Source organism: Ursus arctos, unplaced genomic scaffold (genome assembly GCF_023065955.2).
Source record: "Ursus arctos isolate Adak ecotype North America unplaced genomic scaffold, UrsArc2.0 scaffold_19, whole genome shotgun sequence".
NCBI classification, from domain to species: Eukaryota; Metazoa; Chordata; class Mammalia; order Carnivora; family Ursidae; genus Ursus; species Ursus arctos.
Genome location: NW_026622863.1, coordinates 56739977 through 56990826, shown reverse-complemented (window position 1 = coordinate 56990826; position 250850 = coordinate 56739977). Strand labels below are relative to the sequence as shown.

At 52.3% G+C, this 250850-nt stretch overlaps 17 protein-coding genes, 1 long non-coding RNA gene and 2 pseudogenes across 35 annotated transcripts; 9 read left to right on the top strand and 11 right to left on the bottom strand.

Moving 5' to 3' along the window:
* The first annotated feature begins 8899 nt into the window (after nt 1-8899).
* On the top strand, nt 8900-12729 carry LOC123000442 (myeloid cell surface antigen CD33-like). Its single transcript, XM_057314661.1, has 5 exons — nt 8900-8975; nt 9038-9421; nt 9625-9903; nt 10092-10205; nt 12632-12729. Exons 1-5 carry the CDS (start codon nt 8936-8938, stop codon nt 12727-12729), a joined length of 915 nt encoding a protein of 304 aa, XP_057170644.1. The 5' UTR covers nt 8900-8935.
* Nucleotides 12730-19521: 6792 nt separating this feature from the next.
* LOC113247272 (myeloid cell surface antigen CD33) lies at nt 19522-27466 on the top strand. Its single transcript, XM_057314574.1, has 7 exons — nt 19522-19599; nt 19662-20045; nt 20249-20527; nt 20718-20765; nt 22048-22144; nt 22380-22461; nt 26709-27466. The coding sequence occupies exons 1-7, from the start codon at nt 19560-19562 to the stop codon at nt 26871-26873; spliced, it is 1095 nt and encodes a 364-aa protein (XP_057170557.1). The 5' UTR covers nt 19522-19559; the 3' UTR covers nt 26874-27466.
* Nucleotides 27467-35170: 7704 nt separating this feature from the next.
* On the top strand, nt 35171-43709 carry LOC113247343 (sialic acid-binding Ig-like lectin 5). Its single transcript, XM_026488340.4, has 9 exons — nt 35171-35232; nt 35297-35680; nt 35869-36147; nt 36338-36385; nt 39924-40181; nt 40263-40547; nt 40854-40953; nt 41302-41383; nt 42752-43709. The coding sequence occupies exons 1-9, from the start codon at nt 35181-35183 to the stop codon at nt 42932-42934; spliced, it is 1671 nt and encodes a 556-aa protein (XP_026344125.3). The 5' UTR covers nt 35171-35180; the 3' UTR covers nt 42935-43709.
* Nucleotides 43710-44550: 841 nt separating this feature from the next.
* Nucleotides 44551-44651, top strand: LOC113247347 (U6 spliceosomal RNA; annotated as a pseudogene).
* Nucleotides 44652-52275: 7624 nt separating this feature from the next.
* SIGLECL1 (SIGLEC family like 1) lies at nt 52276-83925 on the top strand. 5 transcript variants are annotated; one of them, XM_044380032.3, is made up of 9 exons: nt 52276-52472; nt 62107-62203; nt 63470-63751; nt 63875-63980; nt 75550-75767; nt 76179-76460; nt 76611-76713; nt 81971-82109; nt 83008-83925. In XM_044380032.3, exons 2-9 carry the CDS (start codon nt 62179-62181, stop codon nt 83092-83094), a joined length of 1242 nt encoding a protein of 413 aa, XP_044235967.1. In that variant the 5' UTR covers nt 52276-52472; nt 62107-62178; the 3' UTR covers nt 83095-83925. The 5 variants fall into 5 exon arrangements, 4 of the variants coding, with proteins under 4 accessions (XP_044235967.1, XP_044235969.1, XP_026344084.1 ...); XM_026488299.4 differs by lacking the exons at nt 75550-75767; nt 76179-76460; nt 76611-76713; nt 81971-82109; nt 83008-83925 and adding exons at nt 65092-65248; nt 66254-67054 and having other exon boundaries at nt 52315-52472; XR_008960173.1 differs by lacking the exons at nt 76611-76713; nt 81971-82109; nt 83008-83925 and having other exon boundaries at nt 52325-52472; nt 75550-75830; nt 76179-76257.
* A 7461-nt stretch (nt 83926-91386) lies between these two features.
* On the top strand, nt 91387-106495 carry IGLON5 (IgLON family member 5). Its single transcript, XM_026488324.4, has 8 exons — nt 91387-91465; nt 99208-99286; nt 99948-100180; nt 101552-101671; nt 102951-103085; nt 103256-103376; nt 103911-104065; nt 105068-106495. Exons 1-8 carry the CDS (start codon nt 91387-91389, stop codon nt 105154-105156), a joined length of 1011 nt encoding a protein of 336 aa, XP_026344109.1. The 3' UTR covers nt 105157-106495.
* A 1996-nt stretch (nt 106496-108491) lies between these two features.
* On the bottom strand, nt 108492-116672 carry VSIG10L (V-set and immunoglobulin domain containing 10 like). Its single transcript, XM_026488176.4, has 10 exons — nt 115698-116672; nt 114781-115617; nt 114122-114415; nt 113686-113970; nt 112804-113058; nt 112069-112347; nt 111539-111835; nt 110553-110666; nt 110180-110334; nt 108492-109698 (listed from the first exon to the last, which is right to left on the bottom strand). The coding sequence occupies exons 1-10, from the start codon at nt 115735-115737 to the stop codon at nt 109636-109638; spliced, it is 2619 nt and encodes an 872-aa protein (XP_026343961.2). The 5' UTR covers nt 115738-116672; the 3' UTR covers nt 108492-109635.
* A 1713-nt stretch (nt 116673-118385) lies between these two features.
* ETFB (electron transfer flavoprotein subunit beta) lies at nt 118386-129872 on the bottom strand. Of its 2 annotated transcripts, none has more exons than XM_026488290.3 (6): nt 129716-129872; nt 123752-123910; nt 123478-123636; nt 121362-121424; nt 119198-119356; nt 118386-118599 (listed from the first exon to the last, which is right to left on the bottom strand). In XM_026488290.3, the coding sequence occupies exons 1-6, from the start codon at nt 129770-129772 to the stop codon at nt 118429-118431; spliced, it is 768 nt and encodes a 255-aa protein (XP_026344075.1). In that variant the 5' UTR covers nt 129773-129872; the 3' UTR covers nt 118386-118428. The 2 variants fall into 2 exon arrangements, with proteins under 2 accessions (XP_026344075.1, XP_044235987.1); XM_044380052.2 differs by having other exon boundaries at nt 119157-119356; nt 129716-129825.
* A 38-nt stretch (nt 129873-129910) lies between these two features.
* CLDND2 (claudin domain containing 2) lies at nt 129911-131913 on the bottom strand. Of its 3 annotated transcripts, XM_026488270.3 has the most exons (4): nt 131690-131913; nt 131214-131351; nt 130879-130998; nt 130542-130654 (listed from the first exon to the last, which is right to left on the bottom strand). In XM_026488270.3, exons 1-4 carry the CDS (start codon nt 131856-131858, stop codon nt 130581-130583), a joined length of 501 nt encoding a protein of 166 aa, XP_026344055.1. In that variant the 5' UTR covers nt 131859-131913; the 3' UTR covers nt 130542-130580. The 3 variants fall into 3 exon arrangements, 2 of the variants coding, with proteins under 2 accessions (XP_026344055.1, XP_057170561.1); XR_008960174.1 differs by lacking the exons at nt 130542-130654; nt 130879-130998; nt 131690-131913 and adding an exon at nt 129911-129994 and having other exon boundaries at nt 131214-131284; XM_057314578.1 differs by lacking the exon at nt 131690-131913 and having other exon boundaries at nt 130542-130998; nt 131214-131409.
* A 1335-nt stretch (nt 131914-133248) lies between these two features.
* NKG7 (natural killer cell granule protein 7) lies at nt 133249-134718 on the bottom strand. The gene is made up of 4 exons (XM_026488312.4): nt 134444-134718; nt 134220-134366; nt 134003-134137; nt 133249-133913 (listed from the first exon to the last, which is right to left on the bottom strand). The coding sequence occupies exons 1-4, from the start codon at nt 134598-134600 to the stop codon at nt 133855-133857; spliced, it is 498 nt and encodes a 165-aa protein (XP_026344097.1). The 5' UTR covers nt 134601-134718; the 3' UTR covers nt 133249-133854.
* A 5773-nt stretch (nt 134719-140491) lies between these two features.
* LIM2 (lens intrinsic membrane protein 2) lies at nt 140492-146174 on the bottom strand. The gene is made up of 4 exons (XM_044380062.2): nt 146000-146174; nt 142074-142223; nt 140883-141017; nt 140492-140689 (listed from the first exon to the last, which is right to left on the bottom strand). Exons 1-4 carry the CDS (start codon nt 146172-146174, stop codon nt 140628-140630), a joined length of 522 nt encoding a protein of 173 aa, XP_044235997.1. The 3' UTR covers nt 140492-140627.
* LOC130544147 (uncharacterized) lies at nt 145956-160994 on the top strand. The gene is made up of 4 exons (XR_008960175.1): nt 145956-146265; nt 148235-148302; nt 159859-160035; nt 160665-160994. It is a non-coding gene; the product is annotated as an uncharacterized LOC130544147 (long non-coding RNA).
* Nucleotides 147521-148739, bottom strand: CUNH19orf84 (chromosome unknown C19orf84 homolog). Its single transcript, XM_026488311.2, has 2 exons — nt 148705-148739; nt 147521-148040 (listed from the first exon to the last, which is right to left on the bottom strand). Exons 1-2 carry the CDS (start codon nt 148737-148739, stop codon nt 147521-147523), a joined length of 555 nt encoding a protein of 184 aa, XP_026344096.1.
* LOC113247259 (sialic acid-binding Ig-like lectin 10) lies at nt 160959-168385 on the bottom strand. 2 transcript variants are annotated; one of them, XM_044380065.3, is made up of 11 exons: nt 167645-168385; nt 167177-167560; nt 166726-167010; nt 166453-166500; nt 166071-166334; nt 164974-165021; nt 164586-164843; nt 164219-164503; nt 163820-163910; nt 163577-163727; nt 160959-161805 (listed from the first exon to the last, which is right to left on the bottom strand). In XM_044380065.3, the coding sequence occupies exons 1-11, from the start codon at nt 167679-167681 to the stop codon at nt 161542-161544; spliced, it is 2115 nt and encodes a 704-aa protein (XP_044236000.2). In that variant the 5' UTR covers nt 167682-168385; the 3' UTR covers nt 160959-161541. The 2 variants fall into 2 exon arrangements, with proteins under 2 accessions (XP_044236000.2, XP_048079844.1); XM_048223887.2 differs by having other exon boundaries at nt 163577-163724.
* A 6782-nt stretch (nt 168386-175167) lies between these two features.
* Nucleotides 175168-179191, bottom strand: LOC113247332 (sialic acid-binding Ig-like lectin 14; annotated as a pseudogene).
* Nucleotides 179192-180968: 1777 nt separating this feature from the next.
* Nucleotides 180969-197424, bottom strand: LOC113247261 (sialic acid-binding Ig-like lectin 5). 2 transcript variants are annotated; one of them, XM_044380026.2, is made up of 11 exons: nt 197131-197424; nt 193357-193541; nt 188036-188168; nt 187804-187955; nt 187162-187440; nt 186920-186967; nt 186169-186426; nt 185801-186085; nt 184938-185031; nt 184522-184600; nt 180969-182100 (listed from the first exon to the last, which is right to left on the bottom strand). In XM_044380026.2, exons 1-11 carry the CDS (start codon nt 197418-197420, stop codon nt 181921-181923), a joined length of 1983 nt encoding a protein of 660 aa, XP_044235961.2. In that variant the 5' UTR covers nt 197421-197424; the 3' UTR covers nt 180969-181920. The 2 variants fall into 2 exon arrangements, with proteins under 2 accessions (XP_044235961.2, XP_026344012.2); XM_026488227.3 differs by lacking the exon at nt 197131-197424 and having other exon boundaries at nt 187596-187955; nt 188036-193449.
* A 92-nt stretch (nt 197425-197516) lies between these two features.
* Nucleotides 197517-210422, top strand: ZNF175 (zinc finger protein 175). Of its 8 annotated transcripts, none has more exons than XM_026488192.4 (5): nt 197517-197659; nt 199568-199759; nt 203470-203596; nt 203857-203952; nt 207189-210422. In XM_026488192.4, exons 2-5 carry the CDS (start codon nt 199610-199612, stop codon nt 208988-208990), a joined length of 2175 nt encoding a protein of 724 aa, XP_026343977.2. In that variant the 5' UTR covers nt 197517-197659; nt 199568-199609; the 3' UTR covers nt 208991-210422. The 8 variants fall into 8 exon arrangements, with proteins under 8 accessions (XP_026343977.2, XP_026343979.2, XP_026343981.2 ...); XM_026488194.4 differs by having other exon boundaries at nt 197531-197659; nt 199622-199759; XM_048223880.2 differs by lacking the exon at nt 197517-197659 and adding an exon at nt 198122-198784 and having other exon boundaries at nt 199622-199759.
* On the bottom strand, nt 210413-223205 carry LOC113247273 (beta-1,4-galactosyltransferase 3-like). The gene is made up of 7 exons (XM_026488258.4): nt 222721-223205; nt 215207-215487; nt 213736-213971; nt 212297-212484; nt 211617-211739; nt 211365-211466; nt 210413-211284 (listed from the first exon to the last, which is right to left on the bottom strand). The coding sequence occupies exons 2-7, from the start codon at nt 215484-215486 to the stop codon at nt 211143-211145; spliced, it is 1071 nt and encodes a 356-aa protein (XP_026344043.4). The 5' UTR covers nt 215487; nt 222721-223205; the 3' UTR covers nt 210413-211142.
* Nucleotides 222840-228654, top strand: LOC113247275 (cytoplasmic tRNA 2-thiolation protein 1-like). 2 transcript variants are annotated; one of them, XM_026488260.4, is made up of 3 exons: nt 222840-223006; nt 224403-224947; nt 225617-228654. In XM_026488260.4, exons 2-3 carry the CDS (start codon nt 224440-224442, stop codon nt 226177-226179), a joined length of 1071 nt encoding a protein of 356 aa, XP_026344045.2. In that variant the 5' UTR covers nt 222840-223006; nt 224403-224439; the 3' UTR covers nt 226180-228654. The 2 variants fall into 2 exon arrangements, with proteins under 2 accessions (XP_026344045.2, XP_026344046.2); XM_026488261.4 differs by having other exon boundaries at nt 222840-223066.
* An 8834-nt stretch (nt 228655-237488) lies between these two features.
* SIGLEC5 (sialic acid binding Ig like lectin 5) lies at nt 237489-250225 on the bottom strand. Its single transcript, XM_026488234.4, has 9 exons — nt 250125-250225; nt 249653-250036; nt 249146-249427; nt 248911-248955; nt 248100-248357; nt 247731-248015; nt 247420-247519; nt 246533-246614; nt 237489-238773 (listed from the first exon to the last, which is right to left on the bottom strand). The coding sequence occupies exons 1-9, from the start codon at nt 250159-250161 to the stop codon at nt 238585-238587; spliced, it is 1662 nt and encodes a 553-aa protein (XP_026344019.1). The 5' UTR covers nt 250162-250225; the 3' UTR covers nt 237489-238584.
* Nucleotides 250226-250850: the final 625 nt, after the last annotated feature.

The window sequence follows — 250850 nt, the reverse complement described above, 5'->3', positions numbered from 1 at the left end:
TTGTTCGTTTTTGTTTTCCCTACTCCCCGCAGATCTCAAATTTGAAATTGCGTTGTCTCATTTGACGAGGGGCTGCTTCCGCCCCCCTGAACACCAACACTTATTCTAAGTCCCTCCCGGGGTCGGCAGATCTTCCTCCAACTGGCCATTTGGAGTGGCCGTGGGGCGTGCTGTTGTGTGCCTGAGCCTAAATGTATAAAACCCCTTCTCTTGGTGTTGGACCATTTGGCTCAGGAATAGGAGTGGTGCGGGGGCCAGAGAAGAGGTACCCAAGACAACCTTCCATTTCCATCACTCCCTGGAAGGACTCACAGAACATGCTAGAAGCTCTTATCCTTGCGGTTAGGGCTCCTTACAGCTTGAGGATACAGATTAAGGGCAGTGAAGGGGGGTGCTCACGGGGGGTGCAGCGCAGAGCACGTGTGATGTGTCTGCATGTGGGGACCCGACGCAGAGACCCAGGTGGACTGGGTGGGGGACTGAGAAGACAGGGGAGAGGGTGCACCACCCCAGAAAGGGTCAATCGATAAACCTTCCAAGCTGGACTCGGAAGTATGTTCATCTTTAATTGTAATACTACTTTAATTGCAAAAACTACTTTAACTGCAAACGCAATGCCTTGGCTGTATAGATTTTGGAAAATTCTTAAGAAGGAAAAATAGAATTAATACCGTTTGAGTAATTAATTTAAATTGCTTTCAATGGTTATGAACACTTCTCTAAATATGCATACATATATTAATATTTACAGTAATTATTTAAATATACACACAAATATTTATAAATTCATACATTTTTGCATTTCTAAATATATAAGTAAATAAAATACTTTATAAATAAAATACACGATTAATTATCAGAATTTGATTAATGCTATTGGAAACTCACCTGTCATAGTTAGACCACCTGGAGATATATCCAGGGTTTTTCTCTGAAACTTTTCAGTTTTGATATGTTCTACGTACGGCAGCACACATACATATTTTTTTTTTTAAAGATTTTATTTATTTATTCGACAGAGATAGAGACAGCCAGCGAGAAAGGGAACACAAGCAGGGGGAGTGGGAGAGGAAGAAGCAGGCTCATAACGGAGGAGCCTGATGTGGGGCTCGATCCCACAACGCCGGGATCACGCCCTGAGCCGAAGGCAGACGCCCAACCTCTGTGCCACCCAGGCGCCCCACACATGCATATTTTTACCAGGTGGTATCATACCGTTCAATGTCCTTTATTTGGGCTTCTCTAACGTTAAACCCAAGTTTAGTCGGAGGAGGGTGAATATATACCTCGGAGCGTCTAGTAGTTCGTTCACTAGGTCTGAAGTCTCCTACTATATTCTGAAAACCCATATGAATATTTGCAGAACTACAGCAAAACACATCGGTATTTGTTTCAATAGGGAAATAATGTATTATGTACCATTGAAATTGTTCAATTGGTCCTCCTCAGTATTTGAGTATATGCGGTGTCCCCAGAAGACACATAGAGGTGTTTTTCTGCCTGTAGCTCGTCGGAAGCCCTTCCTCCTGTATCGTCATTGGTCTTTGTTCACGGCTGCGTACTTAGCCCACTGCATGGGCCCCGGAGGCATTTGTTCAACCCATACCCCATCTGGGACCGTTGAGATACTTTCAATGTTTCCTCTTTTTTATAAAAATCAGTAGCATAACCACTTTTGGTCAGTTCCATTTGTGGAGCGAGGTGGGTCCCAGAAATGGACTTTTGTAGTAAAGAATTTAACCTTAGCCAAAGACAGAGCCGACTCTGTCCTCAACTCCTGGAAGGAATGTCAAAGTCCTTAGAATGCCCTGCCTGATCTGAGTGTCTTTATTTACCTAGGGGGGCCTTGGAGCACCCTAGATATTCTACAATGGAAAAAATGATGAAGGCTTTGGGTCACATGGAATCAGGTCTGCCCCTGGAGAGGCTGGAGACCGAGATCAGCTATGTGAGCAGTGAATCATACCTATGTGAAAGAACCCCAATAAAAGGTCTGATGTCAAGTCTCAGGTGAGCTTCCCTGGTCAGCAGACTGTCATGCACGGAAGCTGGGAGGAGCTAATGCTGTCCACGACTCAGGACTCCACTGGAGAGACATGTGAAAGCTCCTGGACCCTGCCTGTGCCCTTTCCCCCCTTCACTGCCCTCAAGCTGTAACGAGCCCTAACCACAAGGATAAGAGCTTCTAGCATGTTCTGTGAGTCCTTCCAGGGAGTGATGGAAACGGAGGGTTGTCTTGGGTACCCTGAAGGTGGTCGTACTTACGGATGCCCTCTAACTACGCAGAGCCACTGGAACAGAGACACTGTGGTTCAGAGAAAGAATCCCAGACCATGTTGCCCTGGCTCGAATCCCGAACTGGCACTTACCGGCCACGTCACCTCAGGCAGGCAGGTCACTTTCCTCACTCCGCCTCACTGTCCCCCCTGTAACGTGAGGATATGAAACGTTTCCTCTCCGTAGGGCTGCTGTGAGCTTTCAGCAAGGTGATAGATGTAGATGAGCCATCCTTGCTTTCCGCACAGACCATTTCAGGACACGTTAATTCCTATGGGCGTACTTAAAAACCTTTTTATTGGGGCGCCTGGGTGGCACAGCGTTAAGCGTCTGCCTTCGGCTCAGGGCGTGATCCCAGCGTTATGGGATCGAGCCCCACATCAGGCTCCTCTGCTATGAGCCTGCTTCTTCCTCTCCCACTCCCCCTGCTTGTGTTCCCTCTCTCGCTGGCTGTCTCTATCTCTGTCGAATAAATAAATAAAATCTTTAAAAAAAAATCTTTTTATTATGCTTTACTAAACTTTTTGGGGAAAAAACATTTTAAACTGCATTTATAGATGTTTAAAAAACACTTCTATTGTATGACCTAACAACAAAAACTTCCGCAGTTACTTAAATTACCCTCTAAATCTCATTAATCAAGGGCTTGTGTCCTTATTACCTTTTTTTTTTCCTTATTAAGATAAAATGGGGGTTGGTTAATGGGAGGAGACCAGCAACCTCTGGCCCAGAGACCATTTGATTGAACTTATTTGACATCACTCAACAGGAAGCATCCCTATCCAACACAGCTTTGTGCCAAGTCACTGCAGAACAATGTCCCTCCCTTGTATCCGGACTGTACATGGCCAACGATGCTTGGTCCAATCAATCGGGACCAATATGGCAGAACTGGTTTCATTCAGAGCCCCCAGCAAGAATGCGAGAATTTAATGCAGTGAGACCCTCAGGAGGGCCCAACCCTCAGGAGACAACTGCAGGCTTGCAACATACTTCGGGCTTAAGGGACTCATTCTCATTCCCTTAAGCCAACCCCAGAGTTGGACCTGGCGCACGCCATCCTGGATCCCGTCTCTTTATTCAGGAGTGGTGGGCTTCCTACATCGTCAGTCCCTGAACCTCCCTGAACAGCAAAGTCTGACGAATGTTCACATGTCAGTACTGGGTGTAGCTCCCCTTGGCCAGCCCCAGTGCTCACCTAGGGACAGGTGGCAGCCTGAGGAGCAGTCAAGGAGCCCTTAGTCTTTTTCTGGAGTCCAGCTTTGTACCTTTTTATCAAGACCGCACAACATCACAGCCCCTCCCAGGGCAGGGTTCTGCCTCGTGCAGCCAGAGTGGACACTAGGAAACACCTGCTCCTTCCTGCTCACCAGGCCTGGAGACCACAGGGAATGCTAATCTGGGATCTTTGTGGGACTGTAAACCAGGTGGAACCCTGACAACCCCAGCCTGGTCCCTGTGGCCCTGTGTGGGCAAACCTATCACCCCAAGAGCATCAGACCACCAGGGGGAGCCACGAAGTTGTCAATCGCAGCAACCCTGATCTTGGTCTACATCCTCATGGGGGTGCCATGAGAACTGGGTAGAGAGGATAGGAGGCAGGGCCCCCCTATCAGCTCCCAGGGAAGAAGGGAGTGGAATGGGAAAATACCAACATTAACAATAACATGGGTAATAACAACTGTGATCATAGTAATAATTCTTTGCCTTTTATCATTCCGGTGTAGCGAGACTGTCAGAGAGAGCGGCCCCTGAGTAGCGGGGTGGGAGCCAGGTGTCAGGGCACAGGGGTGTGGAAGCAGATGGGTTGAAAGGGAGGAAGGGAGGACGCAGCTCGTGCAGCCATCTGGTAACTCTCTGGACGAGCAGCAGAGGGCGCCCTAATCGGGCCGGGAACATTAGGAGAGACGCGCCGCCGCCAGGGGGCGCCGTGGGGGCGGTGGAGAAGTGCGCAGACCCCAGTTTCTGCCGGCAAATTACCTGATCTCTGTAGGCCTCCGTGTCCTCATGTGCAGAGTGGACGTCACAGCTCCGACCTTTATGAATTTGAGAACAAAAGCCAGGCTGAGTAAAATCAGCAGTCACACCACCAAAAAAAACGAGGAGAGTGATAGGGCCTCTATCATATGAACCCTGGACCGAGCCACACCTAAAGCCAGGTTAAATTATATCCTGAATAAAAAAAGGGACTCAGAGGGGCGCCTGGGTGGCTCAGTAGGTTAAGCAGCTAACCCTTGATTTTCTCTCAGGTCATGATCTCAGGGCTGTGGAATCGAGCCCAGAGTTGGGCTCTGCACTCAGTAGGGAATCCGAGGTTCTCTCTCTTTCCCTCCCCCTCTGCCCCTCCCCCGGCTCACACTCTTAATTAATTAATTAATTAATTAATTAAATCTTTGGGGGGGAAATGGGGGAACTCAGAGGCAGAGACATATAAGATAGGAGCCCCAGACCTGGTGGTCAAATCAATAATTACTCCGCACTGAATAATCCACATTGTGTCCCTCGCTATGTATTTTCCATTTGCGGGTTTGGGGATTTGGAGGGTACGATTAAAAACAGACGCTCTAGAGACAGGAAGATGAGGTTCAAATCTGGCTCCAGCAAGAGCTTGATCTGCTCTCCAGAAAACGACATCATGAAATATCTCCATTTTGTAACAGTCTGTTGTAATCTGATCTCAATTTATTCCCATGTGAAACTCTACACTTCAACCCCTCAACACTTTATATTTTTGATGACACAATTTACATCTTTTCACATGAAGTCTCCATTAACAAATTGTTTTAGTCGTAGTTACTCTTAACACTTCCGTCTTTTCACTTTTATACTGAAATTAAGTGATTCATATACCACCATTACAGGGTTACCGTGTTCCGTATTTGTCTGTTACCTGCCATTCCCAGGGAGTTTTATACCTCCATTTGCCCAGGCAGATGGTCTCACAACCTTGCATTTCAGCCGGAGGCACTCCCTTAATGCATTTTGTGTTACAGCCGTATGCTAAATGGGAAAAGCCAATTGCAGAAGGACAAACGTTCCACGAATAAAGTATCTAAGGAAGTCGAGTTCAAGGAAGAAGCAAAGAATATTGTGGTGGTTGCCAGGGGCAGGTGGGAAGGGGAACCCGGAGCTGTTAGTCAAAAGATACAAAGTTTCGGGTATGCAAGACAGATCAGTTGTGAGATCTTATGTACGGCGTAGAGCCTATAGTTACCAATACCGTTTTGTGCACTCAACAAATTTGTTAAGGGGGTAGATCTCATGTTAAGTTTGCTCGTTACAACGACAACGAACAAACAAACAGAACAAAAACCAACAAAAAGCGTAGAGGCACCGGGAAACTTTGAGAGGTGGTGGGTGTGTTTGTAACCAGGATTGAGGTCACAATTTTACAGGGACAATGCGTAAGTTCAAACTCCTCAAATTGCATATATTACATGTGTGCCATTTTTCGTGCAGCAGTTGTATGTCAATAGGTCTATCTAAAAAAAAAAAAGGAAAGAATATCGCATCTGTGAACCTTATCATAGCTCATAAAATGGAAAGGGATCATTACTGATGAGGGAACAGAGGGCAAGCTGAGGACAAAGCAGAAACTGACACCCCGCAACTCCCCGCCCCCACGGGATGTAAGTGACATTCTTCCAGGAAGTTCCCAACTATCTTCATGTTAATGTCTTGCTAGAGGGGTAAACAACCTTAAGTTGACAATGGCAAGGCCTCCGGTATCCTGTGAATCTTCTTTAACCTATAAAAGTATTTTCTCAACCTCCTTTTTTCCTTACCTCCCCCAACCCCTTAGTATATAATCAGTCACCCCTCACAACCCGGGGCAGCAGCTCTTTCTGCCCACGGGTCCTGTCCCCGTGCTTTCAGAAGCCACCATTTTGCACCGAAGACGGCTCAAGAATTCTTTCTTGGTCGTGGGCTCCGACTCCACTCTACTGAACCTCACCGATATTCCAGAACCTTATCAATTACTATAGACCTCAACGGGTCTGCATGAGGCTCAAAGGATGTATTACAGGTAAAGCGTTTAGCGCAGTAATTAACTGACACGAAAGCTCACACTAACACGCTTCCCTCTGTTCCCTGGACTGCTTCCTGGGAATCGTAAAACTCTAGATGACCTTTCACCGAATTCCTTTAGCCTTTTAGCGTCGCCGCAGGCATTTGGGGGATCGTTACTGCCATCTGGTGGCCACAGCCTGCATTTCGGCCTTTGCCGATTTCCATGGGAACGTGGTCTCGACAGTCAAGAGCACACTCCTTCGTCCTCTGTGTTGGTGGGTTGAGGTTTCAGGGCAGGCTCTGTGTTGGCTCGCTCAGCACTGGGATGGGAGGTTGTTGAAAAGGAGCATTCCAGGCACCTCTACAAAGAGAGAGCATGGCTTTTGCTCACCGGCGTATTTTGTAACAAAACCGAATTTGCACACGGATTCAAGCCCATTTCCTACGTTCGCAGTAAACACACATTGCTCGTCCAACCATAGAATAAAGATGGGAGTCTGCAAGATGTCAGGCAGCTCTGCACGCACACTCACAGGCTGCTGAGGGTTTGTGAAAAGCAAGAGAAACAGCCACACGTGTGAGGCTTGACAAGAGGAGATCCTGCCCGAAAGCATCCAGAAGAAAAAGTCTGCGGGGGCGGGGGGTGCCAGATGCGGGGGGGGGGGGTTTGCACCGCGAATTGGGAAGGGTAATTGGAACGGGCAGTTATTCAACACCCAGTTATTCAAGTATTCGTACTGGCCCTGCCCTGTGGTGACCGAGGAGGGCGGGAGACATGACCAAGGAGATGGGCGGATCTCTCAAAACAGAGATGTGGGGATCAAGTCCCCGGGGAACCAGGTGAACACCCAGAAGAAAATCCATACATAGGCTGCTCTTTCTGGTTCCAGCTCCTGTCATGACATCCTGGAATTGCCTAGGGACCCCCCCACAAAGCAGGGAGAAGTGAGTTCGGGTCTCAGGTCTAGCCCCCGACATAGTGAGTATGTTCACTCTGTTTTGTTAAATAAACGGATGAATGGAAAACTACTGTCTGGGCTCGGGTTCCTGGATCCTAGAGGTAACGGGGCCTCAAGAGAAGGGCCTGGGGCCTGTCCAGCAGGTGGCTGGGGCACGGAGGTCCTGGGGATGAGAGACATGGGAAAAGAGGATATGAGAAGGACGGAGGCGGAGGGAGTGACAACAGCTGAAGATCCCCTCCTCCATGCAGTCTTCCTGAGCCATCCACGGGGAGGATTTGAACACTCCCTGCACTGCGCCCCACGAGAGCCCAGCCAGGCAGGACTGGGGACTCCTTGAGGTCAGAGTCTGTCTCTTCACCTCCCAGCCCCAGCCCTAGCCCCAGCACAGCACCAGGCTCACAGGGGGTGTCCAGTGAATGTGGTCAAATGGACAAGCTGATGTCCCCACGAGGCAAGTCAGGGAGCTGATGGCCAGGAACGGGCAGCATCCGCAAGGCAGTTAGACACCTGCACTGCTGAGGCCAGCACCTCTGGGGGCTGCAGGCATGGCGTCCAACATGGCTGGCAGGATGACTGCGGGCAGGGCGGGAGACAGAGGGGGTGGGGAGTGAGAGAAGACCCGGAGGCCCCTGTGACAATGATGAAACCCACGTGTTGTGTGAGCAGGGAGACCTCAGCAGGGAGGTGCAAACAGCAATTCCCACTGCTCAGCCCGATTTTGCCTTTGCATTGACCTCGGACCCACGGCAGAGCCCTGTAGCTGGGAATCTTCCTTCCTGTCCCCCGAGAGTGCAGGCCAGGTCCGCTCTGCTCACTTGTGCCCCAGAGCACCCAACAGAGCCTCCAGTCCCATGGCCCCAGCCTGTTTCCACCCTCATGGCCTCTCCCAGGCATCTCAAGGGCACGAACTGGGTCTGCTGTGTCTCCTCTTTGCCTCCAGCCTGAACACAGAGCCCACATCCACTCTGTACCCAAGACCCTTACTCATCTCTCATGGGCTGGACACCCACAGAACCTCCCAGATCCCATATCCTGAAGAACTGGCTGCCTCTCGGCGCTACACTGGGCTCTCTCAACCGCAGCGCTGTTGAACCTTGGAGCTGCATGATTTTTTTTGCCATGGGGGCCGTCCTGTACGTCGAGGATGTTTAGAAACATCCTTAGTCTCAACCCACTAGATGCCAGACACACCCTCCGAAACCGTGATGATCAAATGCGTCCAGACACTGACAAATTTCCCCTCTGGGGGGAGGCAGGCAAACGCCCTGTTCGAGCACCGTAATGGTACCACAGCCGAGCAGGACTCCAGTGCACCCCCCCACCCCCTCTCACGCCTCTGCTGTGCCCCTCCCCATCAGGACAGGCCTCCAGCTAATCTGAGGCCTGATGGGCAAGACCCACATCCCTGGTCCAGCCTCTGGTCCTGGAAGGAAGAGCAGAGATGGGGGGCAGGACCTGGGGTCTGCTCCTGGTCTCTCCTCCCTGGGTGGGTCTCCCTGATCCCCGGCCGAGGGTGTGGCCAGCTCTGTGCAGAGAGAGGGGGAGCTCTGGAGCTGCGGTTCCTCTTCTGTGAACCACGAGGCCTTGTGCTCCTCCCCAGCTTCCCGTGGGTCCCCCCAGCCTCCCTCCCACTGCCTTCCTCTTCTCCTTCACCCGCAGGAGGCCCACACACCCCCCATCTCAAGATGCTCCCGCTGCCGCTGCTGCTGTCCCTGCTGTGGGCAGGTGAGTGGGCCGAGGGCGGGCCCGGCGGGGGGGGGCTGCCGCTGACCCTCGATTCCCCGCAGGGTCCCTGGCTCAGGACTCAGAATTCCGGCTGCAAGTGCAGGAGACCGTGACGGTACAGGAGGGCCTGTGTGTGCGTGTGCCCTGCAGATTCTCCCACCCCGATCGTGGATACACCGACGATGACCCAGCTTATGGCTACTGGTTCCGGGAAGGGAGTGATTACAGCCAGCGTGTTCTCGTGGCCACAAACGACCCAGATCCAGAAGTGCAGGAGGAGAGCCGGGGCCGATTCCACCTCCTCGGGGACCCCCGGGACTACAACTGCTCCCTGGACATCAGAGACGCACAGAGAAAGGACTACGGGACATACTTCTTTAGGGTGGAGAGAGGGTCTTATGTGAAATATACTTACCTACAGAACCAGCTCTCCGTGCGTGTGACCGGTAAGAAGCGGACTCTAAGAGAGGCCACAGGGGAAGGATGGGGATCCTGGGTCAGAGGCTGGATGGGACTCCCCTCCTGGGAGGGGTTGGGGGTAACCATTGTCAGGACTCAGAAGCAGGAGCTGGACCAAACCCTGAGGCTTCTCACAGGGCCTCATCTCGAACTCTCCTCCTGATTCCTGTGTCTCCCCATCTCCTCACAGCCCTGACCCACACACCTGACATCCTCATCCCAGAGACTCTGGAGTGTGGCCACCCCAGGAACCTGACCTGCTCTGTGCCCTGGGCCTGTGAGCGGGGCACGCCCCCCATCTTCTCCTGGACGGCAGCTGCCCTCCCCTCCCAGGGCCCTAGAACCCACCTCTCCTCGGTGCTCACCCTCACCCCACGGCCCCAGGACCATGGCACCAACCTCACCTGTCAGGTGACCTTCCCTGCAGCTGGTGTGACGGTGGAGAGGACCAGGCAGCTCGATGTCACCTGTAAGTGTGGGGCTCAGGAGGCTTGCTGTGTTACCTGGAGGCGGCTGAGTGTGGGACCTAGAAGGACTCAAGCACTGTCCCTCCTGTGTTTCTGTGGTTTCTGTGGGTTCTGTGGTTGGGGAGATGACTACATGTATCTCATATCACCCGGCCCCACTGAAGAAGGAAATCCCCTCTTCCCATCCCAGGTGCCACACGGAACCCAACAACTGGTGTCTCCCTGGGACACACCACAGGTAGGAAGGAGCCCCCTCCCCCGGGGTATAGAGGGTGGCGCTCTTCAAAGCTCAGTGCAGAGTCGGGTCCCTGCCTCTTTTTGGACTCACTCACCCTGCTGACCAGCAACCCCTGTGTGTGAACCCAGTGTTTCCTCCCCCTTCCCAGCCCCCATGGCTCTGTGAGCAGGTGTCTCCATCGCCCCCTGCCCCCGCTTCTGCACACCGCCCCCCCCATACAGGAGAAGAGGAGAACAGGGCAACATGCACTCAGCACATCTGTCCCTCACCGTGCATCTCCGATGACTCCTCCTTCCCGGCTTTTATTCTCCTACCCACTGCTTATTTAAGTACTTCTGAACAGGTAATACATTCCCGTGGACAAGCATTCAAAAGGCACAGCAGAGTCTGTCCTCAGATGCCCAGTCCCCTCCTGGGAGGTGACCCATATCCATAGGCTGCTCTGAGCCTTGGTGTGTTTGCCTAGAGGATTGAGGGGACCTCTGATAGCAGCAGTACCGACTGTCCTGGATCTTCTCCAAGACTGTGCAGTATTCCTTCCCCTGGATGAATTCTGATTCCGTATGTGTCTTCTCCTAATGGGAAATGATGGCATTCGTTCTCTTCTACCAACAGAAACACTGCAACACGGCAAACCATAGCGTGTGTGTGTGTGATTATGTCTGTGGGATACGTTCGTAAAACCCAAATAGCTCAATCGCAGGTTCTTTGTAATCTTGGGAGCAGGGACACAGAGTGTGGACGGGGTTATGCTCCCAACAGCGAGGGCTCAGAGTGAATGTTTTCACCATCCGTGCATGGGGCGAAAGTTCTGATCTTGGCCAGTACCTGGTGGCAACTGCGATCTCCATACAGTATTTTCTATGTCTACGCCGTGTTGTTTCCTTGGGGAAAATCTGACCTAAAAGAAAATTCGCCACGTTAGCCATTTCAACGCAAACAGCAGGTGGTTCTCAGGACATTCACGTTGTTATAGGACCCTCACCACGACCTGACTGCATCCACCCTGCACTGTCATCACCCCTAATGGGAAACCCCGTGCCTCTTAGGCAGTCGCTCCCCATTCCCCCTCCTTCTGACCCCCTGGAACCAGCAACCTGCCTTCTGTCTCTGTGGATTTGACCACTGGGGACATGTCAACTCAATGAAATCCCACAGAGTGTCATCTTTCAAGTCTTCCTTCTTTCATGTCAACAAAACATTTTCACGGGTCATCCATGTGTGGATGTATGGGTACTAATCCCTTTTTCTCTGCATGTGCTGTTCTATCCGTATGGATGTGATCAGCGATGGACATTTGCGTGGCGTCTGTTCGGGGCTGTGATACTACTGCTGTGAGCGCTGGAGGACGTGTTTTTGTTTGAACATGCTTTTCAGTTTTCTTGAGCGCATGTCCAGGAGTGGAAATGCTGGTCGAAGGGTTGTTTCTATGGTTTAACTTTTGGAGGACGATGCCAGACTCTTTCCCAAGTGGCAGCACCATTTTTCACTGCCGTCAGCAGCGTGAGGGTTCCCATTTCTACACATTCTTCCCAACATTGTTATTTCCCTTTTTCAAAATAATTATAGCCTCCTAGTGGGGGTGAGGGACTGTCTCAGTGTGGTCTGATTTGCATTTCCAGAACGACTAATGCCGTTGTCGATTTTCACATAGACGTATCTGTCATTTGTGTATCTTCTCTGGAGAGATGGATTAAGTCCTTTGCCCATTTTTTTTTTAAAGATTTTATTTAGTTATTTGACAGAGAGAGACAGCCAGCGAGAGAGGGAACACAAGCAGGGGGAGTGGGAGAGGAAGAAGCAGGCTCCCAGCAGAGGAGCCTGATACGGGGCTCGATCCCACAACGCCGGGATCACGCCCTGAGCCGAAGACAGACGCTTAACAACTGCGCCACCCAGGCGCCCCCTTTGCCCATTTTTAAAGAGGGTTGATTATCTCTTTGAGGATGCATTGTAAGTGTTCTTTCTATGTGCTGGACTCGACGCCCTGTGATTGGCAAACATTTTCTCCCACTGCATGGCTTGCCTTCTTACATCCTCAATGGGGTCAAGACGAACAAAAGCATTCGTTTTGATGAAGTCCAACTTTTTTTTTTAAAGATTTTATTTATTTACTTGACAGAGATAGAGACAGCCAGCGAGAGAGGGAACACAAGCAGGGGGAGTGGGAGAGGAAGAAGCAGGCTCCCAGCGAAGCAGGGAGCCCAATACGGGGCTCGATCCCAGAACGCTGGGATCACACCCTGAGCCCAAGGTAGACGCTTAATGACTGCACCACCCAGGCGCCCCTGATGAAGTCCAACGTTTGCGCGCTTGTCTAGTCCTGCCGCTGGAAGGGAGGTGTACGGGGTGGGGTGAGGCCCAGGTCCAGGCGGTCCCGCATCCAGTGATGCAAGAAGGCCTGCACGACCACTGCCCAGAGCCCCGCTGGGACTGCAGGACACGGGGCTGTGTACAAGGCCTGAGTCTGTCTTCGCTCCGTGTCCCCACAGGACAATCACGGCCTGTGGCACAACTGGTTCTGGTGGCCGCTGGGGACGCGGCGGTCAAGACCCTGGTCCTGCTGCTCTGCATTATCATCCTCATGTGAGCCGTGCCGCAGGGGAAGGGCAGGGGTGGGGAGGGCGGGCATTTAGCCGAGTCCCAGACTAGTGCGGGGGGACTGAACGGGCTGAGGATGGGGCAGGCGGGAGCCCTGCCAGGTGTGAGGACTGCACCGGGTGTCCACGCTGAGATGCATCTCTCGGTGCCTGTGGGGCCAGAGCTGCCCTCTCCCACCTCAGTCAGCCCTCCAGCCCCTGAACTGGGAGCACGGGTGACTCAGGTCACCCCGCACCACCACGATTAGACTGAAAGACCCTGGTCTCTCCTCTCAGAGTGAGGTTCCTCAGGAAGGAGACAGGCAGGCCTGCAGGGGGCCTGGAGGAGGCAAACACCGTCCCCAGTTAATCCCTCAGGTGAGTGATATGGGCAGCTCACCACCCAACATCCCATCCACACCTCCTCCAGGATGGCCCCAGCACTGCTTCACTCAGCACGGCCAGAGTGGAGCTGCCTCATTCTTCCTGAACCCACTTCTCTGCTGGGTTCCCGTCACATGACTGACGCAGCCCCCGTCTCTAGACCAGAACCAGGCTGGGACCTCCCTCCCTCCTGCCTGATCCAGTTCGTCACTTCGTCTTGTCCTTCCTTCCTCCAAAGCTCATCCTGATGTCAGTCTCCTCTACCTCCTGACCCTGCTTGTTCCCATGGCTCCTCTTTCCCTGGGCCTCTACCCACCTGCCTCCAGCCTCCCTCCCTCTCCTCAACACACTGAGTCTTGGGACACCGTGATCGTCCACTTCCTCCACAGCAGGAACGGCTATGATTCCTCACCAGTGTCAAGACTGAGGGGCAAAGAGGCTGGATTTGAAGGCCTGGTGTGCTCCGTTTCCTGCCGGACCCTCCACCGAGACCTCCCCCTCCCCCTGCCTCTCGCACCATCTCCACGCCCAGCTGGGTTAGGGCTTTCCTGAGCTGAGACTGCATTGCCTTCCCTTCTCCGGAAGTGCCCTTCCCTCCCCAGTCCTGCATCTCCAAGTCCTAATCCTCGTCAGGCTCGCTCTTAAAGGCCACCCAGCTCTGTGTGTGTGTGTGTGTGTGTGTGTGTGTGAATCTCACATGATTTTGAATCGAGTCATATTCAGTTATTAAAAGACTCCTTCAACGACTAGCACTGAACACCTACTATACGCCATCTTGTTTTGGTTTGGGGCGCACAGGTGGACACAGCAAAATCTTGGTCATCCAGAACCTGTCCTTCTGGAGACAAGAAATCAAAAGAAATAAATAAGACATGATATTAGAGCACTTTGGGTAGAAGATGTGTTTGCAGAAAAATCATGCGGACTGAGCAGCACGTGACATTTTGGGGACCGTGTTCCGTCAGCAAGAGTTGAGGAGGTGACTGTTGAGCAAAGTCTGGAAGGCAGGTGACAAAGCAGGTTCTGTATTTGCCTGAGAGAAAATTATGCCAAGAAATGGAGCATGGAGAAAGGGGAGGGAGTAGCTCTGAGACAGGAGGAGGGCTGGCATGGAAAGAAGAGGATGAGGGGGAGAGCACGGGGGGCAAGGTGGGGGTGCTGGGATGATGGTTAGATCTCGTGGCGGTGCAGACCCCGTGGGAGTGGGGGTGCAGAGCCCATGGGATGCAGACCCCGAGGCTGTGGAGACCTTGAGGGAGTGGAAGCCTCACAGGGGTGGAGACCCAGTGGTCCGAGCGCAGACCCCATAGGGGTGCAGACGTTCTCCTGGTGGAGACTATGTAAGCCTTGCAGAAAACGCAAGAATCAGGAAGCCTTTGAGGAGAGCAAAGATATGATGGAACTTTCCTTTCAACAGGATCCCCGTGGCTGTTCTGCTCAGGACCAGCCAGAGTGGGTCCACGACGGCAAGACAGAAATGGGGAAGGGCACTGCTGGCGACTCCAGGCAGGACGTGATGCTGGCTGCAACCAGGGATAGTGGGGACTTATTTCTGGATGCATCAGGAAGATAAAACAGACAGGATTTTCTAATGGATGTGGGGAGTGGGGGAAGGGGAGGGGCAAGCATGATGCCCAGTGTCTTCCCTGAGCATCTGGCAGGACTGAAGTCAAGGACTTTAGAGATACTCATTCGGAGAATCAGGGATGAAGCCGGCTATGACTGCCCAGTCGGCGCAGGGGTCCAGGCGAAGATGTGAAGTCATGCAGCTAGTGGAAGGGGGTAGTCGATGGGGGAGGAAAGTGGCTGATGGCAACAGACAAGAGGAGGCACCTGAGAACACATTGGGCACAGGGACCCAAGAATGCAGACTGGACAGAAGGGGCGGGAAAGGGGTGAAGGTGTGGTTGGAACACGTTCAGCAGAGTCAGACAAGGGGAGATGGCAGCAGGGGTTTCGAGAAGCCTGTGAGGACTCTGCTGCAGAGAGGAGCAGAGCGGGGGTCTGGAGATGAGGGCTGTTCCCTGTCCTTGTCTGCATTTCCCCCAGAGTGGGCATCTCTGATTTCCCGCCTGTATTAGCTTCCTGGGGCTGTTGTAACAAAGGCCACACGCTCGGGGGCTTGATGCAGAAGAAATGTAAGCTCTCCCAGGGAGGTCAGAAAGCTGTGTTCCGAAGGAAACATTTTGCTTCCCTCTGCTCTGCTGAGATCTCCCTGGGACCCTGGGACACCAGACAGGTGAACCAGAGGAAAGTATACGCAGGTATTTCCTAAGAGATTTATGTGGCACAGGAGTCTCCCAAGGAAATGAAGACCCACAGAAACGGCTAAACCTGAGGGGTTTTGCTCGATTTGGTGAAGAGTGGAAAGTTGGAGCCACCCCTGGGAGAACAAAGGGTTTGAGCTCTGGGTAGTAACTGGAGGGGCTTGATGACACCTGCTTGCTGGATCCTTCTATCTGTCCATCTGTCTTCAGACTTGGGCGGCTCCATTCTTGTGGGGAGAGGGAAGGAAAAGTCACAAAGTCCTTCCTCCACCTGCCATTTCTCAAATTCCTTCAGCCTGGAAGGGTCACGATGCCAAGGTGATACATCTTGGAGGCTATGTCCTGAATCACAGAATCCAGAATCAGGTTTGCTGCCCAGACATCAAGAGTGGTTGAGCTCCATGCTCTCCAGAGGCTCAAGGAGAGAATCCTTCTCCTGCTTCTTGGGGGTGATGGTGGCTGTCAGCATTCCTTAACGTGGGGTGTCACCGCTCCACTCTGGGTCTCTGTGGTCATGTTGCCTCATGCTGTGAGTGCAGGAAGTCACCCTCTGTTTCCCCTTTAGAAGGACACTCGGATAGATTTAGGACCCAACCCAGATAATCTAGGGTGAGCCCCACAGTCCAGATCCCTTCGTCCCATCTGCAAGGCCCTGTTTCCTGTAAGGGAACAATGACAGGTCCCAGGGTTTAAGCCCTGGGTATGTTTGGGGTCATTATTCAGCCCACTGCATGGCCCGAGGGATTTTTCCACCCCTAAATGTCCCCCATCGGGCCCCCGGACCTTTGTTCCCTGTTCTTCCATGTCCTGATACACTAGTGGGTCACTTCAAGCATGACACACGTCTTGGGGAACAGGGACCTGCCCTTCTGTAAAAGCCACTCTTAAGGGACCTAAAAGAAAAGGGGCAGAGAGAAGAGACCTACAAATATGTATCTGATGAAAGGGTCGCGTCTAGAATATATCAAGGACTCTCAAGACCAAACAAGAAGTAAAGACACAAACGGGGGCGCCTGGGTGGCACAGCAGTTGAGCGTCTGCCTTCGGCTCAGGGCGTGATCCCGGCGTTACGGGATGGAGCCCCACATCAGGCTCCTCCGCTATGAGCCTGCTTCTTCCTCTCCCACTCCCCCTGCTTGTGTTCCCTCTCTCGCTGGCTGTCTCTATCTCTGTCAAATAAATAAATAAAATCTTAAAAAAAAAAAAAGTAAAGACACAAACAAAACCTAATTGTATAAAAAATTGTGTCTCAGCGACAACAACAACAAAACCCGAATCAACTCTAGTTACATATGGGCAATGATTTGAATAGAGATTTCTCAGAAAGTATCCCAATGACCACTAAGCACAGGACAAGATGCTCAGCTTCTAAACTCATCAAAACGCGGATTGCAAGCGCACAATGAGAGACCCCTTCACACTCCTTCCAATGCCTATTACAAAAAAACAAAATGGAAACCAAGAGCAGGAATTAACAAGTGTTGGTGAGGACGCCGAGAACGTGGAATCCCTGTGTTTTGCTCGTGAGATTGTAGAATGGCGCGTTTGCTGCGGAATCAGTACGGCAGTTCCTCAACAACGTACACACTGAGTTACCACGAGATCCAGTAATTTCACATCTGGGCATACACCCAAAGGGTCAAAGGCAGGCACTTGAATCGCTCTTTCTACATCCGTGTTCATGGCTGCATTATTCATAAGCGCTGAGAGGTGAAAGCAACCCAAGGGTCCACCAGAGATGAGCAGATAATCAAAAGGTGGTCTGTCCACCCAACTTTGCAGAATTGAAGGTGATAACAACGGAACGTCGCTAAGTCTAAACGAGAATAAATTTAATCATTTAAGAACACATCAAGAAATCACTACCCTTCTGCTAAAATTGCTAAAATTTAACAGGCTGTCAACATCCAGTGTTAAGGAGAGCGTGGAGCTATGGAATTCTGGAACATGGCGGACAGGCGTGGTAAAGGTCCAATCCATTTCGGAGAGTGGTTTAGCAATTTCTAGTAGTGTGAAACATGCAGTTACTCTTTGAGCCAACAATTACACTTTGGGGGAGGGGTCTTCTTTCTTCTTTAGGATTTTTTATGTCTATTTTTTAATTGAAGGATGTTTGACACAATCTTATGTTAGTTTCACAATTATACTTCTTGTATATACTCGTGAGGATGAAAATATGTCCGTTAAAAGTTTCACTTTCATATAGCCCAAACTTGAAAATCTCCAATGTCTGTCAATAGGTGAATAAATAAAAGATTATAGGATACCCATATAATGGAATAATAGTCATCATATCTTTTTTTTTTAAGATTTTATTTATTTATTCGACAGAGATAGAGACAGCCAGCAAGGGAACACAAGCAGGGGGAGTGGGAGAGGAAGAAGCAGGCTCATAGCGGAGGAGCCTGATGTGGGACTCGATCCCATAACGCCGGGATCACGCCCTGAGCCCAAGGCAGACGCTTAACCGCTGTGCCACCCAGGCGGCCCAGTTAGTCATCATATCTTATGAACTACAGATACCTCTTGGATCTCTTTCAAAAGTAGCATACTAAGTGAAAGAATACAGAACACACAAATGAGTCCATTTCTAGGAAATTCTCAACTAGGCAAAATTAGTTCACCATGACAGAGACTCGGTCAATGGTTACCTGGGGCTAGAGGAGGCACTAATGGGCTGCAAAGAGGTTCCAGAAACCCATTGTGTTGGTGCTTATGTTCTATGCCTCGACTGTGGAGGTTTGCGTTGGTCATAAGTCACAGAAAGGCACACTTTAAGAGGGTACATGTTACCTTATAAAAAGTACAACGTTCATTAAAGAAGCATAATGAGAACGTACAAAACCTTCCCGTCCGTGCAAATGATATAACTCTCTCGACTATAAACCCAGTTGCATTGGGTCTTCTATTACGTGCCACAATCCTACACTTTGAATAACCTGGAATAAGGTATGATTTCACTAATTGGGACTCAATTCCCTATTTATCAGATGAGATGCAAAAACAGCTCTATGGTAGTGATGTTTAAGGAACATTTCTGTAGGTACCACTGTGATTGGAAGGCCTTACAATTGTATGACGGCAAATGCAATTATCTGGTTCCATTGTATACGTAGACATCAATGCTTTGCCAGATGTGTACTTCACAGAGTGAGATGGAAAACCACGCCAGCAGAACCCACAACGTTAATTACAGCTGTATGACCGCGCCGCTCGTGGTTTCTGCAATTTATGTGATGAGGAACCAGAAAAACCGCTTCAGTCCACACTCTGCTGTATAGACAACATGCATGGAAAAGATTTCCCACTGGCTCATGAGCATTGTTCTCCCTTCTCTTTTACATGAAGATACTACACAGTTTTCCTTTCGGAGATGCCGTTGAAACTTCATGAATCGGCATAATAGAAGTAAAAGAAAAAAGAACCCATCCTTGTGTGTTTAGAAAATACCCAGTAGGTCAGCAGACATTTAAAAAGTCCAGGTGTTTGCAGCTGTGAACCCCGCAGGGACAGCACCACGTGTCTACGGAGGAAATGGTGCCCTTCGTGGGGACCATGTCACGGGATAGACCAGGTCAGTTCCATCTGTCTTGTCCCCAGTTCCCCCAACACAGATGTTCACTAAGCTTATGGAGAATGAATGAATGAATGAATGAATGAATGAATGAATGGCTCCTGCCTTCACGTCGCCCAGGATCCCTTCTCTTCTGCCCCAGACGCGCACTCAGACCTAAAGAACCCTCCACGTTGCAGGACAGAACAGCCGAGGGGCTAGATGAGACTGTGACTCCGGGTCTAGCCGGGAGTTGACTAGCTCCCCGGTGTAGACAGTGCTGCTCAGACAAGCCCCTCAGGTGGGAGGACCTTGGGAGACTCACTGTGTCCCATGCCTCAGGTGTCCTCAGAGGTCCTGGTCCAGGCTCTGGTGCCAGAGGGAAGTGCCGAGATGGGGGGCTGCACATGGGCTCCGCTGCTGCTCTCTCCTCCCTGGGTGGGTCTCCCTGATCCCCGGCCGAGGGTGTGGCCAGCACTGTGCAGAGAGAGGGGGAGCTCTGGAGCTGCGGTTCCTCTTCTGTGAACCACGAGGCCTTGTGCTCCTCCCCAGCTTCCCGTGGGTCCCCCCAGCCTCCCTCCCACTGCCTTCCTCTTCTCCTTCACCCGCAGGAGGCCCACACACCCCCCATCTCAAGATGCTCCTGCTGCTGCTGCTGCTGTCCCTGCTGTGGGCAGGTGCGTGGGCCGAGGGCGGGCCCGGCGGGCGGGGGCTGCCGCTGACCCTCGATTCCCCGCAGGGTCCCTGGCTCAGGATCGGAGATACCGGCTACAAGTGCAGGAGACCGTGACGGTACAGGAGGGCCTGTGTGCGCGTGTGCCCTGCAACTTCTCCCACCCCACGGACTACTGGACCCCGTCTTACCCTGCCCTCGGCTACTGGTTCCGGGTAGGGGTCAATGAAGTTCACGGTGCTCCAGTGGCCACAAACAACCCAGATAGAAAAGTGCAGGAGGAGACCCAGGGCCGATTCCGACTCCTCGGGGCCCCCCGGGACTACAACTGCTCCCTGGATATTAGAGACGCCCAGAGAAAGGACTCGGGGACATACTTCTTTAGGGTGGAGAGAGGTCCTTACGTGACATATACTTACAGATGGAAGCAGCTCTCCGTGCGTGTGACAGGTAAGAAGCGGACTCTAAGAGAGGCCACAGGGGAAGGACGGGGATCCTGGGTCAGAGGCGGGATGGCACTCCCCTCCTGGGAGGGGTTGGGGGTAACCATTGTCAGGACTCAGAAGCAGGAGTTGGACCAAACTCTGAGGCTTCTCTCAGGGCCTCCCCTTGGACCTTCCTCCTGATTCCTGTGTCTCCCCATCTCCTCACAGCCCTGACCCACACACCTGACATCCTCATCCCGGAGACTCTGGAGTGTGGCCGCCCCGGGAACCTGACCTGCTCTGTGCCCTGGGCCTGTGAGTGGGGCACGCCCCCCATCTTCTCCTGGACGTCAGCGGCCCTCACCACCCTGGGCCCCAGAACCCACCTCTCCTCGGTGCTCACCCTCACTCCACGGCCCCAGGACCATGGCACCAACCTCACCTGTCAGGTGTACTTCCCTAGAGTTGGTGTGACGGTGGAGAGGACCAGCCAGCTCAATGTCACCTGTAAGTGTGGGGCTCAGGAGGCTTGCTGTGTTACCTGGAGGCCTGGCTGAGTGTGGGACCTAGAAGGACTCAAGCACTGTCCCTCCTGTGTTTCTGTGGTTTCTGTGGGTTCTGTGGTTGGGGAGATGACTACATGTATCTCATATCACCCGGCCCCGCTGAAGAAGGAAATCCCCTCTTCCCATCCCAGGTGCCACACGGAACCCAACAACTGGTGTCTCCCTGGGACACACCACAGGTAGGAAGGAGCCTCCCGTCCATGGTGGCATTGACTGGCCAGGGTCTCTGTCAGGTTAAGTCAGAGTGGGACTTAAGACTCAACAGGTGGGGGTATGTTGGGGGGCTGTGGTTAGACATGAGAAGCCCCCTTACCAGTCCTCTCCCATACCCTCGACCTCCGCTTTTGCCAGGATGACCTGCCGTTTTCCCCACCATCTTGAATATGCTCTTTGTCTTCCTTTGGTCTCTGAAGGCCTGAGGCATTTTCAGTAAACTTTATTTTTAGAAGGGGAGTTTTAGGTTCTTGGCAAAATTGAGCTGAAGGTAGAGAGATTTTCCCCAAAGCCCTGCTTTTACGTGCATAGCGTCTTCACTGTGAACATCCCCCACCAGAGGGTACCTTTGTTATGATAAAACCTCCATGGGCTTGCCTTTATCACCAACAGTCCAGAGTTGATAATATGGTTCTTTCTTGGTATTGTACCTTCTACGGCTGGGCAATTTATAATGACATGTATCCCTCTAGTGGTATCATGCAGAATAGTTTCACGGCCCCAAAATGTCTCTGGGCCATTTTTTGACCATCGTTCCTCAGCCCTCACCTTGACCTCTCTCTGAGCCCAGCCTCACCTCCACTGTTCTATTCCCATTGGTAATGTCATCTGGCCCCTACTGGGCAGGGAGCCCCATTAGGACTCTTTCAGTGCCCACCAAATAGCTGACACGTGATGCCCAGAGACACATCCCTCACTTTGGGTGTTGGGCTCCTGGGAAGCATGGCCAGGAAGGACGAGGAGAACTGAAGGTATGAGATATCCCCTGCTTCCACCTGCTCCTGGAGGCACGAAAGACCACCTTTGGCCCTGAGTGATAGGACTACTGGAGGCCAGGAGAGGAGATTCACACACCCTCCCTGGAAGGAAAGAGGGACTTTCTGCGTCCCACAGAGTTCTGTGCATATGTCTCTCTCTCTCTCTCCGGAGTGCCCACGAGGCCCAGAGTCTCTTGGTCCTGCTGCAGCCAGGTCTGGGGTCTGTTGCAGAGAGACCCTGTATGGGGAAGAACCTGGGTCCTTGAAGAGATGGCATTGGCTGGACAGAGTGTACGGGCCAGACCGTGTGGATAGAAGATGCCACATAGACCACGTCCTTCTGGTGGAGGCTGAGGTCCCGCAATGGGTGGGAGACCGGGGCTGAACCCTGGACGGGAGGGGAAAGGTGCTCCTCTCTGCATGCTGGAGAGGAGGGGACTCATGCCTGCTCATCAAGATTGGAGTTCTCCCCAAGTGTCTCTGTCTACAGGGAAACTGGGGACCCGGTCAGGACTGATTCTAGGCGCCATTGCAGGAGCTGGTATCACCACGCTGCTCGCTCTCTGCCTCTGCCTTATCTACTTTGGGTGAGCGGGGTGGGTATGCGGGAGAGGGGGAGAAGTGGAACTTGGAGGGGTCGTGAGGTCCTGGAGCAAGGGTGAAGGGTGCCAGGCATGAGTGTGTTCCCAGCCCAGGTCCCAGCAGTCTGGGAGCACAGGGACCTTGTTAGAAAGTCTCGATATGAAGGCTCCTGGGCTCGCCCCACCCTCAACCTGCCTCAGAAGAGTGACCCTATGTCAGAGACCCTGGTGTCTCCATCAGAGTGAAGACCTGCAGGAAGACAGCATCCCGGAGAGCAGTGGGCGTGGACAGCATCCCCCCGGGTGTAGAGCCAGATCCCTTGGTGAGTCACGTGGGCGTCCTGGCACAGGCATCTCCTGGGGCGGCCCGCAGCCATGCTCCATTCTGCATGCCCAGAAATGAGGTCATCACCTTCCTGCTTGTTTGAAAATGGAGGTTTTATTATTCAGGTATCTGAGGCCAACCGATCAAGAGGTGATTGTCACTGAAAAGTCACTCTGTTATTCAGTTCCCAGGAGGAGAGGCACACTGCGCCACACAGGACCACGTGGGGCAGGGCTAGGGTGGGTCAGGAGGCAGGTGGGTAGGGCCTTTACTGCAGTTTCCATAGGAAAGGCACGGTGAGACAGGGTAAGCAGGCTCAGATTTGGCTAGTTTGAATCATTTCAGCAGGCTCTGGGGTGTTGGGGCATCCCTAGTTGCCTGGCCCTGGGGTGACCAGGCAGAAGAACAGTGGCCCAGAGGGGTTGTAAGGAGGGGTTGGGGTGTGAGCTTTGGACGGATTGGTTTGCATGTGAAAGGCATCCTTGCACGGAAGTCCTTCACTATCTCTAGAGACTGGCTAGCCCTGGCAGGGACGGTTCCTCTAAGGTTAGCAAGGCCCCAGATAGCAAAGCCTCAGAAACACGTGGTGAATGCACTCCTAACCATATTCTTCCTGCTGGTTGTCTGCCTCTCTGATGGCACTTGTGTCCCTGATGCTCCGCCAGAGACCCGACCCTGTCCTGCCCCAGCCTGGCACTTCTCGCACCAATATGCTGCCGAGTAGCATGTCTGTGCTTTGTCTCAACACGGCGTAATGCAACCACTCCCTCTGAGCTGAGCTCCCCTCTTAGTCCTTACCCTACTGCAGCCCTCCCAGCTCTCCTCCATGAAGATCCTTGTCCCATACGCCCCAGTCTGGAAAGCACTGCTCCTCCACACTGCCCAAAGTCGGGGGCCCAAACAACTTGGCCCGGCAGTTGGGGCAGGAAACCCAGAGTCTCCTCCAATGCTTCAATCCCCCGCCACAGCCTGCTCACTTGCCTCAAGCAGAGTGAGCTTTTCGCATCTCAGAATCATTGCTCGGCTGTGCGCGTCTTCTCGTGTGTCTATATCATCCCACCCTGGTCCTGCTCATCTCCGAGCTCCAACTGACGTTCATTTATTTAAAACTCTGACTAAGGGGGCGCCTGGGTGGTTCACATCCGACTCTTGATCTTGGCTCAGGTCTTGATCTCAGGGTTGTGAGTTCAAGACCCACATTGGGCTCCCTGCTGGGTGTGGAGACTACTTTTAAAAATAATCAATCAATCAATCATTCAATCAGTCTCTGACTAAGGTGGGCACCACTGAGGTTTCTGAGCACATGATCTGCAATCACCATGCATACATCCGTTCCTTTCACAAATACCTCCCCCTTGTCGATTGTTCTGGGTGCTTGGGTAATATCTGTGTTTTTACAAATACATGTGTTACAGATATAAAATGTCCCTGCAGTCAAGGACTTACATTCATTAGGGGGGAGGCGATGAAAACGGTGAACAGATAAGTAGCAAAAATATGCAAGAAATTGACAGGAAATGGTGCTTTGGAGGGGAATTAGGTGGAAGAATGGGGGACTGGAGTCTTTGAGAAAACGCCCACCAGAGCCGAAGTGAAGGAGTGAAATGTGAGCCCTGAGAGCATCACTAAAGCTCTATGTAAGCAGGGTTGGGGGGGTTCCGAGTTGGGGCATGCCTGACGTGTGGGAGAAACAGCAAGTTGGACAGTGTGCCTAAAGCAGAGCTGTGTGGGGGTGGGTAGTGGGTCATGGTGGGTAGGACATGCATATGGAGAGACATGGGGGCTGCAGTTCACCATAATTACCTATGTGTTTTGAGAAGCATGACAATGTAAAGGAAAACCACACAGAACTACTATCTCCGACACTTCTGATCGCTAGATGTGTGTGTGGTTTTCCCCACAATTCAACTCGATTCTGACACTATCTACCTGGAGCTAGCATCAGATCCCACAGGTGACGGGCTCAGTCCCGCAAGCCTGCCCCACCCCCCTGCAGAGGCCGGTCGCAAGCCTAGGTCGTCACCTGTGCTTCTGACCAACGAACTGGCTGTAAATTGGAGGTTCCCACACACCCCCCTCCTTAGTTTTAATTAATTTGTCACAGCAGACCACAGAACTCAGGAAGGCAGTTTACTTACCGTGTACCAGTCTATTATAAAGGGATGTGATGAAGGATACAGATCAACATCCAGATGGGAGAGATGCATGGAACTTCCATCCCCTTTCCAGGTGTGCCCACCCTCCCAGCACCTCCACACGTTCACCACCCCAGAAGCTCCCTAGCCTCCCCCCCTACCCTGTACTATTGGGATTTTTATGGGGACCTCCTCACATGGACATGATAAATCATTACCTCCATTTTCAGCTCCTCTCCCCTTCCTGGAGGATGAGGACATGGGGCTGAAACTTCCAAGCTTCTAACCACGGCTTGGTCTTTCTGTGACCAGCCCCCATTCAGGAGCCCACCAAGATTTACGTCATTAGAACAAAAGATGCTGCTGTCATCCAGGAAACTCCAAGGGATTTAGGAGCTCTGTGTCAGGAACCAGGGTCAAAGACCAAACATTAGAACAAAAGATGTTCCTAGCGCTCTTCTCACTTAGGAAATTGTAAGGGTTTTAGGAAATCTGTGCAGGAATATATATGTGGCAAGAGTCTGGAGCTCAGGACAGGGGTTCAGGTGGGAGGCACAGAGATTTGGGGGCAACCACATCAAGTCGGATAGTCGATGAAGCCACAAAGGAGAGGAGAGGTCCACAGACGGAACCCTGGGAGAGCCAGAGATACAAGGTAGAGACGGCAAGAAAACCATCGAGAAAAAAGAAATGACCAGGAGAGTGTAGGGTTGGTTCCTGATAACCAAAAGGAGGTGGAGCTTTAAGGAGAAGAGAATGCTTATTTGTTTCAAATGCTAGAAAGTCCAGGAAGATAGGTTTTCAGAAATGAACCTTAAGTTTAGGAAATGCCGTCACAGCTAATTTTGACAAAAGCAGATCTGGTTGCCTGGGAGAGGAAGTTAACTTGATTGGAGTGAGTTCAAGAGAAAATGGGGGGATGGGAAGTGGAAATACTCTCGAAAAATGTGGCCATAAGTCTAGAGAAATTAGTCTGCCGCAGAAAATGGTCATACTTCTAAACCCCTTGGAACTTTCTGTGTGATAAGAGCATCTTTTGTACTAACAAGGTGACTCTGGGTAGGCTCCTGGATGGACTGGTCACCAGAAAGACCACCCCATGATTAGAAGCTTGGAATTTTCATCCCTGCCTCTCCCCCATTCTCCAGAGACAGGAGAGAGGCTGGAAATGGAATTAGTGTTCGATCATGCCTACATGATGAAGTCTCCATAAAAATCCCAAAGTATGGAGTTCGAGGAACTTCCAAGTTGGTGAACACATGGAGATGCTGGGAGTGCACTTGGAGAGGGTGTAGAAGCTCCCGCCCCCTCCCCACACCTCACCCTATGCATCTCTTCCATTTGGATGCTCATCTGTGTTGTGTCTTTTATCACAGACTTTTATAATAAGCCGGTAAACGGTAAGTAAACTGCTTTCCTGAGTTCTGTGAGCCCCTCTAGCAAATTAATGGAACCTGAGGTGGGGCTCGTGGCAATTGCTAATTTATAGCCAGTTGGTCAGAAACACAGGTGACAACCTGGACCTCCAACTGGCAGGTGAAGTGGGGGTGGGGGCAGCCTTGTAAGTCTGAGCCCTTAATCCGTGGGCTCTGGCACGACCTCTGGGTAGAGAGCAGCAGAATTGAGTTGCACTGTAGGCCACTTGGCTGGTGTCGGAGAATTGCTTGGTGTGGTGAAAACCTCACACATCTGGTGTCAGAGGTGTTGTGAATGTGGTAGCAGTGTGAGAATAAAGAAGACACACCCAGAAGAAAAGGAAGCTTTTCATAAACACCCTCCTGTGTGTGTGTGTCCTGTGCCAGAGAGACTGGGGTTGAGTTCATGACCAACGGACGTGTGACCTTGGGTAGCGCCTAAGCTCTCTGAGTATTAGTTTCTCTTTCTGTAAAATTATAGTCTTTTCCACGTAGGTCTGAGTGAGTGTTCGGTAAAATTTGAAAGCAATCAATAGTGTTATATTTGTTACATAAGAAACGTCTGATAAAAGAATGGAAGAAAGAACAATGTCCTGTGAGAATCAAATTCACTTCACGGACCCTCTCTGCCTTCTCCTCACCCTACCCCACACCCTCACTGCCTTGCTCTGACCCCTTCTTTGCTCTCCATACAGGATTACCAGCGGGAGTCCAAGTCAGCCCTCCCTGCTGAGCCCCCAAGCTCTGCAGCCGTGCCCCCCACCTCGCAGATGGAGCAGGAGCCGTATTATGCCTCCATCAGCTTTCAGAGGATGAAGGAGGCCACCTGTGCAGAATACTCAGAGATCAGGACCCAGTGAGGAACCACCTAGAGCACAGTCTCAGAGGGAGCATCCGTACCCTCCAGGAAGGGGGACCCAAAGGCTGATTCTTGGAGAGTTAACATCCCCATAGGCAATGGATTTACGGACTCCTGCATGTGAGTTTCCTGCTATATTGGAACTAAGACTTTGCAGTCAGAGAGGCCTGGAGTGGAATCCACGCTCTTTCATTTATCAACAGTATGACATCAGGCAAGCCATCTTACCCCTCCATGACTCGGTTTCCTGCTTTGCCAAATGGATGTGAGAAGTCTCACCTCACAGGGTTGCCATAGGGAGTAAATAAAAGTGCATATAGAAAACACCCAGCGGAAGCCCTGCGGCACTGTGAGAGTTCAGTGCACCCTAGTTCCTTCCCACTTGAACAGAAAGGTGTTGGTGACACTTCACCTAGAGGCTGGGTATGCTCTGTCTGGGACACCACATCAGCAATGTGTCAGTCTCACTTTCAAAACCCTCCCATGTTGTAATCATTTTGCAATGTATACATATATCAAATCATTACATTGTGTAACTTAAACTTACACAATGTTACGCGTCAATTATATCTCAATAAAGCTGGAAGAAATAAACTGTAGATACAGATGTATTCCTTAATGATAAATATTGCTGAATATTTATCAGAAAAACAAAACCCTCCCCCTGGGTCCCTTCCCTGACTTGGTCTCCAGCATCATCCCTCTCCCCTCCTGAGTCTTCCCTTTCCATCCTGCCTGCCTCCTACTAGTCTTGTTAGAGGCAAAATCACATATTAACGTTTAGAGAATTTCCTAAAACTCAGGGCTGACCACAGTCAAAATACCTCTCCATCTTCTCAGCCCCAAAGACTAATTTAAAAGCTTCTAACTTGACATTCCAGGTCAAGGGTCAGAAATTTTTTTTAGAGGGCCAGATGCAAATATTTCAGGCTTTGCAAGCTGTAAGGACTCTGGGGCAACTATTCAACTCTGTGTTTGTGATGCAAATGCACCCATAGACATTCTACAAATGAATTAATGTGGCTGTGTTCCAACAAAACTTAATTTGCAAAAGCAGACACTGGCTATAGTTTTCGGACCTCTCTTCCAGGTTGTTTTCAATTTCACCCAGTCTGCTTCTGCATCCCCATCTCCTAACCTATCAATCCCTCCTGTCATTCTCTAAATGCCCCCAGGCTTGTTCATTCCTCACCACCTTCATGCATCCACGTCCCTCCTCCAGGAAGACCCATCACCAGGTCATCATCTATCTGGCACCTTCTCATCCTTCAAAATAAACTGAAAAATAGATGTCAGGGTTGAGATGGTTGGTGGAGGCAAGCAGGAAATTGTAATCTTCCTCCTGAAAAACCTACTATTTTATTTAAAAATCAGCTTGAATAAAAACAGCCCCACATCCACCAGTAGCACCAAAACCATGACAGGGATAAAGCATAAGATCATAAAGTGATCACAAAGTGCTATAAGATCACAAAGTGACTCCTAAAAATAAATGGAAGAGTCTGGTGTGGTGTAAAAGAAATGTCTGGGGCCTAACTCTCCCTGCCCTACATCCAAGAGGGACAGCTGTCAGACTTCTGTTTATGGTAATGTCAGGCTGGGTGACAGGAGCCAACCATCTGTTGAAAACACTGAAAGTTGATGGTTAGACTTTTGATTGAGACAAGTTGTGATCAACACATTGGTCCCTGCTCCTCCCTCTACTTGCAACTAGAAACCCTGTAAATGGTGCAGGAAACAAAGGAGAATTCTGGAATGTGGAAAGAAGAAGGTGACTTGGTTTAGGCCCCCAGAACTGGGGAAGTAATAGAGAGGGAGAGCGTCTTGGTTCTCCCATCCAACAGAGGAAAGACACACAGACCCATCATTTCCCAAATTCTGACAGAAACAGAAGGCAGCCAGGTAGGGCCATTTCTCTCCTGCATGGAGGGGAGCCCTTTTGACAATCAGGCAGGCCCAACACCACCAACAAGGGGGATCAATTGGAGGCAGAAATATGTGTCCAGGAAACACTTACCTTCTCCATCAGACTTGAGATATCTTCTCCTGCTCGGAGGCACTGGAGCAGGTGGACAGAAAAGGAGAAAGGGATCCAGGCATAATGTCTAAGACTCCTGACCCTGACCCTAAGTTTTCTCCTTTGTCAAATGTGAAGACTAGCCTCCTCACTTTCAGAAGATGTGTGTGTGTGTGTGTGTGTGTGTGTGTGTGTGATGAAGCAAATTATTTAAAGGAACAGTACAAGAGGCCAGTAAGCAGAGGGCCTTAGCAAGAAGGCTCAGCCAGATGGGGCAGACAGACCTCATCCACAGGAGGAACAATAGGTTGAGAGTGAACAGGAGAGGTGGCCGTGGAGAAAAGAGAGGAGGCCGGCACTCCCCACTCCTGATTGTCTGCTTCCCTGGATCCATCCATCCCCACCCCTTTCTGCTCCTGGCTCCAAACCCAGACACAAGCATCTGGGTCACTGCTGCTGAGCTGGGAGGTAGGTACCTGAGCTCAAAGCATGACCCTGTTTCAGCACCGCGGACAGCACCAACTCCCCTCCCTGGGACTCTCCAGGGGTCAGTGTCTCCTGCTGGATGGAGAGCCCCCAGGGTGCCAACCATTTATCAGCTCCCAGTGCAGAGTGGGAGGAACCTGCGGAAGGGTCTGGTGACATCCTAAGTCAATGATGCCGGTCAGGGGTGTCTGGGACCTTGTAGGGTATGCTTCCCTCCTCGGACTTGGGCTCTTTGCTCTCAGAAGGTGTTAACCAGGGATTGGGTGCTGTCCCAAGGTGAGGTTTAGGCATGGATGTCCCCAGTAATTAGAGGTAATAAGAAGGCCAGTCTTGGGACATTGTTGGCAAGAAAGTAGTAAGGGGACCTAAGGGGGTTCTTATGGCATTTAGAGCTGTTTTAAGACCTTGGGAGAAATAAGGTTTCCATTTAGTTTTGTAACTGGCTTCCTACCAAGCCTGAATAACTTCAAGATTTTTTTTTTCTTTCTCCATTTGAATTGATTTTCACTCTTCCAGTCTGGGACGGGTTTTTCCTCTTTCCGTGTTTTCTCACATTTCTGTCTGGAGGCTTCTGGTCCCTCGATAGGTGGACTCAACCACTCCAAGTCTCCCACCTCCGCCCAGGTGATTCTTGCAGTTACTAGCCCAGGCTGTCTGGAGCCCCAGAGTTGGTAAGTAGCAGTAAGTCTGGGTCCTGTTGATAGACTGTAAACAGGAACTTCATGCCCATCCAACATCTTCCCATTTGTGTTCCTCCCTTTCTGGTCCTTCCCCTGCTCAGGAATGCCCGTGTGGGGGCTGACTTCCACCAGCCCCCTCCCCTAGGGTCCCTCCAGGTTCTACTACACCAGGTGATCAGACTCCTTCCCAGGCAACCCCTTATCTGAGTCCCCCAAACACCAGAACAGGGTTCACCATTGCTCACCCCCAGAGCCAGCATTCTACAGGACAGTGACCTCACTCAGCTTTTCTCTGACAGGGTTGGAGACCTCTAGAAAAGGAAGGATGAGAAAAACTTGAGCTGCTTTGTCTCTTAGGATAAGGGAAAATCCTGGACAGGGGAGCCCAAAGGGAGGGGCCAGGCATGGGAGCACTGTGTCCATTGTCTCCCAAACCTCTCTCCCCACCCTTAATCCCTCTCCACACAATAGAGAGGCACTTTGCTAATTTTGCCCTCCCCTACACAAACAAACAAATTTTTGTTCACCTTTCATTTCTGGTCTTCCAAACTATTTCCTATGGTTGTGAGTGAATAGATGCAAGGAGAGGAAAGTCACCTATAGGTAATTTTCTTTACCAAAATTAAAACAATACTTTAAGCAAGATTCTGCTGTTCGTGTGTTTACATTTATGTAAATGCTGCCACTTGACTCATATTTATCACCTGCTATGAAATTTATCATTATTGTGCGTGAAGCGCGTCTACACTGCTTGTGAAAAATGCACATTCTGGCCTCCAAGGACTCACTTTTTATCTTGGAAACATAAATACACAGTCAAGGAAATTCATCTCCTCACCCGCTCTCTGCCCACCCCTAATCCGTTTTCCACAGAGAAGCCAGAGGGAATTCTAAAAACCCAAGTATCATTTTCAGCTTCGAAGCCTCCATTGGTTTCCAGTTGCCCAAGTGGAAATAGCAAAACCCTTTAAGAGGAACTCAAGCTGTTACATGGTCCATCTTATTTGGCGCAGGGGGCAGGGACCAGTTTCTAAGACCTAGAACACACTACCAGCCAAAAAGCCAACACACGCCCAGAGGTACAAACGAATTTGTTTGTTTATTCTATCAAAGGAAGATTTTTTTAAAGGCAACATCATGACCCTCAAAGATACAAAATAAACATGCGTTAAAGATTTTTTTATTGCGGCAAAAAACACATAGCATCAGATCTAACCTCCTAACAAATTTTTAAGTGTACTAGTGTTAACTATACGTACTGTGTTGTTCCGAGGATCTCTAGAACTTCTTCACCTTGCAGGACTGAAACTTGATATCCATTGAACAGCAACTCCCCATTTTATTTAACTCATGAATGAGGGAACCAGGCAGAAATTAAACATGCCCAAATTGATATGGAGTAAAGGAATATTGAAATGAATTTGTGAATGCATGTGAAAGTGGCTTGGTGGGGGGATCCGAGTCCCTACCCCCGCCCCCGCCAAGCAGACAGAATGTCTATATATGTCTATGGACAAGAATTATTTGCATTGCTATTAGTTATCCATAAATTATAGCATTTAAAATAGTTCAAAGGTAATAAAATGCTGGAATCAAATAACCCCAGAAGGGTACACACTAAAGAATACATACTTTTTCATTGCAGATGGCCAGAAATCTTATTTTGTTTATTCTAAATATCCTTACAATTCTTTTTTTTTATTTTTAATTTTAAAAAAATTTACATCACTTTTTTTTTTTAAAGATTTTATTTATTTATTTGACAGAGAGAGACAGCGAGAGAGGGAACACAAGCAAGGGGATTGTGAGAAGGAGAAGCAGGCTTCCTGCCGAGCAGGGAGCCCGATGTGGGGCTCCATCCCAGGACCCTGGGATTATGACCTGAGCTGAAGGCAGACGCTTAACGGCTGAGCCACCCAGGTGTCCCCAGTTCTTTTTTTTAATAAAGATTTCATCTTTTAAGTAATCTCTACACCCAACGTGGGGCTCGAACCACAATCCCAAGATCAAGAGTCACATGTTCCACTGACCAAGCCAGCCAGGCGTCCCAATATCCTTACAATTCCTTAAGTAAATATTCGTTGATCACCTAATGTATGCCAAGCATTTTTCTAGCCAGAGTGGATTCAGCAGTAAATGAGAGATACCAGATCCCTTGTGAAGCTTATATTTTAACGGCAGCAGAGACCAAGAATAATTAAGTCGGCTATATGTTACTTTTTTTTTTTTAAGATTTTATTTATTTATTTGACAGAGAGAGACAGCCAGCGAGAGAGGGAACACAAGCAGGGGAGTGGGAGAGGAAGAAGCAGGCTCCCAGCAGAGGAGCCTGATGTGGGGCTCGATCCCAGAACACCGGGATCACGCCCTGAGCCGAAGGCAGACACTTAACAACTGCGCCACCCAGGCGCCCCTAGACTATATGTTACTTTGATTTGTGATAAGGAGTTTGAAGAACAACAATAGAGAAAGATACAGAGGGAATATGAAATGGTTTATACTCGTCAATGTGTCGTGCATGGATGTTGTCATTGAGAAATTGACATTTGAGTGTGCACACATACACACACACCACAGGTACCTATGTGGACACGGACACGCAACTCCAATGTGCACACACAGAAGACACAGACCTACAGACACACGTGAACTTCAAACATACACACAGACACACACACACAGAGACACAGACACACCTCAAAATACACACAGAGAAATCACACACACACACAGCTCGGACATGTACACACAGACCACAAACACAGCACACACACACATAGGTACACAGACCAAAGAAATACACACACACCACAGACACGCATAAAGACCGCAGACACAAACACACATGCATCCACACAGACACACGTGCCACAGATACACAAACACAACAGACACACTCACACATACTTACACCACAGCCACACAAGACGAGATGTTAGCCATTGGCTCCTCACGCTGGGAGCTTTGCCCTGGGAGGCCTGGGGCCCTGGTTCTCAGGCCAAATAGACCAATAGACCAGGGTCAGCCTTACCTCAGCCCAGCCCCCAGGACCCACCGCTCAGCAGATGGGAGACAGGCGCCCAGGCTGCAGCAGGACGGGCTCAGCCAGCAGAGGGGCCAGCTGGAGCAGAGGCCCATGGACACTGTCTTGTCCTGCGGACAGAAGCGGAAGTGTGCCCGGGGCTAAGTCAGAGCAAGGCAGAGATCAGAGCCAAAAGTGAAGCAGATGTTTCCTCCAATTACCAAACTCGTCCCTTCCCTTCTCCGTCCTTGGGGTGACCCCATCCTACAGACTGGCCACTGGCCACTGTGTGGACTGTGTCCAGGGTGGGCCGCACCAGCCCGCACGGAGCACTTGACCTGTATGAACACGTCCATCTCCTCGAAAACCCCGTGCATCGGTTTACTGGGGTTAACATAACAAAGTACATTGACCCGGTGGCTTAACTAACAGAAGTTCATTTGCTCGCAGCTCTGGAGGCTAGACATTGTGGACAGAACTAGTTCCTTCTGAGGCCTCTCTCCTTGGTCTATAGGTGGCTGGTTCCCCCCTGCTCATGTGGTCTCCTGTTTGTACACGTCTGTGTCCTAATCCCCTCTTCTTCTTCCCCTCCTCCTCCTCCTCCTTCTTCTTTTTCTTTAATTTTATTTACTTTTGAGTGAGTGAGAGAGAGAGAGAGAGAGAGAGAGAATGAGCCGGGGGAGAGGGAGAAGCAGACTCCCCGTTGAGTAGGGAGCCCAATGCATGACTCGACCCCAGGACCCTGGGATCATGACCTGAGCCGACGGCACACGCTTAACCGACTGAGCCACCCAGGCATCCCTCCTAATCCCCTCTTCTTAGAAAGGCACCAGTCCTGTTGGAATGGACCCCACCCCAATGGCCTCATTTTACTTTAATGATCTCTTTAAAGACCTTCTGTCCAAAGACTGTCATGTTTGGAGGTACTGAGGGTTAGGAAATGAAAATATGAATTTTAGGGTGACACAATTCAGCCCGTAGCACCCCGTGAGTACAGGCATCCAGCTACGCACAGAGTTAAACCGCTTCCCAAGACAGCACAGTGACGGAGACAGGCCCGAGCTAGAGCCATCTGGTACACATGATCCCTTCGCTGCAGGCCTCAGATGAGGGAGCCCTAGGGCAGAGCCGTCCACCAGGAACTCCTTACCGAAGGCAGGACTCAGAGTGACCACTGAGGAACGGGCAGGGCCAGACATTTGATGTGCAGGATGGCCATACCCAAGTCTGCAGAAAGTGCCCACTGCTCTCCTCCTATTCTCCCACAGACAAGAATTGAGTATTGCGATCCCTCCATGTGACCGCTGGGGAAACTGAGGCGGGAGGGGAGGAGGGCCAGGCATGGCTGGGCATTCTCCCTCAACATCATGCTGTGTTATCATCTTGCTGCAAATGCCCTGTAGCCTTGTGCGGGCAGCACCAGGGATGTCTGGAGCAGGGGGCTGTGAGCTGGTCAGCAAGAGCCCTGGGAGCCCTGGTCCCCGTCCACTCTGGCCGTGCATATCTGGGAACTCACCTTCTGGCCGCACAGAGCAATGGTGTTTCCCACAAGCCCCAACCTGTGCTTCCACCAGCTCACACTGGACCAACAGCAGCTGGCACGGCCTGGAGTGTCTCTGTCTCCTCGGGTGTTAGGGAAGTTCTCAGGAACAGAGACAGAGTCTGTCCATCTCCGCTTTGACTCCACGGCCCTGCAAGGAGACAGTCTTCATGATGCGGGTGTTGTGCTCATTCATTAATTACACATGACCTCCTACACCCGGGGTGGGGGGGAACTGTCCCCATCTTTCATGCCTCAAGTTCCCCTGCTCACCCCTCCTGTGTCCCACAACTGGCAGGACTGACCCTCTGGGGCTTCTAGAAGCTGTAATTGGCCAGGTAGTGCCTGCCTTCCTGGTGGGAACTGAGGCCACAGACAGGGACCGGGGGGCGGTGGATGGCTGGGACCCCATCTGGAAAGTAGAAGGGGTTAATCTTCAAGGTCTATGCTGTCATCAGCAGCATGCTAGCACCAACTTCCTCTTCTGTGGTCAGTTACCTTCCAGACATTAGCCCTGGCCTTCCTACTGGGGCTTCCTCTCTGTCCTGTGACAGCGAAGCACCATGACTCTGGCCCCGAAGTTGTTGCCACTGCTGCTGTCCCTGCTGTGGGCAGGTGAGTGGGCCGAGGGGCGGGGCCCGGCGGGCGGGGGCTGCCGCTGACCCTCGATTCCCCGCAGGGTCCCTGGCTCAGGACTCAGAATTCCGGCTGCAAGTGCAGGAGACCGTGACGGTACAGGAGGGCCTGTGTGTGCGTGTGCCCTGCAGATTCTCCCACCCCGATCGTGGATACACCGACGATGACCCAGCTTATGGCTACTGGTTCCGGGAAGGGAGTGATTACAGCCAGCGTGTTCTCGTGGCCACAAACGACCCAGATCCAGAAGTGCAGGAGGAGAGCCGGGGCCGATTCCACCTCCTCGGGGACCCCCGGGACTACAACTGCTCCCTGGACATCAGAGACGCACGGAGAAAGGACTACGGGACATACTTCTTTAGGGTGGAGAGAGGGTCTTATGTGAAATATACTTACCTACAGAACCAGCTCTCCGTGCGCGTGGCCGGTAAGGAGTGGGGTCAAGGAGAGGACACATGTCCCATGCATGGATCCTGAGGGCCCCTGGGGCAGGGCTGGGAAGGGACCCCTGCTCTCCATGCTGGCTGGGGAGGAGACGGCTGGCCTGAGGTAGAGGCTGCTTCTAGGGGCACCCTCAGGGTCCCCCTCCAGGATCTCTGGCTCTCTCCTCCTCAGCTCAGACACAGACACCTGACATCCACATCCAGGAGCTCCTAGAATCTGGCCACCCCAAGAACATTACCTGTAGCGTGCCATGGGCCTGTGAGAGGGGGACACCGCCCACCTTCTCCTGGACCGGGGAGGCCCTCACCTCCAGGGGCTCCAAGACTCCCCAGTCCCCCGTGCTCACCCTCACCCTGAGGCCCCAGGACCACGGCACCAACCTTACCTGTCAAGTGACCTTCCCCGGAGCTGGTGTGAGCACGGAGAAGACCATCCAGCTCGACGTGTCCTGTGAGAGCCAGGCCGGGACGCCAGGGTCCCTGAGGGCTGGGGGTGTTGGGGAGGGGGCGGCAGGGGCTAGAATCCTGGGGAGGAAGGAAAGAAAACACCCATTGGCCCTTTCCCATTTCTGAAGTTTCTGGGGGGAAAGGGCCAATGCTCCCCTTCCTGCCTCTGAAAACATTGACGTCTGTCTGTCCAGATGCGCCCCAGAACGTGACCATCAGCGTATTGCGAGGAGAAGGTCCAGGTAGGGTACAACCTCTCCTCTCGGGCTGTGGTGCAAGTGGCGTCTGTCTGCACCCTTCAGAGCAGAGCTGGGGTTTCAGAACTCGGGTGGGAGAAGGGCTCAGACCAGGTGTGGGGGCAGCAGAGGTGGGGAGCACCCCACTGGCTCCTTCGCTAACACACTGGCCCCTCCCAACCGCTGACCCGGCTCTCAAGGGTGTTGCGTGACCTCCATGCCTGATGGGGGTGGCCGTCCCCCGTGCCCCAGCTACGCTCTCCTCCCAAACCTTGCCCCATTCCCCGGAGGACCCGGACCCTGCCCGCTCCTACAATTCCCTTCCACACTATAATGTTATTGTTGAAAACAGTAAGCATAACATGTGTCTCGGTCTGCTCGGGCTGCCGTAACAAAATGCCACAGACTGAGGGGCTGAAGCATCAGACATTCATCCCTCACATTTCCGGAGGCAGGTCCAAGGTCAAGGTGCCAGCCTATTTGCTCCTGGTAAGAGCTCACTCCCTGGTAAACAGCTGCTTCCTGGCGGTGTTTTCTTCTTATAAGAGCACTAACCCAGGGACGCCTGGGTGGCTCAGTCGGTGAAACGTCTGTCTTTGGCTCAGGTTATGGTCCCAGGGTCCTGGGATCGAGTCCTGCATCTGGCTCCTTGCTCAGCAGAGAGCTTGCTTCTCTCTCTGCCTGCTGCTCCCCCTGCTTGTGCGCTCGCTCGCTCTCCGACACATAAATAAAATATTTAAAAAGATTTTTTACCTAATCACCTCCCAGATTGAACCCTAATCACCTCCCAAGGGTCCATCCAGATGCCTCCAAATACCACCATATTGGAAGTTAGGGCTTGGACATAGGAGCTTGAAGGGAACACGATCCAGCCCCCAGCAAAGAATAAGAATAAAATAGTGTTCGGTACCTGTGTACCTCCCCTCTTGGTGTTTTTTTCCGAATACAACCTATGCATCTACATTTAAAAACACACACATACATACACACCATGCTATAGGCACCGCTCTGTACCTTTATTATTTTTTTAAGTTTTTTTTTAAAGATTTATTTATTTTTATTTATTCGACAGAGATAGAGACAGCCAGCGAGAGAGGGAACACAAGCAGGGGGAGTGGGAGAGGAAGAAGCAGTCTCCCAGCGGAGGAGCCTGATGTGGGGCTCTATCCCAGAACGCTGGGATCACGCCCTGAGCCGAAGGCAGACGCTTAACCGCTGTGCCACCCAGGCGCCCCTATTTTTTTAAGTTTTAATTCAAATTCCGTTAGTGAACGTACAGTGCAACCGAAGTTTCAAGTGCACAGCATAGTGATTCATCCCTTCCTTACGTCACCTGGGACTCATCTCTACAAGTGCCCTCCTCATTCCCCTCTACCTATTTCCCCATCCCCCCACTCCCTTCCTTCCAGTAACCATCAGTTTGTTCTGTATAGTTGAGTCTGTTTCTTGATTTCTCTCTCTCTCTTTTTTGCCTTTGCTCGTTTGTTTTGTTTCTTAAATTCCCCATATACGTGAAATCACCTGGTATTTGTCTTTCTTCCAGTTGACTTATTTCACTTTGCTATTATTTTTTAAAGGGTTATTTATTTACTTTATTTTTTTAAAGATTTTATCTATTTATTCGACAGAGAGAGAGACAGCCAGAGAGAGAGGGAACACAAGCAGGGGGAGTGGGAGAGGAAGAAGCAGGCTCCCAGCGGAGGAGCCCGATGCGGGGCTCGATCCCAGAACGCTGGGATCACGTCCTGAGCTGAAGGCAGACACTCAACGAATGAGCCACCCAGGCACCCCTATTTATTTACTTTAGAGAGAGAGTGCACACACGTGCGTTTGAGGGGGGGGAGAGGCAGAGGGAGAGAGAGAGAGAGAATCTCCAGGCAGACTGCCCACGGAGCCCAGAGCCTGACGATGCGTGGGGCTTGGCTTGATTCTAGAACCCTGAGATCAAGATCTGAGCTTAAATCAACTTGATCGCTTAATTGGCTGAGCCATTCAGGTGCCCCTCACTTAGCTATTATTTTTTAATAAACTTTTCATGGTGGAGTAATTTTAGGTTTACATACTACAGAGAGTGTCCATAAAGCCCTTGTCTAGCTTCCCTTGTCATTAAAAGTCTTAACACGTCCGTGAAGCATTTGTCCCAACTAAGTAAGTGACGTTGGTACAGTGCTGTCTCTATGAGTACACAGGAAAACTTCATTCTTACTGAGGACTCCGTGGTCTTCCAATTAGAAGTATATTATACTAGAAACCACTTCATGAGTCCCCATTGGTGGAAAGCCATGGTGTTTCCAGAGTTTTGTTAAGGCAAATAATACTTGTATATTTGTATATATAACTTGTATAAACATTCCCCATACATGTGCACATGTCTGTAAGATAATTTCCCAAAAAGTCCCAAATCAAAGGTATGTTTGTCATTTCTACAGAAAACTGCCAAATCACGCTGCACGGAAGTCGTTCTGTTTCTAATCCCCACCTGCTGAACATTTTCATCCTTGCCCATCTCTTAAGTGAATTCACTGTCATTTAAACTTGCCTTTTGTAAACAGGTTGTGTATCTTTCATTACGTTTAAGAGTCATTTGTATTTCTTTGTGGACCTTTTCTTAATGCTTTGAAGAAGTGCTTTTTACATTAAGGAAATCAGCTGTGTGTTAGTGGAAAGGATTTATTTCCAACTTAATAATGGCCTTTTGACTTAGCTTATGGTGACTTTGTTTGACAAAAACATGGTGTTTTGAGGGGAGGCGTTGGCTTACACTGGCTGGCGAGACCCAATTGTGTCTGTGTTTTCCCAGTTCTGGGTTCAATGACATCTAGTTGGGTGCTGAAAATCGGCTAAGAGGGAAGTATTTACGCCAAGGAAATTGACAAATCGGGACTTTCTTTTTCCTCCCCTCCCCCTCCCCAGTGAGCTAGTTAAACACATAGCAGTAAACCACTGTTACACGCATCAGTATTTCCTTTCATACCTCTGTCTTTCCCCAACCTGTTAGTATTTTTGAATCCTCAGTAGTGTCATATCAATACTCTCAAACATACACATTCGCTCGAGCCTTACAGACTTTATCTGCTCTTCCCCGAGCATGCAGCGTCATTTCGCGCCCTGCCCATAGCTGCACTTTCTGCACCTGCCTCCAGCAATGTCCTTCCGGGCCAGCTCCCGGCGCCTCTCATGCGCCACTTTAGCCTCTCCTCCTCCAGGAAGCCTTCCAGGAAGCCCTCCCATCCTTAGGGTTCCCCCAGCACAATGTACCCCCATCGCAAAACACATCGTGCTGTTCTATGACATCTGATTCTCGCTCACAAGACTGTGAGCTCTCAGACACAACTAAATTAGACAGGTCTTAGTGAGCTTAGAGAAAGACAGAATGCACACGGGCCTCTTGGAAAGGCTGTGGTGCCTGTTCTCAGCCCTGACCCCTTCGGCTGACCGACCGAAACAGATTTACATGATGTGAGGAAGAGAGACAGAGAGACAGAGACAGAGAGAGAACACTCCTAGTGAGGGCCAGGGCTTAGCTTTCTTTCTGTCTTGCCAGGACTTGAGGCTCTGGGCAACGGTTCATCTCTCCCAGTCCAGGAGGGCCAGTCCCTGCACCTGGTCTGCGTCGACGACAGCAGCCCTCCTGCCAGGGTGAGCTGGACCCGGGGTAGCCTGATCCTGCAGCCCTCACAACCCTCAAATCCTGGGGTCCTGGACTTGCCCCGGGTGGAACTGGAGGACCATGGGAGATATGTCTGCCGAGCCCAGCACCTGTTGGGCTCCCTGGAAGCATCCCTGAACCTCCTTGTGAAGAGTGAGTTGGAACACGCCTGGGAAGGAGGCCTGGGCCCTAGGGAGCGGGGCCTCCTCTGATCCCTCTCCTGTCTTCCCGCAGATCCCCCGCGGCTGCTCCCCCCCTCCTGCTCCTGGGAGGGCGAGGGGCTGCACTGCCACTGCTCCTCCCAAGCCCAGCCCGCCCCCACCCTGCGCTGGCGGCTGGGGGAGGGGCTGCTGGAGGGGAACCACAGCAATGCCTCCTGGACTGTCACCTCCAGCTCTGCGGGGCCCTGGGCCAACAGCTCCCTGAGCCTCAGCGGGCCGCTGGACTCCGGCCTCAGACTCAGCTGCGAGGCCCGGAACGCCCACGGGCAACAAAGCGTGGCGGTCCTGCTGCTGCCAGGTCAGGGAAATATGAAGGGTGATGCCCGGGGAAGGGGGTGCATGAACCAGGATCCCAGAAGACATTGAGGAGAGAAGTGGCTCTGACTTGGGCAAAGGGGCACTCGAGGTCAGAGTCCTCTGTAGGTTGGCGGGGGAGGGGTTGAGGGAGGGGCTGGGGGAACAGGAGGCTGGGATCACATGGGGGTGCAAAGGAGCCAGTCCTGGGTAGAAGTGGACACACCCCTGGGTCATGGATTCCAGAAGGCCGGATGCTCAGGGGCCTGCGTGGAGGGGCTGGAGTTTACCCTAGGTCTCTCACCTGCAGGGAGACCAGGGCCCACAATGGGTGTGACTCAGGGGGCCATCTGGGGAGCTGGTGTTACAGTCCTGCTTGCTCTCTTTCTCTGCCTCATCATCTTCTTCGCGTGAGTGGTGGGCCTGGTTTGGGTGAAGCCCTCAGGAGGTTGGGTGGGGAGGGGACTCAAAGAATATCCCAAACTCAAAGCCCAGAGCTGAAGAAGCATGGCAAGGTGACGCAGCCAAAGAGGGGTACAGTTCGTCCAAGTGGCATCGGAAATCCAGCCTCCTGACATCGAGGCTGGGAGTAGTCTGCTCTCCACACGGGGCTCCCGCTGTCAGGGAGGAGGGAACATTCGTTCTCCTCCTGGTCCCTGCAGTCAGACAGCAGCCTTCGTGCCCTGCCTCAGTCAGCCATCCGTCCAGGCTCCCAGCGGTGAGCAGCCAGGCTGAAAGGCCCTGATCTCTCTCCTCAGAGTGAAGACCTACAGACAGAAATCAACCCAGAAAGCAGAGCGCGGGGATGGCGTCCATCCGGCCTTGAATACCGTCTCCCAGGTGCGTGGATAGGGCATCTCTTTCTATCTGGAGTCCCACCTGGACACCTCTCCTGGGATGGGGCCTGGGGCGGCTCACTCAGCACGCCAAAAGATGAGTCCCTCACTGACCCCCCCGAATTTGGTCCTCCCACGGGATTTCTCGACTCAGAGACCCAAGAGCCACCTTTCCCTCTCCCCTCTCCTCCATCTGCCAGAGCCAGTGATGGGCCAAGTGCCACCCATTTCCCTTTTAGCAAAGCTTTTTTTCCATTTAGCCCCTTCCCTGCCGAGCCCTCACTGTCTCCCCCCTGGGTCACTGGCCTCACCTCCAAGACTCCACCTCTCCACCTCTCCTCCCAAGCTTTGGGCAAGAAATTCCCCAAACACCTGTGAGCTTAAAATTTACTAAAAGCCACATTTAAAAAGCAGAAAGAAGCAGGAGATCGATTTTCATGTACATATTATTTAACCCAATATATGCAAAATATTATTTCACCATCATATCATCAATAATCAATGTACAGATTATTAATGAGATAGTCTGCATTCTTCCTCCTTCTTCTTCTTCGTTTCGTACTAAGTCTTTGAAAGCCAGGGTTTTTTTCACACTCACAGCACATCTCCATTCAGAATCACCACGTTTCACGTACTCGGTAGGCTCATGGGGCTAGGAGCCACCGTACTGGACACGTACTCCAGTTTCCTTGGTCTGGTGTTCTGTGACCTGTCCCCTGCTGAGCCTCCAGCCCACTTCCTGCCCCTGCCCACAAAATTAGCTCCTTATCCCCAGGCAGGGCTCGTTCTCTGTGACTTTGTGCCTTTGCATGCATGATTTCCTCTGACCCTCTCCATTTACACTGGCCAGATCCCTAACCACGTTTCACGATCCAGTTTAAATATTCTCCTGTTCTATGCAGGCAGACTGTCATTATGCCTCCCCGTAATAATCCCAGGCCTGTCCCCAGCACCCCGAGAGCCCCTTGGTGGATGGGGCTTCTGTGCCTCAGATCACAAGTTGCAATTAGATCATTTGCATGTGTGTGTGTGTGTGTGTGTGTGTGTGTGTGACAATTTGATACTGTCTCCTTGCCCTGATAGGCTGTCTGAGGTCAGAGATCGTGTGTGCTGAAGAGTTTCTTGACCTTGCTTACTCTGTTTTCATATCTGTAAAATGGGGATAACAGTTACATCATCCACGGGGTGGGGGTTGTACGGATTTGATGCCATTATGATGAAATGAATGAATGAATGAATGAATCAATGAATGGATGAATGAATGCTCAGGAAATGGGCATGAAGTGGATAAATGGGTAAGTGTTCCCCAGCCCCCACTTCCCTTCTCCAGACCCAAAGGCCAGCTTCCATGCCTTTCCCTCATTCCACTCAGGATCACCTGAGCAAACCCTGGTCAGACAGACACTCAGACCCCCTGCCTCCAGCTGTGGCCACCTCCCCGTCAGAGAACGAGCAGGAGATCCACTACGCCAACCTCAGCTTCCACGGGCTGAAGCCACACAACTTCCAGGACCAGGAGACCACTGAATACGCAGAGATCAAGATCCAGAAATGATGACCCTAACCCGCCCCCTGCCTCCAGGAGGGCCAGCTCTGACTGGAGCCCGGACGGGACATCTCTGAAGAAATGCACGTCAGGCACTGAGTCCTTAAGACTTGACAGCTCTCTGAGCCAAAGCTTATAAATGGGAATGTGACATTTGTTGGAGTGGCAGAAAGTCACAGTTAGATTCCTGAGTTCAACCATCAGGCAAGCCACCTCACCTCCCTGTGCTTCCTCCCTGTGTTTCCTCCTCTGTAGAATGGGCACGTGGTTCAGTGGGAAAAAATGCACCACTGGCGTTGTTCAGTATATCCTTATGTGTGACGTTTACCTCAGGATGGAGGGACATATCAGCTTTGGAACATGTATTATTTTGTCTTTTGTTTTCTTTCTTCTTTTTTGGGGGAGGGGTGTCATGTATTCTTTTTAAAAGTAAATCTATTTCTCAATGTAACTCTCCAGCAGGAGTAGATATTTCCCAATACACGTATCGAACAAAGGATTCATCCATAGTATAAAAAGAATACATAAGGATCTTCCAAAAATCAATAAGACAAAGGCAGACAACCCAATAAAAAAGCGAGATATTCAAAGGGCCCATAGGCATATGGAAAGTTGCGTAATGTCAGTAGCTGTCAAGAAAATGCGAGTAAAGACCCCCACGCCGGGCCACGGCATGGCTAAAATAATAAAAACAGTATGTGGCTAAATAATAATAAAATTATTATTATTTACAGTGTGGCTAAAATAATAAAAAATAAAAATAAAATAAATAATAAATAATAAATAAAATAAAATTAATAATAAATAAATTAAAATAATAAATAAATAAATAAATAAACAAACAAACAGTGTGGCTAAAATAATAAAAACAGTATCAAGAACATCAGGTGTTGAAGACATTACACTAAGTGAAATAAGCCATCACCAAAGGACAAGTACTGCCTGATTCCAGTTATATCCAGGATCTAAAGCAATCAAATTCTTAGAAACAGAAGGTAGAGAGGGCACAGGGAAGGGAAAGTAGGAAGCCGCTGTTCAGTAGGCAGAGCTTCAGTTCTGTAAGATGAAGCTTCTTAGAGCTTAATGACGAGCATGTAATTAACACTACTGTATCATACACTTAAAAATATTTAAGATGGTAAACTTTATGTATGTGGTTTTTTTTTTTTTTTTTTTTTACCACAACAAAAAGGAGTAAATCATAGTGGTTACCAAGGGGTTTGGAGGCAGGGGGAGTGGATGGACAATTAATATTTAACGGGTACAGAATTTCATCCATCCAGGGATGGATGATGGCGATGGTTGGACAAGGTGAATGCACTGAATGCCACTAATTATACATTCAAAACAGTGCACAGTTTTATGTTATGTCTACTTTGCCACAATAAAATTTTTTTCTTGAAGAATATCAAGTATGCTTCAGCAGCACAGATCCTTTTTTTTTTTTTAAGATTTAATTTATTTATTTGACAGAGAGAAACACAGCAAGAGAGGGAACACAAGCAGGGGGAGTGGGAGAGGAAGAAGCAGGCTCCCAGCAGAGGAGCCCGACGCGGGGCTCGATCCCAGGACCCTGGGATCACGCCCTGGGCTGAAGGCAGACGCTTAACGACTGAGCCACCCAGGTGTCCCAGCACATACCCTAAAATTGGAAAGATACAGGGAAGATTACCATGGCCCCTGAACAAGAATATCAAGTGTTTCTGAAGACTGGAGCGACAGGAAGTCTCATACGTTGCTGGGGGTCGGGGGGGGGGTGAGAATTGGCACCACCCCCTTGGGAAAATGTTTGTCACTCTCTCCTAACACTGAGCACAAGAGCCAGCAATTTCCCTCCAAGGTGTGTATCCAGCAGAAGTGCATACAGACGTCCAACAGATGTGCACGAGAATGTTCATGGCAGCTATGGCTGCCGCGGCTGAAAAAATGGAACCTGTCCAGGTGCCCATCAACAGTAAGACAGTTAGACTGCAGAGTACTCATGCAAGGGAAGAAGCAAACAGCAACTCCGTTCCACGTGTGAGAATCTTACAGACATAATGTGAAAGAATCCAGACACGAGAGTCCTCACTATGTGACATCTTTGATGTAAGGTTTAGAAACAGACAAAGCTAATCTTTGGTATTATTAGTCCAGATACTGGTTACCGTTGGGGGGTAGCGACAGGAAGGGGCCAGTGGGGACCTCCTGGGGTCTTCCGGTAAAGATCTGTATCTTGATCTGGGTCCTAACTGCTTGGTCAGTCTCTGAAACATTTTTGAGTAAAACCTTTGTGATTTGTACCCTTCTCTGTTTGAATAGTTCTCCTTAACTAAATTTACGTTAAGATTTTTTTAAAAGATGGGGCACCTGGGTGGCTCATTCGGTTAAGTGTGGGACTCCTGGTTTCCGCTCAGGTCATGAGCTCAGGGTTGGGACCAAGCCCAGCCTGGGGCTCAGGGGAGTCTGCTTCTCTTCCTTTCTCTCTCCCTCTGCCCGCCCCAACTTGCATGTGCACTCTGTCTCAAATAAATAAATAAAATCATTTTTTAAAAAAGATTTTTAAAAAGATCATCCTTGTAATTATCTAACTCTGATTTCCACCAGACTGTAAGCTCCCCCAGGGCAGGGCCAGCACTATGTCCCGCCCTGTGCTTTCAGAGCCCAGCCTTGGACACAGCACATGAAGCGGGCTCAGTAAACCTCTGAAATGCCTTGTACTTGAGTGCAAGGGGACGACCTGCCTGGGCTCTGCTGGGGCCTCCAGCTTGTGTTTCCAGCCCAGGGCTCTCTCCTGGACTCTAAATCCCTACGTCTTCTTGGACGTGTCTCCCTGAAGGACATGTCTCCTCACTTTCAGTGCGTCCCAGACTGGCTCCATGTCTTCCGTCAAGTCTGGTTCTCCCTTCGGTTCTCCATCCAGGATGTGGGAAAGTTCCACAGGGCATGCAGTCCGATACCCACCATCTTGGCAAAGAGAACATCAAGCTCCCATGTCTGCATCAACTGCAACTTCCCACCGGGGCACAATTACTGGTCTGGCACTCACTGGGATCTTGTGAAACAGGCCTCTTCCTCTTCTCTAATCTCGTAGACTCCAATTTACACTCCTGTCTGGCTGTTCCTCCAAGAGGCCACTATCTGAAACACTTCCGGAATCTGGTGAGTCTGCATCTTTTCCTCCCCCGCTGGAGGCCATGAGGTCCCCTTGGCCGTGGTATAAAGTGCCCCAAGAAGCAACTATCAGGTCCAATAGTACTCAAGCCCCAACTTCCAGCATGAAGACTTCTTCCACCCCTTCCTGCTATCCTGGGGAAGACTCTGGAACTCCCTCCTCTGGAACCCCGCAAATCCCATTCATCTCTCCACCATAGCTTTAATCACAGCATCTAGAGACAGTGTCAGTGGTCTTTGTGAAGGTGGTAGGGGACAGTGGTTAAATGTTTAAGCTCCTCCATAATAGCCAAAGGGTGGAAACAACCCAGTGCCCATCAACGGATGAATGGATGAATAAAATGTGGTCTATCCATATAATGGAATATTATTCAGCCATTAAGGGCTGAAACCCTGATACACAGAACATGCATGAACCTCAAAAATAGGCTAAGTGACAAAGGTCACCTATTGTATGATTCCATTTATATGAAATATGTAAAAGAGATAAATTCATAGAGACAGAAAGCAGATTAGGGGCTGCCAAGGACTATGGAGAAGGTGAGTTTAGTGGGTGTAGGGTGTCTCTTTGGGGTGGTGGAAATGTTCTGGAATCAGATAGAGGTGACGGTTACCCAACATTGTGGATGTTCTAAATGCCACTAAATCGTTCGCTTTAAAATCATCAATTTCATGTTCCGTGAATTTCCCCTTAATTAAAAAATAACAATTTAAGTTCTTCAGAGTCATTCTGCCAGGATTCAAGCGCCCAGTTCACCGCTTAGCCTGTTGCTGCTTCCACTTGCTCCTCCCTCAAATGAGAATAACATTTCCTAGCTCGTTTGGTGGTTTCGAGAATGTACTGAATTAATGCACGCAAGGAGCCTCTGTGCCCAGCGTGTGGTGAGCTGCTGGCTCTTGGAGACGGGTCAAAGCGCACTCGGCCAAGGGTGAAACGCTGCCCAGGTAATCATTCGACTGGTTGAACGACCTCTAGGCTTCAACCTTAGACACCTGATGTCAGGTTCTCCACCACACCATGATCAAGAGGGCCACCGACCCTGTGGTCCCAGGGAAAGGCCATTAATGTACAGTTAAGCAAAGGAGAAGTACGAGGCCTATTTCAAGTGTTCAAGGCCAGGGTTTTGTTTCGCTTCCCCCGTCTCATCGCCCATTCCCGTGAGTCACCAAGTTCCCTATCTGAGCCCTTCTCTGCATGCCCAGTTCAGGTCTCACTTGCCCTTTCTCCCCCAGGACCATTAGAACAGCCACCTTCCCAGCCCCTGGGCTCCCCATCAGCCCACCTGTCCCTCCCCTGCTAAACGCCTTTCAGTGCCTGCCCCTCCCCCTCCACATGAGGGATCAACTCCAGTGAGAGCTACTCGGGAATTTCCACAATGTCACTGTCACCTGCCTCCCCCCTTTCTCTCAGCCACCATCCCGCACACACCTCAGCCATGTCCTTGCCGCTCCCCGAACATCCCATGCCCTGTTGTGCTCTCCATGCTTCATTCACACGGTTCCATCTCACTGGGATAGTGTCCCCTTTCTCCATCCTTGCAGCACATAATCATCCTTGGAGATCTGGCTCAAATACCACCTCCTCAGACAGCCTGCCATCCCTACCTGACCCCCACCCCCAGCCCTGCAGCTTCCCGTGCGTTGGATTGGGGCATGGTTTAACGTGCTCAGTGCTCTCGACATTTGGGCATTAAGGGCTGAAGGATTCTTCATGGTGGGGGGCTGTCCTGTGCTTTGACCAGTGGCCTTGGCCACACAAGATGCAAGGAGCTTCCCCTACCCCTTTTTAACTACCAAAAATGACTCCAGACATTGCCAAATGTCCACGGAGGGGGAGATGGTACACAAGGTTCCCGGCTGAGAACGACTGGGTTAGGGCCACCCTCCTCTGCACTCATGTAAATACTTCAGCAGAATGACCAACTTTCTCTAGTTCTTCTTTTCAGGGTCACCACAAACACCACTTCACTTCTGGCCAGTTACAAAACAATTCAGGCCACTTCCGTTCCTTTGCATCACATTCAGGAGGGAAGCCTTGGGAAATCCCTACTTTTCTCCCCATTTCTTCATTCGCCAAACTTTGACTGCATGCCTATTATATTCCGGGAGCACCAAGGGGAAGAAGACACAGTTTCTGCCTCAGAAGAGCTCAAGGTCATCAGTGGGGTTCAGGGAAGGGACAGAAATACACAGCCTATTAAAACACAATGTGATAAGGCTCCTGTAAAGATGGGCGCAGGGTATGTAACAGATAAGGAGAGCCCATGGTCTGAGGACACAAGGGCGAAAGCTCAGACCTCTGCCTAGGGGTGGGAAGAGGGTTAGAAAAGGCTTTTGAGGGGTGCCTGGGTGGCACAGCGGTTGGGCGTCTGCCTTCGGCTCAGGGCGTGATCCCAGCGTTGTGGGATCGAGCCCCGCATCAGGCTCCTCCGCTATGAACCTGCTTCTTCCTCTCCCACTCCCCCTGCTTGTGTTCCCTCTCTCGCTGGCTGTCTCTATCTGTGTTAAATAAATAAATAAATAATCTTTAAAAAAAAAAAAAAAGAAAGAAAGAAAGAAAGAAAAGGCTTTTGAGGAGAAAGTCCTTTCAAGCTTCACCTTGAGGGGCAGGCAGGAGTTGGCCAAGCTGAGGAGAGGAAAAGCAGCCCAGGTAGTGATCACATCAGGTACAAAGCAAGGAAGTGGGGGTTGACCTGGCAGCTTTATGGACAAGGACAGTCAGTCTGCAATAGAGGGAACCTGGGGTGAAGGAGGCAGGGTTAATTTTCCCCCTGGAAACTCTGCTCTCCAAGGGCCCTGTAGCCAGGCTGAGGACGCTGGGCTCCATCCTTCAGTCTGCCACACACACAAAAATGAATGGCTTTAGATAGAGACTTTGTTCAAAAGGATTATTGCTATAAGAAAGGGAGGATTAGTGCAATAGGGGAAGGAGGAGAACTCTTGCCACGGAACAAGTCTGAATAAATCTGAAAAGATGGAAATGACGCAGGGCATCTTTTCTGATCACAGTGGAATGAAACTAGAAACTGATGACAAGAAGGAAAACTGGAAAATTCTAAATATGTGGAAATAAAAAAACATGCTTCTAAACAACCAGGGGGTCAGAGAAGAAACCACAAGGAAAACTAGGAAAATACCTCAGGCAAATGAAAACTAAAACACAGCATACCCCATGGGATGCAGTGCAAGCAGTGCTCAGGGAGAAATGTTAAGCTGGAAACGCTTACCTTAAACAGGAAGAAAGATTTCAAATAAACCGCCTAATCTCACATATTAAGGAGCTAGGCGAAGAAGAATAAACCAAACCCAAAGTTAGCAGAAGGATCGAAATAAAAAGATTAAAATGGAGATGATTGGAAGGGAATGGAACAACAATAGAGATAATCAACCAGGCCAAAAGTTGGTTCTTTGAAAAAGATCAGCAAGATTGGCCTACTTTTAGCTAGATCAACTAAGAAAGAAAAAGACTCAAATTACAAAATGAGGAATAGAAGTGAGGACATTATTACTGATTCTACCAAAATAAAAAAGATTATAAAAGTGTACTATGAACAGGGGCACCTGGGTAGCGCAGTCGTTAAGCGTCTGCCTTCAGCTCAGGACGTGATCCCGGCGTTATGGGATCGAGCCCCACATCAGGCTCCTCTGCTATGAGCCTGCTTCTTCCTCTCCCACTTCCCCTGCTTGTGTTCCCTATCTGGCTGGCTGGCTGTCTCTCTGTGAAATAAATAAATAAAATCTTTAAAAAAAAAAAAGTGTACTATGAACAATTGTACACCAACGAATTGGGTAACCTAGATAAACGAACACATACCTAGAAACACACAATATAGCAAGACTCGATCATGAAGAAATAGAAAATCTGATAGACCTGTAACTAGATTGAATCGGTAATCAAAAACCTCTCAACAAAGAAAAGCCCAGGACCAGATGGCTTCACGGGTGAATTCTACCAAACATTTAAAGAAGAATTAGGGATGCCGGGCTGACTCAGTTGGTAGAGCGTGTGACTCTTTTTTTTTTTTAATGTTCAGTTAGCCAGCAAATAGTACATCATAAGTTTTTGTTGTAGTGTCCAACGATTCATTAGTTGCGTATAACACCCAGTGCTCATCCCAACACATTCCCTCCTTAATACTCATCACTTGGTCACCCCATCCAGCGTGTGACTCTTGATCTTGGGGTTCTAAGTTCGAGCCCCACATTGCCTGTAGAGATTACTTAAAAATAAAATCTTTAGAAAAAAATAATAAAGAAGAATTAATACAAGCCCTTCTCAAATTCTTCCGAAAAGATAAAAGAGGAAAGAATACTTCTTCCTAACTCATTCAATGAGGCCAAGTTTATCCTGATACCGAAGCCAGACAGAGACACTACAAGAAAATGAAACTACAGACCAATATCCCTTAGATAGGACACCAAAACACAGGCAACAAAAGAAAAAGGAGATAAATTGAACTTCCTCAGAACTGAACATTTTTGTGCTTCTAATGACACTTTCGACATCGTGAAAAGGCAACACACAGAATGGGAGAAAAAATTTGCAGATCAAATACCTGATAAAGGATTAACATCCACAATATGGAAAGAGGTCCTACAACTGAACAACAAATACGAGAACCCAATTTTTTTTTTAAATGGTGAAGGACTTGAATAGACATTTCTTCAAAGAAGATACATAAATGGGTAGTAAACACGTGAAAAGATGTTCAACATCACTAGTCACTAGGGAAATGCAAATCAAAATCAGAATGAGATACCACTTCATACCCATTAGGATGGCTATTATCAAAACCAGAAAAGACAAGATTGATAAAGTTGTGGAGAAATTGGGCCCCCTGTGCATTGCTGATGAGAATGCAAAATGCTGCAGTACCGTGGAAAACAGTATGGAGTTTCCTCAAAAAATTAAACATAGAATTACCATCTATCCAGTAATTCCACACTGGGTATTTACCCAAAGAAAACAAAAACACTAATTCAAAAAGATATATACACCACTATGCTTACTGCAACATTATTTACAATAGCCCAGACATGAAGGTGACCCAAGTGTCCATAGATAGATGAATGGATAAAGAAGATGTGGTATATGTATACAATGGGACATGACTCGGCCACAGAAAAGGATGAGATCTTGCCATTTGCAACAACACGGATGGACGTGGAGGGTATAATGCTGAGTGAAATAAGTCAGACATAGACAAATACCATATGATTTCACTCATATGTGGAATTTAAGAAAACACGAACAAAGAAAAAAAAGACAAAAAAAATACACTCTTAAATACTGAGAACAAACCGGTGGTTGCAAGGGGGGGGAGGTGGTGAGGGGATGAGTGAAATAGAGAATGGGGATTAAAATATACAGTTAGGGTGATGAGTACTGAGTATGTACAGAATTGTTAGACGACTCTATTATACACCTAAAACTCATAGATCACTGTATGTTGATTAAACTTCAATTTGTAAAAAACATAAAGATAACATTACCGCTCAGGGATGTGCAATTAAAACTACAATAAAGTATCACTACACAAACACCAGAATGGCCCAAATCAAGGATGGGGAGCATGCGTAACTCATAGGTTGCTGGCCCAAGTGTGAACTCGTTCATCCACTTCAGAAAATTCTTTGGCAATATCTGACCAACTAAAATATGCCTAACATGAAACTTTGGGTTCCTGTCCCCTCCGCCTGTTCATGATCAAATGAAAACGTGTCGATGAATATTAAATATCTTTAATATTCCAAGCATGCAAGAAACCACAGTGAAAAAAGACAAAACAAAACTTTGCCCACAGTGAGCTTACATTCTAGTGAAGTAGTCAGACCGTAAGCAAAAGTATGATTTAGTAACAATAAGTGTTTTGAAAATGTTCAGTGGTTAAGGAAGTGTTTAATGAGTAGAACGAGGAACTGAGCCGTCAGAGTGAGGAAGGTAGAGTGGTTTTCATTGGTAACATCAAGAAAAGCCTCTCGAAGAAGAAAACTGGCACCCACATTCCCACAGCACCGCCCCCCGCTACTGATTGGCTCAAGGTCTGCTCGTTGATTGGCTGCAGCGTAAGAGCGCGTGCAGCCGCTGATTGGCTGTGGAATTGGCCCGTGCAGCCGCTGATTGGCTGTAGGATAGGCCCATGCAACCGCTGATTGGCTACAGGGTAGACACGCCCATGCAAGGCGGAGGGGGGCAGGACCAAGGGTGACTCCAACCGCCCCACAGCCTTCCCCGCGCCACAGAGGAAAAGCGCCTGGCGTCGCGAGCGGGTCCTGGCCTGTTGGCTTTCCTGGCAACCGTTGAGTGCGCGATATGCGTTGGGGCTGTCCCAACTGGGCTTCCAGGAAAGCGGGGCTCCTCTGTCTGTCAGGCGGTCCCCGGCTTGGCAGTCAGGTTTGTGGGGGTTGCGGGGGAGGGGGGACACGGTTAGGCTCCAGGGCGGCGCCTCGAGCCTCTCGGTGGGAAGGAGACCACTTCTGGATCAGTCAGCCGTGGAGGCCCCCTGAGGGCAGCCGCTGGCTCATCGCTCTGTCCGTCCACCAGCAGCCTGACTGTATTCAGCCTGCCACCAGGTGGGTCACCTGGTCAAGCCTCAAGGGCAGCCAGGGGCTCACCAAGTGATCTGTTGATTAATGATCAGATTAGTGCGGTTAGGAGTCAACAGGAAGTCCCCTTGCAAACCAATTAATGAGTTAATCAGCTAATCCACCCCCTTCGTAGCCTGCCCTGTTAGTTAATTACGCTTCCTCTGAATCAGTCTCTCAGTAAGTTAATCCCCGGTAAAGCACGCAGTCGTTGGTCCCACGGTTATCCCAAGTGTAAGCCAGTTAATCAGCTTCACTGTTAGTCTTCGGTTTTTCTAGAAAATCAGCTTTCCAGTCAGCCTAAGTAAGTCAGTTGTCCAAAAGTGAGTCTTTTCCTCAGCAAGTCGGGAAAGCCCTTTGTATCCCTTAGGCTCTGCCGAGGAAGTACACAGTCGGGAGTGTACTGAGCACAAAGAATATCCTGGAGCCCTTGGAGCAAGAGCCAAGGGTAAAATGGAGAGGAGCAATGATGGGCAAAGGGAAATGTAAGGGGGAGAAAAGAAGAGAGGGTCCATGAGGAGTCATCCCGGGTCTTAACACCTGGCAGAGGAGAGCAGAAAGAAATCAGAATTTTAGAGTTGGACGGATCACTACATTTCCAATCATAAAACCCACTCTTGTTACACGTGAGGAGATCAAAGGACAAGCAGAGAGGAGAAAATATTTGGCCAAGGTTACTCAGTGATTTACTAGTCAAGCCTGGGGCAGGACTCCGACAGGGCTCATTCCAACATCCAAAATGGGGTTTTAAATCAGAAGCGGGGGAATTGGCAGTGCAAAAAGGGAGCAGACGTGCCTTTCCTTCCTCTAGGTTTCGGCTCAGACGTCACTTCCTCAAAGAGGCCTTTTCTAACCACCCTACCTAAACTGTTTCCCCACTGTCCCCCATCCCATAACCCTCTATCCTATTATCCTGCATTATGTTTCTTCTGTAGTACTTAATAGCTCTCAAATTATCTTGACCGCCAACTTGTTTATTGTCTGCCTTCCGTACTAGAATGAGGACAGCGATTGTCTCATTGGTTACCGCCTTATTCATAAAACAGCGCCTGGCATGAAGAGGTGCTCAACAGGTTGGTTGCTGGAGGGAATGAATGAGGGTGCCGTCAGTAGGGAATGTGCTTCTTCTTCTTTTTTTTTTTTTTAAGATTTTATTTATTTATTTGACAGAGAGCCAGCCAGCGAGAGAGGGAACACAAGCAGGGGGAGTGGGAGAGGAAGAAGCAGGCTCATAGCGGAGGAGCCTGATGTGGGGTTCGATCCCAGAACGCTGGGATCACGCCCTGAGCCGAAGGCAGACGCTTAACCACTGTGCCACCCAGGCGCCCCTGTGCTGCTTGAGACTCATTAGAGGAAGCGGACTGTGGAAGCCAAGAGCCTCCGTAGAGGGGCAGGAGGTGAGATCAGAGAGGCAAAGGGAGAGGGTTACCACATGCAGAACTTTTGACTTTGACTCTGAGTGAGAGGAGAACCTCTGGAGAGTTTTGAGCAGAGAAGGGTCGGGATCTTGCTGAGATGTTGACAGGTTCCCTCTGGCTGCCACTGTGGGGAGTAGAATGGACAGGCCCTAAAGGTAGCGCAGCAAGGCCGGTGAACAGGTCACGGTAGCAGTCTGGGTGAGAGAGGATGGTGGTTTGGACCAGGGTGGCCGCAGTGGAGGTGACTGATTAAAAGTGGTGAGATTTTGAATATATTTTAAAAAACAGTGCTGGGACACCTGGGTGGCTCAGTCAGTTAAGCGTCTATCTTTGGCTCAGCGTCCTGGGATCGAGCCCCATGTCAGGCTCCTTGCTCAGTGGGAGCCTGCTTCTCCCTCTGCCTGCTGCTCCCCCTGTTTGTGCGCTCTCTCTCTTTCTCTCTCTCTGACAAACAAAATCTAAAAAAATAAAAGTAAATAAGTAAAAAATATAAAGCAGTGCCAACAGGATTTTCTGACATGGCTATGGAACATGAGAGGAAAGAGAGTAGTCAAAAAGGACTCCAAGGTTTTAATTCTTGATTTCTTCCTGGGTATGATTTCATTTGATTTAGAGACATGTTTCCTAAGTCTGAGGTGATTGATTTTTTTCCTTTTTCTAAGATGAGAGCGAGGATGCTTAAACTTTTAATTTTACTTTCTACCCTTACTCTGTTGCCTGTTGGCCAAAGAATGCAGGTAGTTTATACATTTTCTGCTCTCTTGAAAGTTGGTGTGGGGCACCTGGGTGGCTCAGTCGGTTGGGCATCTGCCTTCGGCTCAGGTCATGATCTCGGGGTCCTGGGACTGGGCTCTGCATCTGGCTCCCTTCTCAGCGGGAAGTCTGCTTCTCCTCTCCCTCTGCCCCTCCTCTGCCCCACTCGTGCTCTCTCTTTCTCTTTCTCAAATGAATAAATAAAATCTTCAAAAAAACAAAAAAAGAAAAGAAAGTTGGTGTGGAGAAAGAGGAACCTGAGTTTTCAATCTGTCTCCGACTACACTTGCTCAGTGCTTTGAGAAAATCACTATTTCTCCGAGCTTCAGTCTCCTCCCCCATAAGGAGAAAATCGTAAGACTGAGTTCCTCAGGGTTTCTAGAAGTAAAGGAAGACTACCCAAATGAGAACAAGCAAGTTACTTACTCAGAGTTTGCTGTATCCCTGGCATTCGGCCAACGACTCAGAGGCAGGCAGCATAGTGGGAAAAAGAAGTTTCGGACAGGGTCGGATTAGAGACTGGGGTCATGCGGAAGCGGAAGCTAATTCGAAGGGGGAGCATCTTAGGTGACTGGATTGGGAGGAGATTTGACTTTCCTTGATTGGTTCTGAGCTGGAAGCAGGGGCAAAAAATAGGGAACCTGGTACTCACTGACCAAGTTCTGAGGGTTCTGGGCCCCTTGCTGCCGAAATTGTGGTTTGGCTTCCTGGACTTGTTGCTGCAAAGTGAGGACCAGAGTCACATATGTCATAGAGTTGAGGCTCGAGGGTCATATGTGGTAGGGCCGTTGTCGGTATATTCAGTCTCAGGTTCTTGGGAAGAATAAATGGGATGATGTCCATGTGAAGTTGGTGGATATTAGTAGCTAAAAAAAATATTCGTGTAAAATATTTTAAAATTTCGTTACGGCCTAATTACGCAATCGTGTCTTTGTTTTCATTTACTAAGTCACCTTTATGAAAAGAATTGGTTGTAATACGTGAACACAAACTTACGTGTCAAACAGTGCCAAAGTGTAGAGCATAAAAACTGAAAATCCTACTACGTCTTTTCTGTAATCACTGCTCTACCCGTAGGTGAGTAGTGGTGACTGCCTATTACATAGCTTTCCAGATCTTTTATTTATGTTTATGTATTTATGTGTTATATATGAACATTTAACTTATATATGAGCGTGTGTATTTACATGTAATACACATATATAGCGCTTGTTTGTAAATGACAATGATCAAATGTTCATTTACATATTATGATATGTAAATAGTTCAGACAAATAGAAAGGCGTAAAATGGTATCACAAGAGCATGCGGCTGCTACCCAACTTAAAATTTAAAACACTGCCTCTTGTGTATCCTTTCCCCAAATACATTTCCCACTCAAACCTGGAAATTACTGCTATCTTGGATTTGGCATTTATCATTCTGTGTAGTAAGGTATTTAACCTAGCCTGAAGAAAGGTCTGGCCTTTGCCCTTGGCTTCTAGAAGATAATCTCTAAGTCCCTAGACTGTCAGGCCTGATAGGAGTGTCTGCTTGCCTGGGGGCATCACACTGAACAGTCTGAAAATGTGATTAGGGGCAGGGGCTGGCCACACCCGATTGTGTAACGGTATGATTGAGAATGGGGTCTTTAGATCATGTGATACCAGCCCACCTTCAGAAGGAGCTGGAGATGGAGGGGCGCCTGGGTGGCTCAGTCTCAGCTCAGGTCATGATTTCAGGGTCCTGGGATCGTGCCCCACGTAGGGCTCCCTGGTCAGCAGGGAATCTGCTTCTCCCTCTCCCTCTGCCCCTTCACCTGCTTGTGCTCTTTCTTTCTCTCTCTTGAATAACTAAATAAAATCTTTTTCTTTTCTTTTTTTTTTTTAAAGGAGTTGGAGCTGGAGACTTAAGATCAGCCTTGTGGGGGGGGGCAATCAGTCATGCCCATATGATGAAGGGCCAGTAAAAACTCTGGGCAGCAGGCTTGGGTGAGCTTCTGTGGTTGTCATATTCCATGCATATTGTCACACATCATTACCAGGAAATATTCGTTGTACTGTCCATGACTCCACAGGGAGAGAGGGCAGCTGGAAATTCTCTGGTTGGAACTTTCCTGGACTCTGTCTATGTGCTTCTTCCCTGGGCATATTTTAATCTGTATTCTTTAGTTGCAATAAACAATAACCATGAGCATAACAGCTTTCAGGAATTCTCTGAGTATTTCTAGTGAATTATCAAACCTAAGAGTAGTCTTGAGGACCTTCAAACTTGTATTGGTGTTAGAAGTGAGGGTGGTTTTCGAGGCCTTTGAAACCTGCAGACGGTGTCAGAAGTGAGGGTATCTTTTTGGTGTTCACTAATTTTGCAGTTGGCATCAGAAATTAGATTTGTGAGAACTAGGCTCAGTGAAACGTAAGTTTTGGGAAGAACGAGGATGTGAAATCAGGGGAAGATGAAACTTCCATGTCCCCAAAGTCACTTACAGGCATGAAAATGCAGCTGTTCTGCAATTAGCTGCAAGAGGTTAATGTTACCAATTTTTTTTTTAAATTATGGATCCAGCTCTGGAAGAGTCGACTCAGTGGACGCATAAAGAAATTCAAAATCTCAAGAAACAAGCAAAATATACAATCCTTTGGTTATTTTTATCTGTAATAGCTAAAATGAAAGTAAAGAAAAGGGCTGGGGTGGATCCTGACACCAGGCCAAGCTTGGGTTCTGTCCAGTCTGAGCTATGGCTGCTAGCCTCAGGGCTATACTAAAGGGAAAAGCCATGTTGGAACAGCAGGTAGCAAAGAAAATTAGAGTGAGTCACAGGAGAATGAAGAAAGATGAAGGGGAGGGATCCCTGGGTGGCTGTCAGTTAAGCATCTGGCTCTTGATTTTGGCTTGGGTCATGATCTCAGGGTCATGGGATCAAACCCTGTGTTGGACTTCGCACTCAGTTTGTCCCGCCCCCCCCCCCCCGCTCCTCCCCCCACTCACTCAATCTCTCTCTTCAATCAATCAATCAATCAATCTATACATAAATAAATATCTTTTTTAAAAAAAGGAAAGATGAAGGGAAGTGTCAACGGGACTCATCCCAATGGAGAAGGAAATCTTTAAACAGTTATTAAGGAATAGAGTGGACATTGATGGAATCAAAACAGAGGTCTTAGTGCAGTGCTCTTGGAGTTTGGGTGGACCCTGATGGTCCCTCAGCTTTGAAGGATCCTAATCAAGTCTGTTGTAGTTACCCTAGGTTGGAGGAATTTCAAAAGCAAGAAGGCAAATGTGACAATGGGACCCTAACTTCAGATTGCCTGAGGTGATGATTCTATTATTTAATCAAGACAGAGATTGGTAAAAAGGCCTGGGTTCCTTGGCTCCATGCCCAGCTGGAGACTCAAGGCCAAGGGCACATTAGTGGTAAAATGGGCTGGAGAAGAGATATTTCTGGGACTCCTTAAGCTGGGAGGCCCATGCACTGTGAGTCCTCGTGAGAATTATACTGAGATTGGGAAGATACGAGAATACAAGGATTGCGGCGGTTAAAGTGAGGGTTTAGACGAAAAATGGAATACTTGAACACATAGTGTCTCCTCCTTTATCTAAATATGAGTAGATACTGTGTCTGGCTGGGGAACGTTTGCCTTACCTAGTATGAAATGGGAGGCATATAAATCCTCCCTTCAACCACTATCGATTGGATGTGCTAAACCAATAAAATTGCCCAAGCCCAAATTTAATTTAATTTAATAAATTTTCTTAATTTAAAAAATATACGATATCTGGTGAAAAAAAATGTCAGAAGCCTAGTGTTTGATTGGCTTATTTGGATTTTGGGTGACACATAGTCTGCATTCGGGAATATGGCTAGCCCCTAACCATAAAATTACTAGAATGAAGTCTTGGAATCCTTACGCAGACTACAGTTTACTACAAAAGCCACTGAGCACCCCCCAGTGGCGACCACCGGGATTTGTTTAATCAGAAATATCTCCATTTGAGAGACAAGGCTATTGGGCTTTGATTGAAGCTGCCCGTAGGACTAGAGGAAGTAGAATAATCCTGAAACCTGAAATACTCGTGATTGTTCTTGGTGATGTTGATTAGGAAGGCCATGCCCAGAAAAGTTCAGTAATAAAATGGAAATGGTTTATAGAGGAACATGGTACCGAGGGACTGTGAGGAGGTACTCAACATAATTACGAGCAGGTGGTCTTTTTTCCCCTCTTTTCCCACCTGAGGAGCTGCAGATCCTATTGCCATTTGGGTGGTAGCACTGAAAAGCTCTCAAATGACAAAGAGCGGTTTGGCTTATGGAAGGCTGTTGCAAGATGAATGGTTTCCTTCGAGTGGGAAATACTAGCAATGGTATGCTAGTAAATATTTAGTAACTGGATCTCCAAAGGGAAAAAGAAGCCCTGAACTGTAGCATCGCCAACTTCCGCTGCAGAGACACTTAACCATAGACAGTTTCAAGCTACCAACTCATGATACAGAGTTAGGAAGAGATCCAGTAACCCACCATTATGTAGTATTTCCATCGTACAGGTACAATCGTTGTAAATCACCTGAAAAGCACAGATAACAGTGAGATGTCCTAGAAAAATCAGGAAGTAATCAGTTTCAAGTAATGATTACTTTTGTTTTGAATATAATTTGTTTATTAAGTTTCTGTAATTTAAATGATACGAATGACTGTGTTTGACAACATTATATAGCTTGCCATATTCTTTTTTTTTTTAAGATTTTATTTCTTTATTTGACACAGAGAGAGACAGCCAGAGAGAGAGGGAACACAGGCAGGGGGAGTGGGAGAGGAAGAAGCAGGCTCCCAGTGGAGGAGCCTGATGTGGGGCTTGATCCCAGGACTCCGGGATCACGCCCTGAGCTGAAGGCAGACGCTTAACAACTGAGCCACCCAGGCACCCCATAGCTTGCCATATTCTTAAACATTTAATAATCAGCTTTTTTAAGTTGCTTTCTGCGGGCTTCAGCACACCGATGGATATTATTTAGAAACCAAGATACAGGTGCCAGGCACGTTTATCCCTATAGATATGTCATTGCTCCTAGGCTCTTTCAATGAACAGACTGTGGAAATAGAAGTTGGTTTTTTAAACCAAGGGTTTGTATCAATATTGCCAATTAAAATTAAACTTTACTCTCTTCTCTTAAATTATTATATTTTATATCGTTTCTCTTTTTCCTTACTGTGCAAATCTTTAAAACACAATAGTTTCAAAATTACAATACCAATACTGATAGCTTTCTTTGTCTCCCTTAAGACTGTACAGCCAGAGCCCTGTGTTCAAAGGTTACGTGAAATAGATACGCTTCCAGAATTGTTCTGTTATCATTGTTTTCATTTGTTTACTAGATTTTGTTTGTGTTCAATTTTAGGGTTTTGCTTTCTTTTTCACCTTCTAGGTTTAAGTGACCTTTCTGAACAGTAAAATATCAAGAGGGTTGGGAAGGTTTTTTTCTTTGACCAGAACCGTGTCAGCTGACTACCAGGACATACATGTAAGGGAACCTGGGAACATTAATGTTTATTATCGTCAGTCTCTGTAGTGGAGGCGACAGGGACAATGGTGCTGGGATACCTGTTGGGTCAGAAGCCAACAGTGTCTGCCGCAAGGTGTTATATAGACTGGGGACACGTCCCCTCATCCTGCCTTTTCCAAGAACTGACGCAGAGATTCATCTGTGGTCCTCCAGTGAATCAGAGACATAGCTTACATAATCAGTGCTCGAATCCTGGGCTCTTGCTCTTAAATCAATGTTTTGCCAAAAAAAAAGGCAGGGGGGGGAGGATAGTTTCATGAAAAGTGAAACTGACGTTTGAACATTTTATCAGTGACTATCAAAGGTCCTTTTCTAAGCTCTGAGGTCACAGAGGTCTGTTTGATGTAGGGCCTTCCCTTAAAGAGCTCAGTCTCTGGTAGATTCTAAAGTATTTCGCTAGTTTCCCAACTAAAGTGACCTAACCAAAGGAGAGCTTGTCTTCCTCACGTAAGGAGATGTGCCGAGGTAGGCTGTTCTGCAGGAATGTCCGTCATGAGTGGCGTTCATGCTCGCCGTTACGTCATGGCTGCCAAATGGCTGGTCTACCTCCAGTGTCGTATCCATACTTTAGGGAGGAGGAAGAAGGAAATGAGAATATCAAGAAAGGAAAACTTTCCCAGGAATCCCCAGCTCACTTCCACTCCAACAATGCCACGTGCCCCACGTTAACTACAAAGGAGTCTAGACAAAGGGGTGCTTTAGCTCCCAACATCGCACCCCTAAACGAAGCTGGATCTGTGCGGAGCAAAGAGCAGGGAAGGTAGTTGTTGTCTGGCTGCACGAAAACAAATTCTAGTAGGAGGAGAAAACGGATTCTTTCCTCAAAAACCAACAAATGAAACAACTTGGTAGTTCTGGAAGGGGAGAGATTTACCCACTTCTGACTGGGTGAGGAGATCAGGGAAGGCTGCATGCAGGAGGTGGCACTGAACTCAGCTCTGAAATTGAAGTAGGATGTGAATGTGGACAGAGTGGAGCTGCAAGAGGAGAAGCTGTGAAAGGGAGAAATCCCTGAGTGACGGGAGAAGGATGATCAGGGTGAACATTGGAGAAGGCCGCATTTTCCCTTTGGCATGGAGAATGTTGGGAAAGGCACAGGGAGACAGAAAGCAAGGGTAAGGCAGAATCGTGGAGAACCTCATTTGCAAAGCAAGGAAGTTCGGAACTTTTCCTATCAGCAGGAGGAATTCCTGTCCTTTTTCCATTTTCCCAGAGGATCTGTTAAGGCTGTCCCATCCTCTCCATCCCTCATGACCCACACACTAACTCAAGCATGTCATTCTTTCCCGACCCCCACTCCACGCTCCTCCCTGGCCACGTGGCCTGAGTCGCTTGGGTCTAGGCCATTTCTCCCGTGTCCCCAGTGGGTTATTCCAAACACCCAGACTGGCCCTGTCCCTCTGAGATAACACAGCCCTTCCATGAATCTCTGTTAGCTTTGAGACAGAACCCAAAGACCCTGTAATTGAGCTTCTCCCAGTGGGCTGGGGATGGGAGGGAGAGACCAGAGGAGAGAGAAGGGCATGTGGCACTGGGGCCACACAGAGGTCGTAGGGGTGCTCCCTGTCCTTAAGTGCCCTTGAACATCTCATTCCGCGTAATTCCTGCTTCCGAGGGTGGACAGGCCTCCAGGATGACCAGAGACAGAAGCCCCTGGCTCGCTAAGAATACTTTCTGCTCTCCCATCCCCACATCCTCTTTCAGTTATTCATCGTCTCGTCTTCTGAACCACAGGGCTCTGATGTGAAAGCCAGCTGCGGCGAAGGCCCTGTCCCCTCGTCTTCCTGAGGACCACTGCTACTGCAAATGGAAGGACCACTGCAACAGCTGGGTGAGTGGGGCGAGAGACAGTGGTGGAGGTGCCTACGGCTCCAGGACTGGGGCGGGCTGGCCCACAGGGTATGAGAAGAGAGGACATAAGGGCGTAGGGCACCAGATAACCAACATGGGCTAGAGATCCGTGTGCCGGGCCCTGGCAGGGCTGGGAGTGGCTGAGGTGAATAGCAGATTGGGTCAGGGAGTGGTGTTGGGGGTGAGGGTGGGCTCTCAGCCAGGGAGGTTGAAGTATGAGAGTATTAGGAGCTGGAAGGCCCAGGGTTCGTCAGGTTTCCCATGCCTGTCAGCCACTGTCCACAGGCACGTTTTCCCAGACGGTAAAAATGAATAATCCAGAGATCTGCAGGGGTAGAGTCCCTGCAAATTCCTCATCCCCCCAGGTGACCCAGATGAAAAGTCCAAATCAAGGGTCACTGTTGAAGAGAAAATTACCCCTTTCTTCCAGTAACCGCAGACAACTCCAGTGAAGAAGTACGTGGAGACACTAAGAACTGATTCCTCACTAGAGACCTTGTAGAGTGTGACTGTTCCTTATTAACCGACAAAAGGCACCAAGTGGACAGTATATCCAACCTGTTCTATGTAGAGTGAGCCCATCTCGAATGTTCTTACCCAGAAAAAGCCAAAGCAGTCTCTGCTTCAGATGAATGCTTAATCAAAGGCCACCTGGCCCTGGGAAAAAAGAAGTCTAGAAAGGTGTTCTGTTTATTGAATGGGTAACACTTTACCGTATATTCAGCTAGGAACACTGCCAACCTTTGGCAGTGTTCATTCTTACATTCCTGAGAGTAGGATACAGGTTCGCGAATACCCCTGTTTCCCAAACTGGGATAAAACAAAGAGAGGGGAAGTGACTTGGCGAAAGACATCCAAACAAGAAGAGACAGAGGGAGAAATTGATCACAGGTGGAGCTGGGAAGGAGCAGAGCCTGAGGGATGGGAGGAAGAGGGAAGTAGGAGCTGAGGTGGGGAAGTCTAGCCTGGGGCTGCCAGGGAGGGGGTGGTGTCAGGTAAGGGGTCAGCAGCAATGTAGATCCTCAGAAAGTTCCCTTGCCATTAGTCAGGTCCAGTGTTCACTTTCAGGCCAGGGGAGGAGAAAGGATGAAGGGGAACTGGTCTGAGAAGCCCAGCTCCTCTGGGCTTCCTAAAGGTCTTTCCGAAGCTCCTTGGGAATCACGAGTAAGGAGGAGGCTGGGTCCTGGAGGAAGTGGAGAAAGGAAGTCCGGATGCCTTGCTGACTGCTGACCCTCCCTCCCCACAGCACCCACCAGGCTGCTCTCTTCCTCTTGTTCCTTGGAGAAGTCTCTGCAGTGCAGCTGTTCCTTCCACGGGATCCCCACACCCTCCGTGCGGTGGTGGATGGGAGACGTTCCTGTGAACGTGAACAACACTGATGGCAGCCTCCAGGTGACTTCCACCGTCATTGGCCCCTGGGCCAACAGCACCATCAGCCTGACGGAGCAGCCGAAACTGAGCACGAGGCTCCTCTGTAAGGGGAAGAACCAGAATGGAACCCACGCCTTGAGCATCCTGCTGATACCAAGTGAGGGTAGAGGGGGCCCAGGAGACTGGGTGAGGAAGAGTGGGTTGGGGAGGGAGCAGAGCTTCGGCTCCGATTCCAAGGCCTCGGGAGAGAAGCCTTTCTCACATGGCTCTCTTTTTCCAGGAAAGAGTTCTTCGCCCAGCAAGACTTTCATTAATGGGCTCATCCAGGGCATTATCTATGGAGCCATCGCAACCGCACTGCTGTTCCTCTGCTTCACCCCACTCATGTGAGTACCAGGGATAAAATTCTACCTGCAGGCCCTGGCTGCAAGGCTGGCTTGGCCAGGGAAAGACAGGGCCCTTGCCCCCAGGGAGCTGACGGTCTGGCAAGGGAAGAAAGCACCAAACATGGTCACCACAGTCCAGGGCCATCAGGACTATGTTATAGCCACAAACAGGTCCAAAGGACAGAGGTTTTCAGCGAATTTCATAAAGGAGAAAGTAAAGGAGGAAGTGGCAGCCCCGGAGAAGCCAGCCGAGTCCCCGGGGTGCGGTCTAAAGCGGGCCTGGGGGGCCGAGTACTCATCTGTTTGGTGGAAAGTAGTATGTGCGTACCCCCAGAGACGCATTTGAGGAATCGCCAGTGTCTTTGTGCAAGGTCAGGTGCATTGAGAGTGAGAGGAAATGGCTAAGAATGAAGTTGAAAAGGCTTCTTGGTGTTAGTTCATAAAGACTCTCGAAAGTTGGCTAAATGTATCGGCTAGAAGCCCAGAATGAGAAGGGCAGAGTTGCCAGAGGTCAGGCCAGGGAGTTTGGCAGGGGGGCCTCTGGCCCGTCCAAGAGTCTCGGGCTCAGTCCTCGGCTGGGAGCCACAGAACAGTGCTAAAGTGGGAAGGAGAGCTCCTAGTGCGAGGTGTCTGTACACAGCCCAAAGAGCAAGAGCCCAGAGGCCTGAAGCCAGGCAGGAAGTTGGGGCGACAGACTACACAGCGAAGAGCCAGGTGTGAGCCAGGCAAGTGATGAGGGGCAGTCAAAGAGATGGGACTTGGGACTGACTGACTGACTGTAAGGGGTGAGAAGGAAGAGACGCAAGGCGGCAGGGCAAACTGGGAAGCTATTTCTAAAGCGTAATCAGCCGGACTTAAAGCCCAATAACAGTCCTTTACAGTTTGCAAAGCCCTTTCATAGCTGACCTCATCTGAGCCCCACGGCCTGATAAGCAAGGCCTCCCCATTTTACAGAGGATGAAACCAATTCCCAGAGAGGCTGTGTGGCTTGCCCTCGATAACACAGCAAGCCAGTGTTGTCACCGAGCCTCTAAGCCAGAACTTCTGGTCAAGACTAGAGCCCATTGGGGGGGCAGAGAGCCAGAACTGATCAGGGGGGTCATTTCCTTAGAATGAAATATATCAGAATGAAGGTGGCAAAGAAAGTTACAGTGGGCAAAGCAGAAAACGACCGTAAAGTCAGAGCAAGCCGAGAAGCCGAGATGCCTCTGAAGCCTAAAGAGCCAGGAGAATCCACAATCAGCCCATCTTCAGAGAACCGGATATCGGTGGGTATCCATTGTGTCTGGAATCTAGTCTATCCGAATAATGGCAATAAGACTCACAAGGAGAGGCACATGCAGTGTTTAAAGGAATTATCTTCAATCGTTTTGGGCATCCGGAGTCCAGAATGTGCTGGCAGATCATCTTAGAGATGATGAAGGGAAGAAGGATGAAAATTAAGAGAAATAAAGACTGATTAGAATCAGCAACGTACACACACACACACACACACACACACACACACCTTCACGCTGAATCCACATCGAGAAGGGCGTCCAAAGAGCCCCTCACAGTGGTTGTGGCATCAGAGTAGAAACCAAAGGCTTTGGTCTCTGAGTGTCTGGCAGGCTTTGGTCAACACAGTCTGTAGATGCCACAGGCCCAAGTCCAAGGTGCTCCTTCATTACCTTGGACCCGGTATCCTTAGCAGGGCTTGGAAGAGACAGGCCTCACTGTTATTTACCATTTAGAATTCTCTAGACCAGAAATGCCCTGCTGCCCTCCTTACACTCTGCACTAGGAGCTGGTGATCCTTTGTGGATAAACCACGCATCTGTTAAATTCCACCAAAACGTCCCGCAGGGTCTCCTCACCTCCATGCTTGGCAATGCTGGGGTCTCAGAAGTGGGTGAGACCTGGGCCCTGCCCTCAGAGAGCAATCAGGCTGGTGGGAAGGCCGCCTTACAGTAACAGGGCTGAGATGGGGGTTATGGTTGCCCAGAGGAAGGAGGCACTGACCCTACCTGGGCAAGTCAGGCAGAACTTCCCAGAGGAGTCTGGGGAACACTGGGTGGGCTCCCGGTGCTGAGAATGCACATGGAGGACAAGCAGAAGACAGAGCTGCAGACTCCGATCAGGAGACTCCGAGAAGAGGTAAAGCCGGTGCCCGCCCCACATTGCTGTAATTCTGTGCTCAAAGACAGAAAGACAGGATTCTTTCTTTTTTAAGATGTGGACACCTCACCTCTAGACCTGTTCCAACAGCCTCCTTTCTTTGCCCTGCTCTGTAGCATCCCTTACCCTAAACTTCCAGAATAAGCAAAATGAACTGGAACTGATGAAGCCCGTGAAGACTACACGCCTACCTGGAGACCCCACTGTCCGTGGAATTACCACAGTCTACAGAACCCTCAGCAACCCCAGAAACCCTGGAGTCTATGACAGACCCAAAGCCTCTCAGCTCGCAAAGATCCCTCAAGCCCCACCTGTCCCTCACACTGATTCTCCGTTGAGTAGAGTTACTCTGGGACCTGGTCTTAGAACATTTGAAAGCAAACTCTAGGATCTGCTGTTCGAGTTAACTCGAAGAAATGTGCCCTGGCCTGAGTGTCAAAGGAAGGGAAAATAAATGTGAAACTATGGTCCACCACAAAGTAGCTTTTGAGCGCCGACTGTATGCCCAGAACCTGGCCTATACATACAAGAGCACCAGGCTTTAGAGCCATCATATATGGATTGAATACGAGTTTCAGGGCTTGGTGGATATGTGTCTTTGGATAAGACCTTTCACCACTGCCCCGAGGCATAAGTGGGTGGAGAGGGAGTGAAAAGTGGTGTCCAAAAGTGGAGGTAGAGAAAAAACAAAAGTCCAAGAACCCAGAGGGTGTCTATGCACGGGAGCTCAGATGGAAGGGTGAGCTCCTGAGGTTCCTGAATGCCAAGATAAGGCCCTGGAGCCTTATCTGGTAGGATCTTAATCCTGACTCCCTTAGAATGTAAGTTCCTCAAGAACAGGGATCTTGTCTGTCTTGTTTTCTGCTGGTTGGTACAGCACCTAGAATGGTTCCTAAAATATAACAGACTCTCAAAAATATTTGTTGAATAATTGAGTGAATGAATCAATGGATGGATGGATGGATGGATGGATGGATGGATGGATGGATTATAAGCCACTGCAAGGTTCAAAGCAAAGAAGTAGTGGCTAGATTTGCAACGATGTGGATGGAACAGAGGGTATTATGCTAAGCGAAATAAGTCAGAGAAAGACAAACATGACTTCAGTCATACGTGGAATTTGAGAAACAAAACATGAACATAGGGGAAGGGAAGGAAAAATAAAATGAAAACAGGGAGGCAATTCATAAGAGACACTGAACTCTGGGGAACAAACAGGGTGGCTGGAGGGGAGGTCGGTGAGGGGAAGGATAATTGGGTGATGGGCAGTAAGGAGGGCACTTGATATAATGAGCACTGGGGTTATATGCAACTGTTGAATCACTAAATTCTTCCACTGAAACAAAAAAAAAAGTAGGGGCCAGATACATTGTGAAAGATCATTCTAGGAGTAGTTATTGAAGATGTACTTAGAAGAAGACTGTAGGCAAAGGTGGCTAGTGCCATATTTCTTGGCCAGGCTGAAAGGCAGGCATACAAGGAATGAAAACAGGACTCTGGCATAAGAATGGACCATATCTGTGGCGTGTCCCCCTGAGAATGGAGGACAGTCCCTTCTGGAGCCAGATGCTGGTAATTTTTAGAGGTTGCAGAAAGGGTCATCTCTTCCCTGGGGCATTATGTGTGAGTAAATCCAGTGGTTCTCCATCCAGCACCAATGTGATGGTCATCCTGTACTCAAGAGCACATGTTTATACAAGCCCTCGCGTGCACGGGCGCCCTTTTGGCATGCAGTTCACACATTCGACGGAAATAGGAGCATCCACTTTGTGCCAGATAATGAGGTGAACAAGCCAGAGACACTGGCTCTGCCTCCATGAAATGAAGCTCGTGGTCTACACAGGTACACGATGAAGAAATAAACGCAAAATTGCAGCTTAAAATGTTGACAAGTGCTAGGAAGAAAAAGGACCTAACACTATGAGAAAGTGTAAGGGACCAGGGGAGGAACCTAGTTTGGATTAGCCAATCAGAGAAGGCCTCTCTGAGAAAGTGACATTTGTGCTGAGACAGAAAGGATTATTAGGGACCGATCAGCAGAACAGCAGATTCTAGGCTCTGGGATGGGAGAAGTTGAGTGAGTCCAAGAGCCCAGAGGGGGGTCTATACACCAGAGCGCAGATGGAAGGGTGAGATCCTCAGGTGCCAGAGCTTTCGAAGGCTCTGGTGAGAAGTTTTATCCTCACTCACGGAGGGAGGGTTATTTCCTTGTGTGCTTTGTAATTTCGGAAAGCAGGCTCCTAAGGAGTGGAGAAGGCCATCTAGAAGAGAAATGGGAGAGAGGATGGGAACTGGGTTGGGAATAGGTAAGGGATAGGCTTTGACAGAGATTGGAGTGCTGGGTCTTCCTCGTGTGTCTCGGTTCGTTCGTGAATGGGATCTTGCTTGCAGGAAAGGAAGGGGTACCAAGATGCCTTCCGATTGGCCCTGAGGCTTAAGCACTTGGCATTTTGTTCCTTGGTAGATGGCTTTCAATCCGCCCCATCACCTGCTTGCCCACGAATACTGGCTTGAGGAAGGAGTATCCCTTACAGACCGACTGGCCTGTGTCTCCAGGGCCGATAGGGGCCTAGAACCTCCGGCTCAAGATGAACGAAGCATCGGTGGCTCCAGACCTCCTCAAGCGCGGGCGACCAACGGTTCTACTTCGTGGTCTCTCCCTGTCCCAGCAGCCCCCACGTGCATCGTCAGGCCCTGATTGGCTCTGGACAGATTCGCGTGTGCTCACTGGCAGGCCCGAGGGGCGGGGCTTTGGGGAGCAGCATCCCCACGTGACCTCTGGCCTTTGGGACGTTGGTGAGGCTGGGGACTCACAGGCCACCTAGTGAACTGGTTACGAGTGAGCTAATCAGTTAGCTTTCCTCTACCTCAGTCCCTTCCCAGTGAGTCACTCAGTAGTCGCACACATGCTTATTGTACATGTCAGTTGATCCGGCTCGTCGGGAGGCGTTAAATCAGCCAATCAATTCGTCCCTCTGGAAAGTAAGTTCCTGTTAAGTAGTAAGTCAGCCAATCGGTGAGTTTGGCTATGTGCCACGTGCACGTAGCCAAACTCAAGGATGGCGTTGTCAAGGAAATAGCAGGGTGGAGACGTGCTGAGGAGGGTCCAGGCTGGAGCTGTGGGCACCCAAGACTAGGGGTCGAAGTCTGGAAAGGGAAATGATTGTTTAGCGGAAAGAGGTTTCTTGTGGAGACAGCCCATGGCTGCGCCAAGCCCTGGAGAAGGGAATGAGACTTGGAAGATATCAGAATTTTGAAGTCAGAAGGACCATTACACACTAGGCAATAACACCTGCTCGTTTTACAGAAAACGGGGGGAGATGGGGGGAAACCAGTGAGGGAACAGCCCTTGTCTAAAGTTTCCAGTGAGTTACTGGCAAAGCCCTGTCCGGAAACACCTCAGAGCTCTCCTCAATCTTTGATTGAGGTTGTAAATAAATCACTATATTCAATTAGATTCTGAGAATTAATTTCTTATTAAAATTTTTAATTTCAAGAATTAAAAAAAAAAAACCCACCTAACCTAACTGAAAGGAGAACTAGGGAAACCAACTCTCCCCTCTCAGTAACTGAGCAAGCAGATGAAAAAATTGGTTTGGATATAGACTACCATCAATTGGAGTGCCTGGGTGGCTGAGTCTGTTAAGCGTCTGCCTTGGCTCAGGTCATGATCCCAGAGTCCGGGGATCAAGCCCCACATCCGGCTCCTTGCTCAGCAGGGAGCCTGCTTCTCCTCCTCCCTCTGCCTGCTGCTTTCAGTGCTTGTGCTCATACTCTCTCTCTTTGTCAAATAAATAAAATCTTAAAAAAAAAAAAAAAAGAATACCATCAACCAAATAGACTTAGGTGACATTTCTAGAATATTCTATCCAACAATAGTAGAATACATGTTCTACTCAACAGCTCCTGGAACACTTAGACCATGTTCTGAGCTATAAAACAAGCCTCCACAAATTTAAATGAATTGAAATCATACGAAGTATGTTTTCTGACCACAGTGGAATTAAACCGGAAACTAATCGTTTGAAAATCATCAAGACTTGTGCTTATACATTTTTTCAGTGAATATTTATCAGACAAGAACCTTTCTAAGACAGTGGAGGACACAAAGATCTATTTGATGTAGGACCTTTCCTCAAGAACCTCACTCTTGGATGGTTCCCCTGGTAGGATATTTCATCAATTTCCCAACTAGAGCAAGAACCAAATGAAGAGGAAGCGTATTAGTAGGCTGTACGAGGTGAACATAGCTCCACAGGCTGTCAGAGAACCGGAACCCATATACTGTTGTCAACGACATCCTTAGTCTGTGGCTTTGATCCTTATGGTGATCTCATGGTTGCCAAATGGCTGCTCCACCTCCAGCATCACGTCCATATTCCAGGGAAAGAGGAGAAGGAGGAGCAAGAGAGGAAACGTTTTGAAAAAGAAGAGAGCAACAAAGAGAAAATGGTGCTAATATCAGAAAAGCAGAAATCCCTGACTCTTCAGCAGGTAGCCTCGTGGTTGGTATTCTAAGTAGACAAGTCTCTCAAAATATTTGCTTAATAATAAATCTAGCAGAGCCCAAGCTTTTTATTTGCATTGCACATGTGGGAGAAGAGAAGAATACAATCCTATGGATACAATTTAAGAAAACAGAGATGTCAATTATAATATGATTGTTACCAGAGCAAGAAATTATCAAATAAGACAACTGGTCAGAATTCCATTCTATTTGGATATCATTTTCTTAAGACATGGAATCATTTCTAATGTCTTTAGAGTCTCATAAGACCACTTTGTTTAAATTGTTCTTCCAAGGGCGGATTTGTATCAACAGAGAACAGAACAAGTCAGTAATAGTCATGAATATTCATACAAAACTGTATCTTGCAAAGGAGAACATAAGTTATATTCTTATAAACATTCTCAGTTTTGTACAATATCAAATCAGATTTCTTGAGCCCTTTTATAACACAGAACAATATCTTTTGATTTATAGCTTCAGGGGAAGTGAACATCTTTTTCAATTCTTTCTAAGACTTGTTTCCTTTTATTATGAAAACTTATTTTTTTAAAACCAGGGTCTGGAATTCCATTCGCTAGTATTATATGCAAAAAACAGACCTTCAGAGCTCCATTGTAATGGTAAAGAAAGTGGGGTAAAGGCTGAATAGACTTTTTTTTTTTTTAAGATTTTATTTATTTATTTGACAGAGAGACAGGCAGCAAGAAAGGGAACACAGCAGGGGGAGTGGGAGAGGAAGAAGCAGGCTCCCAGCGGAGGAGCCTGATGCGGGGCTCGATCCCATCACGCCCTGAGCCGAAGGCAGACGCTTAACGACTGAGCCACCCAGGCGCTCCTGAATAGGCTTCTATTTGCACAAGACATTTTTCTTGTACTTGGCTTATCAGCCACAGCTACGTCATAGAGCCATTCCTGGACGTAGAGGAGGCAGAGAAATAGAGGTTTGTTTTTTGTTTTTTGTTTTTTTAACTGGAGGTTGATCACCTGAACAAATTTGAAATTATAAGGATACACAGGAGGGTGGTTATTAGGTAGGGCAACTCTCGGAGTTTGGGACATTGCCCCAAAAGAGATGAACAGATAGGGGTCTTGAAGTGAGTCTAGGAATGGAAGCTTCTTTCTGGTTGTGGAGATCCTGGAAGGCTACCTGAAGGAAGTTACATTTGACCTGGACTTAGAAAGAGAGATAGGATTTGAATGTGGGCAGAGGGGAGAGTTGCAGAAGGATGTCACGAAGAGTGGCCCGAGTAAACATACAGGGACAGGAATGTATAGACTATATGTGGAAAGGTACTTTTCTCGTTGGCAGGCAAAAAATGGCAGAGGCTGAGGAAGGCAGCAGTGGAGATAGGGCAAGTGTGGGACAAAATCATGGACAGCCTCAAATGCAAGGCAAAGGAGTTTGGAATGTATCCTGTAGACATAGAAATGTCTTTTATTGCTCAAATACCCCTTAAATATATCCTGTCCTTTCCAGCCACATAGCCACTGTTTCGGCCCAGGCCACATTATCTTCCTCGTGAACTATTTCTTTCTCCTGGATGCAGATCCATAGTGATCTTTATGACACCCAAACCTGTTCCCCATGGTTCAAAACCTTTGAAAGGGATGTTCATGACTTCCCCCATCGACTTGGGAGACAGGCCAAGCTTTTCAGCCTGGAAGCTGAGGATCTTCTAAGAGGGAAGGACCTGGGGTTGAAGCCTGGAGGAGAAAGAAGAAACACATGGTATTGGGGCCTCAGAGAGAGACTTGGAGATGCTGTTCTGTCCTTGAAGTCCCGTAGCATCTGTTCCCATGAGGCTTCTAACTCTCAAGGTCAACAGAACTTCAGAATGACTGAAGAGACAAAAGCCCCTAGTAGACTATGAATTTACCTCTACCTCCACCTCATGCCTTTTACTGCCGACCCTCTCCTCCCTTCCAAATCCTGCCCTTCACAACATATGGATGAGGCCAGAGTCAGAAGCAGGTGAGGTCCTGGCCCTCTCTTGTCCCTGAGATCCTGTTGGTGCTGATGTCATTGCTGCTGTTATGTTTGGGTACATGGAACGAGAAGCAGGGTAGGAGGTGTCTGAGGAAGCCAAAAAAGGGTAGGGGTGAGGTGGGTATGGGTGGGGAGTGGAAGACGGGCAGGGGTGAAGTAAGGTGAAGAGGTGGAGACATAGAGAATTAAGTATTTGATAAATAATAAGTAACAGACCGCTCCCATGTGTATATTCTGTGACCCACAGTGTGTCCCATTTCATCTACCCAACAACTCCCTGAGGAATTATTGTCCTCATTTCACAGATAAGGAAACAGGCCTTGGGAGATTGAGCAACTTGCCACAAGTCACTAGAAATTTCGCTATTGGAGTGCCCAACTCTTCTGACTCCTAGTTCCATTTTAATGCCATGCCCATGCCACTCTAGAACTTCAGGGATAAACGTATACACATCTGCTCTCTCAGCACCATCATCTGTGTGACAGGTGTTATTAAGTCACATCTTAGAGAAGTAGCATGGTGTTCCAGAACCAAGAGTGTTGAGATCCCTGGTGGTGATGTTTTGGAATACTGGACTTAATGTCTGGAAAGCCAGGTTCTAGGCCTGTTGCTGTTACTCCTTTCTCTATAACCTGAAGCAGGGCCCTTAACCTCTCTGAGCTCCAGTTTCCCATGTGTCTAAGGGACTATAAAAAACATTATAAGGATGGCTTAACCTGATTTCTATGAAGGTGTTGGAAAAGTCTATAAACACTTACTCAGGTCAGTATTACTACCATAATTTTAGGATGTCATTACTACGAGTGGCCTCGGGAACCATGAAGTTCAGCTCCCCTCCATTTTGAAGATTTTTTTTTTTTTTTATTTAACAGAGATAGAGACAGCCAGCGAGAGAGGGAACTCAAGCAGGGGGAGTGGGAGAGGAAGAAGCAGGCTCATAGCAGAGGAGCCGGATGTGGGGCTCGATCCCACAACGCCGGGATCACGCCCTGAGCCAAAGGCAGACGCTTAACCGCTGTGCCACCCAGGCGCCCCAGCTCCCCTCCATTTTGTACCCAAGGGAGCTGTCACCTGGGAAATGAAGAAAGAAAGGGAAAAGAGTAATTGTTCAGTGAGCTAAGTTACAACCTACAATTATTATAGGGCACTACGTGCATCTGTAGTTAATATCTGTTAATTCTCACAGCATTGCAGCACTGATCGTATTGTGCCCATTTTTCTCATTGAGAAACAGATTCAGAAATGGAGCCACATGGCCAACTTCACAAGATACAATTACTACCAACGATAAGAACAACAAAAAACCCCAGCAGGCTAAATTGGGGCGGCGCACTTAGGAGTCCACAAGACCACCCTCGGGTTCAATGATTCACAGGAAAGACTCACAGAATTCAGTGGAACTGTTATATTTTCAGTTACAGGTTATTACAGCAAACAAATGGAGATTAAAATCAGCAGAGGGGAGAGACATGTAGGGCAGGATCTAGGAGAGACTAGGCATGAGTTTCAGCTGTCCTCTCCCAGTAGAGTTGTGTTTACTTCTCCTGGCAATAATGTTCCGTGATATGCCCAGTGTTGCCAAGCAGGGAAACTCACTGAGCTTTAGTGTTCAGGGTTTTTATTGGGGGCCTGGTCCCATAGGCATGGCTGACCTTAGTCTCCAACTCGTCCAGTGGTCAAGCTGATACCACATGTGGACCAAGGTCCCCACCATAAATCACTTTCTGTCATGGCCCATGGCCTTAGGTAAATAGACACTCTTATCCGAAGGACATTCCAAGGACTTAGAGGTTACCTCCTGAGAGCTGGGAGAGGGTCAGACCTTTCTAGGGTAAGGTCAGTCCTTTAATGCACAAGTGGGACACTGGAGGACACTAGGTAAGTCAGCTTTTCAACTTAAATCCCTCCCCACAGGGTTACTTTCTCATGTTTTGGTGGAAGTCAAGAAGATACCAGTGGAAGAGGTTATAATCCTTTGAATATTTGAACTTCCCAAGGAATCCCCAAGCAATTCTGTACCCATGGCCTACTAGCTCAATAAAAATGTCAGTTCCTGCATAGCCGTAAATCAACCCAGTGCTACCGTAGATGATAACACCAAGGGCAGGTTCCACACTATTTGAAATCTCAAAGAACAAGACTGTACCCTGCTGATCTACAATGTACTTAAAAGGGACAGCATGGCCTTATTCGGTGCAGATCTAGAACACAAGGGTCCTTCCTGTACGAGGATCTCAAACTCTCCATATCAGACGACATTCAATCTCATTCGATGGGTGGTTTGTAAAGGAGGAACTCTAAGAAGATGTTCTTAGAGGTCATTGTGTGGTTTTTACTTCATAGGGCTTTATAAAATCCTAGGCATTTCATTTTTACAACAATAATACAACGATATAGGTACGATTGATCATTTTATTTTTCCAAATAGAAACGGCAAAGAGAGGGGAAGTGACTGGCCCCACAGCATCCGGCAAGTAAGAGGTGGAGGGGGAAGTGATCGCAGATCTGCTGTGAAGGGGCAGAGCCTGAGGGGAGCGTTGGATTGGGAGGAAAGATGCAGCATAGGAGCTGACCGTAGGAGGTCCGGGCTGGGGGACAGGTAAGGAATCATAGGCAATGTAGATCCTCAGAAAATTCTCTCACCCTCAGGCTTGAGAGTCTAGGGTTCAGGTTCAAGCTCTGCCTCCTTAAACAAGTCTCTTCGGTTTGCTCACCTAGACAGCGCAGAGAAGGGAAATATACTTGTGAAAATCTGTCCAACAGTAACAGTCTTGGGTTCCATGAGGTTATCAGAGTTCAGGAGGGGGACCAAGTGAACTTATGGGTGAGAAAGCACTTTGTAACCTGGAATGCTGTGCATCATTGAAGTATCCATGAGGGTCCCTCATTTCAGTCCAATCTGTCTTTCCCTTCAGACCAGACGCAGAAACCAGAGCTCCACGTCCTAGAGATTCTTGTGGCTGGGGCTCCTCTGACCTTGACTTGTACCATCAAAGGCACCTGAAAAGAAAGCAAAGCCCCTTTCCTTTCCTGGAATTGGCCCACCATGTTCTCCAACACAGAGAGCTCCAGCAGCTCCTCCAACGGCTGCACTTCGCCCTGAAGCCTCAGGATTACGACACCACTGTCGGATGTTAGTTGAATTTCTCCCCAGCTATGTTCAGCGGAAGTGCCGTGGTCACATTCCAAGTGGTCTGTGAGTGCTGGTGGGCAAAGGAAGATCCAGAGTCTGGGAGAAGTGGTGGGCTCAGGAGAAATTCCTGAGTCCTTAGGGTGAGGTTGAGTGGGAGGAGTCTGGGAAGCTGTCACATCTTTACCAGGCTTCTGTGGCTGAAAAACCCGAGATAAGAGCTGAGCGAAAATCAGACACAGATGAGGAAGAGGATGAAGGGGAACTGGTCTGAGAAGCCTGGTTCCCCTGGGCTTCCAGAAAGTCTTTCTGAAGCTCCTTGGGAATCGGGAATAAGGAAAAGGCTGGATCCTGGAGGAAGTGGAGAAAGGAAGTCAGGATGCCTTGCTGACTGCTGACCCTCTCTCCCCACAGCACCCACAAGGCTGCTCGATCCCTCTTGTTCCTTGGAGAAGCCTCTGCAGTGCAGCTGTTCCTTCCATGGGCTCCCTACACCCTCCATGCAGTGGTTGATGGAAGGTGTCCCTGTGAGTGTGAACAACACAGCTAACATCCTCCAGGTGACTTCCACCATACTTGGCGCCTGGAACAACAGCACCATCAGCCTCACCGGGGAGCCAGACATACTCATGAATCTCCACTGTGAGGGGAAGAACGAATATGGAACCCATGCTTCACGCGTCTTCCTCCTACCAGGTAGGCACACAAGGGTCTACTGACCGGGCTAGAACAACAACACCTGGGGGTCAGAATGAGGATGGGCACAGGGCCAGAGGAGAGAGTGGTAGCTCAGACTTCACAGCCTTAGGGGGGAAAAAAACCACTCTCACTCCCCTCTGATTCCAGATAAGCATTCAGGTTCCAGTGTGTTCGTGAAAGGGCTGACCCAGGGCATTGTGTATGGATCCATTTTAACCGCACTGCTCCTCTTCTTCCTTGTCCTCCTCACGTGAGTATCAGGTTGAAATACATCATCAAGCCTTTTCCAACATCTACTACATTTATTTATGTTCCTTATTTCCTTCATTATCATTCTTCCAGTTCTTTGCTCTCTTAACGTTTAGCCATTCTTCTTCTCCAATACTTGCGTTTAAGGCTATAAATTTCCCTCTAAGCACAACTTTAGCTGCATCTCACAAACTTTAATATAAAGTATTTTAGTATCACTTGGTTAAAATATTTCTCATTTCCATTATGATTTTTGAACCAGGAGAGTTTTTCTTAGACACACCAGTGTTCTAATAATCCTGTTTTCTTTATTTCTACTTTAAATCCATTAAGTGGATTTATTACTATGCATTATTTCAATTCATTTCCTTTGTGGCACAATTTTTGTGTACTTTTTATAACTATTCCACATTGGCTTAAAAAGAATGTGTATTCTACACTTGAGGAAGGCTGTGTCCCACAGATACCTAGCCTTAAATCAAGTTCATCTTTTCTAGTCATACGGTGACTTCTGCTCAGTGCCCTCCTCTGCACCTCACCTCCCATCCCTGCTCCCCTCTCTCACCTGGCTGACATTTACTCATCATTTAGGGCTCAGCTCACAGCCCTTCCATCATGCGCTCCAGGAAATGTTCCCTGGCACTGGGCTGGGCGCCTTTTCAGGGCCCCTACAGCCATCTGGGCTTTTGGATATTATTAGTGCTAATGGTTCTACTCTGATGTGACTAAGTGTGGCTGTCTTTGTTTGTTTGTTTGCTGTTATGTACATTTGTTTGGCCTCTTTCATCTGTGCTCTGGTGTCTTGTATCAATCCTGGAAGTTTTTCAATCATTGTTTTATATGTTGCCTCCACCCTTTCCTTTCCCTGTGGGCTTTTCATTTACTATTTCTCAGACTTTCTTTTTTTCTCTGTTTTTCCTCTTGCCCCGTGTCCTGCATTTTCCAGGGTTATAGACAAGTAAGCACGTGCTAGCATAGAGGTCCATAGAAAGGGAGGTACTAAGGGAACCCCACCCTTCAGAATCTCCATCCTTGCAGGGGAAGGTAGCATCCATTCTGCCCAGAAATCCTCCCACACAGGGCACCTGGGTGGTTCAGTTGGTTAAGTGTCTGACTCTTGATTTCAGCTCAGGTCATGATCTCAGGGTCCCGGGATCAAGCCCCACATCGGGCTCTTGGCTCAGCAGGGAGTCTGCTTCTTTCCCTTTCCTTCTGCCCCTCCCCCACCCTCTCTCTAAAACAAATAAATCTTAAAAAAAAAAAAAAGGAATCCTCCCACACACCCCTGAGAGCCTTCCCCAATGTGATGCCCTGTCAGTATTACAGATGTTTTCTTTCCTTCCCTGATTCTCTTATCTCCTCCCCCTCACTCAGCACCAAGTTTTACCTACTTCACAGGAAAAAAGCAACTCCCCAACACCTACAGAGTTACTGCCACTGGCACTGGTGATTTACTCCTTGCGTTTTTCAGAGAAAGAGGCATCCCTCTTCCTGTCCAAGGTTAGCCTCCCCTCCTTTGCCTGGGAATCCATCTCCTCCACACTCAATTAATCATCCCTTCTGTCTCCTCAATTTTCAATCATTCTTTCCTCACTGGCTCTTTCTCTGAAGGATATAAACATGCCCAAATCTCTCCTACCTCAGCCCCACAAACTCCCTCTATGTACCATCCCGTTTTTTTTTGAGAGGAGAGCTTACACCCACTGCCTGATTCTCAACACGCTTACATTCGTCAGTCCCCTGCAATCTGCTTTCCAGCACCATGCCACTGAAACAGCACGGTCTAAAGCAGTCGGTTATCCTTACTCTCAAAATTATTCTCAAAATCCAATGGCAGATGTTCTTTATTTTCCTAGTTCATTTTAGGTAGCATTTATGATTCTGGTGGGTGGGGTGAGGCCTTCCTACCCTTGGGTTTTTTTTTTTTTTTTCACAGTGAAGGAGGGTGGCGAGGCCATCTGCTGAAAGTGATGCGGGTGGGAGCAGGGGTGAGGGGAAGGGATTAAGAAGAGCGGTGATGGTGATGAGGTGATTGGAATAGCCACTGAGGAGAATGAGTGGGATCCGCATGAGGACAAGGAAAATTATTGGTGACCAGCAGCAAAAGTCCGACAGTGACTGGAAATTGTTCATTGTTAGGGGCACCAATGTCACTGCTGTGCAATGTTCCCTCCCCGCAGTGATCATTGGAAGAGAAAGAGAGAATGGTGGCATTGATCTAGGTTTGGGTCTTTGGAAGCAGGATGCCATGGAAGGATGATCGGGTGGGAGACAAGAGAGACGTGAAAGCTGGAGGGAAAGAGCACTTCGGATGGGTAGCCATTGTACCCAGTGGGGTAGGGAGGTAGGGAAGAGAAACCAAGAGGGCTTTCGTGGGTGCTAGAGAATGTGATGTCTTGATCTGAAGCCTCCATCTGTGAGATCAAAGAACAGGAACCCAAGACTGGATGAGAGCATAAGAAAGCTGAATAGGACAGAACTAGGCAGAGCACGCGGTATTAGGATTTAAGCTGTCATAGTTGGAAAAGTTTTGGGGAGTAATGCATAAGGGATAATGGTTAAAGGAGATAAGTCACATTAGTTAGGACTCTTCCAGCTGTGAGTGACAGGAGCTGAATTCAGCAAGCTTATGGAAAAAGGGAACAGTTATGGTTATTTGTTGCTGTATTACAGTCCCCTAAAGGTAGTGACTTTAAACAATGGTAATTTTAGTATATTGCTCAATTTCATGGATCAGGAATTTGAGTAGGGCCCAACTAAATGATTCTTCAGCTTCCTGTGGTATCCACTGAGGTCACTTGGTGGTATTTAGTTAGCTGCTGGGCTGGGCTGGGCTGGGCCGGGCCAGAGGGTCCAAGATGCCTTCAGTCACATGTCTGGCATTTTGCTGTGGACAGCCAGAGGGCTGGGCTCAGCTGGGCCCCTCTCGCTTTCCATGCAGTGTTGTCAGAGCCTCGTCTATCATGGTCTCTTCCAAGGCAAAAGTTGCCAGTCCTTGTCAAGGCGAGGCCTGGCATTGATAGAGTGTCATTTCCATCATATTCTCTTAGAGCAAGTCACAGACTAGCCAAGATTCAAGGGGAAGAGAAAATAGAGCCCATTTCTCCATGGGAGGAGTACCAGAAATTTGCAGCCATCTCTATGTAATCTGCCACAGGAACATATTGACCATCTGTTAAGTCAAAGACATCAACAACAGAGATTTATTTTCTCAGAGTTCTGGAGGCTGGAAGTCCAAGATCCAAATGTCAGCAGGATTGGTTTCTCCTGAGACTCTCTTGGCTTGCACATGGCCACCCTCTTGCCTCTTCACGTGGTCATTCCTGTGTGCACACACACACCACTGGTGTCTGTCCCTCCTCCTCCTCCCCCTCCTCCTCCTCCTCCTCCTCCTCCTCCTCCTCCTCCTCCTCCTCTTCTTCTTCTTCTTCTTCTTCTTCTTCTTCTTCTTTAAGATTTTATTTATTTATCGTAGAGAGCAAGAGAGAATGAGTGGGGGGAGTTGCCGAGGGAGAAGGACAAGCAGACTCTGTGCTGAGTGTAGAGCCCGATGCCGAGGTCGATCCCACAACCCTGAGATCGTGACCTGAGCCAAAATCCAGAGTCTGCCACTTACCAGCTGAGCCACCAGGCACCCCGTCCCTCTTCTTACAAGGACACAAGTCATATTGGATTAGGACCCACCTAACGGTCTCAATTTAACTTAATCACTCATTGAAGGCCCGATCCAAATACAGTCACATGGATGAGGGCCCATCCATATGGCCTCCTTTTACCTTCATTACATGTTTAAAGGCCCTGTCTTCAAATACAGTGACATTCTGAGGTACTAGGCGTTGGAACTTCAGCCAACGAATTGGGTGGGATGAGGGGAACACAATTCAGCCCATAACAGGGAATATCTGTACTTCAGACACGACCGGATCTAGGTATGCAAATGACATTATTAAGAGCCTGCTGTCCCCGTGCCTCTGCTCGGCTTCCTTCTCTGTTTACTTGACCTCTGGAGGCTCTCTCCACCTCGTGGCAAGATGGCCAGGATACACGACTGTATCCTATCTCAGCAACTCTAGCTGAAACAGGATTTGTCTGCCTCTTGGAGATGTATCAATTCCAGAGAAGACTCTGATTGTCCCTGCTTCAGTCACACGGCCATCCTCGACTACTGTCCAGGTAGCTGAGGTACTTTGGTGGGCCAGTCCTAAACCTGCCTACTGTGCCATTCCAGTCCCATGGAAACCACAGTAAAAGCTGCCACGCGTGCTTCCCCCTCATTCCTACCTCCTGACCACCCCTGGTGCTTCCCCCTGTGGCCCTGTGTGGCATGGTGTGCCCCCTCCTGGGAACGCTGAGATTTTTTTTTTTTTAAGATTTTATTTATTTGTCAGAGAGAGTGCACACACAAGCAAGGGGAGGGGCAGAGGGAGAGGGAGAAGCAGACTCCCTGCTGAGCAGGGAGCCTGATGCAGGACTCGATCCCAGGACCCTGGGATCATGACCTGAGCTGAAGGCAGATGCCTCACCGACTGAGCCACCCAGCGTCCCACCTCTTGGGAACTTTGAATAGCAAACTATCTTTTCAATGGCAACCGTCCCCTGATCTCTTGGCTTCACCACACCTGAATACAAACAAAGTCCCATGTGTATTCCCGCTCCTGGGGAAGAGCCAGACTGGGTAAAGCAGGGGGACCAGCAAGCAGGGCCGTTGCAGTTGCCAGGGCAAGAAAGGAAGGGGACCAGTTATGTAGTCTATGGCACATCTACACAACAGAGCACGATGCAGCTGTAAAAAAGAGTGAGGAAGCTGTCCGTGTACTATTGTGCACAGATACGGTGGAAATATTATGAGAAAGAGGAAAGGTGCAAAAAAAAATAGTCTAGAAAAAAGTCATATACGTATTGAGACATTACAGGACTGGGAGAGAAGCTGAGGAAAGGCACTGCTGTGAAGGGCCACTAGGTTGGAGGGCTGGGACTTTGGCATGGAGCCATGGCTGGGGAGCCATGGGATGGCTGGGAGCAGGGAAGATGCAGGCCAGCTTTGGGGCAGGAGGCTGGAAAAGAGGCTAGGGAGAGGATCCAGGCCAAGAGAGTAGAGATTTGTATGCCCATCTGATGAGGAGAGGGGGGGTGCTGGTCACAGAACCAGCAAATGGAGGGAAAGGGTCTTCTGACCCCCAGCCCAGGGCTCCTTCTAGGAGTAGGGAGGGGGCAGGGGAGACTGAGCAGAGTATTAACCACAAGGTTCATTACCTTAGAATGAAGATGCTTCAGTGGTGGGAGGACAGGAACATTTCCAAGGCCAAAGAGGCCCCAGTCACCCAGAAGCCAGAGCTGCAGGAGGAGCCAGGAACAGCTGTGAAGTCTGCAGCTGAAACCGCTGGGCATTGGGTGGAGGTAAGTCCCTGGGCTGGGGCTGGGAGTGGCCGCCAGCCAGGCTGCTGCACAGCCGAGGTCAGCTGAACTCACCCACTGCCTGTTGGCACCACCAGAGACCTCTCGTTAGAACAAAGATTGTCAGGGGCCCCTGGACCTGCAAACCCAGCCCCTCAGGGTCAGAGTCCAGAGGCTCTGCTGACATTTTCTCCTCCTTATTCCAAGGTGTGGCCACTGACAGGACTGGGTCTTACCCAGATGTCTGTCTGGTTCCTCAGGCCAAGTCCCCTTCCCGCAGCAGAGCCCCCTTTGCTGTGGGTGGTGAGGACCCCGAGGGGCTCCAGGCCCAGCCCCTGCCCCAGCTGGGGAGGCAGCCTTGGCCACAAGTGGCGTCCGGCCAGGAGAGAACAGTAAATACGAGGGGTGGGCCTTATTAGTCCGCTCGGGGCTGCCATAACACAGTACTCCAGACTCAGGAGCTTAAACAACAGATATTCTCACAGTTCCGGAGGCCAGAAAACCAAGACCAAGATATCAGCAGGGCTGGTTCCCTCCGAGCTCTCCCCTTGGCTTATAGACGGCCACCTTCTCCTTATGTCCTCACATGGCCTTCCCTGTGCACACGTCTATGTCCTAATCTGAGGACACCAGTCGTAATGGATTAGGGCTCACCCTAATGGCTTCATCTAACTTAATTATCTCTTTAAAGACCCTGTCTCCAAATAAAGTCAGTGTGAGGTACTGGGGGTTAGGGCTTCAACATAGGAATTGCGGAGGAAAGGGGGTCACAAGGGGGAGGGCACGGCTCAGCCTGTGACGAGGCATCAAGGAGTTAGTCGTATCCCTCCATTGGTGGGGACCCAGAGAGGGGACGGGCTTGGCCAAGGCAGGAGAATGCCAGGATCTGGTTCTCCCACAGTCTAGGGGGCTTGAGCCAGAAGGACCGATCGTGGACAGGAAGACTCCCAGACCGATCAAGACAGACACGTGGCTCACAGACGCCTAGATCTACCGGCCCAGTTAGACTTCCCAGACCTACAAAGCAGGAGCGGCAACTCCATTTGAGACTCTAAGACCAGAGACCAGCGCTAGGAGCTCACGCATTCACCCCACAAGGGCTCCCACGAGCAGGGCCTGTTCGTCAGCCCCCTCCCCCGCCAGGGTCATGCCTGCTCCCTGCCCTTGAGCCGCGGTCAGGGCAGGCAGGCCTACGTGCAAGAGCACAGACGACATACAGAGGAGCCTGGGGGGAGGCAGCACTAGCAGATGAGCTAATGCTATTGTCCACCCGGGCGCTGTGACCCAGAGTGACAGGGACCCTCCTACATCCTCTGGCATCGCCAAGCAAAGCTAGCCTCCGCCCTCTGCAGAGGGAAACTGAGACCCGTGGGAGGGAAGTGCCTGGAACACTATAGAAGCCCCAGAGGTCTCTCTGCAGGGACACTGGGGATCATGAGGCCTGCCCTGCACACCCCCCTCATTGCAGACGGGGACACGGAGGCTCACAGTGCCTCAGGCCACACAGCAAGCCTGTACACTGCTCAGGACCCCCTATCCCGGGACCCTTGTTCCCTGGAGCAATTGTCCCTGTCCCCTGGCAATTTTCTTCGGACCTTAAAAGACTAGAGTGCGGGGGCGCCTGGGTGGCTCAGTCATTAAGCGTCTGCCTTCGGCTCAGGGCGTGATCCCGGCGTTACAGGATCGAGCCCCACATCAGGCTCCTCTGCTGGGAGCCTGCTTCTTCCTCTCCCACTCCCCCTGCTTGTGTTCCCTCTCTCACTGGCTGGCTGTCTCTGTCAAATAAATAAATAAAATCTTTAAAAAAAAAAAAAAAAAAGACTAGAGTGCGGAGGCTGCAAACTCAAAAGCCCACAGGGGCCCAGCAAGTAACAAAATGAGCACAGCTGGCCTGGTGGGAACCGCGTCCATCTTGAGAGCAGGTGCCCCACCTGAAGGGGGCGCCAGCAGCAGCGAACTCAGCTCCAACTCTTACCTCCCCTCTCCCCCAGCAGGAATGAGATCTGCTGGGTCTTCCGGTTTCTGGTTTGTTTGTTTGTTTGTTTGTTTGTTTGTTTGTTTTCAGCAGACTCCAGACATCTAGATTCCAGTGTGAAATTTCTGGATTCAAACTGTTAGTAACTGTTTTTAAAAAGCAACACGGGCCCCCCGAAAAACCATATGTGGGAGTGTGAACTTTTGTGGTCTTCCATGGGGCGCTGGAGCAGGGCTACCTGTGATGGGACCCCGGCACCACCCCGAGTGTGGACCAGTCGTGTACCCCATTCCCGGCTTCACCTGCACAGTGGGAGCATGCCGTCTTGCGTCACTGTGAAGTGGGGATGTGTTCGAGGCTACCTGGCACCAGCAGGGCACTGGGGCCACTGGAACGGCAGCTCCCGTCTGTTGAGCTCTTTGTGCGCGCCGGGCTCTATTCTAAGCACGTTAAGATCCTCCCATTTGTGTCTATCAGGGTTCCAGCCGAGAAACAGAACCAGTAGCCGACCCACACTGAGAGATTCGTTGCCAGGAATTGGCTTATGTGGCTGTGGGGCTGGCTAGGCAGGTCTGACGTCCGCCAGGCAGGCGGGAGACTCGCAGGCACGGGAAGCTGTTGTCCCCAAGCAGACTTTCTTCTGAGAATCCTCCGTTCTGCTCCAAAGGCCTTTCAACCAACTGAATCAAGCCCACCCAGATGATTGAGAACATTCTCAGCTGATTAGAGATGTCACTCGCATGTACAAAATACCTTCAGGGCAACAGTAACTGGGGGTTTGACCGATGGGGGACTCTGGTCTAGCCAAGTTCACGCGTAAAACTGACCATCCCACCATTTGATCCCCACCCCAGCCCTGTGACGGGGGTGCCGTTATCCCCAGCCTAGAGAGAGGGACAAGGAGACTCCGGTTAAGGAGCCTGCCTGATTGAACACAGGTGGGGGCGCTAGAACCAGGGCTTGGGTGCCCCACCACCCGCCTCAGACAGTGAGCATCTTCAGCTGCTGTTACTAACGCCCAGCACGGTTCCAGAGAGCTGACAGAGGCAGGAAAAAGGAAAGTGTATTACAAAGTGTGTGACCATGCCTGACCTTTCATGGGGAGGAAGCCTGTGAAGAGGGTAAGGAGTTATTCTTTCAGAAATGCATTGAGAGCCCTACTGTGTGTGAGGCACGGAGGGCATCGCACCCATCCGGACAAAGTCACTGCCCTCGGGAGCTTAGAGTCCCATGCGGGAGAAAGACACTGAGCAAGTGGACAAGAATAAATGAACAGGATATGTGACAGGTAAGGGGTGGTAAGGAAAACGGTGGGTGCTCCTGGCCAAGGGGCCAAGGGTGGCTGTGGAAGGACTCTGAGGAGGTGAAGGTCTCAGAAGAAGAGAGTCTAGGCAGAGAGCAGAGATGAGCAAAGGTCTGGGGGCTGAGTGCCTGGTGTGTTTGCAGAGAGGAAAAAAGCCAATGCAAGAATTCTCCAGAAGGATGCTGCAGTTCCCACAGGACCCAACCGAGAGCCCCTTGAGAACCCACAAACACAAGGCGTGGGCCTCTTCCACCACCACCTGTTCTTATTTTAACTTCCAGCTTTTGGCTTTAATGAGTTCTTCATTTTCAAAGAGGCTTGGCAGGAACAAGTTACAAAGGGGAACAAAATGAAAAAGCAAGACCCCGGCCTCATCCCACTCCCCAGAGACAACCACCATCCCTGGTTCCTGTATTTCCCCCCAGAGCAGTGGTTCTCCGCGGGAGCAACATTGCCCCCCCCCCCCCGAGACACTCTGGGTTGTCCTGACCGTTACGGGTGGCAGGAAAAGAGCTCGTGACATCTAGGGCGTGATGCCCAGCACCCGATGAACACTCACTGAGTAATGACAAAGCCTGTGCTAGCACTGGGACAGCCCCCTTCAGGAAGATTCTTAAACACACTTCCTGGTAAAGATGCTGCTTACAGAGGTGTGTGCAGGGTTAGGGCTCCCAGGGTCCATCAACAGAAGGAAAGGGCTCCTTCCAGATTCTGCTGCATCCTGGAGGAACCAGGGGGAGAAATGGACCCCCGGAGCCTCCCTGAGAACCAGTGCCGGGGCAGAGGGGCCACCCAACAGGAACCAAGGAGGGCAGCGGGCGGGGAGGACAGCATTCTCCAGCCACCCTCCAGTGCTCATCCTGTGCCTCCCTTTGTTTTTGTTTTTGTTTTGTTTTGGTTTTGGTTTTTTTGTTTTGTTTTTTATAGTTTTTATTTTGTTATATTAGCCTGTGCCTCCCTTTGGCCAAAACCATCTTGAGGTCAAAGGGCAGGGGAGCTTGTTGATGTGATCTGTAGCGGTCAGCCTTCCAGGCATGTGTCAGGGGAGTGGAGGATGGAGGAGGGATGCAGTGAGAGGCTGAGTCATGGTCCCCAAAGATATCAGATCCTAACGCCTGGAACCCGTGAATGTTACTTTAAGAAGGAAAAATGGTCTTTTCAGATATGATTAAATGAAGGACCCTGAGGTGAAGGGACTGTCCTGGGTGATCCAAGTGGGCCCTAAACACAATCACAATAGCCTTACATGAGGGGCAGAGCTTGGAGCCGCGCACCCACAAGCCAAGGAACGCAGGTGGCGACCAAAAGCTGACAGAGGCAGGGAACAGAGTCTCCCCTGCCCTGCCCCAGAAGCCTCCAGAGGGAGCAGGGCCTTACTGACATCTTGCTTCGGCCCAGTGAAATTGCTGTTGGACTGCTGGTCTCCACAACTGGGAGGGAACTATGTGTGTGGTTTTAAGCCGCCATGTTTCTGGTAATTGGTTACAGCAGCCACGGGAAGCCCGGGCAGTTGCGGAAAGCGGGCCAGGGACAGACAGTGGCACAGCAGAAGCCACGAGAGCTCTCCCTCCTGGCTGGGTGCTGGGATGGGTGCTGTTCCTATGTCAGGAAACTCCATTCTCAAGCAACTCCAGGAGCAGGAATTATCATTACCCTCCGGTTTTTGGATGATGAAACAAAGGCACAAAAATATTAAGTGACTTGCCTTACCAAGCATTTTCTCTTTTAATTTGAACAGGCAAATTTTAATATAAGAAATTATTAACAGGTCATATTCTACAAAGGGGTAGCGGAATACTGTAGGATTCAGGGAGGATGTGCGAGGAAGGAATGAACTTGGAAAGGGCCGTCCTCACCAAGGCTGGGGTACAGCCCACACTGTAAGAGATGTGGTTGTGGGTCCCTGGATGGTGGGGAAGGCGGCTGGCTTGCCCAGACCAGGGCTGGTCCTCAGATGCTGAGCAGCAGAGAGCACTGCTCTCCAGTGCTGGCAGGGGGAGGCTGGGGAGCCAGCTTCCAGGACACATTGGAAAGGCATTCTTTGGGACAGCACTGAAACTTGATGAGATGCCATCCACATGGGCACCACTGAAACCTGATGGAAGTGAGCACTCCTGAATAGGCCCCACGTGTGTCCCTGGTGACCACAGGATAAGAGCAAGAGGAAGCCCAAGGCAACAAAGGAGAAGCCCTGTTCCTTCTGCAGTGTCCCTCGGGCTCCCTCTACTGACAAAGCTTAGCAGCCCACTCACTGCAAAGGGGGAATATTTAAAGGTTCCAGCTCTATTTTTGCAGAGCTGGTAACAAAGGGTGGCTTTGGAGCATAGCGGCAATAGCCAAGTAGTATGAGTATCCATTCATTGTGCCAGGTCTGGGAGGCGTAGGATATTCTTTTTATGTGGTTATGAGATATCCTTTGTGTGTGTGTGTGTGTGTGTGTGTGTGTGTGTGTGTGTGTGTGTGAAGTGCCTGTTCAAGTCTTTTTGCCAAGTTTAAAAAAATGAGTTATCTCTTGTTGATTTGTAGTAGTTCTTTATATATTCTGGCTACTAGTTCATTGTCAGATACACATATGACAGATATCTTCAGCCACGTCAAAGGCTTTGGGAAATTTTTTTTACTTTCTCTGTGTCTCTATTTCCTCATCCGTGAAATAAAGACAAGACACACCTTGTAAGGATGTCATGAAGCTTCAAGGAGGTAATATCGAAAAAGTGCTCAGAAAAATGGCGACACGTAGTAAGCGCTCGTGATGGGCCAACCCAGGAAGAGGAGTCCTGTCCTCATCCTAAGTTTAGATGGTCCTGAGTTCAAGGGGAGCAATAAATAGCCTTTGGCCAGGGCCACAGCAGACTTTGTACAGTGGCGTACTGGTACAACGACCCTCCGAAAAGAAAGTTCTGGTTGGTAACGTTTGCTAGTTGCCATGGTGTGAATACTCCCCTCACAGCCTGTTTCAAACTAACAGTGGTTTAACACCCAGCTTGCAGAATTACCGGAAATCCAGCAGTCAGTTGTCGGGAGCCAGTGCGAGCCACCTGCTCGTACCACCCGCTCCTGCATCACGTGCTTGGGTTAACTCAGGGGGATCTCTGCCTCTCTGGATCTTCGCCCCCTCCACCCATCTAAATGGGGCAAGTCACCCAACTCATTCATGCAGTGCCAATTTAGTGAGTACCTTCTGCGTGTCAGTCACTGGGCTTGGCTCTGGAGACGCAGACTTGAGCAAAAGCAGAGAAGACCCTCCCTAGCAGAGAGAGTCTGAAGGTAGGGACTGGCTGGGGCAGGGGGTAGGGTAATGACTGAAAATAAACAAGCAAGAGCATGAAATAAGGGGATCATAAGAGCTATGGAGAAAACAAAGCAGGCTTTTGTGCGGGAGGGGGTTTGCTTTGGCTAGCACGATTGACAAACGCTTCTTAAAGGTGACACCTGATGGGAAGAGCATTCCAGCAGAGGGAACAGCCAGTGCAAAGACCTGTGGCTGCAGCAAGTTGGGCTTGTTTGAGGAACAGCAGGAAGGCGGGAGCAGCTGGAGCTGGGTGAGTGTTTGAGGCGGGGCGGGGCATCGGCTGGTTTATGTGTTCATTGGTTTTGGATCTGAAGCTGGAGGCAAAGGTCCACCAGGACCCTGGCGGCTGTAGTCAGAGCCGTCCTCCAGGGGGTGATGGTGGCAGCTCAGCGGTGAGAGTACCCAGGACAGGGAGGGACAGGGAGGGACAGGGAGGAGCGGCCAGAGCCTGCCGCCCTTGCAGACAGTCTGGATATGGGGGGAGGAAGGGAGGATGGGTGTGTTTGGGAGATAGAACAGCCCCTTTGGGGTGACTGCAGAAACTCCTGCCTCTAACTGCCCCAGACATGGAGTAGGCTGAGACTTCTCTCACTTCAGAGGCCAATATGGGGGACGGGGACAGGGACGCCTAACCTGGGGGGCCAGGAGGGAGGACCCTGCCTAGTGACGTAGGAAAGACATTAGGGTTCGAAGCCGAGGGACAAGAAAGAATTCTCAAGACGTCTTTGGTACAAAAAGAGTGGTTTTATTACAGCACAGAAAGAGCTGCCCTGGGGCCATGAGAAGTGGTCCCTTGTATACTCTCAAGTTGGGAGGGGGTTAGGGAGAGCGTAAGGCTCCCAGGTATTTTGGAAACCAGGTTTCCAGGATCCCGAGGGGGCTAGCTATTGTTAGGAAGAGGTTATTTATTACCGTTTAGTGAAAACTCATGAGACCCTTCCGATGTATATAGGGGGGTCATATGCTTGGGGGATGATTGCCAACATGTTTCTTGGAGGGGTAGCGATAAAGGAAGTTTCCAAAGGAATTTTTGTATGTTAAAGCAGACTTACAGGATCCTGGGTGTCGGGCTAGGATTGCTTTTTGCCCTTAGCAAAGTATTAACATCAAGGCAGCTGAGTTCCTAGAGGAATGCCACTCTGCCTGTTTCAAGGACTTGTCGATGGGCTGTAGACAGTAAGGAAACGTAATAATTTTTCTTCTGCCTTTGTCTCCCACGTCACCTAGTAAGTGGGTGCCTGGTGGGACCAGGAGGAAAGAACTAACCACAGGTTGTTGGGATACTGGGCAGAGCCAGCGGTTTCCCCAGGATCTCTCTTCTCTTCTCCATGACCTTAGGAAATAGAGATGATTCCCTCTTGCAAGGCAGACACGGAGGTTCTGGGAAGAGAAGTGACTTGTCTAAGGTCACACAGCCAAGTAAGTGAAAGAATGGGGAGTCCAGATTTTCTGCACCTTACCATCTCCTCCCTACTCCCACGACCAGGTCCCTGGTCCTGCCCCATTCCCCCTGTTATCCTGAGGAGGAGGACTGGAATAAAGAGAAAAAGGAAATTTTACTCCGAAAGTCAGTGTTATTCATGAAAGTAGATAGAGAAGCTGAACTGTGTCCCACAAGAAAAGGAACTGGGATCCTAGACTCCTGGGTCTGAGGGAGGAGGGGGCTGGGGGGCTGGGAGCCTGGATTCCTGGGTCTGAGGGAGGACAGGGTTGGGGGCTGGACTCCTGGGTCAATGGGAGGAGGGGACTGGGGGTCTGGACTCCTGGGTCTGAGAGAGGAGGGGGCTGGGGGTCTAGACTCCTGGGTCTGAGGGAAGAGGGGGCTGGGGGACTGGGGGCCTGGATTCTTGGATCTGAGGGAGGAAGGGGCTGGGGGCGGGATTCCTGGGTTTGAGGGACGACAGGGCTGGGGTCTGGATTTCTGGGTCTATGGGAGGAGGGGGCTGGGGGCCTGGATTCCTGGGTCTGAGGGAGGAGAGGGCTGGGGGACTGGGGGCCTGGATTCCTGGGTCTGAGGAAGGAAGGGGCTGGGGGCGGGATCCCTGGGTCTGAGGGAGGACAGGGCTGGGGGGTTGGGGGCTGGACTCCTGGGTCAATGGGAGGAGGGGACTGGGGGTCTGGACTCCTGGGTCTGAGAGGAGGGGGCTGGGGGTCTAGACTCCTGGGTCTGAGGGAGGAGGGGGCTGGGGGCCTGGACTCCTGGGTCTGAGGGAGGAGAGGCTAGGGGCTGGACTCCTGGGTCTATGGGAGGAGGAGGCTGGGGACTGGGACTCCTGGGTCTGAGGGAAGATGATAATGGGACCCCAAGCAGAGGGGAGGTGGGCTCAGGAAGTGTCCCCGACCCGGGGTTCTGGGGATCCTAGATGGGAAGACGTGGGGACGCCCGGGGCGGGAGGGGGTAGGGGCCGGGCCGCAGTAACAAAGGCCTCTCCCTCCAACAAGCAACCCCCCCTCGGCCCCGCCTCCCCGGCCCCCCGCCTCCCCTGATTGGTCGGCCTTCCTGCCCGTCAGCACCGCCCCCCTCCCCGGGTCTGCAGCAGCTCCCGCCGCCTCGTCGCGCCCCCCCCAGCCCCCTCCCCCCGCCCCCGCCGCCCCCCGGGCCGGTGCAGCCGCAGGCGGGGTCCCCCTCCCCCTCCCCCTCTCCCCCCGGCCTCGCGCGCCCCGGACCGGCCCCCCCTTTCCCCTCCCCCTTCGCGCCGCCGCTGCCGCGATGCCCCCCCCTGCGCCCGGGGCCCGGCTCCGGCTTCTCGCCGCCGCCGCCCTGGCCGGCCTGGCCGTCATCAGCCGAGGTACCGCAGCGTCGGGGGCGGGGGGATGGGGGGTGGCTCGGCCGGAAAGCCGGGGTCCCGAGCGGGGATTGGGGGTGGGGGACTGCATCCCAGGCGGGGAAGGGAGGCCCCCCGGACGCTGAGGTCTGGGCCCGGGGGCTGCACCCCCTGGCTGGGAAGGGGGTCTCGGACGTCTGGATTCGTGCCCGGGGGCCAGGGTTCCGCGTCCCGGGGCTCGAGCCTGGGCCTACCTAGGGGCGGAGGTCGGCTTCTCCCGGCCGGTGAGAGGGTCGCGGACACCTGATCCCGGCCCGGGGGCGGGAGTGTGCGGCTCCGGGTCAGGGAGGGGGATCAAACGCTAAAGTAAGGGTCCCTGGGCAGGATCTCTGAACTGAGTTGGGGTGTGGAGGGGAAGTGGGATGTCCTGTCGGGGGTCTTCATCTCTGAGTAGAGACAGTCCCTGAGGGGGTCCTGGCCTGAGGACTGGGGTGGGCGTTTCTGGGCAAAGGTGGGGGGATGGTGTCTTCCCAGGGTCGTAAGAGAAGGCAGCAGGGGTATCCACAGACCTCCATCCCAGGGCCAGGAAAGGACGAGGGGCTCTGGCCTCCCAGCTGGGTCATCTAGGTGGGGAGAAAGTGTCAGTGTTTGGGAGGTGGCGGTTATGTGGGGGAATGGAGCTGGTGATCCAGGAAGTTGGGGGCACTGGGCTGGGGACTCAGGTGTAGGTAGCTCTGGCTGAAAAGCCGGGTTCAGAGGCTGGACTGAGGATGCGAGAGGGGCAGATTGAGAAGGGAGGGAAGGGAAAGGTTAACATGGGGTCAAAGGGTTAATCTCAGCCCTGCTGAGACTGGGGAGGAATGGGGCTGGGGGCTGGTGTGTGGAGTGGGAAGGGGTGACCTAGGCAGTCTCTGGAGAGAGGATGTGGCTGTCTGCTGGACCCTGTGTCTCCCCAGTGGGCTGGTGGCCCAGGGATGGTCCAGGACGTGCCCCCTGGGGAGTGGAGGAGAGAGTGAGAACGCAGGAGGCAGGGATCAAGGTTAACTCAGTGCTTCTGGAGGATTCCCCCAGGCCCTGCCCTGAACCAAGGATTACAGTCAGGGACACACAATCAGGGACAACCTAGAGTCCTCAACAGTCTCAAGGAGGCAGCCACTCTCAGCCTCCCCCACACACACACCGGCTCACGCACAGACACATAAACACCCGTCACCGAGTCTGACCCAGAGCCGCACCCGCAGACACCCACAGTCGCACAAACACGGCCCGTGCACGCAGGACGCCTGTCCGCGCACGCAGGACCCCCAGCAATGGGGCCTCAGCAGGCTGGACCCTCAGTCAGTTTGAGGGTTCCTCCAGCCTGACCTGTCTGAATCACTGTCTGACGCTCTGTCTGTCTGCATCTCTCTGTCTCTGTCACTAGTCTCTTTAGGTCATTTCCAGGGGCTCCCTAGCTCTGGGGGACAGCCCAGTTGTCTCTGTCTCTGGGTCTCTGGCTCTCCATCCCTGCTGGCCTCAGCACAATTTCACATCTGTCCCTCCCCGCTTCTCATCATCACACACGCGTGTCTGTCTCTTCCCGGCCCCCTGGCTCCTAGCCCGTTCCTAGCCCCCTTGGTCCTCGCTCCTTTCACTCCTGGGGATTCACGTCCCATCTCTGTCACCGACACCTCCCATTGTTGTCCTTGTCCTTCTCTTGTCTTCTCCTTCCCCCGCTCCTCGTACCCTCATGACCCCGTCCTTGCTCCCCTCTCCCTTCACCACCCCTTCTTTTCCTTCAGTCTCAAGATAACTTCCCACTTTCCACTTTGAGTCTTCCAGCCCCCAGAAATCCCTCGTATACACAAATCCTGGGCTGGGAGCTGCTTGGAGCCAGGAGGTGGCCTGTCACCTAGGTCAAGTCCTCTCCCACTCCTGGGCCTTGGGCTCCCCATGGGAGATCTGGGAGCAAGAGGCGATGGGGTGGGGGATGGCCTGAGACAGATCTGGGTGGCAGCAAGGCAGCCCCACCCACTGACAGTTGGGGTGCTCTGAGAAAAAGCAGGGGTGGGGATGGGCACATACACAAAATTGCATTTTCTCTCCTCTCTGATTCATTTGCTCTTTTCCAAATTCCAGAAGGAAGGCATGCAAGTGAGCCATCCCCTACAAGTATGTATTAGGCAGATCTCATCTTGTCCCGGCCCTACCTCTCCCAAAACGCACTGGGCACTCTCCGCACTCTCTAGAGAGAGCCAGGTCCCGGCTTTCCCTCGCTCACACAAAGTCAGACCCGCAGAGTTGAACATACGGAAGGTATTGGTTTGTTGGTCGATGTTTTTCCCCGAGGTAGAAACAAAATAAGCCCATTTCTCTGCAACTGGCTTTTTTTCCACTTAACTTTAGCTGCCCAGCATCCATCCATATGGTTCTATCTTTAGTTTCTTTTCTAAATTCCTCATGCCAACACTCACACTCACACATATATATATTCCCTTCCGGAGGTCACAGCAGCAAAGCCGTGTAGGGCGGCTCCTTCGATCCCTGGCCAGCTGGTGAGGGGTGTTGGACGGAGGGGGGCAGGCAGAACGGGGCTCACCGGCCACTGTCCGTGGCCCTGGTCTGTCTGGACTGGTTATTTGGCAACTATTTACTGAGCACGGAGTCTCTGTTCTGGGCACTGGGGATCTGTATAGACGCAGCAGTGAGCAAGCCAGCTGAAGTCACGGAGCTCTGAAGGAGCCTCCATCCTAGTGGGATGGAGAGAGATCAAAACCTAAAAACGAGCAAATAAGTAAACGGGTAATTTCAGAGAGTGACGACGGGTAGTGTAAAGAAAGGAAGTGTCTTCAGGGACAAGCTGACCATGGGAGCTCTGGGGCTTGAGGGAGCCCTCTCTGAGCCGCTGGGAGCAGAGTTCAGACTGAAAGGAGAGAAGCTGGCCCTTAAAAAATCCCGAGGGAACAGTGGAGGTGAAGTTCCTGAGGTGGGAGCCAGCAGAAAGGAGCAGCCAACGTGTCATGGAAAGTTCCAGGGCTCTTGCCCCAGCGTCTGGACTCCAGGTGTCCAGGCATCTGTCCTGGGAAGGTCAGCAGAGAGGAAGGAGGCCCTGGGGGTTCCAGCCCCTTCTCACCAGCTCTTCCCTGCCAGAGCCACAACCCCTCCCACCACATCCCCCACCCCTCCCTGGGTCCAGCCTCGTTTCTGCCACAGCTCCCTGAGTGACCGCCACAAGCCATACACACGTGTGGGCCTCGGCTTCCCATCGCTGGGTTCCAGAACTGTGGAATCCAATCCTCCCCGCATTGGGGGGGTCCCAGCTTCACCAGAGTTCCCCCTTAGAGGGGTGGCAGGAGGTGCTTAACTCCAACCCAAGATCCCCCATCTTGTTAGAAATCTCTTTCTCTCTTAAGGGGAGAAACTTCACCTACCTGTGACCTTCACCCCTTGACTCATCAAGCAGGTGTGAGGGCTACTAGTCCAGACTGGCAGAGACCCGAGCGGCCCTTCTAGTCACCACCGGCCCCCCAGACCAGCCCCCCAGACGTGCCACATCATCCCCCGTCAGCCAGCACCCGTGGGGCTCTTGGCAAGCACACAGCCAGCAGGGTCTGCATTGAACTTGTTGCTTGGTTCAATCTTTGCTCTTTTCATGCTCCCCGCCACCCACACCGCAACGCGGGAGGCACAGTGACGGTCCCCCATTTACACAGGGAGAAACCTGAGTCCCAGGGAGGTGAAGGAATTTGTGCCACTAACTGGCAGCGCGGGGACTCGAACCCAGGCAGCCCCGGTCCCCAGTCTGTTCTTTCAGTGGCGCAGTTACGCTGGCTTGGTGGCATCAGAACAGATGCTGACAGGTCACCTGTACATGAGTCGCCGACTCAACTCGGGTGGGTGCGGGGCACAGAGCAACGGATGCTCCGGCCCCGCCCCCACCCCCGGGGAGCTGACACTGAACCAGGGATAGCAAGAGATGTTTCTTAAAAAAGAAGGTGCTGTTACGAGCAGCTAGCATTTATTGGACCCTTTCTGCATGCTAAGTGCTGAGCTAAACGTTTTGCTTGCATGTTCTCATGGAATCCCTCACAAAACCCTCAGAGAGAAGGACTGTTGTTTTTTTCTCCTTTTTATAGATGGGGAAACTGAGGCTCAGACTGTCCGGAGGTCACCCAGCCCGGAAATGGTAGGGCAGACATTTGATCTCCTAGCACAGATTCCTCCCAGCTTTCTTATCCAGTCTCTCGAGACCATTCATTCTCCCTACAAACACTTCCCTGTTCTGGGCTAAGCTCAGCTCCTGGGGACACAGCCAAGATTCAGGCCGGGGAGGCACCCCTGAACACTGTCCCAGCTGAGTCTGAGGGTATCCAGTAGAAAGGGTTGAGACTCTCTGTCTTGAACAGTCAGGGAGGACTTCCTGGAGGAGGGGGCCTTTGAGTTTGGGTCTTGAAGAATGAGTAGGAGTTCAAGAATTAGAGACACGTGTCGTTAGTATCTATTTACATTCACTCTTTCGACAAGTATTTCCCAGGGCCTTCCAGGGCTAGGCCGTATGCTGGGAGATGCTGAGGATACAGACCTGAGTCAGACCCAGGCTCTGCCCTCAAGAAACTTCTAGTCTGAGGGGGGAAACAGACACAGATGGCCACCACAGCATGATGTGAGCTCTAATGGAGATAGTCCAGGCACTGTGGGAATAACAGACCTGGCTTGGAGGGGGGAGGGAGGGCTTCCCAGAATTAAGGGAGAGTTTTCCAAGCAGAATTCCTACAGAGTGGATCTCCTGTGCACCAGCCTATTTATTTATACATTAAACAGCTTTCGAGGCCTCCTGGGGGCCAGGCCCAGAGAGCCAGCAATGCTGGAAGCCGGGAGGTGGGTCAGACCCGGGCCCCTCCCTGAGGGGCTGCCATCTGGTGAGGGAAGCAGGCTCAGACAGGATCCCGGGGTGGTCCGGACGAGACAGACGGAAGAGCCATGCTCAGGGACAGAGCGGGAGGTGGAACGACCAAACCGACCCCTACGTCCACTTACTGAAGCCCAGGAAAGGGAAGGGACTTGCCCAAGGTCATACAGCAGGGAGGGCGGTCCTGATCCTGGAGCCTGGGAATTGTGTGAGACAGCTATGCAGACTCACGACATCCAGATTTATAGACACAGGGACCAAAAATCCAAGACCCGCCGGAGACATGGATTCCTTCATCACTGATCTCGGGGGACCGCCCTCAGCTGAGCCTCGCGCTGGGAGTGCTGGGGACACAGATGGTCTGGGCTTGGCTCTGCCCTGGAGGAGCTGGTGGGGGAGCCAGATGACTCTGACCCCAGGTGCCCTGGGAGCAGGGCAGGAGCTATAGGGGCTGTCTCTCCTAGGAGGGGCCTATTACACTAGGCCCCTGGAGAAGGAGAAGCATTTTTGTCATAAACGGCGGGACAGAGGGTTGAGGAGAAAAGTGGGGAACGCGGAGCTGGGCCACACACACGCGCTCGGGGACACAAAGCAGGAGAGTGACCCCAAGGCCCCGGACCCAGGTGGAGGGGCTGGGCCTTTGTCCTGGGGGCAGTAGGGAGCCATGGGAGCGGTGGGGGCAGCTCTGAGTGTTGGAAAGATCCTTCTGGAAGGAGCGTGTGTCTGCCTGTATTCTGTCTGCCGGGACGTAGGACTGAGGTCCTGCCTGCCTGTGTCTGTGGGTCTAGCTCCCGTGGGCAGCAGCTGGGTGAGGCCTGGGTCCCTGAAGACTGGGGGACCTTGGACAGCTCCGTCTTCACCTCTAGGCCTCCTGTAACCTTGAACCTGTTACCGGGCGAGGAGGGGGGATTTTGCCCCCTGCAGGGCATCTGGCAACGTCCAGAGGCAGGTGTGGTGTCACCACTGTGACGTGGGGGGAGCTACCAGCATGGAGTGGGTAAAGGCCGGGGATGCTGCTGAGCGTCCTGCAGTGCGGGGTCCCCACCGTCCCTCGTGTGGGCACACAACAGTCCCCACGGTGGAGAAGCAGCCGGCCCAAACGTTAGTGGGGCCAAAGTGGAGAAGCCCAGGTCCAGGAGTGTGTGAGCAGGAGTATGCCAAGCCCTGTGGCGCGGGTGTCTGCAGACGTGCGTGTGTGATCTGATCGTAGGTGACAGCGTGACGGCCTGCGCCCGGTTCTTGGCCCAGGGCACTCCTTTGTATTTGAGAGGCTGTGACAGTGTAACTGCTTCCTTGTGCGCGGTAGCTCTCTGCACAACTCTCCAGAGGGCAGGGGTGGAGGGTGGCGAGCATGGCCCTTGGGCTGGTGGTGTCAGTGTGACTGATTAGGCCTGTGTGCGTGTGTGAGAGAGCGAGAGAGACACGGCCCCCTGGATGGGGCTGTAACTGGTTGCACGTAGACTCGCCTGCCCTGAGGGGCTGGTGTCAGCGCAACGGTGTGGGTCTAGCTGTTTATGGGGGGTGACCTTCCGCTGGGTGTGGGTCCCAGGCTGTGGGTCAGCAGGAGCGTGTGTGCACCAGGGCCCCTGAGCAGGCCCCTTTGCCCTTCAGGCGCTGGAGCGTGGGACTGTTTCCTGGCGCAGCCGGGGCCCTGGGTGTCTTCCCTGGGCTCTGGCGACGTGTCTGTCTCTGTGTGTGTCCACCTCCCGGCTGTCTCCTGCTGCTACCAGGGCTGTGTGTGCACAGCTCCGGGGAAGGCAGTCCCCTTCCCTGCCTCCAGAAGTGACTCCCGCCACGGCGAGGGGCTTCAGGGCCCACCCCAAACCCTGGGACCTGGGGAGCCCCCGCCCCGCACTGGCTCGGCCCCAGCCCGGTCCTGAGGGGCTGCTGATGGAGAGGGCCCCCGGGAGTCACTGGGGCGGCACGGGCAATTAATTCATTAGATTAATTAGCTGCCCGCGCCAGGGCGGGGGCAGGGCAGCCCCACGCAGGGCCCTCCTTCCCCAGGCATCCAAGGTCATCCAGCCTCCTCTCCCCCGCCTGGTGCCGGCTCCAGCCGCCTCCTCAGGCCCAGCCCCCACTCCCTGGCCCGGGGCCAGCCCACTGGCCACGGTCCACGGAGATGAATAGGTGGGGGTGGGGGCTCTGCCGGGCGCTGGTGCCCATGAGCTGCGGGGAGGGCACGGGCAGGCGTGGGCGTGCGCCTGCAAGTGTGCTCCACGAGCACGGGCAGGCGCGTGTGCGGGGCTGTACACGGGGCCCGAGGTTGTGCCTGCATCTGCGATAAGTGTGCGGCTGAGCGGGTACACGCCTGCGTCTGCGTCTGTACGTCTGCGGACGCTCGTGGGTGGCTCTGTGTGTCTTTCCACGCGTTTCTGCATTGATATGCGTACAGGTATGTGTGTGTATGCCCACGTGCGTGCACGTCTGTGTGACCTGTACGTGGCTCTGTGTGTTCTCGAACTTTGAGCGTGTGTGCGTGCATCTGTGTGTACGCGTGTGTGCACATGTACGTGTATTCCCGTGCACACGTGTATCTGTACATGTGCCTGCGGGTGTGTCTGCATACACGTTTATGCAATTGTGTATCTGCACACGTGTGTGTGAATGTGTGTGCACACGTGTGTGTGCTGTGACTGGGATGCTGTCTCCCTGTCTCTGGAGGTGTGTAGGCGTGTGTGTCCGAGTCTGAGTCGGCGTGAGCGTGCAGAAAGGAACGTGTGGCGTGTGTTTGCTCTGAGCGCACCTGCCGTGCGTCTCTGGAAACGTCGATGAATGTGCGTGCCAGGGGCTGTGGGAAATGTCTGTGGCTGCAAGGGCGTGTGCGTGTGTGTGCAGACGCGTCCAGTCCCTGCTGAGCTGCCCCTCCCTTCTGCAGGGCTGCTGTCCCAGAGCCTGGAGTTCAGCTCTCCCGCGGACAACTACACAGTGTGCGAAGGTGACAACGCCACTCTCAGGTACCTCCCATCTCGGGGACTCCGAAGTCACCCAGTCCGGCTCCTTCAGCTTCCTCAGCAAGACAGTCCCGACCTGCACGCACAGCCTGGCCCCTGTCTGTCAGGAGAGGTGGTTGGGGGCAGGGACTCTGGGCCCGGATCCGTGCCTGGGCCTCAGTGTCCCCATCTGTCAAATGGGTGGAGGAGTGATAACCACTGTCAAGGCTGTCATGCGGATGCAAGATTTTGTACACGAGCACGGCACACTGTGCCCGCTTCACAGATGAGAGCCGGGCTTATTTCCCCCGATCGGTGCTGCTCCCCACAGTGGGTCCGCCCCTCCCTCTGGGCCTCTGTCCCCCTCTCCCTGGGTCTCTCCCGCTCATCTCTGCATCCCTGCCTGTCTCTCCCAGAGTGCTCCCGATACTTTTCCAGTCTGTAGCACACAACATCACTCGGTAACCATCAGCTACCCTTCCGCTGTGCACTTGGGCTCAAACCTGAGGCTCAGTTTACCCGCCTGTAAAATGGGCACAGTCACCTCCGCCTCACGGGGCTTCAGTGGGAATTGGCGATGCAGTGGGCCTTCCTCTCCCCATCCCCAAGCCCCCGAGATGGAGGAACCCGGAGGGCTGTTTGGGGTGGGGGAGAGAAGAAGCCCCCTTCCTTGTCCTCCCTGAAGCTGCTTCATTGACGAGCACGTGACCCGCGTGGCCTGGCTGAACCGCTCCAACATCCTGTACGCGGGCAATGACCGCTGGACCAGCGACCCGCGGGTGCAGCTGCTGATCAACACGCCCGAGGAGTTCTCCATCCTCATCACCCAGGTGGGGCTCGGCGACGAGGGCCTCTACACCTGCTCCTTCCAGACCCGCCACCAGCCGTACACCACTCAGGTCTACCTCATCGTCCACGGTGAGCCCTTGGCCGGGCTTTGGGTGGCGGGGGGGCAGGGGGGAGGGCACGGGGTGGGGGGAGGATTCCTCGAGTCCTCACCAATTGTCCGCTCCCTGGTCCTGGGGATACATGGTGTGGAGGGCACACACCCCCGTCCTCGCAGATTTCAGCCAAGCAGAAGCAGGGACAGTCACCCAGAAGGGGACCCCCCAACATGACAGCTTCTAGGGCATGAGAGCTGCAGGGGTGAGGGGGTGCTGGGAGAAGGTTGCAGCCATTCACTCATCTCTGTTGGTCAAGCACCTACTACGTGCAGGATTGCTCTAGGCGCTGGGGGTGGGGAAGGAGCCAGGCGGGCTGTCCCTGCCCTTTGGAAGCTGACTTTCTAAGGAGGCGGCTTCCCAGACACAATGTCTGAGCTGAGACCTTCAGCTGGGGGCAGAGCTGGTACCGGAAACGGGGCGGCGCTGCAGGGACCAGGGGAGAAAATGAGTCAGGTGCGCAGAGCACATCGCACGTGGCTGGATGCCCCCCGAACGCAGAGAGGGAGGGGTGGGCAGGAGACAGAGAGAGCAGCAGGAGACAGAGCTCGGGTGGCTGGAGGGAGCAGTTGGAGAGACAAGGACCCAGAGACAGAGACAGCCCAGCGGGGCCATGACGAGCCCCGACTCGGGATCCAGACCCCCCAGGTGCTGAGGGACCCTGAGCAAGCAGGGAGGCCTCGGACTCCTCATCTGCAAAATGGGTTGACTCTGTCGTGCCTCAAATCCAAGACATGGTCAACTGGAAGGGGCATCTTTATCTTGCGCTCTGCCAAAAAAGAAAAGAAAAATAACCCTGCCAATTAAATCCCGGCGCCCTGTGTTGTCCGGCCGTCGTGACTGGAACAGTGTTCCGATGGGTGGGAGAAACAGCCACGTGCGTTAGAATGGATGAATACAGCAGCACCTACCCCGGGGCGTGGCAGGGCGCTGAAGGGGTAATGAGCTCATTTGTGTAGAACTCTTCGAACAGGGTTACCACGCCGGAAGCACCGTATGAGTATTTGCTATAGAAATTAATTGTTTAAAATAAGAATAATAATTAATAAATAAAAGTAGACAGACATAAGGTGGGAGGAATTCAGACCAGAAGGAAGAGAAACCAAGTTAGGATAAAGGGAGAGAGAGACAGACAGACAGACAGAGACTGAGAAAGAACGGGAAAGAGAGAGACGTGCAGTTAGACAAGGAGCCAGACCCAGAGGCAAGGGAGAAACACATAGAAATTCTTAGAACGCATGTTGGCTTGGACCCCTGGGTCTGAGGGAGGAGGGGCTGGGGGCGGGGGCTCCTGGTCCTTGGAGGCCATATTCAGCCTCTTGCTGACCTCTCCCCTCCTGGCCTGCAGTCCCCGCCCGCATCGTGAACATCTCGTCGCCTGTGACCGTGAATGAGGGGGGCAGCGTGAACCTGCTTTGCCTGGCCGTGGGACGGCCGGAGCCCACAGTCACCTGGAGGCAGCTCCGAGGTGAGGACCCCACCCCTGGCCCAAAGCCCCTTTCTCCACTCCACAGTCTGGGCCCCTCGATTCCCCATGCCCCTCCCTCGATTTCCAGAGTCCCCCTTTCCTCCATCTCTCATCCCCCCAAACCCTTGTCATGACTTGCTTTCCCCCTCCCACCCGGTTCCCGTTATGTCACCAGCAGCCCCCAGAGCCTTAGAGCCTTCGCCACCTGCAGGCCCGAACCATTTCCTCTAACTCACCTGCTAGACCCCAGCCTGCCCCCTGTCCCCACCCCAGTACCCCTGGTCTCTTCCCCACCAGCTCGCTTAATTCTGCGTTCTGAATCCCTGCCACTAACCCTAAGTCAGGTGACAACTAGCGGCCCCAGACCAGCAGAATCGGCACCACTGGGAGCTTGCCAGAAATGCACGTTCTGGGCCCATCCCAGGCCTAACGAATTACAGCCCCCCCCCCCCAGTCTGTTTTCACAAGCCCTTCAGGGGATTCTGGTGATGGAGCTGAGAACCACTACTCTAGGCTTCCCCCAAACATAGCACCGAGGTACCTGAACATGACATCCCAGATCCTAGACACCCACCACCCTTTTCCCAGGATCTCACCCCATCCCCCGGATCCCTAGACCCTCATTCACTGGGTCTTTAGAGACCAATGGTGCCAATCACTCTATCCCCCAAGACCCCAGAACCCAGTAACTAGGTCTCAGATCCTGGGTCCTTTCCCCCAGTCCTAAGCTTGAAATCCTGGATCCCTGGATGCCCTCAGTCCCAAAGGGTCTTCTGAACCTGGTGTTGTGTCTTGAGCCCCCAGATGACTGGATTGCTGTCCCATATACTAGATCCTGATTCCCTGAACCCAAGAATAAGATCCCAGAACTCTGGACCCGCCCCCCCGGGGGGGGGGGGTGTCTGTATTATCTGGCTCTTTCTGAGCTCCAAGATCCTGGGATCCTCCCCACTGGATACTGGGCACCCCATGATCTGAATTGTGAGCTCCCAGAGCCCTGGATGCAACAGCATCCCCAAATTCTAGGACCCTCCCCATTGGGTTCGAGTTACTAGGCCCCAGTCCCTCATTCCCTGTCCCACCCCTAGCAGGAGATTCCAGGCCGGGGACCCACACACCCCACCCCAAACCCCTGCAAACCCCTCCTGGCTCTCGCTGACCCGGGCACTCCAGGCCCTGCGGTGCCTGCCCCGCTGATGTGTGTCCGTGTTGTGCCCGTGTTGTCCCGTGTTAAGTGTTTGTGTCCGGCCCTGCCCCCTCCCCTTCCCTCCCCGCACAGACGGCTTCACCTCGGAGGGCGAGATCCTGGAGATTTCCGACATCCAGCGAGGCCAGGCCGGGGAATATGAGTGCGTGACTCACAACGGCGTGAACTCAGCACCCGACAGCCGCCGTGTGCTGGTCACAGTCAACTGTGAGCCCCTTGCCCCTTGGCCCTGGGCATGAAAGGGGGGCAGGCTCTGGGTCCCTGAAGAGGAGGATAGAAGTGCTGGACTCTTGGGAAGGAGGGAGGAGGGGGATGGGGACACAACCCCTTAGTCCCCGCCTCGCTGGGAGAAGTCACTTACTTTCGCCCCTCGCCAGATCCTCCAACCATCACGGACGTGACCAGCGCCCGCACGGCCCTGGGCCGGGCCGCCCTCCTGCGCTGTGAAGCCATGGCGGTGCCCCCCGCGGACTTCCAGTGGTACAAGGATGACAGACTGTGAGGACAGCACCGGGGCAGGCCGAGGGGGGTGGGGAAGGTAGCCGAGCCCTAGATCCCGAGAACTGGGGGACCCAGCTTCTAGGGGATGGGGTCCGCTGGGCCCCAGCGAGGTCTCGGGGGCTTACTGGAAACTTGGGTCCCACAATGATGAATGTTGGGGCCCTGGTCTCTTGGGGCTATTCAGGGAGAAGTTCGGGGGTCGATGCTGAGGATGTGGTGGGGAAGCTTCAGAGGACCATTGGGGTTGGGGTCCAGCAGGGTCTGGGAGCGTGTAGAGATTGGGGGCACACGTTGGGAGAGTCCAGTGACCCTGAGTGGCAGGGGTGCCTGGAGAGGGGTGTCTGTGGGAGTGGTCGGGGACCCATGGGGAGCTAGAGCCCAAAGCTAGGGGTTTCTAGGGTAGGGAGCAGAATGTGGGGTCTCCGGGAAATTGGGGAGCCAGAGAATCGGGAGAGGGGAGTGGGCTCTGCGCCCCGAGGGGGTCCCGGGCCGGTGTCCCACGTCCCGGTCCCTGACCCGGATCCCCGGCAGGCTGATCAGCGGCACAGCCGAGGGCCTGAAGGTGCAGACGGAGCGCACCCGCTCGATGCTTCTCTTCGCCAACGTGAGCGCCCGGCATTACGGCAACTACACGTGTCGCGCCGCCAACCGGCTGGGAACGTCCAGCGCATCCATGCGGCTCCTGCGTGAGTCCGAGAGGGAGGGGCGGGCGGGGGGCCGGGGAGCGGGGCCGGGACTGCCCCAGACAGATCTCCAGCTTGGGAAGGTGACGGACGCTGAGACCCAAGCAATGCGACTGAGCGAGAAACCCATCCCTTCAATGCATGTCGAATCATTGAGCGCCCACTAGGGGGCGGAACTGAGACTTGAATGGTAAGAAGCAGCCAGTCCAGCCAAGCTGTGCGGGAAGAGCTTTGCAGGCAAGGGGAACGGTGTATGTCTGCAAAGGCCCAGCAAGGAGGCTAGCATGATCTGAGCAGAGTGATCACCGTGGAGCCTGAGTTTAAACAGGAAGGGAGAGGCAAAGTCTCATGGACCACAGAAAGGATTTTGGATTTTATTCTACTACAGGGTGAGGCCCCTGGGGAATGACCAAGTGGTTGACGCTTCTAGGGAGAATCACTGACTGCTATTTGAGGAATGGCCTGTAGGGGGCGCAAGACGGAGGCAGAGGGACCAGGGAGGGGGCTACTGGGGTAATCCAGGAGCGGTGGCACAGAGTCCCTGTATCAAGGAGATGTTTTGAAGGTGGAGGGAAGAAGGAAGTGGCGTCGTGGCCATCGCAGGTGTTGGCTCGAGTAGCTGGGTGAACGGAGATGTAGTAGGAAAGTACTGAAGTGGGGAGAGACTGGGGTGGGGGCAGTAGCCAGTCTCGGGGAGCAAAGTCAAGAGTACTCTTTGGGCCGTGCTCACTGCAAGACGCTTCGTGGCCATACCGGATAGACCAAAACTGTACGACGTGAAGATCTGAGAAAGGGAATAAGAGAGAGGGGCTGAGTGGCAGCGAGAAACGGTGTTCGGCGAGATAGAGTGGGGAGAGCAGGCCCACTGAGCGAAAGCCCCAGAAAGGCCCCTAGAGAGGGACACTCAAAGAGACCCTCAGAGACAGGGCGGACGCAAGGCACCGCAAGACGCACGTGGGGTCTCCCCTTCCCAGGCCACCCCCGTGACCCTCTCTCTTTCCCCAGGCCCAGGATCCCTGGAGAACTCGGCCCCGAGGCCCCCGGGGCCCCTGACCCTCCTCTCCGCCCTGGGCTGGCTGTGGTGGAGGATGTAGGAAGAACCCAGTGCAGCTCGCCTCCCCCTGCACGGGGCCTGAGGCCGGGAGCGAGAGAAAAAGGGAGAGCAAGCGCCGTGGGTCTCGAGGGGGCGGAAGAGCTCTCTGCCACCGAGGAGGAGGAAGAAGGGAGGAGGAGCAGGAAGAGGAGGAAGGCTCTTTAGAGAACCCATCACTGTGAGGGATAACGCAAAATTATGCATCTTTCTACAGCCATTGTCGCCACCGTTCACGTTTCCGATTGTGACCCACCCCTGGCCACCCCACACCCCTCTCTTAGCTCAGGCTGTCAACTGGATCGTGTGTATGCAGTGGGTGTGTGAGAGCATGAGCCTGCCCGTGTGTGTATGTGTGTGGGGGGAAGGGGCTCCGCCATCTTCCCTCCCTGAAAACCCCCACGCCCGCTGCCCCCAGTGCTGCTGTCTCTCACCTCTGGCTGGAGGTAGGTATGTGGGCTTCATGGCAGAAGCTGTGAGGAGAGGTCTTCCAGGCTCCCCGCGTTCCCAATATATGCACGCACACCACCCCGTCCCCTCCCTGTTGAAAGAGTGTCTCCCGGGCGGGTTGGGAGTGAGGAGGGGTGTCGCGTACTCACCTGTCAAGCTATCATTCGGCCTTTGTGAGCAGGTGGGGATCTCCATCTTGGCTCGGGCCTCCTTGCTTTCAACCACTGGCTGCCTGTAGCCGGAGGCCCCATCACTGGCTCAGCAGCCTGAGACCTTCCCACTTTCTCTGCCCCCCTCCCCTCCCCCGACTTTCTGGCCCCATCTGGGCCAATCGGTGCTTCCATCCAACTGTCAGACTGGTGTCTGTGGTCACCTGTCTGCCTCAGTGCTTTGCCCTACCCCGCCCCCGAACTCCCCTTGGCCCCCTGCAGCCACCCACAGGTGTGGGCTTGCTGGTCTACCACTCCCTGGCCTCTCCACCAACTGTTCCTCCCAAAGGCTGACCTGACCGCCCTCACACACACTCCGATAGACACACACCCACATACCAGCGACTGTGACCAGCAATAGCCCCCTGGCTCCAGCCGCCCCAGAGCTGGTGACCGGTCTGTAGTTCCCCGGAGGGCGGGCAACTTGTCAGGAGGGGGCGCTGAGAGGCTGTAACCTCAGCTCTGATGGTAGGAATATGCAATCCTGGCACACCATATCACACAAAGTGGGGAAGAGAGAGGCATCAACAGACATCCCCAGTCCAGACCAAGATGTCAAGTCACCAGCTCTGACTCCTGGGAGACCCTCTAGAAACACTCGCCCCAAACCACACTACCCAGAGCTTGGGGAGGAAGAGCTCAGAGCAGGGGCAGGGGGGCAAGGGGCAGTGACTGTACCTCAGACGGGGGCGTGGGCCCCATCCCACATTGTCTTCCATCCCCAGGGTCCAGGGGTTCGGGAGGGGCGGGGGAGGGATGCCAGGGAGGGGGCGGGGGGCCCTGGGGGCCGTGTGTTCCGATTCATGGGGAGTGTTGAGACCACCACACCAATAAACGCCTTTTTCCAAAGTCTCTGCCTGCAAGTGTCAGGGTCATTAAGGATTTGGGGGAGTGGAGGGCAAAGGGTCATTGGTGGTGCCTCCCCAGCGTCATTTCTACCTTCTCTCTTGGTAGATTTGGAATTGACGCATTACACAATGATGTGAGGTCTATCTAGATCTGCACAGTTGCTTTTCCCCATTACGCGGCAGATCTTGGGTCTGTAGGGATAGCGGTGGTGGGGAAGATAGCATGTACAGGCTGAGAATGGGAGAAACACTATGGAATACAGAGAGGAAGGTCTAAAGAAACTGAGTCCATGGTGACATCATTTGAGCAGCTGGATCAGAACTTACCTGATGCCCACCTTCATTTACATAAGCAATACAGTCTCCCTGAATATGTATAAGCCAAGTTGTGGTGTCAGGTTTCTTACTAGTGATTAAAAAGGAAATGAAAGGGGGCGCCTGGGTAGTGCAGTAGTTAAGCGTCTGCCTTCGGCTCAGGGTGTGATCCCGGCGTACTGGGTTCGAGTCCCACATCGGGCTCCTCCGCTATGAGCCTGCTTCTTCCTCTCCCACTCCCCCTGCTGTGTTCCCTCTCTCGCTGGCTGTCTCTCTCTCTGTCACATAAATAAATAAAATCTTTAAAAAAAATAAAGGAAATGAAAGGTCTAACTGATGTAAAAAAGATATAGAGGACCCAGGTACCCAGGACCCCAGCCTTCACCTTTCCAAAAAGATCTAAGACCTCTATTTCCCTAAAGGCCTCTTTCATCCCAATCTTTAACCAGAACACCTCACATCCTTTCCTTCCCTGAGACAGATGCTTTAGTTGTTTCCACCTTTCCGATCAGACCCACCTCCCACGATACAGGCTGAGATGTTTGGTTTCCCAGCCTCCCTTGCAGTGATGTGGCTCATTTGGGGTCAATAAGGGAATTTTGCCGATGGGCTTGCAGGAAAGTTTTCTCCCCACTCATGAGGTTGGTCGAGGGAAGGGGCGTGGGAAGGGAACCTTGCTCCCTTCCTTTTGTCTTCAGATACAGTTGTATGAAGAGGTGATGCCTGGAGCTCCAGCAGCCATCTTGCCACATAAGACAATGTCCCAACCCATGGAGAGTGGCCGGGCAGAAGGGCGCAGAGAGCTCAGGTCCTTCACGGGGTCGCTACGTTGCTGAGCCAGCCTCAAACCAGCACTTATTTTGCCACCATTTATCTTGTTACTTGCAGCCAAGGGACTCTTCACTGATGCACTCCCTAAATTTCCAATGAGAAACCCAGCTAAGAAAGAAAGGCATCACGCTGGGGAGAGCGGCAGCAAGCCCAGCCTTCCAGGGGCGCCAAAACATTTGCTCAGTCAACCAGTACTTATGTTAAGTGCTGGGGATAATGACACGGCCTCTGCCGTCATGACGTTCTCGGTTTAGAGAGGGAGTCAGAGGCTGAACAAGTACATACGGATTTACGTGAGAGAAGCCGGGCGTTCAGAGGCTGTGGGACCGAACCCATGACCGAGGCAGCCTCCTGTGCTGGTAATGGTTATATTTTTAGGGTTTCTGGGCCCGATTCCAACATTGGGGGGCTCTCCCCCCAACACCAAGCAATTCTGAGACCAGCAGGTGTCTGAGAATTCAACTCCATTCTGCCGCTGTCTCCCCAAAGACAGCATCAGATTCTACAGGTGAGGGGTGCAGTCCTATAAGCCTGCTGCCCCCAGGCCCCACTTCAGACACCCGCGGCGCCCCCCAGGCCACCACCCAGGCTTCAGAGCGACTGCCTACAGCTGGAGGTTCCGAAGGCCTCGTCCTTGGATTTGATTAATTTCCTAGACGGGCTGGCAGGACTCGGGGAAATGCGTACTTAATTTACCAGTTTATTAAAATGATACAAGAAAGGATATGAATCAACAACCAGATGAAGAGATACACGGGGCAAGCTCCCCAACAAAGGAGCTTCTGTCCTTGTGGAGCTCGGGGCCCGGCTCAGCGGTACAGGGGGCATTCCGGGTCCCGCAGTGCGGAAGCTCTCCGGAAATGGACCAAGAGCTGTCCTCTTGGGTGTTTACGGAGCCTTCATTATATCGTCATGATTGACTAAGTCACTGGCCATTGGCGGATTCAACCTCCATTCCCTCCCTGCTCCTAGTCGGAGGGGGTGGGTAGGGAGGGGTCAGGCCTCTAATCACAGGTTTGGTCCTCCAGCCACCAGCCCCGCCTTTGGGTGGGGTCCAAAAGTCACCTTCATTAATACCAAGACCCCGATTTCGCCTTTGTGGCTCTGAATCGTCTTCAAGAACCGTGGACCGAGGTGGAAGCTGTCTGGGAAACATATTTTGCTCATCCGAATGACCCAATATATATTTCCTATAAATCACTGTGGCTCAGTTACCATCACACTTGAGAAGTGAATGACCTGGGGCAAAGGGTGGTGTTCCAGGCAAAGCAAACTCTGGGGCTTAGAGCAGGGTGCACAGAAAGCCTCCTGTTAATAGCAGGGGTGAAGCACAGGAAGGGGAGGTCAGAAGTGAAAAGAAGCCAAACCACAAGGTTCTGAAAATCACAGTGAGGAGTCGGGACCATATCTGAAGGGCAATGGGCACCCCTAGAAGGGTTTAAAGAGGAGAGGACGTGGTCTGAGCTATGTTAAGATAAAGACTCTGGGAGCTGGATGGGGTATGGCCTGGAGGAGAGGAGCGGATGTAGGAAACCCTTCTGAGAGAATGAGGCTGGGCCCCCTTTGGGGCTCGGAGCAGCACAGGACAAGCCCTGCCTGTCCACCACCGGGCCTGTAGGTCCTGCCCGCCGGGAAGTTGTGCAAACCCCACGGGTAGATCAGTAGTAGTCTCTCCGAGCCCAGAAGCCACAGCTCCTTAGCTGCACAAATTCAAGTAGTCACATTTGGGGGGGGGGGGTCTTCAGTCACAGCAGGACAGGGAGTCCCTGCCTGCAGTCGGGGTGAAACAGGAGGTCCTACCAAAAAAATCCTGTGCAGAGCGGGCCCTGGTCACACCTGCGTGGCTACCCGAACAGTCCTGGGGCCCCCACCCGGAAAGACGGGGCCAGTGGCCTGGAAGAGAAAGGAAGGGAGGGGGACGAGCTCAGGGGTTACCCTGAATGTGACATGACTCACACTTTTCTAGCACTAGCTCAAATCAGCCAGATACTAGCCGGGTCCCCTCCACTTACAACAGGGAAAAAAGAAACGTCCGCCCACCCTTGGGAGAGATAAGACAAGGAACAGCCCAGCTTTCATGGGGAAGAAGACATTCCATCCCACGTCTGACAGAAAATGGAAGTTTTGCCAATGTTTATGGAAAAGAAAGAATAAAGGAGTTTTCCCTCCTTTAGAGGGAAATTGGAATTTCACTCTTAATATGACAAACATTTGATGGGAATTCCTGTCCAATTTTTATGTATGGGGGGGGGGGGGGTTACCAACTTCGTAAACCAACAAGTGAAGCTGGAGGAAGAGGACTCAGACCATCTCCTCTCCCTAAAACACAAAAAGTTCCACCCCCATTCCAGGGCACTGCGGCACCCACTCTCACCTGGTGGACCCTGTTTGGGCTCGGGTCCTCCAGCGGGACTTTGAGGGGCAGAGGCTGTGAGGTCTGCACTGGGGTTATGCTCTGCATCTTTTTTTCCAGGGGGGGAACCACAGGGGTCAAGGAGCAGGGATGCTTCTTTTTCTTGAGAGAGTCTCCTGGTAAGAGGAAGAGAAACAGAAACACGTGATTGGCTGTTCCGACATACCAACCCAGCCAATGACCAGGGAAGCTCGGGAAAGGGGCGGAGCCTTACTCCGATTGGCTGATCTGGAGGTAGAAGGCGGGATGAAGGACCTGTGGCCGTGCTGACTGGGTCAGCCAGGTCTCCAATGGGCCTCTTTCTAGGGACCCGCCCAGTGGGCCCCTCACTCACCCCTAAGACTGCACAGGCAGCAGATACACAGGTAGAGAAGTGCTGCCAGGAGCGCCAGGCCCAGTAGGGAGCCCAGGACGATGCCAGCAATGGCCCCGGAGCTCAGGGTGGGACCTGGAAGAGACAGAGAGATAGAGGAGGATCAGGGAGCAGGAGCCAGGGCTGGACCCAAGTTTCCTAACCAACCTGCTACAGGTATTTCAGGACCCAGGAACCTGGGACCTCAGACTCTCAATTCATTTAGCATTTACCACGTAACCGGTGTGCCTGGCATCCTACCAGATGGTAACAATCCACGAGTGAGCAAATCCGGATACCCGCTCTCACCGGGATTAATTTTAGGGAAATCAGAAACAAATGCACAAATGAGTAACAATTACAGGTTGCACCAAGGAGAAAAATAAATGTGCTGTACAGAAATAATGTGCTATCGCAGAAACAGAGTCGATCTTCTGCAAAGACTCTGTTTCCAAATAAGGTCACATTCGCAGGTACGGAGGGCTAAGATGTCAACATATCTTTTGGGGGGAGACACGATCGAACCGATCAAGTCAAGATGAGATCATGAGGATGAGCCCTAGTCCGATATGACTAGAGTCCTTACAAGAAGACAGAGACACGCACAGGGAAGAGAAGGCCGTGGGAAGCTGGAGGCAGAGACCGACCACAACAATGCAGCTACAAGCCAAGAAAGGCCAAGGATTGGTGGCCACTACCAGAAGCTGGAAGAGGTCGGCAAAGACTCTGAGACCCGAGTCTCAGAGGGAGCACGGCCCCGATTTCCGTGAGACGGAGCTCTGACACCTTGATGTCTGACTTCTGGCCTCCAGAGCTGGGAGAGAATACATTTCTGTTGGTCCAAGCCCCCCAGTTCATGGTCCTTTGTGACCGTGGCCCCAGAAAGTGGATACAAACAGACAAGCCGGATACAGGGAAACAGAGCAAGGGAGGCAGCCCAGGAAAAGGCTCCAATAGTCCCAACTCACTGGCCTGGTAGACTCGGCTTTGTGATGGGGTCCCTGGCTGGCCCCCCAGGGTGGGCAGGATACGGAAGGCCCAAGTCCCAGGGTTCCGACGAGGAAGGGGCACCACGGCTGACCGCTCCCGAGGCCCCAGGATGAGTAGGGAGACCCAGTCGTTGTAGGTAGTGCCTCTACCCAGGTCAGGGCCCTCTCGTCGTGCCTGGATCTCAAAACCACTGATTAGGGCCCCGCGTTCCACATCCCAAGTCAGCACAGCTGCATCCTGGGCTCTCTGCAGCCTCCACGAGGAGATGGAGGGTCCTGGGGGGACGAAGGTGGGGGCTCGATTAATGGGTCCTGGAGGGGAGAGGGCAGAGGACCTGGATTCATAGGTCCTAGAGCAGGGGGTCTGGGGAGTCTTCTAGGCCTACAAGAGGAAGGGACTGAGGGCCTGGACTCTTGGATCTGAGGGAGAAGGGGCTGGGGACGGGGTCTGAGGTTAGAGAGGGCTGGAGGACCTGGACTTCTGGGTTCTGGGAAAGAAAGGGACTCACCAAGGAGAGTAATCTGGTTGCCCCCAGCACCCAGCGCCCCGCTGCACAGCACGGAATAATTTCCCAGGTCCCAATCCAGACTGAAGTTGCTAATGACGAGCCTGCGCCCATCTTGGCTGAGCCGCAGGCGACCCCCACCTCCTGGGGCCACAGGCCGCCCTTCTCGGGCCCAAGAGGCTCTGGATGGTGGAGGACAGCCGGTGGTCTCGAGCACCACCTCTGCCTCCCCTGACCGCGTTTCCTCCACTGTGGGATGTAGCAGCACCTCCCGGGGGGCCTCTGCGGGTAGAAGAAACCCCGCCAAGTCAAGACCTTACTCTGCAGTCAAAGACCAAGTCCTGCGCCGTTTGGTGAAGTGAATCGCAGTGAAACTGGAGCAAACGAAGAAGCGCTGCCCATTCACTCACTCTCTCATTCAATCATCGTCTGATTTCCTTAATAACGACTAACTAGATACATAGTATGGACCAGGTTTTGAACCGGGAAACTAGTGTGATTCCCGAGCCTTCATTTCTCTGGACGCGTCGAAAGGTGTCAGCCCTCTTCCTGGGTCCAGGAAAGAAACTGCCGCCCTTCCCCTGCTTGAGGTATAGAAAAAACCTTGGTCCTTCTGCAGGGTTTAAGACAAACGAAATCTCTTTTCCTGGAGTTGGAAGTCTGCCTTTCTCATTTCCTAAAGGAGATAAGAAATACCCCCTCGTCGGGAAACAGGAAAGAAATCCCACCGGCTCTCACCCGGGGTGACGGTGCAGGTGCGCGTGGTCACCAGGTGGCGAGCGAGACAGGTGACGGGGACGCCGCTGAGCCGGGGATGGGCGGGGACAGCCGCCAGGAGCGCCGAGGGCATCGGTCCCGCGCGGACGCCTTCAGGGAGACCCTGGAACTGCAGGGAGGCGGCGGGGACCCCGCCGGGCCACGAGCAGCGGAAGCGGAGGCTGCGGTCCCCCGGACCGCCTTCGACTGAGCACTGTGGGGACCCGGGAGGCAGATCTGTGGAGCGGAGGGAGAGCTCAAGGGGTCAGCCTCTCACCCCTCAACCCTCCAGCTCCGCCTCTCTACGCATTCACGCCAACACTTCAGCACCTGGCACCGGCCCGTAGGCGCCGTCCGCGCCCCGTTCTCTTGCCACCCAGCTCCCTTTCCCAGAAACTTCCGGGCTGAGTGGGCAGCCGCGTCCCCACTGACGGCCTCTCTTTGCTAAGGAAACTACATCTCTGCACTGATTTCTTTCCTTGCAAACATAACCCCGTCCCTTCCTTTGTAGTCCCACCCCTTCCACCAAATTACTCTGGGCCTTTAGCCAGACATCTATGCCCCTCCTGTTGCGCCCCGTCCCTCATCTAAGAGAACTCCGCCCACTTCTGGAATCACCCAGCCCCCTTTCTCTTGTGACCCCGCCCCTTTCCCAGGTAATATCTTTATTTGCTAATCCCACTTACTGGCCCAAACGCCTTAAGTCCCTTCTCTTTCTGTCTACTCTTCGCCATTTGACCCTCTGCTTAATTTGTTGAGATCGCCCCTTGCCCAGGAACCTCTATCCTGTTAATGCTGGCCCCGCCCCTCTGTTGTGGCCCCGCCCCCCGGGGGCCCGCTCCATCCCGCCCGGGCCGCGCTCACCCGCCACGGTGAGGTTGAGCAGAGCGCGGCGGCGGTGGCCGGTGTGCGGGTTCGCGGCGAGGCAGGCGTAGGTGCCGGCGTGGCCCGGCCGGACGGCGGGCAGCAAGAGACGCGGGCCGGCGGGCACCGCAGCCTCGGCCGGGTCGGCCAGACTCCACGCGATGTCGGCGGGCGGCCGCGAGGCGGCGGTGCAGCGCAGGGTCACGTTGCTGCCCGCCGTGACATAGAGGGCGGGGGCGGCGTCGCGGTCTGAGGACACCTTGATTACCGGCGCATCCGGGCCGTCTGGAGGAAGGGGTCCGGACCGGGAGAGTCAGGGTTACCCGGGACTCCGCCACGACCCCGGGGCGCTGGACCTCCAACTCCCCCTCCGCCTCGGACCAGGAGCCTGAGCTCCCAGGCCACGGCCCCCGACCTGAGGCACACCCCCACTCACAGAAGACGCTGACATCGGCCGCAGCCTCCGTGTGGCCGAAAGGGCTGCGGACGCGACAAGTGTACCGGGCCTGGTCGCTGCGCACAGGGCGCGTGATGAGCAGCTGGTCGCCCTCTGTGCGGATCCGGGGTGGCTCTGCTCCCTCAGGGTCCGTTGCCTCCAGGATGCGTCCGTCCCGGCTCCAGCTCAGCTCCCCGCGACCCGGCCCCCACCCCAGGCAACGCAGCCGGAGCTCGGCCGCCCCCTCCTCTGTCTCGGGGGTCTTGGGCTGCACCGACAGCTGGGGCAGTGGCTCTGGGAGAGGGGAACGGGCTCAGGACCTGGTCCCTGGCCGGCTGGCCCCCTAGATCTGGGACTCCATGCCCCAGCCTTCTCCACTCTTCCCACCCAGGACTTCCAGGCCCAGCCCCAGGAGTCCTCCTCACAGACTGCTGAGTCTGAGTCCCCCACTCTCTCCTCTCAGAGACTCAAGATTCCAAACCCCCAGGGGTCTTGATCCCCAGGTCCAACTTCCCTCAAGAACGCTTGTCTTGAGCCCCAGCCCCTCTTATCCCTCCTCTCTCCCCTGTCGAGGGACCCTTTCCTCAGGGAAGAAAACACCATCAGACAGCAGCCACCTGCCCAAAGGGCCTGCACTCTGGACCTCAGTACCCACTTACCATACACACCCACCGTGAACTCCCGAATCTGCCGGGAGACCCCAGCCCGGATAACCTCAGCGGTGTAGACCCCAGCATCCTCTAGCTGGGCAGAGGCAAGTTCCAGGCCCCCTTGGGCCTGGTCAAATCGTAAGCGGTCTCGGTGAGCAGGATCCAAGCTGATCAGGGGAGCCCCTGGCCCGAGACCCCCAGCTGCCAGCACCTTGGAGCCTCGGCGCCAGACAACCAGAGGAGCAGAAGGGCCGGGGCTGGGAACCGGAACTAGAGGGAGCTGGATGGTGGTCCCCACTAGCACCGAGAGAGGCCTCCCCACTTGCTGGGGGAGGCTTTCCACTGGGCGGGCTATTGCGGTTACCTTGGATTCGGGGGTCTGGGCAGTGATTTTAAGATCCTCAGGGGAGATTTTTGAACCTGGGGTCTCAACAGATACTTCAGGATCTGGGACTTGAGCTGACATATTTGAAGCTGGCGTCTTAACAGAGAAGGAGGGCTCTAAGTCTTTGGCAGGAACTTGAGAACCTAAGACATCAGAAAATCCTCCAGAATCTGGGATTTCAGAGAAGGTAGGATCCAGGCTCAACTTCTGGCCGTCAGCAGAAACATTTGACCAGACGGACCGAGGCACATCGCTAAAATTCGAGGCTTCAGGAAACCACTTGGAATGAGGGACAGCAGCAGTGGTTTTCGAACCTGGAGACTGATCTGGAAATTTCCGGCTGGGGGGTTTGATGGAGACTTTTGAACCTGGGCCCTGGGAAGAGCTTTCTGAGTCCAGGGAGAAACTGGTTTGCTGAACTCCAGAAGAGGCTCCATGGGTGAGGACCCCTCCTCCGGAGGCTGCAAGGAGAGGAGGGGAGGGCGTTGAGGGGCTGCTGAGAAGGGGAACCGGTGGGGAAGGGGCCGAGCAGGGGACTTACCCAGGAGCAGGAAGAGCAGCAGAGCCCGTGAGGTGTCCATGGTGCTGGCCGCACCCGTGAGGACACTGGAGCGAGACTCCAAGGCCTGCACCTGTGCCTCCTGGTCGACGAGTCTGACAGGACTGGTAGCTTCCTGGGCAGGGAAGGAAGCCAGACCCAGTGGGAGGTGCCAGGATCCCCCACCCCCAATCTAGTGGCAGTGCCAGCCACCCCACCCCACTGTCCTCAGCAGCTGGTCCCATCTGACCCCTGCGCTCCCACCCCTAGGGTGAAAGATGGGGAGAGCTGAGTCCCAGCGGAAATGTGGTAGCAAACCCGTGGGCAACAGAAGCCAGAAGATCTCTTGGAGGAGGGGGAGGTGACCCTACAGAGAGCCCCCAACTCCGATGGCCTTGGCCTCAGTTCAGGCTTCCTCCTCACCAGTCTCTGTCCTGCCTGCAGCCTCAGATCCCTGCGTTTGACCCTGCTCCTACTCTGCTCCAAGGCCTCCCATAGCTCCCTGCTCCCCTCAGGACAGGTCTTGACTGGCCGTCTCCCACCCTCTCCTGAGACCCAGAGTTGCATCTCCGTGCCCCCCAGGGCCTCAAATGCCCTGCATCCCACTGAACTTAGCATCTTCCCTCCAACACAACCCCCTTCCTGGGCTCTCCATCTCAAGTGCAGTTCCGAGGCTGGGAGCCCTCTTCCCTCCTCTCCCCTCCTGCTCTGCCCCTTCCTCTCCATTCCCACTGGCCAGACCCTTCCTCTCCCCCAGCCTCCTCCCTCCAGTCTCCAGCCTCCACAAATCCATGGATCCACACTTGACCCCTTTCTGCCCCTGCCCCTCCCGTGACTCCCCTGTACCCTCAGGAGACACCCAAGTTCCCTTCCCGACAAAGAGCGGCCCAGACCCAACCACTCCGGCCACACCCACTCTTTGAACATCGGGCCATGCTCATGCCCCATCTCTCCCCTCCCAGATCCCAGATTTGCAGGCAGTCTCTCCTCTGCCTGGAATGCTCTGCTCATTCCCTGCCCCCCCCCCCCCCACACACAACTTGTCCTGCAGCCTCACCTAGTTAAGAATCATAATAATAATTACCACTTCTCCTGCGCCAGGAACCATGCGAAATGCTTCCCAGGCATTATCTGCCCGCACACTTCCAAATGCCCTATGAGCTGGGTGTCATTATCCTCATTTTACAGGCCAGGGGATTATGGCTCAGAGAGGTCAAGGGACCTGCAGGAAGTTGCACAGCCCAGAGGGCAGAGCTGGGCTTTGGCTCAGGGCGGTCAGACTGCTCACTCCTGAAAGCTCCCACCACCCCGCGCTGGGCTCAGGGCCTCTGCTCAGCTCGCAGTCAGTCCTCTGAGCTTATCAGGGTGTTCTCACCATGCTGATGGTAACAGCAATGGTAATCATACAGAGTGAGCACCTTCCTTGTGTCAAGTGTGGTTCTTGGGGGGCTACAATAATGGGGTAGTTTTACAGCTTAAAGATGCCTGCAAATTTGACCCTCCTCCCTTAAGGAGTAGGGTCTATGTCCCCTCTCCTTGGATCTGGCTAGGCTGACTACCACACCAAGAGAGTAGAGTAGAAGTGACCTCATGCGAGGGTCCGCATCTCGGCCTGCAGACCGGCATATTCCACCTCCTGTGTGCTAGAACGCTCCCTGTTGGAACCCAGCAGCCAGGCTGTGACGAAGCTAGCTCCAGCAGCCCCCCGGAGAGGAATCGTGGCCCCTGGTCAACAGCCAGCTCAAGCCGACAACCCGGCCACCTTGCAGGCCACGTGACAAAGTCATCTTGGATGTCGATCCTCTGACCCCACTCGAGACCCCAACCGATGTCGCAGCCTGGAGAGGTGAGCTGTCCTGCCAAGCCCCGCCCAAATTTCAGATTTACGGGCAAAATGAATGATTGGTGGCTTAAGCCTCTGAGTTTTGGGGTGGTTCGTTATGCCACGCCAGACAACCAGCACGCGGGTATTATTACTAACTGCACCCAAGGGAGGAGGAAATCCAGGCTCAGAGAGTGGGGGGTGGCCTGGCCAGGGCCTCAGGATCCAGACCCCGAGCCCTTCACCACTACACTAAGCTCTTCCTACTTTGATCAGCCAGATAGGAAACCGAAGCTCAGACATGGGGTGTCACTCACTCAAGACCCCACAGCCAGTAACCGTGAGCGAGGCTGCAAAATCACCAAGTCTGACTCCAGCCCCGGCTCTTTAACCCCACCTGACGCTTTGATTGTGGTCTGTCTGTCTCCCCAGCCGGACCCTGAGCTTCCAGCTTCGTTCCCCCTTGTATCCCGAGCCTCGACAGGGGCCTGACACCTGCGAGTCCCCGGCAAACACTCTGAAGAGGAAAGCCCTTCTCCCCACCTCACGGACAGGTGTCTTCCAGACTCAGCCGAGATGCCCTCTCCCTGGGAAAGCTCTCTGGCTCCACGTGCGAGGTCAGATGCCCCAGGTGGGCTCCCAAGTGCGTGGTGTCACCTCTCCTTAGAGCATTCGGCACCCTGCAGACAGCTGCCCCTGCCCGTGTCCATTCCCCGCCCCCCCCCCCCCCCCGCTTCAGCACTGGATGTGACTCACCTGGGTCCCCGGCGTCACCCAGCACAGGGCCTGGCACACAGGAGATTTAAGTAAATGTTTGTTGAGTGAATCAAAGACCAGGTCTCCAGGGAATGAGTTAACAGAGACAGTCGTCGGGAGGGTCATAGTTTTATTGCTGAGTTTCAGGGAAGGGGCTCAAATCCGCCCAATCTCCCTCAGCTTGGCCACCAGGTCCTCTGTGGTCTCCACCTTGACGCCGGCCGTACGCTGGGGTGGGTCCTCCACGCTAACCACGGACAGCTTGGAGGTCAGGTCCACACCCAGGTCTCCGGGCTTGATCACCTCGATCTTCTTCTTCTTGGCTTTCTGCACACGGGCAGCCCCAGCTCACGGGGATGCCGGAGCCCCTGCCCCCCTCCAGCAGCCTCCCCCCCGCCCCCCCATCTGCTACATCTGCACAACGAGCCCCGTTGCCCGAACTTGTCTGGACCTACCCACTAGCCAGGACATGTGAGGCCTCTTATGGGGCCTGGTATAGATCACTTCTGTGGGCAGGGATGTCCTGGCAAGCCCTTCTACTGAGGGTCCTCTTTTAGCTGCCTTGGGAAGCCCTTCACTGGCTGAAATGGACTGGCAACGTCAACCTTCCGACAGTAATGACTCCACGGACTTTTGGCCACGCCGACCCACTGAACCCACCCTACTGGATGAGATGGCCCACTGTACCCTTCCTCGTGGCGGGGACGGCATGCTAAACTCTCCCTATTGGCTAAGATGACCCAATGACCCCATCCGGCTGGCCACGCTGAACAGTGAACTCTTCCTTTTAGCCGGGTGAGCCCTTCCTTTGGATAAGAAGTCCCTTGGATCCTTTCTCCCCTCCCCTGAGCACCAGGGAGGCACTGGGCCTGCCGTGCACTCACCCATTCCCGGGCCCTCGGGGACCCATCCGCTCAGCGCTCACCATGATGTTAGGCAACGTGGCGTAGCGGGGTTCGTTGAGCCGCAGGTCGGCGGTCACCACAGCAGGCAGCTTCAGCCGCAAGGTCTCCAGGCCCCCGTCAATCTCCCGCTCCACTTTCAACTTGTCCCCTTCCAGCGTCACCTGGGAGGCGAATGTGCCCTGGGGAGACGGGGGTGGGGGTGAGGTTCACTCAAGGCGGGCACAGAGCGGCAGAAGTGCGTGCACGAGTGAGGGAATGAATGAGAGAAGAGAAGAGAGAGCCCTGCCCCATAAGCTACAGACGTCAAGTGCAGACACAGCAGGAAGCCACAGGAAGGGATCTCAAAACTCTCGGGCCGGGTACCTGTACTTTCACTGGGAGCCAAGGCGCGGGTCCTAATGGCCTGAACCTTCTAGCTAGGTGCCTGTGATTAACCTACCTTAGTAACGATGAACGCGTCTGGAGTGGAAGGGCGCTGTTCTGAACAACTTAACACGCGCTAAGTCAGCAGGCACTCGCGGGAACGCTGTCAGGTCCCCGCTTTACAGATGAGCAAAACGGAAGCTGAGAAAGGCTGAGAAAATGTGCTCACTGTCGCCCACCACTGGTCAGCTCAAGAGCTGGCTGCATGCCCTGCTCCCCCGACCCACCATTTTGTCCCCTGGGGCTCCCTTCGAGGCCCCTCAAGGTGCTCACCTTGAGCCTGGAAACATCTGCCAGGACCCCATCTTCCTCGCTCAGTGGCCATGCTCTGGCCAAGCCCCCTCTGCCCCTCAGTCCGGACTCCACATTTGCTGACGGACCTCCACCTGCTTTGTCCCACCAACCTGTTCTCTCCGTTCACTTATTCACTGGACAAACCTTTCCAGTCTTAGCTGGAATGTTCCGTCGCCCCATGAGCCAGCCCTGGGGATACACCGTGAACACGACCAACAGGGCCCTGGCTTTCGTACACATCTACCCTGGCCAGGAAGACTGCCGGGAACCAAACACATATACGGCCGCCACAGGACTAGAGTGTCTTCTGAGCGTAGGAAACGTCGCTAGCGCAACTAAGGGATGGCATTTTTCATCTTAATTCATTAATTTAAATGTAAAGACCGAGGAGCACCTGGGTGGCTCAGTCTGTTAAGTGCCTGACTCCTGATTTCGGCTCAGGCCAGAGTCAAGGTCATGAGATCGAGCTCAGCGGGGAGTCCGCTTCGCTCCCTCTGCCCCTCCCCCTGTTCTCTCTCTCTCTAATAAATAAATAAATCTTTTTAATAAATAAATACACCGAAAGACCAATAAGCCAAATATATGAGCATCGCTGCGATGATGGCTTCATGGGCGTGTGTTCCCAAGCTTATCAAGGGGCACACTTCACACGTGTGCGTTTATCGTAGGGTCACTCGATCTCAATAAAACCGTTAGATAACAAGAAAAACAGGTACTCGATGCAGTCCCTGGAAAACGTTTAAGTCCATTTGGAACAACTTGCGGGGGGAGTGAACGTACTTTTCCAGCTGTGAGTTTTAGGAATCTAAGTTAAGTATTTCGGATGGAAATGCAGCATCTCGACTGCGATGTGCTGCAGATATAAAAGCCACACCGGATTTCGAAGACTTCATGCAAAAAGAAAAAAGAATGTAGAACAGCTCGGTATTTTTTATACTGATTACACGTTGAGATGATCCTAGTTTAGAAGTGTTCAGTTAAATTGCCATTAATTTTGCCTGTGTCTTTACTTTTTTAATCTGGCTATGAGAAATTGTAAATCACCTAAGTGGCTTGTGTTTCTACTGGACTGGCATAGGTGGGGAGTGGGGCATCCGGAATTTCACACAGGCTGGGCAAGGAAGGCCTCTCTAAAGAGGTAATGACTGAGCAGAGACCTGAAGGAGAGAGTGGGAAAGCCATAAGGCAATCTGAGGGAAGCGGGTCCTAGGCTGACGGAACAGCAAGTGCAAAGGCCCCGGGGCAGGGATGGATTTGGTGTGGGTGCCGAGTGACAGGGCTGAAGACAGAGCACCAAGGGCCCAGATGAGGCCTGGTGTCCTGGCCGTGTGCATCTCCTTCCCACAGGCTGGAATAGCCGAACTGTCTTACTAACCTTGCCTCCCTCCAAAAGGGCAGGGACAAGGGTGGCCCTGTTCTGAGCCCCCAGATCTGGCCCCCAGCAGGTGCTCCCCACTCCAGCCTTACTTGCGGCCAGTCTAGCAATCCAGCTGTCATCTGCCCCGTCTGGTTACAGTCATCATCGATGGCCTGGGTGGAGAGAGAGAGACTGTATGACAATGGGTCTTTCCACATACCATTCGGGCCTCTGTCTAGATGGCGGTTGGCCAGCATTTTCTAAATTGCATGTGGTCTCTGTCACAGCTACTGAGCTCTACCTCAGCAGGGCACCAGCAGCCACACACAAGGGGCCTCCATAAAGCAACAAGTGTGGCAGCGTAGCAATAAAACTTTATTTATACAATCAGTGGCGCTCATGGCCCGTAGTTTGCAGACGCCTGGTCTAAAATGATCTCATCCCCCAACTCGGGCCTAGAGATAGGCAGTCATTTGTCCAGGAGCCCATAAAGACACCCAGCATCTCGATGCCAAATCTTTGCCCCCGTATAAATATTCACGGAAGCCCCCTGTGCGTGAGCCAGGACCTGGGCTAGCCACACTGGGGAGCTGAATGAGCAGGGCCAATAAGGACGTTCTATCCCTTGACCCTAGTGATTGGTTCGGGGATGGATACTTGACTCAAGTTGGACCACTGAAGAGTCAGCTCTGAAAGCTTTGCTGGAGCCTTTGGGAAAGAGGCTCTTGCCACTGGGGAGGCTTGTGGGATATGAGCCTAGAGATGCAGAAAAGTAAAGACAAGACAGAGGAGCAGAGCCTAGAGCTGACATGTGACCCTGGATCAAGCCATACCTGAAGCTGCCCTGTATAAGCTAACAGGTTCCCTTTCTGACTTGAGCCAGTTTGTTTCTGACTACCGCCTACAATGAAGAGTGTCCTGACCAGTTTATCTTGTATCTTCTCAGCTGGAGGCCCTGACCCCAGGAACTGTCCCTGACAACCCAAACAGGCAGGACATGAGTCTGAGACTCACCAGTGAATGCAGAAGGCTTCCACAGGCCATGCTGCCAGTACCAGTGTCCTGGGGAGCTGGCATGAGACCTGGGTCCCCAGAGCACTGAGCCCTACCCAGACCATGTCTTTTTGGCCTGTTCTCTGGTTAGGCCCTCTGCCTCAGCCTACTGACTTGTACTGTTTCCCTTGCTGGTTGTCATCTCTCTTGTTTTCTACTGCCTGACTTGTGCAGGGCTGGGTAGGACACCCAACAACCTACAGAGACCCATCACCCTCCCCATCTCTGCAGGGGCTGATCCAGCCTGCAGGAATCCCTGTCTTTTCCAGCCAGGGCCTTGGCTCTCTCTCTGAGTCTCCTGTGCCATCTCTGTGCCCTATCTTATCTCTCAGTCTCTGACATTCTTTCTCAGCCTCTGTCCCTAAGCCCCTGCCCCTTGGTCTCTCCCATCCCACTGCTGTCCAACTGTGGCTCTTCTGATGACCCTCTGCCCCCACCCCGAGTGAGGCCGCAATGTCTGTCCTCAAATGGGAGGGGGTGGGCAGGCGACCCAGAGGAAGGGTGTCACCTGCCCAGTCTCCTGAGGAAATAGCTGAGCCAGACTCATGTCCGCCCCAGGTGGGGGTACAATGTGGTAGGCAGGGTTCTAGCTCACCACTACCCCCCAAACTCCTCCCAAAACTCCAAACTCCAATCTCTCCCCTTTTAGTCCATTCTTCATGGCCTCAGAGAGGTCTTTTTGCACCCAGAGCTGATCCCATCCCTCCCCTGCTCACAGGCCTCCCAAGGCTCCCCAGCACCTTCCAGAAGCCTCAGGTCTCTGTGGCAGCCCAGGCTTTCAGAAACACACAGCTGTCTTCCCCACAAACCACCTCCCCATGTCTTCCCGGGCTCTCTACAATTCCTGACTGCTCTTCCAGAAGATTCCCCTCTGTGTCTCCCAGCCAGACCCCAGCACCGTCTCGAACTCCGCCCTCCCCCTCACTCCCTACAGCTCAAGCCCTGTCCCTCCAGCCACACGTCTGTCTGCTCTGTCCGTCGGCCTCCTCTTCTTCCACACAGACCATCGCCACAGCCCCCAGGGCTCCAATCTTACCCCACGGGACCCCGGAGTCTTTCTGACGTCCACAGTCACCCTGCCCACCCTGCTCAAACTCTCCACTCAGCCTGGACCCCGTCATCGCGGCTCCTGCCCCTCTCCCCCCCCCCGTCCTCAGCAGGGGGCACATTCACCTGCTTGCCCAGCAGCAGCAGATCCACCTTCTCCTTCTCTGCCAGCTTGGCCAGCACGCGGGCCACCTGCAGGGGACCCAGGCGATCTGCCTCTGCCGCTGACACCTCCACGTGGATGCCTCGGTCCGCGCCCATGGCCAGAGCCGTGCGGATGGTCTCCTGCCGGAAGAAGGGGCTTGACTCGGCTTCCAGCCCCAGGGAGTCTGGTCCCAGGTTCTCCTCCCGTAGACCCAGGCCTCGGGGCCCTGGCACCTGCTCCCCGGGATCTGAGCACCTGGCACTGGGTGGGCCCGCAGCTGACAGCAATGACCTCTTTCACCAGCTTCTTCTCCTTGAGCCGCACGGCCTCCTCCACGGCGATCTCACAGAAGGGGTTCATGGAGTGCTTCACTCCATCCGTGACCACACCCGTCTTGTCAGGCTTTACCCGGATCTGCCGAGCCACAAAGGGAAGGGGCAGGGGCAGGGTCAGGGGAAACAGGCAAGAAGGCAAGGGCTGGACGGGGACAATGGGCACCCGGAAGGGGCAGGGCCTTGTCCAGGGTCCCACAGCTCTGGGGACACAGCAGATGAGAATTCACAGGTGGGCACAGGGTCATGCTCTCAGGGTCTTACTCAGACATCTGTGGAGCACCTGGGACATCGGACATGCTCGTCCGACTCTGTCCTCACTGCTCCTGGGGCCCAAGACAATGTTTCTCTAATTTTTGTTTGCCATAAACCCCAGTGTGAAATACACTTTATCATACTCCCGAGTCCATTACAAATACACGACACATACTCAGGGATCGATAGAAATGCCACTGCGATGCGAGGTTCGGTGAACAAGACTTCCCCTTACTTTGTACACCGTACCCTGACATCTTCTGCTCTTCCTTAAATGCCAGCCGTCTACGTGGATCTCATGACTGACACATGGTCATGTTCTAGCCTGCGAAACACTGGCATCGAAGGCCTAGCTACGGAACAGGCAAACCCCGCTCTTTCCTTTCCTCTCACGGTCCGTCTGTACTGAGCACCGACTGTGTGCTGGCCCCGAGCCGGATTCTGGGGCGCTGCCCGAGCAAGGGAGCAAGGCCCACTGGCCTGGGAGGTCCGGGTCGAGCGCAGGGGGTGTGGTATGAACAGCTAGCCGTCCCCCTATTAGCTTCCTGTGACTGCCATTCCCCAGTGCTGTTGACTCGGTGGCTTACGGTCACACAGCCCTCGAGGCCAGAAGGGCAACATCAGTTTCGCTGGGCTGCGAGCAAGGTGCTGGCAGGGCACGGCCCCTCGGGGGCCCTAGGGCAGAATCCATCCCTTGGCTCCTCCCGCTCCCGCTGCCTCTCTATTATGAAGACTCTGGAGATGGCATTTAGGGCCCACCTGGAAGACCCAGGATAACCTCCCCATCTCAGGAGCCTGAACTCAGGCACCACTGCAAAGACCCTGCTTCCAAATTGGCTACCATTCACCCACGGATGGGGGCCTGAATAGCCTAGCAGGGCCACTTCCCAGCCCACCATACCCCTCTTAATAGCCAACGGGGAGAATACTATTGGCCACTGGGCACGGAAGGAGCATCATTCAGGAGCCCTGTTCTAAGCAATTAACCTAACTCATTAATCTTGGTGACAGCCCAACGAGGGAGGAGCCGTCATTGTCCCTGTGGGCAGATGAGGAAACCGAGGCACCCAAGCAAAGTAGCGGGCCAGTCGGTGGTTTCTAGGACCCAAGCACTCAAATCCCCTGCTATGCCACCTGACAATCCATGAAGAAGTCTGGGGAACTCTGAGAGAGGAGGATGGGGGCCTGTGACCTAGTCTGATGTTGGAGGCTGTCGCGGAAGGCTTCCCTGAGGCAGTGGCAGTAGAGCTGACACCTGAAAGATGAATTGGAGTTGAGCAGGTCACGTGTGAGAGTAAGTGTTCGGTGGGGTGAGAACATGTGCAAAGGCCCTGAGGTTTAAGGGGAGCACAGTCTGCCATCAGGCCAGAGGATGAACTACTGTGATGGGCACCATAGCGGGTCCTCAAGACCTCCTCATCCTAATCCCTGACACCTATGAATGTCACTTCCATGGCAAAAAAGGACTTTGCAAATGTAATTAATTTAATGATTTTGAGGGGGGGGGTTGTCCTGGGTTCTCTGGTTGGGGGCCCCATGTAATCACAAGGGTTGCTATACGTGGGAGGGGTAGTGTCAGGGTCAGAGAGCCCGTGAAGGTACTGTGCTGCAGGCTTTGAAGCTGGAAGAAGGTGAGGCGAGGCACGCAGGTGCCTCTGGAAGCTGGAAATGACAAGGACACGGATTCTCCCTGCGCCTCCAGAGGGAACTCAGGGCTGAAGACACCTTGACCTTAGCTCAGTAGACGCATTCAGACGTCTGGGAAGAGAACCAGTCTGCGTTTTCTGGAGCTGCTGAATCTGCTTGAGCTGCACCAGGGAACTAGCTAACCGTGCAGGGCCCAGCAGGTTCCAGAAGGGGAGCTGGGTCTGCATCCCAAGAGCAAGGACGATACAGAGGTAAGTGGATGCAACTTAGGTTTTCGCAAGGTCGTTCTGGATTCTTGGTGGGGAAGACTGGGAGCGCAGCAAGAGCGGAAAGTGGGGAGATAGCTGGGTGGCTGTTAGTCCACGAAATGAGGAATGACAGTGGCTGGGACGGAGAGTGACCGGGACAGCCAAGGCCAGACGGGGAGATGGTGGCCAGGGAGGGATGCCAGCGACAGATGACTAAGGGGGTGGTCAGCGCTCTGAGACCCTTCTAGAGCAGACCTCATCTCGGGCAGGCAAAGAGGACCAACATCCTCACAGAGCTGACATGGGTCGTGACCTAAGGGACGAGGAGGTGCCAGCCCTGCCGAGGACAGGAGGGGTGAAGGGAAGGGGAAAAGGCCGGGCGCTTCCAGAACCGAGGGAAGGCGTGGCTGGTTGGGGTTAGGCCGAGAGCTGGAAACAGGTTTTCTGGGGCCTGAAGTCTCCAGCCTCTGGCGGAGCCTCTTTAGGAAAACACACACCAAATCACGAATGTAAAATTGGTTCAGTCTCTCCCTGGGCCTTGAAAGAAACGCTGAAGGTTACGGCCTCATCGGCTCATGGAAAATGTATCCCTGGCCACAACTGAGTATTCCTGGGTTGCCAAATGCTTATGAATTAACACCCCAGACACATAATCGCACACATACATGCAGACACACACCGAGCAGAGCATTTGTTGTGCTCTGACCGGAGAGTAAAAAAATTTCCATTACCAGTTTTACCAATAATAACCACACTCCCTGAGTGCCAGCCAAGGCCAACACTTCCCGTGAGCCAGGCACTATCCTAACAGCCCATTTAATCTGCACTGTCACCCAATACAGGAGGTACTACTGTTATCCCCATTGTAGAGAGGAGAAAAATAAGGCTCAGAGTGGTTAAGCAACTCCCCCAAGGTCACACAGCAGGAAGCCGACCCAGGCAGCTGGCCTGAAGTGGGTCCTGAACCGTAGAACATAACCGATATTTAAGACAGTGGTGACTACATCAGACAGACTCTCCTCCCGACCTTGGAGCTTGAATTCTGGAAGCAGAGACAAACACTAAAGTGAGCGATCAGAAAATTACACTGTGGATTACAAAGTGGTAAGAGTATGGGAGAAATTACAGCAAGAGAGGGCACAGAGATGATGGGGGCTGCAATTTTAAGTCAGTGTCCAGGGAAGGCCCCACAGAGAAGGTGACATCTGAGCAAAGGCTGGAAGGAGGTGAAAAAGCCATGCTGGGAACAGAGTGGGTGAGACCCGGCACGCACCCCGAGGAGCTGCTGTTCTGGGTGTGGGGGTGACACCTGGGTGAGCAGAGGATCCCAAAGCAGTGTGGGAGCAGAGCTGAGAGAGGCAAGCCCAGGGAGTTGCAGGAGTGTCCGAAGACACATCAAGAGGCCTGAGAGGGTGGGGGTAGGGGGAGCTCCCTGGAGGAGGTGATACCAGAGAATCACTAAACTTCTGATACGGTTGACAGGTCAAGTTAGGAATGACAAGGGAGGAACAAAGAGCAGATGTAGAGAGGGAAGGGTGCCCAGGCAGAAGGTTCAGTGAGGGGGGCAAAGGTCCAAGGCAAGAAAGGGCCTAGTCTGTCAGGAAAGATAAGGTGGGAGCTGTGGAAGCACAAACAGTGAGGAAGGGACAGGGCACCGTGGATGGCAGAGCAGGGACCACAGCAAGACCACGAAGGGTCTCGAACGCCAGGATGAGGGGCTCAGACTTTGTCCTGAGGGTGCTGGGGAGCCTCAGGGCAACTTGGGGTGCAGGAAGAGCCCTGAGGCTGGGAGAGGATGGACTGAAGGAAATACTGAGAACCAGGGAGGAGACTGCGTGTGGGGCCAGGTGGGAGGAGGGGAAGTCTGAAATGCTAGGCCCATGAGGATGGAGAAGGGGACCAGCTGACAAGTAACAGGCGGCGGTGGTGGTGAGGGAAGGAGGGCAACGGTACTGGGGCTCTGGCCCGGTGCCCAGGGAGTTGGCAATGTCTGAACCATTTATTTCTTCAGAAAGGGCACCTATACACATAGCCAGCAGACAGGATGCAGTAGAGAGAGCCCCGGGGCAGTATGGGAGGGACAGGCAGCACACACCCCTAGGACAGGACAGCAGCTGATACCCTCTCTTTGATCTCTCATTCAGCACACACATCCATATGCCAGGCCCTGTACTGGGTGAGGATGGGACCCAAAGCCCATCAAACTGGGGCCTGCCGGGGGGCAGAGAGAGATACGACCCAGGCATCTCAGGCCATGGACACCAGGGCTGGGGCACAGGGAGGCCCAGGGGGCGACAGAGCCCAAAGCAACAGCTAGAAGCGGGAGGAAACCAGGAGAGAAGGTCCCAGGACCCCAAGAGCAGCTGAAGACAACACGCCTGCCCTTTCCTGTCAGGGCTTCGCTGCAGCTGTAGAGTGAAAATGGGAGGAGGGGTGCCTGGTTCAGCTTAAAGGGTTGCCTCTGGCTCAGGTCAAGACCTCAGGATCCTGAGATCGGGCTCCCTGCTCAGTCGGGAGTCTGCTTCTCCCTCTCCCTCTCCCTCTCCCCCTCCCCCGCTTGTGCGCTTGCTCTCTCTCTCTTAAATAAGCAATAAAATCTTAAAAAAAAAAAAAAGTGAGGAGCAGAGACTGGGGGCAGAACTTAGATCCTGCCTGTGGCTGCCTGGATCTGGGTCATCCAGCAGGGAACAGGACCTCGGCGGGCCGCACTTTCCTCACCCGCCCAAGGGGATGGATTCATCCTACCAAGAGGATACTGAAAGCACTGAATGAGTCAGTCTCTGTCAAGGACTCGGAGGGCTGCCACTTGCACAATAAGCACTCACTAAACCTGAGCAGTTATGATCACTGAGGTTTCCATGCCAAGTCCGGCTCCCTTCTTCCCACCTCACTCCCCAAGCCGGCAGGGACCCTGGTTTCATGCACGCCCGAGGCCTCTGGCATGCCAGGCCCCTTGCTGGGCAATCCTGGAACCACAGAGGTGGAATCCCAGTTTGATGGTGGGGACAGACACGGAGGGGCAGTCACCACCTTCAGTCTGCTTTAAGCCAAGTATTTCGAGAAACTGGCCGGAGGGGCTGTGTCTGATTCACCTCTGTCCCCACCAGCTTCTCTCTGGGGACAAGCCAGGACCTCAAAGATGTTGCCCCCCAGCCTTCTCATGGGGAATGGGAGCCAGGACACCAGCTCAGTCACAGGATTTCATCTCTAGCAAGGCCTTCTCCCTCCCTTCCTGGCTAGAGCAGGGTGAAAGCTTCTGGGTTCCCAAGTTAACAGTCACCTGAGTGTGCAATGCAGCCTAACAGGTCAAAGTGTGGCTTGTGTGCAAAGCACCAGTTGCGCTGAGGCGTCTGACGGACCTGGACAGGAATCTCGGCTCCACCCCATCCTAGCTGAGTGACCTCTCTACGCCTCAGTTTCTCCAAATATTACATAGGGGCCGTGGCACCTCCAGCAGGTAAGAAATAGAGAAAGTAACTCGTACTGCACACAATTATTAAGACAGTGAGTCCAAAAACTTGAGAAAAGGGAACGGGGTCATGACCCCGGAGGGGCCGGGTTTGAATAAGGAGGATCTGAAGTCTGAACCTCACAGTCCTTGATCTTTGCCCTCACGTGTGACTTTGACGTTTGGGGGGAAGAGCGGCAGAGATCAGACGTACGAGAAGACCCCCTATACAGTGACCCCGGAAGCACACGGCCGCGGGGTTCGGGGAGGTGGGGGGGGGCCCGGTCACCTTCACAGCGAAGTCGATGACCCTCTTTACGGCCACGAGCGCGCGCAGCTCCGCCATCTTCCTGCCGCTGCCCCGCTCAGTTGTCTCACTCCGCCTTTGGATCCAGACGTCCCGCCCACCCCCCTTCTGCGCCTGCGCCCCGCGCGGCCACCCAGTCAACTGCTGCGGTGCCCGCCTCCGCCCTGACAAAGGACCAATCGGGGCCCGGAGGGGAGGTGAGGGTGTGTGTCAAGAGGATTCGGACCAATGGAGAACGGATTCCGGAGAAAGAGGCGGGACCTGAGGGGAAGGGAAAAGAACTTAGTGAAGGGGGCGTGGTCGGGAACTAGGAGAAAGGTCGTGCGCGTAGGGAGGTGTTCCCGGAGTGGGGCTCCTCCCGGGCCTCCCAAACTTTCTCCAACGCCCTCGGATTTATCCCTCCCCCAGTTCCCCAGTTTTTCCTCGCCTCCGCAAGTCGCCATGCCTGTACCCCTGCGTCCTCTTGTGTGTCTCCCCATTTTCTTCTTGCCACGTTCCTCGTCCCACGATCATGCCTCTGACGTTCCCCCCATATCCGTTTTCCCGCGTCCATGTCCCTACATCCCTTCCAAGCGCCCATGTGCTCTCCTGACCCCACCACCCCTGTGTCCCGTTCCCCCTCCAAGCGCCTTGACCACTCCATGCTCGTGTCCCCATGTTCCGCGTTCCCTGTAGGTTCGTGTGCTTATGTCCTCCCTGAACCCCCAGGTACCCCCGTGTCCCAGTCCCCCGTCCTTTCCATATCCATGTTCCCGCGTGCGTTCGTGTCCGCCGTGTTCCCCCAGAAAGGCACGCGGAGCCGCGGCGGTGAAAGCCGTTCCTTTATTCCGCCCCAGACAGGCTGCGGTCACAAGCACACGGGAAATCCACTGATGGCATCCGTGCTCTGCACGATCATGTCCGCCAGCAGAAAGCAGAAGCCTGGCGGGAGGGGAGCGGAGGGCGGGTGGGGGACGGTGGGTCCTGGGGCAGATGGCTGGGAGCGCCCCGCGGACTGGGGTTTGGAGCCCCAAGGGCACCCCTGCCGGGTCTGCGGGAGTCGGGAGCGGAGTGTGTTGAGGAGTCCCCGGGAGGGCGGCTGGGAGTCTGAGGGGAGGGGTTCCTCTGGGCAGTCTCCTCCACCCTCCTCCCGCTGTCCAGGTTACCCGCGAGAATAGAGAAGGGTAAAGCCAGCCACCCCGAAAAATAGGACCACGAGAAGAAGACGTCGTTTTTCCACGCGTTCTTCACGGTGTAGCCTGTCAAGGCGATCAGCAGCAGCAGGCCTGGGCCCCGCGCACCCGGTGAGCTTGGCCGGGGGGCCGCACCCAGGCCGCGCCCATCGCTCGAGCCACGCCCCTTCTCCCAGCCACGCCCCCTCCTCTGGGTGTCCGGCCCCTCCCCCCACTCCCATCCCCGCGCCTGAAAGCGCGACCCCTGAGCCCCTGCCCCCTGCAACCCCCAGGCCCACCCTGTGACTGAGGGACCGCTGCCGTCTCACCGTAGAGGAAGAAGATGCCGCTCGTCGTCTGGCCCCGCGAGTCGCCCTCTTGGCACAGAATGCGCAGCCCCATCACCAAACCCACGATGCCGGAGCCCACCGCCAGCACCATGCACGCCCCCGTCACCGCCAGCATGGCTGCGGAGAGCGGCCGCCTCAGCCCCGCGCTGGCGCCGCCCCTGGCCACCACCCCGACCCGCCGGTACGGGGCTAGGAGCAGAGCTGACGGTTTGGATGGGGACTTAGAGGTTACTCCATGAGGGGCAGTTAATGTCGCAACAGGGAAGTAGGTCCCGAAGTGGGGGTTCGTGGTAGTCTCTGTGGCGGAGGAGCAGGTGGACCTGAGACTGGAGTGGAAGGGGTGAGTGTGGGGGCGCCGCAGGATGTGCCCAGCTGCTGTGCCAGCTGCGGTCTGCGCGGGGGCGGGGGGGGGGGTGTCTGTCCAGTGGGGAACATCTGGGCGGGCCGGGCCTCACTCTGGCAGGGGATGTTGGAGCAGGTGCCGCCATGACACTCCTGCCACAGGCCACTGTGGCCCCCAGGGTAGCGGATCCAGTAGTTGGTGGCAGTGGAGAGAATCGTGAGGATTTTGGCCAAGAAGCCCAGTAAGGTGCCCCCGCTCTGAAGGCTCCGCTTCACCCCCATGCCAGGGAGGCTGCTGCCGAGGGCCACACATGCAAGATTGGCCAACCCCCCTCCCGTCCCCAGACCCCTCTCCCGGGTCCTTCCAGTCCTTGAAACCCCCTCCCACATGTCCCTCCATGTCTAACTGCACCCCAGCACCTCTGTCTGGGGACCCCTCCTTCAGGCCGTCCCCAAACCCAAGACCTTCATGGCCTACTGCTCCTACTGGGGGCCTTGAGACCTTACCCCCAAAGAATCACTGCTTAGAAACCTCCCTGTCTTTCAAAGATCTCCGTGCCCCAGTGGAATGTCCCTTTAGCCTGTCCAGTGCCCTCCCCACCCCCATGCCCCCACCCATCTACGTGACTCACACCCAGCTACCAGGGCTTCTTAGACACAGAGTCCAGAGGAGTGGGGGAAGGGAGACTGGGTCTCTGTGAGGCAGGAGGAGTTCCAGAATCTCCTCTCCCATCAGCCATTTAAAGAGATAACCACCCACCCACCCATGACACACATACACACGTAAGCAACTCTTCCAGCACAGACAGCGCAGAGTCAGACGGCAGGTCTGGGGGGAGCCAAAAGGCCATGACATAGTAGGCCATATCCTTGTGGAAACTCTTCTCTTCATCCCATAAGCACTCCAGGCCCCCAGCTCTCTGACTGCACCCCTTTCGGTCCCCATGCAAGCTCTTGCCCCTCTTCCTCCTCCTCCCTCCACTTAGAACCCATTTTCCTGGAGTCTCCATCCTGTGTCTTCTTACCAGAGGAGCTTGTCACTGGGTCTCTCTCCCAGACCCCTGACAACCATATCCCGACTGAACTCAGCAACTTCCACCCAACCAGGGAGGACTCTGCCATCCCACCCAGTTGGTTGTGCCAGACCCCTGGGCACTATCATCCTTGCCCCCTCCTGCCCATCACTCCATAAAGCCCTTGGATCCCTGAGTCCGGTTCCTTCTGCCCCCCTGAATCTTTCTGGCTCCTTCCCTCTTTTCCATCTCATGCCCTGGTCCCAGTCACAACCATGGCGTTGCCAAGCTCCTCTCTCCCTTCTGCCTGCCCCAGAGGGGTCTGTCTGGCACCTGGAACTGACGTTGACCCTCTCCAGCTCACAACCTTGTAGCTCCCTGTTTCCCTCAGAAGAGAGTCACTGTGGCCTCAGGGGCCCTGGCTCCCACCTGCCTGTCCGTCCTCATACTCCACCACCCCTGCATTCTACATTCCATCACAAAGCACTGTTCTCCATCCCCTGAAAACTCCCAGCCTTTCCACACCTCCACCTTTGGGTCCCTCCACCTGGATGACCTTTCCTTGGCCCTTGAGAAGCCCCTAAACACCCTCCCCCAAAAAAGCTCCCCTCCACCCTGGCCTGACACAGTCAGTCTTTCTCCCCACCATCCTGGGCTCTGGCTGCTGTCTCACTTCCCTCCCTGGACTTACAGCCCCCAGTGGGCAGGGTGCCGGGTCAGACTCCCATCAGCATCCTCAGTGAGATGGAGCAGAAAGGAGGAGCTCAGGAAAAGCCCCCGGAAGGAGTAAATGAATTAATGAAGTGAGCGAGGAGGACCAGAGTGAAGAAAGGGTGACAACATCAGAGAGGGAGTGAGAAGGCAAGAGCATGAAGTGGGAAAGACAAAGGAGAAAAGAGAAAGGACAGGGTCTCAAGGTAGAACCAGGGAGAAAGACAAGGGCTGGAGAATGTTGCCGACATGGGGCCAAGCCTGAGTCCGCACCGGCCCCGGCTCCATGCGTGGGAGCCACCTGACAGCAGCTGGGGGCTCCGACTCCTTTCTGGGCACCGAGCGTCGCCCACCAGGGAGGTGGCTTGCCGTCAGCTTGTGTCGTGGCTGAATTAATCTCAGAATAACCAGATCCCAGCAAATTTTTGTTGAATGGATGAAGAAACAAGTGGAGGGGTAGTGGGAAGGCTGGTGTGAGGGCTAGAGGGAGGGTTGCAGGCGCCCGTGGCTCCTGATGAGGTCTTCCGCGAATAATGCTTCATCCTGCCTCTGGCTCACAAGGTGTCATAGCCGGGCTGGGGGCCACGACAGTGAGCACCCAGGCTCAGGCCACCTGCGGTGGCAGAGAGAGGTTAGCATTAGCCCCCACCCTGCTCTCTCAGAGCCCCAGCCGGCCTATCCAGGTCCCAGAGGAGCAGTTACCTGTACAGAACAAGAGGACAGCTGAAACCCAGCCCAGGTAGAAGGACCAGGAGAAGAAGGTCTGGACCTGGGGGTGTTGAGGCTGGTTCCACCGCTCGCTGGTGTAGACCACCATGGCCACCGTGGCAAAAATGGCTGGGGATGAAGACGAGAGAGGGCTCAGCCCCTCTGCAGGAACTCACCGATCCCCATAGCCCAAGGGCAGCCCAGAGTCTACCTGCAGCAAAAGCCATGATAGAAGAGGCCAGGGGCCAGGAGCCTCGAACGGACAGTGAGGGGATGCAGGACATGATCAGGAAGGTCACAGACACCAGGCCCCACACGGCGGCCAGAATGAGGAGGCTCTGCGTCGCGTGGATGTAGTCTGCTCAGAGGTAAGACTTCAGTGCCCACCCCTCCAGCAACCCACTGCCCCCAACCGGAGAGACCACTATACCTTACCTGCTATATTGTTCCTAAACGCCTTTGGCCAGAGCCCCGAGTGTAATGAAAAGCCGGGTCCCCTGGCCTCAAACCAGTAATCCGTGCTCAGAGCAATCAGGGTACACACCAGGCCCAGGGAGCCAGTGAGTAGAGCCGAGGACCGACAGAGCTCCATGGAGGTAAGTACTGGGTGTCTGGGTCCTGGGGACGAAGAGGCTGGTGAGCTGGACTCTTGGGTCCTCTGAGCTCAAGAAAGAGAAGGCTTTAAGACTTTAAAACCAGGCCGGTTTGGTTTCATGCAGTTCCGGGTAGATGAGTATTGCCCTACACCCTCCCTTCCTGGTTGCCCCGACAACATCCTCCCCCCACAGAGGTCCGGTTCCCCTCACAGTGTGTGGTGGGGAGGGTGTCACATCATCAGTGGTTTGGGTGGTGGCTCAGAACTTGCCTCTGTTTTAGGTTCTATACCTCCCACCCTTGGAACCCTCAACATCAGAGGAGACTTCCTGGAAGAGGTGTGAGAGAGAGGCTTGGGGGCCCCAAGGTGGGAGGTGACAGATGAGACCAGGGTGTGAGTTAAACGGGGGGATGTGGCCAAAGGGGACAGTTGGGGGTTGTGTCATGCTTTCCTGTGGGTTCCGCAACCTTCCATTCTGGAAGAGGGAGGCCCCAACTCTCTGTGGAAGGAGGGGGCTGGAGGCCGGGATGGTTGCGGCTGAAGGAGAAGAGGGCTGGAGGCCTGGATTTGGGTCCTGAGGAGAAGGCGGGCAGGCGGGGGCTCAGACTCCTGGATCCCTGCATGGAGCTTATCCCCCAGGCAAGCAAACAGTGGAGAATCACAATTCGGAAAGTTTGTGGAGAGCAAGACATGTCCACATCCTCCTCTGATAAGAGTTCACAGACAGCTCCGCCTTGAGCAGGGCTTCCAGTGTGGTGGGCTCCATCACCAGGATCTGGGTGCCTGAGGGGCAGAGGCAGGCACACAGGACCGTCCCACCCTCCCACCACTAGCCTCCTTCTCCCATACCAGCATCCGGTCCTAAGCAGTGCCTCACCTCACTCATGAACAGGTATAAAGGGAAGGTGCCGCAGCCCAGGGAGGAGGCATAGGCACCCTTGACCTCTATGAATCGAGGAGTGGCCTGGAGGAGGACCTCTGTCATGAAGATGACCTGAGCCAGCAGTCTCACAGCAGCTGGTGAAGGGGAGACCCAGAGTGACTCAAGAGGCTGGGTCATCTTCCATTATTGGAGGCCCCAGTTTGCAGGCCCCCATCTCTCACCCAGACCCTCACCCCTGAGGTCACTGACCATTCCTGAGAACACGCTCATGAGGACAGGCTCCCAGGGCCAGATTCAGGTCATAAGCAGCAGGGGCACCGACACAAATATGGCGGTGCGAGTACTCTGGTGAAGAGCAGCAGACAGGCTTCGGGAGGCTGGCCATGGGTGTGTGGTGAAGGGAGTGTGAGCGCACAGAGCCCATCTGCAATCTCTACCCCAACCTTAACTCCAGCCCTAGCCTCCAACCCAACCCCATGCTCATCCATAACCTCCTCTCCAACCCAACCCAACCCAACCCTCTCCATACCCCGGCTCTACCCACACACTCAACCCCATCCTGATTCCTAAACCAAACCCTGTTTTCATGACCAAGACCAGCTCTAAACCCAGTCCCATCCCCAACCCCAAACACAACCCACTCCTTAACCCCAGCTCCAACCTCTAATTTAACCCCATCCTCCAAACTAACCTAACCTCCACCCTCTTATTCACAAACTCAGCCCCAACCCCATGTCCAAATCCAAGTTCAGCCCAGATAACACTTCCAGCCCCACCCCCACTTCCTCATGCACTGCCCTACCCCCCATAATTCCTACCTCGACCCTACTCATTATCATCTCAATCCCACCCCCAGGCCCAAGCCTGTAACCCTGTTTCATAACCCCTCCTTTTTTTTTTTTTTTTTTTTTGAGTTTATTTATTTAAGTAATCTCTACCCCCAACGTGGGGCTTGAGCTCAAGGCCAGCCAGGAGCCCCTCCTCTTTCGTGTGCTTAAGTCCCACCCTCACTAGCATGGCCCAGGTTCTTGGTGCCCACTGGCTCGTGCACCTCAAGCCAGTAGAGGCAGACTAAGGCCACCAGGTGAGCCTGAAGCAGCCAAACATGACATTGAAGATGCAGTTGTCCTGCAGAAACTCCACCTTTTTTCTTGACAAGATGTGTGTGTTCTGAAGCTCTTCCCAAGACCTCAAGTCCCCGGCTCCCTCATGCTGTCCCAGTTGTTGGTCTCGTTGGGTCTCTACCCGTCCTGTCCCAGCACCACCAGCGTTTCTCAATCACCCCGGGTCTCTTCCAACTTTTTCCAGCCTCTCCCAGGCTCAGGGAATTCCTTCTGAGGCCCCACCCCGAAGAAGCTCTGCCCAGTCCTCAGGCCCACCTGGACCCCCTAGACACCTGGTCTTTATTCTGTCGGTTCTGTCTTCAGAGCTGAGGTCCCCCAGTCCCAAGGCTCCCCCTTCAGTCCAAGACAGTATTCCCACACGCCTAGCGCAATTATTATCTCCCGGGACCTTGTTTACTTGGCTTGACCCAAAGTGTCTCTCCTTCCACCAATTCCCACACATCCTCAGACCTCAAGAACTCCAAGGAAGAAGCAAGGTGTGATTAATTTGGGGGCCCCCAGGGCCCAGCATGGAGCCTGGCCCATAGGAGGCCTCTGGAAATATTTAATTCATTTTTTTGTTTGTTTGAGAGAGAGAGAAAGAGCATGAAAGCTGGGGGAGGGGCAGAAGGGCAGGGAGAGAGAGAATCCCAAGCAGGCTCCACGCTCAGCGCAGAGCCCCATGCTCGACCCTGAGATCATGACCTGAGCTGATATCAAGAGTCAGTCACCCAACCAACTGAGCCACCCAGGTGCCCCCGGAAATATTTAATTCAACCAGCACTTCTTATAGTAGAATGTAGCCTCATGTATCCGCTCTGACATAAAAAAATAAAGAACATTAGATGGAAACTATCAGCAAAGAATAGTGAGCTGAGCGGCGCCTGGCTGGCTCAGTTGGTGGATATGTGGCTCTTGATCTCAGGATCGTGAGTGCAAACCCCACGTTCGGTGGAGAGATTATTTAAAAATAAAATCTTTAAAAGCAAAACAAACAAGTGGGGGAGGAGTGCGTTGTGATTTCAGATAAGGTAGTCAGCGGCAGTGAAAAGGTAACTTTGGGGCAAAAACCTGACCGACATTTGGAAAGAGCCGTCCAGGAGGAGGTGACACACACTGGTGCCAGCATGGTGGCTGGCAAGGCGCAGCGCAGAGGAAGTGAGAAGCCAAGCATTGACCTTGACAAAGGATTGGAGTGGCCTGTCCCCTGGGAAGGAGCTTCTAAATCCTTGGCGTGTCCTGCCTGATAAGACTGTCTTTGATTACCTGGGGTCCTTGAGCCACACTAGATAGTGTGTCCTGTCTGTGTGGTTTATGGCCGGGGGGGGGGGGGGGTCCTGGGCCATGCCATAGCAGGATGACCCCTGGAGGGGCTGAAGATTGAGTAGCTGAGGTCAGCCATGTGATTTCTCCATGCCTACAAAACTACCTCGGACCTTGGACAGTGAAACCCCTGGATGCCAAGGCTGGGGTTAGCTTCCCCGGTGGGGAATACTCTGTGCAGACCGTCACACATTGTTGGTGGAGGCAGTAAGCGCTGTCTGTGTGACTCCCCTGGGAGAGGACAACTAGAAGCTCACACCTGGTCTGGATGCTGCCTGCGAGCCTCTTCCCTTGGCTGATTTTCATCTGTATCCTTTGGCTACGATCCTCTGTAACCATGAGCATAACAGCTTTCCAGTGGCTCCTTCTAACAAATCATTGAAACTGAAAGTGGTCTTGGGGACCCCTGAACTTCAGTGAGGGAGGAAGGATTGAGTCAAAGAGTTAGCGGGGTCTGGAACACATGGCACTTTGTATGACCTTGGTAGACTAGCATTTCATTGGCGCTGGGAGCCACTGGGGGGTTTAGAGCTGAGAGGTGATGTGATTTGAATCATGCTTTAACGAAAATCCCTCTCGATGCTGTGTAGTGTATGGACTGTGGGGGCAGGAAGAGGGAAGGGGCACTGGCAGAGCCAGTTAGGAGGCTGAGGCCATAGGCCAGGTGAGACAAGATCAGGGTGGTAACTGGAGAGCAAGGAATCAAATTCTGGACACATTTTTCAGTAGAGCCAACGCCACTTGCTGATGAATGAGATGTGGGACACAATAAAACAGGTGAGGAGGATTCCATCACTCTTGGCTGGAGCAGCTGGATGACAATGGGGCAAGATGGGGAGATATGGGAGGAGTTGGTATGGGACGTGGGAGAGACCAGGACACGTGAGATTTGAGATGCCTCTTCTTTTCAAGTGGATATTGGCAATGAGTCGAGGTACCACATCATTATTATTGCTAGAATAAACTCCTATAAATATGATTCCTGGAATAAGCCTCAGTAAATACGTCTACTTAAATAGGCCTCAATAAATTACGATTAGAGAAGGCCTCAATTGCCATTATTAGTAGAGGAAGCCTCTATAAATATGGTACTATTGTTATTTGTGGAGTCCCCAATAAATATTTCTAGGGAGTAAGCCTCTATTAATATGACAGTTTTAACATAGGCTGTAATTAATTTTCTTATTATTAGAATGGGCCTGGCTAAATAGTCTTATTATTTTATGATAGATATCAGTAAATCTCATGGCAACTGGGCACAGCTTCTTGAATGAAGTAATGAATGGGTGAATGAGAAGGTCAAGGTCATGAACGGTGTGTGGAGAGTCAGGAGGGGCTGCCGATCAGAGATCCGGTGCTTCTAATTGGAGGGGCCCATCCAGGGAGGGGAGGCACGGTTAGGAATGCTGACTGGAGACAGAGTGAGTGGAGAGCGAGGTGGTTTTCTCACAGATCTTTTTGTGTATCGTATTATCCCATTGATATTATGATTCATGAGAAATGTATATTTGGTCTTTGTGCTGTTCCCGGCACAAAGCTGCTAAAAGCCTTGGAATTTCATAGGTGATGAGGGCCTTGAAGGTGTATTTGCTTCCTTAATGAGGCAACTGGGGTGCAGGGAGGGGGAAGCACTCCAAGGTAAGGGCAGGTTGCCTGGGGAACCAACCAGGTGACGAGAGGGTTGGAACTTTCAGTCCCAGCCCCTAACCTGGGGAGGGAGGGACTGAAGACTGAGTAATCACCAGTGGCCAATGATGCACTCAAAGATGCCTATATAATGAAACCACCCTGAAAACCCACAAAGACTGAGTTCAGAGAGCTTCCAGGTTGGTGAATGCATGCGTAATGGGGAGAGTGGCCCCCTGAAGAGGGCACAGAAGCCCCTTGCCCTTTTCCCACACTTTGCCCTGTGCGTCCCTTCCATCTGGCTGTTCCTGAGTTGGAGCCTTTTATAGTAAACTGATGATCTAGGAAGTAGAATCTTTCTCTGAGTTCTGTGAGCCGCTCTAGCAAATTAATCAAACCCAAAGGGTGAGTCATGGAAACCCCCAATCTACTGCTGGTCGACCAGAAGCCCAGGTGACAAGTTGCACTTGCGGTGGCATCTGATGGGGGTGGGGGGCAGTCTTTAGGACGGAGTCCTTCCCTTGTGAGCTCTGACACTACCCCCGCATAGGTAGTGTCAGAAATGAGTTGCCTGGTGATGTGGGATTAAGAAAAAAACACCCAGAACTGGACCTACACATCTGTTTCCTAGATGTCGTAGTTAACCCCTGGGTGGGGACTGTGTGATTCACGTCTGTCCCCATCCCTACAGAGACTGAGCGGGTTGGCCTGTAGTAGTCCAACTACCCACACCCCATCCACCACTCACACCTGTTTCTCGTCACCCCAACTCCTTAAGGACCACACCTTAGTAGTTTCACATCAGTTTTATTAGCCTCTCAAAAAGTCGCTCTAATGGAGATCCCATTTCTCTAACACCACCCCCCCCCCCGCACGTGGGCTGGGCCTTGGGTCTTCTCAACTGCCTCCCACCAGGCCCCATTCTTCCTCCTTCCCCCTTGGGACACAGGAGTCAGAGGCCCCCACCCAGAGTCCAGGACTGAGCCCCCTCATGCCCAAAAGGAGCCAGGCCTTCAGGCCTCTAGACCCTCCCCCTCCTTTTCAGTGGCCCCATTTTAAATTCCAGATGAAGTTGGGGGTACATCGGGCTCAGCGGGGAGTAGACAGGCGCCGACATTCATGCATCCGGTAGGCACACATGTAGAAAATCCCTGCGGGAGAAGAGAAGTCCTCCTAACCTGGGCTCCCACCCCAATACCCCAACACAGCTCTCCCTTTCTCCCTGGGTGTCTGTCTTCTGGCCCAGTGCTGGGGGGCCCGTGTGGGACACCCCATCATCTTGCCCTCTGGAGTACTGCCCACTCTGCCATGGACACTGACCTTCCCACCCCCAAACCCTCGTACCTGCAAAGAAGGTCATGAGCAAGGCCACCCAGCCCAGGATGTAAGACCAGGAAAAGCGCCAGTCCCCAAAGCGGCGACCGAGGAAGCTGACAGTGACTCCAGTGTAAATGGCCAAGGCCAACAGGACAAAAAAGGCTGGGGAGAGAGGATGGGGGGAGGTGGGTGGGAAAAGGGTGGGGGTGGGGTTTGCAGACAAGGGTGGGAGTGAGATGGAGGAAGAGGGAGGGCGGGGGAAAGGCGGGAAGGGAAAGGGGGAGGGTGCCTGGGGAGTAGGGGTGGGGTGGGGATGGGACGAGGCTGTGCTTTGTAATAAAGAATTTGACAGGGCTGGTTTGGGGCTCTGGTTCCTGGGAGGGAGACGCTAAATCCTTGGAATTTATTGAGTAATAGGAGTGTCTTTGTTATTGTCAAGCCTCTTGGATTTATGCTGATGAGCTGAGATGACAGTGGGTCAGACCTGGTCACCAGAAGGACCGGCCACGCGAACAGAACAGCTGGGCTGTTGTAGGGACTTTGAACTACTTGGTAAGACCACCCTCTGGGGAAGGAAGCTAGAGATTAAGTTAAGTCACAGGGTCAACTAGGCAGTCGGGCCTTGGCAATGAAACTGCAGCAGGAACTCTGGATGCCGAAGTGTGAGAAGTGTGCAGGAGCTTCCTGGCTGGTGAACAGCTCAGTGGAACATCGTGGGGGGAGGGGGCAGAAGCTGTGCCTTCAAGACCCCCTCCGGCTTCCCCTGTGTATCTCATGAATTAGCTGGTGCTTTGTCATAAATCTGGCATTGTAAGTGTAGTGCTTTCTTGAGTTCTGTACTTCTAGCAAATTTTTAAAGCTGACTGCGTCCTGGGGACCCCTGACCCCATAGCCAGTGGGTCAAAAGTGCAGATGGCCTGGGGACCTCTCTTACAACTGAAGTAGGGGCGCCTTGTTAGGAACCGCGCCCTTAAACCTGGCTGGTGATTAGTTCCAGAACCCAGCTGTGGGACAGCGGCTGGTATAAGAGGCCAGCATCAGGCATTAGAACCAGTCTCGGAGTTGGGGTGGGGTCGGGGTTGGGGTGAGACTAGGATGGCCATGGAGCTGAGAATGAAGAGGAACCCCTGCCCCGTGAGAGTGGTGCTGGGGATGGAAATGGGCCGGGAAGTTGGGGGGGGGGGGGAGCGGGGAGACGGGGAAGGTGGGTCCACTCACTGGAGGCGAAAAACATGATGCCTGCAGAGAAGGGCCGGGAGAGGCGGGCGAAGGTCGGCTGCTGCGCGAATGCCAGGATGCCCATGATGATGCCCGAGGTGGCGCACAGGGAGGACAGGATCATGAAGGCCCGGGTGGCATTCCAATAAGCTGTGGTAGCACCGACCGGTCACTCCCGTGCCACCCCTGGCCTCAGTGGCGAGCAACGCTACCTCTGAGGGCAGGAATGCCTGCCTCTCTCCACGTCCCTGACCCAGCTCCTCCTTCACCTGTCTGCAAACACACGCTCTCTTCACCTGGCAAACTCGTATTCACCTTCCACAGCCCAGCTCCCAAATCCCCTCTGGGAAGCACCCTTTCACCCCTCAGATATCCCCCTGACCCCCTGCTCTGAGCTGTGACCCTTGGCTTGTTTCCCCTTCTAGCCTGATTGCTCCCTAAGGCCGGGATTCGACCTCGAGAATACCCCCAGCACAAGCGTGGTTTGCCATGGGCCTGGAGAAATGTTCGTTGGATGAATGAATGAATGAATGAATGAGTGTTGATTCCCCCCTATCCTCCCGCTAATCACTTCCTATCCTCTCTCCCATCGCTCTCTCATCTCCTTGATAACCACTTGCCCATACCTGAAAATGGCCTATTTATTTATTTTTAACTTGTTTATACCTGTCTTTCCCTGCAGATTGCTCAGTTATGTGAGGACAAAGGTCTTGCTTTCTCGTTCACTGCTGCATCCCTCACACCAGGTGCCTGGCACACAGTAGGTGCTTAGGGCCCATGCTGAGTGAATGAACGTGGAGCACGGAGAATCATTCGTCTCTTGTGCTTGGCCCTGGGAATACTAGTTATGATCTCATCTTCTGTTTATCAGCTGCAAAATACCCGTGCTGGGCAAGCAATCCTTGAACGAGCCTATTCGTTCCTTCCAAGAGTCCTATGCTGTGCGGACTATTTTTAATCTCCATTTTTCAGGTGAAGAAACTAAGGCTCCGAGAGGTAAAGTGACTTATCCAGGGCGCCATAATTGGCAGTAGGGCTGGCATTGACACCCAAGCACCAAAGCCCTTGTTCTTAACTGCTTGGCCATTCTGTCTCTTGGAGGACCCAGGACAACTTTGTACCTGGGACAGAGCCTGGATCCCGCCACCGAAAAATAGAAAGCCTGGATCTTTGCGAAATGCACTCTTTTGTCTTGTGCGAGCGTCAGTGAGAAAAGAATGCTGGCTACTTCTCCATGGTTGGTGCCAAGGGTTGAACGTTGTCTCTCGTCCAACCCCCAAATTCATATGTGGAAACTCTAATCCCCAGAGTGTGGCCTTATTTGGAAATAGGGTCATTGCAGATGCATTCAGTTAAGAGGAGGTCCTACCGGAGGAGAGTGGTCCTAATCCGGAATGACTAGCAGCCTCACAAAATGGGGAAATTGGGAGAACAGACGTCTGGGAGGGTGGGGGGCACCATGGGAAGATGAAGACAGAGATCGGGGTGATGCTTTGACGTGCCAAGCAGGGCCAACGATCACCAGACAGCCAGCACCAGAAGCTGGGAGAAAAGATGCTCTGTCACGGCCTCAGAAGGAACCAACTCCCCTGACACCTTGGTCAGTAGACCACCAGCCTCCAGAGCTGCTAGACGGTGCACGTCTGGTGTTTGAGGCACTCAGCCTGTGGTCCTTTGTCAAGGCAGCCACAGGAAACTCCGGGTGCCTCTGGGTATTTGAAAGCCTGGAGGACCAGCGGGGCATGTTTTAGCCTCTGTCCTTCCCATGCTTGTGCTGAGGTGGGAGTGCAAACCGCTTGTCCGCAGCTGCAAAAAAGAGCAGCATATCGGCCCCTCAGCGGGGGGAGGTGGCGGCTGCGGTGCACGGGGCACGTATGTCCCATCCCCGGTCGCCCATGACCGCCTCTCAGCTCCGTCTTCAGAGAAAACTCCCCCCGTTCAAATCACAGCATGATATCTATCTCCCGAAAGTGGACCTCATTTGAAGGATGCAAAACTGGATTTTTCAAAGCCAGCTGCAAGTCCAGATTTTTATACATAAAATCTCCAAATTTTTAAATTCTGGCAGAGACGTCAAAAACTTTAAAAACACTATACACATGCATCTGCGGCCAGATTTGGCCCCTGCGAGTTCACATTTCTTGCTAGGTACGTCCCCGAGCATTTCGGTTTTGAGGTCCAATGAACCCGCAGACCCCCATCATGCCTCCCTCTCCTCCAGCCCCGACAGAGATAAGATAGTGGGGATGCGGGTGTCCTCGGGGCGTTCCCAGGCTGAAACGGGGAGAAATGGTAGAAGCATGATGAGACCGTGGGAAATGAAAGGGACGCATGAAGTCCAGAGGCTGACTGAGCTCGGGAGCTGGCGGCTGGGACAAGTCTATCCACTGATTCCTGCCTCGGTTTACCCCTCCTGCACGTGGGCATTCTGCTGTCTCTCCCAGGCAGGTTCAGTGAGAGGGGGTGACTGAAATCTGGCCCGTCGCAGGGCTCAGGAGGGCTGGCTGGAGAGAACATTTGGACTTTTGAGGGCAAGTCTCATGTTTTATTCACAGACACAGTGTTGTTGGAAGACCAAAGGCATTAATCCATGTCAAGCACTTAGAATAGCGTGTAGGGGGGCGCCTGGGTGGCACAGCGGTTGGGCGTCTGCCTTCAGCTCAGGGCGTGATCCTGGCGTTATGGGATCGAGCCCCACATCGGGCTCTTCCGCTGTGAGCCTGCTTCTTCCTCTCCCACTCCCCCTGCTTGTGTTCCCTCTCTCGCTGGCTGTCTCTATCTCTATCGAATGGGTAAATAAAATCTTTAAAAAAAAAAAAAAGAATAGCGTGTAGGACTCAGTAGCATTCAATAAATGCCAGTCATTATTATTATTATTACTACTACTACTATTTAGTTCATATAAAATATGTAACATTGTATATTATTAATTTATTAATATATAATGCATGTTATATAATATCTTATGTAATATAATATACAATATATGTAAGTATCTCTCCATATATACGTATATATGCATGTATGTATATATGTATATACGTATGGAGAGAGATACCTAGAGATATATAGTATATTATGAAATATGTATAATATATAATGTATATATAATTTTATATTATATATACATTATATAATATATATACAATATATATACAATATATAATTATATTATATATATTATATATATTGTATATATATAATATATATACAATATATAATATATATACAATATATAATTATATATAATTATATATTATCATATATAATGTATATATAGTATGTATCTTATATATAATATCTATTATATAGTATATAGTATATATTTTATATAATATATAATGTATATGTATCATATATCTTTTATATAATATATATTATATAATATATATTATCTTATATATAATATATATTATTATAATGTAGCTTGCAAGAACCCTGTAATGAAAGAGCTGTTTTTCCCCATTTTTACAGCATATATTGTAATATGCACATATACGCGTATACATATATGTACATATGGACACATATGTTACAAAACCTGGCGCACAGTAGGTGTTAAAACTACCATCCAGTCTTTAGCAAATTTAGGGTCTGTATTGCTTCTGTATCCCACAGTAACCCCCCTAGTTCCTGATACATCATCGATATTTAGGAAATGCTATTCTGACAACCCCAGCCCCCCCAACTGCTCTGCCTGACCCCGTGCCGGGAAACGTCACCTCTCTACTTAACCCCTAGTACATTTCATAATTGTTCTAGAAAACAATCCTGAAATCCCAAGTCTGCTTCTTCCGGGCCTAGTGATCCTCGGCTGGTCCCTTTCCCTCTCTGAGCCAGAGTTCCCCACCTGCAACAGGGGGCGAGGTTGTGCCCTGTCAGGGGCTCTGACCCCAGGCCGCGCAGACCCCGCCCCGGAGCCTTACCGATGCTCTCTGTCTGCAGGTAGCACTTGTTGCCCAAGCAGTATCGCCACAGGCCCTGGTGGGCAAAGGACCCCGACAGCCGGTACTGCATCCAGTGGTCTGTCGCTGTGGCCACCACCAGCAGGATGGTCCCCACCCAGGCACAGAAGAGGCCGCCACCCATGAAGCTGTACATGGTGATCTGTGGAGCCGGGGAGCGAAGGGGTCAGGAGCTGAACTCCCAGTGGAGGGAGGAGGCGATGGGGACCGAGACTTCCAGATCCCAGGTGAGGAGGGGTCTAGGGGCTGGGACACCAGGTCCCTGGGAGAGGAAGGAGCTGGGGGCCTGGGCCCCTGGCTCCTGGGGTGGGGGGGCTGGAGGCCCGGACTCCTGGGTCCGAGGTGAGGAGAGAGCTGGGTGGGGCCCCACCAGGGCCCTGGGAGAGGAAGGAGCTAGAGGATGGACCCCTAGGTCTTGGAGGAGGAGGGGGCTTATAGGTCCAATGCCTGGTCCCTACCTGAGTGGCAGAGCCTGTCACAAGCCCTCTGTCTGCCTCGGCCCTTCTGTGCAGACTGAGCCGAGCCAGGTCGCTGGCCTCTCTGCTCCCTGGGTCCCCCAAATCCCTTAAGCCTCCCCACACAATGGCCCCGTGGCCCAGCAGCTTCCAGCAGTCAGAAGTGCAGTGGTGGCAGAGGCCCCAAATGGAATTCGCTGAAACAGGGATCCAAGCGCTCCCTCCCCGCAGCCCCTGGCCCCACTGGCCTCTCTCTGTGACCCTCCCGACGACCCTTCCACCCTTTCACAGGCCTTGCTCACGGCACCCACTGGGTTAGCCTGAGCTGCGCAAGCACACACAGAGACACAAGACATAGGGACAGTCATCCATTTATTGTTCAACCAGGGCTCCCCACCCCCAAGGGCAGGAAATGGGGTAGGGGGTGGCAGGTGTCTGGGTATGTTGGGCCAATGGGGTTCTTTGCAGGTGGGTCACAGGTCATGTCACAGTGGGGGCTGGGACTGGAAGGAGGGTGGGACGGGGTTGGCTGGAGTGGAAGATGGGCTGGGTTTGGGGTCAAGTTTAGGAGGCAGCCAAGGATGAGGACTGAGTTGGCCTGAGGTAGGTAGAGAGGAGGGTGCAGAGCTGGGACTGAGGGTGGAGATGGGGACAGAATGGGAATGAGTGGGGTTGGGGATATGGTATCGAGAGTGGGGATGGGACTGGGGTTACAGAGGCAGGTGGGGATGGGGTTGAGGTTGTCACATAGTTGGGAATGTGGTGGGAATGGGGAGAGGCATGGCTTTGGGCACAGATATGAAGCTCAGGGCTTTTGTTGGTGTGGGACCCTAAGTCAGCTCCAGTTTTCATGGGGTGACTCGCGGGACCCACTCCTGAGGCTGTGGTTTTGGGAGAAGAGACATGGGTGCGGGATGTTTCTTGGGGTGTCTGTGCCATAGCTGAGATCAGCCTGGGCTCCAGGAGAACCCTCCTGGCAACCCTGGGGGCCCCTCTCAGGAGTCTGGGGAGCTGAAGCTTCAGGGTCCTAGTACTCTGCCTCCCAGTCTTCGGCTGCAGCGGGCGGCGTGTCCTGGGGTGGCTCCTGACCTCGGGCTTCCTTCTTCCTATCCTGGCCAGGCAGCCTTGGTGGTGATGCAGGCATTGCTGGAGGAGTCTTGGGGCCAGCCCCAGACCCCCCCGGCCAGCCCCTCTCTGCCCTTCCAGATCGCCATCGCTGCTGGCCCTGGCCCCAGCCTGGCCTGCGCTGGACGCCCCAGCCCCCGCGTCCCCTGGATGGCCTTGTGGCTGTGCCTGGCTGGGTGCAGGATGCCTGGGAGGTGCAGGGGCAGGAGGGCAAGGACTGTTGAAGGGTGTAGGCCCCCAGCAGGGCGCTGTGCAGGAGGTAGGAGAGGGCGTCCAGACGGATGGGGACAGTGACAGAGGCCAAGCTCTCAGGGAGCCCCAGATGGGCTGGATCTGGGGTGCCCAGGGGGAAAGGTGGCAAGGTTGGGAAAGGTGCAGGGGGCCAGGGCTCAGTCCCGGGTGATGGCAGGGGCAGGTTGTTCCTGGAATGACAAGAGGACAGGTCAGCGGATCTCACCACCTCTTTCTGTCCTCCCTCCTGTGGTCCAGCCCTTCTCTTGGGAGTCCATTCAGCTCCATAACCACCTCTGACTTCCTTACCCCTTTCTCTCAATCTCTCTCTCTTGCTCACTCTCTCAATCTTTCTCTCATTCGTTCTTTCCATCTCTCTTTACAGACAGACAGCTCAGCCAGGACTTCAGCATCAGAGAGAACAAGTCCCAGCTCCAGGCTGCCTTGATCAAGGTGTGTCTCTGGGCCAATCACTTCCCTGCTCTAAACCTTAATTTTTCACACCAAAAGATGGCTTTTGATGCTACCAAAGGTGCAGACGAGAGGCCTGGGTCTGACAATTATTATTATTTCTCCAGCTCTATGGCTGTGCCTGACATCTTTGGTTCTCCTGGCTCCTCCTTGAAATTTCTCCCTGTTCCACGAATATCACTTTCTAGCTGTGTCCCTATTTCTAAGTATCTCGCTCAGCTCTATCAAAATAGCTAAGATTCTGTTTCTAACTGATGATACTTGAGACTTTCTTTTTCTTTTATGATACTCTCTTTGGGTCAGTCCATTCTGTCTCTGATTTTCTCTGTCCCCTTCCCTCTCGGGTCTCCGTCCTCCCCATGGGGAAGGTCTCGCGTCTCTCACCCCTCGGGCCCAGTGCCTTTCTCTTGCTGTTCCATCTTTACAGCGGAGTCTCAAGTCTCTTCTAGCACCTTCGCCTCGGTTTCTCCAGGGCCCAGGGAGGCGCGGATGGGTCCGGAAGAAAGTGGACGGGACTTTGTCCGAAGTGGGGCGTGGCCCGCGGGGCGTGCGGAGCCACAGGAAAGCACGGTGGATCCCATCGTGCGGGGTCTAACTCCTCAACCCCACGTATCTTGGACTGCAGCCCCCATCTCCCCGAGACCCAGGAGTCCAGCCCCTGAGCTTTTTCCATGCTCAGACTCAGCAATCCGGGAGCCCAGCCCCCTCCTCCCTCAGAACCAGGAGTCCAGGCCCCCAGCCCTTTCCTCTCTCTCCATCTGTATTTCTGGCCATTTCCTCAGGGGGCCTGATGGTGTTCTTTAGGACTAAAGGGATATTTAGATAGGGAAATCAGGACATCTGGATACTCCTCAGGGCAGAGGGGAACGTAGATGGGCTCGAGTGGAGGCAGACCCTTAACCCGCTGAGCCACCCAGGCGCCCCTCTGTTGGAACACCTTTATAATTTCAGAAAAGTCATAAAGATAATACAAAGAGTTCTCATACAGCCCTCACCCAGCTTCCCCTAATGTTACCTTCTTACGTGGTCGTGGAACTTTTGTTGCAACTAAGAAACTAACATGACTATTAACCAAACTCCAGACTTTATTTGAAATTGACCAGTTTTCACACAAAGGTCCTCTTATCTTCTGTTCCAGAAACTGATGCAGGATCCCATTTATCACATCTCCTTTGTCTCCTCCATTCAGCCGCGGCTTTTCAGTCGTTCCTGGCTTTTCACAGCCATAACAATTTTGAGGAATACTACTCAGTGATTTTATAAAATAGAGGTCCATTTTAATAATTCTAATTTATTTTTTTGAGAATTCTAATGAATTTAATCCTCACTTCACAGATGATCAAACTGTGCCTCAGAGAGTGTAAGTAAGTTGCTCAAGGTCACAGAGCTAGGAAGGGGCACAAGTGGAATTTGAACCTCAAATCTGTGCTCTTAATGGAGACACAAGTAGGAGCCAGATTATGTAGGACCTGGTAAGCTGCAGTGAAAACTTTGGGGGTTTTTTTTGGGGGGGGAGTTGTTTTGTTTGTTTGTTTAATTTTAGAACATTAAGATGACTTGGAACATTTGTAAGCTGAGGTGTGACATAATTTGATTATTTTTAAAGAAAAGCACTGTGTCAGCGGTTTGGAGAACAGGCTCTGGTGGAAAGCAAGAGTGGTTGCAGCAAGTCCAGGGAGAATGCTGCTGTCCTCCAGGCCAGGGGTGGTGGTGACTCCCAAGGAGGGTGGGGGTAGTGGGGATGGGAAGATGTGAATGGATTTAGGATGTATTTTGCAAGAAGAACCATCAGAATTTGCTGCAGGGCTCCTGGGGGTGATTAATGAGGAATCGAAGATAATGCAGTTTTCAGCCAGAGCAGTGTCTTTGAACATGATTTTTTTTTTTTTTTTTTAACAAAAGTTCACAACATCCCAGACACGACCTTTCACTTTCTGAGTTCTCTGGAATCCAGGCCCTGTGCGGGATGATGCTGGTGACTCGGAGATGTCGCCTGCCCTCGAAGCGCTCTGTCTTGAGGGTTGGGGAATAGACACAGAGATGGATGGTAACATTCCAGGGTGATTAGAACCTGGAAACAGAAACAGGACAATGAGAGCCTTAAGGGGGGGAGGGCGGAATGCTGCCCGAGGGCAAAGGGGTGAGGTGGGGGCAGGAAACCATTGTTGCCTGCAGGCAAGGGGCGGTTCTTCGAGGTTTTGGGGTTTTGCTGTTTTAGGAGAGGTAGCCTTTTGCTCGGTGGAGAGTGAGTGGGTATTTGATGTAGAAGAATGGTGTGGGCAAAGGCCAGGTAGCTGGAATCGAAAGATTTTTATCACGAAGAGGGGGCTTTCCTTTCCTGGCAAGTGTGATGAGGATTCCGGTCTCATCCATCCCTTACGTCCTATCCCAAAAAGGCAGGACTGTTGAGACAGAGCTCGGAAATGAGGGTCCGCTACTTAACAAGCGTGTGACCTAAAGCAAGCTGCTTAAGCTTTTCGGGTTCCCGTTTCTTCGCGACTTGGCGCTTCCTGCTCGATTACAGCATAACGGAATTGCTTTCCGTTTTGTTCTGCTACTGTTTTCTATTTCTGAGATCAGGGTCCAACGTCAACTTATCAAGCACCTGGCTCTTTAAGGCCCTCCTCCCACACTAGAGAGCGGAGGAGGGCTCTTGTGTCTTTAAGGGAACGTCCTTTATCCGTCTTCCAAAATTGACAGGCAGGTTCTGAAAGTGACCAATCAACCCCTGAGTCAGGGGCAGCGAAACTTCCGATTCGCTGGGGAACTCTGGAGGCGGTACGTTTGAGCTCCGCCCACTCCGTATGACGTAGCGCAGCCCGAGACAGTCGTCCTTGGCTCTGATTGGCGAGTGAGCTCGAGTTGGCTTTCGAGTCCCCTCCCTGCGGCCGACAGATCAGCTAGCCAGCACCCTTGGTCTTTGATTGGCTACATTTCTGAGCGTGCGCTCGCTCTCTGATTGGTTGTCGTCTCTCCGGACTGTCTCAGGACTTTCTTGCCCCTGCATCTAGCATTGTTGAATGCCTTTGTTACTGTCGTGTTGCATCTGCCGGGTCCGGGGAGACCCTGGAGATGCTGAGCGAAACTTGGAGGGGGGAATCCGCGCAGGGGTCTCCTTGGCCCACCAGGGAGCCCCATTGCCTCATCCCCACCCCACCTTAGGATCCCCTTCTTTTCACTGTCCTCCACGGGCCTTGGACAAAGTCCTAAGACTGGACCTTCAGGGCCTCCAGCCCACTGGGCTCAGGGTTTCCCTTAAGTCTCCGCTTCCATCCCCCTCCAGGGCGCCCTGGGATGCCCTAGGGGGCCCTGCTCTCCCTTGAGCCTTACCCACTCATTCAACCCCTCCAACTTGGGCGTCCTCCCAAGTGCAGGATAGGTGTCAGGGCCTCCCGGTCTTGGGAGCTCCTCTCACTGCGCCCCTACCCTTCCACCCTCCCTCTTCCCCGAGTACCCCCACCTCCCGTCCTTGCCTCCCTTGGCGAATCTCCCCATCTCGGGGGGCTCTGACCTCACTGCTTTCTTCCCAGTCCCTTAGACTGACCCAAGAGTTATGCCTTCTTCCTAACAGAATCTGCAGACTGAGGAGTGGGTCCCAGCCCACAAAGTCAGGATTCCCACACTTGTTGTTTATGCCTCCCCTCCCCCAACTTCTAGGCCTTTCGGGAAGGAGATGGGACCTCACCACCCTCAGGAGTCCATCCTCCTCTCCTTCTAGCCCCTTTCCCCTTTCTTCCCAGCCCACCATCCCCTTGGGAGGTCCTTGAGCCCTGCAAGTTTTAGGGGGACGGCCATACTGAAGGCCCCCACTCCTTCAGGAGACCCCAGGCATCCTTCATATCCAGGGGGAGAGGGTCTCCAGGGACATCTCTGCCTTCAGACCCATATTCCTTCCCCTTCTTTTCCCTCTTCCTTAGGGCCCAGCCCCTCACTGCCATTCTCCCCTGGCACAACCCCATCTTTTCAGGTGTTTTATGAACACTTCTGAAATTTAGGAGGTCACCTGTGGGACATCCTCACACTTTCTGGGTTCCCTCCCTTAGACATCCCACTGTCTCCCCAGGACCTCCCTCCTCACTGCTAGTTCCTTCACACTCAGGATGCCCCAGGGTGTCTTTCACGGTAAAGGGGGTCATCCCTGCCCTGTGAACCTCCCTCTTTCTTGGGGGCTCCCCTCTCGCAACCCCCTCCCTGCACGGTCAAGAGGACTGTAAAATTCAGGGTCATCCAGGGCCTCTCCCTTCTTTGGAATTACCCCTTCCCTTTGACATACATGTGGGACAATCCCTTCCTTTGTCAATTTTTTTCAGGGTTACCTGCATTCAGGGGGTCACCTGCGGCGCTTCCCCACATTTGGTGAACTCCCACATGGCACTCCCCCAACTCAGTGACGGTCCCCTCAGCCCGCAGAGCAGAACCTTCTTGGTTCAGAGAGTGATCCTCAGGGCCTCCCTCAGCCTCAGCAGTTTCCCGTCTCCTGGGCTTCGTCTTACTCCCAGAAGACCCAGCATCTTCCCTCCATTCTTCGACAGTCTCCCACAGTCACTGTCCTAAGATCCCCTTTTCTTCGGTTTTCCCATGATCTGCTCAATCAGGACCTCCTGTGTCTTCCACCACGTCAGCGTAATCTCCTGTGCTCCCCCCTTTCCCCACACCTGGGCCTGCCTGCTCTTGCCCTCACACCTCCCCCAGAATTAACCTTGGGGCGCTCCCAAGGGTCTTCTCCCCACACCGATCACACACAGAATTCCCTTTCTCGTCCACTTGCCCTTAGGATTCTCGACCTTCTCACTACTTCCCAGCGTGGTCCAGACTCTAATTCACAGTCCAGATTCCTGGACCTTTGTCTCATTGCTAAAGTGGCAATGGGAGTCTGGAGGTCTAAGGGTCCCAAAAGGGAGATCACGTAGACATGTTCCCTCATATTATCTCATTTAAACTTTATGATCATAATCTTTTAAAAGGTGCTCCATATGTTTTGTATTCATATTCTTTTAATATGGTAAAATGAACTCTTTTTGGTGTAGCGTTTCAAATTTTGGACAAATGCATTTTGACAAATGCATAGCATGTAACCACCACCACCAAGACACAGAACACTTCGGGGCACCTGGGGGGATCTGTCGGTGAAGCGTCTGCCTTCAGCTCAGGTCATGATCCCAGGGTCCTGGGGTTGAGCCCCGCATCAGGAGAAGCCTGCTTCTCCCTCTCCCCCTCCTCCTGCTTGTGTTCCCTCTCTCACTGTCTCTCTCTCTCTCTGTCAAATAATTAAATAAAATCTTAAAAAAAAAAGACACAGAATACTTCTATCATCCCCCAAATTCTCTTGAGCTGCCCCTTTGTCATAATATCCTTAAAAAAAAAAAAAAAAAAAAAACCCAGCATCTTCCTGGAGGACAATTTGGCCTCATCTAGCAAAATTAAAAGACACATCCCCTTAGACCTGATGATACTTCTGCCAGGGGGTTACCTATGCATGGATTAGTTACCCTACATTTTAAAAAAAGATTCATTTATTTATTTGAGCAAGGGAGGGACCGAGGCAGAGGGAGAATCTCAAGCAGGCTCCCCGCCAAACACAGTGCCCAACTCGGGGCTCGATTCCAGGACCCTGAGATCATGACCTGAGCCAAAATCAAGGGTTAGCTGCTTAACCGACTGAGCCACCCAGGCGCCTCTGGTTACCCCCTCACCCCCATTTTACTGACCAATAAATAATGGCTCAGAGAACTGACTCGGGTCATACTGGCAAACATGCAACAAAACCAGCTAAGACTGAAACTCGTGTTGATTCCAGAGCTCTCTCTTCTTCTTCACGCTGGATTCCAGACCGAGGACGATGATGATGTCGTCATGGGAGAGAATAACACTTTTTTTGAAAACTTGGAGGTACTGGACTCGATTCCAAGTGTTTTTATCTAACTCACTCTCGCACCAACCCTAATAGGTATTATTCCCATTTTACAGATGAGAACAGGAAGGCACAGAGGGGTTAATGACTTGCCCAAGGTCAGAGCTGAATGGATGGCCCTTCTGAGCTGCTCTGGCTACCTTCTTCGTTATTTTTATATTCTCTCGGAGGCTTGAGGAAAATGGAGGGATTTTTTTTTTTTAAGATTTTATTTATTTATTTATTTATTTATTTATTTATTTATTTGACAGAGATAGAGGCAGCCAGCGAGAGAGGGAACACAAGCAGGGGGAATGGGAGAGGAAGAAGCAGGCTCATAGTGGAGGAGCCTGATGTGGGGCTCGATCCCGGAACGCCGGGATCACGCCCTGAGCCGAAGGCAGACCCTTAACCGCTGTGCCACCCAGGCGCCCCAAAATGGAGGGATTTTTGAGGTGACAAATTAGGTGAAAATCCACCAGTGGAGAATGAGGTCTACTGATAGCTTCTGGGAAAGAAAGTGTTGAAAGCAGGCTCAGAGGGAACAGGACAGGATACCTGCGATGTAGGGTAAAAAACGGTAGTCCAAAGCTGGCGTGTGTTGCACAATAAAGATTTTGTCAGGCCTCTGTTCCTGGCTCCTGGGAGGGAACCTCTAAACCCTTGCAATTTTCTGAGCCACAGAAGTGTCTTTGATATTTACAATGGGCCCTGAGACCACAGCTCAGTTTATGGTAACAGGGCGACTCACGGTGGGCCCCTAAATGGTCTCAAGATGGGGGCTGACCATGCTGGAAAGACCACCCATGTCCTTAAGGCTTTGGGGCTTTGCGCTTTGTGAACCCCTGAGAGGAAAAAGGGACTAGGGACTAGGGACTGAGTTCAACCACATCACATGGCCAATGATTCAACTCATCGTGGCTACATAAAAAAAAAACCACTAAAAATTCTGCACACCAAGGCTCAGGTGAACTTCCTGGCTGGTGACCCACATCGACGTGCTGAGAAGGCAATGAATCTTGACGACAGAGAAGCTTCACAATTAGGACCCTCCTTGACCTCCCCTTACGCATCTCATTTGACTGGTACTAATTTGTGCCCTTTTTTTTTTAAAAAGATTTTATTTACTTATTTATTTACTTGAGAGAAAGAGAGACAGAGAATGAGTGGGGGAGGAGGGGTAGAGGGAGAGGGAGAAGCAGACTCCCTGCTGAGCGGGGAGCCTGATGCGGGACTCGATTCCAGGACCCCGGGATCATGACCTGAGCTGAAAGAGTTTCCCTGAGTTCTGTGAGCAATTCTAGAAAATTATCAAACCCAACGAGAGGGTGGTGGGAATCCCCATTTATGGCTAGTCCATAAGAAGCACGGGTGGCATTTAAAGCAAGGGAGAGGGGTGGCCCTGTGGGACCGAGCCCATCACCAGTGGGATCTGATGCCTTCCAGGTAGATAGTGTCAGAATGGAGTTAAATTGCAGGACACCCACCTGGTGTCAAAAAATGTCTTAATGTGTGGAAAACCCACACCTCTGGGGTCAGAAGGGAAATGTAGTGGTTGTGTGAGAGTAAAGGAGAAACGCATAGGGCGGGAGAGCGGGGCCACCATTCTCATGTCAATAAGCAGAGGAGTCCAGAAAACCTCGCTGGAGCCACCCAAGTCCTCACACTTAGGCCTCACGAGAGAGCCAGTCTTTGGACACCTGCCATCCAGGACGCGGCCAAGGTTAGTCAGAGAAGCAGCTTAAGCCAACAAGAGGCCACTGCTGTGGCCAGTTGGGTCAAGAGTCACTTGTCCCCATGCCTGTCCCTCCTCCAGGCCCCCAAACTGGGAAACCAGGGCTTTGAGTGGGAATGGAGAAAAGGCGTGTCTGGGACAACTGGTCTCCCTCTCTTCTCCAAGGAGGCAAGTCCCAGCTGAACCTCCACTGGATGGAGAGGGAAGCTGAGGGGAAGGTGTAGGACCAGGCTGAGTTTTAATGATCAGAACTGACTGGAAAGTTAGGGTATCTGAGACACCATTAGGGGCTGAAAAAAAATGTTTTGACAGAGAACGATTGAGTCACTGATCAGAAACATAGAACTGTTTATATTTCTACTTCCTGGGGTTGATAGTCCCCAGTTAATTAGAGGGAGTATCTGGCAACGTGGAAAATCCACACTGAGACTTCTGCCTGCAAGCCTGTTGTCACTCTTGTCGTTTTCATTTGCACACCCTTGCGTTTCCCCAGAGTTCCAGGTAACCTCCCCCTTCCTCCAAGTCCCGTCATTATTGAAGAAGTCAGGACCTTAGCCCACATATTTCAAAGTTTTGACCCCTGGTCAAACCTGTTGCCCTAGCAACACACCCTTTGAAATTTCCCAGGTCACACAGACTTTGAAGGATGTCTCTCGTGGCAGGATTTGGGGGTTCAGGGAGGAAAACGGAAGCCCCTCCAGCATCCTCCCCACTCCCAGTTTGTTAAAGGGAATTCCTGATGTGCAGTGCTCACGCATTCTAGGACCTGCCTGAGTTTGAATTTCACTTTTGCCATGTGGCCTTAGGCAAGCCCCGTCTATTAAAACGAGATGGTTGCATTGGGTGATCCCGTTCTGAGTTGGCAGTTCTTTCTCTCTGTGTAGACTGGCTCCTAGTGGCCAATCGCAGTCCTCGCAGCTAATTCACTGTGGTATTTTACGCCGGAGCTCTGAAGAGGCAAAGCATGTCTGAGTGGGTCTCCCAACCACATAGATCATCGACCATCCTGTAGCGACCCCATCAGGGCTCCTAGGGTGACTATGGAGGAAGAACAGAGAGGGCACAGGAGACACTGAGTACTTGCTCTCTCTTATTCTCCAAAGCTGTTTGCATTCCCCCCGAGGACTGGAGCGCCATGGCTAATGCAACGAGGCAGGCGTTTACAAGCTGAGAAGATTTAAAATATAGTTGCCATTAAACAACATGAGATTTGGATCTCAATAAATTCCCTGTTCTTCTGAGTCAAAGAAGAATGCTTAATAATCACACTTAGTGATACTCAGTCATAGTCAATGTCTGGGTGATGGTTTACGGTGTATAAATATCTGCGGTCTCTATTCAATCATTACGACGCAACTTTGAGTCATTTTAATACATGGGGGAAAAGTCACTTGCCTTCATTTATTCTGGGAGGAAGTGGTGGAATCTGGACACAGGTGCGAGTCCTTTATCCTTCCCGTGTACCGCGTCTGCACACCTCTTTATAAGTCATCCTCTGTCCAACCGTCCACCAGGAGGCCGCTAGAGGGTCATGACTAAGAGCCTGGGCTCTGGAGTCAGATTGCCTGGGACTGAATCTTACTAATCGTGCGTGGGGTGTTGCGAGCGTCTGTAACCTTTTGGTGCCTCAGTTTGCTCACCTGTAAAACAGAGAGCTAATAATATCTGCATAAGGAAACCCTTGGAAAATTCCAACTCAAAATCTCCTCCTCCCTTTTTTTCCCCTTAAAGATATTATTTTATTTATTTGAGAGAGAGAGAGAAAGAGAGAGCACGAGCAGGAGGGGAGAGGGAGAAGAAGCGGATTCTCTGCTGAGAAGGGAGCCTAATGCAGGGCTCCATGCGGGGCTCCAGCCCAGGACCCTGGGATCACGACCTGAGCAGAAGGCAGATGCTTAACCGACTGGGCTACCCAGGTGCCTCTTTCTTTCTTTCTTTCTTTCTTTCTTTCTTTCTTTCTTTCTTTCTTTCTTTCTTTCTTTCTTTCTTTCTCCTCTTCTTCTTCTTCTTCTTCTTCTTCTTCTTCGTCTTCGTCTTCGTCTTCCTCCTCCTCCTCCTCCTCCTCCTCCTCCTCCTCCTCCTCCTCCTCTTCTTCCTCCTCTTCCTCTTCTTCCTCTTCTTCCTCTTCTTCATTATTTGCTGTAGTGATCTTCATCTGGGAACCAGAGTGATTTATTCAAGTGTCACCAGGAGATCCTTGGTACCACAAAGCTGACGCCATTTCATTCACAAGAGAGAAGATTGATAAGCTGTGACTAATAAAAGGAATAAAGTTATGAGCTGTTCTTCGGTTTTCACACCTGGCCCTATGTCATGAGAATTTTTACAATGCTAACTTCTTTGTGATGTTTATATTAGAGAAAAGTCAGAACCTGCCTTTTAGTCGCTGGAAGAGGAGAAAAGTTGTGATTGGACAGGAGGCCTGTCAGTCATTTCCTATATAATGAGAGGAGAGGCTTGTCACCTCATTTCGGGAGGAAGCAGTGGTCACTGTTGATGATTTTTTGTTTTGTTTTTAGTTTTGGTCTTTCTAAGATTATGGTGGGGGTGGGGTGGGAAGAAGGGGTCTTTACTCTTTAAAAGGATGAACAGAATTAGATACAGAAATCTTGCCCGTAGCGGCTAAACCGGTATAAGAATCAGCTCATTATTTTTGACCGAAACCTTCGGTAGACAAATTAAGAGGTTTTGTCGAACTCTTCAGGATTAATAACTGTTCTTAAAGTTCTGACCCTTTTCTGGCTGTCTTATATGAACCCGTTAATCAGGATCTGGCAAGATGAGGGGAGACTCCCCCAGTCTTCGGTCAAAAATTCCCTTAAGAGTGGGGCGCCTGGGTGGCTCAGTCGTTGGGCGGCTGCCTTTGGCTCAGGGCGTGATCCCGGCGTTATGGGATCGAGCCCCGCATCAGGCTCCTCCGCTGGGAGCCTGCTTCTTCCTCTCCCACTCCCCCTGCTTGTGTTCCCTCTCTCTCTGGCTGTGTCTCTCTCTCTGTCAAATAAATAAAATCTTTAAAAATAATAAAAAAAATTAAAAGAGCTTCTGTGTTGAGTGGGATAATATAAGCATTAAACAAAGCGGGCGGGGTAAGTGCTCAATATATGTTAGTCAATGCTACAAACATTTCCACAAAGAAATAGCTCTGGAATTTGAGGGGGTTTAGCTGAAGTGGGGGTTATCTCTGAACATCCTGTTATTTTCTCACTCAGGACACAAAGCCTCAGAGACCTCAGCCAAACACCTCTGCACGGGCTTGGAAGACATTAACATAGCCTCCCCCAGCTTCTTCCTCTCCGTCGAAGTTGCAATCTTTTTTTTCGTCTGTTTGGTTTTTGTTTTTTAAAGATGTTATTTATTTTTGAGAGAGTGTGAGCAGCGGGGAGACCGAGCAGCAGAGGGAGGCCCCCCCCGCGCCCCCCCTCCGTGCAGGGCTCGATCCCAGGACGCTGGGATCATGACCTGAGCCGAACGCAGATGCTTAACCTACTGAGCCACCCGAAGTTGTGACCTTTTGAAATTATATGCCTTCCCTTCGAAACTGTTCCCTGCTCGTTAGTTTTTGACCCTGTTCACTATAAACTTGGTCAAAGATGGGCCTTTCATGCCTCAGTCCAGCCAAGTGCCCTGGAATCCCGCCTGCGGCTCCGAGTCCTTTTTACTCGAGAGCGCCCCCTTCAGGAGGAATTGCGAAGCAGCGGGGGACGCTGTGATTAGGAGCCAGACCGCCGTTGCTGGGGGTGGCCACGCTCCGGGTCCCGCAGATTTCTCCTGTGTGGCTTTAGAGAAGTTAGTTCACCTCTCTGAGTCTCAGACAGCTCCACAATGAGGATATCTTCACCACACACACACCAGCTGTTACTAAAGGAGGTAATTCTTTTTTTTTTTTTTAATATTTTATTAATTTATTTGACAGAGAGAAAGAGAGAGACAGCCAGTGAGAGAGGGAACACAAGCAGCACGAGTGGGAGAGGAAGAAGCAGGCTCATAGCGGAGGAGCCTGATGTGGGGCTCGATCCCATAACGCCGGGATCACGCCCTGAGCCGAAGGCAGACGCTTAACGACTCCGCCACCCAGGCGCCCCTGAAGGAGGTAATTCTTAATAATTGGCTCCCAATGTGAGAAATGGTAGGCGCTCAAAAATGACTGTCTCCTTCCTTCTTCGTCCCTTCCCCTTATTATTACACAGCCACGTGGTGAGTTGCCCGAGAAAACGCTCTTTGACCTGCTTTACCCCCATACGTATTTTTCAGCATTACCCATAACCTCTTCTGCTTTACTGGTATTTTTTTCCCCCCAGCTCTTCCCATCTTCCAAGTATGTAATTTAAAACTTTTGTGTGTCAGGGGGTGGATGGGTCAGTGGGTTAAGCGTCAGGCTCTTGATCTCAGCTCAGGTCTCAATCTCAGGGTTGTAAGTTCAAGCCCAGTCTTGGAATGGAAAAAAATTTTTTTTTTTTTTTTTAATGCAAAGGCCAACATCTATTCTGGGCTCCTCGGTGTTCTGCCTGACAAGAGTAACCATCCTCCAAGAGAGCTTTCTATGAAGCAATTAGGACTCTGATCTCTGGGGACAGAGGAAGGGAAGGGACATGCTGAGAAACAGACCTGTCTTCTCTCTTGGCCAGCCGGTTGCTTAGAGCACATTGTGAAGTTTGTTTTTTCATTCCATTTTGAAAGCATTTCCACTTCCGTGCCCCTCATGTGTTTGCTCTTCCTTAGATTCCTGGGTCGGAGAATGCATCTGCCCCCCAACCGCCATGTGGTGTCCTTGCCCTGAGAGACCTCACTCTGGGGACTTCCTGTCTTGTCACACAGCTTAGATGTTTTTGCCGTGGCTGCTCTTGAACTCATTCTCAACATCCACTTCTGTTCCTCTTCTGTAAAAATAAGTGGCTGAGTTTACTTTAGATTAAGATTCCACAAACCCTTCCTGCAAACGACCAGACTGCAAATGTTTCAGACTCGACTCTTTCCGACATCGGCTGTAGACATACGTAAAAGAAGGGGCGCGACTATGTTCCAATAAAACTTTATTTATGGACACTGAAATTTGAATTTCATAGTATTTCCATGTGTCACAAAACATTTTTTTCTTTTGATTTCCCCCCAACCACTTATTTTTTAAAGCTTACTATTTTAATAATCTCTACACCCAACGTGGGGCTCGAACTCATGACCGAGAGATCCAGAGTCACAATCTCTTCGGACTGAGCCAGCTGGGTGCCCCATCCCTCGACCATTTAAAATATAAAAAGCCTTCTTGGCTCAAAATCAGGCAGCTGGCCAGACTTGACCTCTGAAGTTAGCTTGCTGACCTCCCCAAGTGGTAGTTTAGTTGTCTTTAAAGGCAGAAGCTGTGGCAGAGCAAAGGCTTTTCCTTGCCTCTCAGAATAGCGTGTTCAGAGAGGGTCCCTTCGGAGAGGTTTGTCAAGCTGTTCCAAATGCTCAGGTCTGGGATGGGAGGACCCATCCTTGGAGGACGAGAGACAGAGAGAGAGAGAGAGGGAGAGAGGGAGGCTGGCGGCTCGTTTCCCTCACCCTCTCCATTCTGCCTAGCCTGGACCCCAGCCCTGCAGGGCGGCAGCTCGAGGCAGCCTCAGTGGAACTTGATGTCTGCGTACTCCGAGCAGGGATCCTTGGGCTCCTGGGTCTCCCATGGTCGGAGGCCTGAGAAGTGGAGGGTTGCGTAATGGAGCTCCTCTTGGTTATTCTCGGATTCTGAGGCTTGAGTGAATGATTTGGGTCCTGGACAAGCGTGGGCAACATGTAGCTCCTTCTGGTTCTTCTTAAATTCCAGGGAGTGAGCACCTGGAGGAGGGGCCCGGGAAGGACTGCTTGGGGTGGCTTTCCGATTCTGAGCCTGAGGGAAAAACAACCGTCATTCATTCCTTCCTTCCTTTCCTTCCTTCCTTCCACAAATGCTTGAGAGCTTACCACGTGCCAGGCACTGATTGAGGACCTGGGGATTACATCTTGGGGCAGGAACAAACAATAAATCATACATTTTTTAAAAATCCATGGTTTAGGCCACCATTTCCGTGGTTCTCTGCTGGGGCAGCCTGAGCAAACCCAGGCAGATTCCTGCCGCTGCCACCACAGTCAAGATGAAAACTGTCCCATCTCAGCAAAGCTCCTCCCTGCTATTCCTTTATAGTCCTCATCAGCCCCTGTCCCCACCTTGGCAACTACGAATCTGTCCTCCATCTCTACAACTTGACCATTTCCAGGGTATTATAAATATGGAGTCATGCATATAGGACCATTTGAGATTGGCTTTTTTTTTCCCTTTTTTTTTTTTGTCTCTAAGGTTTTTCAACCAGGATCTTCTTTTTATCGTTTGTTCCTTTTTTTTTTTTTTTAAGATTTTTATTTATTTGACAGAGAGAGAGAGCACAAGTAGGCAGAACTGCAGGCAGAAGGAGAGGAGAAGCAGCCCCTCCCCCAGCAGGGAGCTCGACGACGCGGGGCTCCATCCCAGGACCCCAGGATCATGACCTGAGCCACCCAGGTGCCCCTCGTTTGTTCCTTTTGATTGCTGAGTAGTACCCCAGGGGGGGCAGATGTACCTGTTTGGGCTTTTAAAGGATAGCATGCACAGAGAAAGAGAGCTGGGCGGTGAGAGAGGAAGCAGGGAGCACGCACGGGAAATGGGGTGATGCATGGTCTGCGCGGGCTGGCAGAGGGGGTGGGGGGAAGTGGTTTGGGTGTATTTTGAAGGGCATTTGCTAATGGGTTAGTTGTGGGGTGGTAGAGAAGAGAGGAGCAAAGGATGACTCCAAGGTTTCGGCTTAGGCACTGGGCAGGTGTGCTGCTATTTGCTAAGGGGCCGGGTGGAGGGGAAGCCTATGGGGTACAGTTACTCGTAAGTTCTGTCTCAGGCAGGCTCAGTCCAAGATGCCTATTAGACATCCAAACAGAGATGCTTCCTGAACAGTCGACTATGAGTTTCAAGTTCAGGGGTGAGGTGGAGAGATGTACATTTTGGAGTCATCAGTGTATAAATGTTCTCTCCTGAAAATAGCCAGGATCTGTAGAACACTTTCTAAGTGCCAGGTACTATTCTAAATGTTGTACGGGTACAATGAGCATGGTGAATGCTTAGAATGATCCTAGGTGGGGGGAAAAAAAGAAGAAGAATGATCCTAGGTACTAGGGATTACTATTTCCCCCATTTTATAAAGAAACTAAGGCACAGAGAAGTTAAGAGACTTGTCCAAGAACACACAGCGATAAAACCAGATTGAACCCAGACAAGCTGACTTCAGAGCCCTGCTCTTAATCCCTAAATATACTGCCTCTCGATGACATTAATAATTATCGCATCACAGCTGTAATTAGTAACATCATCAGGGTGGTCATCACAGGACAGCAGCTGCATTTTGAGCAAGTTCCTGCATTTTAATCCTCAAGCCGAGTCTCGAAGGAAGCAGAGGAAGAAATGGAGGCTCAAAAGGAGTGAATGATTTGGTCAAGGTCTCCCAGATAGTAGGTGCCAGAATCAGGACTCAGACCCAATACCCGTCCCTTTCCCCGCCCTGACGTCCCTTGGGAAAAAGGTTGGGGCAGGACAGGAGAGGGGTCAGGGGAGAAGTCTGAGCCGAGAAAGAACAGACAGCCTGTGAGCCACTCACCACGGGGCCAGGGGTAGGGAACACGTTGATATAGTCCAGGATCGTGCTTCTCCGTGCGGCCCTGGGCCTCGGAGGAGTCCTCGCCTGGGTCGGAGTCCCCTCCTGAGTTCGAGCCCCCGCTGGGGTCTGTTTCTTCCTCCGAGTCTTCCTGCTGGGGAAACAATCCGCCTGCGTGTCTGCCCTGGCACCTCCCCCATCCTCAGCCCCAGATCCCACACACCACTGCTCTGGCCCCTCACTCACATGACCAGGAGGAGGCAGAGGAAAAGCAGGGTCATGATGCCAATTCCCAGAAATGCTCCGTTGGGGAATGCTTTTGAGACCAGTCCCTTATCTGCACGAGGGAAGAGTCAGCCATCTCTGAGCCTCTCCCATTAACCTGGGGCCTCACGCCCACCTGCCCCTGGGCGCTCAGGCTTTCAGCTCCCATCCCAGACATTTTAGCCGCAACTCCTTCTGTCCAAGTCTTGGAAGCCCTGCTGCACCCCAGGCCCAGGGGACAGGCCTTCCAATTTGGATTTCCCTCTGCGTCCCTGGCCACAGGGGCCATGTGCCCTTTCCCAGCTCCTGCTCCAACCACAGGACCCTGGCCCCTGCCCCACTCAGCATCCACCTCCGGGGGCATCCTGTTGCCCCCCTAACCTGGCAGCAGCAGGACAGCGACGATCTGGGACCCGTGTGCATTCCCGGCCTCGCAGCTGAGTCTGAGGCCAGAGACCAGCGGCCCCTTGAGGCTCAGGGAGCTGTTGGCCCAGGGCCCCCCAGAGCTGGAGATGATGGTCCAGGAGGCGTTGCTGTGGTTCCCCTCCAGCAGCCCCTCCCCCAGCTGCCAGCGCAGGGTGGGGGTGGGCTGGGCTCTCGAGGAGCAGTTGCAGTGCAGCCCCTCACCCTCCCAGGAGCAGGAGGGGGGAAGCAGCCGCGGGGGGTCTGCGGGAGGGAGGAGAAGGGTCAGTGGTGCCTCTCCTTCCCAGGACCTGGGCGTCCTGTCCCCAGGGGTCCCCACACTCACAGACCACAGAGAGATGCAGGGAGACGTGCTGGGAGCCCAGGGAGTTCTGAGCTTGGCAGGTGAGGTCTCCTTTATGCTCCATTTGAATCTGAGGCAGCTCCAGGATCCCAGGGTCTGCGGGCTGGGAGGGGCTCAGAGTCTGTCCCCCCAGCACCCAGCTCAGCTGGGCTGGGGGGTTGCTGTGGGCGACACAGAGCAGACGCAAGCTTTGGCCCTCTAGGACTGGGAGGGACGTGCCATTACCGAGGTTTTCCAGGACTAGGGGAGGGAAGAGGCAGGACAGATGCTCAGTGAGGGCACAGGGACCCTTTTGCATGCCAACAGTCCAGACACTGAGGCCTCCCGACGTGGCACCGAGAGGCCCTGGTTTCTCTGTTCCCCTTCCTACCTGTCCTGTTCGCGTGCAGGGTCTTCACACTCAGGTTCTCTGGGGCATCTGAAACAGACAGGGTTCTGGCTCTAGACAGGCCAGGGGCTGCCCTCTGGGCAGAGAAGCGTCCTTGGAGACCAAGCTGGCAGGACGGGGGAGGGGACTGAATCACCTGCTAACTGATTCTCCGCTGAGTAGCCCAAGGGAATAGACAGGTGAGAAGGGCTGGTCTCTGTGATTTGTGATTTATAGTAAGAATTATCTATTTGGTCTCTGTTCTGTTCCTGGTACAGAGTTCCTAAGACCCTTGGAATTTCCTAAATGATGAGAGCAACAAAGGTGTCTTGGTATTAATAACAAACCCCTTTCCACCACACCTAGGTTTATGTATAGGAGGCGACTTGGGGAAAGCACCTCCAGATGGGGGCTGGTTGCCCGGGGCACCAACCTTGTGACTTCGGCCCCACCCCTGACTTCCAGGGAGGGGAGGGAGGCTGGAGGGGGAATCTGTCAGCGATCGCCATTTACTCGATCATGCCTTTGTATTGAAGCCTCCATAAAAACCCAAAAGAATGGGGTTCGTCCGAGTTGGGACCCTGAACATGGAGGTGCAGGGACCAGGGGGCCCCTGGAGAGCAGCATGGAAGCTGGCCCTACGCGTCTCTTCCACCTGCTGTGCCTGGTTATATCCTTCTCTAATAGCCCGTGACCTAGTATGTAATGTGTTTCCGAGTTCTATGAGCTACTTTATCATATTAATTCAATCCAAGGAGGGGGTCATGGGAAACTCCGATCTGTAGCCGGGTGATCAGCCTGGGCTTGTGACTGGCCTCGGAAGAGGGGAGAGGGTCTTGTGGGAGTCCCTCACCCTTGGGATCTGACGCTGCCCCCAGGCAGACAGTGTACGGTGGAGCTGAATCATAGGAAAACTAGCTGACGTCAGAGGACTGCTTGGTGGTGGGGGCGGGGAACCCACAACCGAGGTGGAATCGGAATCGTCGGCCCCAAAAGGCCTGGGGTTCCAGGTTGCTTTAGAGCTCCAAGACCCTGCCCTCAGCCCCAGCCTCCCTCATCCCTCTCCCTTTCTGGAAACTGGCCCGGCCAGTCACACTCACACTGCACAGAGAGGTCCAGGGTGCCACTCTGGGAGCCAAGCCTGTTCTCGGCTCGGCAGGTGTAGCGGCCCGAATCCCCAGGCTTTACCCTCGGCAGCACCAGCTCGAGGGTTCCAGAGCCCTGGGCGTGGGACCTAGAGAGGACCCTGTCCTCCAGGGCCCAGCTCAGTGTGGCAGGGGGCTGACTGGCAGCAGCACAGAGCAGTCGCAGGAACTGGCCTTTCTCAGCCTCCAGATGTGGGCTGTTTCCCTGGGGCTCCAGGGCTGCAGAGACAGAAGCAGCAAGAGAAAGGCTGCAGGGAGGAGCGCCGTCTCCCTCGCCCTCCTGACCCCAGCTTGTCCCCCAGAAAGGACCAGCCCCGACCTCCCAGGCCCTCAGTACCTGAAGTGTTGGTACGGGAAATGCTGATGACCAGGTCTTTGGGGCCATCTGCAACAGATTGAGAGCTGGCTCAGGGGAGGAAGAGAGAATGCCCTGGGGCCGGGGGGGTGGGGGGAGAAAGTGTGACTACCCTCGGGGCACAAGTGACAAACACGGGCTGAGACAACGTGTGGGGCTCCACACCGCCAGTCTGAACCCACCGCCAGCTGCATCTCTCCACCTACACATGGTCCGTGCCATCTGCACACTCGGATGCCCAGCCACCACACTCACGGGCGACCTTGAGTCTGACGGTCCTCTCTGCGCTCACGCCCTTCCTGGAGAAGTCTACGCGGCAGGTGAGGTGGGTGCCGTGGTCCTGGGGTCTCGGTGTGAGAGTAAGCACTGAGAAGTAGGAGGACGTTGGTCTGGTTTCTGGGGCGGGGACGGCGGCCCCCATCCAGGAGAAAGTAGGGGCTGGACATTCCTTAAAGTCCCAGTTAAACACACAGATGAGGGTCGCCTGGCGTCCTGGCTCCAGGGTCTCTGGGACGTAGATGTCTGGCTTCTGTGTCAGGGCTGGGACAGAGAAAGGGCACAATGCGAGCCCTGGAAGGGGGTGCTGCAGGGGGCAACCCCTGCTCTGTTCCCCACAGTGCCCCCTTCCCAGTGGGGGGGGGCGGGAATGGCAGGGAGGAGGAGAGGCCCCACCCCCATTCCCCCCTCCCTCCAGTCAGTTCCACACCTGTCACTTCCAGATAGAACTGGTTTTTCATAAAATTGTATCGCACGTAACGGCCTCTCTCCACGCGAAAGAAGTACAAGGCCGAGTCCTCCACCTGGGCCTCTCTGATGAGCAGGGAGCAGCTCCGGTTCTGGGGATCGCCGACGAGCTGGAACCGATCTTGGGGCACGGTCTGCACGGCTCGATTCTGGTCGTTCGTGGCCACTGGCCTTCCGATGTTCGATTCTGTCCCGACTAGGAACCAGTAGCCAAGAGCGGGGGTCTCGTCTGTCCAGCCGATCTGGGGGTAGGAGAGGGTGCAGGGCACGCGCACACACAGGCCCTCCTGCGCCGTCACCACCCGCGGCACTTGGAGTGAGTATGCTAGGTCCTGAGCCAGGGACCCTAAGGGAGACAGAGGTTCAAGTGACAGCCCCGAGCCCGGGCCCCCCCCCCCCCCAGGCCCCTTCCGGCCCTCGGCCCACTCACCGGCCCACGGCAGGGCCAAGAACAGCAGCAGCAGCATCCTGGCACGAGGAGGCACTCGGACCTGCCCCCGACGCTGGGCCGGGCAGTGGGCAGGGCAGCGGGGAAGCCCCCAGCAGAGGAAGCTGAGCCCCGGGCGTCTGACGTGTGAAGGGCGCTCCTGATTCTGGGCCCCACGTGACACTCCCCATCCTCACCCCTCCCCACCCCACCTCATCCACTAGGACTCTGGGTCTTCCCTGGGGGGACCTGCCTGGTGCTTAGGATTGCAGAGCGGGTCCTTCTGGCGGTCACCCCCCACCCCCGGGGGGAGGGAGTGGAAGGCGTGTGAGGCCGTGGGGCCTGGGCGGGTGGAGAGTCGGGGCTCTCCCACTGGGCTCTGGGTCACTGAGGAAGCAGAAGTGAAAGTACACAGTGAACCCATCTTCAGACAGGGGCCCCTGGGGACGGTGGTTGGTGGCGAGGTGGATTTGGGGGGTGGGGAAAGGGCTGGTCTTGAAATTCAGAATGTCCAGTTAAAGTTGACTTTCTTTCTTTCTTTTTAAAAATTTTTATTTATTTGAGGGGCGCCTGGGTGGCACAGCAGTTAAGCATCTGCCTTCGGCTCAGGGCGTGATCCTGGCGTTATGGGATCGAGCCCCACATCAGGCTCCTCCGCTATGAGCCTGCTTCTTCCTCTCCCACTCCCCCTGCTTGTGTTCCCTCTCTCACTGGCTGTCTCTCTCTCTGTCAAATAAATAAATAAAATCTTAAAAAAAATAAAAATAAAAATTTTTATTTATTTGAGAGACGGCATGAGAGAGAAAGAGAGACAGAGAGAGAGGATGAGCAGGGGGGAGGGGCAGAGGGGGAAGGAGAAGAAAACTCCCCGCTGAGCCGGGAGCCTGACCCAGGCTGGATCCCAGGACCCTGAGATCATGACCTGAGCCAAAGGCAGACGCTTCACCAACTGAGCCACCCGGGCGCCTCTAAAGCTTACTGTCAGCTTAACAATGAATAATTTTTTAAATGTAAGTATGTCCCAGATGTTGCAATGGGACATTCTTGTAACAAAATTATTTGTTGTGGGCGCCTGGGTGGCTCCGTTGCTTAAGCATCAGACTCTTGGTTTCAGTTCAGGTCGTGATCCCTGGGTCCTGCGATCAAGCCCCAAGGCAGGCTCCTCACTGAGCAGGGAGCCTGCTTCCCCTCTGTTCCCCCTCCCCTGGCTCCTGCACACACACTCTCTTTCTCTCAAATAGATAAATAAATAAATAAATCTTTTTTAAAAATCAAGTTATTTGTTGTTCATATCTGAAATTCAAATTTAACTAGATGCCTTGTGTTTTTAGTTGCTAAATCTGGTAACCTTAGGCCAGTCTCAGTTGCACTCCTTCATCCTCGCTTGGTGAGCTCATCGATCCCCTGGTCCACCAGAAGCTCCCACCCCCGAGACCTGAGTCTAACCTCTCCAGCTCCCCGTCTTTTGCCCCAAGAATGGGTGCGTTTACTTGTGTGATTTTTTTTTTTTTAGATTTTTATGTATTTATTTATTTGAGAGAGAGAGAGAAAGCTCACAAGCAGGGGGAGAGGGAGAAGCAGACTCCCCCCTGAGCAGGGAGCCCGATGCGGGGCTCAATCCTAGGACCGTAGAATCATGACCTGAGCCGAAGGCAGACGCTTCACAGACTGAGCCACCCAGGCGCCCCTGGATGCAGTTTCTTGTAATACCCGTTGTGCTGAGAACACCTGCACCCAGAGGTAAGGGGGATGGGAAGTGAGTGGGATCAAGTCCCAGATGTTGCCCCCCTCCCCCAGCCCTTCTCCTTGAAATGACCTTGGTCACAGAGAGACGTGTTGGTCCACTGAACCTCCACGCCTGGGGTCCTGGTGCGTGGCAGGTGCCGGGCTGCACGCGGGCGACACAGGCAAATCAGACACCTTGTCTGACCTCAAGGGGATCCAGTTTGGTAAACGAAGCTTCTGAAAAGCAGAAAAGCACTGAAGTGCCCATAACTCCTCCCCCTTCCCCCCCCACACCCCCTCCCCCATGCTGACACAGATGGTGGTGAGGAAGGCATGGTCCCTTCTTCCTGGGAAGCCAGGAGAAGTCTCCTGGGGGAGGTGATGTGGCTGCCTCTGGCCTTGCTCTCATGTCCCCTGTATCCACGAGCTGGGGCCTGCCGCAACAAAGCACCACAGACTGAATGGCTTAAACAACAGAAGGAATTTTCCCCACCGCCCTGGAGGCTGGGAGTCCAAGATCAAGGTGTCAGCAGAGTGGGTATCTTCCTCTGTCCTTGGGGGTGTAGACACCATCTCCTCGTGTGTCCTCACATGGTCGTCCCTCTGTGTGTGCCTGTGTCCTGATCTCTTTTTCATCCCCCCTCCCTCTTTTTTCTTTCTTTCTTTCTCTTTCTTTCTTCCTTTCTTTCTTTCTTTCTTTCTTTCTTTCTTCCTTTCTCTTTTCTTTCTCTCTTTCTCTCTTCCCTTCCTTCCTTCCTTCCTTCCTTCCTTCCTTCCTTCTTCTCCCCTCCCCTCCCCTCCCCTCCCCTCCCCTCCCCTCCCCTCTCCTCTCCTCTCCTCTCCTCTCCTTTCCTAGTAGGCTCCATGCCCAGCATGGAGCCAAATGCGGGACTTGAACTCACAACCCTGAGATCCAGACCTGAGCTGAGATCAAGAGTTTAACGCTCCACCGACCGAGCCACGCAGGCGCCCCTGGATGTCTTCTTAAGAGGATGCCAGTCCTACTGGATTTGAGCTTGCTCCATGACCTCGTTTCAACTGAATTACCCCTTTAAAGGCCCTGTCTCCAAATGTAGTCACATTTGCAGGTACTGGTGTTAAGACTTCAACATGTGAACGGAGCACAGGGCACTATTCAGTCCCTGATATCCACCTTCTGCACTCTGATCCGGGTCCCCGCTGGCCAACCTGGGCATTATCAGGGGACAGCCAGGGTCCCTTCTCCCAGGGAGCCTCCTGTCCAGGGACTTCACAACATGAAGCTTACAGAGGAAGGGCCTCCCACAGGGAAGAGGGAGAGGGAGGGAGGGAAGCCTGGATCCTAACGTGGACTTGCCCTGATCGTGCTACTGACAATTCCTTGATTTTCATATTGTGCATAGTTGTGGAGGATGATAACACTGGGGGGCACCCGGGGGGCTCAGTCGGTGAAGCGTCTGCCTTCGACGCAGGTCATGATCCCGGTTCCTGGGATCGAGCTCCGAGTCAGCCTCCATGTCTCAGTCTTAGCACTATTGACATTTTGAATCAGACCGTTCTGGGAGGGTGGGGGGTGCGGGACAGGATGTCCCACAGCAGCCCTGACCTCACTCCTTGGATGCTAGTAGCAGCCATCCACCCCAGCTGGGACAACTAAAAATGTCCCCAGACATTGCCACCTGTCCCCCGGAGGGCAAAATCACCCTTGATGGAGAATGACTGCCGGGATCCGAGCCGCCGCCCTCACTCACCTGTATGACAGGAGTAATAATCCGGATTGTCCCCCTGCTTCTACTCTGCTCTCTCCTCGATGGCTTCTCAACACAGCAGCCAGAGAGACAGTGAGCACAAGCAGGGGTGCGGCAGGCAGAGGGAGAAGCAGACTCCCCGCTGAGCAGGGAGCCAGATGCGGGACTCGATCCCAGGACCCTGGGATCATGACCTGAGCCGAAGGCAGAAGCTTAACTGACTGAGCCACCCAGGGGCCCCCAGAGTTGTTTTTCAAATATAAATCAAACCAAATCCCTCTCTTACTTAAACATTTCAATGGTGTCTTGTTATCTTTGGGGAAAAATCCAAACTGCTCACCGTATCTCCCAATGACCTCCCCAAATTGACTTTGAACCCTCTTTTGCTTTGTTTCTGCGTTCTGACAGTGATACCCTCACCCCCCACCTCTTCTCACCTGAACAAAGTTTATTCCCACCTTGGGGGATGACACGGGGTTGTGGCTTCCCCTCCCACTGTTGGGAGTTCAAAGTCGTCCACAATGTTTCCCCACTGCCACAGCCTTCTGAAGGTCCTGTGGCTTCCTGGGCCCCCTCAGAATTTTCCGCCCTTCCTCAATGTGACCAGATCACCTCTGCCCCTCGCCCAGTCTTGCCTGGATGAGAGCCAGGTGGCAACCTGAGGCCAGGAGAATCTTTTTTAGTTATCTTCCCATCTGTCTTCTCTGCCCAAGAATGTTCAGATTTTAAAGATTTTATTTATTCATTTGACAGAGACAGCCAGCGAGAGAGGGAACACAAGCAGGGGGAGTGGGAGAGGAAGAAGCAGGCTTCCAGCGGAGGAGCCTGATGTGGGGCTCGATCCCAGGACACGGGGAGCACACCCTGAGCCGAAGGCAGACACTTAACAACTGAGCCACCCAGGCGCCCCATGTGAACGTGTTCCTTTAGACAAACACCCTGCAGGCTCCCCTCTCCTCTCATTAACCAATGTTGAGCACGTGCTCCTTCTGCCCCTGATGTCACAACGGGGAGGGGCAAAGGTAGATGTTGAGAGGAAGTGAGCCGGAGATGGGGGAGTATGGGTCGGGAGAGGTTGGGAGGGGAGAGGGAGAGGTAGGTAGTTCAGGATGGTGCCTGGGAAGGCTGCAGGGGTGTGGGCCTGAGGACTGGAGGGTTTCATCACCATGATGTAGGGAAGGGTCCTGGTGGGGGATGAAGAGTTCAGGTCTGGCTGTAGTTGAGGCCCTGAGGGTGCTGAGGAGCCTTTATTAGGGGAAGGGGGCATCTTATCCTCCCCCATACACACACACCATCCCGTTCCTGTCACCTGTCCCCATAGGCTCTGTCCCAGGGCACTCGCTGCCTCTGACGCAGTTCAGCATGCCGCCCCCAGGGGGCGCGCCATACCCGCAGCACAGACGGACCCCGGTGGAGCCCCAGGAACCAGGGTCGGTGTTGGTGGTGGTCCTGGAGAACTGCAGCTCTCCGGGGAATATTTCCCTGGTGCTGAACACTTTTTGCAAATGCGGCTCTTCCCAAAAGGCCGCCTTCTTTCTCACTGCTCTTACAAATTAGGACTGCGCTCCTTTCACTAACCCCTCAAGAAACGAGTTTCTGCCAGGGGGAGCTTATTAAAGAAGTCACGTGACCATCCTCCTTTCCTCCCTGCAAACCCACCCTCCCCAGATTTAAAACACTCCAGTACTGTCCTGTGCTCACACGTCATTCTCAAATGGAGTCCCACCGAGGCACACTCACCATGAGATGGCCAGGGAAGAAAATGTGTTCCTGCGGTGGCTTTGTCTGGGCTGCTGTGAAAGATCTCACAGACTGAGTGGCTTAATAGGCAACCGACACTCACTTCTCACAGTCCTGGAGGCGGGAAGTCCAAGATCAAGGAGCTGGCAGATTCCGTGTCTGGTGACAGCCCACTTCCTGTTCACAGAGGACCATTTCCTGGACCGCTGTGCCCTCCCGTGGTGGAAGGGGCAAGGGAGTCTCTGGGGCCTCTTTTACAAGGTCACTAGTCCCATTCATGAGAGCTCCACCCTCACGTCTAATCTCCCCAAGACACCACCTCCTGCTACCATCACAAAGCGGCTGGGGTGGGGGGGGTAGATGTCACCATACAGATTTGGGGGGGACACAGTCTACAGCATGTGGTGTTATCAGGTCCCGCACTGTCTAGGTTGGGGTGGTGTTCTCACCTGGGTGTTCACCCTTTTCTCTTCAAGCCAAGATAGCATATTAAAAAGCAAAAAGGTCAGATAACTTTGAATTTGCAGGGGGAGTGGCAGGCAGAGGGAGAGGGAGAAGGAGACTCCTTGCTGAGCAGGGATCTCGACTCAGGGCTCCATCCCAGGACCCCGGGATCATGACCTGAGCTGACAGCAGACGCTTAACCGACGGAGCCTCCCAGGCGCCCCAGGAAATGTAACTTTTAAAGAAGAAAATACGTTATCTGAGAGTTCCACTGAATGAGAGCAACAGCTCTCATTGGAACTGAGACTGAACATTGGAAAGAATGACCAGTGAACTTGAAGATGTCACAGTAGGTCCTGTTCAAACAGCAAATATAGAGGGAAAAAGGCTGGAAAATGGTGAAGACATATTCAGGGCCCTATGAGATAGCATCAGGCCCCATTACATATGTAAAAGGAGAGACCCAGAGATGATGAGAAAGGAAGAATAGGAAAAAAAAAAACCTGAAATAAATATTGGCTTCAATTTTTAGAAATTTGATCATAATTATAAATCCACCGACCCAAGGTACTCAACAAATTCCAAACAGGATATCTTTCTCTCTCCCCTTCTCCCTTTCCCTTCCTTCTCAATACACACACACACACACACACACACACACACACACACACACACACCAATGCATATATTAACCAAATCATTTAAACCTAGGGAAAAAGAGAAAATATTAAAACTGGCCAGAGGAAAAGACAAACTACAAACAAAGTAAGAAAGGTAAACATTATAGAATTCTCACAAGAAACTATGAAAGACAAAAGAATTTGAAGACCGGAAAGGGAAGAAAATGTTATCCTAAAATTCTTTATCCCATAAAAAAACATCTTTCCAAACTAATGTAAACAGAAACTGTTCCAGACAAATAACAGCTGAGAGAATTCACCACCAGCACACCTAGTCCACAAGAAAGATAGGACAAGATATTCCGGCAAAAGGGAAGTGATGCTATCGAGAAACTTGAATGCGTACAAGGAATGAAAAGCCATCGAATGGTTACTATGTGCATAAATAGGAGTTTCTTTTTCTTTTTTTTTTTTTAAGATTTTATTTATTTATTCGACAGAGATAGAGACAGCCAGCGAGAGAGGGAACACAAGCAGGGGGAGTGGGAGAGGAAGAAGCAGGCTCCCAGCGGAGGAGCCTGATGTGGGGCTCGATCCCAGAACGCCGGGATCACGCCCTGAGCCGAAGGCAGCCGCTTAACCGCTGTGCCACCCAGGAGCCCCAGGAGTTTATTTTTCTAATTAAAAAATCTCTTTAAAATTCTGTTTTAAAAAGTAATATATTATGAGATTTATAACAATATATTATGGGATTGAATTTTGGGCTTATCCAAGATAAACACACAGAAACAATATATTACATGGGGTATACACAATTCAAATTAATAGTAACAAAAATCTATCTATGTCCTCACTTGCCTTCCCTACCATGGATTTGGAACCAGCAGGAAGAGTCTTTTTTTTTTTTTTTAAGATTTTATTTATTTATGTGACAGAGAGACAGCCAGCGAGAGAGGGAACACAGCAGGGGAGAGGGAGAGGAAGAAGCAGGCTCATAGCGGAGGAGCCTGATGTGGGGCTCGATCCCGGAACGCCAGGATCACACCCTGAGCCGAAGGCAGACGCTTAACGACAGCGCTACCCAGGCGCCCCAAGCAGGGAGAGTCTTAATGACCACAGGTCAAGAGACATGTTATTTCTGGAGAGGAGGCAGGGCCCAGTCCTCCAGTACCTCCCCGCTCTACAGAGCCGTGCAGGGGTGAGTCTCAGGATACAGCGGTTTGACGGATCCTCACCTACCGGACAGCAGCACCACCGTGAGGAAGAGGGCTCAGTTACAACCTGCAGCCTTATCGTCTTCAGAGCCTCTGAACCTGTGGGGAAAACACGGTACTGAAATAAGAGTCCAGCTCTGTGGACGGCTTGCTCTGGAGAGGACAAGAAGAGTGAAGCCGCCCAAGGTGTCCCAGAATCCGGGCTACTGTGAGAAAGGGCTTCTCACCGGGGGGAGTAGATCCAGCCGAGGCCATAGGTGAGGAGGAAGCCAGCCCCCATGAGGGCTCCTCTGATCAGGGTGAGGGTTAGAGGCCAGGTGCCCCACTGCTCCCCAGAGATTTGGCGGCAGGAACAGGAGATGCCTGGGGGAGGGAGAGAGAGAGGAGGAGGAGAGTGAGTTTCCCGAAGTCCAGAAGTCCACACCGTAGTCTTGTTCACCTCAGAATGCAGATAGATGCCCCGCTTATACTCACCCTGCACAACTAGGTTCAGGGAAACGTGGTAGGATCCGCATAAGTGCTGAGCCCGGCAGGTGAATTCTCTATCACCCAAGACCAGCTGGGGCACCACTAGGACCCCAGGATTCCAGGGCTGGGAGGGGCTCAGGGTCAGGCTCCCCCCGGAGCAGCTCAGCCTGGCAGGGAAGTTGCGGCCAGTGTCACACACCAGACGAAGGGACTGGCCCTCCCGAACTCGCAGAGAGGCGGCATGGCCCAGGGCCTCTGGGACTAGGGGACAGAGAAAGCCAGAAAGGCAGGGCTGAGAGCCCCTTCTCTCCCTCTGTCCTTCCACAGACACGGGGGTGGAAAATAGAGTCTCTCAGACAAGGGTTACAAGCCAATGCAAGGAAAAATGAAGATCCGTCTGGTGAGGTGGGGAGGAGGGGCACCCAACGATCCCAGGACAGGTGGATGGACCTCTGGGCGAGAGTTGGCCCGTCTAGACCTGGCAGAGGACACCCCAGGAGGTGGGCTTTGATGTGTGATGCTGAGGAGGGACGTGGACACACGTAGGTCTGACCACTTGCGGGGAAAGACTTGGAGGCTTGCAAACAAGGGAAGCTCCCAGCCCTTCCTCTGAGGGCCACAGGGAACTAGGGGGGTCTGAGCAGAGGAGGAACAGGGCCAGATCTAGGGCACCTTCAGGCCGAAACGTGGTGGGCTGGGGGGAGGGGCGCCGAGACCGGCAGGCCAGAGAGGAGGCCGGTCCAGATGCTGCAGGTGGTCTCACAATGTCCAGGTGAGAGAAGGCGGAGGCCCGAGGTGGGTGGGGCTGCTGCCCCGGGGATGGAGGAAGAGAGCCACTTGAGACATTTTCCAGAAGTCGAGTTTGCAAAACTCGCCGAGTCACAGGGAGTGTTGGGTGAGGGTGAGAGATGTCTAAAGTGACTTCCTGGATGTTGACTCAGATTGCTCAGGTGGGAGGGGCCTCCCCAGGGTAGCGGAGGGGGCTCAGGAGGATCTGGACCCGACCGAGACGGACAGAGACTTGCGAGGGTCTTCAGGGCAGACATAGGACTAGAAGCACCAGGGCCCGGGGTTGCCCACGGGGTTGTGCAGAAAGCAGCCCGAGGCCCAGTGCCCAGCAAGAAGAACCTTGATCTACGGCTCCTGGGGGGCCAGTGAGATGTCACGGTCACAGGAGAAGCAGAGAATCAGCAAAAGGGTATGACGGGAGAGTGAGGGGAGCGAGGGAGCAGCCACGGTGACAGCGAATGGTCAACTAGGATTCACGGTGCCCCTGGAGAGTCCAGCCAGGGGACGGGGGTGGGGCAGACTTGGGACCAGGGAGGGAATAAGGAGTGATGGGGCTTCCTTCCGTCAGACCCTCACAACATTCTCTTATTTGACCTCTGAGACGTCACTGGTGCCCCGGGGCCTCTCCCACCTGTGCTCTTTCCCCTGAAGATGGGGATGGTCAGGTTCCGCGGAGTGTCTGCAACAGAAACAAATACTTGGCCGCCTGCAGGATGACGAGGTGGCCATGGGCAAGGGGGTGGGGCCTGGGTGTTCTCTCCACCTTGACCCTGCGCCTCTAAGAATTCTCCCCAAGTATCCCAACCAAGTCCTGCCGCCCCCTCCCCAGCACCCCCAGCCCTCAGGGACCCTGGCGTCCCGGCCTGGCTCTCACAGGACACGTTGAGCTGGATGGTCTTCTCCGTGCTCACACCAGCTCCAGGGAAGATCGCTCGACAGGTAAGGTTGGTGCCGTGGTCCTGGGGCCTCGGGGTGAGGGTGAGCACCGGGGACTGGGGGTCTTGGAGCCCCTGGAGGTGAGGGCCTCCTGGGTCCAGGAGAAGGGGGGTGGTGTCCCCCTCTCACAGGCCCATGGCACGCTACAGGTAATGTTCTTGGGGTGGCCCGATTCTAGGGGCCCCTGGATGTGGATGTCAGGTGTCTGTGTCCGATCTGAGGAGGAGAGAGACAAGAGATCCTGGAGGGGGACCCTAAGGGTGCCCCAAGAAGCAGCCTCTACCTCAGGCCAGCCGTCTCCTCCCCAGCCAGCATGGAGAGCAGGGGTCCCTTCCCAGCCCTGCCCCAGGGGCCCTCAGGATCCATGCATGGGACACGTGTCCTCTCCTTGACCCCACTCCTTCCCTGTCACATGCACGGAGAGCTGGTTCTGTCAGTAAGTATATCTCACAGAAGATCCTCTCTCCACCCTAAAGAAGTATGTCCCCGAGTCCTTTCTCTGTGCGTCTCTGGTATCCAGGGAGCAGTTGTAGTCCCGGGGGTCCCCGAGGAGGTGGAATCGGCCCTGGGTCTCCTCCTGCACTTTTCAATCTGGCCACTGGAGCACCCTGGTATGCACTGTCCCCTTCCTGGAACCAGTAGTCCGTGGGGTGGGAGAAGTTGCAGGGCACACGCGCACACAGGCCCTCCTGCACCATCAGGGACTCCTGCACTTGCAGCCAGTGTCTCCGATCCTGAGCCAGGGACCCTGCGGGGAATCGAGGGTCAGCGGCAGCCCCCGCCCTCCGGCCCCGCCCTCGGCTCACGCACCTGCCCACAGCAGGGACAGCAGCAGCGGCAGCGGGAGCATCTTGAGATGGGGGGTGTGTGGGCCTCCTGCGGGTGAAGGAGAAGAGGAAGGCAGTGGGAGGGAGGCTGGGGGGACCCACGGGAAGCTGGGGAGGAGCACAAGGCCTCGTGGTTCACAGAAGAGGAACCGCAGCTCCAGAGCTCCTCCTCTCTCTGCACAGAGCTGGCCACACCCTCGGCCGGGGATCAGGGAGACCCACCCAGGGAGGAGAGAGCGGCAGCGGAGCCCGTGTGCGGCCCCCCATCTCGGCACTTCCCTCTGGCACCAGAGCCTGGACCAGGACCTCTGAGGACACCTGAGGCATGGGACACAGTGAGTCTCCCAAGGTCCTCCCACCTGAGGGGCTTGTCTGAGCAGCACTGTCTACACCGGGGAGCTAGTCAACTCCCGGCTAGACCCGGAGTCACAGTCTCATCTAGCCCCTCGGCTGTTCTGTCCTGCAACGTGGAGGGTTCTTTAGGTCTGAGTGAGTGTCTGGGTCAGAAGAGAAGGGATCCTGGGCGAAGTGAAGGCAGGAGCCATTCATTCGTTCATTCATTCATTCATTCATTCTCCATAAGCTTAGTGAACACCTGTGTTGGGGGAACTCGGGACAAGACATCTGTGCCTGACCCGGTCCATCCCGTGACATGGCCCCACCCAGGGCGCCACTTCCTCCCCAGACACACGGTGCTGTCCCTGCGGGGTCACAGCTGCAAGCACCTAGGACTTTGCCATATGTCCTGGATATTCTCTAAAAATACGAGCACGAGATTATCTTTGACATGTAGTAAACAAGAACTCTTCTCAAGCGGCAAAACTTGAACCACAGCCATCAGAGAACCACTCCCCATCCCCCCTCCTCCCAGGCCCTGAAACCACGATGCCCTTTCTGTCTCCAGGAATCTGACTACTTTCGAGGCCTCACGTAAGTGGAGTCATCCAGGACCCGTCTTCTTCGTGACTGGCTTATTTAACTTACCGTAACGTCCTCCAGGTTCATCCATGAGGCCACATGTCAGAATTTCTGTCCTTGTTAAGGCCGAGTAGAATCCCATCGTAGGGGCACCGGGGTGGCTCAGTCGGTGAGGCGTCAGCCTTCGGCTCAGGTCATGATCTCAGGGTCCTGGGATCCAGCCCCGCATTGGGTTCCCTGCTCAGCGGGGAGCCTGCTTCTCCCTCTCCCTCTGCTGCTCCCCCTGCTTATGCTCTTTCTCTGTCAGATAATTAAATTTAATCTTCTAAAAAAATAGTCCATGGTTGGTTAGGCCACATTTTTTTTTATCCGTTCAGCTGTTGAGTGACCCTTGGGTTGCTTTTACCTTTGGGCTCTTGTGCATAACGCTGCTATGAACACGGGTGTGCAAATATCTCTTGGCCCTGCTCTTAATTCTTTGGGATATGCACCCAGACGTGGAATTGCTGGGTCATACGGCGATCCTATCACTAGTTTCTTGAGGAAAAGTCATACTCTTTCATTAACTTTATTATCATGTCACGTTAGCTGTGCATTTTAACGTCTCCGGTCTGGACCCCTCTTTTGATTCTGGACGTTCATACTCCGCTCTCTCACTGACGTCCCCAGCTGGATGTCAAATGGCTTCTCAGAATGAACATCACCCTTCAAAACCCGGCTCTCTGAAGTCCTCCCCGGAACAGGACTCTGTCCTTCCAGCGGCTCAGGGGAGACACTGGGCACCGTCCTTGCTCCATGGGGATCCTGCTAAAATGAGGGTCTCACCATGTGTCTGCTCTCTGCAAAGGCTTCCAGAAACCTGCGGTGGGCCGCAGCGGTCTTCCAAGGGGTCTGCGCCATCCTCCAGGCTCCCCCACCTTTGCACTCCTGTGCCGTCAGCCTCAGAGCCACCGCGCTCACCGTTCCCCTCTTCCCGTCTTCCTGGAATAACTTCGTCTTAGGCGAGCGAAGCGTCTGCTTCTTCCCCACCTTGGAGTCTTTGTTCCAGTACCGCCTCGGCAGCCTCTCAGCTCCAGGAAACCCAGCCCAATGCGCCCGAGAGCTTTTCCTCCAGGCCTGTGCTCTCATGTTATTTATAATTTACTTTTTTTTATTCTCGTCTCCATAATGACAGCACCTGGAAGACAGAAGTGCTTCCCGCTCCCTTGAGTTTTTCGTGGCAAAATATTCGTAAAAATAAAACCTGGCATTTTCAACACTGTACAGGGTGCAATTCCGTGACACTAAGTACATTCACGACGTGGAGCAACTATGACCACCGCCTCTCTCCTGAACTTTCTCACCCTCCCCAGCAGAAACTCCATGCAGGTACCCACCAACCCCCGCCCACCCCCGTCCCTGAGCTCCGAGCAACCCCCATTCTGCTTTCTGTTTCCATGAGTTTGCCGGTCCTGGGTAGGTCAGGGAAGCAGAATCAGACAATGTTTGTCCTTTAGTATCTGGCTTTTTCCTTCAGCCTGTTGTTTTCAAGGGTCATCCGTGTGTGGCTGCACGATACTCCATTGTGTGTCTACACCACACTTGGTTCACCCATTCTGCTGGGTGATAATAATTAAATAAAATTATTTTTTAAATATTAAAATTTTAAATAAAAAATTTTAAATAAAATTATTATTTTTAAAAAATTTATTATTTACTTGAGAGAGAGAGCATGCATGCGGGTATGCATCCAGTAAGGGGAGGGGCAGGCAGAGGGAGAAGCAGGCTCCCCGCTGAGGGCGGAGTCTGACGTGGGGCTCGATCCCAGGACCCTGAGACCATGACCTGAGCCGAAGTCAGATGCTTAGCCCATGGAGCCACCCAGGCGCCCCAAAACTGTTTTGCTTCTTACTTTATGATCTGGCTAACTCTTCTTTCTTTTTTTTTTTTTTTTAAAGATTTTATTTATTTATTTGACAGAGAGAGACAGCCAGCGAGGGAGGGAACACAAGCAGGGGGAGTGGGAAAGGAAGAAGCAGGCTCCCAGAAGAGCCTGATGTGGGACTCGATCCTGTAATGCCGGGATCACGCCCTGAGCCGAAGGCAGACGCTCAACCGCTGTGCCACCCAGGCGCCCCTGGCTCTTATTTCTACTTCTTGCATTTATTGTACTGGCAAGGATCTACAAAATACTGTTTAATAGAAGTGGTAAGGGCAGCCATCCGATCCTGGTGGAAAAGTTCTGTGACCTCCGGGACTGGCCCCTCCAAGCCTTCAGAGATATCATCAGCAGAAACGTTGTTAAAGCATCTAACGGAAGTCCTGACACACACGTGTTTAGGGTACACAGAAAGCCGTGTGTCGGGACTCATCTGTTTTATTTGTAGCCTCTCATCGATCTTTTGCGATCATCTGGCTAGACCAGGATGACTTCCCTGCTTTGCACAACAGTAAAGTGAGTCACGACGTGATCCATGGCGTAGACGGATTGGAACTCAATTCTTTTGGACACAAGTCCTGTGGTCTTCCACACATACTAGGAGACTCGAACCACTGCCAAGAAGGCCATTAATTTTAAAATAGTCAAGGCTGAGTGTGATGGGCTGAAAACTCATAAGATTAATACGCTGACGTCCTAATCCCCAGTACCTCAGAACGAGACTGTAGGAGAGAGCGTCTTTAAAAAGGCAATGCCAGTTCAAATGAGGTCATGAGGGTACACCTTAACCCAGTACATCTGGTATCCTTGTAAGAAGAAACTAGAGTCACACAGAGGGAAGACCAGGTGAGGACACAGGGAGAAGACGGCCAACTACAAGCCAAGGAGAGAGGCCGCTGCTGACACGTTGATCTGAGACTTCCAGCCTCCGGAACTCTGAGAAAAACAGTTCCTCACTTGTGTATCTTGATCTCTGAGTACTCGGTGTTGATGCCTTGCTGCTCGTGGGGCTTCAGCTTGGGAAATCGGAGGAAAGCATAGTGGAGCTCCTGGTTCTCTCCTGACACGGGGCTAGCCTCAGCAGGAGCTGGGTGGCCTGCAGGGATGTCCATCCAGGACTGCTGCTGATGTGCCTGAGTGGAAAGAGGAGGAGGGACTCAGAGCCGGTCAGTAGGGTCTGAGGGAAAGCAGCCAAGCACCAGAAGGGGACTGGCCCCGATGGCCCTTTTATCACTTATCCATTCATTTATTTTTAAATGTTTAATCCTTAAGATTGGGCAGCCCTTAGTGTTTATATTAATTGCATTACATTCTTTAAAAAAAAAAAAAAAGCTGGGAGAGGGTATTATTATCATGTTCATCACACAAATAATAAAACTAAGGCTAAGAGAAATGATATTCATTGCCCTAAAGACACACATATAGGGGGGTGCTTGGATGGCTCAGTCGGTTAAGCATCTAACTGTTGATATCAGCTCAGGTCTTGATCTCGGGGTCATGAATTCAAGCCCAAGGCTGGGCTCCAAGCTGGGTGTGGAACCTACTTTAAAAAAAAAAAGAAGACACACATCTGTATAAATGCACCACAGAGCCAAGACTCAAAACCAAGTCTTTCTAACGATAGTACCCTCCTTTGTCCAGACAACGGACAACGTGCTGTGTGGAGTGGGGAACATGACAATCACAGTTCGTGAGACCACACAGCGAGCATATGGTTTTCTAGGAGAGGCAGTTACTAAACAAATAGAAAACAAACACCAAAGTTCTACACTTGTGATAGGAGACATTATGAAATCTAAAGCAGGGCAGGGGCGAGAGGACCGGGCAGAGGTCAGGTCTGGCAGTCAAGATGGCGGCCTGCCTCTGCTCTGTGCCCGCAACACTCTCAGGCTATGGAAGCAGGAAACAGACGCCCTCACACGGTCGCTCAGAGAGGCAAAGAGAAATAGTTCTCAGAGTAAGAGGAAACAGGTATTTCTCTGGGCTCTGGGGATACAACAGGGACTAAAACAATAGCAACAACAACAAACTGCCCTTGGGACTCACGTGCTAGGGGAGGGGATGATTCTGATTGTAGCAATTGAGTCCTGCGCTTAGTCCGTGCCAGCTACTGCCTTAGACACTTCTCGAAACTACTCTTGTGATTCTCTGTGTACTCCTCATCTTCCCACGTCACCAAAATAAACAGAGGTCAGAGAGGGTGTGTCACTTGCCCAAGGTCACCCAGCTTGTCAGTAGGCAAAGATGGGATCTGAATGCAGGAGTCTAGCTCCAGAATACATGCTTCGGGCCACTACACTTACTGACTGCAAAAGACATTCACTTAAAAGAAAAGGATACTGAGAGGGCTGCCTGGGTGGCTCAGTCAGTTAAGCGTCTGCCTTCAGCTCAGGTCATGATCCTGGGGTCCTGGGATCGAGTCCCACATCGGGCTTCTAGCTCCACAGGAAGCCTGCTTCTCCCTCTCCCTCTGCCTGCAGCTCCCCCTGCTTGTGCTCTCTCTCTCTCTCTGTCAAATAAATAAATAAATAAATAAAATCTTAAAAAAAAATTCTGAGAATTTGAAGGCAAAAAAATGGGAGATACCTCTCCTGATTCCTGACAAGAAGGGGATTTAGGGCATGCTAACCATTCCCCTACGTTGACCAAGGAGACACAAGACGGAATTCCGAAAATTAAACTTTAAAAATGATTTTGTGCGTACTTGTTCTGCTAGTGACCGCGAGAAGAGTTTTGAAATCATCAACTGTAACTGCCAATCTGTTCTCCCTGCTGTTCTGTCAGTTTTCATACACCCGTTTTGATGAACGATGCTCTGTTATTGGAGGCATACTGGATAGGATTTTTACATCTTTTAATGAAGTGATAGAAGCCAGACAAAGAGAATAAATATTGCACGATTCCATTTATACGAAGTTCCAGAAGGGACAAAACTAATCCATAGTGATAGAAATGAGAGATTGCTGGAAAGCCCAAGCTGACTGGGCAGGGGAACGAGGGAATCTGGGGACCTGATGGAAACGTTCCACGGCTTGACTGGGGACATGGGCACAGGGTGAACACGTCTGTTAAAATTCATTTCACTGCACACTTAAAATGGGTGCATTATTAGGTGAAAAGTAAAGTTGATGGTAAATACGCACAGTGGTAGATTTGAAAAATGCAAAGTGGGAGCGATGCGGTGTGAGTTTGGGGTTTCCCAGTCTCTCTACGCTAGGGCTCCAGTCCACCACCTCCCTCGCACTCAGTGGGTCTGACACAGACTGTGTTTGGGCCATTGCACTTCTGGGTAATCAACGCCACAAGAAAAGGCTCGTGTTCCAGGGGAACGTGGTACTTTGACGTAGGAGGCATACATACCCCCACAAGCAACCGGCCTATATGCGCATTCCATCAGAAGCAGAAGCGTTAGACCAGTGGAATCAGGAATTTAAAATAACCACATGGGCAACTCCAGGGAGTACTGGACGTTAATAGCGAAATGCTCCGGTGCCCTCACGAGGGCGACTTCCAAAAGCCCCTGGCTGGACAGGAGCTCACAGCCTGTCACTCACCCCAGAGCCTGCGCTGCCGGCTAGGTTCAGATTCAGGCTTCGCACCGGCTTGACTGCTTTCTTCCTGCAGGTCTTCACTCTAAGGGAACAGCCCGGGGCCCTTCAGCTTGGTTACTTGGGGCATGCGGCAGGCAGACCACCCCCTGCACCCCATGAAGAGCACAGAATGAGGGAGGTGGAGGTGGGTCCAGTCTCCAGGTACTCCCCCTAATCCAAGAGCTGGACCAGGGTCTGGAAGAGACCCCAGGCTTGGCCCAGGTGGGAATGGGCTGATTCACACCAGCACTCAGCCTCCTTCCCTGACTCCTGGATTTCCAACCAGCCCAGGTCCCTCTAGCTCAGGCTCTCTGAGATTCCATGACCATAACCCCTTCCCACCGCAGGCCTCTCCCTCCATCCCTGGAGCCCACTGTCACCTGAAGACGAGGCAAAGGCAGAGGGAAAGCAGGGCCATGATGCCAGCTCCCCCAACTGCTCCCAGGACTCCACTGGCCCTGGGTTCTGGTTTACCTGCAGAAAATGTGAGGGGCGTGTAAGGTCCAGCTCTAATATATGGCACGTTCCAACTGGCCGCCTCCCTTCCTCTTTCTCCCATCTGTATACCCACTCCCCATCCAGGACTCAGTCAGGTGGATTCCATTGCCCTGTGAACCCTGGACCAGCCCCTTCCCCTGGCCTCAGGACTGAGGATCTTAAACGTCCAGCTGCTCCATTTGGGGCCTCAGTGTTCTCCCCCACCAGCCCCATCTCTCCCGAGCTGTTATGGGTTGAATTGTGTCCCCCACCAAATTCATATGCGGAAGTCCCAGCCCTTTGCCACACCCTTCCAGCCCCAGGATCTCAGCAAGTGACCTCATTTGGAAACAGGGTATTTACAAAGGCAATCAAGTGAAGATGGGATGGCCACGGTGGGCCGTAACCCACTGTGACTGGTGTCCTCATAAAATGGGGATGTTTGGACACACACACACACAGGAGGCTGCCATGTAAACACGAAAGCCGAGATTAGGGTGATGCTTCCACGAGCCAAGGAACACCGAAGATTGCCAGCAAACACCCGAAGCTAGGCGAGAGGCTGGGCAATGTTGTCACAGCCTCAGAAGGAACTGATCTGCAGACACCTTGATCCTAGGCTTCCAGCCTCCAAAACTGCAAGACAGTGAATCTGCACTGTCTAAGCCGCCCAGTTTAAGGCACTTTGTCACATCATCCCTAGAAAATTAATACAAAAGCCAAGTTCCTCTTCCTCCCGGCGTCACCCCCCCAGCAGACCCCGGACCTGGCAGCAGCAGGATAGCGGCGCTCTGGGACCCGTGTGCGTTCCCGGCCTCGCAGCTGAGTCTGAGGCCAGAGACCAGCGGCCCGCTGAGGCTCAGGGAGCTGTTGGCCCAGGGCCCCGCAGAGCTGGAGGTGACGGTCCAGGAGGCGTTGCTGTGGTTCCCCTCCAGCAGCCCCTCCCCCAGCTGCCACCGCAGGGTGGGGGCGGGCCGGGCTCTTGAGGAGCAGTTGCAGTGCAGCCCCTCGCCCTCCCAGGAGCAGGAGGGGGGGAGCAGCCACAGGGCATCTGTGGGAGGGAGGAGAAGGGTCAGTGGTGCCTCTCCTCCCCAGGCCCCAGGCAGCCTGTCCCCCAGGGGTCCCCACACTCACAGACCACGGAGAGATGCAGGGAGACGTGCTGAGAGCCCAGTGAGTTCTGAGCTTGGCAGGTGAGGTCTCCTTCCTCCTCAGCCCCTACCTGAGGCAAGTCCAGGATTGGACTCTTGCAGATGGGGGTGGCATTCAGGGTGGGGGACCCCCAGAACCAGCTCAGCTCGGCAGGGGGGTTGCTGTCAGCAGTACAGCGCAGCCGCAGAGCCTGGCCCTCCCGGATGAGAATGGATGAGGTGTTTTGCAGAGTCCCTAGGGCTTTGAGGAGAGAGATGCAGAGAGAGAGAGAGAGAGAGAGAGAATGAGGGACATGAGTTCGGTGAAGCTGGTGTTTCTCTCCTCCTGCAATGTCCACACTTGCTCTGAGGAGGGAACTGGCAGAGTCCAGGCCGAAGGGCTGCAAAGGAGGCTGGGACGATTTCCCTGGAGCTGCTCCAACTGTCTAGCAGATGGAAAGCGGAGGGCGCAGGACAGGATATGGTGAACGAAGGCAGTGAAAGGGCCAAAGAAGAGCCCAAAAGCAGGAGGATTTGACCCAAGAAAGCTGTGGGTGAGCAAACATTAACTTCAGGGAGTTGAGGTTTGTGGGGGCTTCTCCCCACTGCTCTCCCCATGCCTGAACTCAGTGGCTGGCTTCTTGTACGTGCCTCACGCAGTTCCTGGCCAGCAGGAGCTCTGAGACCCAACTAGGGCTGTCCTGGTGGAGACCCGGGTTCCACCCCAGCCCTGGAGAAAAGAGGTTCTTTCCTACCTGTTCTGTTTCCGTGGAAGATCCTGATGGCTGTGTTCTGGGGAGCATCTGGACAGGAGAATGCGGCAGCCTTGGCATTCGTGGCAAGAGAGGAGTGGGTGCTGGGCCTTCCCCCCACGAGCCACGGAAGCAGGTAAGGGAGTTCCCTTCCTGCTTAGCTACAAGACCCCACTGTCAAGCTCTAGCCTAGCTCCGCCCTGGTCTCACCCTCAGGGACATGGGCATCCTGACCCCACACTTACAGGTGACATCGAGCTGGCTGGTCCTCTCCACCGTCACACCAGCTGCAGGGAAGTACACCTGACAGGCGAGGTTGGTGCCATGGTCCTGGGGCCGTGGGGTGAGGGTGAGCACTGAGGACAGGTGGGTCCTGGGGCCCAGGGCGGTGAGGGCAGCTGACGTCCAGGAGAAGATGGGGGGTGTGCCCTGCTCACAGGCCCAGGGCACGGAACAGGTCAGGTTCCCGGGGCGGCCACGCTCCAGAGTCTCCGGGATGAGGATGTCAGGTGTGTGAGTCAGGGCTGGTGAGGACAGAGAGGATGTTGGGGCCCCTCAGTGTTTTGTCATCCTGCCCCAGAGCCTGGCCGCGGCGGTCTCCACCCCTCAACACCCCCAAGAGGGATAGAATGTTCATTTTTTTCTATCTCTGGGGCCTTTCCCTGCGCCCCTACCATACCTGTCACATTCAGAGAAAGCATATTATCTAGATATGAATATGTGCCCATTTGAAAGAAGTAAGTCCCGCTGTCCCCCATGTTGACTCCCATGATGTCCAGGGAGCAGTCATGGCTCTGGGGGTCCCCGCGGAGGAAGAACCGGCCCTGGGTCCTCTCATGCAGCTTCTGGTTTGGTTTGCTTGTGGCCACTGGAGGATCACGGCTTACATCTGCCCCTTTCTGGAACCAAGACATGTGGGGGGCTGCAAAGGTGAGCCAGGGGTAGGAAAATTTGCACGGCACGTGAACACACAGGGCCTCCTGTACTGTCACAGACTCCTGTAGTTCCAGCTGGTAGCTCAGAGCTTGAGGCAGGGGCCCTGGAGAGAGAGGGAAAAACTCATCCTAGAGCTCCGATGCCTCCCCCGAGCGGGGTTCCCTCTCCCCTCGGCTCGCTCACCTCCCCACAGCACGAACAGCAGCCAGAGCGGCATCCCTCCGTGATGTCTGACACAGCTTGCCTTCTGCGGTCCCTCTGACAGAGAAAAGAAGCCGCAGGATGTGGGAGGGCAGGGGAAGCTTTAACCGGAAGCCTGCGGTGGAAACGAAAGGCCACAAACCTAGAATAGAGAACTTCAGGCCCACAGTCAACTGTGATTAACCTTTGAAATAGTTTGGTTCCCTTTCTGTGTGTAGCAGGTGGGTCCTGGGGCTCAGAGGCGGCAAAGCTTTTGCTCAAGGAAGGCAGCCATGAGGGACGAGAGCCTCCGAGTCCTGCCTCCCGGGCTCCCGCATCGTGGTCCCAACTGGACACCTGTTACCGGACAGAGAAGTGGTTCTGAACTCGGGTTCGGCTGCTCGCCGCTTGAAATAATACTCTCGTACACCTGAAACTAATACTGTATGTTTACTATACTGGGATTAAAGGGAAAGGAAAAAAAAATCAGTACTTGAGAGCCAAGTGATGGTGCTTCATTCAGGCAGGGGGCAACCTGGGAAGATGGCAGATGATGTCTCAAAGAAGGCACAGCAAAGGCGAAGCGGGCTGCGTGCTTGAAAAGCAGGTGCCAGACGGTTAGTCCGATGCGGACATGACCCTGAACAGACTTGCTGGCATCCACAGCAGCTGGGTTCGAACGTGGTCAGGCCTTCTCTTCTGGGAAAGTCTGGTCCTTCACTCCTCAGGGCTAGTGGTCTGCCAGTCTCAAAAAAGAGAGTTAGTTCTGCTACAGATCAAGGGACTTAAGTCGGCAAGCAAAGGAGTGCATAAGCTTGAAGCAAATTAACCCTTCAGACCTGCTGGAATGCTGTTACAGTCCCCCCGGCCAGCCCCTTGGAGAGTCACAGCCATGGGACCCTCATGGAGGCGGCCTGTTAGGGATGGGTCTCAGGATAGCCTACATAGCTTCAGAGGCATAAAAGAGTCCAGACGAGGCAAGAGAAGCAACACACACCTTCACTTCATTCATTCATTCATTCATTCATTCATTCATTCTTTCATTCATTCACAAACTAACATTTAATGTTAGTGGGGGAAGACAGACAAGCTTGAGCTTTATCTGAAGGCAATGTAGAGCCATGGAAGGTACTTGAGCAGGAAAGGGCCAGGGTCATAGAGTTATCAACATGATCCCTCTAAGGTCAGTGTAGGGAAGAGCTGGAAGGAAGAGGCTGGAGGCCAAAAGGCCAGAGAGGAAACTGCTGTGACTTTCGAGAAGGGGAGAACCAAGCCCGCGAGGAGACAGCAGCCTTGGTGATGGAAGAAAGAATAATTTAAGACACTTTCAGGAAGTGAAATTGAAAGAGAGGTGCAGTGGGCGGGGGAGGGACCATTACAGTGACTCCCAGAGCCCTGACTCTAGTGATGGGGGCTGGAGGTGCCATGGCCAAGGGTAGTGAATGTGTAGGGCTAGGCTGGGAAGAGGGTGGTGGGAAAGGTAGCAGAGTTGGCCCCAGGGCCAGGTATATTCACTGGGGGGAGCAGGGGGCCCTGGGTGGAGCTGTGGGAACACACACCCACCCACACCCACACCCACACCCACACACACACACACTCAAGCTTAACTGTGGGAATGGGGGTGAGGGACTGAGATGGCCTGGCCAGGAAGGAGCTGGAGGGGGCAGCAGCCAGACCGTCAAGGGGGCATTCAACAGAGCAGCACCAGCCTTCTCCCATTCGAGCTCTGACACCTCGCTTCTGCCCTGAGCAGCAGAAGCCCCGCCTCCATCACTGCCCCAGAGCAGAGTGTTTCCCTACCTGTGCCACTTCCTTGGACAGGGCCCAGTACCAAGATTTCTAGAATATCTGGACCAGAGAATGACAGTATTTTCTATCTCAATCGGGGGGGGGGGGGGGGAGGGGGACGGTGCAGCTAACTCTTTGGATCCACAGAAGGGTGGCGAAGTGAGACTGTCGTGCTTTCTTCTCCTTCCTCACACCAGGCTTCTGGCCAGGCCTCAAGTCACACAGGTCCTCAGGGACCCAGGTGTCCTGACCAACAACGGTAGGAGACGTTGAGCCAAGTGGTGTCAGGAGCTTAGCTGAGCGAGGGGTCTCAGTAGGCAACTGAAGCAGCAATGAGTCAAAATGAAAGTAACAATGAAGCGTTTGATCACCTACTATGAGGATATATCATACAAGAGACTAAGTGGGAGAAAGCACTGACTCTCCCCGTCCCCCTTCCCCCACAGAAAGGTGGTTGGGTGCTGAAGAAAAAAAAAAAGATTCTAGGGGCCCCTGGGTGGCTCAGTTGATTAAGCGTCTGCCTTTGGCTCAGGTCATGATCCCGGGGTCCTGGGATCGAGCCTGCTTCTCCTTCTCCTTTTGCCTGCTGCTCCCCCTGCTTGTGCTCTCTCTCTCTGTCAAATAAAGAAACAAAATCTTAAAAAAAAAAAAAAGATATGATTCTAACTGTCAAGGGAAAAATTATTCACGGCACTTGCTAAGGAACGGTGAAGACCCTATTCAGGGCCATTGTGATGGGTACAGGAACCACAATGGGATGTGGCAGCAGGAGAGAGAGAGAGAGAGTGGCTCGACTCTGAATATACAATAAGGAAAAGCGGGAATCTGTAGCCAAGGAGGGAGGGTCAGTGGAGGGAAAATCGCTGTGAGGAGTGGGGATGGGGAGATAGAAGTGGAAAACACTGAGTTTTGAATCAGACTGGGGAGAGGGTCTTCAAGTTTTTCTCCTCCTTCCCCAGTAAGGAGGCCTCAGTTGAGGAGCCTGAAGACCTCTGCCTGAGGCCTCAGATAAAGAGAGGTAGGAATGAAAGCCCCTGGCCTGCGACGCAGATATGCAAGGAGCATGACCGCCGGCCAGAGAGGTCTGAGTCCTTGTCAGGAGCAGCTCCCTTCAGAGCGTTTCATGCACTGGCTGTCACCAAGTCTGGAGCAGGGAGGGCAGCTTTCCCCCTTGAGGCCTGCCCTCCAAAGAAGGCCTTCATCTGTGCCTGTGATTGGGCCTGGAAAACCACATACAGGTTTTAAACCAAGGGCCAAACTTCTCAGATGGTTCTGCCCACAGAACTACCACGTCCACGAAAGGTCACCTGATATGTAGTGCTGGTGTCATGATCTTGGGATCCTAAGATATGGATGAGTACTAAGGGATGGGGGGGCCTTGGGGCCCAGGGAGGAGGGAAGCGTCTTCTTACACAAGCTCCTGGCAAAGTGCTCTTTAGATTCGGAAATGACTCTGTACTACAGGCTGTAAGGGTACAGATTTGGGGTGTCTGGTACAAACTGGAGAAGTCAGCTTTTCCCCTGGAGGAAAAGACTCAAGACCCTGGAGTATGAGCCACACAATCTCTCCAGTGGCCTCTCCCTCTATTAGCTTCAGGGCTCTGTACGTCTCCCCCACCCTCCAGATAAGGAGATGTGTTCCCATCTTTAGGGTCCTTTCCTGGGGACCCTTGGCTATTTATCACATTCAGAGACAGTATCACATATTGGAAGCCATATTTCTCTATCCTTTTTTTTTTTTTTTTTAAGATTTTGTTTTTAAGTCCTCTCTACACCCAGTGTGGGGCTCGAACCCACAACCCTGAGATCAAGAGCTGCATGCTCCACTGACTGGGCCACCCAGGTGTCCCCATATTTCTCTCTCCTGAAGTATTTCCACTTTTCAGAATTTTGGAAAATCTGATGCTTAGAGATTTGGGTCCCAGAGGAGGTTCTCTCTTTTTGGTTTTGATAGGGTCTGCGGCCAGAGAAGGATTATGACGTCTCTCGGCCAACTCCAAGATCGGAAGGTGGGTGTTGAAAGGTCAAAGTCAGTCCAGAATGGGATTAGATATGCACAGACCCTCCTTCACTGACATTGACTGTAGGATACAGATCATGCCTGAACTATCCTCCAGGGACCATGGTAGCAAACAGAGTGTCTGACCACAGCCCCACCCAGACCTCTTCCTCAGATCTCTGTTGCCCTCACAGATGCAGCCCCCAAAACAGCAGCAGCAGCATCTCTGGGCTGCAGAGAAAAGTCTCGATTCCCTTAACACTGTCTGGTTAGCCTCTCCCAGCTTGGAGATGGGGGCATCTGAGGGGTGATAAGACAACTGGGGATGCTTTCTGGATCAAATGTGTGGTTTCTGCCCCCAACCTCTCCCTTCAACAGGAAAACCCCTCTCTCCCTCAGGTCACTGCAGGGGAAGTGAAAGCTGAGCCCTTACCTCCCTGAACCACAGCAAGGTGGGCCTTCCTTCCTCCCACACCCTGGAACCCTGCCTCTTAACTTCCGAAGACCAATCCACTTCCCTCAAGAGAGATGTGGAGTTTGAGGGTCTGTTTTCTCCAGATAGCTTTCTTGAAGATTCTCTCATGAGGATGGAGGAATGGAAGACCAAGACCCTCCTGGGAACACATCCTCTCCATGTTGGACCACCCTGGAGAACTTGGGAAGCCCTGGGTGAACTCTTGAATTGGTTTGCAAGGAGAGACCCTAAGGACAGAGGCTGGGACTGAGTCTGGAGCTCTGACTTCAGCCCCACACTTGGATATGAAGCTTGGGTGACCTGGAACTTGTGAATAGGTCTTTACGCCTCCTCACATTTCCCGTGAGCCCTGCACATACACAATATCTCTCCCCTTCTTCTCCACAGTCTTCCAGGTGCCACAATTCCTCTTGTCCATGGAGTGATGACTTAATTCCCCTCTCCTCACTTAGCTTCTAGATCCCCCATGGACTGTGCTCCATCTCTGAGGTCACAGAACTCTTCCCAATCTAGGCAAGGTCCCTCATGTGCCTAAACACTTTGAATGTCTTCCTTCGCTTCCAAAGACAATGCCTCAGTCAGCCTCCTGATATTCCAGTCCTTCGTTTATCTGACAGACACTGAAGCATATTTTTAAAGAAGCTTTCAGGATCTGGCACATAACTAGAGTCAGTAAATGATCAAGAGTCTTGTTCTCTGTCCTCCAAAGTTCCATTTGGGTATCAGCCAGAGACTGAGCAAGAGAAAGAGAGGGAGAGGGTGGAGGAGAGAGGGCTAGATGAAGAGGAAGAGGGAGCAGAGACAGGAGGGGAAGTGGGGAGGAAGAGATCAGCTTGTTGGGGAGAGAGGCCCTTCCTGACTGTAAAAGGTGGAGGAGAGAATAAACGTTTATCCAGACGGGAGCGATCTCTGAAGAGATTGGGGGTGGAGTCAGCCCTGAGAAGCAAGAGACCAAGCGTATATGAGCAGTCCCACACAGAGGGTATGACCACACATAAGGCCCTGACTCTCTGGGGTCGCAAGGAGTCTGGGAAGAGCGGAGCTAGACTGGGAGGCACTTACCCTGTTCATATCTGTCCCCAAGCCTTCCCGAGTTCCCGATCCTCCCATCGCACCTGCCCGCAGCAGGAGCTCTCTCTGCAGCTAAGAAGCCAAAAGCAGGTGGTGGCGCTGTCCGTGGTGCTGAGGCAGGATTCGGGCCAAAGGGTCTCAGTCCAGGAAAGCGGCTGAGTTGGGACTTGTCCGGCCTAGAAGTGAGAAAATTGGGGAGGATCCGGCCCCTCTTCCTCCTCCTTCTTTATCCCTCCGGCTAAAGTGGGCTCTGCCAAGCGGCTGAATCAAAGCCCTTAGCAGCCCATCTCTAGATTTCGTGTTATGTTAGAAAATAAAGCCCCGTTTATTAAGGTTCCTGAAAGTCTGCCTTCTTGTAACTTAGAACAAAATGCATTTCTCATTGATATGTTATGTGGGAAGTGGAGATGATTCTTCCAATTCCATCTGAAGCCAACATGACATTTTCCAAAAGTACCCTACTCATTTAAATATCCCGACAACACATTAAGAGTGCCTGATATGATTGACTTTTCTCACCTTGGTAATCCAAGATTGGAGAAATAGTGTTATATCCTTTCTTTATCTTCCATTGATGTGATTATAAACAACTTTCCTTATCTACTTCTTTTTTATTAACTGTAATCCTTCTTGCGATTCAAAGAATTTACACAGAGGGACCTTGAAGTTTCCTTATCAACTTCTCTAAAGACATTAATCTCATTTTTATTATTTAGCTTAGATATTAATAATTTTTTTTAGTTTTAGGCCTTGTTTTATTATTATACTGAAAAGTATAGTTCAGATAAACCTATTTTTGAACTTATTATAAATGTAATCATATGTCATTGCCTGCATCTTGTTTCATTTTTTGTAATAAAAACGGAGCTCAGCACGGGGCTCGATCTCACGACCAGAGCCAAAATCAAAAGTTCGACACTTAACCAACTGAGCCATCCAGAAGCCCCACAAGACTCTCCTTTTTAAATATTCATCCTAACTCTAAATAAAAGGGACCTATTCACCCCTGCTCCGGGGAATCACAGCTTTGGAAGTTACACCCTGTGATCTCTTTATTTGCTGTAAGAAAGTTTCTTTGTGTGACAACTCCCCCTGGTATAGTTTCTGGTGGAAAACAAAGGCCAAAGGAAATGTAGATAAAATTAAATTCCTTGTAACTTGCAGCCCATTGACAAATACTTGAGGTAGGTAGATTGTGACATCCTTCCAGGAACTCCCAACTGTCTTAATGTTAATGCCTTGCTAGAGGGAAAAAAAACCACCTTAGCTTGACAATAGTCAGGCCTCCAGGATCCCGTAAATCTTCTTTAGCATACGAAAATCCTTTTGGAAACTTCCTTTGTCTTTACCTCTCCCAACTCCAAAGGATACAATCCGTTGCTCCTGAACAATCCCAGTGCAGTACTGTCTGCACACCCGTCCTGTCCTCGTGCTTTAAATAAAACCACTTTTTTTTTTTTTTGCACCGAAAATGTCTCAATTCTTTCTTGACCTTCCGCTCTCAAACCCCACTTCAAATCATCAGTTTCTGTGACTCACCAAGGAAGGAACTCAGGTTAGTTCGGTTACACACTGACCTTAAACAATTTTTCTTGGGCATACCATAGGAACCTAATAAATACTTGTTGAATTGATGAGGGAACAGCAGGCAAGCTGAGGACAAAGCAGAAACTGACACCCCGCACCCCCACCCCCACCATGGGATGTACGTGACATTCCTCAGGCACTCCTGGCTGCCCTAAAGGACAAAGAAATAGTTAACCTTACAGAGACCACTATCCTGCAAGACTTAAGCCTCCCTCAGTTTACAAATGTCTTAGTTTACAAGAACAAAGCATTTCTATCAATAACCTAGTTTCCAGAAGGGAATGTAGATACAATTAAATGTCTTTATAACCTGCAGACCATAGACAGATACTTGTAGGAATCAAGGAAGTTCCCAACTATCTTCATGTTAATACCTTACTAGAGGGGTAAACAACCTTAACCTGACAACGGCAAGGCCTCCAGGATCCTGTGAGTCTTCTTTAACATATGAAAGTATTTTCTCAACCTCCCTCTTTCCTTACCTCCCCCAACCCCGTAGTATATAATCAGCCACCCCACACAACCCCGGGCAGCAGCTCTTTCTGCAGGGCCTGTCCCTGAGCTTTCATAAACCACCATTTGCACCAGAGACGTCTCAAGGATTCTTTCTTGGTCGTCGGCTCCGGAGTCCACCCCACTGACCCTCACCGATATCCCACCACCTCATCAGAATGAATGAAATAGAGTATTTTTCTCACGTAACAGCTAATTCTTGTAACAGCACTGTTTTAAACATTTTGCTTATGATAATTTAATTATTTAATCCTCACCACTTTATGAAACAGGAAATTAAAGTACAGAGAAGTTAACTAACTTGCCCAAACTTGAACATCTGGCTTTAAACCCAGGCAGTCCAGCTCCAGGATCTTTGTGCTTAACCATTACATCTGATGTAGGAAAGACATTAGGATTCAAAGCCGATGGCCAAGAAAGAATTCTTGAGATGTCTTTGGTGCAAAAACGTAGTTTTATTAAAGCAGGGGGACAGGACCCGTGGGCAGAAAGAGCTGCACTGGGGTCCTGAGGAGTGACCCATTACGTACTTTCAAGTTGGGAGGGGGTTAGGGATAGTTTAAGGCTCCCAGGTATTTCGGAAGCAAGGTTTCTGATGAAGGAACAGAAGGCAAGCTGAGGACAAAGCAAGAGCTGACACCCTACGCCTCCCCCCACCCCATGGCATATATGTGACATTCCTCAGGCCTTCCTGGCTGCCCTAAAGCTAAGAAAAGGAAAAACAGTTAACTTATAGAGATCACAATCCTGCAAGGCGTGAGTCTCCCCCAGTTTACAAAAGCCTCAGCAATTTACAAGAACAAAGCATTTCTATCAATGGTCTTGCTTTCAGAAGGGAACATAAATACAATTAAATGTCCTTATAATCTGCAGCCCATTGACAGATACTGGAAGCGGGCAAAGTAATGCTCCTCCAGGAAGCTCCTATCTTACTGTTAATGCTTTACTAGAAGGAAAAACAACCTTAACTTGACAATAGCAAGGCCTCCAGTATCTTGTGAGGAAACTATGAAAGTTGTTTCGAAAACCTCCCTGTTTCCTTACCTCCCCCAACCTCATAGTATATAATCAGCCACCCTTCACAACCCCGGGGCAGCAGTTCCTTCTGCCCACAGGTTCTGCCCCCGTGCGTTAGTAAACCACCATTTTGCACCAAAGATATCTCAAGAATTCTTTCTTGCTCATCAGCTCCAGACCTCACCCCCACTGAACCTCACTTATACTCCAAAACCCCATCAGTTTCCAGGACCTTGAGGGGGCTAGCTATTGTTGGGAACAGTCACTCACTATTCCCATCTAATAAAACCTTAGTCATGGTGGGCCGAACGCTTGGGGGATGATTGCCAACACGTATCTTGGGGGGTTTAGAGATAAAGGAAATTTCTAAAGGAATTTTTATATGTTAAAGTAGACTTACAGGATCCTGGGGGTCCGGCAAAGGTTGCCTTTTGCCCTTAGCAAAGTATTAACATCAAGGCACTTGAGTCCCTAGAGGAATGTCACTCTGCCTGTTCCGAGGACTAGTCAGTGGGCTGTAGGTAGTAAAGAAATTAAATAATTTTCTTCTGCCTTTGTTTCCCACATCATACCTATTGCAGTAAATGGCTGCGGAACTTAGAAAGAAACAACTTCTGAACACAGGGTCTGGCTTGTCTCTTCTCTCACCTGCAGCGCACTGGGGAATGGCTCTTAGCAGTCCCGAAGGGCCAATCCCGGTGTTTGGGCTGCGTGATTGTCAGCAACCCCTCCCAGGCTGAGCAGGACCCTGGAGAGGCAAGCCCACAGCCTACCCAGTTCTCAGAGCCTACTGTTGGAGCCGCCTCAGGTGGAGTCTGGCGATGGAGAGGGGTTTGTCTGCCATACTCAACACCCGCTGAGATCCTATTAGCCTCTCTGTGCAGGGTGAGTCGTGGTAGGGAAGAGGGGACAAAATTCCCCGATTCGTGAGACGCCATGATAACTATTGGCAGGGTGTGGCTTCACGGCTTCTACCGAGCATGCGCACCGTTCACTGCCCGGCGCGCTAAGAAACGCGGTCGGGAATCGAACCCAGACCGGAAGTGCCGCCGCGCGGCCATTTCGCTTAGGTTGCTAACTGGTTGTGACCTGTCTGTCGCCCGTGTGGAACACTGAGGTGTTTTGGGACATTAGCAGTGGAGATCCTGTGGGGTCTGTGAGGGGCACTCGGCTTGGGGTGAGTGTGAGGGGCTCGGGGGACGAATGACGAGGGTCTGCGGAGTGAGGGGGTCCTCAGTGAAGGGGGGGCTGTGGGATGAGTGGCGTTTTCTAAGCCGAGATAGGTGATTGGCTCGGTTATTGTCAGGCTTTGCGTATTTCCTGTATGTGTGTTAAGTATTCTGGGAATTGAAATTCCAAGTGTGTTTAATATCAAAATTTGTATTGTTGGTCCTTGAAACTTGCTCACTTGAGGGCGGCGAACATGCTTCTGCGGCGGATCTTAGTAGCTGGTGCTGGGGACGTTCGGGGAGTGACTCTGGAGGCAGTGACTGGGAGCAGGAGCTTCAGGGATTGGAGGACTTTGAGGGTCCTCTCGTAACATCGGGGAGCAGTGTTTGGGGACCTACAGAAATCAGCGTGGGGTGCTAACGGTAGCTATATGGGAGCCGACGGACTGCAGGTCTGGGTGGTCGGTTATGGGGGTTTCTGAGGCACCTCCTTAGCTCCCTGTGGACATGGTAAGGGTCAGTAATTGGCAGTTGAACACATGGATGACGATTTCCTATTGGGGTGCAGTAATTGGAACCCCATGTTGGGGATTATTCGGGGTCCTGTGGCAATCACTCCCTGGGAAACATTTATTGGCAGCCAGCCTAGCCTGTCTGTGTCGAAGACAGGGAGGCATTTCTTGACCTCCGGCAGTCCTGTGGTCCTGTCCTTGGGGGATCTGCAGGTCAGTGCTGTGGATGACTGCATTTGGGTGTGGGGTTGGGAGGCAACTCATTCCCTAGAGTCCAGACGTGGCAAGTGAACCGGGGTCCTGGTGCGTGTGTGCAGGTTTCCAGGTGAAGGTGGGGGTTGAGGACAGGAAATTCAAGTTTTAGCTTTGTTATGGGGCGCCTGGCTGCTCAGTCAGTTGAGCGCGTGACACGATCTGGGGGTTGTAAGTTCGAGCCCCACCTTGGGTGTAGAGATAAAAATAAATATTTAAAAAAGAAAAAAAATGAGGAAAGTCTGGGCTGTCTAGGATGGGCACTGAAACGTCCAGAAGCTTGCACGGACATATCAGCATGGCCACCTCAGAGCCTCAGCTCTCTGAAGGCAACAGGAAATGGAAATGGTGTTTATGGAAGCTGAGCAGGTAGGGAACTGTGTGCAGTTTGGAACGAGGCAGAGGAAGGACTGACTCCTTTTTCTTCCCTCTGCGGACTGACTGACCATTAGGCAAAGCGTGTAACAGCTTCAGTTTCCTTATCCGCAAAATGGGCATAATAATGATTGTAATGTTTAGTGGACAGGGTTAATGAAAACTAAACAGGGTCTTTACCGCATGCCAGGCAGCTGTTGAAGGCTTAATAAGATTCATCACATGTTATTTCCCCCGATGCCTGCGATAAAAAACTTGCCTCCTCATTTTGGAGTTAAAGTAATGTCTTCATATTCTCAAGGCTAAAAGGGGCAGAGCTACAATTAAACCTTCATGTAGTCCAAACTCTTTGTGTTTTGTTTTTTTAAGATTTGTTTATTTTAGAGAGAGAACACGAGTGCAGGGAGGGCCTGAGGGAGAGAGAATCCCAAAGCAGACTCCCCGCTGAAAGCAGAGCCTGATGTGGGCTCGATCCCAGGACCTGGAGATCATGACTTGAGCCGAAATCAAGAATTGGCCACTTGACTGAGCCACCCAGGCGCCCCTGAACTTTTCATCTTTTATTTTACCCTGTTTAATAACTGGTTGGGTTCTTCCGAACTTTTATTCCATAGTGTCCAGCACAGTGGCCTTCCCCTAAGGACCCTCAAAAATATTTGTGTGGAGCAAATGTTAGAGGAGTGACCATGTGAGCATCGCCTTTCCAGGACTTCCTGGTGGCTTTGCAGAGCCCGTGGGTCAGACCACATCATTGAGGCTGCGGGTCTCTGTTCTCAGCCCAGCCAGGTGCTCCCCAGCAGCTCTGATCGAAACCTCCATATGCCCATCCAGCTTCAAGGTCCTGGGAAAAGTGGAATTGTCAGCAGGAGAAACCGAGAAGTGAAGCCCAGGGGAGACATGCCTGCTGATGAGAATTTGCCCCAAAGGTCCCAGGTCCTGGGTCCGCAGGAGCAGGATGGACCATGTGAGGTAAGCAGGAACAACCCCAGGGACGGTTCTCCAGAACTCGAGGGCAGACACAGGAAGCAGCAGATTGTGGACTCCGTGTTGCTGAGACCGTGTGCATCCGCTGCTGAGGGTGGACCACGGGGACTGATGTCTCCTCGTTCACAGGCCTTCTGTGTAATAGAGGAAACTGTACAGGCTGATGGAGGAGGGTATATTGTAGAGGGCTCGTCCTGGAGCAGAGGAAGAAGAAAAAGTAGCCCCGGCCACTGTGGGGGAAATGCTAACTCCTTCCTGCTCAGCTCAGACGATCCTTTGTCCACCACTGGGTCTTTGCATATTCTCAGCTGGTCCCTGTCTGACTTCTTACCCGCTTGGTGGGGGTTGGCTCATATCCCCTCTGTCTTCATGGTTTATAGAATCATAGGATACTAGAGCAAAAACTGTGTTTTAAGGACATATGTGGTTTTTCCTACTTTAAAAGATGAATAAAAATGCCAGAGAATAGTGTTTCCAAATTGCCCACAGATACAGTACTTGATTTTGGGGAAAGAGAAAGGAAGATTCTTAGGTATACTCAAGATTTCATGAAATTCCAAGTTAGTCTGTGTATTTATTTATTTATTACAGATCTTTTTTGTTTATGTATTTGAGAGGGAGAGAGAGCAAGAGAGTGCAGGCACCAGCTGGTGGAGAGGCAGAGGGAGAGGAACAAGCGTGAGGGACTCCCCACTGTGAAGGCGGAGCCTAACTCACGGCTTAATCCCAGGACCCTGAGATCATGACCTGAGCTGAAGTCAGACCTTTAACCAACTGAGACACCCAGGCGCCCCTTGTCTGTGTATTTAAAGACACTGTGTTTTAAAACCATAATAAGTGACCATAATAATAAACAGTACATTGTTGACTTGTGATAGGTTTATAATCAAAGTCCCAGAGAGATATTCTGTTTTTTTAATAAGTATAATAAATGCATGGTTTATTACCATTGTGAACCAATACATTGTAAGATTATATATTTCAATAATGTTTACAGTCATCTCCACCTGACAGAAACATTCGATAATAGAAAACATTGAAAGAAAGGAACATTAAAACTATTAGAGTAAATGCTAAGTAAAAATCATTTAAAAATTAAAAGGTACTGCCTCAGATATTTAAAAGTCATTCTTAAAATGAAAATGTTAAACACCCAAATCGGGTGGCTTACGCAGAAGTTTATTTTCTCATAATTCCAGAGGCTAGAAATCCAAGATCAAGGTGTCGGCGGGATTGTTCCTTCTGCGGTCTCTCCTTGGCTTGTAGATGGACCTCTCCTGACTGTGTCCTCATATAATCTTCTGTGGGGTCGGTGTCTTAATTTCCTTTTCTTATAAGGACCCCTGGTCACATTGGATTGGGGCCTATTCTACTGACCTCATTTTAACTTAGTTACCTCTTTAAAGACCGTGTCTCCAAATACAGGCACATTTTGAGGTACTGGCAGTTAGGACTTCAACATAAGAATTTGGGGGGGTGGGAGGAGCTTGGAGGGGAGACACAAGCCCGTTAAGAGTGACAGAAAATTACACCGTAGGAAAATGCCTTTCATTTTGCGTTGATGTGGGTTGAATTGTTAAGAGTGTGGTTGAAAGCGTGTTCAAGTGGGTGTTACGATACGATACAGGTTACTTCATATTAGCTCATTCCCTTTTATATGGTGAAAATAATTTTGTCTGCTTGCCCTGGCTTTCATTTTGCCATTTCAGTAGATACTCCTTTTGCTAATTCAGATTTTCAGTCAGCTTGTAAATAAAAACAGCTGTCTTTGCAAGCAGCGCTCTGTGGCAGATGATCGAAATAGTCTGACACCATGAACTCGCTATAGCAAGAGGGTGTAACCTGGTTCACTGTTCTCCGTTAAGACCACGTGTTCCAGCTTAAAAAAAACAAAACAGCTGTCAACATTGTCTTTCCCCTCAGAGGCAATGAATTTTTACCCTATTAACTAAATATTTGGGTATTTACTTCCCAGTCTTTTAATGACACCCTTACACAGCTCTGATACTGAGATTTATGAGAAGCCTGTCGATTTGGTCATCATCCAGGGTTCTTGGCGCACAGCTCCCACATGCTTGGAATTTCCTGAGCAGTAAGCAGTAGGAGCATCTCTTGTCAACAATATTTAGTCTTGTCTTCAGTTCCTGGGGGAAAAAAAAAAAGCTTCAGAGCCACAAAGGTGAAGTGTGTGTCTTGTTATTCATAACAAGCCCCTTTCCACCACAACTGGGTTATGTAAATGAGGTGGATTTTGGAAATCCCCTTAGGGTGGTGGTTGTCAAGGGAACCGAGCCTGTGATTAGAGGGTTGGGTCTTTCAGCCCCACGTCTTCACCGCCCAGAGATGGGAGAGGGGCTGGGGTGGAATCAGTTACCAAAGGCTAGTGATCTACTCAGTCATGACTATGTAATAAGGCCCCCGTAAGCATCCAGTGGGTTTGGGGAGCTTCCCAGCTGGTGAGCACGTGGAGGTGCCCGGAGAGTGGTTCACCTGGAGGGGGCGTGGAAGCTTCCGCACGCCTGGCCCCGTGCACCTCTTCATCTGGCTCTTGATTCGTATCTTTTACTATCTTTTTATAATAAACCAGTGACCCTGGTGAGTAAATCGGTTTCCTTAATTCTTTGAGCTGCTCTGGTATATTAATTGAGCCCAAGAAGGGGGTCGCAGGAACTTCTAAGTGAAGCCACCCTGTCAGAGGTACAGGTGACAGGCCTGGGCCTGTGACTGGCGCCTGCAGTAGTGGGGCAACTCCGGTTTGTCACCAGGGCTTCTGACCCACTGGCCTTCAGAGGTTCCCATAACCCCCTCCTTGGGTTTGTTTAATTTTCAAGAGTAGCTGACAGAACTCCGGAAACCCATTTCCTCACTAGGTTACTGGTTTCCTACAAAGGAGATCAAAGGGTAAGAATCAACAGCCAGGGGGCGCCTGTGGGGCTCGGTCAGTTAAGCGTCTGCCTTCTGCTCAGGTCGTGATCCCAGGGTCCTGGCATCGAGCCCCATGTAGGGCTCCCTGCTCGGTGGGGAGCGTGCTTTTCCCTCTCCCCCTGCTTGTGCTCTGTCTCCTTCTCAAATAAATAAATAAAATCTCCAAAAAAACCCCACAAAAACCCAACAGCCAGATGAAGAGATACATAGGATGAGATTCCAAAGGAGCTTCCATCCCCATACAGTTTGAGGCCTGAAGTGATGTGGTTCAGCAGCCTGGGAACTCCCCAAACCCTGCCCTTTTGGGTGTTTATGAAGGCTTCATAACACATAACCCAGATTTCAGTGATGAAATCATTGGTGTGATTGGTTCCACCTCCAGCCCCTCTCCCCTCCCTGGGTCAGGGGGTGGGGCTGAAAGTTCAGTCCTCTCATCACGTGGTTGGTTCCCCTGGCAACCAGCCCCCCTTTCCCAAACATACGGCATTAACATAACAAAAGACACCTTTATCACTCTCTGCACTTAGGAAATTTCAAGGGTTTTAGGCGCTCTGTGCCAGAAAACTAGAACGAAGACCAGCCCAATATCACAAGTATGTCGTAGATGGCAGGATATTTTAGAAAATTTTTAACCCCCCAAAACACAATATGAAACGGGTGAGTTAGTGGGAAGCCATATAGATCGTGGTGAAAAATCATTAAAAACAAGCCGTGGGTAACTTCTCTATTCACCGGTAATGAGTAATTCACATCGGTGCGTGGTGTTACAGGGATCATTGTCATTTGAGGACGTGACCATGGACTTCAGCAGGGAAGAGTGGCAGCAGCTGGACCCTGCGCAGAGACGCCTGTACCAGGATGTGATGGGGGAGGTCTACAGCCACCTCCTGTCCCTGGGTGAGCACACCTGACCCGGCAGTGTCGGATGGACCTCGTTGAGATTGCCCTCCTTGTTGTGGAACGCGCTAGGGCGGCCGAAGTATGTGATCTGTTCGCCTTTGATTGTCCTGATTGCGTATTCCTTTAGGACACCTGTGAATATTACTCTGCTCCTAGTGAAACATGTTGACTTTTCCGATGAGCCAATGCAAAGCTTCGCTGAGTGGTCTCTCAAGCCCCAGACCACATCCAAATCCAGTATTCTTCCTCATTAACAGGGTATCACATTCCCAACCCAGAGATCATTTCCAGGATGGAAAAAGGAGAGAAGTTATGGCTAAGAGAGGCTCAGCTCCCACATCAGAGACAGGGAGGTGAGTGACTGTTAGCTGGCCGACGTGCATATCTTCGAAGGGGGCCCTTATTCAGCCTGCCACGCCATCCGACCCCAGTGGAGGGCTGTAGGTCGCCTCCCACTCCCAGTTTCTGACTAACTCTGCGATACATTACCTTGTAAGTGCCCCTGAGGGGAAGGTGTAAGAATTTCTCAGAGGTGAACACTCTTGAGTGGGACTCCCTGCCCCCTGGATAGAAGTGTACTTAATGTGACTAAGGAAATCGTTCTGCTCTTCTCATGAGCTGCGTAATCTGCGCTCACGTGGGAGAACGCACAGGGACCCACATGTGTGCATCTTGCTTGCCCGCACGGCGTTTGTCGGATTTCTCATGACCCACGTGATAGGTGATAGGGCTGTTTCTGAATTTCATTTTTCTAATAACTAGTTAGAGCATCTCCTCATATCTGTCATCTGATTGGGTTTTCCATCTGTACCTTGCTTTTGTCATCTTGTTGTGTCTGTGGAGTTTGTCCTTAAGGCCTTTTGCCTTTTTATTTGTCCCCTGAATTCATTGGTTTTTCTTTTCTGTGCTCGATCTTCCTTCTTCTTTTCCCCTAACTGTGGCACCTGCAGTTCAGGGCCCCCGTGCTTCCCTCTGATCATCCCTTCATATAGGAATTACCTTCAAGGGTCCTTCTGTTTGGAACACCCAGGCCTCAATTTTTTGGTGCTCCCTGAATCAGCCCCCTCCAGTACCTGTGCCTAAACCATTTTCTGACCTTATTCATCTACGTGGCGGTCACTTCCTGTGGGATGACTCGCTTGCTCTGTTTTTCCTCACTTCCTCGGAAATTGGAATCCTTACACAAATCAAACATGCTTCTTGCCTTATACATTTTCTGAGTCCCTTGTGTGTCTTGGCTCTTCCACCTCAGTCTTACTTAGAAATCCAACCATTTTTTCTTTTGAATGTGCAGTTTAGGTACTCTTTGTCTTCATGCCAGTCGTCTCCCCTAAATTAGCTCCAGTTTCCCCCTGCTTGTGTTTTTGTTCCTCGTGGGTTTTGTGGATTCCAGTCGCTGATGAAGTCAGTCAAGATGCCATTGACAGATTTTACTGATATTTTGTTTTTTTCCTGGGATTACGGAAGAGTACAGTTATTACTTATGTAGGATTAACAAAGTCTTTTCAGTGACATTAGCATTGTGGCCACATATTTCTAATTTTAAGTGTAGCTGAAGAGTTCCATTGCTCACGCTCTGTTCCCTTGGGTTTCTTTTTTTTTTTTTTTTTTTAAGATTTTATTTATTTATTCAACAGAGATAGAGACAGCCAGCGAGAGAGGGAACACAAGCAGGGGGAATGGGAGAGGAAGAAGCAGGCTCATAGCAGAGGAGCCTGATGTGGGGCTCGATCCCATAATGCCGGGATCACGCCCTGAGCCGAAGGCAGACGCTCAACCGCTGTGCCACCCAGGCGCCCCTGTTCCCTTGGGTTTCTGTTTACTTCCATGTCTGCTACAGAGACGTATGTATGATACACATAAATGTAGATAACGTATACTATCTAAGAAAACTGTAAATATCTGGGCGTGAGCCTCCTTAAGATTTTAAAAAGATGGTTGAGATGGTAAATTTTATATTACATGTTTTTTACCATACATTTTTTTAAGGTTTTAAGTAATCTCTGCATCAAACATGGGGCTCAAACTCACAACCCCAAGATCAAGAGTCGTGCGCTTGACCGACTAAGCCAGCCAGGTGCCCCCCCCCTTTTTTTTCTTTTTAGCATCTGTTCTATACTAGTCAATTTGATGATCAATGACTCCCATTCTTGGTGGAAAAAAATGGTATATTAGGTAGCATAAGGCTGAAAGTTATACAGAGAGACCAAGGTTCAGTGTGATAATTTTCTAGAATTATTTCTCTCCTGTAGAAATTTTTTTAAAAAGTTAAAATAAAAAAAGGGGGTCATCAGGAGGCCTCACTTCTTGTATTCTTCAAGTGTCTAAGTTTTTCCCTTGCTGCTGTCGCACTGTGCTTTATGACGCTGCCGGTCTGTGTGACTGCATGTGCACGGCATCCAGAGGCAGGTTCTACTGGGCGGAAAAGGGGTGGGGGGTATCGAGAAGCTTGTGGTCTCCCACCCAGGCCAGAGGTGGTGCGTCAGGTTGTATGCATATTCTATCAGTAGAAACAGTCTCGCCGTCCCACCTCGTTGCAAGAGCGCTGGGAGCTGTTACGTAGCTTGGCAGCCACGTACCTGGCCACAGTTAACTTCTATGGGAGAGGGTGACACAGATTTCAGGGGACAGTTTGCTTCTCCACTCTCTTTTTTTTTTTTAAGATTTTATTTATTTATTTGACAGAGAGCACAACTAGGCAGACTGACAGGCAGAGGCAGAGGGAGGAGAAGACTCCCCGCCGAGCAGGGAGCCCGATGTGGGGCTCGATCCCAGGACCCTGAGATCATGACCTGAGCCCAAGGCAGATGCTCAACCGACTGAGCCCCCCGAGGCGCCCCTTGTCCACTCTTCCAACATACTTTTCTTGGGTTATAAGTTTATAGGTTCAAGCAAACAGATTTCAGCTTCCTAGAGAGTTGAGTTTGGGCAAAGGTATTTCACTGCTTGGCCATGTCAGGGTTGGAGCTTTCTTACTTCTGCAGAGGATTTGTAGGGCAGATGGATTTGGTGTTGTTTCTAACGAGTGAGAGGAAACTGGGAGGTTAGTGACAATTTAGATCTGAAAGCTAATGAAGAGCTGTCCTCTGAGTCCCTCCTTCAAGCCTTGGCTGTTCCCAGATGTTGCCCTGTCACCCCCTTGTCTGTATTTTCTGTCATCGTCGGTGTGTGTGTGTATCTCCAGATACCTAGACCACCTGCCTGCATAAGTGACGCCAGCTTAGAATTAGAAACTCTAATCTCATTTTCCCCAGAGCTCCGCCAGGTGATTTTGGTCAGTTACTTAGAGATTCTGTGCCGCCGCCTGCTCATGTGTGAGACAGGGAGAGAAGACGCAGGTGCCTCATGCAGGATTGTGAGGATGTAAGAGTGGCCGTGCACACGATGTAGAACGGGGTTTGGCAGCTGCTCCGTGCTGGATGCAGACAGGTGACACGTAACTGTCTCCTCCCCACTGCTCATCGCCGTCATCACCACCGTCATTATTATCATGACTCAGCAATTTGTGTTCAGCCTCGGGCCGCTCCTGTGGTTTCTCCTCCCTCCTCTGCTAACTTGAGTCTCTTTCATCTTCTTTTTCTCCTTCCAGAAGGGGTGTTCGGACTTAAAACCTCCCAACAGAAAATGTTTGAAAAAGCTTCATGTCACAATGATAAGGAAAGTGAAGTCACAAGAGGTGGTCCATGGTGTTCCATTTCAGAAGGCCTGTGGGAACATGCCAGCCGTACAGCGAGGGCTCAGCAGAAGCAGCAGGAACCTGCGCAGCGTGGGGCCTTCCTCACCAGGAGAACCCTGGATACAGAGAGAGACTCTGAACGGAAGGACCCTGGAAAAATAGTTCATGTGAGGCCCCACCTTGTTTCTTCACCAAAAAGACCTCATAAACGTTGCTCATTTGCAAAGAGTTTGAAGCCTAACCTAGAAGTAAATCGTCAAAATCAAAGCGGTAGCACAGAGCACCTCGATGAGCTTGCTGGCTCTGGCCAGCTGCTCACCCATGGCTCTTCCCATGTGGACTGCAAGATAATTCAGCCGGGAGAGAACTTCTGCGAAGGGAATCAACATACGAAAGTCCGCAGCCATAAACAGTCACGTGCACAGCATCCAGTTTGTAATCAGGAGAAACCCAACAAATGTGCTGAATGTGGGAGGGGCTTCCCTCAGAAGTCACCCCTCGAGCAACAGAGATTTCATAGCGTAGAAAACCTCCAGGAATGTAGCAGGTGTGCAAAGGGCTTCACCCTGCAACCAAAGCTTGGTGTGTATCTGAGAGATCACACAGGTAACGTTCCTTACATCTGTAAGGAGTGTGGGAAGGTCTTCATTCAGAGATCAGAACTGATCACACACCAGAAAACTCACACGAGAAAGAAGCCCCATAAATGCCACGAATGTGGGAAAGCCTTTTTCCAGATGTTATCTCTCTTCAGACATCAGAGAACTCACACTAGTGGGAAACTCTACGAATGCAGTGAATGTGGGAAAGGCTTCTCCCAGAATTCAACTCTCACCATACATCAGAAGATTCACACGGGTGAGCGCCAGTATGCGTGCACTGAATGTGGGAAGGCCTTCACCCAGAAGTCCACGCTCAGCTTGCACCAGAGAATCCACTCGGGGGAGAAGTCCTATGTGTGCATTGAGTGCGGGCAGGCCTTCGTGCAGAAGGCGCATCTGACCGTGCATCAGAGAGGCCACACAGGAGAGAAGCCTTACCCGTGCCACAGCTGTGGGAAGGCCTTCATTTCCAAGTCACAGCTCGATATACATCACCGAATTCATACTGGGGAGAAGCCTTACGAATGCAGTGACTGTGGAAAAGCCTTCACGCAAAAGTCACACCTCAATATCCACCAGAAAATTCACACCGGAGAAAGACAACATGTATGCAGCGACTGTGGGAAAGCCTTCAACCAGAAGTCCATACTCAGCATGCATCAGAGAACTCACACTGGGGAGAAGCCTTACAAGTGCAGCGACTGTGGGAAAGCCTTCACTTCCAAGTCACAGTTCAAGGAGCACCAGCGGATTCACACGGGAGAGAAACCCTACGTGTGCACTGAATGTGGGAAGGCTTTCAATGGCAGGTCCAATTTCCACAAGCATCAGATGACGCACACGAGAGAGAAAACCTTTGCCTGTTACAAGTGTGGGAACGCCTTTCTCCAGAAATCACAGTTGATGGCACATCAGAGAACTCATGTTGGAGAGAAGCCCTATGAGTGCTGTGACTGTGGGAAATCCTTCAGCAGGAAGCCACAGCTCCAGGTGCATCAGCGGGTTCACACGGGCGAGATGCCCTACGCGTGTTCTCAGTGTGGGAAGGCCTTCAACAACAGATCCAATTTTAATAAACACCAGACAACTCATACTAGAGACAGGTCTTACTAAGGCAGTTACGTAGTGAAAGGCTTTACTTAGAAATCAGTTCCTCGTGTGCATCAGCGTGTGCATAAATGAAACAAACTCTGAATTTCTCAAAGAAGAAAAAAATCTCCCAGGCGTCAGCTTCGGTTGTAGGTCATAGAATCCACGATTCTGAAAACCCCCAGGAATGGACTGCGTGTTGCATAGTTACACATTATTTGACGTGAAAGAAGTGACTCAGAAAATAACGAGGGTAAATGTCCATGTTTGTGCTAGCCTCCTTAAGGATTATAAAATGCATCGGGGAAGAAACCCTAACACGTTGAGAAACGTGGTTCTCTAGAAAGTAGTACAAGACACTTTTCCCAGATCGTTCATAGGAAAATTTGTGAGAAATTCATGATAACCACTGTTGAATACGGAGTATCAGTATTTTTAAAGTACTAGCAAACTGAATGACCAGACGCCTGTGTGTGTGTGTGTGTGTGTGTGTTTATGTGGTCAGGTCAGCATATACGTACATAGATGCATATATACACCTGCAGTAACGCTCGCTCCGTTCTGTCGTGTTTGCTGTAGAATTCACTGCATGGCAGAGGGGTGGGGAGATGATACACTTTTTAAAAGGATCTACTGTAATTGTGTTTATTCCCAGTTGAACATATCCCAAGGTTGCACAGTCAGTAATTACTAATTTCTTTATATGTACAGGCAAAGCTACCTCGTTTTATCGTGCTTTGCAGATACTGCATTTTTACAACTCGCAGGTGTGTGGCGGCCCTGCGTCAGGCAAGTCGCGGTGCCACTTTCCCCACAGCCTTTGCTCCCGTCATGTCTCTGTCACATGTTGGTCTTTCTTGGAGTATTTCCAAGTTTTTCATCGTTATTCTGTTGGTCGTGATGATCTGTGATGAGTGATCACGACTTACTGAAAGTTCAGTTGATGGTGTTTTTTGGCAGTTAGGTGTTTTTTTTAACAAGGATACACTTTTTTTAGGTGTAACGCTGTTGCACGCCTCATAGACTGCGTGTAGTGCCAACGTAACTTCCACATGCGCTGGGAAGCAAAAAAGTAATTTGACTTGTTTTTATTTTATCGCGTGGCGTGAAACTGAACCCGCGGTATCTCCGAGGCATGCGTCTCGACACGTGAATGTACTTTTTTGGTAAATATATAAATGTGATCTTATAACATACACTGGTCTTCACAGTGCACCTTTTCTCTTTCATGACCCACTCAGCTCTACCCACCCTACCGTACTCCAACCCCCGTTTCTTTCCACCTCCACCATCTCTGGTGAGCAGCTCCATAAATGACCAGTGTTGACCTTTCACTGTGGACTTCTTTGTATCTTTATACAGGCTCCTAATCATTTACACCGGAAGTCGGCAGACTGGCCATCAGCCAGATAGGGCCGGCCACCTGTAATTTTAAATAAAAGTTGTATTGGACAAAGCCGTGCTCCTGTGTTTACGTAGGGTCTGTGACCATCCCTGTGCTCCAGTGGCCTGCAGGCCGAAAATCTGTACCATCCGGCCCTTTACAGAAGATTACCAGCGCCCGATACCCACACGCACATCACCATGTCCACAATCCTGTCTGTGTAGGAACTCTGTCCTCCGTCTTACAAACATCGGATCGTGCCGCACGCGTGTGCCCCTTGTTCTTTCCACGCTGCACTGCTTCTGCTCAGCGGCTGCAGGGAAGTCTGTGGGGTGCACACGCGAATTCACCCATCCTCACAGGTTTTACTCTTTTTTCACGCCACTCTTTGCTACAAGACAGCGGCAGGACTGCGTACTCTGGGGGGCACAGGCCCAGGAGCCAGGTACCCGAACTTGATCCTACATCGGTCACCCAAGCGTTGAACTCTGTCCTGGGTTTTTAAAGGCTGCTAGCAGTGCGGACCCTGCAAGTTTTCATGAGAAGTCAAGAGTAGGTGGGGGGTCAGCTCCTGGAACCACTTGGACAGAACCAGGGAATTTGGGACTCTGAATGCCTGGAAACGAAAGGGTGGGGATGAAGGTTGGCAGAGAGAAGGAGGGGGTAAAATAAACTCTCCTTTAATAAGAAACCAGTTGGGAGAGCTACCTTACAGCCCAGGTCTTGGGGATTCTGTTCCAGCCTCCAGCTGCCCCTCAGCTTGGCATGGCTGGTGAGGGGGGGAGGTGTCTCCTAGGGCTGCGAAGTTGGGAAGTTGATGTCCACGGTGAGGTTGGTGTAGAGGGGCTGCCGTTCCTTGGAGAGCAGCCTGTAGCCCAGCGAGTTTATGCCATCCTGCTGCCATTTGTGGCGGATCGGGGCCAGAAGGAAAGAGCTGGGGGGAGGGGTGGCCACGTGAGCCCAGGGCTTAGGGCCCACCCAAGATGGGACACCCTACCTTCAACCCCAGCTTACCTCCAGGGGCTCTGCGGGGGGCTGGGCTCCTGCCCCTCCAGCATGTGGTAGCGGCCAAAGAGCAGATGGGGTCGGGAGAGAAGCAGCCCACTCAGTTGCAGCCTTACGGGGGGAGAGGGCAGGGAGGCCGATACCTGCCTCTGACAGGGTCCCTAGGCCACACCCAGCCCTTCGGGCCACGGTGGCCCATGTCCCCCACACGGTGGAGGGACCTGCAGCCCCGTGCCAGGCTCCCCAAGCAGGGCCACCCACCTGGCAGCGATGTCGTGGTCCTCATGATCCCAGCCCCAGTATGTGTTGGGGAAGCCATTTATCCTCAGGTAGTGAATGGGGCGCAGGGCAAACACCCCCCCAAGGTAGCCGTGGTAGGGTAGCCTGAAGAGGCAGAGAGGGTTGGAAACAGGAATTCAGGCAACAGGGGCCCTGGCCAGGATCTCCAAGCTTTATTTCTGGGTTTGCCCTTCCCCACTCACCCCTGTGATAGCCTCTCCCCTGACCGCTCAGGTGTCCCCTTCCCTGATCTTGGAGTAGTCCTTCCTTGCCCCTTGAGATGGGCCCTCACTTGACCTGGGATATTGTCTCCCCTAAATCATCTCACAGGCCCACCTTGTGACCTCTTGATGGCCCCTTCTCCCCAGACCCCTGGGATAACCCTCTCCCGCCCCCTAGTCAGCTCATCCTTTCATACATTCCTGTCTCTGAACTCCATCATGACCCTTTATCACTGACCCCCACCCCCCTGCCCCCCACACACCTGCATCCAAAAGGAAGGTTCTTCCCTGTCTGCGAGGCTTTTCCCTGGGCCCCATCATCCCTCTCTGCCAAGGTCCCAGGGATCAGGGCCTGGACCCTAACGATGGGCCGGGCGAGGTCCAGGGAAGCACAGGGCCTGGCCAACCATCCCCCACAGGAGTCCCCCTCCCTCCACCTACTTGTAGTTGAACTTGTCAATGGCCACAGACACATGGGCAGGGAAGATGTCACAGATGTAGAGGTTGCGGTCGTCCTCTGGAAGGAGGTTCACATCGTGGAAGAAGACACAGTCCCATTCCTCCTCCTGCATGGCCTCCCAGAACCCCACGTTGCGTAGCTTGCCCCGGTTGAAGGCGGTGTTGTGCACCTGCGATGGACAGAGATGCTTGATGCTCCCTCCCCAGCAGGCGTGAGCGTTCCCCCACCTTCCAGGCCCGTCCTCTCCTGTTTTCAAGTGCCATTCTCCTGCCTGGATCCTATTCCCACTGCAGCCAGAAAACCCAGACCTGTCCATGAGGGCACAGTTCAAAGGTTACCTCCCCTGGAAAAGTTCCTGGATTCCCACCCCCATCCTAGGCAGAGTCGGTATCTTCAGCCCCTCAGCTCCGCCCATGGCCATTCCCAAGGTTCTCAAGGATCATCCCCTTCAAGAGACCATCTGAGGGAGGCAGGGGTTAGGGTGAGCGGGGACCACCTACATCTGTTTCTGCTCCTACCAAAGACTGGGTCTGACCCCCAGACACCATGACAGGGTTTGCCTCTCCCTCTCCTCTTTCTCCATCACATGTTCTCCTTCATCGTCGCCACCTTGACCGTTACCATCATCACGTTCATCACCAGCATGAACACCATCATCATCATCTTCATCTGATGCCATCAACACAATCACCTCACCTCCGTCACTGCTGTCAGCATCATCCTCCCCACCATCACCGTCCTCACCCCGGCACCAGAAGCGTCTTAATCATCACCATCAAAACCGTCATCACCACCATCATCACCGTCATCATGAGCACCATGGCTTACTGAGTACCTACCACGTGCCAGGCCTCGGCCTCACTGCTTTAGTCATTAACTCCATGCATGCTTCCCACAACCCGGTGACGGAGGGGTTATTAACATCCCTGTCTCATGAATGAGAAAACAGCAGAAGAGTTCCCCAAGTTTATACATAGTTAGACTGAGTGACAGTGTGATGGACGGACGGATGGATGGACCGATGATCGGTCCCACACTCTGAACACACAGGTAATAATGGGCAACACTGAGATTCAAAGAAGCCTCCAAAGGACTCCAAACCCAGTGCTTTAAATTGCAACTTAGCTTCATCGCCCACCCTGGCCGGCCCTGGTCGCAGGGAGCCCCAGACTCAGCAGGACCGAGTCTTCCAGACAGCCATTTAAGCCGATCCCAAATTCAGCCAGTCTAGACCCCACCAACAGCCCTGGCTCTAATTTCCCCCCAATTCAAGTTTGTCTTGACTCATAAATCCAGCCCCCCGGACGCTCTCTGGCCCAAATGCTGTCAGCTCAGAGACTGGCGACCTCAGCCCTGACTCCGTGGCCATGCTCAGACCCCTCTGTCTTCTTGCGTCTGGCCCTCCCCATTCCGCCTGCACCTGGTTCACCACGTAGATGGCATAGTGCAGTTGCTGGCGCTGCAGGAAGGGGTGCAGGTGGAAGAGCAGGTGCCGCAGGTGCTGGTTCTGCCCATAGTAGGGCACCACGACTGCCGTGTGGTGCCGTGTCCAGCAGTCAGGTGGCCGGTACTGGCCTCCCAGCTCCACCAGCGGGTTCTTTTCCACCACCTGCTCCATCGTCAGGTTCTCCGGGATCATCACCTTCACGGGGCCATCTGAGAGAGGCAGATGCCAGGGACGGTCAGGGACCTGCCCCAGAAACCCCCCACCCCAGCTGTACCGGGTTCAATCACATCCCCCTGCCAAACCATGTCCATCGGCGCTTCAGAACGTGACCTTATTTGGAAATAGGGTCTACGCGGAGGTAGATGGTTAAAATGTGGAAGGATTGGATGAGGGCGGGCCCCAAATGCAATGACTGGTGTCCTTATAAGATCATATGAAGACCCAGAGAGAAGGCGGCGTGGGGGCAGAAATTAAAGTGACATGCCTACAAGCCGAGGAAAGCCAACGATTGCGAGCTACTGCCAGAAGCTAGGCGAGAGGCGTAGGACGGTTTCTCTCTCAGAGCATCCAGCAGGAAGCAACCCTGCCAACACCCCGATTTTGGACTTCTGGCTTCCAGACTGTGGGAGAATAACTTTCCGCTGTTTTAACAGGGGTGGTTCTCAGGCCCCCCACTCTCCCTTCACCTCAGACTGCTCCTTCCAGATCCTCTCACTGAGGGCTCCACCGCCTACCCGCCCAGCCCCATCTATGGCTCCTCCCCCTCTCCATGGCAGACCGTATTTTTTCCAAAGACGCCACAACAGTATCTCTGACCCAACATGCCCTTCTTACAATGTGACTTTGATGCTCCTCCCACGGAGAGGTAAGTCTACGTCCCCACCCCCTAAAATGGGGTGGGCTTTTATGACAGTTTCAACGAGTGGAGAATGTCAGAAATGACACCACATGGCTTGAGACTAGATCATGAAAGGCCAGATGGCTTCTGCCTGGTTTATGGGAACACATGCTCCCAAGTTTGCGGTTGCCATGTAAGCGCTCAGGCCGCCATGCTGTGAGGAAGCCCAACGAGCGCACTGGAGGGGCTACGCGGACACTCTGAAATTATGTGGAGAGAATGGGGTGCCTCCACCCCCAGCCTTTTTAGCTCCAGCCACATCTCACTGCAACTGCGTGAAAAATCCGGATGACGACTGCCCGGCTGGATCCTTCCCCAAACTCCCGACCCGGACACACTTGCAAGTTGATGACCGTTTAGAGACACTAAGTTCTGGCGTGGTTCATTATGGTGCAGCCACAGATGAGCAGCACACGCTGTCCATCACCCCCAGCCACCAGGTCCGTGCCTTCTGCTTCCAGGATCAGCCCCCCTCCCCAGGGAGTCCGGCTTGCTCCCCAAAGCCTGAGGCAGGGTTGGGGGTGTAGGATGCCCTGACAAGCTTACTGATGTAGGGTGAGATGAGGGGGCAGCTGGGCAGGTGCTCCTCACTAATGTCCACAGGGTGGATCTGGCTGAGGTTGGCGTACACGTCCTGGGAAGAGGTCTCTGCAGAGGAGACCGAGACCAAAAAGGGCAACTCTTCTCCCACCGTTGGCCTGTCCTGTATCAGGACGCGTAAGAAGGAGGCGAGGCTGTGGCGGTGGTGGTTCTGGTAGAGGAATGCCCCCATAAGCAGCAGCTGTACCCCCAGAAATAGTAACAGGAGCCCCCTCTGCTGTTCCATTCTGGGAAAGGAAACAGAAGGTCATGCTTCCCGTTTTTCAAACCCCTCCCTTTTACCCCATGTGGCTCAGTTGCAGGGGCCCGCACCCACCCCTCCTTGATTGGCCTTGCATGCTGGAGGGGGGGCCAGGGTGAGAGAATGGCAAGGCCGCTCAAGGCTATGCTACCTGCATGAAGAACCTGCCTTGGGCACATGTCCAGCCTCATCTCTTCCAGACGGTCCCCCCTAAACCCCATGGTCACAGTGGACCCTAGCTACTTGCTCCCGGGGTGAGCAACTCGATCTCTCAAACGCTCAATGTCCTTGTCTGTAACGGGGATTACTGCGGGATCGAGCTCACTGGGTTACTGCGCTAGGACACGCAGTGTGCAATGCGACCCAGCTCCACGTTATTCCAGACTGTGCCAGCTCTGCTCATATCTCCAGCACCCTGTAGGAAAGGGACCTACCCGACTCCTGTTTATTCTAGATGCCCTTCTCTTCCCTGTAACGAGCACCAAGCAGCCCCTAGAGGATTGTGCGGCCTCTGTATCTGCCTCCCCCACGGTCTGATCATCCTGGATTGTGACTGTCCTGTCAACTGCCCCCATCGGACTAGGAGCTTGCAGAGAACAGGGTTCAGGACTGACTCATCCCTGGGTCCCTGGCGTTTCCCAGAACAGGAGGGCCCAGGAAATGAATGATGAATGAGTGAATGAATGATTCGCCACCCAATACACTCCTGCTCTGTCCTCGGCCACCACAAGTTCTCCTCACCAGGGAGCCCTCGCCACATCCTCCCCTCTCTGCCTCAGCCCTCCTGGTCCCCCGTATCTCAGTGGTCACTGCTCTGCCCACCAGACCAGGAATGATCCGTGTGCCGATCTCCCTCCCTCACCAGCCTGGGAGCGAGGCAGGCCTCGGCCCAGCTCAGCCCTGGGTCCCCAGCATCAGCCGGCACGAGGGCTGAGCATCTGTTCAGCTCTAGTTACGAAGCCCCACTTCGGTGCCAGGATAATTGTGCGAACCAACAAAGCTGCCACAAGCAAAATCAACAAAAACCTCTAGCCCTGGGAAACCCACATTCTGATGAGGAAGACAGGCAAGAAAACGGGTCATTTCAGAGAGCAATAAAAACCTATACATCAATAGGAGTGGAGGAGGAAATGGATGGAGAGTAAAGAAACAGAGGGAGGCTATCTCAGCTGGGCGGCTGGGCAGAGGGCAGAGCAGGTGCAAAGGCCCTGAGGTGGGCAGGGCGAGTCAAAAGGTACTAAACAGTCATATACAGGCCAGTGTCCTTGTCACTAAATCAGCAAGCATATTTTTAGATGAACCAGAAAATTATCTCGTTACAGAAGCAGGCTCAGTATTGAATCTCAAATGTGGGACAAGCCTTGCTGTGACCAGGGACAGAAAATCCTTCAATTTTGGAGCATGGAAACAAGAATCCAGTGTTAGCAGCAAATTCTCTGTTGTAGGGCAGGAATAAGGAAGAACTACCTGCTGGTAGAATTCCTCTTAGCTTTTTAGCTGGAAAGACAGCATTCAAAGGAACCTTGTTTCCTGGAATACCAAGCAGACTTTCGAGTGGCACTCCGAACTCAGACGCCCCTCCATTAATCAAAATGAGGAGAAACCCCCACATAGGGTGGAAAGGCATCCCGTTCACACACAGAAGACAACTGGTTGTCAAGTAGGTCTCAGGGACCTCAGCTGGCCTTGGTGCTGCCCTTTGGGACCCAAACCAGTCTTTGAAACATCCTGGTAGAGTTGGCCCAGTAGTAATTTATGAATGAATTCGCTGAAAACAGCAGGGCTCATACTAATCCCTATTTCCCAGCAGTGAATGCTGCGAGTGTAGACCATGCCTGAGTCCTGCCACACTGGCCAGGGTCCAGCGGCTCTGGAAACAGTTGGAAGTGCCAGCAGAGCGTCGATGGCGACTGGACTTCCCCTTCCTAGGCAGGGGGTCGGCGAGCTTGGAGAAGCAAGGAGTCTTCCAGTATGTGTGCTCAGGAGCATGATTCTTCATGCAGGAGTCGGCTGCATCTGGTGGTTTCCGTGGGGCCACCAACAAAGAGAGTATGTTGGACACACATTGCCCAATGTTAGGATACCCAGGCCCACATCTCCAGGCTTCCTCCTCCTCCTACAGGTCAGGAAAGTCTGCTATTGAAAGTGTGGTCTGTCTCCTGGAGAGCCGAGTAAAAAGGACCCCTCCGACTCCACAGGAAATGTGACAGGCACGTTTTGCTACAAAAGCGATTATCTGCAACAAGCGATTATCTTCTGATTCCTCAATTCTTAATTAATCCCTATTGCAAATACAGGGGTTATGACTTAAGACACAGTGTAATTGTCCATTTGGGCTCCTGGGGGAGAAAATTTAATTATGAACTATGATTTAAAAAAAAAATTGACAGCACAATCCTGTGACTACAAGTGTGGGACCACAAGTGTTCCTGTTACTCCCTCAAAAAATGGAAAGGAGTCAGGGGGCCTGGGTGGCTCAGTTGTTAAGCGTCTGCTTTCAGCTTGGATCATGATCCCAGGGTCCTGGGATAGAGCCCCGCATCGCATTGGGCTCCCTGCTCAGCGGGGAGCTGCTTCTCCCTCTCCCTCTGCCTGCAGCTCCCCCTGCTGTGCTCTGTCAAATAAATAAATAAAATCTTAAAAAAAAAAAAAAAAAAAGATGAGTGAGGGGAGGATACAAAATTTTTCAAAACAGTTTTGGGGCCTCCCAAGCAAAAGTGTTTTAGAATTGCTATCACACACACACACACACACACACACACACACACACACACACACACACTGAGTCCCCTTCTGCCTTAGCTGGTTCCAAGATGTTTGAAAAATTATTTTAATAATTTCCTAAAGCATAAAACCGAATGGGAAAATTCACTCACTGAATCAGAAGTGCATGTACTCAGCTTCCTGGTTAAGGTCCCCGTGTCCTTAATGGGGGAGTGGGGCAGGATGACCTTGCAATTTGCTGAGACGTTCTCGTGGCCCCAAGCAAAGCTGTCCGGTATAATGCAAGTCACAGACGTAATCTTAAATTTCGGTTAGTCACATTTATAAAGTAAAAACAAACAGGCGCAATTAATTTTAATATTTCGCTTAACCCAATATAGCAAAAATAGGATTTCAACACGTGATCAAGGTAAAAAAAAAGCTACTCAAGAGCTATTTTACATTTTTTTTTCATATAAAGTCTTCTAATCTGCTATTTTATGTTTCCAGCATGGCTCTATTCAGACTAGCCAGAGTTCATTAGCTACACACAGCCCGTGGGCACCGTAGCAAAGAGCCACACCTAGGACATCTGTACGTATGCTCCACGTGCCTGAAAAAAACCTGTATCTCACATCATCGGGTGCAAGTCCCACTTCATACCGTTAGTTCAAGCTTGTCAGGAGTCTTGATCAGATTGTCGATAGCTTTGTAGCTTTTTGTCTGCTTGATGAATTGCTGAGAGAGATACATTAAAATGTCACGGTGCTTCTAGAATGTGTCAGTTTCTTCGCATCCGGCTCACTTTGGCTTCATTTCTTTAGAGACCGTGTTGTCGGGTACACCCAAGTTTAGAATTCTTTTGTCACCCTGGTGATTTCGTCTTCATTTGTGATGACACTCTGTATTACCCATAGTGCTTTTTGACTCGAAAATCTGTTTGGTGGTTGCAGCTGACCTTCGATTTCTTTGTGCTGTTTTCCTGGTATATATTTTCCTCCCCTCTCGCATTCACACTTTTGAGTCTTACTCGATGTGGGTCTCATGTGCACAACCATAAGTTTTTTCTTAACTGTCCTGGTGATTGAGACAATTTTGCTAGTTCCTATTCTTACAGCAAATCTTACTTATTTATTAAAAGATTTTTATTTTTGGGGGCGCCTGGGTGGCGCAGTCGTTAAGCATCTGCCTTCGGCTCAGGGCGTGATCCCAGCGTTCTGGGATCGAGCCCCACATCAGGCTCCTCCGCTATGAGCCTGCTTCTTCCTCTCCCACTCCCCCTGCTTGTGTTCCCTCTCTCGCTGGCTGTCTCTACCTCTGTCAAATAAATAAATAAAATCTTTAAAAAAAAAAAGATTTTTATTTTTTAAGTAATCTCTGCACTCAATGTGGGGTTCACACCTACGACCCCAAGATCAAAAGTCACATGCTCTTCAGAGACTGAGTCAGCCAGGTGCCCCCACAGCAAATCTTATTTCAAAACGTTTCTTAGCAATTTCCCCTAATCTAAACCAATACTAAGGGGCGCCTGGGTGGCTCAGTTGTTAAGCATCTGCCTTCGGCTCAGGGCGTGATCCCAGGGTCCTGGGATCAAGCCCCACATCGGGTTCCCTGCTCCGCTGGGAGCCTGCTTCTTCCTCTCCCGCTCCCCCTGCTTGTGTTCCCTCTCTCGTTGGCTGTCTCTGTCAAATAAATAAATAGAATCTTAAAAAAAAAAAAAAAAAAAAAAAGCCCAACACTAAGATTTTGGGTTTTATAAACTAACATAATCCACAAAGGGAGTCCTGACGTTAATCGAACTCTAACCCAACGTGCGCCCATTTCTTCTTCAAAGCCACCCTTTGATTTCACAGGTAAGGATACTGAAGGCGAAAGTCACTCGGGTGTAAGAAAAGAGCAGGAATTTTAGGGGCACCTGGGTGGCTCCGTGGATTAAGGATCTGGCTTTGGCTTGGATCATGATCTCAGGGTCCTGGGATGGAGCCCCACGTCCAGCTCCCTGCTCAGCGGGGAGTCTGCTTCTCCCTTTCCCTCTGTCCCTCCCCCCGCTCCCTCAGATAAATAAATAAAATCTTAAAAAAAAGAGAAAAAAGAAAAAGAGCATGAATTTGAGTCCAGGCCTGTGTGTATGTGTGACTTCGAAGTTCTTTCTATTACCCAGTTGGGGGTATCTTGGGGGATAGGGTGTAGAGCTCAGAGAAGGTTTCCCCCAAGAGGTCGCATACTAGGCAGGGATAAGTAGGCATTCAACCCCCACGCCAAGGGAGGGACAGGCACTCTAGGTAGAGAGAGACAAAGGGACCTGAGAGCTTGGTGTGCGTAAGTAGTGGTGGTAATGGTACCTCACATCCTCGGAGCACTTACTATGGCCCAAGAGCTGTTATAAGCTGTTTATAACACTGCTGGACGCCAGTATACCCCTACCCCAGTTGTGACAACCAAAAATGTCTCTACCAAATGTCCTCTGGGGGGTCATAATTGTCCCAGGTTGAAAACCACTGCTCTCAACATATGAGGGCTGTACTATTATTTCTTTTTTTTTTTTTTTTAATTTATTTATTTGACAGAGATAGAGACAGCCAGCGAGAGAGGGAACACAAGCAGGGGGAGTGGGAGAGGAAGAAGCAGGCTCCTAGCGGAGGAGCCTGATGTGGGGCTCGATCCCATAACGTCGGGATCACGCCCTGAGCCGAAGGCAGACGCTTAACCGCTGTGCCACCCAGGCGCCCCTGTTATTTCTATCTTACAGGTGAGAAAATCTAACTTGTCCAGTTATACAACCAGGATGGTAATCCCACGTTCTGAACCAAGCGGCTTCTGTCCTTAACCACCGCGACATATGGCAAGTTTCCTGCCTGGGCTCCGCTCACTGGGATGCAAGTAACAGGAGATAAGAAAGGAGGGGAGAGCTAGGGGCAGCTCAGGTGACGGGGCCTCTGACAAAGTGAGGGAGCAGGGGCTGTGGGAGCCCAGAGGTGGCTTGTTAATGCAGTACAAGGGAGGAGGGGTCCTGCAGGCTTCCTAGAGAGAGTACATCCATGGGGCTACCTGGATGAGAAATAGGAATCAGCGTGGTGAGGGGGAGGAGAAGGGGGAGGGAGGGAGAGACTTCAGGAAGAGAGGATGGCATGTGCAAACACTGGCAATTGTGAGGGATCTTGCCAGCCTCAGGAGCCTGAAAAGTCATCAGGGGCCTGGTTGCAAATACCAGACTGAGGGACGAAGCCTTACCCTGCAAGTAATGAGAAGCTACCGTCTTCTGCCCTTTCTAGAAGCCCCCGACACCAACTTACAGTCTTTTCCACTGGAATATTAATGTGTCGCAACAAACAAAACATAAAATGTTTGCAAAACATCCATGAGGAACTTCTGCCCAAACCGTGCCAGCTTGCTGGTGAATGTGCCACTGAAGGCTGGAGGGACTGGGAGTTCTCAACACTTCCGATTACGGCCGCCCCAGGAAGTGACCTAAGCAACTAGAACACCCCAGGCCCAAGCATTTACTAAGCACTGAGCACTGCTCTTAAGGCTTTACAGAGGTTAACTCATTTACTTCTTTAACCCAAAAATGCTATTATCATCCTCACTGGACAGAGGAGGAATTTGAGATGGTGCCTGGAAATGCAGAGAACGTGCCAAGCGCTAAGTGACCTTTCCCCCGTGTCCTGGCTCGCAGCACTTGTAACGTCTGGGTCCCTGCAGCCCCTGACATCTGGTCCCTCCACATCAAGCTTCATCGTCTTTATTCCCCCAGCCACGCCTGACTTCCCTGTGGCCCCCAGGGCAGGACCTGGCACACAGGAAGCCTCAGGAAATCACTAACGTACGAGCCCGATGACCCGGGTTCAACCCTCTTGACAGCTTCAGGCGCTCCAATGTCCCCCCATCACCCTTCGCTCTCAATCCTCCCTATCAAGGGCCTCACAGGGGTAGAGACAAGAAAATCTCGGAATATAACACGCAGGAGAGAGGGCAGTTTGGGGCTGGAAAGCGACTGAGGGGAGCAGAGCTCTGGCTGACTCTTAGGAGAATGCACCCCAACCCCGGGAACCTTCCATCTCATGGGTCTCACCTGCCCTCCATCCCGAGCTCTGCCTTCAACCCCACAAGGCTGCAGGTGCGCGCACTTGTCACTGAGCCACACCGGTGCGTAACTGCTCACCGGGATCACTCCCCGAGACTAGCGCGCGCGAAGCGCAAACCGCTCCTGTCAGCTCCGCGCACGCAAAACCCCCCAGCCCGCAAGGCCGTGGCCGCCGGCGCGCACCCGCACCCACTCCCACGCCTGCGGGGGCGCGCGCAAAAGCCTACCCCGTGTCCCGGGCGACAAGGCCCAGTCCCTGCAATCTGCGCAGCGCACGTGCTGCCTCGCCCTTGCGCACCCCTATCCCTTTCTGCCCCCAACCCCGACAGCTCTCCACCCGCACCTCAAATCCCATCGCACTCCCAAAAGGGCAGAAAACCTAAAAAGCATCCATTGCTTCTTTAGAATAAAGCGCAGAGCGCGAGGGCGTACCTACAAACCAGACGCCCCACCTCTTTTTGCGCAGGCGCAGACGGGAGACGCGCGGGTCCGGCCTGGAGCGCTCTGGGAGCCGTGGGCGGAGCGCGCCACGTCACTGCGAGGCTCTCGGGTTGTGGGCCCAGCTGGTCCCGGAGCACTAGGCGCTTCTGGCCAATCCGCCCCACCCGCACCTGGGAGTCGTAGGCGGGTAAACCCAAAGCCTTCTGGGAATCGTAGTCCCTTCACCCGCTTCCGCGTTTTCTCCGAGCTTGGACTTTCCTGCGCGAGTTCTACACACGTGAGTGCTCCCTTTCTCCGCGCGCCGATCCCGGCCCTTTGTCGTACTCCCGTGTAGGAGGTGAGGGTCTCCATATTACTCTCCCACGCATTCCGGTAGGCATTCCTGGAGATACGGCACTCCTCTCCGTGATCTCCCAACGCCTGTCTCTGGCGACCCTCGGGGCTGAGTGCCCTAAGCAGCTGGTGTCCTTGCTGATCAGCTTTGGACTCTGCCTCGGTTCTGACTCCTTCTCGTTTCCACCCCCCAACCTGAGGGCGGTTCCAGCGCACCCTCCTCTATCCTAGTTACAACCTAGAGTGATCAGGGCTGGTGTGCGGGGCGTCAGGCGGCCTTGGGAGCCCCGAAAAGGCGCCAGACCCAGCCCAGTGTTCAGGAAAGACTTCCAGAGCAAAGGACCTCAAAATTTACCGTGCCCAGACAAAATGACAGATACCCTGGCCTAAACCTATGCCTCTCACAGTATTTGCCTATTCTTCCTCTTTCCCCACCTTCTCCCCACGAAAGGGCCCCACTGTGCAAGGCTAGAACCTTGAAGTTGTCAGTCCTCTCTGCTTCTCACCTACTGTTTCGCTCAACCAAGTCTTGTGTGAGTCCCACCTGCTCTATTTCCAGAAGAGATCCAGAATCTGACCACTTCTCTCCACCTCCAGTGCCTCTGCTCAGCCCTAAGCCACATTATTGTTCATCTGGGTCATTGCAGGGGCCTCCTCACTGGTCTGCCCTCTCCACTCTCCACCCCCTATTCACACGCAGCGGCTGGAGGGATCTTGTTAAAATGTGAATCAGGTCCTGCCACTCCACAGCTTACAACCATCCAATGGTTCTTATCTCATTCAGAATGAAATCCAAACTCCTCACCCTGCCAACCTCCAAGCCATGGATCCTCTCCCCTCCTCAACCATAACTTACTTTCCAAACAACTGAGCACAGGCCCTGCCCTTCAGGTCTTTGCATTTGCTGTTAACTCTATCGGGAACATTCTTCCCACCCTGATCCAATACCTGACTCCTCATCCTTCCAGCTTCAGCTCAGAGGATAATTCCTTCATATTACTCCTTATATTTGTAAAGTATCTTGGTTACTTACCCATCGGTTGGCTCCTTCACTAGAACTTGGTGCCTGTAACCGTTCCTGTTCTGATCACTGCTGTCCCAGGGCCTAACGCATGTTGGATAGATGGGACGCAATGAAAGGATACCTGTTGAATGGACAAATGAATAATGAACACTTAAGCTGAGACTTGAAGGTGCCAAGCTTGCACAAGTACTAGGAGAGTATTCCAGGCAGTGGGTGTACTCCGCGCTATCCAGGCCGCCTCCCCGGAGGCAACAACCCTGCAAACCCCACAAACCGGAATCCGCATGTAACCTGCTTCCCCTCTCTCCCGGTCCAGGAGAAGCCGACTCCTCCCAGCCCGCCCGGAACTCGCGATGCCCGCCCCGCAGTGCGCCTCCTGCCATGCGGCGCGCGCTGCCCTCCGCCGCTCACGCTCCGGCCAAGCGCTGTGCGGCGCCTGCTTCTGCACGGCCTTCGAGGCCGAGGTGCTGCACACGGTGCTGGCGGGCCGCCTGCTGCCGCCCGGCGCCGTGGTGGCCGTGGGCGCCTCCGGCGGCAAGGACTCCACGGTGCTGGCGCACGTGCTGCGCGAGCTCGCGCCGCGCCTGGGCGTCTCGCTGCGCCTGGTGGCCGTGGACGAGGGCATCGGGGGCTACCGGGACGCAGCTCTGGCGGCCGTGAGGCGGCAGGCGGCGCGCTGGGACCTCCCACTCACCATTGTGGCCTACGCAGACCTCTTCGGGGGCTGGACGATGGACGCCGTGGCCCGCAGCACTGCTGGCACCGGCCGCAGCCGCGCCTGCTGCACCTTCTGCGGGGTGCTGCGGCGCCGCGCGCTGGAGGAAGGGGCGCGCCTCGTGGGAGCCACGCACATCGTGACGGGTGAGCGCAGGCCCTGCAGCCGAGGGGCCCGGCACCGAGAGGGGTGGGGGTACTCGTCGGGGGCTGTGGTTCCCTGCATTTTAAAAAATGACATTCTTTGTGTCTCCCTTCGCACAAGGAGGCGAGGGAAGTGGTAGCATCCATCAGAAGCCAACTGCAGTAGCTTTCTCTGCAGTGGGAGGCCCACTTCTGAGACTGAGATAATATTTGTAGCGCTAAACACTTTGACTACCGTCGTGAAAAGGCAACTAGCGCAGGGCCTGGTTGGCGATAAGTGGGTGGCAAATGAGGGCACCCGAGTGGCTCCCCGGGAGCCTGTGTGTGTTACCCTCTAGTTTCTCACTGTGACCACCTCTAGCCTCCACCTGGCTGTCCCGTTGTGCCTGGGGGTCCTCACGGCCCTGTCTGGCCCTCCCTGCTGTTCTCCGCACCCCCTCCGCACCCTCTGGGTCCTGGTTGACCCGCAGGTCTGGGGGTTGAGGGGTCTCCAACGCCTGGTCACCCACTCTGCCACTTTGCACATCCCCTCCCCGTCTCTCTCTGGGTCCTGGGGGTGGGCTCTCCGTGGCCGGGTCGCACGCGGCGTGCCACTCTCGCTCCCGGTCTTGCTGGGTCCCGGCTGCCCTAAGGTGGCGCGCCCACCTCACCTGCTGCCCCTCTGTCCCCCAGGCCACAACGCCGACGACATGGCGGAGACCGTGCTCATGAACTTCCTGCGGGGCGACGCGGGCCGGCTGGCGCGGGGCGGGGGCCTGGGCTCGCGGGGCGAGGGGGGCGCACTGCCGCGCTGCCGGCCCCTGCAGCTGGCCTCGCAGAAGGAGGTGGTGCTGTACGCGCACTTCCGCCGCCTCGACTACTTCTCGGAGGAGTGCGTCTACGCGCCCGAGGCCTTCCGCGGCCACGCGCGCCACCTGCTCAAGCTCCTGGAGGCGGCGCGGCCGTCGGCGGCGCTGGACCTGGTGCACTCGGCCGAGCGCCTGGCCCTGGCCCCGGCCGCGCGGCCCCCGCCCCCCGGCGCCTGCTCCCGCTGCGGGGCGCTGGCCAGCCGCGCGCTGTGCCAGGCCTGCGCCCTCCTGGACGGCCTGCAGCGCGGCCGGCCCCGCCTGGCCATCGGCAAGGGCCGCGGGGGCCGCGACGAGGAGGGGCCGCCCCCGCCAGCCAGCGACCCCGGGTCTGCGCCGGACCCCGCCGCCGGGCACTGCGGAGCGGCCTGTAAGGAGCGCTGTGGATAAACCTCCTCCGCCCGGGCTTCAGTGTGAGGTTGGGAGGGGGACGGACGGGACTGGTTACCGGTGACCCCGCAGAAGCTGAGGCCGGGACTCCTGGGTCTGAGGGAGGAGGGGTTGGGACGTGGACTCTTGGATCTAAAAAAGAGACCTGAACAACTTCCCATTCCCAAGCCAGTGGGAATTAGGGGGCTGCTTACTTAGTACGGCCCAGTTCTGGGCGTGCTTAGGGTAGTGCAAGCCTTCTTGAGCACCTACTGTGCGTCATGTTTGCCTGTAGTGGGATTAGCAAAACCACTTGACTTGGTGGGCGCTGGTGGTTTATAGTAACCATGATGCTTGTCTTTGCTGTGCGTACTGCAGACACCACAGGTCTCATTTCACCCAAACCACACACCATCTCATTGGCCTGAGGCCGTAACTGGCCTGAGGTCTAGCTGGAGACGGATCGAACTGGGGTCTCAAAACCAGATCTGCACCTGGAGCTCTTCAAGACGGTGGATTTGCTCCCCACCCCCACCTGAATCTCTCCTGGTGGGTGAGGAGCAGCTGGGTGGGCTCCCCAGACCTCAGATTATGGAGGCAGAGCCGGGTGAGCCTGGGTCGGTGACTTAACCCCTCTGGTCTTCAGTTTCCTCCTCTGAAATGGAATTACACCCCCCACCCCCCATCAAAGCGCTGTTGTGAGGATTTGGTAGTGTGCTCAGTATTATGGTGGCCAACTTTGTGGGTCATACTACATTTTGGCCACCAGGGGGCTCTGGGTTTCTGATTTGCTACCCTGCACTTGCAGGAGGATGTGAGGCTCAGAAAAGCTTCCTGCATGACCCCTAGGGAGAGACCTGGCATTCTCAGGCCCCCCTCCAAGTTTGGCTGGCCTGGTCCCTGGTTAGGAATGCCCTCCCTTTGCCATCTTCCTTCTCAAATCCTGCAAGATACTTCTGGAAGCCTTCCTGACTCTCCCTTCTCACCCCCCCAGCCCAGGGCATAGGACTCCTCCCAAGCCCCAGCCCCTGGGTCCTCCCTTCATGTGTGCCCGCCCACACTCTGGGTCTTGTCCTGCCTAACTGGACTGAGGTTTGAGGGCAGAACTGCCACCGCACCAGATTGCCAGCATCATTTGTTCAATATGCATTGAATCCCTAATGTGTGCAGGGGCATTTCTAGAGATTGTTGGGGGAAAAAAAAAAGACAGAAAGCTCTCACTCAGGGCTCCCCGCCGGCTCAGTCGGTGGAGCGTGCTACTCTTGATCTTGGGGTCGTGAGTTCGAGCCCCACATTGGGTGTAGAGATTACCAAAAATAAATAAATAAACTTAAAAAAAAAACAACCTGTCTCTCTCATGGAGCTTACAGTATTGCGGGAGAGGGGCAATAGACAAATCAGGATATAATGTGACATCCCCTCTGAATAAGGGGAAAGGGTGTGAGGGGGCGCTATTTCAGTCTGGGAGGTCAGGGCCTTTTGGAGAAAGTGACTTGAACAGACCGAAATAAAGCAAGGGAGGTTTCTAGCTGGGACGGAGTATTTCGTGTCAGAACAACACTGCCACTGAGCAACTGGAAAGAAAAAATAGACCTATAACAAAGCGATCTATTTGAAGACATCAAAGAGCTGCCAAGGCGGCCAGGAATCCACAGAAGCTCATTGTGCTGCAGGGGCCAGAAGGCTGAGGAACCGGCAGAAAGCCTAGGCTAAGACGCTGGCGATCTGCGCGGAGTTTCAACGGTGTCATGTGACAGGAGATGGGATGGCGTCTGGGACTAGGTGGGCAGGAAGTCGAGGGGCCAGAATCTGGGGTGAAGGGAAGAGCGTTGAGGTCAGCCAGACACGGTGTTCCTATTTTCCCCTGGACAGTTTCATGGAACCGGGTCAATAAAGTTTGGGGTTCAGGGTCTCATACAAAATAGAGGCCCAGTAAGCACCTGTCAGGACCCAAGTAAGGTCACAAATTAGAATAAGGGTCATCTGGAAGTAGACCCACCCCCAAAAACCCCAGAACCTGCTTCAAACACACTCAATCCCAGAACAGGTGAAGATCTCTGTTGGCTTGCCAGAAAACAAAAGTAGGGTAGCCCTAGTCACTGAGCCTATTTACGCTTATGTTGATTAAAATTAAATTTAGGGGCACCTGGGTGGCTAAGTCAGTTAAGCATCTGACTCTTGGTTTCAGCTCAGGTCATGATCTCGGTCCTGGGATGGAGCCCCGTGCAAGGGCTCCGTGCTCAGCAAGGAGTCTGCTTCCCTTCTCTCTCCCTGACCCTCTCCTCTTAGGTGTGCTGGGAGAGGGTGTCTCTCTCTCTCTAAAATAAATAAATCTTTAGGGGGCGCCTGGGTAGCGCAGTCATTAAAGCGTCTGCCTTTGGCTCAGGGCGTGATCCTGGCATTCCGGGATCGAGTCCTACATCGGGCTCCTCCACTGGGAGCCTGCTTCTTCCTCTCCCACTCCCCCTGCTTGTGTTCCCTCTCTTGCTGGCTGTCTCTCTGTCACATAAATAAATAAAATCTTAAAAAAAAAAAAAAATAAATCTTTAAAAAATTTTAGTTTAATTCAAAACTCAGTTCCTCGGTCACACTAAACACGTGTCAAGTGTTCCATGGCTGGTGGCAGCCATAGCAAACCGTGCGGACACACTCTTCCCATCATCACAGAACCTTCCCTTGTGCAGTTCTAGAGATTTCGAGAATCCAGGGGGAAAAATTTCCACCCGAGCCTCAGAAAATCTCTACCATTTTTCATACAGAAATACCTGACCTTCAGTTTAAAAGTTTGCCAGGGGATAGGACAAAATGATGGCATACCAAGAGAAAAACAGCATAGACGTGATCCCAGGGGATCCAGACGCAGGCGTTTCAGGCATGGACTTGACCCGTCGTCACCGTGCTCGAGAAAATAGACACTAAAATGGAAAATGCCGTTGTTGAATTGGAATACATTTTAAAAAGCACAATGCAGGGTGGAGTAACCAATTCGAGACTTACCCTCCCGATGTAAACAAGTATAAAACTTCACGTAACATGTGGGGCGGTTCACTGTCTCGCTCCCCACGCAGGTCGTCTTCCCAGCTGCGGGCCCTGATGACCAACACGAGCCTCGAGCCCACCACCACCCACCTGGCCAGGTGCTCACAGAGGCAGCAGCTGCTCAGAGAACTTTCTGGGAGCTCCCCCTTTGGGCTCCGGGTTGGCAGCTGGACATTCTTCGGAAACTCGGTCATGTCCCTCCCCCCTCCCCGCACCTGTGCTTCAGGTGAGCTGCGGAGGGATGATGCCTGCCCCCACCAGAACCCTCCTTTCCCAGCTCTTCTCCCATCGAGCAAGGTCTGGGTCCTCTAATAAATCCCCAGTCCCCTTCCTTCCCTCCCTCCGTGCCTGCTTCCCCAGCCCCACCCTGTCTGACGCAGCTATGACAAATCCTAGAGACAATTCTAGACTCTGGATAGTATTCTCTTCCTCCAGAGAATATTTTTTCATGTCTGTAGCAGGCAGGGGCACTTCAATGCACTCAGGGATCAGGGGAATTTTAAACCCGGCTTCAGTCCTTATGGGGGTGTCCTTTATTTCCAGTCTACCCTCACTCTTAGGGTCCCAACCACAAGACTGTAACGTTTGCCAGGGCCCCTCCCCCTTGGCAAACCCTCAACTATGTCTTTTAGTTTTCTAGCCCCGTGAGACTCGCGAAGGTTCCACGTAGCATCTCCGTGACTGCTCAGAATCAGCAATCTATTTGAGGGGAAAAGGGGTTTTAAATAGTGGCTCACGTCTTTTGAGTTCCTGCTTCTTCCGTCTTCACGGTGCAAGTTTCCTCTCTGTCAACTCCAAACATGTAAAAAATTTTATCCAGCTCGTCTGATATTTGTTTTTTCCCTGAGGAAGGTTGGTTTGAAATATCCTGACAGGCCGCTGTCAGAAGCATGTCGCCTGAACTGGAGAGTGTGTCGAGCTTCCTGCATGCGCTGAGGGCCTCTGCCCGCCCACTGAGGGTTCCCCCAGGTCTCGTGTCTCCCAGGACCAGCTACCCCGCCCCCAACGCGTGAGCTGAACCACAGGACTGTGTGCTCTGCGGCTGCACCAGCTGGTGGTCAGGTGACCCAACAGATGAGTCAGGGGTCCCTATGCCCTCCCGCTCTAGCCTCCACGCACCCCATCCCCTGTGTCCCCATGCACCCCATCTCCCCTGTCGTCACAAACAGCTTGGGTGTCCCCGCGTCTGGGCACCTCCCAAGCTTGCGGAGCAGTTGTTAGTCTGGATGTCTCTGAGGTGGATTAGCTCTGGCCCTGTTCTGGCACATTCTATTTTTTTAATTCTTTTTTAAAGAAGATTTATTGATTTATTCAGAGACAGAGAGAGAGAGCAGGGGGAGGGGCAGAGGCAGAGGGAGAGAGGAACTCAAGCAGACTCCGTGCTGAGAGTGAGCCCGACGTGGGGCTCGACCTCATGACCCATGAGGCGTGACCTGAGCAGAAGCCAGGAGTTAGACGTTCAACTGACTGTGCCGCCCAGGTGCCCCTTAAATTAATTTATTTGAGAGAGAGAATAAGAGAGAGCATGAGAGGGGAGAGGGAGAAGTAGACTCCCTGTTGAGCAGGGAGCCTGACCTGGGGCTGGATCCTCGGATCCTGAGATCATGACCTGAGCTGAAGGCAGACGCCTAACCTAACAGGTGCCCCTGTTCTTGCACGTTTTAGACTCTGTAATGTGTCTGGAAGCACGCTCCTTCCCAGAACCAGCGGCCACGCACTGGATCTGAGCCTACCTGGGCATCTTGGGGTGGAGAAGATTCAAGCCCACACAGACCGTCTGCATCATCACAACCATTGAAGTGTGTTGGAGGGAGGGTGACTCAAGGTGACCCCTTCCCAGTAGAAGTTGTGGGGTGTCCTCCCCCCTCACCAGGCCCTGGCATGGGGAGGTCAGGTTCCCCTTGTGCCCAGACTCCAGGGTCCCCAGGGTTGGGTGTCAGGTATCTGAGTCAGCACAGGGGAGGAGTGGGTGGGGTCCAGAGCTCAGAAAAGTGTGACACAAGGAGGGTCTGTCATGCCAACCCAATCCCCTGACTGAGGCCCTTCCCCTAATTGTCACAGTCAGAAATCGTATTTTCTGTTTGTGACAATATCTTCCAAGAAGTCTCAAAGGAGCAATGTCTTACTCTCCCCCATCCTGGCACCTCTCTTGCTCACCGAGCAGTCACAGGTGGAGGTCCCCAAGGAAATGGCCCAAGGTCCAGGGTCCTCTCCTGAAGCTTTGGACCAGGTCTGTTTGTGGGTTCAGGAGGATCGTGGTATGTATTGGCTGTTTCCACAAATCAGAAGATGTAGGCTATTCTAGAATAAACCCAGACACCTCAGGATGAGAGAAGGTCGGAGCCTAAGGATGCCCAGACACTTTGTCCTGTGCCGTGTCCCCACCTCTCACACCTGCAGCTCCTACCCTGCACACTTCTCCAAGTTGTGCCCCAAATGGAGACCAAGGCCACTCTGTGAAGTCACACGTCCTACAGCCCTCTTACCCCGCACGCTCCCAGCAGGGCAGCAGCAGCTTGGAAGGGCAGGTCTGGGACCCCTGACACCACCAGATCAGTCCCTTCTATCTGGAGATCAGAAGCAGTGGGCATCTGGACACTCTTTCTGGATTGGGCTGCCCCCAAATCCTTCATCTGTTAGAAGCTCCCCTTCTCCCCAGTGATGACCAGGGAGGTGAAGGCTGAGCTCTTCTCACTGCAGAACTGGCGTAACCTGTCACGGGGGCCCTTCCCCTGCCACCCCCCAGTCATGTTGCCTCATCCCAAGTGCATTCCCACCCCCTCAGAATATGGATGGAGTGGGGTCCCCGTCCACTCAGAATTCTTGGACCACCCTCTCCGAGCAGGAGCGTCTGGGGGTCAGGACTTACCTGAAATGGAATCTTCTCTCTGTTCTGGCTCTTAGCCCAGACCAGGTCCAACACGAAGTCTCCAGAAAGCAAGGCGGAACCCACTAATCTGCAGGGGTCCCTGGGGCCCGCCCACCACTAGAACTGAGAGCGGGGTCCTGGCTCCAGCCCCAGACTTGGCTGTGATGTTTGCAGGTTTCTGGCATCAGTTTGAACTCAGGACCTGTGCGTGGCTCATTCTCAGGTTTCCCTGGGGCCCGGCAAGTCACTCATCTTCAGAATGAGTCCTGACATCTCCACGGTTCCTTTAGCGCCACGAGGCCTCCCCTGTAGTAGCTACTGGATCTTCCCTCCTTACTCACCACCCTTTCCCCGACCTTGAGGCCTGACTGAGGCCTTCCCCTCATCTGAATATTTACCTTTCATATAAAATGAAGGAAAAGTTAGAATCTTCTCTGTGACCCACCGGCTCCCAATATAACATCTCAACCAGACTTCTAATGCATCATTCAGCAACGGAGCTGAATCAGAGCTCGCCGCAGCGCCGCACAGAGCGGGATCACAAATCACGTGCTGTCATCAAGTTCCTTGGCAGTACAAGGAAGCAGGGACACCTGGGCTGCTTAGTCGGTGAAGCGTCTGCCTTCAGCTCGGATCATGATCCCAGGGTCCTGGAATCGAGTTCCGCATCGGGCTCTCTGCTTGGCGGGGAGCCTGCTTCTCCCTCTGCCTGCTGTTCCCCCTGCTTGTTCTCTCTCTCTCTCTCTGACAAATAAAATCTTAAAAAAAAAAAAAAGCACAAGCAAATGTCAACACACGAGAAAATGAGGGGAGGAAGGGGAGGAAGGGGACACAGAGAAGGTTTTCTGGAGGGGGTAAAGGCAGAGTCAGCCCTGGGAGGCAAGGCACCCCGTGTTCTGTGAGAAATACATTGTGTCTCTGGAGTTAACTAAGGCCCCAGGATGAGGAGGTTTTCAGAGGGAGACTAAGGAGAAGCTTGGACGTCCTCTGGCCAGTACCTCCGTCCTTAGGACAGAATATCACGCCGGTCCCTTTCCCCAGCCCTCCTCCGTCCGCATCTGAGGCAGGTCAGGGATCTGCCTCCAGGGGGCGCTCCACCCAGGACGCAAGACCTGGGGACCTCCCCCCCCACCAAGGGTTGGCGCTGTCCGTGGTTCTGGAGCAAAGCCGGGAGAGTTCAGGAAACCCCAACTCTGCCAAGGACCCCAATCCACTCAAGGTTCCGAGCCCTAGGCTAGCAGGGCACCTAGGCTGGGTCCCTCCTGGGAAGGAGGATCCAGAAGAAGGGGTGGGAGCGGCTGGGCTCGTCTCTGTGCTTTTCCCCTCAACCCTCTTGTTGCCTTAACATTCTTTTGAGGTTGTGGTGCCAGCCTGGGGAAGGGACAGGGAAGAACAAGGTCTTCTCTAAGGTTCCAGGTTATGCTCATGCTGCTGGCCTTTGGCCCACTCTCTCTCTCTCTCTCTATATATATATATGATTTATTTATTTATCTAAGAGAGAAAGCATGCGCACACACATGATGGAGGGGGTGCAGAGGGAGAGGGAGAAGCAGACTCCCCGCTGAGCAGGGAGTCAAAATTGAGACTCAATCCCAGGACCCTGGAATCATGATCTAAGCCGAAGGCAGACGCTTAACCAACTGAGCCACCCAGGCATCCCTGAACCACACTTTAAGGAGCAAGTCAGTCTGTGCCAGGATCTCCCCTCGAGTAGAGGATGGGGAAGAGGTGGATGTTCACTGGAGCTCCTCAGGGCTGTGCCTTTCTACACATTGCCCCACTGAACCCTCACAACCGCCCCTAGGGAGGACTGGCTAACAGATCTCATTCGGCAAGTGGGAAACTGAGACTCGATGTGGTAAGCAATCTTCACAGGGTCTTGTATTGTTGATGCGCCTTTGGAGGCTGGGATTGTGACCCACACATGCTTGATGCCATGGAGAGTGACTCCTGAATCCACTGCCCTCTGTCCCAGAAAAGCAGAGAATGCACACTGGGGGGGGGTGTATTCTTTATAAGGGATAGAGACGATGAGATGATGGTCCAGGACGGCCAGTGGTCGCAGACAGCAGGAGAGACTTCCATGGGAGGGGGAGTCTAACGGGATCCAGACAGATCATGTCTGCAAGGACCAGCTCCGATGCTGTCTCCCAGCCAGTTCCCGAGACTGCTGCTAACGGACCCACGATGTACTCACTGCTAGTGACACAGAGGACTGCACTCAGCATTTGCCACCGGAATGACCCAGAAGAGGAAGCTCCCCAGTGAACTTCGTATCTTAGGGAAGCTGCCAAGCTTGTCAGGCCGCCACTAAGAATTAAGATCTCAGTATGACCTCCAGAGAGGGTAGTTTTTGAGAATGGTAGGCCAGCTATGGAGAAGCAGGAGACTGGGGAAGATGCTGAGCATGAGTGAGAAGATGTGCAGAAATTTGTTTAAAAAAAAAACAACAGCCCAGAGGCCCCTGCCTGGCTCAGTTGGTGGAGCCTGTGACTCTTGTTCTCAGGGTTGTGAGTTTGAGCTCCGCCTTGGGTGTGGAGATTATATAAAAATAAAGTCTGAAAAAAAACCCCTCATATCACCTTATACCTGTTAGAATGGCTAAAATCAAAATCACAAGAGGGGCGCCCGGCTGGCTCAGTCAAAGAGCATGCCAGTCTTGATCCCGGGGTCATGAGTTTGAGCCCCATGCTGCATGTAGAGATAACTAAAACAAAATAAACTTTTTTCCCCCAAAGATTTTATTTATTTATTTGAGAGAGAGAGAGAGCGAGAGAGCACAAGAGCAAGAGAGAGCATGATTGGGGAGGAGAGGGAGAAGCAGGCTCTGCCACCCCCTGAACAGGGAGCCTGACGTGGGGCTCGATCCCAGGACCCCAGGATCAGAACCTGAGACAAAGGCAGATGCCTAACCGACTGAGCCACCAAGGTGCCCCTAAGACAAAATAAACTAAAACAGAACAAAACCAACAACAGGAAACGACAAGTGTTAGAGAGGCTGTGGAGAAAAAGGAACCGTCATGCACTGCCGGTGGGAATGCAAACTGGGGCAGCCACTGGGCAGAACAGTATGGAGGTTCCTCAAAAAGTTAAAAATAGGACTACCCTAGTATCCAGTAATCGCACTACTATTTACCCCCAAAATACAAAAACACTAATTCCAAAAGATATAAGTATCCTATGTTTGTTGCAGCATTATTTACAATGGCCAAATTATGGAAGCAGCCCACGTGGCCACTGGTAGATGAAGGGATAAAGGAGATGAGGCAGAGGGGCGCCTGGGTGGCTCAGTCATTAAGCGTCTGCCTTCGGCTCAGGTCCTGCCCCAGGGTCCTGGGATCGAGCTTCATATCGGGCTCCCTGCTCAGCGGGAAGCCTGCTTCTCCCTCTCCCACTCCCCCTGCTTGTGTTCCCTCTCTCGCTGCCTCTCTCTCTGTCAAATAAATAAGTAAAATCTTAAAAAAAAAAAAGAAGATGTGGTGGTATATGTATACAGTGGAATATTAGCCACAAACACGAATGAAATCTTGCCACTGGCAACAACATGGATGGAGCTAGAGGGTATAACGCTAAATGAAATAAGTCAGTCAGAGAAAGACAAATGCCATATGATTTCACTCATACGTGAAATCTGAGAAACAAAACAAATAAACAAAGCTTAGAGACAAACCAAAAAACACTCCTAACTCTGGAGAACTGAAGGTCACGGGAGGCATGGGGGGTGGGGAGATGGGAGAAACACGTGGAGGGGATTAAGAGCACACTTCCACGGTGAGCACTGAGTAATGTATAGAACTGCTGAATCGCTATACTGTACGGCTGAAATTAATATAACATTGTACTTTTACTACACTGGAATTAGAAAAAAAAAGAACCCACAAGCACAAAATAGTGTCATTTAGGCCAAATCCCTAAACTGGGACTTAACACATAATCTACCTGCAGTTTCAAGCTCCTATAACCGGGGATCGTGGGAGGGCTGCAGGGGCAGCCGGCTCTGGGAGTCCCTAACAGACCGGGTCCAGCCACTCCAAAGGCAGAGACGCAAGCGGTGGTGGAACAAGACAGGAATTACTCCAGGGAGGCCAACAGCGGAACGACAGCAGACTAACGTCTCAAAGACTGTCTTCAGAGTGCTGAAAATCTTCCTAGGTTTATCTAAGGAAAATGTGGGCAGCGTCTGGGTGGCTCAGTTGGTTAAGTGTCCGACTCTTGATTTCGGCTCAGGTCATGATCTCAGGGTTGTTGTCACATAAGACCCTGCACCAGGCTCCGTGCTCAGCACGGAGTCTGCTTGAGATTCTCTCTCTCTGCCCCTCGCTCCCCACCCCCACTCCGCACACACATTCGTGCTCTTTCTAAAGAAAAAAAGAAAGAAAGAAAGAAGAAAGAAAGAAAGAAAGAAAAGAAAATGTGGGACAAAGGGCAGTGGAGACGTGCGGCTGAGCAGTAAAGGTCAGGTTGATCATTATCTTGGGGTCAGTCATGCTGGGTCTTGCTGGCTCAGGGCAGTTTTTACTGCTCGAGGGGGTTGTTTCATTTCCCATCACGGGATGCTGTCCCCCACACTCCAAGGTCTTTTGCCGGAGCTAAGAGATAAGCTGGAATGAAGAACTTAATCAGTTAGAAAGTACAGGCTGAGGGGGGTGCCTGGGTGGCTCAGTGGTGAAGGGTCCAGTTCTGGATCTCAGCTCAGGTCTTGATCTCGGGGTGGTGAGTTCAAGCCCTGCATTGGGTTCCACGCTGGGCATGGAGCCTACTTAAAAAAAAAAAAAAAAAAAAGTACAGACTGAGATCAAAGTGGAGGTGGTTGGTTGACATCTCTGTCATTCCCCCAGAAATGTCATCCTGACTGATCAGTCCAGAATTTTTGGATTAGCACCGATGAGTCTGCCACGAGGGCCCCTCCATCCCCTGAAGGAAGATGAGGTCATCTGCAGGAGACCCCTTACCTTCACCTCCCCACACAAGGGAAAGCAGCCTAGCCTGGGAACAATCCTTTCCTTCTGCTAGTAACTTTCTTGCCCCACCTCCTTCTAGAAAAATTTCTGTTTTGTACCTCAATCAAAAGGTTAATGTCAGGCACTTAAAATCAGAAAAGCACTGGCACTGCCGTGCTACTGGGGAAGTATTGGCTGTTTTCATTTTCGTGCTTTCTTGAAAAAAAAATTAGTCCAATTTTAGAGGAGGGGAGAGCATGAGCTCTTTCTTCCGTCCAGGCTCTCAGCTGGGATCTGTGCGAGGACGCAGGTGGGAAGGACCAGCCGGGGGGCCACCAGGGGAAGCAAAGAGGCAGGGCCTCCAGGAAACGGCTCTCAAACCGCACAGCTGAGGGTTAGAACAACACGGAGGTTGTAAGGAGGAAGGCAGACAGAGGTGCAGACGAGCAGTGCTAAAGATCAAAAATTCCACTGAGTAAATCTGAGGATGTAATTGGCTTTATTCAAAGACTCCCGAATCCAGTAACATCCCTTCTGGTAAAGAGACAGGTGCTCTGAGGAGTTGCACGGAGTGGAAGGTTTTTATAGGCAGGAGGGTGGAGCAAGGGAGTTTTTATCAAAAGAAAAGAAGATTTTTTCAGATCGGGCCATCTTTTGGGGGGAAGATCTTACCCTGCAGATGTCCTCACCAGTAATGATCAGGAAATTTCAGATCCTCTGTTTAAAGGTCACATTTCTGGGAGAGGTTGAAACCACCGTTAATCTTGGTTTGCTCTTGTGGGGGCAAGTGCCTCCATTTTGAGACCGTTGTTTCTTTTCCAACAGGCGCTAGCGGGGAGGCTGTGATGACTTTGGAAGCCAGGGGCGGCTGATGCTTGTGGTGTATTGTCTAAGGCTAGGGAGCCTTGAAAGGGTTTGTCCGGGAGACTCGGGGTCAGCTCTCTGGCTGTTGGACAGATCCCTGTGGGGCCCATCCATGAGACAGGGAAGGGACTGGAGGTCAGGAGGTGAAGGAACGTGCTGGAAGAATTGACAGGTACATGTGGGACGAGGAGAAGACTCCACAGAGATGATAAGATGCTGTATCATGAAGCAAACACCAGGCGAAGGGGCTGGTCTATCCCCGGGCTTTGAAGAGCTCTGGGAAGGAGAATGACACGAGCAGGTTGCTACCCTGCGCCCTGGGCCTGGTCGCCCCCAGCCTCGGGGTAACTTGCCAGCAGGACCCTTCTGTCCAAAGAAGAGAGAGCAGTAGGTACTGATTGCAGGTGAGACAGGTGAGACGGGACGTTTGTTGGTTGATTTCTGCCTGTTAATTTCTTTAATGTCCACGACCACCTCTGAGGCAGGATGCACAATCTCTGATTTACAGAATGGGAAACTGAGGCACAGAGAGACGCAGTGACTTGCTTGACAGCCTACGTTGGAGCCCAAGTCTGCTCTACCTGGGGACGCTCGGCCAGTCCTTCCTGTTCATATTGCCGCAGGGCTCCACGTGCTTCGCCGATCGATCGGCGCCTGACTTCTGTCCCCCAGGGGCTGCGATTCCTCAGGCCAGCACCAAGCGCTCAGCCGTCCTCATTTGCTGGTCTTGATCTCCGAGTACTCGTTGGTGCCAGCGGCGTCCTCCTCAGGTTTCCTCGACTTCATCTCCTGAAAGCTGAAGGAGGCGTAATGGAGCTCCTGTTGCTCCCCTGAGGGAGGGGCGTCCCCCGCAGGGGCCTCCTGAGCCGTGGGGCTGTCTGGCCAGGGCTTTTTCCTGGAACCCTGAGGAAAGGAGAAACAAGGGAGTCAGAGAAGGAGCAAGGCACGTGTGGTCTCCAAGGGAAGTTGGGCTAATGGGACATGTATTCATTCATCCTCCTCTTCACACACACTTCCTACCAATTCAACTACTCACTCATCCATTTAAAATTCTGTAATGTTGGGGCACCTGAGTGGCTCAGTTCATTAAGCATCTGCCTTGGGCTCAATCATGATCCCAGGGGTCCCGGGATGGAGTCCCGCATCGGGCTCCCTGCTTAGGGGAGATCTTTCTTCTCCCTCTGTCGCTCACCCCACTCGTGCTCTCTCTCCAATATGTAAATAAATAAAATCTTAAAAAAATAATAAAAATAAAATGCTGTAATGCAAAAAAATAATAAAATAAAATTCTGTAATGCTATGACTGATTAGGCCATATTGAAGGTTTACTAATCACGTTTAATCCTTAAGTGTGAATGAGACTTATTCTCCCTGTTTTATGGATTAGGGAAACTGAGGTGGAGGAAGGTGAAGTAACTTGCCCAAGTCACTCCTCTAGTCACCGGCAGAGCCAGGAACAAAACTCAGGCCTGCTATGCTATTGGAAATACAAAGGAAATTAAAAATAAATAAATAAATAAAACGTAGTGTTCAAACACTTGAACAAAATAAAGATAAAATTCCCAGAATTGAAGAAAGATAAGCCATCTCGGCTGAAAAGTGCCCCACAAATGCAAGAAAAAAGACCAGGGAAACCACATACTCCAATACAGCATAGCATGGTAAATCTTTTTTTTTTTTAAGATTTTATTTATTTATTTGACAGAGATAGAGACAGCCAGCGAGAGAGGGAACACAACAGGGGGAGTGGGAGAGGAAGAAGCAGGCTCACAGCGGAGGAGCCTGATGTGGGGCTCGATCCCATAACGCCGGGATCACGGCCTGAGCCAAAGGCAGACGCTTAACCGCTGTGCCACCCAGGCGCCCATAGCATAGTAAATCTTAAGCATATCAAAACCAAAGAGAAAAGCGTAAAAGTTTCCAGGGACAATGAGTGGATTACTTACAAATGTGCAAGATTTGGACAGACATAATTTTTTTTCTTTTTTTTTTTGAGAGAAAGAGAGAGTGCAAACGCACAAGCAGGGGGAAGGGCAGTGGGAGAGGGAGAGAGAGAATCTCAAGCAAGCTCCCCACTGAGCACAGAGTCTGACATGGGTCTAGATGTCACCATCCTGAGATCTTGACCTGAGCTGAAATCAAGAGTCAGACACTTAATCACCAGAGCCACCCAGGCGCCCCCAGACATAACATTTCTTGACAGCCACACTGGGTGCAAGAAACAATAGACGACAGTGTTCAAAGCACTGAAGGAAGGGGGTGGTGGTCCCCGGAGGGCTCAGTCAGTAGAGCGTGTGACTTTTAATCTGGGGGCTGTGAGTTTGAGTTCCATGTTGGGTGTAAAGATTACTTAAAAGAAAAATGAGATAAAATCATAAAATAAAGCATTGGAGGAAAATCACTTCGATCCTAGAATTTATATCCTGCCAAATGAAATTCAAATGTAGGAGCATTAAAAAAAATTTTCAAACACACAAGTCCTCAGAAGTCTTGATACACGAAAATCCAAATTGAAAGCACACTGGGAGGAAGAATACGAATAAAAGTAACAAAACCTGAAAGCGCTGCACTAAATCTGGGTCCAAAGGTGACAAAATACCTCCGTCAAATGTGTGGCTGTGTATTACACAAAAGACCAAATAGAAAAATGCGAAGTATGTTCATAATAACCCAGAATGAAAAATGAAGATCTAGAAAAAACACCAACAGTGTGGAAAGTGGAGGGAAAGGAGAACGAGAGATATGTAACAGGACACTAAAGTTTTTTTTTTTTTTAAGATTTATTTATTTATTTGACAGAGATAGAGACAGCCAGCGAGAGAGGGAACACAAGCAGGGGGAGTGGGAGAGGAAGAAGCAGGCTCATAGTGGAGGAGCCTGATGTGGGGCTCGATCCCATAACGCCGGGATCACGCCCTGAGCCGAAGGCAGACGCCTAACCACTGTGCCACCCAGGCGCCCCGGACACTAAAGTTTTTTGTTGGGTATAAGAGAGAGGTTAATTTTTTAAGAAAGGAGAAAATGAAATATTGAAAAAAAATGGAACCAAGTGAAAGGAAAAGGTAAAATAGGAGAACAAAATCCGCATGTATTAATAACCACGGTAAACACAAATAGAGGACGTCAAATTGGATTTGTCCAAACCTGGCTGGCTCAGTCAGTACCAGGAGACTCTTAATCCCAGGGTTGTGAGTTCAAGCCCCACGCTGGGTGTGGAGCCTACTTAAAATTTTTAAGAAATAAAAAATAAAAAATTCTTTTAAAAAGGGGCGCCTGGGTGGCACAGCGGTTAAGCGTCTGCCTTCGGCTCAGGGCGGGATCCCGGCGTTATGGGATCGAGCCCCACATCAGGCTCCTCCGCTATGAGCCTGCTTCTTCCTCTCCCACTCCCCCTGCTTGTGTTCCCTCTCTCGCTGGCTGTCTCTATCTCTGTCGAATAAATAAATAAAATCTTTAAAAAAAAATTCTTTTAAAAAAACTTGGTTATATGCTGTTTACGAAAATCACTTCTGAAGCATAAATAAAATTGGAGGAACAAAGAATGTAAATATATCAGACAGCTTACTAGCCAATGACAAAGTGGTATATCTATATTAAGATCTAACCAACTAGGCTTTAAAACAAAAGGTACCAGTAGGGATAGAGAGGATCACTCTGTGTGATCAAATGTTCAATTCACCGAGAGGATACAGTATTTCTAAAATATGTGGACTCGCAACCTGGACATCAAGAGGCACAAGCTCTTCTGACTGAGCCAGAAAGCTCCCCTGTGATATTTTGTAAATCGAAACAAAAAACCTGTTAAAATGGCCAACAGACCCATGAAAAATGCTCAACCGTCACTCGGCATCAGGGAAATACAAAGCAAAACCACAGTGAGATACCATCTCACACCAGTCAGAATGGCTCAAATTAACCACTCAGGAAACGACAGATGTTGGAAAGGATGCAGAGAAAGGGGAACCCACTGACACTGCTGGGGGGAATGCAAGCTGGTGCAGCCACTCTGGAAAACAGGATGGAGGTTCCTCAAAAGGTTGAAAATAGAGCTACCCTACGACCCAGCAATTACACTACTGGGTATTTACCCCAAAGATACAGATGTAGTGATCCGAAGGGGCCCCTGCACCCCAATGTTCATAGCAGCAATGTCCACGATAGCCAAACTATGGAAAGAGCCCAGATGTCCATCGACAGATGAATGGATAAAGAAGTTGTGATATCTATAGACAATGGAATACTAATCAGCCATCCAAAAATGAAATCTTGCCATTTGCAACGATGTGGATGGAATTAGAGGGTATCATGCTAATAAGTCAATCAGAGAAAGACAATTATCATATGATCTCGCTGATATGTGGAATTCAAGAAACAAAACAGAGGATCATAGGGGAAGAGAGGAAAAAATAAAACAAGACGAAATCAGAGAGGGAGACAAACCATAAGGGACTCTTAAGCATAGGAAACAAAGTGAGGGCAGTAGAGCGGAGGGGGTAACTGGTTGCTGGAGGGATGGGGTAACTGGATGATGGACATTAAGGAGGGCATGTGATGGAAGGAGCACTGGATATTATATAAGACTGATGAATCACAGACCTGTACCCGTGAAACCAATATTACATTATACGTTAATTTTTAAAAAATGAAAAAAAAATGTTAAAAATACTTCAAAGTCGGGGCGCCTGGGTGGCACAGCGGTTAAGCGTCTGCCTTCGGCTCAGGGGTGTTCCGGGATCGAGTCCCACATCAGGCTCCTCTGCTGGGAGCCTGCCTCTTCCTCTCCCACTCCCCCTGCTTGTGTTCCCTCTCTCGCTGGCTGTCTCTATCTCTGTCGAATAAATAAATAAAATCTTTAAAAAAAAATACTTCAAAGTCTATATCCAAATTATTAGCACTAACAAAGGAGCTTAGGAGCACCTGGCTGGCTTATTCGGTGGAGCATGGGACTCTTGATTTCAGGGTTTGTAAGTTCGAGTCCCACATTGGGTGTAGAGATTGTTTAAAACTAAAATCTTAAAAAAAAAAAACAACAGGGGCGCCTGAGTGGCACAGCGGTTAAGCGTCTGCCTTCGGCTCAGGGCGTGATCCCAGCGTTGTGGGATCGAGCCCCACATCAGGCTCCTCCGCTATGAGCCTGCTTCTTCCTCTCCCACTCCCCCTGCTTGTGTTCCCTCTCTCGCTGGCTGTCTCTATCTCTGTCGAATAAATAAATAAAATCTTAAAAAAAAAAAAGAATGTCCTATTAAAAAAAAAAAAATAAAAAAAACAACAACAACACAAGAGCTTAGCAAGCCGGAAGAACATACGATCAATAAACAAGTAATTGCTTTTCACACGTTGCTGCATCTACTGAGAGAACGAAGACGATTCTCAGCATCCAGACCAGCACCGCAGAGAGCTGGGGGTCACTGAGGAGATGAACGTTTACGGTGGCGCCCCAGGAGAACTCTGCAGGGGTGTTCGGCCCCGCCAGAGTAGAAAGAAGGAGAAGTTCTGTGGACAAATTAAGGAACTGGCTGTTCAATCTTCTGCTGCCGATTACCCACACTCCGTGTGACAGAAACCTCTGTGACCAGAGGACGGGGTCTGAGTGTGCTCACTTCCCCGTCACTGATTCAGGAGAGTGAGTCATTTATTGAAATTTCAATTTATCGAAGTATAAAATTTCTTAGAAGAAAATCTGCAGAGAATGCATGACGCCAGGTTTCTTGGGCAATATCTGAAGTCCAAGAGGACAAGCTGATTCTTGAAGGAAAGAACATTATAGTTGCATCAAATTCAGCTGCTTTGATTCAGCTAGCCACGACAGTTAAAACAAGAATGTCACAAATATTTCAGACGGCGCATCTATCTCTGTAAAAGTACAGTGCAGCAGGCTTGCGAGGAGATCTAAGAAGGGTCCAGCTACCAAAGCCACGGGAATCTAAATCTAAAAAATTTGTCATTTTTTAAAATGCTAAAGCACTTTACAAAGTTTTAAAAGTTGTTTATTATTATTATTTTTTTTTAGTAATCTCTACACCCAACATGGGGCTTGAACCCCTGAGCCTGAGATCAAAAGTCGCACGCTCCTCCCACTGAGCCAGCCAGGCGTCCCAACCCTTCATAACTGTTTAAAGATTTTTTTTTTATTTATTTATGTGACAGAGAGACAGCCAGCGAGAGAGGGAACACAGCAGGGGAGTGGGAGAGGAAGAAGCAGGCTCCCAGCCGAGGAGCCCGATGTGGGACTCGATCCCAGAACGCCAGGATCACGCCCTGAGCCGAAGGCAGACGCCTAATGACTGCGCTACCCAGGCGCCCCCCAACCCTTCATAACTGTTTAAAAAAAATTTATTTATTTATTTGAAAGAGAGAGAGTAAGCGTGCGTGCACGTGTGTGTAAGTAAGGGTGGGGGGAGGGGGAGAGGGGGAGAGGGAGAGAGAGTTATGAGCAGACTCACACTGAGCACAGAGCCTGGTGCAGGGCTCGATATCACCACCCTGAGATCATGATCTGATCCAAAATCAAGAGCCGGCTGTTCACCCTCCTGAGCCACCCAGGCGCCCCAACACTTCATAAATTGTTAACAAATGTTCATCCTGCGTATCATTGATGAGTGATCAGAAAACGCACTTTTAGGGGGCGCCTGGGTGGCTCAGTCGTTAAGCATCTGCCTTTGGCTCAGGGCATGATCCTGGCGTTCTGGGATCGAGCCCCACATCAGGCTCCCCAGTCAGCAGGGAGTCTGCTTCTCCCTCTCCCTCTGCCGCTCCCCCTGCTTGTGCTGTCTCTCAAATAAATAAAATCTTAAAAAAGGAAGAAAGAAAGAAAGAAAGAAAGAAAGAAAGAAAGAAAGAAAGAAAGAAATATATACTTGAATATCCTTCTAGTCTTAGAATAAGAAAGATTTTTCTTAAATGAGACCCAAAAGTCACTCAACAGAGAAGAGGAGATTGGTGAATATGGTTATATTACATCTAAGAACTAACGTTCATCAAGGTCACCTTTAAAAAGTGAAGACAAGTCAGTCACTGGGAGAAGATATTTACAATGCATATAACCGAAAAAAAAAATAGTATGAAAATGTATAAAGCTTTCCAATAAAGTCAATAAGAAAGTCAAACACCCAATAGGGAAATGGGCTGCAGATGGGACCAGGCGTTTTAGAGAGGAGGTGTTCACGTGCCAGTGAAGACAGAGAGATGTCATCCTCACTGGCAGCCAATGAAATGCAAATCAATACCGTAGTGAGATAGTGAGACGACGAAAAACATTCAGAAAACCAAGTGCTGGAGAGAGTATAAATCAACAGGATCCAATAGGCACAGACGGATGTGTAAGTAGATGCCCTTGCCCCGGGAAACCTTGCAAATCGGAGCATTCACATACCGTCCGGCCGAGTAATTCAACTCTTGTTACCGCTAAAGAAAAGCTCGTGCATGTGACTGCAATGGGATACGAACAAGAACATCCGGAACAGCTCGAATGTCCAGCAGCAGGACCGTAGACAATAGATACGATCACAGAATGACACAGACAACTGCGACTTCGCACCACAGACAGGAACCTCCTCGATGTAACTTGCGGTGTCGGGTCTACAAAAAGCAAGTCGAAGAAGAGCGCACAGAACGTGACAAGCTCTGTCAGTTCCGAAGCAATGACATGAAACAGCGACTCTTGCAGACATATGGGATATGGGATAACGCCAGCTACTAAAGAGTCCGATGGGTCACAGAGCGACCTGGGCAGATAGAAGTTCGGGTCAGCGTCTGAGGTCTTAGGCTGGATAGGAGGCTCCCAGTTGCTCATCGTATCGTGAACAAAATACGTAAGTGCAAACGAACGATGCTTGCTCCTGAGATAAGAGCTTGGTCACGAATGAAGCACTTTGGGTAACTCCATTGAGGGTAACACGGGTGCAATTTTATAAGCGGGGAGAGGGGACAGGTTGCACACAGATGGAGTGAGAGACAGTTGCAGCCCCCCGCCCTCAGAGACGTCACAAATACAAGAGGGCGGAGACAGGAAAAGGCAGTGATGTTATGTGAGGTGCCCCTCGAGACAGGGATGGACATGGAGCTCGGGGCACGTAGGGGAGAGAGGTGTGGACACTGGCGGGGAGGGAGAGGGCAAAGGTTTCCCAGAGCGGAAGCTGTTAGTACTGGAGCTAGAAGGACGATCCCAGGAGGGGCTCTGTGGGAATGGCGACAGGAGCACATTCCAGGTGGGAGGAACTGTGCATGCAAAAGCTCTCAGTCATAGGGGAGCAGGTGTGCATGGAGACCGTGAGAAGGCCAGTGTGGCTGGAGTGGCCATCAGGGGAGACCTCTCGAAGGACTTTAAATATGAGACCAAGAAACGTGACCCGATTCTCTAAACAGTGGCAGCAAACAACATCATTGGAACTCCCGAATGGCTGGAAAGCCGTCGATCTGGGGAGAGGCTCTGTCAGGCTGTGCCCGGCAAAGAGTGATCAACGGTAGCGGAACAAGAGGTGACCAGAGGGCCACTGGGTCTGGGAGATAAAGGCAAAAAACAGAAGGCAAGTCAACTCCCAGGTGTCCGCCCAGGTGACCGGGGTGGAGCAGGCGGTGGGGAAATGCTAGAAGCTCCATCTGGACTCCGAGTGGACAAGCCCAGGGCCCCCCAGCTGCGTGAGGGAACGCCAGCATCACTCACCCAGGCAACTGTACCCATGACAGGGTCTTCATCATCCAGGCCCTCTCGACTCCCGGATGCTTGCTTCCTACGGGCTTTCACTCTAAGGGGAGAAACCAGCACGCTGTAACCACGGTGGCTCGGGCACACATGGGCGGGCTGCCCACTGTCTGGTGAGACGGCATCTGGACCCTGGAACCAGCCTCAGACCTTCCTGACGTGCAAGGAAGCACTCCGTGCCCTCCGATGAGCAGAGGTTTGGCCAGACCAAACTTCCACCACTAAAGATCCCTCTAACACAGAAAAACGTGTGCCCGAGCGGTCACAGCCGTGTTATTCGTGGTAGCCGAAGAGTAGAAACAACCCAAATATCTATCAGTAGATGAATGACAGACAAATGTGCTCCGTCCATGCGATCGCTCGGCATATGGAAATGGAAAAAGGATCAAGGACTGACACACGCGTCAACATGCGTGAACCTTGAAGACATCACGCTAAGGGAACGAGGACGGTCCCAAGGGACCGCGTGTTCTATGATTCCACTTACACAGAATGTCCGGAATAGACAAATGTACAGACACAGAATATAGATTGGTGGTTGCCTAGGGCTGGGGGAGGAGGGGGGCAGGAGGGAAATTAAGGAGGAGAGGGTTTCTTTTGTTTGTTTCTTTTTCATTTGGGGGCTGATGACAAAGTCCTATAATTGTGGTTACGGATGCGCGACTCGGAATTTACTAAAAACCATTGAATTGTGCACTGTCAAAGTATGGGGATTATATCTCAATACAACTGTTATCCCCCCACTGCCCAAAAGAGACGCCCTCTGGATCTACTGCACTCCGCTCTGCATTTCTGGGCTTGAGTGACCTCTCTCCGCACTCCCTGTACCTCCCCGGACAAAGACTTACATGCAAAAGAAGAGGAGGCAGAGAGTCAGGGACACCAAAGCCATAGCACCAGCACCTCCGAGCGCTGCAGGCACGGCTCCTGCCGGGAACGCGCATTTCCCTGCAGAGAAGAGGTGTGTCGAGACTCACTTCCAGGACTCGTCTCTTGTTTTCCTACCTCCTCGCGGAACTTGCTGAAGGTTCTACTTAGGCCCCAGACAGAGCACCCCATGCCACCAATAGCCCTCTGTGCAGGCCCCAGCTTCCCCGGCCTCAGGCTTCTCCAGGATCCAGACTCCCTTCTACACGTCTGCTCCCCGACAGCCCCAGACCTGGGAGCAGCAGGACGGCGGCACTCTGGGACCAGTGTGCGTTCCGGGCCTCGCAGCTGAGTCGGAGGCTGGAGTCCAGCGGCCCGCTGAGGCTCAGGGAGCTGTTGGCCCAGGGCCCCGCAGAGCTGGAGGTGACGGTCCAGGAGGCGTTGCTGTGGTTCCCCTCCAGCAGCCCCTCCCCCAGCCGCCAGCGCAGGGTGGGGGCGGGCTGGGCTCTCGAGGAGCAGTGGCAGTGCAGCCCCTCGCCCTCCCAGGAGCAGGAGGGGGGGAGCAGCCGTGGGGCATCTACGGGAGGGAGGAGAAGGGTCAGTGGTGCCTCTCCTCCCCAGGCCCCAGGGCAGCCTGTCCCCCAGGGGTCCCCACACTCACAGAGCACAGAGAGATGCAGGGAGATGTGCTGAAAGCCCAGCCAGTTCTGAGCTTGGCAGGTGAGGTCTCCTTCCTCCTCAGCCCCTACTTGAGGCAAGTCCAGGATTGGACTCTTGCAGATGGGAGTGGCATTCAGGGCGGGGGACCCCCGGAACCAGCTCAGCTCGGCAGGGGGGTTGCTGTCAGCATCACAGCGCAGCCGCAGAGCCTGGCCCTCCCGGATGAGAATGGATGAGGTGTTTTGCAGAGTCCCTAGGGCTTTGAGGAGAGACATGAGGAGAGAGAGAGAGAGAGAGGACACCAGCTGTGGAGTCTGGCAGTCTCCATCCTTCCCTCCTTCCCAGGAGCTGGTTGGCATTTCCCTCTCCCTCCTTGACCCAATGACTTGGTTCCGCCAGGGTTGACAGGCTGGGTCTTACACCCAAAAGAGGTTGACCTCAAGTATCTGGGCCTTGTATCTTCAGGGGAGGCTGAGTGTCCCCCTGGGACACGCCTGGACTGTTCGGTGGCTTCACTCAGTGAACACAGCAGGAAATAGGAGGGAGGAGGCTGGGGTGCAGGGGTAGGTGGGAAACCAGAGGAGGGCGTCGGTGAGGTGAAGTGGGCTTTGAACAGTTTGTGCGTGTGGGCGTGGGAATGCAGGTGCATGCGACCGTGGGACGTGGAGGAGGGAGGCTGGTGACTTTTATCCTTGCTTTTCCCGTATCTGATCCCATTCAAGCTATAATCCTCACCCCCTTGCTGGGAGCTGACCCCCTACGCCCACCCCAGGGCCAGGTCCCAGCCCCCAAGAAAACAGGTTCTTTCCTACCTGCAACATCGCTGCAGTTACTGATGGTGAGGTTCTGGGGAGCGTCTAGGATGCAAAGATATGGCCTGCTTTAGCCGTGAAGATTGGGAGGGAAGTTGACCCAGCACCCAAGGAGGAGTAGGGGAACATGGAGAAGGCGGGGATTGCTGTCCTGGTCCCCTCCCCACCTACACTCCCAAGGCGCACACAGGATCCCCGCTGCCCCGAGGGACGCACCCTTCCCTCCAGCACTCACAGGAGACATTGAGCCTGATGGTTCTCTCCACGGTGCCCTGAGTTCCTGACAGCTGCACCTGACAGGTGAGGTTGCTGCCGTGGTCCCGCGGCCTCGGGGTGAGGGTCAGCACCGAGGACCTGAGAGTCCCAGGGTCCAGTGAGTCAAGAGAACCCCCCACCCAGGAGAAGAAGGCGAGAGATCTTCCTTCTTCGCAGGATCCCGGCAGACTGCAGGTCAGGTTTGTGGGATGGCCAGACTTGAGGGGCTCCAGAAAGTGGATGTCGGGTTTCTGTGTCAGGGCTGAGGAGGAGAGAGGGAGGTGCCTGGGCCCCAGGGAGGTGGGGACCCAGAGTGTGACCCTGAGAGGGACCAGGGCCTCAGGGCACAAGCTGACCCCGGGCCCCCACATCTCTTCCCACCTTCCCAGCCCCAAGACCTGGAGCAGGGAATGTTCCAGTGTCCTGTTCCTGTTCTAAGAGGGGGGTCTCCACGTCCCAGAGCCCTCTCCTGGGGCCCCTGCCGTACCTGTCACCTGCAGGGTCAGCCGCTTATCTTCGTAAGTATATTTACTGTAGTCTCCTGTATCCACTTGGAACTCGTAGGCTCCCTGGTCGCTCGTCCTGGCCTCTCTGATTCTCAGGGAGCAGTTGTTGTCCCGAGAGTTCCCAACGAGGAGGAATCGGCCCTGGGTCTCTGTCTTCACCCTTTTCGTTGGGTCATTTGTAGCCACAGGATAACGTCTGTATGAGCTGTCCCCAACCCGGAACCAGTTCATGTAGGGCATCCCAGGGGGAGACCACGAGCTCCAGGGGTAGGAGAAGGAGCAGGGCACCTGGACACACAGACCCTCCTGCACCATCGCCGAGTCCTGAACTCGGAGCTCGTACCCTGGATCCTCCTGCAGGGACCCTGCGGGCACATGGGGGCTCAGCTCTGGCTGTGGCTCCAGCCCCCTCCCACCTGCACCCGGCCAGCCCCCCTCCCTCGGCCCACTCACCCCCCCAGAGCAGGGGCAGCAGCAGCAGGGGCACCATGTCTGCACCGGCCAGGGCAGGAGCCCGTGTTCAGGTCCCTCTGGCAGGGAAGGAAATGGCCCAAACTGGGGGGTGAGGCCAAGGAAGCCCCGACAGGAAGCCGTGGGTGACAGAGCTGTGGTCACCACAGAAGGGGAACTTGGGCAGCAGGGGCCATGGGGGGGGTGGAGCTGAGAACCGATCAGGTCTCCCCTCTGCATCTGACACAGCAGGGGAGAATACAGAGGCCCCCAGAGCCTGGGATGCTTGTCGGGATGTGAATCTGGACGTGATCGCCTTCCAAAGACGATTTAAATCAGGAGTGAGGGGCGCCTGGGTAGCGCAGTCGTTAAAGCGTCTGCCTTCGGCTCAGGGCGTGATCCCGGCGTTCCGGGATCGAGTCCCACATCGGGCTCCTCCGCTGGGAGCCTGCTTCTTCCTCTCTCACTCCCCTGCTGTGTTCCCTCTGTCGCTGTCTGTCTGTCACATAAATAAATAAAATCTTAAAAAAAAAAATAAATAAATAAATAAATAAATCAGGAGTGAGCTCAGCGGAGGGCCAGAGCAGCTAGAAAAGAGAAACAGGAGTGTGCAGGCAGCCTCAGCCCCGAGCCCCAGCCCTTTCTCTTCCGAGTTCCCCATCAGCCTGGGCGTCCAGCCCCGGGGCTGCTTCGGGGAGTCCTGTGCAGGGCCAGTGGGTCTTAGCTCCC

Coding starts and splice junctions, on each gene's coding strand:
- ZNF175 (XM_048223880.2), top strand. CDS start 198,755: ATGGAAATGGTGTTTATGGAAGCTGAGCAG. Junction 199,760..203,469: donor AGCAGGATGGACCATGTGAG/GTAAGCAGGAAC, acceptor GTGGTGTTACAG/GGATCATTGTCATTTGAGGA. Junction 203,597..203,856: donor CAGCCACCTCCTGTCCCTGG/GTGAGCACACCT, acceptor CCTCATTAACAG/GGTATCACATTCCCAACCCA.
- LOC123000442 (XM_057314661.1), top strand. CDS start 8,936: ATGCTCCCGCTGCCGCTGCTGCTGTCCCTGCTGTGGGCAG. Junction 9,422..9,624: donor GCTCTCCGTGCGTGTGACCG/GTAAGAAGCGGA, acceptor ATCTCCTCACAG/CCCTGACCCACACACCTGAC. Junction 10,206..12,631: donor AAAGCTCAGTGCAGAGTCGG/GTCCCTGCCTCT, acceptor GTGTCCCCACAG/GACAATCACGGCCTGTGGCA.
- LOC113247259 (XM_044380065.3), bottom strand. CDS start 167,681: ATGCTGCTGCTGCTGTTCTTGGCCCTGCCGTGGGCCG. Junction 164,504..164,585: donor CCTGCATCTCTCTGTGGTCT/GTGAGTGTGGGG, acceptor TCCCTCCCGCAG/ACCCCCCGCGGCTGCTTCCC. Junction 163,728..163,819: donor CTCTGCCTCCTCCTGGTCAT/GTGAGTGAGGGG, acceptor TTGTTTCCCCAG/CAGGAAGACTCGGAGGAAGA.
- LIM2 (XM_044380062.2), bottom strand. CDS start 146,174: ATGTACAGCTTCATGGGTGGCGGCCTCTTCTGTGCCTGGGTGGGGACC. Junction 142,224..145,999: donor CCTGCAGACAGAGAGCATCG/GTAAGGCTCCGG, acceptor GTGCTACCACAG/CTTATTGGAATGCCACCCGG. Junction 140,690..140,882: donor GCTCATGACCTTCTTTGCAG/GTACGAGGGTTT, acceptor CTTCTCCCGCAG/GGATTTTCTACATGTGTGCC.
- LOC113247275 (XM_026488260.4), top strand. CDS start 224,440: ATGCCCGCCCCGCAGTGCGCCTCCTGCCATGCGGCGCGCGCTGCCCTC. Junction 224,948..225,616: donor AGCCACGCACATCGTGACGG/GTGAGCGCAGGC, acceptor TCTGTCCCCCAG/GCCACAACGCCGACGACATG.
- LOC113247261 (XM_044380026.2), bottom strand. CDS start 197,420: ATGGCGTCTCACGAATCGGGGAATTTTGTCCCCTCTTCCCTACCACGA. Junction 188,169..193,356: donor TGGGGACAGATATGAACAGG/GTAAGTGCCTCC, acceptor TTTCCACCGCAG/GCTTCCGGTTAAAGCTTCCC. Junction 187,441..187,803: donor GGTTCCAGAAAGGGGCAGAT/GTAAGCCGTGAT, acceptor TGTCCTCACCAG/CCCTGACTCACACACCTGAC.
- SIGLECL1 (XM_044380032.3), top strand. CDS start 62,179: ATGGAAGGACCACTGCAACAGCTGG. Junction 63,752..63,874: donor GAGCATCCTGCTGATACCAA/GTGAGGGTAGAG, acceptor CTCTTTTTCCAG/GAAAGAGTTCTTCGCCCAGC. Junction 82,110..83,007: donor CCGCTGGGCATTGGGTGGAG/GTAAGTCCCTGG, acceptor GTTCTCCCACAG/TCTAGGGGGCTTGAGCCAGA.
- CLDND2 (XM_057314578.1), bottom strand. CDS start 131,349: ATGCTGGCGGTGACGGGGGCGTGCATGGTGCTGGCGGTGGGCTCCGGC. Junction 130,999..131,213: donor CGGCATCTTCTTCCTCTACG/GTGAGACGGCAG, acceptor CGCGGGGCCCAG/GCCTGCTGCTGCTGATCGCC.
- CUNH19orf84 (XM_026488311.2), bottom strand. CDS start 148,739: ATGGAACAGCAAGAGAAAGGCACTGGGCCCGAGGG. Junction 148,041..148,704: donor AAAGGCACTGGGCCCGAGGG/GTGAGAGACGCG, acceptor TTGTCATTCCAG/GAACAACCTGCCCCTGCCAT.
- LOC113247343 (XM_026488340.4), top strand. CDS start 35,181: ATGACTCTGGCCCCGAAGTTGTTGCCACTGCTGCTGTCCCTGCTGTGG. Junction 35,233..35,296: donor GCTGTCCCTGCTGTGGGCAG/GTGAGTGGGCCG, acceptor GATTCCCCGCAG/GGTCCCTGGCTCAGGACTCA. Junction 40,548..40,853: donor GGCGGTCCTGCTGCTGCCAG/GTCAGGGAAATA, acceptor TCTCACCTGCAG/GGAGACCAGGGCCCACAATG.
- ETFB (XM_026488290.3), bottom strand. CDS start 129,772: ATGGCGGAGCTGCGCGCGCTCGTGGCCGTAAAGAGGGTCATCGACTTC. Junction 123,637..123,751: donor GCGGGCCCACCCAGTGCCAG/GTGCTCAGATCC, acceptor TTCTTCCGGCAG/GAGACCATCCGCACGGCTCT. Junction 121,425..123,477: donor TGCTGCTGCTGGGCAAGCAG/GTGAATGTGCCC, acceptor CTCTCCACCCAG/GCCATCGATGATGACTGTAA.
- SIGLEC5 (XM_026488234.4), bottom strand. CDS start 250,161: ATGGTGCCCCTGCTGCTGCTGCCCCTGCTCTGGGGGG. Junction 249,428..249,652: donor GCTGACCCTGCAGGTGACAG/GTACGGCAGGGG, acceptor TCTCCTCCTCAG/CCCTGACACAGAAACCCGAC. Junction 238,774..246,532: donor TCATGGGTACAGTTGCCTGG/GTGAGTGATGCT, acceptor TCCTTTCCTCAG/GGTTCCAGGAAAAAGCCCTG.
- LOC113247272 (XM_057314574.1), top strand. CDS start 19,560: ATGCTCCTGCTGCTGCTGCTGCTGTCCCTGCTGTGGGCAG. Junction 19,600..19,661: donor GCTGTCCCTGCTGTGGGCAG/GTGCGTGGGCCG, acceptor GATTCCCCGCAG/GGTCCCTGGCTCAGGATCGG. Junction 22,145..22,379: donor CTCTGCCTTATCTACTTTGG/GTGAGCGGGGTG, acceptor TGTCTCCATCAG/AGTGAAGACCTGCAGGAAGA.
- IGLON5 (XM_026488324.4), top strand. CDS start 91,387: ATGCCCCCCCCTGCGCCCGGGGCCCGGCTCCGGCTTCTCGCCGCCGCC. Junction 91,466..99,207: donor CCTGGCCGTCATCAGCCGAG/GTACCGCAGCGT, acceptor TCCCTTCTGCAG/GGCTGCTGTCCCAGAGCCTG. Junction 104,066..105,067: donor CGCATCCATGCGGCTCCTGC/GTGAGTCCGAGA, acceptor CTCTTTCCCCAG/GCCCAGGATCCCTGGAGAAC.
- VSIG10L (XM_026488176.4), bottom strand. CDS start 115,737: ATGGACACCTCACGGGCTCTGCTGCTCTTCCTGCTCCTGG. Junction 115,618..115,697: donor GCTGCTCTTCCTGCTCCTGG/GTAAGTCCCCTG, acceptor CTCTCCTTGCAG/CCTCCGGAGGAGGGGTCCTC. Junction 114,416..114,780: donor GTTCACGGTGGGTGTGTATG/GTAAGTGGGTAC, acceptor CCCCTCTCCCAG/AGCCACTGCCCCAGCTGTCG.
- LOC113247273 (XM_026488258.4), bottom strand. CDS start 215,486: ATGGAACAGCAGAGGGGGCTCCTGTTACTATTTCTGGGGGTACAGCTG. Junction 211,467..211,616: donor GACCACGACATCGCTGCCAG/GTGGGTGGCCCT, acceptor TCCCCCCGTAAG/GCTGCAACTGAGTGGGCTGC. Junction 211,285..211,364: donor CCCCCGCAGAGCCCCTGGAG/GTAAGCTGGGGT, acceptor CCCTCCCCCCAG/CTCTTTCCTTCTGGCCCCGA.
- NKG7 (XM_026488312.4), bottom strand. CDS start 134,600: ATGGAGCTCTGTCGGTCCTCGGCTCTACTCACTGGCTCCCTGGGCCTG. Junction 134,367..134,443: donor GTTTAGGAACAATATAGCAG/GTAAGGTATAGT, acceptor ACCTCTGAGCAG/ACTACATCCACGCGACGCAG. Junction 134,138..134,219: donor TATCATGGCTTTTGCTGCAG/GTAGACTCTGGG, acceptor CTTCATCCCCAG/CCATTTTTGCCACGGTGGCC.